This window comes from Glycine max, chromosome 18 (genome assembly GCF_000004515.6).
Source record: "Glycine max cultivar Williams 82 chromosome 18, Glycine_max_v4.0, whole genome shotgun sequence".
In the NCBI taxonomy this organism is placed as follows: Eukaryota; Viridiplantae; Streptophyta; class Magnoliopsida; order Fabales; family Fabaceae; genus Glycine; species Glycine max.
This window is the reverse complement of record NC_038254.2, coordinates 54843561-55046687: the sequence shown is the minus strand read 5'-3', so window position 1 is coordinate 55046687 and position 203127 is coordinate 54843561. Positions and strand designations below refer to the sequence as shown.

General features: G+C 31.4%; 20 protein-coding genes, 3 long non-coding RNA genes and 3 pseudogenes across 43 annotated transcripts in view; 12 read left to right on the top strand and 14 right to left on the bottom strand.

Moving 5' to 3' along the window:
• The window catches only part of LOC100791943 (NADP-dependent malic enzyme), a 5304-nt gene extending 2584 nt beyond the window's left edge, over positions 1–2720 (top strand). The window contains exons 2-5 of the mRNA XM_014770352.3: positions 1736–1810; positions 1915–2005; positions 2151–2279; positions 2423–2720. Coding sequence (XP_014625838.2) covers positions 1736–1810; positions 1915–2005; positions 2151–2279; positions 2423–2511 — 384 coding nt within the window. The 3' untranslated portion in view covers positions 2512–2720. The remainder of the gene's footprint in view (positions 1–1735; positions 1811–1914; positions 2006–2150; positions 2280–2422) is intronic.
• A 2774-nt stretch (positions 2721–5494) lies between these two features.
• LOC100791421 (transcription factor MYB1-like) lies at positions 5495–7225 on the top strand (annotated as a pseudogene).
• Positions 7226–9546: 2321 nt separating this feature from the next.
• Positions 9547–14583, bottom strand: CGS1 (cystathionine gamma-synthase 1, chloroplastic). The gene is made up of 11 exons (NM_001368757.1): positions 14018–14583; positions 13476–13579; positions 13310–13383; positions 13045–13213; positions 11949–12008; positions 11642–11845; positions 11451–11537; positions 11258–11365; positions 10366–10461; positions 10110–10228; positions 9547–9922 (listed from the first exon to the last, which is right to left on the bottom strand). Exons 1-11 carry the CDS (start codon positions 14478–14480, stop codon positions 9799–9801), a joined length of 1608 nt encoding a protein of 535 aa, NP_001355686.1. The 5' UTR covers positions 14481–14583; the 3' UTR covers positions 9547–9798.
• Positions 14584–23298: 8715 nt separating this feature from the next.
• On the top strand, positions 23299–24803 carry LOC102664010 (uncharacterized). The gene is made up of 2 exons (XR_419675.4): positions 23299–23434; positions 23779–24803. It is a non-coding gene; the product is annotated as an uncharacterized lncRNA (long non-coding RNA).
• Positions 24804–28604: 3801 nt separating this feature from the next.
• On the bottom strand, positions 28605–31704 carry LOC100794047 (transcription factor MYB16). Its single transcript, XM_006602862.4, has 3 exons — positions 31421–31704; positions 31188–31317; positions 28605–29957 (listed from the first exon to the last, which is right to left on the bottom strand). Exons 1-3 carry the CDS (start codon positions 31551–31553, stop codon positions 29030–29032), a joined length of 1191 nt encoding a protein of 396 aa, XP_006602925.1. The 5' UTR covers positions 31554–31704; the 3' UTR covers positions 28605–29029.
• A 16116-nt stretch (positions 31705–47820) lies between these two features.
• Positions 47821–53093, bottom strand: NLP1 (NAC domain-containing protein 100-like). Of its 10 annotated transcripts, none has more exons than XM_041011609.1 (5): positions 52947–53087; positions 50212–50256; positions 49212–49423; positions 48834–49102; positions 47821–48589 (listed from the first exon to the last, which is right to left on the bottom strand). In XM_041011609.1, the coding sequence occupies exons 3-5, from the start codon at positions 49405–49407 to the stop codon at positions 47960–47962; spliced, it is 1095 nt and encodes a 364-aa protein (XP_040867543.1). In that variant the 5' UTR covers positions 49408–49423; positions 50212–50256; positions 52947–53087; the 3' UTR covers positions 47821–47959.
• Positions 53094–55647: 2554 nt separating this feature from the next.
• LOC100790367 (pentatricopeptide repeat-containing protein At5g15300) lies at positions 55648–57513 on the top strand. The gene has a single exon (XM_003551690.5). The coding sequence runs from the start codon at positions 55917–55919 to the stop codon at positions 57471–57473; it is 1557 nt and encodes a 518-aa protein (XP_003551738.1). The 5' UTR covers positions 55648–55916; the 3' UTR covers positions 57474–57513.
• Positions 57514–62174: 4661 nt separating this feature from the next.
• Positions 62175–64586, bottom strand: LOC121174044 (uncharacterized). Its single transcript, XR_005889750.1, has 2 exons — positions 63296–64586; positions 62175–63218 (listed from the first exon to the last, which is right to left on the bottom strand). It is a non-coding gene; the product is annotated as an uncharacterized lncRNA (long non-coding RNA).
• Positions 64587–65177: 591 nt separating this feature from the next.
• Positions 65178–70096, bottom strand: LOC100793526 (KH domain-containing protein HEN4). Of its 8 annotated transcripts, none has more exons than XR_419668.4 (8): positions 69380–70096; positions 68194–68610; positions 67858–68115; positions 67483–67746; positions 67310–67377; positions 67089–67154; positions 65497–66462; positions 65178–65407 (listed from the first exon to the last, which is right to left on the bottom strand). XR_419668.4 is itself a non-coding variant. In XM_014770856.3 (8 exons), exons 1-6 carry the CDS (start codon positions 69956–69958, stop codon positions 67109–67111), a joined length of 1632 nt encoding a protein of 543 aa, XP_014626342.1. In that variant the 5' UTR covers positions 69959–70096; the 3' UTR covers positions 65178–65407; positions 65497–65517; positions 67089–67108. The 8 variants fall into 8 exon arrangements, 4 of the variants coding, with proteins under 4 accessions (XP_014626342.1, XP_006602916.1, XP_006602917.1 ...); XR_419669.4 differs by having other exon boundaries at positions 65178–65517; positions 65607–66462; XR_005889749.1 differs by having other exon boundaries at positions 65497–65517; positions 65607–67154; positions 69380–70095.
• An 8478-nt stretch (positions 70097–78574) lies between these two features.
• Positions 78575–84630, top strand: LOC100792308 (polypyrimidine tract-binding protein homolog 1). 2 transcript variants are annotated; one of them, XM_006602851.4, is made up of 10 exons: positions 78575–78923; positions 79724–79933; positions 80999–81061; positions 81143–81216; positions 81327–81422; positions 82588–82645; positions 82724–82828; positions 82908–82989; positions 83607–83672; positions 83957–84630. In XM_006602851.4, the coding sequence occupies exons 1-10, from the start codon at positions 78741–78743 to the stop codon at positions 83965–83967; spliced, it is 948 nt and encodes a 315-aa protein (XP_006602914.1). In that variant the 5' UTR covers positions 78575–78740; the 3' UTR covers positions 83968–84630. The 2 variants fall into 2 exon arrangements, with proteins under 2 accessions (XP_006602914.1, XP_003552536.1); XM_003552488.5 differs by having other exon boundaries at positions 78576–78923; positions 83607–83719.
• Positions 84631–94338: 9708 nt separating this feature from the next.
• On the top strand, positions 94339–96706 carry LOC100791784 (expansin-A1). Its single transcript, XM_003552487.5, has 4 exons — positions 94339–94550; positions 94747–94877; positions 94992–95280; positions 95826–96706. The coding sequence occupies exons 1-4, from the start codon at positions 94483–94485 to the stop codon at positions 96133–96135; spliced, it is 798 nt and encodes a 265-aa protein (XP_003552535.2). The 5' UTR covers positions 94339–94482; the 3' UTR covers positions 96136–96706.
• Positions 96707–104844: 8138 nt separating this feature from the next.
• Positions 104845–107282, top strand: LOC100527631 (uncharacterized). The gene is made up of 3 exons (NM_001248256.2): positions 104845–105046; positions 105344–105535; positions 106907–107282. The coding sequence occupies exons 1-3, from the start codon at positions 104915–104917 to the stop codon at positions 107057–107059; spliced, it is 477 nt and encodes a 158-aa protein (NP_001235185.1). The 5' UTR covers positions 104845–104914; the 3' UTR covers positions 107060–107282.
• Positions 107283–107954: 672 nt separating this feature from the next.
• Positions 107955–109299, bottom strand: LOC113000224 (uncharacterized). The gene is made up of 3 exons (XR_005889747.1): positions 109168–109299; positions 108419–108470; positions 107955–108171 (listed from the first exon to the last, which is right to left on the bottom strand). It is a non-coding gene; the product is annotated as an uncharacterized lncRNA (long non-coding RNA).
• A 644-nt stretch (positions 109300–109943) lies between these two features.
• On the bottom strand, positions 109944–110986 carry LOC100791253 (probable calcium-binding protein CML46). Its single transcript, XM_006602843.4, has one exon. It carries the CDS (start codon positions 110614–110616, stop codon positions 109993–109995), a length of 624 nt encoding a protein of 207 aa, XP_006602906.1. The 5' UTR covers positions 110617–110986; the 3' UTR covers positions 109944–109992.
• A 4085-nt stretch (positions 110987–115071) lies between these two features.
• On the bottom strand, positions 115072–116362 carry LOC100306549 (uncharacterized). Its single transcript, XM_003552485.5, has 3 exons — positions 116021–116362; positions 115831–115865; positions 115072–115421 (listed from the first exon to the last, which is right to left on the bottom strand). The coding sequence occupies exons 1-3, from the start codon at positions 116088–116090 to the stop codon at positions 115287–115289; spliced, it is 240 nt and encodes a 79-aa protein (XP_003552533.1). The 5' UTR covers positions 116091–116362; the 3' UTR covers positions 115072–115286.
• Positions 116363–122527: 6165 nt separating this feature from the next.
• On the bottom strand, positions 122528–126817 carry LOC100788247 (cyclic dof factor 2). The gene is made up of 2 exons (XM_003551688.5): positions 126103–126817; positions 122528–124338 (listed from the first exon to the last, which is right to left on the bottom strand). The coding sequence occupies exons 1-2, from the start codon at positions 126295–126297 to the stop codon at positions 123028–123030; spliced, it is 1506 nt and encodes a 501-aa protein (XP_003551736.1). The 5' UTR covers positions 126298–126817; the 3' UTR covers positions 122528–123027.
• Positions 126818–131259: 4442 nt separating this feature from the next.
• On the top strand, positions 131260–133158 carry LOC100790204 (uncharacterized protein At5g19025). The gene is made up of 2 exons (XM_003552484.5): positions 131260–132605; positions 132700–133158. Exon 1 carries the CDS (start codon positions 131745–131747, stop codon positions 132399–132401), a length of 657 nt encoding a protein of 218 aa, XP_003552532.1. The 5' UTR covers positions 131260–131744; the 3' UTR covers positions 132402–132605; positions 132700–133158.
• Positions 133159–136120: 2962 nt separating this feature from the next.
• Positions 136121–139355, top strand: LOC102660451 (pentatricopeptide repeat-containing protein At5g50390, chloroplastic-like; annotated as a pseudogene).
• A 1856-nt stretch (positions 139356–141211) lies between these two features.
• On the top strand, positions 141212–146734 carry LOC100789142 (DCN1-like protein 2). Of its 4 annotated transcripts, none has more exons than XM_014771226.3 (9): positions 141212–141369; positions 141692–141824; positions 142978–143029; positions 143424–143499; positions 143625–143707; positions 145192–145285; positions 145562–145607; positions 145760–145851; positions 146282–146734. In XM_014771226.3, exons 1-9 carry the CDS (start codon positions 141321–141323, stop codon positions 146563–146565), a joined length of 909 nt encoding a protein of 302 aa, XP_014626712.1. In that variant the 5' UTR covers positions 141212–141320; the 3' UTR covers positions 146566–146734. The 4 variants fall into 4 exon arrangements, with proteins under 4 accessions (XP_014626712.1, XP_014626711.1, XP_040868115.1 ...); XM_014771225.3 differs by having other exon boundaries at positions 145189–145285; XM_041012181.1 differs by lacking the exon at positions 141212–141369 and adding an exon at positions 141380–141542.
• Positions 146735–147306: 572 nt separating this feature from the next.
• LOC102660335 (granule-bound starch synthase 2, chloroplastic/amyloplastic-like) lies at positions 147307–149212 on the bottom strand (annotated as a pseudogene).
• Positions 149213–155918: 6706 nt separating this feature from the next.
• Positions 155919–161557, bottom strand: LOC100789664 (protein NRT1/ PTR FAMILY 7.3). Its single transcript, XM_006602844.4, has 5 exons — positions 161405–161557; positions 159911–160037; positions 159063–159280; positions 157474–158027; positions 155919–156948 (listed from the first exon to the last, which is right to left on the bottom strand). Exons 1-5 carry the CDS (start codon positions 161429–161431, stop codon positions 156081–156083), a joined length of 1794 nt encoding a protein of 597 aa, XP_006602907.1. The 5' UTR covers positions 161432–161557; the 3' UTR covers positions 155919–156080.
• A 13264-nt stretch (positions 161558–174821) lies between these two features.
• Positions 174822–180562, bottom strand: LOC100787705 (protein NRT1/ PTR FAMILY 7.3). Its single transcript, XM_003551687.4, has 5 exons — positions 180429–180562; positions 178768–178894; positions 178377–178594; positions 176564–177117; positions 174822–175974 (listed from the first exon to the last, which is right to left on the bottom strand). The coding sequence occupies exons 1-5, from the start codon at positions 180453–180455 to the stop codon at positions 175107–175109; spliced, it is 1794 nt and encodes a 597-aa protein (XP_003551735.1). The 5' UTR covers positions 180456–180562; the 3' UTR covers positions 174822–175106.
• A 5527-nt stretch (positions 180563–186089) lies between these two features.
• Positions 186090–187940, top strand: LOC100787179 (pentatricopeptide repeat-containing protein At2g36730). Its single transcript, XM_003551686.5, has one exon. The coding sequence runs from the start codon at positions 186253–186255 to the stop codon at positions 187768–187770; it is 1518 nt and encodes a 505-aa protein (XP_003551734.1). The 5' UTR covers positions 186090–186252; the 3' UTR covers positions 187771–187940.
• Positions 187941–189012: 1072 nt separating this feature from the next.
• Positions 189013–193207, top strand: LOC100788601 (ATP-dependent zinc metalloprotease FTSH 6, chloroplastic). Its single transcript, XM_003552481.5, has 5 exons — positions 189013–189956; positions 190540–191080; positions 191352–191665; positions 191989–192229; positions 192733–193207. The coding sequence occupies exons 1-5, from the start codon at positions 189358–189360 to the stop codon at positions 193072–193074; spliced, it is 2037 nt and encodes a 678-aa protein (XP_003552529.1). The 5' UTR covers positions 189013–189357; the 3' UTR covers positions 193075–193207.
• A 797-nt stretch (positions 193208–194004) lies between these two features.
• LOC102660204 (amino acid transporter AVT1J) lies at positions 194005–196213 on the bottom strand. The gene is made up of 4 exons (XM_041011855.1): positions 196188–196213; positions 195643–195917; positions 195175–195330; positions 194005–194497 (listed from the first exon to the last, which is right to left on the bottom strand). The coding sequence occupies exons 1-4, from the start codon at positions 196211–196213 to the stop codon at positions 194262–194264; spliced, it is 693 nt and encodes a 230-aa protein (XP_040867789.1). The 3' UTR covers positions 194005–194261.
• A 1330-nt stretch (positions 196214–197543) lies between these two features.
• LOC100786627 (amino acid transporter AVT1I) lies at positions 197544–199479 on the bottom strand. Its single transcript, XM_006602845.4, has 3 exons — positions 199222–199479; positions 198456–199063; positions 197544–198241 (listed from the first exon to the last, which is right to left on the bottom strand). The coding sequence occupies exons 1-3, from the start codon at positions 199385–199387 to the stop codon at positions 197726–197728; spliced, it is 1290 nt and encodes a 429-aa protein (XP_006602908.1). The 5' UTR covers positions 199388–199479; the 3' UTR covers positions 197544–197725.
• Between the last annotated feature and the right edge of the window lie 3648 nt (positions 199480–203127).

The following is a 203127-nucleotide window of genomic DNA, read 5'->3' as shown; positions in this document are numbered from 1 at the left end:
TATAGGTTTTTCCTTTCAAGTTACTTACATATACAGTTACATAGTGTTTGACTCCATTGTTTAATATAGAACTTTTAGAAGCTCCTTTTTTGCATGTGTATATGATGACTATTATGGGTCTTTCTTCATCATTATAGCTTCAAGTTGCAGAAATTGACAAAGGTTAATATTATTGGTCGGGTCTCATGTTGTCTAGTGCCAAGACAGGCTTCTCTGAGTTCTAACCTTTGATGTTACGTTGTTAAATAAAAAACTGCTAAGTATCTTTTTTGCTTACTATTATGGTAATTTATTGTGATAGCAGGAACATGAATGAATCCAACCAAAAAAGAGCCTCATATTCTTATTCTTTAATTATATTTTTACTAGTCGGAGGGAAACTAAAGAATCCAAATAGAGACAGAGGTAATCACAGCGGGGAAGGAAACGTGCAAAATGAAAATATATAGCTGGGGAAGAGGGATCGGGTTATTTAATTATTAGCTAGGTTTAGCAGCAACCAAATTAAACCAATTGATAAATTGTTCATTATTTTCTAAACTTTAAACTCATCGCCAATTTGATCACTATAAAGTATAAACTGTAAAGCTTTGACACATACTCCAATTGACACAGTTTAGCGACAGACAATGATTTCATAACTAAATATGGCACACTCCAACTATACAATTTAGAGATCGACAATTGTTTAGTCCCTAAATGGTACAAAATCATACACTATTTTGAAACCGACAATGATGACATAGTAATGAGGAAAGAATGGAATGACCAAACTGTATAGGGTTGGGGTTTATTATCATATACGTGTCAAAGGTTCATTCGGTGGTATAAGGAAACAATGATTATTTTGTAGGAAAAAAAGTCTTTTAACACTCAAAATCAATTGAAACCTTAAAAGAAATAGAAAGAGATGAGAGAAAAATATTGATATAATAATTGATGAGATGTGATGAAAAAAAAAATAGTGAAAAATTAATTAAGATTGTTGGTGAGGTATTTAATATTTAGAAATGTTTGATATTGTGTATTATGTTAAACGACATATATGTAAATACAAAATATAAGCAATTAGTTGCGGAGTGTTTTGTGAAATTTTATTGCACAAAACACTTAAGGGTTTGGGGTACTTGGTTGGAGTATAACTCATATCTTTAAGGAGGTTTTATTGCAGCAGCCGATATGGGATAAGACTATGCATTTTTGCTTCGTATTTGGTCTAAAATATAACTAATGCTCAGACAGCTAAAGTGGTATATATTATGTATAGCATAATTACCTTAGTTTTTTCATAGATATTTTATTTGGAAGATGTGTTGAATAAGCTGCATGTCTAGGTAGAAATAGAAAATATATGACTCTTTTTCTCATCTAAACTTGGCTCCTCAAATTTCATCAAGAAATTGCATGTTTTCCTTTTCAACTTTTTCCTTCTACCTTTTTAAATATTTTATGTAAATGAAGGCAAGGTATTGGAAAGATAATGTTAATTAGTGATTTAGTTTTGGTTCCTCATTGAAGCATGTGTATGTCTTATGAATTTCATTTACAGTATATTTGTTTCTTTATTTGAATTTCAACTATATGTGTTGCTTGCTTTGTTTTGGTAAGCTACTTTTTATGTATTTTCTGAACCCCCCTCTTCTTTGGCTTGATTGAAAAATGAACTATCAGAGTCAATTTTTGTTTATTCGTATGTGTTTGTGTTTCTTCCCTTATTCTTGTGTATCACCATCAGGGAAGTGCCATTTTTGCAAGTGGGAGCCCATTTTCTCCTGTTGAGTATGAGGGCAAAGTGTTTGTGCCTGGCCAGGTCTATAATATAAGCCCCTGAGATTTTAACTAAACATTTAAAAAAAAAAAAAATTACCTCAGCAACAAGGTCCAATTTGGACATTTTGCTTGTTTGTTCATCAGGCCAATAATGCATACATATTTCCTGGATTTGGTCTTGGTTTAATAATGTCTGGGACCATTCGAGTGCATGATGACCTGCTTCTAGCTGCCTGTAAGTACTCATGACACTTGTGAAGATTAATTTTAAATCTATGTTTGGGACAGGTCAAAATGGGTTGATGGTAGGAATGAAATATACATTTTATTATAATCATTTGAAATTTAATACAATGTCATATTATTTTGTGATGGACCAGCTGAGGCTTTGGTTGCACAAGTGAGCCAAGAGAACTTTGATAAGGGACTCATATACCCACCATTCACCAACATAAGAAAGATTTCAGCACACATAGCTGCCAATGTTGCTGCTAAGGCTTATGAGCTTGGTAAGCTATTAAGTTTAATTACCTTTTTTAGCTATTGGAGGTTCTATGGTTGCACTTTTTTTTTATTTTATGTTAAGTTTTTTAAAATTTTGAAAAAAAAAAATGTTATGACTTATAAAACTGAGTTTGTGTTTTTGTGTCAGGCTTGGCCACTCGCCTTCCTCAACCTAAAGATTTGGTGAAGTTTGCAGAGAGCTGTATGTATACCCCAGCCTACCGAAGCTACCGGTGAAGCGATAATAAATAGCCTATTTTTCTTTTTCCTTTTCGTTTTATCATTTTATTGTCAATTTTTTAATTTTTTTACCTTCTTTCTGTTGCTGTTCTGTTCTTGTAAGTTATTTGTTGGGTTAGTAGGTTAGGACGGTGGTAGTTGGACTAAAAAGGTAGCTTGAAAATTTGTGTTATGCTATAAATGTTATGTGACAGTAATCTAAATTAGAAAAGGAAGCACCTTCTCAATCTATTGCTGCAACAAGGTACTCTTTGGTTATGAATTTTGATTGTTAGTAAGTTTTTTTAATTATGTATTCAATCACATAGCTTTTGTCTGTTGTCCCCTTTGTTCTATAAGCAAAAGTATTCACTTTGTATGTGAAGTTCTGTTATTTGATATGGAAAATCAAGAAAATCTTCTTACACTATACATCTAGTCCTTTTTGAATGGAATTGTGACAAATATTGTGTACTATGTTTTTCTCTCAGGTTCATGAAATGGCAATGGTCTCTGCTGTCCAAGAAGCTCAGAAGGATAATCTCAAGAGTTTCAATGATTATATGATGAAAGTATTAGAGGTTAGTGTAATGATGTCTTTTATGGTATAATCGTTTGTTATGTTTTCTATTATCTTCTTGTAATTTGAGGTTTGGTTTCTTTTCATATTTTACTGGAGATATCTTTTGCAATAGGCCTTGGCTAAGAATCCTTGGCATAGTATTAGTAAACCATTTTTTTTTTTTTTGCATATTTGATGTGTTTTTACATTTCCCTTGCATTGCTGAAAATAATAAATCTGTCCTATATAGTTATATTTGTTTTTCTTTTATTTGTTAAATTGTAGTAAAATGCCTTGAATAAAAAATACCTTTAGATTTTTATGCCTTTTAGGACTTGATTATGACAAAGGGATTGGATAGATTTATTGCAATAATAGAATTGTTTATTTAATTGTTATTTTTTTTGTTTTATTTTTGTGTCTTTGTTAATGAGGATATCTCCTTTTTGGGTGAAGTTAACCTTCTTTGTAATCCTTATTTACTCTTTCTGTTAAAATTTCTCATTGCTGCTAACAGCAACGTGGGTACCCTCTCGGGTCAGCTTGCATTTGTGTCTTCTACTTCACAAGTCTCTTCTGGTATGCCTAGCATGGAGATTGTTCCTCTGACTGGCAGACCTATTGTGGAGAAAAAGGCATCTATCTATGCTGAGGTAGTGAAAAAACTGAATAAAGCAAGGTAGTCTGGGTCACCATTTAAAGTACGTCCCCTACTTTCTCCATCTCTTAAATTTATAATAAGATTTCTATATCAAATTGAAATCTATATTGTGTCGCCTGTTTAAAGGTCAAGCCTTTGTTGATCAAATATTAATTGACATGAAACTAATGTTTTGAATTTTTAATTCAATATCATGTCGAGTCTTCATTTTGGACATGAAACTAATGTTTGCTGATAATTTTTCTAGTACTTTATGTGTTTTTTTTTGTTAATTCTTGCTTTGTTGACTGTTGAGTCCCTGCAATTGCATGCTATGCTTTTGAGGGATCCTTTTGAGAAAAACTTTGTCAAACTTTGTTGAGTGCTGCTTCCCATTGGTTGTTCTTTATTAATATAAGACAACACATTTGGATTTCTTATGTTTGCATGCCATGGTTTTGAGGGACATGCTTCAAGAAATAATGAAATACTTTGCAAGCTTCTCTCAATTTTTTTGTTTGTTTATATCTGTTGTTCTTTGTTTCATAATTCATATAAGAGAGCAAGCATGAATTTGTTTTTGTTATCAACTCTTAATTTCTGCTTGCTTTTTTATCTAATGGTAGGCTGCTCTTGGTGTTGGTGTTGGGAATTTGCAAAGAATCCGTGCCTTCCTTCGGGTTTGTCTCATTTTGAAAAATGTGTCTTATAGATAATGTCATGCATTTAATTCTCAAAAGACTTCTGATTTTAGTTATTGCTGTGTAGATTCGGTTGAGGGATTATGGTGTACTGGATTTTGATGCTAGCGATGCTCGACGGTAGCCTCCTGTTGATACCACATGGCAGCAGGTCTCAGATGCTTTATCTGATTATAAAATTAGCTATACTACTAGATTATTTATTTTCTTTGATGTATTTTTCCTTGGTCTGGCTCAGTTCATTGATATATATACTTGCTTTTTTTTTTCTTGAAATCAATATTGATGATGGGCTAAGCTTGCATTATTTTATTTATTTTGGTAACAAATATATTTTTGCCTGAGATCTGGTTATTACAATGAAGCAAGAAATGTTTCCCAATCTTCACATCAATTTGCTCCTTTGGTACATACTGTGGTCACTACTTATTTACTAATTTATGATTTAATCTTTTTTAATAATTTACTTATTTCTGACAGCTAACACAGTGGATTAATAAAGGAGGAATGGTACCAGAAGAGATTGCAGCTGCCGCATCAGAGGAATGAGAAAGAATGTTGATTGTCATTACCCATTAACTTGTGAAATTCAAGTACACAAAAAATTCAAACAAAAAATATAAGAAATAATGTTTAAGTTCCAATTTTTATAAATGGTTGGTGATTTCTTGTATTTTAAGTTTCAACAATTCTTTTTTTAATTATATTATTTTTTCAAAGAAAAAAATATATTTAATTAAAAATTATAATCAACAAAGAGTGTAATTAAGAATTAGTTTTATTATTATTATTATATGATATTTATCTACAGAAGATCGTAAATACAAGTAAATTGACTTTTACCTACAATTAGAGATTATAGGTATAAATTAATATCTTTTACCTACACATTTAAAATTATAGGTGTTATCTATAGTGATAGTCAAATTTGACTGTAGGTAAAAATATATACCTATAGTAAGAATATTAGTTGTCATTATATATTCCTCTTCAAAATTGACGTCCAAAATGTCTAAAGAACAAAGTCTTTTATACGTATATTTATGGATTTTAGATTTCTAGTGACGGATTTTATTTGTAAGTATAAGTCATTTTTCTTGTAGTGAGTGAGAGACATATATAACTAGTGATCGATATGATAGGATAAAAACAGAAAGAGGAAATTAAATAGAAGTGTTAATAGAGTATTTGTATTATTTGAGTGAATCCATGACTTTTTTTTATGATATAAACAACTCTCTAGCCCACGTATGGATTGGTGGTTTTGACAGTAAGATACGTGTTTCTGTTTTGTCCATAAATTGTATATATACCCTTGCCCTACATGTGCAATTAAACACCTGGTCTCATGGAAGGACCATCAGGTGTGAGGAAAGGCGCATGGACTAAATGTGAAGACGACCTTCTCAGAGCTTGCGTGCAACTTTATGGAGAAGGAAAATGGCACCTTGTTCCCCAAAGAGCAGGTATATATAATATTAGGCAAATACTAACCATAATGCCTTTAGGGCATTTATTAAGAAATTAAAAAAAATCATTAGAATTTATAAAATTACATTATTCTTGACTTTTTTATACTTTTCAATCATTTTTACAATAAATATTATGATTAGCAAGACCCATAATATTAATATATGCATGTGTTTCTATTTGTTTATTTTCTCTTTTCGTTTTCTTGAATATGCTTGTGACTTGCAATGATATATAAACTATGACATATATCCTCATAAGTTGTAATAAATAATAAACATTAATATGCGTCTGGTATACGTATAGGGTTGAACAGATGCCGCAAGAGTCGTAGATTGAGATGGCTGAACTATCTAAAACCAAATATTAAGAGGGGAGATTTGAGTGAAGATGAGGTTGACATGATGATCAGAATGCATAAGCTTTTGGGAAACAGGTCTGTATATGCTATTAATTACTATCACACTGAGTGTAGTGACACCTCTTGCAAAAAAACAGCACGATGAAAAGCAACAATAAAGAAAGATGCTGTATATTTATTTGATATCTGAATTCATATTATATTTTAAAAAAAGTTGGTTTGTAATTTGTATATGCTATAAAAGAGTTATTTAGAGACTTAAAAGAAGAGCAAGGAAACAAATTTTTTTATTTACTCTTTATTATACATCAACATATTGAATGATTTTAATTTTCAACCTAATTATCTTACATATGAGGCATGACTCTAATCATTACAGAAGTCAACAATCAGATTGTATATGATAAATTTATTATTAATTGCAATAGAAAATATTATTACACAGTAAGTATCTGTATATCCTAACTAGATTTAATTATAATATGATATTACATGAAAGTAAGTAACTTTTCAATAGCATTTCATTAAACAATAACTTTTTGTCGATATAGATGGTCCCTGATTGCAGGTAGACTTCCAAGAAGAACTTCAAATGATGTGAAGAATTACTGGAACACCTACATGCGCCGTAAAGTATACTCTCACAAGAAAGACAACAACGTAGAGAAGCAAGCTGAGGCCAAATCAACAGTGAAACATCACGAAGTGATAAAGCCTGTTCCTCGAACTCTATCAAAAACATCCCCATGGTTGCAAGGGAAATTTTTTAATAGTTCCAAAGTTGGTGCTAGTGGAGAAGGTGCAACTTCTATATCAGGGTCTGGGAATTGGTGGGAAACTTTGTTAGATGACAAGGAAGACAATGAAGGTAACATTAATAACACGTGCTTCTTTGGTGGGGTGGAGAGCTTGACCTTTGGGATGAGGAGCTTAATCCAATTGCTTGTGACTTTCTTGCTGAAGGTGAAAATTGGAGTGAGTTTCTTCTTGACCTATAGTAGATTAATGTGTGTGTGTGAATGTGCTTGTGTTTTGGGTCTTTGTTTTCACAGGTTGACATCAAGTTCTAAGATCTTCAAACTTCCCTAGCTTTTCAGTTTGCTCAGTAAATATATTCTTTACTAGCTTTCTGTTCGTGAATGTATACTCATCTAGTTATGCATAGGTATAGCAACGAGATAAGATGGATATGATAGTAGTCTCTTGTTATTGGTCCCGTGAGTGATGGGTTTAAAACCCTAGATCAGTAGTGACAATTTATTTTTAAAAAGTTATTATTATTATTATTATTATTATTATTATTATTATTATTATTATTATTATATATACACATGAAAATAAAACGGATCGAGATGAAATGAAATGAGTAGTTAAATCAAGTATAAAAGTATCTGATGAGATGAAAAATAACAAAACTTAAGAAAGAAATTATTTAATAAACTGGTTTAGAACAAATAAAAATCGGAATTGAACCAATATAGAGAATCAATCTTGAACCGTTTTTTTTTTCATTTAATTAATTTTAGTTTTTGAACTTCGGAATTGAACCAATATAACTATTATTAATTTTTATCTTATAAAACATAATTTAATCATTTATACTTATATTTTTTATATCCGAATTTTTATAATTTTATATTATTTCATCCATTGATTTTTTATATCCGGTTTTTAAAATATTAAGCTAAACTCTCTTGACATTTTCATCCATTGATTTTTTGATATTTTCTTATTAAAAATAATTCTTTGTGAAATTCTATTTACCTTCCAACAAAACTTTAGATTAGTTAGAGTTTCTTTCCCTCGATACACAAAATAGTTAAGATAAAAAAATTGTTTTCTAAAACATTTTAAAATTCAAATACTTAAAGGTATTGTTAGAAGTTTAAATGCTTCTTTGGACTAAAAACTTGGACACTTTACGTGTCATTCTTTGACTTTTTCTCTTCGTGCCAAAAAAAAAAAAACTTTAACCAAATAAAACGCTTGTTTTTTGCGAAAGATTTGATGTTTAGGAAATTTTAAAAATGTAGAAGTTTAATCCAATTATAGCAAATATAGTACTATTCCTAAAATAGAGAAGACGAGACAATGTAAAATTCCCAAAAGAAATCCTCCATAATTATATTTATTTATTAAAAATAATTAAAAAGTTCATTAAAAATATTTAAAAATTACGAAATTAAAATTTGTATCCTATGAATTAACGTAAAATAAACTAGTATAGAATATGTATTATATGGTTTAATTTTACTTAACAACCACATAAGTAATATAGCAACTAACACTTATACAACATCTATGCAAAACTATCAATTTATCATCACATTTTATCATTATTGTACTCCAAAATTAACATTTAATATTTCAACTTTTTATATTTAATATATTCATAATTTGATAAAGTTCATCACAAATTATAATTATTTAAGTTGTTAGATTAAAAATACTGAGAATTTAACAGATTTTCTTCATCGAATAGAAACCCCATAACAATTTACCAAATTTTTAATATGTATTATTATCATTCATCATAAATTTGCTGTACTACATAATGTAATTATGAATGTAATTTTAAGATACTTTCATTTTATATTATTAACTAATTAAAAATCTCAAATTCATAAAAGAAAAAATGTATAAAAATCAATAATTTTACCTCGATGTTATTGTGTTGGTCCCTTATATAATATTTTGCTAATGCCATAGTAATAAAAATAAAATTATTTTAAGAAAAAATAATTTTATTTTTAATTGTATAGCAAATTATTAAATACTATCAATTTATTTTAATCAAACTTTTATTTTAATTTCCTTAATATATAATTAAAATTTTATCCACTTGATATCAATACCAAAATGTAGCTACACTTCGGAACAATAAACTTTAAGACGGTATCTTCAACTTCAAGTCACCAATCCAAATTTTGAAACCCCAGTTATTTCCAATTCCTGGTTTGTAATGGACCATTTTAATTTTTAGGTGTAAAAATGGTACCATATTATCCAAAGAGCACCACAGCAACACGCTAAATTTGCAATTCGAATTCGGTACGAGGATTACTTTTTGGAATATTAGACGCTTCAGATATTTTATCCATAAATTAAACAACAGTCACAGACATGATATTACCTAATCACGTAATCAACAATGAACAGAACATAGCAAAAAGGAAAGATTGAATTTGGAACAATTTGCAACTACTTTGAAACAAAATTAAAACAGCTCCAACGGACCAAGGTAAAATATAAAGGACAAACACCCCCATTTTTACCAGAAAACATGATCACAAAAGCTTCAAAAAGAAATTCTCTTATATATCCTGCCTCAAGAATTCATTTTTCTTTTAATTTTTGTAGGAAACGCGGGAATGAATATCAATAGAGGTTTCAATTTCAACCATTCATCACAAGTTTCACAACATCCAAATTAGAAACCATTCATCTAAACACAATTCCAACAGAACATTAGACGATCAAAATTCAATTGAATCGCCAGATGCGATAACGAAAAGGAACATATAACACGATTATTAAAAGAAAAAAAACATGGGTGAATCAGGAAAACTGTCTATATAGCTTCCAGAGCTTGCAGGACATCAGCCTTCAAATCCTCAAAATCTTCAACTCCAAAGCTGAAGCGAACCAGGTTGTCATAAATCTTATACTTGGCCCTTTCTGACTGAGGAAGATCCCTGTTGCACAATATGTTGAAAATTAAATTAAACATACAACAACCACCACCAAGCCAAATCTAAAAATTAACAAAAGGACCAGCAAAAGATGCTTTCACTACAGGGTCACATTCAAGTAGAGGACCATTCCCCGAGTAGTGTCAAATCATCAACATGACAACTTAAAACATGGAATAAAAATGAGTACCAGTAAGACAAAATAGCAGGTTGATCCACAATGCTCTCACAGCCACCAAACGAGGCCGCAATATAAGGGATTTTCAGTGAATCAATAAACTTTATTGTGGTATGTAGATCTCCATCAATCTGCATTATTGGCAATTTAATTATCAAAAATATGCCATATGATGGTATCCAATACATCATTCTTGATAAAAGAAAAAAAAAAGTAATTGTGTTATTAGGAAACCACATATTTGAATCGCAACTTAGCAAATTCCCACCTCAAAACTGACAACACCACCGAAACCAGTCATCTGCCTCTTGGCAAGCTCATGTTCAGGATGACTCGGCAAGCCTGGATAGTAGACCCGCTTCACCTGCCAATAATAGTATGTAATTAAAGCCACATCAGATACAGGACTCAATCATGAAAATGTTTACATACTGAATCTGTAAAATGATAAAATGGTATAAGAATATGCCTTTGTTAATGACATCAAAAAGAAGAGAAAAGATACAAACAACTGATTTGACAATTCAAAAAGTGGAAAAAAAAAGGAAGAACCTAGAGAAGAATACAGTTTTGTTTCAAGAGAAATTTTATGCCACAAAAATACTTAGGCTTCCATCCTAAAAGCTACTATCAAAAAAGTAATAATACTTAATTACTTATTATCATTAATATACAAGATAATAGCAGATGAAGGGACTCCCATTTAAGAGCATCACAACAAAAAAAATTCAAAAGAAACCAGCATCTGCTCTCTTGGCACAGCTTAGTAAACATTATCCATCATGCTACAACCACATACATTTTAGAGTACATAGGGAGCAGTGCACAATATTCCAACATAAGTATGCTGTTGATGAACAAGATATGACATTTAACCATACACTTCATTTTTGCGTAGAACCCCAATTCAACCATCATTATACACAAATATACATAGGGGAAAAAAAGTTTAAAAGACAGATCAGCAACAAAAATAAGCTGTCGATGAAGAAACAAGTCATGTGTTAACCATTCATTTCATTTTTTATATATTTGAATTCAATTGAATTATACACAATCTCATTTGACAACTTTAAAAGTTTCAATTAACAAAATAATAAATTATATTAAATAGCATGGAGACGAGGCATGACAGTGTGCATGTCAAAATGCCATGATACCTTGGGATGTGCCTCTAAAAGTTCGGCCATCCTCATTCCTGTTGAATTCTGCTGCTGTACACGGAGATGCAGCGTTTTCATGCCTCTGATGAATAGGTATGCAGCATTCTGCGGAAAAATTGGCACTATGTTATCCACAATAACCAATTACGATATCCTTCCATGGAGGCTCAGCTCTATAGAAAGCACTTACCGGGTTAAGTGTACCACCCAAAACATGGTGCAAAGTCCGAATTTGCGAAACCACCTTAGTTGAACCACTTATGCAACCACCAAGGGCCTGAAAGAGGAAAAATGCTCCTTGACGCTTAACTCTGAACAACTGAAATGTAACATATTTGTGTTGTTTTTCCATCAAACTAAATCTTGAACATGCCAACTTACATCATGATGTCCACCCATGTATTTTGTTAAGGAGTGCAGAATCAGATCAGCGCCAAGGGCAAGGGCCTTCTGGTTCAATGGTGTTGCAAATGTACCATCAATACAGAGCAAAGTCCCCTTCTTGTGGCAAAGCTCTGAAACCAGCTTAATGTCAACACATCTCAGGAATGGATTGGTAGGCGACTCAGTGAAGAATAGAGACACCTGAATGATTGTATCATACCATGTTAACTCAAGACCATCTATTAACTACAAATAAATCAGAGAAATCCATAAAAGAAAACCAACTACTTTCTCCAACACTAACATTGTGCTGCTCCAATGCAGATTCCAAGGCTCCAACATCTGCTGGATCAATTACAGTGGTCTGTTCATCAAAGGGAAAATATGTTACATATATTGCAAGCACCCAGGACAACAGTAAAAACCTACCAGAAATAAAAAATTGAAAATGTCAAAAGTCCACCTTATGTCCTTACTCAATCAACTGACAAGAAGATTCACATTTAAGATATCCATTTCAAATTTCCAGTTGAAAACCAAGCAAATTTTCAGCAAGACATTTATATCAGGTGTCTCTATTAATCATTATATTCTAGGAAAGACTACAACAACATCAATAGCCTCATTCCACTAGGCGAGGTTGGCTCTGTGGATCACACATCGCCCGCTATTAGACTCGGCCAAAAACCATATTCTCGGCAATATTATTCACCATGAGATTTCTTTTAATAATTTGAATAAAATTTATGTATGCACAAATATAATTTTGAACAACAGGAAAGAAAATAAGCATTCTTACAACAGGAAAAACTACTTCAAATATATCATGTTCAATGTAAAAAATTCAAATTTTAAATAAAAAAAATAAAACAAAATTATTAGTTATATATGAGTTTGTGAAGGCTTTATTTTAGATGAATAAAAATGAAGCAATTAAATAGGTAAATAGAGTAGTGAGTACATACATTGAATAACTGTGTGACGGATAAAAAGTAGTGAAATAATCAAATAGGATAAATTCCGAAGTGCTCCTTCAACTCCTTTTCATTTAACAATTTAAACTTATGACCATTCAATTTTTCATGAGAATTGGAGAAAGAAAAGTTTAAAAAATAATAATAAAATAATGAATCACATGTTGAATGTGTGATTCATATCAATGATAATTCATTCATGTACCGTAAGATACAAACTCATTTAAGATTCATCTTATGATATGATTTGGTAAGTAGCCAAATAGCATTGAATCATAAGAAAATAAGCATTCTTTCAAAATCCAAACAAGTTAAATAACTCTTTAAGCTAAAGAAACGTGACAACATAAGAAGCAGTTTCTGCCCCATGCAACAAATACAAAATACAATTAAACCACCAAAAGAATGGGATAGTAGAACATTTACCGTGATCCCCATCTTTGGAAGAAAAGTCTCAATGAATATTCTAGTCTTCCTGTAACAATCCGTAGTGGTCACAAGATGTCCACCAGCTGGAACCAGTGCCATAAATAGGACTACGCTAGCACACATTCCAGATGCCATTATCACAGTTGATTCAGCCCCCTCCAATATACTGGGGTTAATAATGACAACAAACCTCATCAAATGACCACCACACTTAAAACACATTACAAGTTAATAGTAAATAACAAAATCAAAACACACAAACCTTATCTTCTCCTCCAGAACCACAGTCGTTGGGTTTCCATAGCGCCCGTATTCATAACTCACTTGACGATTCTCCTGCCAAATGATGGAAAAATTTAGCCACACCAATAACTGACATTTATCCACTCATTATGTCATGAGGCGAATAAATCTTTTAACAATCCAACCTTGAAATCAATGAGATCAGCGGTTTTCTTAAAAAAGTAGGCAGAAGTGTTCAGCACAGGGGTGGTAATTCCATCAGTCTCAATACCCCTACCCAGTCTTTCAGCTGCATTGCCAAAATTCAGAATTCAAAATCAATCAGCTTCGTAAACAACATTACCATCAACAATAACATCCAAGGATATTAAAACTAACTGAATTAAAATCCATACAAATTAACCACGAAACCTACTTTAAATCTTAAATCAAACGTCATATAAACTAATAAATATAAATATACCAAGTCAGACAGGCAGGAAAAACTGATTAATTATGTACAGTACATATAAAAAGCAAGAGAAAATCTCTTTCTCAAGCAAATCACATCCAAATGTAATGAATAATGAAAAATCTAACAAAACATAAAAGAATTGAAAAAGTACACTTAAAGAAACATTATCCGAGAAAATCACATCCAATTTAGTTCAAAAGTAAACGAATCTTGGAAAGTAAAACATGAATCACAATTTATGACGCAAAAAAAAAAGACAAGAATTTTACGTACCGGCATGAATCGTTTTGCTTGCATCGGATTTCAAAAATGAATAAGAACTACTGTTTAACTGTACAGTCCCGTTCTCGGCGGCCGCGGCAGAGACGACGACGTCCTCGGCGGCGGCGAGGTCGACGGGGAGAGGCACCGTGGCGGCGTCCGCTGCTGTGGCCGCGGGCGGCGCCGGAGCCCCGGCGGCCGGAGAGTTGTCGCTGTTGTTCGACCACGAAGCGGCGACAATTTGCGCGACGCCGATGTTGCTACAATTGCGGCGCGCCTTGGTGCTGAGCTGGCGCTGGAAGTTGGGAGGGAATCGGAGGATGAGGGAGGAGATGCCGTGAAACGCCGCGCCGGATCCGGCGGAGGAGCGGAAGTTACGGCGGCGGAGGTTGTCGAAGGACGGCGGCGGTGGCGAGAAATCGGGATCGGAGCGGCACTCGAAGGTGAAACGCATGTGCGAGCTCGAAACGGCCATTTCCGTCGTCGTTTCAAGGATTTGTGTTTGGTTTCTCTCTCCTCTATCTATATACCTACCAAAACGAATCTCTCTGTACTCTTCGATTTGCGATGGGGTCCTTCAAGCCCTTTATATAAGAGTATGAGTATAGAATTAAATTTTTATAGATTGTATAATAAATCTTTATCATAAAAGACGTTAAAAAATCTAATAAAGAGGATCGTTGAATTAAAAAAGCCCTTTAAAAAATGTTCTAAACATCAGCAACACTTTACACTTTACAGTGTTTACAATTTACATGGCAGTAAAATAATATTAAAACATAATGGATGAAAAGTAATATTAAAAAAAATCAAGGTTCATTTATTAAAATAAAGATGAAAATGAGTTACATAAATAATAAAATTAGATGAGATAAATATTTTACACTTTATTTCAATTTAAATTCTTTCTAATTTATTTTTATTTCATTTCATTCCTTTTTATGAAACGGACTCTAAGAGTCTATTGGAAAGAATGAAAGGGGAAGAAAAAAAATATGTATATTAATATTTTTTTGTTTTGTTGAGAAAAACTGAAAGAAAAATATATAAAAAAATTGACTACAAAAAATAAAAATCTAAATTTTTCTTTTCTTTTCACTTTTCCTCCGATTTAAGTTTTAATTATTTTTTTCATCTTCATTTCTATCAAATATACAAAATTCTGCAACGTGTTGCGTCCGCTAAATGAGATGCGCCGTTCTGACTAACAACTGAAGCGTGTGAACTTTCTTTTAAGACGTTGCAGAATTCTTCAACTGTACCAATTGTATATCATGTTAACTGCACAAGTACGAATCTGAATTGTTTGACAGTTGTTGGCAGGATGTGAACTTTCTTTTAATACTAAAACGTAATGTCCCAAACACGTCATTAACTAATAAATTTGATTATATTGAATATCAATAAGAGGGACTGATTTTGAATGTGTTTATAATTATATTAGTCTTTTTCATGATGAAGGAAAAAATTGAACCTAAACCAAGAAAGATTATGCCTGATTTTATAAAATAAAAAATTATACTGTTGTGTGAGCTTTTTGTTTTTATGACTGTAAATATTTTGCATTAATAATACACGTCTTTCAATGAAAAAATTAGTGCCATTTTTTTTAAGAGTAGTGTCCATTTATTGACCCCTTATAGTATGGTATTTTAAATTATAAATTTTCATTGAGTAAAAATACCTAATAAATCTAAGCTAGATTTTGACGGAGAATCACTGGTATTACCACGTTATAAGCGGTATTTTTTTTGGGTTTATTTTTTCATATTGCTGAATCTCATATTAAAATGTGGAAAATACCAACAATCTCACTTAGTGACGATTTAGCAAGCGGTAATTAATACATGAAAGGTGTGAAAATTGTGCATTGGTGTAAAAATGTGTTCAGTAGTTAGTTTTTATGTCCTCCACTTTTCTAGGATCATTTGATTCATTTCAAACTCGAAATGAATAAGTTCAGGGAATGAGTTGGTGCTTTTTTGCTACGTTGTATCCAATCCCGAGTTGAACAAAATCTGTTTTGAGTTTTGACACGCCATTTTTTGTGTTCTGCTAATCCATACAACGAGGAGTGGTTATTTTTTTGCCATAATACAACTTACAATTAAACATATTGTTATTGATAACACTTGTGCAAAGTCTAATTTGGTAAGTGTGTACTTGGATAGTTTTAAAAAATCATGATATATCGTGATGATATGAGTTAATTTTGATTTTATCAAATTTATATGTTTGAATTGTTTTTAAAATCATGGTATAATTAGTTATGATTAAAAAAATTATGATAAAATTAAAACAAGTAAAAGTAATTTCTACTTGTATCAACATCAATTCTATAATAATTAATTGTGTAAAATTAATCTCATTTAAAATTAATTTTATTACCATCAATCCAAATACATGCTAATTAGAGTAACGATAAGGTAAACCAAAATCAATTATAAAATCAAAATATATATGAAATAACATATAATTATTTTAGAAGAATCATGATGACACATTAATTTTGATTTTAATATTATGATTTTAAAGGGTATTCAAATATGTTATAAATTATTTTGGGAGATCGGAAGATGATAGAAATTGTTCTTTTTCTTATCTCTGCTGTTTACTTAAATTCTGAAAAGTTTAACTGCATGAACATGTTGCTAAAGTAATTGATGAATGATTCATTACTTAATTAAAGGATTTGCTTCCCTCTCTCTCACACAATTTTGAATTTGAATTGGTCATTTGGTCAGTGACTGTTACAATTGTAAGTTAATTACTTATTTAGAAAACCAACTATTTACTACTATACAAATTATGGTTAACCCTTATTGTAGGAAGAGACATATTCTCCATACCATGACTCAATTGGTGGGAATTAGCTAAGCCTGTTAGGCGTTTCAGAAACAATGGAGCATGAAACTTGATTCCACTAGCAAACTGGTGTGGTGTGACGTAGTGCAGAACGCCAAACAAAGTAAAGTAGATGTTAAGAAAACTAATTGAAAAAAATAGAAGTGGACAAAATTTTAATAATAATATATTTTATCATATTTTTAATATATATTTTTACGTGATTTATAACAATAATTCACTATTTATTAATTTTTAACTAATATTTTAAGTACATTGATTAAAACAATTCTACAAAAAAAAAAAGAATAACAATTAGTAATAATAGCATTTTATGTATTATATAAATGTTTATAAATATACGTGAAATATTAAAAATATATATATCGAAAAATTATTCTATTTGTAATTAAAAATATTAAACATTTATTTTTTTTTAAGAGAAAACATTTAACTTTTTAATTTTAAAATAATTAAAAATTATTTTGACTAATAAAATGTTATTATAATATGATTTACAGTATATCTCATTAATTACATTTAACATTTTAATGTTATATAAACAAAATTAACTATTAACCATATATTTTTGTAAAATTACATATGTAGCAATACAAATGCTTCATGAACACTAGCTAGTTCCTCTATACACGTCCTTGTATTTACGTATAAATATTAAAATCCATAACAAAAAAAATCATAACTGTTTCCGTGATTTAATTTTTCTTATTGTATGAATCTTAGGCCATTTGGGATCATCTGAAATAAGATGTTTTAACCTTATTCTTGCAAAAGAAAGAGGGTAACATAGAAGTTATGAGTCAATTTTTTTATTTTATATTTCTTAATTTTTTCTGTAGAGGAATCAAATAAAACCAAAGTTTCACCTTCGATTTTGAGTTAGAGACATTAAATTACAATCAAAATGATGAATTCAACTATAATCTCTAGTCTTTCAAGCTAAGAATGCGGATTCAATTTTCGTTACCCCTTATGTTCTCTATTTATTTTATTTGAATTTATCATTTTTCTTATAGAGTGAATCTAGAATTTGTAATTAATTTGTCAATAATTTATTTTAATTTCTTAATTTAGTTTTAGATATTTATATAAAAATTGAATTTTATTTATTTTCTATTTCCAGTAGTAGTGTCGTAAGAGTTGCTTAAACCCAAGAAATGGTTTCTTTTTTTTTTTCCTCCGTTGGAGGTGGTCCAGATGGCAAACTGAGTATCTTAAAATTAAGCACCTATCTTATATGAGAAATAATTGCTTAAGAATTAAAAATTAATTTATTTACACCTACAAGCATCATTCATTGCAAAGAAGAGAAAAATGTTCTGCACATGTCAGACCTCTTATTTATTTGGGACTACCAAAAATCAATAAGAATTGAAAGGCATGTAAGCTCCTCCCATAAGAGATGCCTTTATATGTATCAAAAGATTTAATTATGTAAGCTAAACATCCTTGGTTGCCATTTGATTTTAGAGTAAGCTCATACCCTAAAAAACTACAATAAAACTAAAATACTATATCCAGTCCATCATAAAATATATATATAACAGCCGTTAATGTTAAAAAAAATCTTGCAGATATAACAAATTAAAGTTATTGATATTCTAATAATTGAAATCATTCACAGTTATTAATTAATTCGAACATTATTTTTTTTGAAATTGTAAATTTTTTTATAATTTTAGAGTTTACAAATTATCAGAATTAAAATGACGGGGATTAATTTAATGAGTTACTCACTAGCATAGATTGTGACTATAAATACATATAAAAAAAAAGATTGCGATTATAAAAAATACATTCGTCAGGGATTTAGCAGTAAGCAAAAGAGTCAAGAAACTGTGATGACTACGTTTAACCTCTCTGAAAATATGACTAATGATGATCGATGACTAGGACCACCATAACTATGTATGGACCCAGCATTCACCACAACAGTAGTAACAGAAAGACAAACTACAAAAAGGAGGATATGTGCATGTATGTGGCTGCGGCTAAGTGTTAAGGGACCAATGAATATATATATATATGGCTATCATAATCATTATTCAGCATAAAGCAAGAAAGCATAAGGGGACCATCTACAAAAATCAATTATGACATTTACCCTACCCGTTTTTTTTCCTGGTCGAAAGACAACATTAAATTTTAAATACAAAAATCAAATGTGACATTTTGCCTTACCCTTAAAGGAGTGACATCAAAACAATGGAGAGTGATAATGATGTACATATTCTTTTCCACTAGCTAGTCAGTTTTAATCTTACAGATTTTTTATATGAAATCATGTGTATCTTTTTTTAAAGAAAAATAGATTACAGTAAAAATAGCTCCAAATTCAGAAAAATTAGAGCTATTTCTATCTAGACAATCAACAACATATTTGCAATCAAGTTCAATAATAACATGTTAAATGTGAAGTTGATGAATCCAAGGGAGAGCTTCCAATGGTGTCACCGCTTCTGCTTCATGTGCTGGAGGTTTCCTAAATGCAAAACAAACTCGACAGAGCAACAAAATCTCCTCTATAATCACGAATTCAGATACCAATTCCATATATTGATTGTGATCATTAAAGTTTGTTGTATCTACATAGCACTTGAAATGACCTTCATTTAATTGGCTTCTCCCAAACCGCACGATATGTTCTTGACACAGAATACAAAACCTGTTGATTGTTAATTTTTCGACCTCAAAAATAACATCAACAAAACTTTCAGCATTTAAAAAATGACTTTTGACAGTATTATAGATAGGAGAATGGAACTGGAGTTATTACATGTGTATCTTTTATGAAAAACAATTTTGTGCAAGTGAGATAGGAGTAATCATATTAGCAACAAATTTTTCTTTTAAAATATTTAAAGCAATTACATATTTAGAACTTTAACTTATTAGGATTATTGATTAAGCTTATACAACACCATGTTAATTAATAAGGTGAAACAAAGTTGAAAAATTGGTTTCATTACCAATTAAATGGTACAATAAGAAAACAAATAGATCAGGTTGATCAAATGTTTTATTTCTTTAAAACCATTCATGAACACCTCTTGATGGTGTGATAGAGGAAGAATGTATTTGATCATTTATTAAAAAAATGTTTTTTGGGTTTTGTTAGGGTGAAAAGTGGCAAAAAAAGAAGGGGAAATTAGACAGAAAAGTTACATGTTTTATTATTTGGCAATGAGAAAAGAAGAAGAAAAAACGAGAAAAAAAAATCAAGTAGATAGAATATTGAAAAGACAAAATAAAAAATTTACCCAGTACTATTTCATTAAAATTATTTAATATAAGCATATTTTCTTTCCACTCACTTTTCTTCCTACATAAACAAGAAAAGGGAAAATTGTTATTATTTTTCTCTTCATCTAAACAAATAAAGAGAAAAATAATTGTACTATCTTCTCTTCTCTTCATTTTTTCCTTTCATTTTTTTCTCTATTTAAACAAAACACAAATTATTTTTTAAGCACAAGATGCAATTCCAATCCTACATCTCAATTTTTTTACCTATATTTTTTATAAAATAAATAATTTAAGACATGTTTTGTTAGAGATTGCTTTTTATTTTTAAGAATAATTACAAAAAAATGTCATATTATTTTTACTTTGTTTGTGATTTTAAAGATATCTTTTTAAATGTTTCCTATGATAATTTGTGTATAGTCTAATATATAAATATATTTTAAAAAATAAAGCGGCATATACTTAAAATCATAAAATCATTTTAATATAAACAATACTAAATAGATTAATACAAATTTACTGTTGTCGTTTGAAGTTAAGAGGCTCAACACGTGGGCAACAATTTGGACCATTTGGTTACGTAAAAGCCATGGATTGTTCTCACCAAAAGAAAGATAACCATGGATAGGTGAAAACATTGCATTGTCAAACCAAGGACAAATAATTGACAAGGAAATATGCAACTAGTATTTGGTATAGTGATACATTATTAAAAAAAAACAAAATGGTATAATGATACTTGAGTGTTGACCGTGGTGCATCAAGCAGATGGCGGCTAATGGTGGTGAGTAACACGTTTAAGAAGTACAATTAGAAAAAAAAAAAAAAAAGAAGAAGGAAGATTCAAAGTAAAAAAAAGTGGACTTTATTTTGTTTTTTTTTCACCATGGAATTTAAGGTAGGTCAAGCCCCTCATTGCTGACCCACTCTAATTTGAATGATAAGAGCAATTATAACCTCAATGGAGGTTCTTAATGACTTTTAAATGGACCCTCAGTGATATGTAGGTTTTAAGAAGTTTGAGAATTTACTTTAGTGTTAGAATCTAGTTTTAAGTTCATAATAGGTTAACTTTAGTGGGTCCACCATATTTTTTATTTCTCCTTTCTCTTTCTTCTTTTCATTGAGCGCACCTAACCCTTCCCTTCCTTTTTCCCCTCTCTGTTGAGCGCCTCACCCTCCTCTCTCGACCTACGTGATCACTCTTCCCCTCCATGTTGAAGATCTCCAAAGCATGTCTAGTAGTAGATATGATGAAGAGGAATTCTTGAGCTCAAGAACCCAGCTGAAAAATCTCATTAAAAATGTTCTAACTTTGTATTCTTGGAAATTAAAACTAAATTTTCCCTTATACCAACTTCCTAAAGAAAAATCAATTAATCCAAACAAAACCCAAATTTAAAAGGTGATGAAATGGAGATTATACAGATGAATCCTATAATCAAAATCTAGAAGCCTAGAAGTTAAAGGAATCAAATAAAAAATTAAGGCAATGAAACTCAAAAACGGAAATGTACTGTATGCTCCATAACAACATAGACCTTCTCTAGCTAAGAACCACTAACTCCTCATAGTGTTCAACTTGCTTTGCTAACTTTTCCATGTAAAAAAGCTTGTGGAGAGGGAGGAGTTGTTGATGGAACAAAAAAAGGAGAACATGTTAGCTAGTGAGTGGGAGAAATGAGCACCACCTTACATAGTTAGACATCATCAATTGTGCTCCATCGTGACCTGATGCAGCTAGAGATCATCACACTCTGTCATTTGTTTTGGCAGCTTTGCAACACTATTCTTTTAAGCATATACTTATTCAATGAATTAAATTTGAACGGGTGGATCACCATGGCAATATTAACATCTCTCATATCTATAGAGAAGCTAACCATTTGTGCGGATGTTCTAGTTAATCAAGCTTGTAAGATGGAGGAGGATTTTGTGATTTTTTAGTAGAGTTCAACATTTCTTAGGCGACTACTTCTAGCTGATACTTTGAGAATTTCTTCTCCTAGGGTTATCCTGATGTAATCTTTTTTTGGGCTTAGGCCTCGTCCACTATAAAAAGGAATACAATTGAATAACTTTTTCAAATTTTGATATAGCAAGAATGCAATGTTTGCCTTTTAATTACAATGAAATATATTTTCATAGCATTTTTTTTTAAATATGTGCGTTTAGCGATAGTTAAAAATTGCAAAAAAAAAAATAGTATTATTTGGAATTTAATGAAAATATGATGAATGACAAAATTTACAAGATTTTTAGAAAAGGGGATAAAATGTGGTAGAATAATTTGTTGGACACAAAATTCGCTAAAAGATTTTAAAAAATGAGGATAAAAAATAAAATTTAGAAAAAAAACAAAACTTAAATATGAAATTGTTTTTCTCAACATGAGTACCATATAAAAACTACTACACTAAAAATAAAAGTTTAATTACTCATTTAGTCTCTATAGTTTCACGATTTATATTTTTTAAGTTCTTATAGTTTAAAAATGATTTTTTTAGTCTCCGTAGTTTACATTTTAATTATGTTTGAAAGTGATTTTTTTAATCCTTATAATTTTAATTTTAATTTCCTTTTAGTCCCTATCATTTGAAAGTAGTCTTATTAGTCCCTATACTTTATATTTTAATTTTCTTTTAATCCTTATCATCAAAATATGAGTAATATTATCAATTACAATTAACTATAAGAATATTATCAAATAATTCGTAACTAATTTATCATAAGATAATTTATAACAAAAAATAGTTGATAATTTATAACTAATTTGTAACTAATTATTTTTATATATATGTTTTTAGTAAAGAATAAAAGGCAATTAAAATACAAATTATAGAGACTAAAAAGATCATTTTTAAAAGATTAAAAGAGAATTAAAATACAAATTATAAGAATTAAAAAAATCACTTTTAAATCCTAAGAACTAAAAGAGAATTAAGAAGATGTAAAGTATAAGATTAAAAACACCAACTTCAAAATATAGGAACTAAAAAAATATGAATAATGAAATTATAGGTAACAAATGAGTTATTTGACCAAAAAGAAATATATAAAAAAATTGCTAGTGCAATCTGAGCCGTTGTTTTCGTCTCGAAGATTAGCATGACACGTGTTCTCAAATTAATCATTGAATTTCCATCAAAACCTTATCCACCATTGATCCTTCTCACGGACCCAACTACAGTCTGTGTGAGTTTCCATGCGATGCCCTAATTTCATTGCTCTGCTCCTATAAATTCACATCCTTTTCCCATCCTTGCATCATTCTGTCACCAGAACTTGTTACTATGTTCACGGCCGCTCACAATTATGGTAAAGAAAGTTACTTTTTCTACTTTCACTTCTGGGTTTTGAGAATTATGCAATTTCATCATTTAATTTGATGCTTTTCTTTTTTCCATTATTGGGATTTCCTCCCTTTCCCCCCCATCATTTTTGGATGATAATGTTTGCTCATGTTGCATTTTCAAATGAAAAATCTTATTTTTTTTTTCAATACACCCGCGTGTAATCCTTTTGTTTGCAGATGATGTACTGGGACAAAGATTTTTTCTTTTTCATTAATTAATTTTTGCACATTTTATTTTTATGTGATTTTGAATGTTTGCGAGTGTGTGATTATTATTTATTTGTGCTTTTTGTATCCGGGGAATTAGTTCTGTGATCTGCAGTGCACTAGTACTAAGGCAATGTGACGACTTAATATCACGAGTTGCCTAATGAATAATGTGCAAAAAAGAGTTTTGGGCACCGCTTTGCAGATCTGACTTTCACATGTTTGGGCTGCCAGTATCACCCATAGATAAGTTCCATGTTTAAATTTTGATTCTCATTTTGTTTGTTGGTGAATTGGTGGTGCCTTCTTTTTGTTTCCTGAATTTGGTTTATTCTGTGCCAAGTGACTAATGATTACATCCTACAAAAGGGGTTGCAATGGAGTTGTTAGAGTGCTTATTTAACCTTACTTTTATTTGTTAAGTTTGTCTCAAATCTCAATAATACTTAGAAAGAATAGTGTTTTGTTTTAAAATTTAATTTAATTTAATACAAATTGGGCCTTAACAGTTAACATAATAAGGATGGTGTACTTGTGTAACCAAGGCTTTGTTTGTATCTAATGGGCATGAAAATCTACAAGATTGGTACATAGCATGTGTTTATGTCAATTTTGCACTCCTACGAGGCCCCATCGTCATTTATCAATGGAAGCCTAATCTTAACGTGCATAAATAAATATTGGGAATTTTGAGATTATGTTTGGCACTTTGAATAATCTCGTGTTCTGCTGCCGCAAGTTCCCTTACATGTCTGCTATGAAATCTATCTATTGTCTATTGACTTGAGAAATTATATTTGTTTTAATATATTTCTTCTATTTATATTATTGGATGTATAATCTTAATGTGCAGATGAATGTTGGGTCGGAATTTTGCATTTCAGTATAAGCACTACATGTCCTTGCTGCTTCTAGTACCCTTGCATATTGCATCTAAGCAAAGTTATTCATAGGCGACTTCATTTGATTACAAGTATATTCTTTTGTAATACGGTTATATTGCACACCTACGAGGCTCCATTACAATTATATTATTGGATGCTTAATCTTAATGTGCATAAATAAATTTTGGGATCTGCATATGGATGCTTGCTCAAACTTAAGTTTTTTGCTAGCTTGCAGTAACCCCCTTACATATATATATCTGGCAAGTTTCATCTTCATGGAATGTATCTAGTAAAGTAAAGTAAAAAAATGTCAGTGAAACCCCATCACAATGTGCATAGCAAGAGAAAAACACTTTTTTTTGTAAAATTTTCTCTTAACAATATTTTTATAATGTTAATTCATAAAGAGGAAATTGAAATTTGATTGATTAATAAATATTGAATAAATCAGTGGTTGAAAGGCAATTCGCAAAAAAGAAGTTTTCGTTATAAGTACACTTATTATTTCAATCCTTATTTACTCAGCATTAGAGTGATGAGGAATCAGATGTTTCCTTCCCTTCTCATGTACATTCGTGAATTAAAAAACATTGTACGTTGTACAAAAAAGGCTCTGAATTCGCATTGTTTGTTTCATAGTGTGTTTGGATAACATAAGAATTAATTTTACTCCACAAAATCACGGTGTTATCATGAAAAAGTAGAAGTAATTATTTGTTATTTTGTTTTTATCATGAAAGTTTTATTGATTGTTTATCACCAAATTTTAACCAAGCACACTATGAATCTCGTAAAGTCCAAAATGACTATGGCTAAGGACCATCTTAACGAATTAAAAGACTTCCAAGTATAAAAAAATCCAACTAAAAAAAAGAATGAAAATAATTTTGTGATTGAAAGTTAGTAACGTAAGCAATTGGAACCTTTGAAGAAAGACATTTTAAGTCCATAAAGAGATTGATTATTTGCCTAGTTTGGATTCATTTCTAGTTCAATTCAGTTTGAATTTATTTCTCATTTGGAATACTTAAATCTTGCTCAAAATTCTGTGGTGGGTTCAATCCCTCCTCAACTTGGAACTCGATCTTAGGTACAATTCTTTTTTAAGGAAATCTACCATCCTAACTTGGGAACCTTTCAAACTTGCAGAAGCTCATAAGATTGAGGATGAGAATCATGCTGGAGATCAGTGGCTGTCTAATTCAAGGTGGAATGCTTAAAATTGGTTCCAAATAAAAACATAGGAATAATCAAATGGCTAGTAACAAGTCAATAAATAAACCGATACAATAACTAACTAATGGAGAGTGCTTCAAGACAGAAAATTTTGATCTTCAGTCCTCCTCTTCCCGTTCATCCTCAACAATGTTGAAGTATCTCAACTCATAAACATTCTGGTCCTTGTCGGACAAAATCAAATTTTTGTTGTGTATTTCAATAAATTCTGTCGGATGCACATGGAAAATATGTTTATGTTAAGAATATTTTGATAAATATTTCGTTAAAAGCAAGTGACTTTATCAAAAAAATTTAGAATAATAATCCACCGTTAACTATGGGTAGAAATAATGGAATAGCGGCCCCAAAACCCCTAGGCCGAAGCCCATCTCTCATATTCAAGGTTACCCACGCATGTGGTGAAATGCTACGGGGTAGTATTTTTTAATTGTTGTTGGGGTGGTTCATAACTTTATATGATAAATTGAGATGAACTTGTCTTCATTTTTAAATTAATTATTTATCTGGACTTTAACTTATTTTGATAAATATTGAATAAAATGTGGGATGAGATCTAGTTAATTTGATAAATTAATATATATATATATATATATATATATATATATATATATATATATATATATATATATATATATATATAATTAAAAACAAAAAATTAAAGCATATTTTATAATATATTTTTAAAACAAACATCATACACGATGTTCGGCCTAGTTTTTTTTATTGCTTATAAATTATTTTTAAGAAAAACTTAGGCCAAACACTTTTAAGTATTTGATAAAATGAATTAATAAGATAATTGATAAATATTAAATGACATATTTAATTATTTAATTATATATAGAGGTCCATAATATTTTTTTATTTTATTTCTGATCCCCCAAACATCATTTAAATCACTTTTCAAATCTAAACAATCTTAAGGACCAGACACAATAAAAAAATTATGAAAGATCACAAAGTTAAAAAAAAAAAAATCATATGGGACCAAATAAAAAATTTAGTCATTCATCAATAACTACAAATATATTTAAACATGCTTAGACTTCTAAGACATAATATACTACAATTTATACTTAATAATAGTATAAAATATATAATAATAATAATAATAATAATAATAATAATTTTGTAAGGGCTTGTTTAGACTTGTACACCTACTTAAACTTATAAGGTTTTTTTAAACTTATTTATAAGCTGTATATGAAATAAGTCACATATGAAGAATTTAAAATCAAGTTAACTTAACTCATAAGATTATTAATGTAATACAGTGTGAAAGAATGATTTATTTAATTGAAAAATTTATGCTTAATTTTTTCTGTGTAAAACTTCATTGAATTGACGGTGATTACTTACTAAAAATAAAATTAATTTTTAACTCAATAAACTAATATATATATATATATATATATATATATATATATATATATATATATATATATATATATTTTATGATCCAAGAAAAAAAAAATCAACTTACAAACGGACTGTCAAATCTTAAAAATGACTCAATTTTTTTTACTTTCAAGTTAAATCAAACTCAAACCTACTAAAACCTAACTGATTGTATCTTATTTCCACCTTTAATGCAAGAACGAGGTGATGCATAAAAAAGTAGTATGCATTGCGTATTCTTTTAGCAAGACATGCCCTATTCTGAACTTTCAATTTTTCGGGGGGCTGGGGTGGGGCTAGCTAGGGGAAAGGCCACCCAAGTATATTTATAGCATTTCCTGCATATAAAATTTATGGACCATAATTTTTCTCGTCTCTTTCTGCCAACGTTCAAAAGCCAGCTACCAATTTGAATTCGTGAGGAGTTCTCGGAAGCAACCTCTAACTGCTATCTTTACAACAAATAACATTAACAGAAAAATATTTTAAGATGGAAGCTAGCTTACTTTCTTACTTTAGCCTGAAAAGTTTAGATTGAGAGTGTCGTCGATCGTTCCTCATTATTTATTAGAATAAATAATCCATGCAGACAGTGAATGTCAAGACTTTTGTTTACACTGTCATTTAATAAAAAAAAATGTTAAAATATAATAAAATTGTTAAATTTTATAATACTTATTTAAAAAGTTATACGACATTATTTTTGGACTAAATTACACTAATTATTTCCGAAGTTTTATAAAATTACATAATTTCTCTCTGTACAATGTACCGGAAAAAATGTTAATAATACAAAAAGATACTTAATTACCTGTGAATACTCATCTTTGCAATCGAGTGGCAGTTACACTATTAAAGAAAAAAAAAATATTAAAGCATGCTTGTAAAACCTCACTTGAAGTATTTATTCCATGTGATTTCTCAAAAATTAATGTTAACGACTATAATAAAAAAAAGTCACTAGTGTTACTTATGGGATGATGTAGATGTGTTTGATTTATATATATATATATATATATATATATATATATATATATATATAAACTTTGTTTTCTTCTGGAGCAATCGAAAAAACAAATTGAGTCAAAAAAATTAACTGTCATATTGTGGTGTTGCTCCTTTATATAGCACATGACAGCCAAGCAAATGAATAGAGAGGAGCCCTAATAAATACAATGAATGAAATTTTTTGAATAGGTAGATTGCGACATAAAACCAACAGCAATAAAGTCCATACTAAATACTTCTATTATTGGATATTTCTTGTATACAATTTGAAACAAAGGGTAATTACTAAAGAGTAAAAAGTCATTCAACTCACGCACTACTCTATCATCCATTATCCTCAGTGTCTTCAGAAACATATCCTCAACAAGGAAACAAACGTAAAAATCAAGTCAAATCCAAAAAATTTTAATAATATGAACATTTGATTGATGCACGAAGCGACACACACTTAATTTTCTATGTGAAAGCATTGACAAAAATAAAAACATACTAATCGGAATCAACATTTTCCCGTGACTATGCTCTCTTCTTATGGCAACATTCTGAAGAAAATCAATGGCCTTTGATTTTGTTTGATGGAGAGATGCCGCAATTCACACACTTCCAAGTTCCAACACAAGAATTGACCCTCCCTCCGGTCTTCTTCGTAAGTAACGTTGAAATTTTGTATTTATTTCTCTCTATGTAAATTTTAAACAAGCCCCACATATTTATAGCATCTAACAGAGGGCTGGTACAAGAATTTAACATGACAATACATGTTTGATCAAATTCAAACGTGAAAGGATTTATTTACCTTCCAATTCCAAAGCAATTTAATCAAAACATGGGTGAATCCGAAGGGGAAGAATAATTCATCAAATTAAGAATGTTGTTCCAATAATTCTTGTTTTCTTCATATAAGTCAGCATTGCTACTACCACTGCCACTGTTACGAGCATTATCGTGACAATTATTAGACTCTCCACCGTCCTGTGGCGACAAACTCCGGGCACCGGAGTTAGCATTCAGCAAAAGATTGGTGAAACAACCCTCCTCAGCAACATGTGCATGTGCATGTGCATGTGCACCACTAGTGCTAGAACCCCACGTGGTTGCCATGGTCATTGTCAACTCATGCAGACTAGACGTGAAAGGCATTGAATTCTCCTTGCCATCTTTGTATTCTCCCAAATGGGTGAAGCTTTCATGATAACCTAATTTGTTCCACTCTTGCTCTCCCTCTTCCTTCACCGTCCCTCTCTCTGAAGAACCCACAAACTCAATAACACTAGTAATATTAATTGGTGGTGCATTATTCTCAGACAAGGTAGATGTTGGGGACTCAAGGTCACTAACCCTAGTTGCATTAACAGTAGTACTAATGCTACTACCATTGTTCCATGCATGATCAAGAGAAAGTGATGATGGGGGTATCATTGGAGCTGAAGAAGATGATGATGATACTGCAGAGGTACCAATTAGGGTGTGGTGCAATGATGATGATGAGTGTGAAGAACTACGTAGTTTTGATTCTCTGACCAGTCTTGCTTCTGCTTCGAGCCTGGCACTCTCCCACTGAGCCATGTGGCTGAGGTTAGCAGCACTCTTGGAAGGGCCTTCGGTGGAGACAAGGGCATCGTTCTTGGGCTTGTGGGTCACAGGGTCAATGCCCATTTTGTCTAACCTTTTCTTAAGATGAGTGTTCCAGTAGTTCTTGATCTCGTTATCTGTCCTCTTTGGTAAATGTGTGGCTATTGCAGACCACCTGAGTCACAACACAACATAATACTGAAATGTCATAAAAATCAATGAAAGCCCAAGAATACATCTGTAAACTACTTCTTGAATAATCGAATAATGACACGTTTGGACACTTGCTATAGTATAAATACTCTATTGACGAGGATCGTTAGCAATACAATCTTTAACTCATTTCTTGTAACACAATCTTTCATTAGTTAAAATTTATTTGGCGAGAAAGTCATTAAATAAGGTCATAAAACTTACTAAAATATATAAGGACAGGGATAATGGAAAGAGCAAGTGAAATGATAGAGAAAAAGAGAAATTGCTATAAATTAATAAATTCATACTAAAATTATTTTAATATTTTATTGGTTGTATTTTTTGGTTTTAAAAAAAAAATACAAAGTACAACATGCGATCTTTGTTTAATTAATATTGTCTATAATGCAACATTAAGAAAAATGTGTATGGCAGGTCCAAGAGAGAAATGACATTTCATTGGCCACCATTGATTTAGCTTGGCGGTGAGGAAGAAGATCCTTTTGTTGCGTTTAAGGACCATCTTGAACAAACTATTGCGTGTCAGGGAGTAAATTTATGACCATGGCAAAGAGCACAATTAAAGTTTTGTGTGTGTTGGAAATGTGGGATAGAATATGTGGTTATAGAAATTGAGATGCCCTCGCATTTAAGACATTCTGCACAGCAAGTGAGTTGGAAAAGCAAAGAAATAAGTAGTTGCTCCTAGTTGTAAAATGACTGAAACTTATAGTAAGGGTTTGTGTCATACAATAGTAGCATAAATTATACGAGTAGTACTAGTAATTTTCAAAAATGAAAATATTTTTACGGGAGTAAGGCAAAGATATCACAGTTTCTCATTCAAATAAATAAATAAATCTTGCGGAGTTTTCTTCAAATCCTGTACTCATACTCATTAAAAAATGTTAAAATAATCAAATGAAACCCCAGTAATTAAACCAAACACAAAAACCTGAACACTTGCTACATGTTAAGGAATTATTATAACCTACTAATCAACACATATAGAGAGAAATTCTATTGGGAAACTTAAGTGCTATAGTAGTACTATTTGTGAGAATGAAATTCTCTCTCTCTCTCTCCTTTTTTTTCTTTCTCCCTTGACATACCAAAACTACTAAAACTATCTGTACCAAAACTTTTAGATTTCTCTGAGTACTGCAGCAACAACTCTAAAATTTAGATAGACTTGAAAAAGAAACCAAACCTGTTCCCTAAGAGAGCATGAAGTTGAATGATGGTTTGTTCTTCTTGCATACTGAATTTCCCCCTCTTAATATCAGGCCTTAGATAATTAGTCCATCTCAATCTGCAGCTTTTGCCACACCTCTGAAGTCCTGAACACAGTAGCCAGCAACTAATTCACTTCACAAATTACACGGCAAGTTTTACTTTAATTACAAGATATTTATATATCAACATGTATATAAGATTATTTACCAGCTTTTGCTGGCAAAGCACGCCAGCTTCCATGGCCATGTTCTTCAATATAAGCCAAGAGCTTCTGATCTTCCTCTGGCGTCCATGGTCCCTTCTTCAAACCCACCTTGTCACAGCATGGTGATCTTCCCATTTTTGGAGAAAGTGGGAACAGTGATAAACACTGGTGACTTTTCTACTTCTTTATATAGCACAAAAGGAGTTAGATATAACACTATGAACAAAAGAGAGAGAAAGATATAATGAACAATATTGAAGAAAGGTCAGCGGCATAAATGGGATAAGAAACTAACTTGAATGACACAGACTATGTATGTATATGTGGATTATGATTGTGATGGACGATAATGCCCTTGACATTACCTACAATTGAATGCTCCATGATGCAATATTTGTGAGTCTTTATGGAATGAGTTATGAAAATTTAGTGGTTCCGTTGTCTTTTCATGGTATATGGGCTATAGAATTTTTAAACCCTATTGACAGCTTTTGAGCTACCAAGTTATTGCCAACATTATTTTCTGTGACACGTCACTAGGAATTTAATTTATGGTAGTGTAGCTAAGGACGAGTTTTAATTATTTTACATGGGGGGAGACTTTGCGTGCGTGGACCTTATTTAACATTGCTCAATGCTCATCAATGAGTTCCGATATATTTTGGGAAAAAATAAAAACGTCTTTATGATTTAATTTTTTTGAAGTGTTAATGGGGGACCCTACACGAAAACACACTAGTAAGAGCATCTCTAATTCTTATGTAGTTCTTAAGTTTAACTCATTGTTAGAAGATGCTAACATAGCTTCGAGCTATAAGAATGAATTACTATTATGCAGACAATACATTCGTTATGATACAAAATATTCTCTGAAATAAGACGTGAGAACATTTTAAGTTCTTAGATGATTGTGTTGTTGGAACAAAAAGCTGTTAAAGTTTTTAAATTTAATGTGGCGGATTAATTAAAAGTCAGTTAAGGAGTTTCACCTTAAGTATTTCATTGGACTCCAGTAAAAAAGATTAATTACTACTAACATTAATAATACCGCATATTTGGGATGACATTATTATTATGTGCTTCAGACTAAAAAGATTACGTCAAAATTGATAAAAAAAAAAAAATGCAGAAACTACAATCATTTACTTCTCTAAGATGCAGAAACTACACACACGTTTTATCAATGATTCTGTTGTTTTACAAAGATAAGGAATATTGTTGGCAAGCTATGATCTTATATTTCCTTTCATTTTCACCTTATACTTAATTTTACTTATTTTTTTTCATTACACTATTGGTTATATTTATTACTTTGTTTTCTTTTTATCTTTTTAACAACGTCAACGTACAATATATAGCTAATTTAAGCAAAGGTTTCATGCTAATTAAGCTTAGTTTCAGCTTGTCGTCTTTAATGGACTTAAGTTTTGTTTACATCAAATCATTTTTATGTATTTTGTTTTTTTAGATTTGGACCATATTAAAGTTGATTAAAAATTTATCTTTTCTGTTCCTAGATGCTAGATATCAATGGAATCATGAAAGCGATGAAATGTTTCTGCCAACCACGAAAGATGCATAGAGGTTGACTACAACCTACCGAGATATCAAAGAATGATGATAGCTTCCTGTTCTGGTTTTGAATACTTTTAGTTACTTTAATACGAAATTTTAGGAGAAAATGGTGAGCTAATAAGCTATAATAAGAATGTAGTCCCTATTAATATGATTCGTAATTCAAAAGGCAGTGGCTAAGTCAGTGTTGGATATTAATAGAAGTCGCTTTTGTATGCAAATATTTGGAACTCATTCTAATCTTTCCCTCATGAATCTTTCTTTAATTATGATCAGCAGAATGAAAATTGGATTATCGAGTTTAAGAGCGAATAGGACTTCTGGAAGAACTCATTTTCTCTACGTTTTCTCTGTCATTAAATAAAATACTTTTATTAATTAACTAAGTACATAATAAAAATAAAGCTAACTAGAGATGCACAATTGGTTAATTGACTCTTAGGTATCAAGACTCGATTGCTGACTATATATTAGAAAAACTATGTAGAGAGACAATAAAACTTAGTTCGATCAACAATTTCTACATCTTAAATGAGATTAATCTTTGACCATAAGCAGAAGATATTCTTATTACACACCTTAAAACTTTGGTTATATTTTGACAGAAGTTCATTAGGCCACCGAAACGAATGGTGATTACATCATTAACACATCATTTTTTTCAGGTTATCTTAACTAAGTGTCTTTAGATGCTAGAATGTTGAAATATTCTTTATCTAGTACTACACGTATTCTTAATTCAGGATACACTTATTCCTAGGTACATGTTGAAAACCAGGATGGACAATCCTTTTTGGATTAAACTTAGTAGGTTTGGTTTCAGGATTACATAATAGGGTGGAGGATGCAATATTTTCTCCTTGTTCTTTTTGGGAGTTTTAATTTAGTGTATTTTCTGTTTTATTTGCAAGAACTGGATACCCTTGTACCCTATATCAATACTATGATTTTCTTTGCTGATAAAAAAGAATTAATCACGTATATATCCTTAATTTATAGGGATTAGATTTTAGTGAGGACTTCTTCATACATAATACTAGTTCTTAATGAGACATGTATCATATAAATTATTACTTTTGTTTACAATAAGGGCAACAAGAATTGAATTAGCATCTTGTGTAAATAGTCACCCACCATTTCTCAAATAATACTTAATCAGACGTGCTTCATTATGAAGTATATATTGACGTGTTTGATTATGAGGTATTTGATATATTTTATTAAATATTTTCAAATATCTGTTAATATATGTATTAAATTACTTTATGCTTTAATACTGTAAATAATCTCCTCTTTATATATATTTTTTCTTTCCAAACTAGTATTTAAGACAGTTGTTAGTATTTGCATTTGTCTTCATTATCCTTTTTAATTTCACTTATAAACTCACTTAAAATATCATCATTAAAAGACAATGTTGGTTTAATTTTAATTTATTAAAAAATGAAAGAAAAGAAAAGTTAGTAAAAAAATTAAATGAAGCAATTAAATTTGAAACAATTGTACATAAAAGGTTTTGTAACAACTTTGTGAAAAGAGTTTAAATATTATATATATATATATATATATATATATATATATATATATATATATATATATATATATATATATATATATATTATAATTTCTCGCTTTTTCAGAAAAAATAGTTATCCATAGCATGATATATTAGTAAAAGAAAACTTTTCATCGCTAAGAGAACGGTGTATTACTCTAATATATAACCGAATGAATTGAAATCAACGCGTTACATCACGACGGCATTGAAGGCGAGCGATGGTGTATTATTACTTTTAGGCCTTTGCAATTACTATACTTACTAACTCAAGATCTCATGTTGCTAAAAAGTGGAGGCATACCCGTTTCTCATAATATCTTTTATTGTTGCATTAATTTATGTTCATTAATTCTCCAATATCACATAAAAATGGTCCCAATCGAAAAGTATCTTTTTATTAAATGAGCAACATATATTTGATGTAACATTAGGATTAACATAAGATACGGTGCAAGCCTATCCAATTATTTATTGAGTAATTTTATACTAGAGTCATTCATTAATCTTTTTAATAATACTTTTAAAGAATTAACTAAAAAATAAATTTATTTAATTTTTTTCTTTAAAAAAATTACCATTTTCATCCAATGAATAAGAGAATTTATAAATAATATTATTACAAAAAATTAGTTATTATTACCTTTTTTTAATTATTAGGGGTTTTTGATTCCTTAGTAGGATAGTCAGGTATTTTACAAGTTGAGGACAGATTTGGAATCATCTATAGTTAAAATTCATTGTTTATTATCAAATATCAAATATGTATTTTACAATAATTGAACTTGAGTTCTTCTCCACACACTTAATTGGTGTGTATTGATAACTAAATTACGAGTAATTATTTTTATTTATGAAGTCTATTGTAATTAACATAATATGTCAATTTGGTTTACCGGTCATCTGTTTTTTCCTCAACAATTATTTCAATGAATTTAGAGGAAAATGAACTTAATGATACTAGTGTTGTAAATAATTTAGAACAAAAAGTCTTACTTCATCTTAAATCTATTTTTTAATTTTTTATCAACAAAGGTTAATTAATTATTAGTTTTTGTTAATACGAGAATTAAATCTACGATTTTTTTCTTTCTTAATAATTTTATATGTCCAAATATTCATTGAAGTAATTATCATGTTAGGATGAAAAAGCACATGATCTAGCTAAACCAATTAAATTGGCATCCACAAGAACCATGATGATTCATATAAGTGTTCAACCCAAAAAAGAAAACGCTTCTGCACGTAGGGGTAACCGTGTGGTTCACTAAAGAACTTCCCTAATTAACAATTGAAGGTGAAGATCATTTTGGTAATTTGGGAGGTGCAGGGCAATTTATGGGAGTGGGGCTGTAGGGTTGGGGTTAGGGCTTCTTGAATGATTTGGTGCGTGAAAAGACAAAATAATTAAGGGCCCCGTGATGAAAATAGGGGCTAAAATAGAAAACTTAAATGTGGGTGTGTGGTGTGTGAGGGAAAAGCTTCATAGATCCAAGACTTGCATTGGTTATATAAGGGAGAATGGGTACACACCCTTAAATTTTCCTTGATCAATGCCAGCTCTAGAATTGTAATATGGTCCAGTCTAGTTTTAATTATCCTATTAAATGATGAGTGCCCATGCATGGCACATGTCAAAATAATATAAGTCCAACGTGGTCAATATCTAAAGAAAAGAAAAAGCAAATAAAAAAAAGTAGTATATATATAGCCTTCAAGATGAGTAAAAGTTAAAACCTAATATAAAGATTAAATTTATGTAAGACTCATTATTATAAAATTTAATAATGCAGTTCAATAATACGTTTGTAATAGTACAATTTTATTGCATATAATATTTGTTATATATACAATCGTACAACAACTGTATAAGCTTAAATAAGATTATTTTGTTAAAAAAAGCTTAAATAAGATTGCAAAAAAGTTTAATTGTATTTTTTTATACATTTAATTAATTAATATAAAGTCAATAATTTACATACAAAACGTGATATTTTATTAAGTACCCAATCTCATTTTAGTGTGTGATTGGTATCCCATTGTGCATTAATACGAAAATCCACGTCAAAATAAGTTTTTTTTTTAAACAATCAAAATAAGTTTATAATCGTAAAAACTAGAAATTTTTACTTATGAAAATCAACTCACGTAATGAGATCCTACATATGCACTTAATAGACACATTGGTGGAATTAATCTGTTTAAATGTCTTGTTTTATATTCAATGTATATTATGTTGAGAAATTTAAATAAATTAAAATTACTAATACATACATTTATTAGAGTGCTAACTGAGTTAAGTATCATGCTAGGTATGCAACAAACTTTTTTTAGTATTAATTGAATAGAAGCTGAATTGATTTTTTCCCCAAGTTGAAAATGCGAGAGATTTACTTGATATAAAAATTAGTAGAGAAATAAAATAGTTTATTTGTTTATAAATATAATCAAGTCAGAATTTTATGTACAAATTCTATTATAAATAAAAAGAGAAATATATTTTTGCAAATAATTAAAAGTTGAAATCATGTAAACCTTTTCAATTCAAAATAATTTTTTACCCATTTTTTACTATGAAACCCTCAAAAACATTCTATTTATACAATAATAACGAAAAAATATTTTGGCATAAGATTTAGAAAATGTTTAAATGAGTTTTTGTAAAAATTTATTTTAAACTTATAAAAGTGACTTATAATTTCTAAATGTTGTTTTAAATACTTTTTATTATCATATTTATTAATAAGTTCCATTTTATTTAAGTTATTTATTTAAACATTTCCTTGAAAACAGATTGTACTTAAAACAAAAAAAGTCGATGTTGTACTTGAGCTGGACCCATTCTTGTAACTGTTTTTGTAGCGAATGCGTCCAAATAGGGAGTTGCTATTCATGGTACTATAATACAATTCCCACCCACTACTTTTCGAAAGAACCTAAGAAGACAACTCTGCCCTCCATTCATCTTCCCTACACCTCTCCCTCTTCCCCTTCTCATTTGCACGCACCCCCTTACCTCTTCATTCCTCCTTCAATTAATCTCCTTCCTATTTGGAGCTATTTTGTACGTTTATTATGCATTTTTGAGCCCTTATCCTCCTATTCTTTTCATAGTTGTTTTTTCTATTTATTTTAGTCAACATAAACTTCATTATGTTGTAGTTTCTCATAGGAGAATGATGATTTTATTATTAGTCTTCCAGAATCACAATGAAAAAATATATTTTCTTTGTTGTGTCTGAAGATTGTATCTTGCAAGATACACAAAGAGAATGTATTTTTGTTGTTCAATTTTTATTTGTTTTAAAACAATTTTTTCTAGATACTAATAATTTTTTTAGGTAATGTTTATTAGAATTTTATGTTTTTCTTATTTTTTTATCAACATGAACTTTTTAGTTAATGTTTTTTTAAAATTAAAGTTTCTTCTTAATTTTTAATATTTAATAATTATGTTTTTTAGTTAATGGTTATTGAATTTTAATAACCATTAACTAAAGAAGAGAGTAATGTGTGAATGTATGTATACATGATTTTGATGATGTCAAAGAAGTATCAAACAAGGTTGCTTTAAAGGATAAACATTGCTTCAAGATTAATATAAGACTGCTACAACAAACAAAGTCTTGCTTCAAGATTTCTTTAAGATCAAACATTGCCTCAAAGCAAAGTGTTTCCAAGACATGAAAGACTCTGGTAATCGATTACAAGGCAGTATAGTCGATTACCAGAAGACAAGTTTGAAAAATAGTTGTTTAAAAGGATTTTGAATTTGAAATTTGAACCTGTAATTGATTACCAGATATGTGTAATCGATTACCAGCAACGAAACTCTTGAAATTCAAATTCAAAAGTCATGACCCTTCAAAATATAACTGTGTAATTGATTACCAAAAACTTGTAATCGATTACCAATGAAGAAATTCAGAAAAAGTTTTTTGAAAAGACACATCTCTTCAAACCATTTTGAAAAGGCACAAAGGACCTATATATATGTGTGTCTGACTTCAAAAAGCAAGAAACAGATTTTCCAAGAGAACTTCATTATCAAATGCTCTCTCAACAACTCTTGGGTAAACACTTGCAAATCTATTAAGAGTTCTTGGAACTTCAATTGTAATATTCTTCTCTTAAAGAGAGAATTCTTCTTATTCAAAGAGATTGATTAAGGGATCGAGGGTCTCTTAAGTTATAAGGATTTCTGAACACAAGGGATGAGTTATCCTTGTGTGGTTCAAACTTTGTAAAAGGATTTTTACAAAGAGAGTGAAAAATCTCAAGTGGGTTGCTTGAGGACTAGACGTAGGCACGGGAAGTGGCCAAACCAGTATAAATCGAGTTTGCATTTTTCTCTTCCTTTATCTCATTTATACTACTGCAATCAATTTTGTCTTACATGTTTAAGGAATATTATTAAATTGATTACTACTTCTACTTCTGCATTTCTGAGTCTATCATTTAGAAGGGGGTTAAAAGTTTGTTAGTGGAAAATTAATTCATCTCTTCTTAAGATAACTGTGGTCATTTGTCCAACATGATGTTGGTGAGTTGTTGAGTCATCCAAGTCTGAATACATGACAACATCAACACTTGCAATAGATGCTCAACGATTAGCACGATAATGTCAGCAACAAGAACATGATGCAGAGGATGTGCAGGATGATCTTGAGGTACCATAGGCTAAGCCAAATGTATTGTATGTAGATCGGATCATTAGATCATCATTTGGTGGAGTTCTTATGGTTTGACATTGCTTGGGTCTATAAGGACCACATAGCTAGGCGGGTCTGGATTTGTGAGCCTCGACCAAAGCTTAAGTTGGTCAGCCATGGTGGGCACTCGACAGGTGATGGATTGTCCTACCCATTCGCAAGTGAAGACATTCATGGATCACTAAGGTCTTAGGGGCCTTTGTGAGACATGGTACACTCCTATGAATAAAGGAATGGTGAATGCCTTTATTAAGAGGTAGCATTAGAAGACATCCTTCTTCCACCTATCAGTTGGAAAGATGACCATCACCATTGATGATGTGTCTTCTCAATTACATTTGTTTATCACAGACACGATGTTGGACCACTCCACCATCATCGAGAGGAAGGATATTAGATTATTGTTGAGAACTAAGTTGGGCATTAGAGTTTGGGTATGGATAAGGAATTCCTCGGCAACCACCTGCTTGTCCTCTCCTTGATAAGTGTAATGAGGTGTGGGACAAGTAGGAGAAATACTTAGTTGCCTTGGGCAACGTTGTGCTTGTTAAGGCTCCATGGAACTACACTTGGAGTACCTGCCTTGGTATTATTTGTATTCACATCTATATGTGATTCCACTAGTGTGGCCTTATACAAATGATTGCAACAAATTTGGATAGACTGTTGCACTTAAGAGTGATACTATAGGGCATGGACAACCATGAACCCATGCAACAAACATTGATTATTAAACAATAAGGCTCAACAATTGGGTGCAACACTTAGGGATGGAGACAAAGGAGGAATGGCGATGACTATAGAGGCGGTTGATTTCTGTGAACATTTGTGTTCATTATTACAATGTATGTAACTTGTGGAGTTATACGTACTTTTTTTTTGTATGAACTTATATTTTACAATTAATGTTGAGACCAAATTACATTTTTTTATCAACTACTTAAATAATACATACCTAAAACAAACAACAACAACCAACATAATAACACTCCTACATAAAGTTCCTAAAACAAACAACAAAAATCAACATAATAGCACTCATATATAGATTTCATAAAATTAGACCTCATTACTACAAAGATTTATCTTTGTTAGAGCTACTTATTACCATTGTTTCATGCATCAAAGCAAGGAACTCTTCGATAGATCTTAGTTTACACACCAAGGCAAGGATTCTTTAGGAGATCAACCAAATGTTGCACATAACTCAATCGATCCTTTGGAACAAAATTCCCAAAAGCTAAAAAAATATTTTAGACATCATTGTCATCTTTAAGCTCCATATAGATGTACTCAACACAACTGTTACCTATATATACCTGTTGATGGTAATAAATGCCAAGTGATATTCTTCTACCTACGATGACATTCGTATTTACTTTTCTTAAAGCAGCAAGCGATATGTCCTCACTCATTATAATAAATTTAGGACCATGAAAATATTCAAATAATATACCATTAGAAGGTGATGTCATGTCACTATCGTAATACACAATAGCAAATAATCCCTCCAACTTTTTAGAAATATAGTAAATATGAACACACTTAAATGAGTTGCCTCATACCACCATTGATGTTTTATATTAGAGGATGTACTATTCACTCTTCAATCAATTATCACACTCTTTGTATTGTGTTTTAGAAAAACAACGATTAAGATTGCATCAATTAAATATACGGTTTAGATTGCATGATCTTTACAAGGGTATTGTCCACTTGTCATATCATCCTTAATATGATTGTTTTGTGTAGCAGAAAAAGAAACAATTTAGATTTGCCCTAAAAAATCAACGATCCATATCACATCGATCCATGCACATTAATTATTCAGGTGTTAGCCAATAATTAAAATATCAAATATTTAATATTGATATTTTTTCAACAAATCCCTTCAAAAATAAAAAATAAAAAAAATTAAAAAGCACAATTAAATCATGTTTTCGTTGTGTATAACAATAATGAAATCATATTTCCATATTAAATGTCACAACACAAACATATTTCAAAAAAGTATTTAAAATTAAAAGAGTATTTTAAAAAAGCAAAAAAATAAGTGTATTTATTAAAAGGAAGAATCTACTTATTTCAAGAGTGTGTTCAAAGTTACTTTTCATCTTATCCCTTAATTTTCTTTAAATCTAACGGTCTATAACATTTCACTAAAGTGGGTCACGTGAGTGACTTATCTTCTTCTGTTCTCACTTTCCTTTATTCCTTCTTACGTAGTTTGCAAAATGAATTAATAGGGTTAATTACGAAAATGGGCATTTTTTAAATTCTTTTGTCATAATGGGTATTTTTAAAAAAAATTACAAAAATGGGTAAATCACACTTTGATATACGATTTTACAATGAAGAAATCATATATTAAAGCAGGATTTCACTTTTCATTTGTTTAAAATAAGTTTTTTTCTCTAAGAACTGAAATCATATATTAAAATACGATTTCAGTTTTCTTTTCTTTTTTTCTAATGAAATTGTAAGGTAGGGCATCATTTCTATATTTTTTTATTTTAAAAAAATTGAAGATCGTATTGTAGTGCACAATTTCAGTTATGTTTTTTTAAAATGAATTTTATTTTTATGTTAATTTGTGATTTTTTAAAAAGAAAAACAATATATTAAAAAATTTATATATGGATAAAATTTATAAGTTGAACAATATATAGTAATTAATTATGCTTCAAAGATTAAAGATTACAAAATATTCGACATAGTCCATTGGCTATATGGATAATTACCAGATGATGACCTTCATTTCGACACACTGACATTTCTTCGACCTATTTGAAACTGGTTCATCCATTTCACTATGTATGCGACTAATAGTTGACTTACTTGATTAAAATTGTCGCATGTTAGGATTAGGAATAAAATTTGGACTCCTATATTAAGACCAATAATCCTTATTTTCAAGGGAGTGAAGCTGAAATTACAACTTGTACATAATGTCAACAAACAAGTCAATCTGTAGGTGACAATATGAACAAACTATATAATAACATGAGAGTAAATATGAACAAACTACAATAACATGAGTAAGATAGTCATGTTTAAATACACGATTTCTTAAATAATTAAAAAAAACAAAATCATATTTAAATACATAATTTCTAAAATAATAAAAAAAATATGTTAAAATCATATGTACATATATGAATTCAACTTTTAATAATAAAAATTATTTAAAAACTAAAATCATATATACATATATGATTTTAGTATAATAATTTTCTGAAAAATAAATTGTGCTTTGAAATACCATTTCTTTTATTGATAGTGAAATCTTACATCAAAGCACACTTGTGATAGAAGGTGAGAATCCAAACTTGGAGAACAACGTACACTATCTGCATCTTTCCTCTTAACGTTTTATCTCAAACCGAGCTGAACACAGAATTTCACTTCAAATCCACAATCCATGCGATAGTGTCTGAAATTTGGGATTTTCATCTAAACTTTTCTCCCAAACTGAGTTGAACACGTAGCAAGATCCTTTCCCAGTTGGAATAGTTGCATTCTAATTTGGGAAGAATATGAATTGGCCAATATTTTGGGAAAAAAAGTATTCGTAAATGTTAATTGTTTAGGCTTTTCAATTATCAATCTGGTAAAAATATATATATTTCTTTAGGTGTGCGGTCGTGTGTTGCTTATAAAAATCCCACTAAATACTCATTGTGTTACCATTCTTCATTGACATTATCACAATTCGAATATTCCGAATATGTTTGCTTTTGTATTAGTATCGTATATTGTATAAACTTTTACCACAATGAGTATTTAGTGGGATTTTTATAAACAAAGAGAAAGAGATTAATTTTATTAATTAATGAATTTTTGGATGTAACTGGTTTATAACTACTGGAAGTGATATTTCCTTTTTTTCATATTTCTTTTTCATCACCCTCGTTCTCTTTTTTTCCCCCAATTGTTCTACTGCTAACCCGCCAGATCTAGAGGAACCAATTGAAACAAAATGAGGTTGCCAGTGTCTTCAACTTGGTTTAGGAGAAAGGTAGAGGAAAATCCTAACTTGCTGACTTTGTTGCAACAATGGCAGCTTCAAGGGATATTCTTTGTGTTCAACTTGGGTTTGAGAGGAAGGATTAAGAGGAAAGATGCAGAAACATAATTATTTTTCGAATTTCAAATCTCACCTTCTATCACCTTGTTACTATTGGTACTTCCATATGTGAGCCTGTATTTCTTCCAATTGCAAATAACCTACAAAGGTGTCACAACCATTAGATTTAAACAAAATAAAGGAACAAGATAATGAAATAACTTCAAATACTTACTTACTCTGCTGGCAGCAAGTGGATCTCTCCTCATGTATTAATAAGAGGTATAAATGTCATTTTTTTTGTTACTTAGTATAAATATCATTTGCAACTATGGATAATATATACTGGGTTCAAACTTAGGGGATTCCAGTTTTTTTTTTTAAAAAAAAAACTTGGGGGTGCCCAATATGGACATAGTTTAATTGATTGATCTGTCTATTTTAGTCCAATCCAGCTTAATTATTTGCAGTTAATATTTTTAGTTAGTCAGGTGTGGACTGACGCCATTTTTATGTATTTTTCTTTCATTCATATTATAGTTGTTTGTTGTTAATTATTTGCAGTTAATATTTTTTTAGAATGATTTGTAATTAATCTTTGAGTTTGGAAAATGAACAGAATATGAGTTAATATATTGAATTTGGATTCAAACATTTTAAAAAGTAAGATACTTTTGTTTTAAATTCATAAAAGTTAAAGATAAAAAATTATTTTTTTTAAAAATGAACTAAGAACAAATTATTAGTCCACAATTCATAAAAAAGAAACATACTACTGAACAAATAAATTGATAAAAAAAAATGATCCAACACAACTCAAGTAAAAAAATTGACGTTGGATCGTTTCGAATAAATTAAATTGACCAAAATTAACAGCTATTCAACTGTATATACTGAAGCTCTTTCCGGCTTTCCTCAGGTTGCAAGTAAATGATGAAGAAGAGATAATAAGAATTTGAAAAATATTTGTTTGAAAGTTATTTTTTTAATCGTTTATATAGATAAAGCTTTCCGGAACGCACGTAAAAGTGAAGTGGATATAACAAGGATAATATAAAATAATCAAGATTTTAAGAATATTTTTAACAAAAACTTGTCTTATATATTAAAATTAATAATTAGGTATACATGATATGTGATTTCTCTAGAAAAGGAAGACTTAAAAAGCCGCAAGTCTTGTAATTTGTGTTATTTTTTATATTCTCCACTCGTGTCGAGTTCAATGTAAAAGGTGGTTGTTTTATTTTAAAATTTATTTTTTTAAAAAAAAATATCCTACTACAGACGATATAAAGCGGAAAGAAGACTTAAAACATAATTATTTGACTAATAAGAAACGCACGTACACTTTATATTTTAAAAAGGACTAAATGCCTAGCTATCACTAATTCTACATCAATAGCCACTAATTGGTGGTTGTTATTTCATGTCAATATAAAAGGTGAGGTTGGGATGGTATTAAGAGTTTTTTATGAAGTAATTAATTATGAAGAACACGTACCTATCAAATAATAGCCAAGTCTAATTCTTCTACTCATGAACCAATAACTAGATGAAACCCACTTCCAAGATTTCACCAAAACTTGCAAAAAATGATCATATGGAACAGCATCATCATGTTTGCCCATACCATGAATTATTGTTATGGCTGCCTATGGTTACCAACTAATGATGCTGTAATAGACAGCTAGCACGTAAACAACGTTTGGAATAGCTAGTTGTGAGGTATGTAGTTCCAAACTCACAGTGGGGTGCTTTGTCTCTTCATGCACTGAAGATAAATGTTCCCTTTTAACTTTTTGATTTTTTTAAAAAAATAGATGAATTGAATCTTAGAATTTATATATCGGTGGCGTGTGTCAGACTTTCAAATTCGAAGAGTATTTATAAAAATATTTAAAAATCAAATTTAAGATTTTCTGTGACAGCAGAATTTAAATTCGTATTACCAACAAGATTAACTTTCATTTATATTTAAAATTGATTTCTCATGAAAACAAAACTAGTTAACAATAATTATGCGTACTCGTGAGATAGCTTAGTAAAGAGAATTGGGTTTAAAGATGGAGGAAAAATGGATTTGACCAAATGGGGAAAACATAAATATATTACATAAATTAGTTATTTAAACTATATTAATATCCTTAATTTTAATTAATTGTTATTTATTTATTTCTCGTTTGAATTTTTCAACCGCTAAAATATCATTTATGATGATTGAGTTTGCAGACAATTTAGTGACGTAGCTATTTTATATATCGACAGAACTCTCATACCAACTCTTAAAATTTATCTTTAGTTGTTTTTAGGTCGTAAATATCTACATCAAGTTTTAAAACAGTATTAAAAGGGTATTATGATTAGGGGGAAATAGTAAGAAATTTTGGTTTTTTGCCATGTTTTTCATGTGGGATATTAATTTATTGATAGGATACTTTTAATCAAATAAGAAATTATGACACCAAAACTGCAAACAGCTAATCTAGTCAACCATTCACTCCAATACAAAAAATAAAAGCTAGAGATTAAGATAATCTTCATTGCTATAACCTTTGTAACACAAAAATTAAACTATTAATGCAAACATCATGAACTTATACCAATAATATGATTTGTTAATATTACAATCAATTTCTTTGTTCAACATAATTATTTATTGTTATAACACACCTTACTTTTAGTATAGTTGTATATAATGTCAATATTTACAAATTAATTAGAAAAACCTTCCTTTCAGTACCTTTTTATGTAAAAAGAAAAATACTAAGAATTAAAGGAAAATTGTATATATGTACGTTATATTTCTATTCAATAATTTTGTTCTTGTTTCTTTTGTTGCCACATGCTGAATGAAGAAATAATAGTCTTGCTTAATTTGAGGAGAATTACTACTAAAAAAATACCTCTAGCATCGTATAAAATTAAAGGATAATATATGTTCCATGAAACGGTGGTAACAAGAAAATTCTTGAGTAGAAAAAGAAAAGAATTTTATTGTTGATAGAAGAAGAAGAAAAACGCCGTATCACCCTATGAAAAATGTCAAACCGAAATGAATGATGCAATCACTATACTCAGAACACAATTAATTGTGACTGTTTTTAAATTGGCTGGAGACCTTGCTAACCGAAGAAAAGTTCATCATTTATTTTATCTGTATAATGAAAAATAAAATAAAAAAATTTATAACAATCATACACATTACTCAATCAATTAAGATAGAACTAGATCCTCTTTATAAAAAAAGTCTATCCATTGAAATTACATATATCATATATTTGTATCAGTATTACATACGAAGAACTAAATATTTGCACCCATAAAAAATAGAGATTGCAATTTTATAGGGTTTGGATATATGGTAACTATTGAATTTGAAATTTCTGCTTCATAAAGAGAAAAAAAATACTTAAAAAACTTTGGTGGCTCTGACTTTTGACAAAAAGTTGAGTGGTTCTGTGTGATTCGCCATGCACCTGTTCGTTTTATCTTTAGTTGTTTAATCATTCATGCGAGTACGGAATACCGGTTGGTGGCCTAACAAAGAGAAGAGAGAGAGGAGATGACGCAAAGTGATGCAAATCATCACTAACAATTTTTTTTTTGGTAATAATCATCACTAACTAATACTATTTACCAATGAAAAATAATATTAAAACTTATTAGGTTTGAAAGGGGAGCTACTAAATTCATGGCGTTTTCAAATGATAACATGTGTTATATGTGAGTAGACTTTAATAGCAAAGTAAGGTTTCTTTATTAGGAAAAAAAATTAGAAACAATTATTTCGTTGATAAGATATTCGAGGAATCAGTTAACAAAGAATAATTATATGTTAAATGAATATTGGTTTTACTAATCATTCTTCTAAAGTGATAATTTATTATTTTCATGGCTCGAACTTTTCATTTACATAAATTAGTCTTTTGAAAGATGAAATTATTTATAGGTCAAGAATCTTAGTAGAGTATATTTATGCTAAAAAATTAAGGGAGTTGAAAAAAATATTTTATTTAGTTCGCTTTCTATTTTTAACGTTAACATAGGAATTAATGAAAATAATTTTTTTATTATTTTTACTAGTACACATAAAAAAATTAAATACAAGAAAAAATAAAAATAAAGTAGTATCATTTTAATAATAAAAATAAAAATAATTTTTTTCTCTAGTCAAATTTCGCAAGACTAATTTGTTCGGACATATACTTTGAGAACTAAATTAAGTTGCCACTTCAAAAAGAGCAAATTATATATTTAACTTTAAATTGATTTAAAATAAATCACCCCTAACATTATCTTGAGTAAACTGGCTATGAATATGACCACATTATCTAAAGCAGATGGTAACCCAAAAGTTGCACAAACAAGTCCTAAGAAAAGGTGGTGGTAACAACCTGTAATTGGGCTGCAATGATGAAAATAAAGATTAACAGATCATATATAACATATGGACTATTCATCACTAGTTTTTATCAAAGTTATCAACCAGAGGGGGGAAATTCAATTTCATGCATTTCCCATAATTCCTACAATAAGTTCATGAAGTTGCAGGTAACCAACCTGTATGTATCATATGAATATAAATATAATTAACATATTTTCTGTCTTAACACTAAATAATATTCCTTAACCTTCAGTAATTCCATAGGAAATCAGTGTCCACAGGCCCTGCAGAAGCTGATGAAGAATGTTCTTGATTCCCAAACATTCTGTTTATCATGTCACTGCTGTATATCATAGATGAGATATCTCCATCAAAGTCTCTTCCCTCAGGAAACTCTTCTTTCTGAGTTTGCTTCGCACAGGGTTCATGGTTTTCCATCAGCATCCTCAACATGGACGGTTCTTGAGGCGCATAACAATAATCTGGGAACTGTGATTCCCCAATTTGGTGTGCAATCTGTGCTGATTGGTTTGAGGCTGAAGAAAGGGTTGCTTTGGCCAAAGTGGATGCATCATCAGGCCTTGAAAAGGGTGAGAAGTTCAAAATAGGAGTTTCCATGCTATCAACAATGTCATCATGTGTGTTGTTCTGATCCTCAGTTTGATTTGGATCAGAGAAGCATGTCACCTGAGACAACTCCCCAGCAGTGGTGGTTCTTGTTTCACTGTTGTATGGAGAAGAATCCATCAAAGGAGGCAATAGAGAAGCACCTGATGATGGTTCCTCTCCAAAGGGGTTGTTGAACCTCCCACACTTTGGAACATGCATTTTCTTCCCACAACGACTCTTCTCAAAGACTCTACAAATCACCCATTCACTCTATGAAGAGGGGGGTAATATCAAAACAAAACAAAACAACCTTAGTTAATTACAAGTTCACCTTGAGTGAGAGAAAATAAAAATAAAAAATAAAAAATCATTACATGGTCTGGAACCTCCACGTGACCATAGTCCTGATCAATCTCATCTGGATATATATATATATATATATACACATAGCAGTCTGAAACCATATAATTATTTCTTCAAAATAACAACAGAAAGTACACAAACTCAACTATACCTTTCCAGGTTTGGGTTGATTATGTTTCCCTTCCAACCTATATTCATGCATAACCCAGTTTGTCTTTTCACCTTTAGGAGCTCTTCCCTTGTAGAAAACCAAGGTTTTCTTCATCCCAATGAGTGCATTCTCCATTATTATCTCCTTGTCTTTTCCTGTGGCTTTCCAATAACCAATATCAGTGGCCCTATTAGTCCTTATACCAGTTGGGAATTTTCTGTCCCTCACACAGAAAAAATACCACTCAGTTTCACCCATTTTAGCCAACCCTTCAAAAACCAAACATATATGATTGTGAGAGATATCACCAATTCACCATAAAAGCAAAGATAACGTAAGGATTCAATTCATCAAAACACAAGAAAATGAGAGACTCACCAGGCAAATCCCATGGCTCACACTTGTTCAAATCAACCTCACCAATGGCTATAGCACAGAAACAGTTGTCAACAACCTTCTTTGTGAGGTATTGATTTATGAGTTCTTCATCTGTTGGATGAAATCTAAAACCCGCTGGCAATTCAAATTTCGGATTTTCCTTCCTTGGTTTGGAAGCGTTCTCTATCGATCCCATCCTACACCAAAATCCTCTGTTTCATCAAAGAAGCAAGTGAAAAACAAAAAGATCACAATTCACAAACCCGTCAATTTCAAAATATATGTACTAACAAAGAAGATAAACCAAGTTTCAAACATAGGTGCATGAATTGAAGTGAAAATATAATAATGATCAAGGGGACAAACCCGTTAAAGAATGAAGCACTAATGTGTTTGCCGCGAGGAAAAACAAAAAGGCTTTTGTGGGGGGGGAAGGGGGGGGGGGGGTGTTACAGAATTTTCGGCATGTGAATTATGCAACGGAAGAGGGGGAAAGGGTGTAGAGGGAATGAACTAGAAGGTTTGTTTTTTGAAGAATTCGATGAACATGGTATTAAGGAAAAATTGTGTTGCATAAAAAAAAAACAGAACTCCTTAAATACTGATTTTTTAGGTACGCAGAACCGTGGCTCACATGGTAACTTGGGGAGGTTTCATGCTTATAGCTTTGTGCATGGTGGAGTATGTCAAAAGTCGAAAGGTGAAAATCATGAAATAAAAACAATAATTTAATACTCTGGATTAGAAAAATGTAATTGTCAGAAAATTTCATTAAAGAGGATCACTTTTGGATTGAAATTAATGATTGACCAAACTTATAATATTTTAATCTTATAACATAGTAAAAGAAGAAAATCTTGTTTGACAAAGGTATAAATTAAAATGTGCATAAAACTAGCCTAAGCTTTTTGTTGAGTGATTAGAAGTTGAGAGCTTGATTGAAAATCATTTCACTTTATAACACTGATTTTCGCACCTTACCAATTGTGTAGAGTATTACCTTTCGTATGGTAACTAGGAACACCTCACCGGTCACCAAGTTACTCTGCATGTAAATGTTAACGTTATTGTACTCTTGAAATTAATTACCTCATTCTTTAACAGGGATAATTTAACTTTCAGCATGATATGTGACCAAAACTACAAAAAGAGTTGATAGTTTTGTGTGTGTGTGTTAGTCTGCATGTAAATGTTAACATTATCGTACTCTTGAAATTAATTACCTCATTCTTTAACAGGGATAATTTAACTTTCTATTCATAAGAAAATGATGGATGGGGGGAATGAGAATGGCAGGAAGCTGAGAAAATGATGGATTGCAACATGGTGTAAATAGGAAATAGAGAACCCTAGGTTTAGAAAGCACAGCGAAAATATGTTGGTGGAAAGACATAATATGTGTCTAGTCTAAAGAGAAAGGAATGAAGAACGAAACACACCTTTCGAAACGTGATATAGTTTGTGCCACCGCAAGAGAAGACTAAAGTGACGGTGAGAAGTGACTGTTTGACGATAAGCGATTATACATGTGAATTTAAGGACTGTTGTGGGTTGAGTCGTTGAGGTTCAGACACACAAATTTGTGGTCTGGGCACATAGATTTGTGGTTGGAGCACACGGATTTAGGTTTAGGATACAAAAAGTTGCAAAAGAGTGTCACGACAAAACGCATACACTTTATTGAGTTCACTACACTCATTGAGTATAAATAACATTTATTTTTATTTATAACTTTTATTCCTTTTAATAACTATTATTTTATTTTATTTAAATTTTGAATTTTGATGTAATATACCAAGTCAAAAGTATACAATTTTAGATTAAACAAATTGTAATATTAATGTTAATCAATCCTAACTAATTATATTTTAGTTTTAAATTTTAAATGTTGACATATCACATCAATATAGCTGATTTGTGTTAATTTAAATAATTTATTTTTAAAATTTTATCTCTTTAATTTATCCTTGCATAGTAAAATAGAAAAAAATAATATTATTAATAACCAAAATATCTATTTTTTATTTAATTTATTTTTATTTAAAAAATTTACTTCAACTTAGTTTTTAGTAATAGAACAATACTCCTATATGTGTCTAAAAATGAACTCATTTTAAGTTTTGTAACATTTGGTTTTCAAAAGTTTCTTATTAGAAATTAAGACTCATCCATACAGATCCATAAACTTAATTAACTTTACTTGCATTGATTTAAATAAAAAAATACAAATTAGTTCAAATATTCAAATTAATTTGAATAATAATTATTTAGATGAGTATCAAATTATGCACTTTCAAACCCATTGCACCCCTTTTTAAAAAAATATTTTCTATTCTTTCATTTTAAGGGGGGAAATGAGAATGGCAGAAGGGAAAAACAAAAGGACAAACAAGCTGAGAAAATGATGGATTGCAACATGGTGCAAATAGGAAATAGAGAATCCTAGATTTAGAAAACAAAGCGAAAATATATTGGTGGAAAGACATGATATGTGTCTAGTCTAAAGAGAAAGGAATAAAGAACAAAACACATCTTTTGAAACGTGATACAGTTTGTGCCACCGCAAGAGACTCTTAAAGTGACGGTGAGAAGTGACTGTTTAACAATAAGCGATTATACATGTGAATTTAAGGACTATTGTGGGTTGAGTCGTTGAGGTTCAGACACACAAATTTGTGGTCTGAGCACATAGATTTGTGGTTGGAGCACACGGATTTAGGTTTAGAATACATAAAGTTGTAAAAGAGTGTCACGACAAAATGCACATACTTTATTGATTTCACTTCATTCATTGAGTATAAATAGCATTTATTTTTATTTATAACTTTTATTCCTTTTAATAACTATTATTTTATTTTATTTAAATTTTGAATTTTGATGTAATATACCAAGTCAAAAGTATACAATTTTAGACTAAACAAATTGTAATATTAATGTTAATCAATCCTAATTAATTATATTTTAGTTTTAAATTTTAAATGTTGACATATCACATCAATTTAGATGATTTGTGTTAATTTAAATAATTTATTTTCAAATTTTTATCTCTTCAATTTATCCTCACATAGTAAAAGAGAAAAAATATATTATTAATAACCAAGATATCTATTTTTTTATTTAATTTATTTTTATTTCAAAAATTTACTTCAACTTAGTTTTTAGTAATAGAACAATACTCCTATATGTGTCTAAAAATGAACTCATTTTTAGTTTTGTAACATTTGGTTTTCAAAAGTTTCTTATTAGAAATTAAGACTCATCCATACAGATCCATAAACTTAATTAACTTTACTTGCATTGATTTAAATAAAAAAATACAAATTAGTTCAAATATTCAAATTAATTTGGATAATAATTATTTAGATGAGTATCAAATTATGCACTTTCAAACCCATTGCACCCCTTTTAAAAAATATTTTTTTTATTCTTTCATTTTAATTTCTTATGTTTCTGAAACAGTAGAAACGAAACTTTTTGTCTCTAAAAGTAACTTTTTCCGTCTCTAAGTAATATGAAGACAGAATTAGAGATACACAAGTACAATAATAAGGGGTGAAATCAGAATGACAAAAGGGAAAAACAAAAGAACAAACAAACTGAGAAAATGATGAATTGCAACATGGTGCAAATAGGAAATAAAGAACCCTAGATTTAGAAAACAAAGTGAAAATATGTTGGTGGAAAGACATGATATGTGTCTAGTATAAAGAGAAAGGAATGAAGAACGAAACACACCTTTTGAAATGTGATATAGTTTGTGCCACCACAAGAGACCGCTAAAGTGACGGTGAGAAGTGACTGTTTAACGATAAGCGATTATACATGTGAATTTAAGGACTATTATGGATTGAGTCGTTGAGGTCTAGGCACACAACTTTATGGTTTGAGCACATAGATTTGTGGTTGAAGCACATGAATTTAAGTTTAGGATACATAAAATATCAAAAGAGTGTCACGACAAAACGCACACACTTCATTGATTTCACTTCATTCATTGAGTATAAATAGCATTTATTTTTATTTATAACATTTATTCCTTTTAATAACTATTATTTTATTTTATTTAAATTTTGAATTTTGATGTAATATACCAAGTCAAAAGTATACAATTTTAGATTAAACAAATTGTAATATTAATGTTAATCAATCCTAATTAATTATATTTTAGTTTTAAATTTTAAATGTTGACATATCACATCAATATAGATGATTTGTGTTAATTTAAATAATTTATTTTTAAATTTTTATCTCTTCAATTTATCCTCCCATAGTAAAATAGAAAAAAATAATATTATTAATAACCAAAATATCTATTTTTTTATTTAATTTATTTTTATTTAAAAAATTTACTTCAACTTAGTTTTTAGTAATAGAACAATACTCCTATATGTGTCTAAAAATGAACTCATTTTTAGTTTTGTAACATTTGGTTTTCAAAAGTTACTTATTAGAAATTATGACGAATCCATGCAGATCCATAAACTTAATTAACTTTACTTGCACTAATTTAAATAAATAAAAAATACAAATTAGTTTAAATATTCAAATTAATTTGGATAATAATTATTTAGATGAGTATTAAATTATGCACTTTCAAACCCATTGCACCCCTTTTAAAAAAAATATTTTCTATTCTTTCATTTTAATTTCTAAAACAGTAGAAACGAAAATTTTTGCCTCTAAAAGTAACTTTTTCAGTCTCTAAGTAATATGAAGACGGAATTAGAGCTGGTCGTCTCTAAAAAATCAGGCACGGATTATTTATGTCGTCTCTACTTAAAGACAAAAAAACATCTTTTAATAAAATTTGTCTCTAACATCTGGTTAAAAAGAAATTCATCTTTGATAGAGACCATAATATTCCGTCTCTGTTAGATGCCCAATTTGGACATGATGCTTAATTATTGGTTTTACTATTTATTTTTCATTCAGGCTGATGTTTGTGTTTCAATTTTATTTTTTTATATGTTTATTTTTACTTGTTTTATTACATGAGGAGCTGGTTAGAACAAAAATTTAGAAATAATTTCATTAATAATTAAGTAAAAATATAATCTCAAACAGAAAAGAAAAAATACATTAAAAACAAGAGATAAATGAAATACGAAGAAAAAATAAAAAATAAATCTGAAAAAAGATATACAAAATCATCACAATAAGTGAAGGAATCCGGATGAGCCAACCGCGACCAATCTTCTTAGGCATGGCAAAAGAAATTTGAAAATATTATTAAATACATAATTAATCAAAGAATAAATTAATAATTTAGTTTTAAAAGGTTAAAGTATTAAAGTTTATGTTATAAAATTTTTGAAAACTTATTTGCTCCATATAGTTGTACAAATCATCTTGTTTAGTCCCAATATATTTTGGATCCCTTTTAGTTCTTATAGTCACAAACTTTATTTGTTAGTCTTTGCTATTTTGCATTTTATTAGTTTATACCTTATAAAAGGATAATATATAAAAATCTTTAGTGGTATTTAATTAATTTGTTGTTCTCTACATGCATTCTGCTTGAAGATGAAATGACACAAATTGATCTATGAATATGGAACACCCAAGGTGCGACTTATAGCATTGCAGCCAATCGTCTACTTTTTGATAAAGAAAGGATTAGAAATCAAAATTCGGAAGGATGCAAAAAAATCCCAATTTTTTTTTCTTTCTTTTGTCTTAATGTAATAATAAATCTATTTAAAGGTTCTAAGAAATTAGACCAACTAAAACTCAAATTCGATGAACATGATTTAAGTGCAAAAGACATCAGCATAATTAATTTTAAAGGGGAGTGCTATTACTTCACGTTTTTAGGACATGTTTTTAAGACATCATTATATTCTTGCTGCATATAATAGCATTGCTCGTTGTTGCTTTTAAAAATGGTTGTTTAGCTACTACAGTACTATGAACAAAGCTAAACAACCATTTCTTCATACTTTTTCTGAAGAATTTGTCCAGATTATTTGTATTTCTTTAGTTCCAATGTATGCATCCCATTGATATGACTTTACTGTATTAGCCTCCACTCATGCAAGTGAAAAGTGTAAGATATCACCTATCATTTTACAAATGATTAGAATTTCATTGAAAGAAATGAAGTTTTGTGAATTCTAATTATTAAGTAGACGTTTGATTTTGAGATGAAGAAACATCTATGAAGTAAAAGTAATTTTGTCACACAATCATTATCTTTACTTTAGTTTTCACTTTTGTTTTCATTTTACTTTTATATGTTAAATTTGCATTGAAATATCTGCACAATATTTTTAACTTCAATCTAAATATATACTAAGACACAGTATCTTTATCCAATAAAAACTGCTTTTTGTTGTCACTTTCGGTCTTGTGAGCAATTTTTCATTGAGTGATTAGTCAACCCATTATTATATTTGATCCCTGCAAACTTTTTTTTAGCATTTTTTTTCATAAACAAATTAATTTGAAGGAAATATGATAGTAGTGTTGGCTATACAAGTGGTGCCTTCAATACTGGTAGAACAAATTTTATTATTCATAGTAATTCCTTACAATTTGGAACTTTTACAAGCATAGTCTTCATGTCCATATTCATGTAGTTTTAACAAACTCCAATGGTTTCTTATGAAAAGAAAAACTCAACTGCAGCCACCAATGTTCTAAGTACACTAATTAGCAAAACCCTATAATATAACTCACATAGTGGAAAAACATTAGTTTGGAAATATGATTAGAAAAAGAAGAGGCAGAAGCACCATTACGAACGTTGGAACCCTCAAACAGATTCACGCTTTAATGATCGTTAACGGTTTAACTTCCAACGTTGGTTTCCTCCGAAAACTCGTCCTCACCACCGCCATGTCAATGGTGGGGCCCAATGCAACCTCCGCCGTGATACGATATGCACTCCAAATGTTCGCTCAAATTCCCCAACCAGACACCTTCATGTGGAACACATACATCAGAGGCTCTTCTCAGAGCCATGATCCAGTGCACGCGGTTGCACTGTATGCCCAGATGGATCAGCGTTCTGTGAAGCCTGATAATTTCACTTTCCCATTTGTTCTCAAGGCTTGCACCAAGCTCTTCTGGGTCAACACTGGTTCCGCGGTTCATGGCCGGGTTCTGAGGCTTGGGTTTGGTTCAAATGTGGTTGTGAGGAACACCCTTTTGGTTTTTCATGCTAAATGTGGAGACTTAAAGGTTGCAACTGATATTTTTGATGATTCGGATAAGGGGGATGTGGTTGCTTGGTCTGCACTCATTGCTGGGTATGCCCAAAGAGGGGATTTGAGTGTCGCACGGAAACTCTTTGATGAAATGCCCAAGAGAGATTTGGTGTCGTGGAATGTGATGATCACGGTGTACACGAAGCATGGGGAGATGGAGAGTGCTAGGAGGCTTTTTGATGAGGCTCCTATGAAGGATATTGTTAGTTGGAATGCATTGATTGGTGGTTATGTGCTTCGCAACTTAAACCGGGAGGCATTGGAGTTGTTTGATGAGATGTGTGGAGTTGGGGAGTGCCCTGATGAGGTGACAATGTTGAGCTTGTTGTCAGCTTGTGCTGATTTGGGAGATTTGGAGAGTGGGGAGAAGGTGCATGCCAAGATTATCGAGATGAACAAGGGAAAGTTGAGCACACTGTTGGGGAATGCTCTTGTTGATATGTACGCCAAGTGTGGAAATATTGGGAAAGCAGTTCGTGTGTTTTGGTTGATAAGAGATAAAGACGTGGTCTCGTGGAACTCAGTCATTAGTGGGTTGGCCTTTCATGGCCATGCTGAGGAGTCACTGGGTCTATTCAGGGAAATGAAGATGACCAAGGTCTGTCCAGATGAGGTCACCTTTGTTGGTGTTTTGGCAGCTTGTAGTCATGCTGGGAATGTTGACGAGGGTAATCGTTATTTTCATCTTATGAAAAATAAGTACAAGATTGAGCCAACTATTAGGCATTGTGGGTGTGTGGTGGACATGCTAGGGCGTGCTGGACTTTTGAAGGAAGCGTTTAATTTCATAGCCTCCATGAAGATTGAACCTAATGCAATTGTTTGGAGGAGTCTGCTTGGAGCTTGCAAAGTCCATGGAGATGTGGAGTTGGCAAAACGAGCAAACGAGCAGTTGCTTAGAATGAGAGGGGACCAAAGTGGGGACTATGTATTGCTGTCAAATGTGTATGCATCACAAGGTGAATGGGATGGGGCTGAGAATGTAAGGAAGTTAATGGATGACAATGGTGTGACCAAAAATCGTGGCTCTAGCTTTGTTGAGGCATTCAGCTGATGATCATGAAGTATTATGCAGTAACATGAATGTTGATCAATTATTGAAATATAATTGTTTATTCATTTTGGCATAACACCAATTAATAGGTGAGTTTAAAAAGGGTCTACATCCAACTCAACTAAGATAATTACAATAAGAAACCTCAAAGTTGCAGGACAAAACTAGTTTTGGCATATTCATGCAAAGGTCAATTTGTTTCTAGGGATTGAACATGATTGGGTGGAGATACATTTGATCTTTGGTGCTGCTAAGATGTTTGGGCCTTCAATGTTTTCAAGTCATATGGAGTATGGAATGTATGAACCAATCAAGTTACAGAGTTGCATAAATCTCAAGATTTGAATTCAAAGCCTGGATTAGTATTGAGCCAAATCCAGTAACCGGAAGACTTTGCTTTGGAGCTTGCATAGTTAATGGAGATTTGGAGTCGGCAAAACGTGCAAAATAGGAGCTGCTTAGAATGAGAAGGGATTAGAGTGGTGATTGGTGAATATTTACTGTTGTCAACATATATGTTTCCCAATATGGGTGAGATGGGGTTGAAAAGGTAAGTTGGTTAATGGATTGCAGTGGTGTGACAAAGAATCCGGGCTTTAGCTTTGTTGAAGCAGATAATAAAGCTCTAATGCATTATTTGTTTATTATTTGTTTTGAATCAAAATCTAAGTTGAAAAAAAAGAAGTCAAATGCCGCTGCAAGGTGACTATATGTCATCACATTCTTGTAATATGTTGTCATTCTAAAATGAATTATTTTTAAGCATGGGATAGCCATGCTTAAACTATAACTATTTATGTGTGGCAAAATTCAATGTTCGAATAGTTTGCTTGTCTAGTGGGATGCTCTGTTATTGTTGTTGAATGGTTTACTTGCCATAATATATAGTTCTTGCTTTTCAATTGCTAGTGCACCCCAGATGAATATAATGGTGCATATGTATGGCGGCGCATGGGAATGGATTCTTTTCAATGACATTAACATTGTAAGATTATTAATATGATATAGTTCTATTATAAAATGGAAATTTAAAAGAATTAACAGTGAGACGTTAACATTTGACCATCTCAAAAAAAAATTCCACTTGAGAGGATCTCTTCCCATGGCGGCATGACTGATTTTTCACCTGGATAATAACGACATCTGCTCTATATAGTATAGACAATGCCAAAGGCAAAAAACCAAAAAAACAAAACAAAATGCTTCATTTCAGATTATGGATGTAAACTGTAAAGATTCTGTGCTCAGCATAGAAGATGACATAAAGACTGCTAAGAAAAGGATGGAAGCGAATTATTTGTTTGAACTCTAAATGATGAAAGTATGAAACAGTTCTATCATTGTGTTGGATAAAATTCAAGATATAAAAACCTGTAATTTAAGATCTATTGGTTTCCTAAGGTTATAACTTACTATATGGTAACTTAAAAAATAAAAAAAAATAAAAACTTATATATGGCTTTGTTAGCGTAATAAATAGATCAGAATTTTATCAATAATTCCTATTAGGATTCAATTATCGAAATGTTTCTGTAGAAAAAAATTAGTAGCATCGTTTATTCTCGGTTTAAAGAACAAGACACTGCTGATATTTCATAATCCATTCGAACAACTTGGAATGTAGTCTACAAATTTAAAGCATAATATATATTATTTCCACTTACCATTTCTTTTACATTTTTTTATAATTAATATTTTTTCTCTACTTTATACTACATCATATCACTCTTCTCACATTTTTTTTATTAACTTAAATATGTTTTAATTCTATACAAATGTGGTCTTAATATTTACTTTTAGTCCTTGTAGAATTTTTTGTTACTCGTAAATTCTGACACGATCTCTTAGTATATTTTTAGTCCCTTACCCTTAACTGTAGTTATTTTAGTATTGGCATCACTAACAAAAATAAAAAACATTAAGATAATTGAGGTAATGAAAATGTTTTTGATTAACATAATTAGATTATGTTTAGGTGTGTAATTTAATTAAATATTGTATTTATTATTTATATAAATAAGATAATGACATATAGTTTACTTTTATAATTTATTTTAGTTTTTAATATTAATTAGTTTACAGTAAAAATATTTTACACTAAAATGTACATATCATTAAACTCAGTATACAAATATCATATAAAAATATAAGTAACAATGCCTTTGTCTTGGCCACTCAAATAATATAGAGATCAGTAGGCTAACTAGACACATAAAATAGATAGCAACTTTTTTTAAAAAAGGAAAACAGATATCAACTGAATAGATGGCTATCAATGCATACATGACGTTACACTGCTGATTTAAGAAATTTTGAGCAATAATAACCACGGCTTGAAACATTGGTACAATTTACAAACTGCGAATTTAATGTTAAAACCTGAAGATTATTCTGCAAGTTAAAACAAAGAAATGAGATCAGCCTTAATTAATGAGAAGAAGAAAAAATTCTAGCATTTCAACAAGGACTTCTCAAAATTATGTCATATAGTCTCAACTAGCATGCAAGTCTAGTTAAGTATCTAATAATGTGTATCTTGAAGCGCAAGGGTGAGTAAGAAGTTTCACATTAGATAAAAAATATGCATGTTGAGTAACATATAAGAGGTAAGGATTCACATACTTAATATCTTAAATTTTTTTATTAAATGATCGTTTATGTGATTGATTCATGAGTCATTGATAAATATCTATATGATACTCATAATCTAACAATACATAAGTCAGACTCAACATATTGAGGGTAGAGTCGATCATATTCATCAAATGTCTAGCATGAGAGAAAGAGGTCATTGTGTAGCCAGAGTTGGCTTGCCGGTTAACTAGTTAGCATATATAGGAACATGATGGCATGAAAAGTAGGTCTTCATCATAATAACGCCAAGCCAAGCTTAATGGCAAGTCATCCTTGGCTGCACTACAAGACCTCATTCCCACATGCAAGACATTTTAGATGAAACTTTAATTGCCATACTCAAAAACCCTCAAATCATTAACATCACAAAAAATTTAGTGTCACCAATCAAAATGAGCCCACCACTGGCACTAGATGGGAACTTTTTTTTCCCGAATGGGGAAGACAACATTCTCAACCAAAATGAAGAGAAAAGGTGGAAAAGAAGAAGCCAATTGGCCTTCAAGGCCTTCCTTGGCAGGAAATGGACAAATGGAGTTTGTTTGAAGCAAACAGAGATTAGTTATTATATAGAGAAATTGCATATAGCATTAATGGAGCTATAGCATTAGGGCAGACCCATAACTGTCCTTTGTCTAAGGGAAATTTTAAAAAAAGGATGGTAATGTAAGAGGGTTTCTTAGTGGTGGATGTGACTTTGCATGGGTGAAAAAGCCAATAAACACACACTTTATTAGATGCATCCCCATCACCAAAGTCTGAGTAGCTAGGCAGTTTCTCAGGTCACTTATTAAAGGTCATTTAAAGGAAGTAGCAGCTTTTGACCAAGTTGAATATAAGCAACTTCTCTCACTTGGACCGCACTGTTGAGCTGGTTGGAAGAATTTACTCCATATGGCTACGAGAGAAGCTAGCACAGTATAAATGTTACATTGGTGAAACTTACTAGATAATGCACAGAATCCCTGCTCTTCTTTCTACAATAATTCTTCTATGTTTCTCTACCTACCACAGTCGATTTCATGTTTTCAAAGTTGTGCTGTCCCATTCATTATCCAACGGTGATTGTGGGAAGAAAATCCTTCCTAGAACGTCAAAATTGCCCCTGAGCAGGACAATTGGATATCATAAGCTGATTTATTGTCATGTATTTTTAATGTAAAAAAAGAATAGTAATGTCCCATTATTGACAGCGCCTTATTGACAACATTGATGCTTCTTTATGGTCTATTTATCGTTCATGATTTAAATATAGATTTCTTGACGACATAACTGGACTTGGTTAAATTATGCTCCAATGACTTACACATTCAAAACATAAATCTTGCATTTGTTTGGTGCCCCAATTGCTAGAAGTTCACAATTACAACACGTACCTAGGATAGTTGCTTCAGAGAAGCTTGACAATTACGAGAAGAACAAAACAACGAGTAAACTTTAAGCAGTATTATAATACTCAGAACCCGATTATAATAATGAGTTGTATTCATATAAATCAGTCTAATTTTTTAAAAAAAAATAGAATTAAAATGTTATAATATTCAATAAGTCGTTGTTTGAGTGGAACTAGATTCAATTTCCTAAAAAAAAAATTTAAATTCGAGTCTTATGCATAAAAAAATAAAAAAATTCCTCTAAAGAAGATCAAACAGATTTTCCGATAAAAATTAATACTCATCATTAAAACTGATGAATATTTGGCATCAATATCTTTATAACCAAGGACAGAGCTTTTAAGGGACAGGGTGAAGCCAAAGTTTTACAAAATTTTATACTATTTTTCCCTTAATCTTAAATTTCATTATTTTGGTCCAAATGCAACATATTACGGCACTTTGCTGGGCCTTGGGGATGGTTTTGCTCTTGAAGCGTGTTTTGTTTCAGGCTTGTTCTCCTTGATGGACCTGTTGGTGGCTTGGGTTACCTTTATGCTATACATGCATAAACATTCATAACCTGAGATCACTGACGGCTTGTACATGACATGCTCTTAGGCACAACTTGTACCTGGAATTATTATTACATATAATGCATAGTTTTATTGCTGATAAAAAAAAAAGCAACATATTACAGAACACTGGGATAGATTGTTGTTGGGGAAAAGGCAAGCATTGATGAAATCACTCACACACCCAAAGATCTTTTAGAAGAAACATACAAATTAACGTTGTTTGATATCTTTTGTTTACGTTCACCAAATCGTCTCAAAATATTTCACAATAAATATGATTACTCAAATTATAGTCTACCTAATATTACGTATCACTTTACAAATTCGATTACATTATTCGATTACAAGATATGATGACACACTTACTTTGTTCTCTAACTTTGGTTGGAATGGGATGCTTCACCACTTTACAAGTCTTCTTATTTACAGAGGATGAAAGGATCCTTCGTTCAGGAAGAATGTGATTCTTCGTGAGAAAAATGGATAATTAAAGTCAGTCTATACATTTACTTTAATTGCTTTCCAACAATTTTAACCAATAGACAATGCGACAGGTTGTGAGTCATGTCACATAAGTGACTTAGAATACGTTTAAATACCCATTTAGGCACTTCAAACATCCTTTTAAAGCCCCCGAACCCAGTTTGGTATCATGTTTAGATTCGCTGAAAAATTTGTAACCTACGTTTAGAGACAAACACAGTTGTGCTAAGAGCCTCGAAAAAACAACGTGCCTATGGCATCAACGTACAACAATTGTGCTAAGCCATAAGTGCAGTCCGAAAGAGTGGCGAGAGGAATGTCCTCCAATGAGCCTATGTTAGCTGCAATGTATGATGGAGAGTAACATTCCAATCTTGAGCAAGAAGAGACTGAATTGGTTGGACAATAGGGGCATGAGGATGAGCCAAATTTACTCCTTCGGTGACCAGATTAAGGGCACTGTAAGAGTTCGATCCGCACATCAACAGACGATGACCATTGTATCAAACATCTGAACTTTGTCACTCGTAGGCTGTTCCTTAAGCCAATCAGATGTAGTTTGATCAGCATCTAGAAAGTCAAACTGAAAGTGGTTTCAAACATGAGTGGACAAGTTGCAATCCTTGAAAACATGCAACACTGATTCATCATGTAACCCAAATTGAATACGAATGGCGCTGAAAAAGAAACAGATTAGTGGGTAAACAATTAAAATTTGAAAGCCAAAAAAAGTGTTGTAAATAATGCTCCTTACATCATTATTCAACGGAGTCTCTAAGACATAGATGACTCTCTTGGATATGAACATAGTCAACCAAGGACGCCTTAAGAGGACCATCTATCATACCTGATAGAGAGGTTCCCTTCCCTCACACGGAAACAAAATCCAAGCTGCAAAATTACTACCATCTCACAACTCAGGCCACAATCCCATCTTACTCAGTTGTTGTAAATCGTGTAGTAAGAAAATAGAACTATTTCACTTTCAAGCTGCATGGTTTTCCCACCCTGAGTATCAGAATGTTGTTGCCTCAGCTTGGGAGAAGCCTAACCCCAATATTCTGATAAAGCTGCACCATGTTAAGGAAGACTCTCTTCTTTTCAACTCTGAAATCTTTGGCGAATTAAAGGAGTTCATAAGGAATTAGAGACTCAGAAGTGGGCAAATTAAACTTGGTTTCACTTGAGAAGGAGCTACAGAATAAGTACAATGAAGTATTATTAGCTCAAGAGGAAGTCCTTTGGTTCCAGAAATCACGAGAGCGACTTCCTTGTCCTTGAAGTGGAACAGTGAGATTCTTGATGCCTCTATCCTAACAGGGGCCTTCGACAAGGTGACCCTTTGTCTCCATACCTGTTTGTTTTCTGTATGGAGAAGCTGGCCATCATGATTCAGGAAATGATGCAAAGTAATTTGTGACAACCAGTTCAAATTTTGGATGAAGGACCAAGTGTTCCACCCTTATTCTTTGCGGATGACTGCCTGTTAGTTAACCAAGCCCTTGTTATATTTGGACGACCAAGAATGTCTTCCTGCTACAAAATGATTAGAGAAACCAAGAATGTCTTCCTGCTACAAAATGATTAGAGAAACCAAGAACTTATTGTCCAAGTAGAAAATTTTTAAATTTTGTTGGATGAAAACCTATATTTGGTTGGGTACATCACAACTCATCCAACAATACTTCAATAAGAACAATACCGTCTAAAATTCATTAAATATGGAAACGAAACTTATTAGACATGTAATAAATTTTTAGTAGAAAAATGAGTCATCCAATGAGAATCTCATTCATTTTTAAAAAAAAAAATTGATCGTAGAATCAACCTTCGAAAGTCTATCTATGCATCAGGAATGTGCCACAAGCAGGTTTGGATTAGAAACAATAAATTTGTTACTCTAAAAAATAAATGTATTTTTTATTTTAAATTACAGTAGCAACATGACATAAAAACAGTGTCGGATCCAAAAATTTCTTTTAACGAGAACAAATTAAATAGTTTAATATTTTCATAAAAAATATTACGAACTTCTGTAAAATATATTATCGTGATATTTTTTAAAATATCTATATTTTTATAAACTATAATTACTCTATACATTTTCACATTTTAAAAACGTTGCAACTTTTCATTGTCAATAATATAAAACATTACAAAGATAAAGTAACAAAATTAATACCCATTTATTTTTGGGAGCAACATTAATTTTTTGATGAGGCAAAAATAAAAGGTTTTAAATATATTTATGTATAAAAAATTATTGTGGGGGCAATTGCCCTCGTTACTTATAAAGTGGAACTGCCTCTGCATAAAAGTACTTGTGGTTGATATTATTCCAATTTATTTTTTATATTTTTAAACAAAAAATATCCAAACATAAATTATAATAAACTCATTTTTATCAAACTTAAGTTTACAGCGTATTTTTTAATTCAAACTCATGTTTATAGACTTCAATTCAAATATGCGCTTTGTTCATACTGAGTACTTAAATCACCGGTATGCAGCACATTGATTCATCCAAAACATCACGTCAAGACCTTGCATACATTTTTTCATCCATATCCTTTTAGACTCACCATCCTTGAATCACAATCACATCTCTCATAATCCAGAACGATAAAAAGTCACTCTTTCATAGGAATTCTACAATATTTCGTTTAATTATAGGTGCAAATAGCAAACTACTCGAAAAGTGGCAGAATGTTTGAGAACAGAATAACAAAGCAGTTAGTTGTACCACCATGCTTTGCCAGCTTCAGTAAAATGACAAACATCAGATCTATTCTCTATACTAATCTGCTCAAGACAAGGAAAAAAAACACTTCTCAACTGGATCCATCATCCAATACCAGATCCAAATCTACATAATTTGATTTAGAAAATCCTATGTTAGCCACATTTGCTTCTGCACAACAGTGCATCGAAATGACCTGAGCCAGGGGAGCTTACCTGTTCGATACATGAAATGACCTGGCAAAATGAGTTACAAATTAGGGGTGATTCAGTTTTGCATTCAATCAAAGCTACAGATGAAAAGTGGGCAAAAAGAAAATACATACCACAAGTCACCGTATTTCAACTATCCACGTTAACTAAAAATATTGCTCGATATCCAAAATCCCAGGAATCATCAAAATAGCATATGTTAGCATTTGATTCTTCCTTTTTTATTGAACTTCCTAAATACAATACAAGACACTAACATCTAAGAAATTCAGGTCCTCCAAGCCTGTTACGGTAAAATCCTCCAGACAAGTGCTTAAGGTAATGCAGGGTTAGCAATGGCAGAAGGTTGAAATTCTGCCATATAAACACGCCATGGTGGGCCTCCTTTCATATATTTCCTATGGCGGTTGGCAAAAATCCAACACGCCTTTCTGCCGTGGCGGATCTATGGCTGCTATTAACAACACTCAGGTGATGTAAGCATACCAATATGGATCAGATAGTAAAGCATACAAATCAACAACTAAAAAATAGATGTTTTCCTCTTTCTTTTTAAGCATTCACACTAGTCCACCTGGAGCATTATTTCAGGTGCATACATGAACTAGAACGTATGACAACATGGGCCACACAAAAAAAGAGACATCAATATGTCATAATTTTTTGTGTAAAAGCCATGTTAGGCATCTAAACGTTTTATTGCAAAAGCTATGCCCAAATCAAATGAGCCCCCCTCCACCCTATTTAATCATGGCTTGCGACAAGCATTTACTATATTATTCTATTTCTGAATCATGAAAGGTTTTACATGCCTCCAAATGTATTACCTTAGCCAAGAAGCACATAAACAGATTCCATACCTCCAATTCATCATATCTGAAGTATGTGAGTACATCCATAAATATGATTTATCAAAGTCAAAATGATGAATACCCATAACTTGTTAATGACAGAGGAAGATGTTGACACCTGCAATACAGACAGACAGAGAAAAGCTCTACCAAATTTTGATGTATAAAGAGTGGGTCAACTTTTACCAGGAATCAACATAATTTTGATTAAAATAACTAAAAAAGTTCGCTTTGCAAGTAACACTGAACTGTCATGAAAACAAAACCCAATCATAATGACAATATAGGTATACAACTGTCAAAGGATCATAGCTACATGGTGCTTTAAATCTAAAGACAACTGAACAGGAATTGAAAAGCAGCCAAAATGGCAAGCCAGCTTTATAGGTTCTTGGGGGAGCATTAGTTATCAAGCTTGTGAAATAAGGTAAAATGGACATTGGCCAATTTCAATAGTCTCCACATGTTTGGTCCCCTAGGTAGAGGTGTCAAGGTGGGCCATGAGTTTGTCAAAACCTGGTTGATCTGGTCTTCCGGTTTAGGCAGTGGGCTTCAGGCTTCATAGAACTCAGCTGTTTGGATGGGAAGGGAAAGGCAACAAAGGGAAAACAAGAGCATCAGAATTCTAAAAGGTACACTGGTCAGGTTAAGATATCAATCTGTTATATACTACTATAATGTGAATGGCCTATATTATAGGAAGTTGCCAGATAAAATACAAAAATAATGAAAACTGTAATCTACCTGCAGGGACCCATCAAGTTTTAGTAAGCATGGTTTCTCCTCCGAGAAGAACCATTCTGAGAAGACCTGACAATAGATACTAAATATCAGCATTGATGAGCTTTATTTAGAACACTCTCAACATAATCAATAATCAGTAAGAGTAACTTCCTCATAACATGGATCAGTGAAGAATATAAAATAATAATAATACTTGGGGCATAAATAACTTGATTAGTTACCCATAGGCACTAGTCCTTCCCAAAGAATAATTTCCATAAGCTCCATAAGCACCACCACCACTACCAAGCTACAGATATATGAAATCAACAAATTGAGAAATGAGAAATATTAGTTGAACTGGTGAAGCTCATTCACACTTGAAATTTTCACAAGCGTGTGGTTGAAAAAGAACCTGTGAATTTCCATAGCTTCCATAACCATCACCAGATGCCAAATCACTTGAACCTCCATACCCACTGGAATATCCACCACGTCCATGTCGTTTACCATCTCTACTGTCATAGTTCAAACCATCTGATCCATCAACTGAAGCAGGAAGATATGGAAGCACCGGAAGGAATCCTGAGACAGCACGCTCCTTATCAAAAAGATTTGCTCTTAGCCGTGTAAGTGCTTGCACAAGAGCATCCTTAGCAACATCAAGGTCACCGGAAATCTAAACAAGGGTTCATATAAAAGCCAACATAGTTTAGAATTATAGGGAACTGCAACTTCTGATAACACAAAAACAATATTTTACTCAATAAATCTTCAACGATACCCTTACCTGCACCATTTCATCATCTTCAGATGCAATTTTAGGAAGATTTTCCTTCGACAGGATGCGGATGTTTGCTTTTGTAAGCCTCCTCATTTCAGTTACAATTGTCCCTCCTTTACCAATAAGGCAACCAATTCGGGAGGTTGGCACCAGAAGACGGGTAGTGAAAGAGACAATTCCTGAATCTCTTTCCACTTTCTCACTGCACCGAGGTTGCAATCGCACAGCAGCTTCTATAGTTGGAGAGAAAGAATCCTCAAAAAACTGCATAAACAATTTAAAAACCATCAGAACCACAAAAAAATCACATATACATACCACACTTGATCATCAATATTTCACCTCTTTCATTGAAATGATTATCAAACAGTCATCTCCTTCAGTAGCTGAACTATCAACTTTGATGGTTGCCCCAGAATCCTGCCTGATTTGATTTATTATGGCACCACCCTTTCCTATCACACCACCAATGTTCCCAGTAGGACAGACAAACCGAACTGAAAACTCTCTCATAGATGCTTCATCCCTTGGGGCAGGATACAAAGAGCGTGACCAGTCACCAGTATCACCCTTATACCCCCCATAAGCACCCACAAAAGGAGCCACTCCCATAATTGGAGCCCCTGCACCAGGACCACCAGCTGCATACCCACCAGGAACTGCAGAAGCAAGCAGATGCTGAGACCGCGATGGATTATCACGAATCTGAGCCGCAATTTGAAACAGAGCTTTCTTCACAACCGCAGCCTCACCAGAAATCTGCACTTCCACAACAAGCAAACTCAGCTTAAACCATTCAAGTGCATTCCTATGTTATAAGTTTCTGCTGCTGTAGTTTGAAGCTTGCAATGTGTATGTGTTGTTCACAGCATTCCTGTGATGTATGCAAACTACCTAGGAAAGTTAGATATCCTAACGAATTCTGCTATCAGTGATCCAGCTTCATAACAGATTGCCTATCCAAGGTTTTAAATTGCAATTGTGATCATTTTGTTGCGATCATTTAGCATTAAGAAAAATAGTGGACAAAATGACATGGCTGCAATTGCAGTTCCGATGCAGTCACGGAAAGCCAAAAAACCATGACATCAGCAGCCGAAATAACGATTGGTTGCAGACAAGGTTTTACAGATCGTTCTATGACTGTGATTTCAGCAAAAGAAAGATTTTTGGATCTCCGTGACCACAATTTAGTCTGCATTTTGTCCGCAGTATATAGTATCCCAACAAAAACGTGACCTCAATTTAAAACCTTGTTGCAGACCATTTTTAAAAAACTTGTGCCTGTCAGAACACACTATGAATATAAAATCTCAATTGAATTCAGTTATCTATTCATATTTTGAAATAAAACCTGTCTGATTCTTTCATCGTTTCTCCTCTCACCATCCTAAACCTTCAACATACAGTCTCAGTAGTATTATAATATAAATTCTCAGTTTCTTGCTTAACGAATTCCAATTATAAACAAAAAGATTCAACATTTTTTTCATTCAGATCCAACAATATAAAAAAATCATAAATTGACCTGAACAAGTTCATCGTTGCTTAACGCGCAAGGAGGCAAGCGGTCATCCTTAAGGATCCGAATCTGCGCGCCGGTCTCGCTCCGTATATTCTGCACGATCTGGCCGCCTTTTCCAATCACGCATCCGATCTGATCGGACGGCACGAGAAGCTTCGCGGTCACGTGATTCCTCTCGTCGTCCTCGTCCTCACGTGCGTCCTCGGCAATCACGCGCTGGTGAACCCTAAAAAGCGCGTCCTGCGCGGGCGAGACGAGATCGCCGGTCTCGTCGAAGTGATTGGTCTCCTCGGAGGAGCTGTGGATGGTGACAACACGCTCGTCGCAGCCGGGGAGCGCGTCGCCGATGCGGATCTTGGCCTTGGTGTCGGCGCGGAGCTGCTTGACGATGTCGCCGCCGCGGCCGATGACGCTGCCAATCTTGCGGACGGGGCAGAGGTAGCGGAAGACGGTGTCGTCGGCGGTGATGAGGGAGGAGGAGGAGTCATCAGCTGCGGGGTTGCGGCGCTTGTTTTTGGAGCCGGCGTCGGAATCGGAGTGCGAGTGGGAGCGTTTGCCGTAGGAGATGCGTTGACCGGTCATCGTAGAGAGTGGGGACTGTGTGTGTGCCGTGAATTCTGATATCGCCTACGGTTACGTAACCGTACGGTTTCGGGAGAGAAAGGATTGGGGGAGTGTATGTTCGCGCTAGGGTTGCAGAAATTGTTTCAGGCTCCTTATATGATGAATTCTGGCCGCCTTAATTTATTATTTAAGTTAAAATATATTTTTTGTTTTTATAAATATCGAAAATTTTGTTATATTTTTTTCTTTTATTTTTTTCTTACAATTAGGCTCGGAGGAATGTTACTCTATATCATATTTCTTAAAACTTAAATTATAGATTAAATTATATTTTTTCGTCCTTATAAATATTAAAATATTTAAAATTTGTCTTTGTAAAATTTTGATTTTGTCCTAAAAAATTAAAATCTATTTTTTTTGGGAAGAGTATTTAAACCTACATGTTACTGTTTCCTTAATTTCATCGATGGTCATGAGGTTGAGTGGTTTATGAAAATTAAAAACTATCACAAAATGCAGAAAAAAAATATAAAAATATATATATATTTCTCTTTTCTAAATTCCTTTTTCTCTAACTTTTTTCATCTTTTTCGAATTTAAATAAATAATTTTTTTCGTTTTAGATGTTTTGTTCAATTGCAATGTCTAGCACTATTGTATTGACATAGTCATTTTATTCTTCTTTAAAATTTTATTCCTTTTAAAATCTAATACTTTCCATCTCAAACTCAAGATTACGAATATCAATTTCAATATTCTATGAGAATCAAACATTACCGACAAATTCAACAACCTGACTTCTGAGTTCAGCTCTCTCGGATGGGCATGGTGGAAAGAAGTAAAGAAAGTTAGGAAGAAAGAATTTACAAATTTGTGGGTTTTTTTTTTTGGAAATCACCTACTCTCATAGTCATCAATGTAACAAGTGAAAGATTGACACATGTGTTTGGATTTACCCAAAACTACATTTGGGTCAAAAATAATAGATTTCAATTTTTTTATGATGAAAAAAAGGTTAAAAAATTTACACTTATTCTGAACATTTCGATATTTATAGGAAGCAAAAACATATTTTATCTTATAATTTAAGTTTTAAAAATGTCAGGGACTCGAATTTGTTTAAGTCTACTTCTGCGCTAAAAAATAATACATTTTAATTTTATGAAAAGAAAAAAAATACCAAAAATTTTATAGTGACAAATTCCAAATTTTTTTATATTTATAAGAATGAAAAACATATTTTATCCTACTATTTATTATTTATATCATTTTATTTATTATTTACTATTTATATTGTTTATGTTTTTTCCTTCCTCACCTTGGCCGCTTTCGTTTGTACCTTTGGGGGATGTTGGGGACTTGTGGTTATCTAATCTAACTTGCAAATACAACTGTCCTTTAGCTGCTTTTATTTTGGGGCATATTAAGATTAAAAAATAAAAAATATTTATAATTTATACTATTGAATTGAATATATAAAAACTATTTATACTTATTGTATTTTTGTGAATATCTTCTTTAAAAGATAATCAATTCTACTTAAAATATGATTAGATATTAAATATAAACATCTTTTTTAATAAAAGTTCAAATCTTAATAGTTAATTTTTTACCTACTTCACTTGATTTTATACAAACAATCATTGATTAAAGTAATTTTATTTACATTTCTCTGAGATTTTCTTTCAACTTTTTTTGTTTTCTTTTAAAAGAATTTTATTACAAAAAATATATATTTATATTTATTTTATTTGACCTTTTTTAGTTGTTTGATTTTTTAATGTTTTATATCGTATATCATCTTTAATTTTATTTTAATTTATCTCTTATTGATAATAGATAATATAAGTGTATTTGATACCCACACAATCTAAAATAAAATAAAATAATAAAACTGAATTGAAAAGCAAAATCATATATGAAATTTTCCCTTCATATAACTTCTCGTTTAGTTCTTTTGAAGTCATTGAAAATATTTTCTAGTTTAGTTGAAGAATCTCTCCAAATAAAAAAAGATTAAATTGAATTAAATTTTCTAATTTATAAACCAATCTAACTTTTTTTCTTACTCAAAGATGTTTAAGCCATTTCATTCATAACCAAATTAGCAATACAATGAGATAAGTTCATAAAAACAAAAGAATAAACATAAAATATGGATACCCATGTAAGAGCACCAGCCAGCATATTGATTTGTCTCCTAAGAAACTTCACAACAAAGTTTTCATTCCTATCTAGGATATATTATTACATTCAACTATAATTCTACTTAACTCAGACGCCAACGGACTTGTCATTCAACTTATTCACCACTGGTATGCAGTCTAATTGAAGTCATACTCAAAGGAAGGAAGCCATTGGAGTGGCATGGAATAATCCGATAGCTTCTCCAAGAATCACATCATAGCAAACCTGGTGCAAGAGAGTTTTGGCTCCTATAAAGAGGTCACTACTAGCTCTAAATCTCTAATACACATGCTTCATCCCGTAATGTTGCTTTGGCTTCAGAAGGTCGAATCCACATTGCATTTGTGTTAGTCAGCTTATGGTTCCATATTTGTAGGAGCAGTTGTGTTTTTGAATAAGTCTATCACATTATTAGGAAATAGTGGGTCATATATGCGTAATATGCGTGAGCAATTTTCTTTTGTTTTCAGTTTCACGATTCTGATGTAAGGCTATATATTAGCCAGGTTTGTTTTCAATAATAGAGGGTGAATTTCTTCTTTTACGTAAGTTCTGTGAGACTCCAACATTTTTGGTATCAGAGCTCCATCACAGGGCCTGATCCAAAGCAGAAGCAGCAGTCTTCTAAGTATACAAAGTTATGGCATCAAAGAATTCGTTTGTGCAGCCTGCTATACCAAAGTTTGACGGGCACTATGACCACTAGGCGCTACTCATGGAGAATTTCTTATGTTCAAAGGAGTACTGGGTCTGGTGGAAAATGGAATTCCTAAATCAGCGGAAGGAACACCTCTTACTGAAGTACAAAGGAAGAATATTGATGATCAAAAGTTAAGAGATTTGAAGGCAAAGAACTACCTATTTCAAGCATTAGATCATTCATTCCTAGATTCAATTCTTAACAAGGATACAATAAATGATATATGGGATTCTTTGAAACAGAATTACCAAGGCACTTCATGAGTCAAGCGTGCACAGTTGCAAGCTCTAAGAAAGGAGTTTGAAATTCTCCACATGAAGGAGGGAGAATCTGTAAATGATTATTTTGCTCGGACACTTACCATAGCCAACAAGATGAAGGCTAATAGTGAAAACAAAGGCGATGTTGCAGTAGTTGAGAAAATTCTGTGATCCATGACTCCCAAGTTTGATTATGTTATGTGTTCCATTGAGGAGTCTAAGGATACAGACACGTTGACCATTGATGAATTGCAAAGTAGTCTCCTCGTCCATGAACTACGCATGACTTCTCATGTTGAAGAAGTGCAAGCCTTGCAGATTGCTCATACAGATCAACATGCAGAACAGGGACGAGGTCGTGGAGGCTTTGGACAATGCAGAAGGGGACGAGGCCGAGGACATGGCAGACAAGGACTTGATAAATCCACTATAGAGTGCTTTACTTGTCATCAACTTGGACATTTCAACCGGGAATGTTCAAACCAAAGAAAGAAGGCCAACTATGTAGAAAACGACGAAGACACGTTATTGATGGCCTGCACAGATATTACCAAGGCGAATGAAGAAGGTGTGGTTTCTTGACTCTGGATGTAGTAATCACATGTGTGGGAATAAGGAATATTTCTCAGATATTGATGAAAGTTACAGAGATTCAGTCAAATTGGGCAATAATTCCAGTACGGCTGTAATTGGCAAAGGTAACGTTCGGTTAAACATGAATGGTAACACTTATACTGTCACTAGAGTCTTTTTTGTACCAGAATTGAGGAATAACATATTAAGCATTGAGCAATTACAAGAAAAGGGACTAGCATTCTGTTTCAACATGGAAAGTGCAAAATGTTTCATCTTGAAAACGGTTTGATCATGGAAACCACAATATCTTCCAATCGCATGTTCATGTTGCATGATATGTCTCAACCTAACAAATCCACTTGCTTTCACATAGTTACAGAGGATATAATGCATCTTTGGCATTGAAGATATGGACATTTAAGTTTTCGGGGTTTAAATACGCTTTACCAGCACCGTATGGTATATGGTTTGCCAACAATGAAAGTGCCAACAAAACTGTGCAAGGACTGCATGGTAGGGAAGAAATCACAAGCTTCATTCCCAAAGAAGAGTACTTGGAAGGCTACACAGTTTCTATAACTAATTAATGCAGATATTTGTGGACCAATCACACCTATCTCCAACAGCGAAAAAGGTATTTGCTCACCTTTATTAATGATTTTAGTAGAAAAACTTGGATTTATTTCTTGACAGAAAAATTAGAAGCTCTCAATGTCTTTAAGAATTTTAAAATTCATGTTGAGAAAGAAGTTGACTCCTTAGTCAGAGGTTTACGCACTGATCACGGGGGAGAGTTTACATCATAGGATTTCACCAATTTTTGCTGTGACAATGGTATTTATAGACAGCTGACAACTGCATACACACCACAACAGAACGGGATTGCCGAACGAAATAACATAACCATTATGAACATGGTTCAGAGCATGCTTTCAGAGAAGAAAATGCCCAAAACTTTTTGGGCTGAAGCTGCCACCTGGTCTGTGCATATTCTGAATTGGTGTCCCACACTAGCAGTACAAAATAAAACGCTGGAAGAAGCCTAGAGTGGAGTCAAGCCTTCAGTTAAGTATTTTAGAGTTTTTGGATGTATTTCTCATGTTCATGTGCCTAATGCTAAAAGAACCAAGCTAGATGATAAAATTCTATGTTGTATTTTGTTGGGGGTTAATGAAGTATCAAAAGCATACAAACTTTATGATCCGATTTCACAAAGGATCATAATAAGCAGGGACGTTGTCTTTAACGAAGTTAACAGTTGAGATTGGGATAAGAAGTATGAAGAAACCATCTTATGTGACTTAGATTGGGGTGATAAGGATGTGGAACCTGTTGTAGAAGAAAACATTGAAGAACATGAGGTACGACATAATATTGATACCCCAAAAGAGGATATTATTTCCTCTGATTCTATGGCCTACACTTCTAGTCCCGTTTAAAGAAGGTGTAGAAGACCACCCCTTTGGATAGAAGAGTATGAAACTGGAGAAGGACTTTCTGAAGGTAGTACAGAAGCTAATCTGGCTATGTCTGCAAGTGAAAGTGATCCTACTCACTTTGATGTTGCTGTTCAAATTGCAAAATGGAGGAAAGCCATGGATGAGGAGATGGAAGCCATAAACAAAAATGGCACATGGAAATTGATGGAATTACCTGATGGAGCACAGAAAATTGGAGTAAAGTGAATTTATAAGACAAAATTCAAAGAGAATGGAGAAGTGGACAAGTACAAAGCCAGGCTTGTAGTGAAGGGGTATGCACAAGAATATAAGGTAGACTATACAAAAGTATTTGCACCAATAGCCCGCATGGAGACAATTCGTTTGGTGGTAGCACTTGCAGCTCAAAAGGGATGGACCATCTATCAGTTGGATGTAAAGTCAACATTTTTACATGGAGAGTTGGAGGAAACAGTGTATGTGGACCAACCTTGTGGTTATGTACAAAAAGGGGATGAGCATGAAGTGTATAAGCTGAAGAAAGCCCTTTACGGACTTAAGCAAGCACCACGTGCTTGGTACAACCGCATAGAAGCATATTTTTTTAAGGGAGGATTTGAGAAGTGTGACTACGAGCATAGTTTGTTTGTGAAGAGAGAAAAGGAAGATATAATATTAATTGTTAGTTTGTATGTTGATGACCTTATTTTTACTGGAAATGATGAGTTGATGTTTGCAAAATTTAAAAGCTCCATGAAGCATGAATTTGACATGACAGATCTTGGTAAAATGAGATATTTTTTGGGTCTTGAAGTGATGCAACGAATAAATGGCATTTTCTTATGTAAAAAAATATGCATTAGAGATGCTGCAAAGGTTTGGAATGGATAAAAGCAATTCGGTGCAAACTCCAATTGTTCCTGGCGTTAAACTCACAAAGGACGACACTGGTGCAAAGGTGGATAAGACTTGCTATAAACAAATTGTGGGAAGTCTTATGTATCTAACATCTACTCGACCTGATATGATGTGTTAGGATTCACGGTGGTACTGCGAAGGCCAGAGGCTAAAAGTGGTGGCGCAAGTGAGGGGAGAGAATAAGTGGTTGCCCGTATTCGAGGAAGGGCTCCTCCTAAGATCTATAGGTAATGCTTATTCTCATTATCAATATGGTAAGATCCAGCAGTTTATATACTGCAAGGAGTACAAGCATGAGGCGTCTAACGGCCATAACGGAATGCGCAACTGACTGTAACAAACTAATGAGCACGTGTCTTATAGCTACTAATTTGCACGTGTTGAGACTCCAACATTTTGCTCGTGCCTTATTGAGGAGCACATTGGTAGGAATTTTTAACTTCCAAATCAAACCCCACTTGCCAACAAACATGTAAATGGGAATCATCTACCACTTCCTCCATCAAAAGACAATAAGCAGATCTTACTATCTATTATTATCCATGTCTCTCAAGGGCCCAAATGTGTCTGTCATGATCCACCAGATTAAACAAAGGGACCTATAATATAGATTTTGCCAATTCATCATCAAATAAATCATTGACATGAGGCACATTCGAAGACTTATTATTTGTCATCAACAACCTACCAACATTTAGATTATGTAAGTTAGAGGGATATTGCTCATTCCAACAAACACTACCACGTTTCTTCAACCATAGTTCATTCCACACTCTAATTTGATCCCCAAACCCAATGACCCATCTATAGCCTTGTCCCAACAACATTGTGAAGCCCAAATGCTACGCCAAGAATAAGAAGGATTGTGACCCGACACAACTTCTAAAAAATCCCCCCTCGAGAAATATTTAGCTTTGAAGATTCTAGATACCATAGTACGAGGGTGGAAATATATTTCCAACCTTGCTTCCCTAGCATTTCCCCAACATTACAAGGTTAAAGCCATAGAAGTCCCTGAATCCTAGCCCATCTAGTTCCTTTGGGACAGTGAGCTTATCCCACAATAATCATTTAATACCCTTTGACTCCCTCGAGCAAGAACCCCACCAATATGAGTTCCACATTTTCTCGATTTCCTCACATAAGGACGAGGAAATAAATAAATGTTCATACTATAATTAGGGATGGCTTGAGCATTATATTGAATGAGTATCTCTTTTCCAATAATAAACAATGTGTTTCCTTTCCACAGGTTCAACTTTCTCTAGATTTGCTCTTTCACATAATTAAAAGTTGCCTTCTAACTTTTCCCCATGCTAGTAGAAAGCCTCATATATTTCCCAAATCCCAAACCTACGTTAACATTCATAATTTCAAGGATGTCCTCATGTAATTGTTGGCTGACATTCCTGCTAAAAACAAGTTTAGACTTCTGGAGATTAATTGCCTGCCCTAAAGCCTTCTCATAAGTGGTAAGAATGTTCTTCATGGTTATGCATTCCTGAGTTTTGTTCTGAAAAAAAAAAAGCCATATGCAAAAAACAAATGAGATATAATAGGGGCACCTCTGCAAATTTTGATGCTATGCACATCACCGTGACCTTCATAGTTTCGAATAAAAGAAGAGAAACCTTCTGCACAAAGAATGAACCCTGTCTCATACCACACCTTTTATTCATCAAAACTGAATAATTCAGTGGTAACACACATCATCATCTATTTAATCCATTTTTTTTATCGAATCCCAATCTCCCTCCTCCAAATAAACCCAATCTACACGGTCATATGTCTCGCTGATGTCAACTTTCATGGTCACTTCATCAGTTTTGCTTTTGGTTTTATACTTTAAGTAATGGAGGATCTCCGTAGCCACTAGAGCATTATCTAGAATAAGTCTGTCGTATAGACTTAACTCAATTCTACAAAATTGGCTTGAAAGGTGAGGATTGTTCCTTACATCAAATCAAGATAGTGTTGAGATAAACTATATAAGTGGGGAACAATCCTCACCTTATAAGTCAATTTTATAGGGTTGAGTTAAGTCCAAACTCATTTTCTAACATGCTGAGCCTATCCTAAATGGATGCTTATTTGTCACCCATATAACTTAAAGAAAATAATTAATATTATCTATCCAATAAGATGCATAAATTATTTTATAGTTTATCTATTAAGAATTTCACATTTAAGCATGTTTGACTGAATAATTTAAGGATAGATGACCTTATAAATTTTTTTTTATAAAAATAAAACATTTTAAAAATTCTTGTATTGATTTATAGGAATAATCATATTAATGTGGAAACAAGTCATAAATGATACTAAAACGAGTTGTTGATGTTTTAGAAAAAACTATCTAAAAAAAATTAATTTTGATAGAAGAAAGATTCTAACCAAAAAAAAATTATATAAAATATCATTCTGTGAAACATCATAAATATAGAATATTAAGTGTGTTAATGATACATGTAAATTAAGACTTTAACCCGTTTGACAAAAAAATATAGACATTAGACATACCATAGAGGTTAAATAAGAAGCCAGCACAGGTTAAATAAGGTATCGCAATGCTCACATTTTGTGATAGCAAAAAAATCTAAAACTTTCGTTCTAGAAAACCAGACCAAACTTTTCTTTCTACGGTGGCTCCAATTTGGCCTTAACGAAACGAAGAATCTCGCATCGATCGCGATTCGAACATCGGAATCTGGAAGCAAGCGATGTCAACCTCGAGCCAGCACCAGTTCCGATATACACAAACCCCTTCCAAGGTCCTGCACCTTCGCAACCTCCCCTGGGAATGCTCCGAGGAGGAGCTCAGAGAGCTCTGCAGACCCTTCGGTAAGATCGTCAACACCAAGTGCAATGTCGGCGCCAATCGCAACCAGGCTTTTGTCGAATTCGTAAGTAACTCCCTTTCCTATTCTTTTCATTCCTTCCTTATTTTTTAGGGTTTTTAGCCGTGTATTTGTTTATTCATGAGAAATTTAGCTCTGTTACACATGAGCTCTGGGCATCACAATTAGGCCTTTCATTCTCTTTCTCTCTTTTCACTCTGTCCGTGCATAAATCCAACCAATCTGCTCAATCATCATGGACTGGGTAAAAAATTTGGATGATTAATAAAAATAAACCATTGATTATGTTTTTTTTAAATTAATGAGTTAAGATATTAACAGTTTTTGTAAGGAGTGAATTTTTAAAGGGAGGGTTTTTGCTGACAAGTAAAGAAAAAGGTGATGGAGATCGAGGTCTCTTGCAGCTGCAGATATCAGCGGTGGGCATAGAATTATAACTTTTCCGGGTTAGGTATGGTGTTCGTAGCCTAAGAAAACCCATAACATATTCAGGTGGAGCTTAAAGTCTCATTGCCGGAATTTACTCATGCACTGATGCACACCACTTTGGCTGTTCAATTTTGTTTTGAGTTGAGACAGCTTCTCAAAGAAGCCTTCTTCTTATGTTTAGATTGAAGATTTGATATATTGGGAATATTAAGCTTGCCATGCAATAAAAACGTTTACTTTGTAAACATTTTGTTTTTGAGACTGTTCATCAGTTAAGCTTATTTTCCCTTGAGTTTTGATTGGTATTATAATTTACAAGTGACTGATTAGTGTCTGAGGATGTGTTTTCTTATATTTAATGATACCCGGTCCTTTTTTTATGATTTTTTAACTCTCAAGTATACATGCTTTACCAGGTGGATCTAAATCAAGCCATTTCGATGGTTTCATATTATGCTTCATCTTCAGAACCAGCTATGGTTCGTGGTAAAACTGTTTACATTCAGTATTCTAATAGACATGAAATTGTCAACAACAAAAGCCCTGGAGATATTCCTGGAAATGTCTTGCTGGTAACTATTGAAGGTGTGGAAGCTGGGGATGTGAGCATTGATGTTATCCATTTGGTAAGTGCGACTCAGTTTTTTTCATTGCTCTGGTTCACTGTTGTGTGTATGTGTTTTTGCATGCTTCTATTTGGTTAGATGCGTGGTGTACATGTTTTAAGGCTTGTGTGTGGATGAAATGTTTAACATGTGATTGGTCATGATCCCAATAAAACGGGTTAATCTTAAGAGTAAACGTAATAAAAATTCCTAATCCAAGAATCATATGGTAACATAAGGATATGGTTATTGGTTATATGTATCAACTTACAGAAATGTCTCTCTTTTTGGATTATGTATTTTTTCTTTTTTCAGTTTAGGAAGTTTGAAATGTTTAAATAGGGTGCATGGAAAATGTTGAAATGTGCTTTAGTTTATCTAGGCAACAACATCTTCACTAAATTAATTTTTGTTTCAGTAAAATTTTAAATTTTTTATGGGAAATGGTAAACTATTTTATTCTGTTTTTATTATGTGAAAATATTGTTTCTAATTGAATTCTGCTTTATATTTGGGTTTCATCTGATGTTCCTGGGAAACATTGAAGTCTTATGCAAATTTTTCATTCTTATTACATCTTTTTCTTTGCCCTTTTGGGAGGGGCAAAGGTTCTCTTGTGAATGAGTATAAGGAATCTGGGTTTTAATACTTTTTTATTTAGAGTTCCTTTTTTGTTTCTCCATTTAATAATATGATCTTTTATCTTTTGCCCTTTTTATTTAGAGTTAGACATGATCCTGATTAAATCATGTGTCATTTTTTTTTACTGAAATCGGTTGAACCACAGATGGTGATCTCTCATATTTAGATACTTTTGTTGGAGACAGTTTGGAATATTTGTCATGTACGTCATACACCTTTCTAAGGTCACGCATATAAGTACAGGTGTCATTCTGCACTTATTTCTTATCTGTTTAGAACTTATTTTTCCTTCTTGACATGGCTTTGTGATCTCAAAATTTGTGATGTTTTTTCAGATTGTGTGCTGACCTATTATCTTCTAACATTTACATTTAAGGAATAACTGAATGAGGATTAAGGTGAAAACAATATGATGTATGAACTAGTTATTTATTCTTTATTCAGGTGTTTTCTGCTTTTGGCTTTGTTCACAAAATTGCTACATTCGAAAAGACTGCAGGTTTCCAGGTTAGTGAATTATTATCAATTGCACTGCCTCCAATGTGTTCCTGACTCTGTAAGTTTTGACAATGTTTAATGCCATGGCAGGCTCTGATTCAGTTCACTGATGCTGAGACCGCTTCTTCAGCTAGGGATGCACTGGATGGAAGAAGTATACCAAGGCAAGTAGTGCCTTTTGTATTATTTCCCTTATTCTTCAACCCCATCTATAATTCTAGTTATAGCTTGATTCGTCCTAAATTTGCTGAATCACTTGTGGTTTGGCATGTAGATACCTGCTTCCAGCCCATGTTGGTTCTTGTAACTTGCGAATTTCATATTCCGCACATAAAGATCTGAATATCAAATTTCAGTCAAATCGCAGCAGGTAATGATGGTAGTAAAGACAAGTATCATATATTATTCTTCAGATTTTATCATTGGTTTTTCCTTAGAAACTCAAACAAATTGTGAAAGCTATTGTATTTTACTTTTTGCGGTGTTCTCTAATTTGCTAATTGATATATGTGCTTTTATCATCTAGGGCTTACTGAAGCTTGGTAGTCAGGATACAGTTGACTTGCCATGACCACTTAGTAATTTTCTTGATCATTTTCTAGCTGTTTGATGCATTTTCTGTTGATGTTGTTGAAATCCTTGTTCCTATGTTATTGAAATGTATTGAACAAGCTTTTTCTTTTAAAGGTTTTTGTTATAACATGTTGACAATTTGATGCTAATTATTTGTAGTTATTGTCAATGTAATCTGGTTTCCATCTTTATCTTTGGAGGCAACTCTGATGTTTACAGTACTCCACTGCCTCATAATTGTTTCCACTAAGTAGTGAATTATAGTTGTAGAGGCAGCTTCTAGTATTGTTAATTTAGTTCTTCACTTAAAAATAAAATGGTTTTTAGACCTGAGATTGACTGGCCATCAGGTTTTACTTTCTAAAATATCTTTTGTATTATTTTTTTTTCCTTTGACTGGAATCTCCAAATTTGAAGTATTGTTTACTAAATCAGGTTACAATCCAGATGTCAGGAATAATTAAAAATCAAAGCTCTGTAATTGCCAAATCTTTTTTACCTCTATGATTGAATTTCTTGATTTTACTTGCTATAATTTTGTTAATGTGAATGGCTAAATTCTATGGTTGTTAAACAATATTCTTGATTTCAGGAGAACATTTTTGCTAAAACAATTTAATATAGTGACAGTGAAACTCCAAGAATAAGCATGTGTCTTGATTTGTGAACTAAGCATCTCCTCTATCAGTCTATTTAATACTGCATAAATTTAGCAGGCTTGTTCATCACTCTTGTGATTTAAAATCTTGCCAGTCAACCATTTTGGTTCAATGCATCTAGAGTCTAGAATCTTGAGATCTCTATATCTGTTTAATGTACTCTATTATTTTTTAATGCTTTGATTCATGCACAACATTTACTTAACGTGCATGGTTAAATTTCTATTTTATGAACTTTCTTTCTTTGATATTAGTCTTTTGTCAACAGTTAGAATTATTGCTTTTTTTCCCGTGACTTTTCAGGGACTACACAAATCCCATGCTTCCTGTTAATTATACTGCTATTGAGGGGGCAGTACAGGTATTTTATTGTTTTATGCTTTAATACATTCTCCTTTTATTATTTTTTAGTATGTGCTAACAAGCATATAATATTCAGACTGCTGTAGGCCCTGATGGGAAGAGGAAAGAACCTGACAGCAATGTGCTTTTGGCTTCCATTGAAAATATGCAGTATGCTGTTACTGTTGATGTCCTCCACACGGTGAGAATTTGTATTTTTCTGCTTAATGTCCAAACCTGTAAGTGATTTATAATCTCACATCACTGGTCTATCTTTACAGGTGTTCTCTGCATTTGGTACTGTCCAGAAAATTGCTATATTTGAAAAGAACGGTCAAACTCAGGCACTGATTCAGTACCCTGGTATTAATCATATTCAACTGTTAGTTCTTGAACTAGTAGACTGTGCCCCCTTTTTATATATATTTCTAAAATGTATAGTTCTTGATGGTTCCATATTAATTCTATTATGCATTTCATTCTTTATTGTTATTATTTCATTAACCAAATGCTTTCCTTCTGCCCCAATGTTGAATGAGGTTTATGTTTCTTGCTAATAGATGGACATTAATTTTGGTACTTTATGGTTTTGAGATAACTAGTATTTTTATCCGAGGAATAATGTGTTCATGTTGCTTTAGAGGAAATTCTGTTACACAGGAGAAACTGGTCATTTTTTTAGCCTCTTTCTTTACCTTGTTTTATTTTGGCATTTGCGAAGGATTTCTTATATACCCTTTGGCTTTTTCATTTTTTTTCTAATAATATTTCATGGTTTTGACAATTTTTTTTTTCACTCCGGACTTTATGAAATATAGAGTCTTGCAAATTAGGTTCCATATTATGTGGCATATTTGACACATGTTTAAATATAATTACAGGGAATGGAACTGGGTAGCAGATTTACTAGCCCTCCTGTGCGTGTTTCTTGATGAAACATTTGTTTTTGTTCTTGATCATGTGTAAACATTTTTTTGCAGATATCATAACGGCATCAGCTGCTAGAGAAGCTCTAGAGGGGCATTGCATATATGATGGTGGCTATTGTAAGCTTCATCTATCATACTCTCGTCATACTGATCTCAATGTAAAGGTATAAAAATATGTGTTTATGAGTTAATGTTCTTGAGGGGAAAAATGAAAAAGGGGGGAATATTAAAGATATCCTTAGAAGCAATGTGGACACTTGATCAGAAAGAGATTTGGTTCTTAAGTGTATGCTTCTTGACACTTGATTGACCTACCTTTTGTCGTAATTTGTTCATTATGGTTGAATAATGATCCCTATTTTGATTTTAGTATTATATTATATAATTTGTTTTGGTTGTAGGCTTTCAGTGACAAAAGTAGAGACTATACAGTGCCAGATCCTAGTCTGCTAGCAGCACAAGGTCCTGCAACAGCTTGGCAAAATCCTCAGGCTGCACCTATGTACCCTGGCAGTGCCCCTGCTTATCATACTCAAGTTCCTGGCGGACAAGTGCCAGCATGGGATCCAAACCTGCAGGCAGTTAGACCGAGTTATGTATCAGCACCTGGTACTTTTCATGTTCAATCTGGTGCAGCTCCTCCAATGCCAGCCTATGCGCCAGCCGCAGCTATGCCTGCTGCTTCCTCACCTCATGCACAAAGCAGCCCCATGGCTCATAATGCAAATCCAATGGGAATCGCCCAGCCCAGGGTTCCACCCAATGCAAATTTACAGTCCAGTGGTGCTTCACTTTCAGCTCCTGGTTCCTCACCTCTCATGCAAACCAGCCAAGCTGCTCAAGGATTGGTTCAGCCAAATGCAAGACCTGGTGGTGCTTCACCTCCAGGTCAACATTATTATGGTTAGAAAGTCAGTTTTACTTTTTACATGAATGAAAGAAAAATGTTTGGTGGAAGAAAGAGTGATAATATTATTATTTTGTTATCCGGTTGGAAATTTCATCATCATCATCATTATTGTTTTTTGAATGATGAAATTTAATTTTCAAGGAAAGCTTTGAAGGTATTCCCCTACTCTTTTTTTTGAAGGTATTCCCCTACTCTTTTTATGTTACTTTACTACTTATTTTGAAATTCTATTTTTCATTGAATATTCACGTAGACAAAATAGAGGTGTTTGTTTGTTGAAACATCTTTCTCTGCTCAAGGTTACCATGAAAAATAACTAAAAAGAATTTATTCTTTTATTTTTCAATGGATCGAGGAATTAGTTTGTTTGAATCACTAAAATTGACTCCACTATCACATCATACCGATTGCAAAAACAAGGATAATTCTTATTTGTTGCAAGAGTATGACTATCTACTAACTCCCCTTACTGAAGGTGAGGACTGGAAAAGTAGAGAATGTAGATTACTTGAAATAAAAAAAGTTGTCATCTTAATAAAATGTAGTGAAAAAAAGTCAATAACGATTGGCTTAAGCGAGGATTATATAGCATCCACGAAACAGTATCAAGTTTTGTGTACTCTAGCTGATGTTTGAGAAATGCTTTTTTCTAAAGCAAATCCAATGCAATTACTTTATGTTGGTTAGTTTAGCAATTTAAGAATATCATTAAAGTAAATGAGTTCTTAACTTCTTATAGAATTATGAAAGATGCTTATATAAGCAACTACAACCAGGGTTGCTTAATTAGTATGAAGGATGCTTATATAAGCCAGCATAACTATGGTTGCTCAATTATTAAAAAAATAATTTTCCAAGTCAAAGTAGAGAGATCAAATCCAGTTGTATTTTATTATTGGATCGGAGTGAAAAGTAATGAGTGTTCTTAAAGCCTATTTAATATTAAGTAACTTATTAAAAGAGTTAAGAATTAAAATTAAATTTTTACATTAAAGATGCTCTAATGTAAGTGAACTTTCTCTTAGAAACTTTAATTTATCAGATCTAACATAAATGAGGCAGATTAATCTCTCACACATTCTCTCTCTCTCTAAACAGAACATGTTTCGCATCCTTTAATTAAGTTTGAAACTTGTTTTCAAACCGGTGAAGCTTAAATTGATAATGTCAAGAATTAAAGTTGATCAGGTACAATTTCAAATATGTATATATAACGTTTAAAATAAAATAATTTTTCATAAATTTCATTTTAGATAAAGCATGTGCATATGCATGTCCCTTTGGAAACACGAGAGGGCGAGCCAACATATATTTATTATAGGGTCACATTTTGAATTAGATTTTTATTTGGGTGCACCATGTCCTCCTGCAAGCCCATAATTAAGATCTCGAGATACTAAATTTTTTATTTAAAGGATTAATTTTTTCTAATATATTTTTTTCATACACAAATATTGAAATTCTAATCTCATACTTAATACTTAAAAAATAAAATTATCAACTAATAGTGGTGAATGTTAGATTTCATCTTAAAATCAATTGACACTAAATGAAGTTGCCTAACAGATATATAAGTTGTACTTTAAGGACTGAGACAGATGATGTGAGACTTCCTAACATCCCCCCTCCACAGATGCCGCCGATATAGGCGGAGAAAGCCATCGATATAGGCGGAGAACTAAGACGGACTATAAATTCTGGTACTATGTTAGATTTCAACTTAAAATCAATTAGCATTAAGTGAAGTTAACCAACAGATATATAAGTTGCACTCCAAAAACAGACGATGTGAGACTTCCATCAGTGGATCCATTTTTTAGTGAGGACAATTTTTTTTAATGTTTTTTTATAAAAGAAAATATCACAAGCTTTTACACAATACATAATGTTATGACAATAACATCCAAAATACTTATACTTTTACAATTATAATTGTTCTTTTATATATTTTTATATTTCAAAAGTGTTGCGCTGACAAATTATGGTGCTAATTTTAGGATTATTTAGTTATTTTTGGTGGGATTATACCCAAGTTTTGTTAGCGACAAATTCCTTTGTAATAAGGCAACACTTTCGAATTACGGATTCTGTTAGTTTCTTGATTGGGTTTTGATCTAGGACTCCCCATTCTTGTTTTTTTTTTTTATCCTATTTCAATATTATTTGGTGTGATCTCATGGAGGGTTTGTAAAGATGGCAACATAATTGGGATGCATACACATTCTTCACTAATTTTATAAAAAAAATAAAAATTCAAAGTGTTCTATAATTTTTTCATTGTCAATATTATTAAAAATTAGAAAGATAAATAAAATAAACACCAATACATTCTTATCTTTTGTCTCTTATAACTTTTTACATTCATTAAAAAAAAAAATCTCACGAGAATAATGCCAATTTTTTATACAGATAAAAATAAAAATGATCGAATAAATTCAACTAAAAAAACCTTTATGGGGTTAATTTACTCATACCATTTAACGTGGATCCTCCACTGTCGGCCAACTACGTTAAACCATGTTGCAACATTTTAAATTAGATGAAGATAAACCTCACAACTTTTTGTTAGGAAAGAAAACAAAATAAAGAAGAATCTAATTTGTGGACAAAATTGAAGGATAATCTTCATCAAAATGTTCACTAGCTCTCTCCTATGCTCTAGGCTTCCACGTTATGTGCCATGCAAGGGGAGGCATCATCAATCCGTTTCCAGTTGCTGCAGCCAGCAAAGTACAGTAATTTGGTACCAGAAAGTCTCTAGCTGTCAATGATTTGAAATATAACCTAAAATTGCCTGAAACTGAACACACACTCACACACAATTAACAAATGTCAACTTTTAAAGTCCCCAATAGATGCGCTTTTCTGAATTGGCTGATTAATTAGGTTTCAGAACTTTATGTGTAAGTCAGGTACTTAATTATGAAGCAACCGGAAAGTTTTGATTAAACACTATACACGTGTATTTGTTCCTAGATATTAATGAAATGACTTTATCATAAAAATGTGATTTTAAAGTACCATGCATGTTGAGAAGTACTCTATTCGAATCTTTTTTATAAGAAATAACTTATGGTTATAACTTTTTTTTATATATATAAAAGATTAAAAATTACCTAATATTTTTTATAAAATTCAATAAATTAATTATTTTTTTTAATATATAAGTTAAAACTTTAAATGTCATAAGATCTAAAAGGGAATAAGTATTTATTATGAATTTTATTGATGATTAATTTTTATCAAAAAATTTAATTGATCTTTTTTAATGAGTTATCTCATAATTATATTTTTCATTTATAAAACTTGCACCTAGATTTTGTTAAATGATTCTGAATTGAATTTCATTCCAAGTAGCATGAAGTTGGTATGATAGTAATGATGTGGTTGATTAATTGTACATGAATAAAAACAAAGTGAAAAGTGACAAGAAAAGAATGTAAGTTTAGATTGCAGTAGATTTTGACTTGCCACACAGAACACAAATCCATGTGCGTGCCTAAGGAAGAAGCTACGTGAGGGTTGTTGTCCACAACCCCATGTTTTTATTATGGGTCATGTTCAATTATGATGGTGCACTGTCCTTGTCTTAAAATAAAGGGCTAAAGTCTCTCGTGGTAACACCATGTCTGCAACAAAGAAAAGCCTGTTGGTTTCTGCGGATTCTTCCACTAACTTGTGTTGACATAGATAGGTGCTTACGCGTAGTTTGCACCCTTAGGTGACGACACTTCTGAAATTATAACGTTAGATCCGAGATTTTACTATATACATAACATCGGTGGAAAATAACATCAATTTTCAAAGGAATTTGAGCTGATTAATTATATGTGCCATGTGAGAGGCTGAAAAACTCTATTGCTGTCTCATATAAGGTTGAAAATGGGCTTCTAATAAGTCTGATTTGCTTTCTAAGTTTAAGACCAAAGTTTGACTTATTTATTTAATGAGTCTCTTTTTCTAAAGTCTAACATAATCTTTTTCTTCAAATTTTATTTGACTGAAAAAAACTTAATTAAAAAGCCTACTTTATAATGAAAAAAAATGTTTTCTTTTATATAAGTCATAAAACCTATCTTTAAAGTCTAAATTGAAAAAAAATTCTTTAAAGTCTAAATGAGTCAATGAGTAAAGATTTCATTTATTTGAACATTTAAGTTAACCAACATTATGTATAATTTCAAAACATTACATTATATAATTAAATACAATAATACTATCACTATTGGCCTACATAACAATATCTGAAGTGTTCCTTAATTAAGTATATGACATTGTTAGACTTACTACATTTAAAATATTATTTTTTTTACAATATTTTGGTTTTAAAAGACATATTTCACTGACTTATGAGATGAGAATGCTTATAAACTATTTTCAGTCTTCCATAATTCTTAAACAATGTAAGACTCTTTAGTATATTAGAAGGAATGCTTTCTTGATTATCGACAACTCAAAAGATGCTTAATTGTAATCAAACTTAACAGTGTACTTACTTCAATTTGGCCTGGTCTCGAGCTCTTAATTAAGAAACAACTACTTTAATCAGTTATTCTAATTAACTCCAACCACTTAAAATTTCAATAGATAATCCCCATCCGGAGTCCTAAGTTTATAATTTTATTAAAAAAAAAAAAGGATGAACAATTCTACCATACGAAAATCAAGTCCTTAAATGAATATTTTAGTATCTAAAAGAATTAGTTCTTAACTTTCTCGGTTGAAGAATATTCTGATTAAAAAAAATTGAAGTCACACACTAAAAATTACCACAAGATAAAAACCATGGATGGAAATAAGAATGGGAAGCAAAAAGGAATTCCCTTCACGTTTCCCAGTTACGGGTACCAGATAAATAGCCCTAAATAAATTTTAAAAAAGCTTATCCCTAGTTTAAAAACTAAAAGGTTATCTTTTCACGTGTTTGGAAAGAGATTGTGTTCATGTCTTGCCAAAAGTACCGATCAGCATATGAAATCAAACACGTTATAAATAGTAATCTCATAGTTATATAGTTTATTCGAATATATAATATTAATTTAAGAAATAAAAAATTATTTACTTTATAAATATATTAATATTAATTTAAATAATAAAAAAATAATACTGATAATATGTTAGTTTTGAAACAGAAAAAAAACATTGTTATAAAAAATGTATTGTATTAGGTTCCTCTCTTTTTTTTTTTATATAAGACATAAATATATATGAGTATTGAAAAAGGAATCTGAATTATTTAACCGAAATTCAATAATTTTTATTAAATAATTATGTATTTTATATAATTCAAACTTCTGTTCATAGTTTAATTTCTTTGATAACTTAATGTGAATTAAATTCAAATCAATTTATTAGTAGTTTTAAAAATGTTTTTAATTTAATTCATATAATAAATGAAATGTCAAAATGAATTTAATTTATTTATAGTATTGTTTTATTAAATTATTAATTCAAGCAATGATTGTTCACACATAATAATAATAATAGAAAATATAAGCATATATATTTTTTTATCTTCATAAAAATTAAATAATGTAATTATATTTAAAATATTAATTTTAATCTAAAGTCTATTTTTTATTAAATAGCAACTCAATTATTTTTTTTTTAATTTTTTAGACAAATTTGAATTGACCGCTCTAATCCTATCATTCGAAAAAAGAAAAAAAAAATAACAAAATGTATATTTTTTCAATATTTTAGTGCTTTTTAGAAATTAAAAAAAAAACAATTACATGAAAAACTACTATACCTAAGAATAAATTTGTTTTTTTTGTTGTTGTAACCGCTAGTATAACTAAAATCATTAAATTCAGATAAATGTACATTTTTATTGTTATGGAATTGGGTGGAGACACGTAAAGAAATAATATATATATATATATATATATATATATATATTCAGCAGTTGAATATTAAACTTTATTGGAAGTTTGAGAAGCATTGTGTTTAAAACTCAAAGTAGTGGTATCTTTTTCATTAGCACTAACACTTTGACATGCTTAATATGGTGCAGTGACACGATGGGTTTCAATAATGTTTTTTTGCTAGGGGTAGCTACGTGTCACGGATATGTAACATGGAATGTTTTATTGACAATATTGTTTTTTCTTTTTGAACCTACAAGTAAATATTTTTTTAATAAATTTATTCTAAATAATTTTTTATTTTTGTTATTTTCTCATCTTTCTTTTTATCTTTTTTTTTTACATAAATATTGCATTGCTTACAATTCAAGGTGAATTATTTTTTTCAATTGAAATGGTTGAGTTTGATTTGTATTCAATATTTATTGGTTTGTGTTTTGTTTTATTATTAATTTCATCTAGGTTTAAATAATAATGAGAGACCTATTTCTAACATCAATACATGCTTTATTACATAATAACTCAATTGATTTCTTATGTTATTTTTATATTTATTATATTGACTTGTTTTTTAGATGATTTATCTATTATATGTAACGATAAATAATTAAAAAAATCCTAATTTTTTTGGATGATTCTTTTTTATATAAAAAAATTACATAAAAAATACCCTATACATATACAAATAAACTGTTAACATGCGGGGGTAAAAAACTAGTAACAATAATAAGAATAAAAAGTCACGTAAAATATACGTATAGATCGAGTTGTGTGTTTGCATCAATGTGAACACTATTTAATTAGGATCTATAAGAATTACTACTATATATAAGCAGTGATTTAAAGTCTTCCACATGCTCTAAATAACGATTACCAAAAGTTCACGTTATTAGCACAAAGTGTTCCTTTCACAGCTAGCTATTCGGATTCTTCACTTAATGACTTGAACCGACACTGAGCCACGCCCAATTATATTATAGTAGTATATGCTAACAAATCAAACTCACTTAATGTGTTGAAATTTTACTAACAATCAAACATGATAAAAAAACATATATGACACATATAGGGAACTTATTGGATCGTTACTATATATATACCGCAGAGGGGACAAAAGGTGTTCCAAATTGCAATGATATACTATGTAATGTGAGCAAACTTCTATGCATGCAATTATGGATGAACATAAATTATTCTAACTTCGTCTTAATGGTGTTGATGTGAAAGATATAAGTGAAATGAACCTGAAACAACACAGATTATAGCAGAATGTATGTAGTTCTAATTAGTATTGGGTCTTCTAATTGTTAAAGGGGGTTTTATCGATAATTTATGAAATGTCAAGTCATATTCTTTCTTTAACTTTTATTTTTAAAGATTTATATAAAAAAAACAAAATGTTGGTTTTGTCATCTCTCGCATTAAGTTTGGAAAATAAAAAATGAAGTGACATTTGTTAAGATTTAAAAATGTTTTTAGTCTTTGTGAATATATAAACTTTAGTTTTAGTCTATTTCAGTTTTTAGATTTTAATTTATTTTTTTAAAAATGTTCTCTACCTGTGACATGACATGACTTACATTTAAGTATATTATAACAACAATTATTTTGAAATAACATGTAACATGACATCTATCAATTTATATAATGTGATTAAAACAGTTTTAAAACTTTTAAATTTATAAGAATCAAAACTAACAATTTTTTATACAAAAATATTAAAAAGATGCTATATTTGCGGGAACCAAAAAAATATATTGATTTTCTTAAAATAAAAAATAGGTTATGTATTAACAATGTAAATAATTTTATATAATTATTTAATAATAATTTATTATATAGGATAAGTTTATTAATTTTTATAATATAAATATCTTAAAATTCATATCAAATATTAATTTATGATTGAATAACAATACAAATTTTTTTACCCTATAGTCCATGATTATTAAACTCTTTTAATTATAATGATTGAAAATTAATTTTTTTAAACCAAACTAGTTAGCCAAATGTTTTGGTTTTTTTTTTTCTAATGTGGCAAAGTGAGATTTCTCTCTCCTATAAATATTTACCAAAATTTAAAGTATCACTAATTAAGTATATATGCAAATTCCTGAGAGACCATGTGTTCCCAAAATGCACGTAGAAACGTAAAAAAGATCCTATAAAGTTGAGGTTGTGTGGTAGGGCTAGGTGGCTTTGTCCTCCCACGTGAAAAAATAGCAAGATTGTATGAGCTAGACCCCACTTGAATGCATACACCTCTGCCGACGAAATGAACGAATCACAACGGTCAAGCTAAAATTCTCCTTTTGGTTATTTACAATCTTATACAAATTTACATCTAAAATAGTATTATGAAGTTAATTAACCATTGCATTGGGTAACCAGAGGCATTTGAGCCTCACGACATTTCTATACATGAAATAAACACGACCTAACTACTTATATTCAACACCTTTTATTTCTTGGCTTAATTTTTATGTGGTGTGTAATGAGCATAATAATTAAGTAGGTACTTGTGTCTGCAGATATGAATAAATTTCACATGTTTGTATTTAATGTCTAAACAACTTTGCATGCATGCCAGCCATAACATACATCTCTTTGCAGATTCTAGATAAGTAAACCTCTTATGTTACGCCATTGCACAGGAGTTAAAGGTACAATACGGATTTTGTTATCTTTGAAGTAGATTACGATCGATGATATAAATATCTACATCGATTATGATTGTACCTATGAATTACTGAACCAGTGAGCAATGAAATCATACTTTTTTTTTTCTGACAAATGTCTGTTAATTTACTAATTTTGTTAGAAATTAATATAATTGAGGGATTCAAATTAAACTAATTTTTTTCCGTTCCTTTTTTCTTTATCATTCATTAACTATTAACTATTCAGTCAATTTTATATCTTTCCATTTAATCATACAGTACAATAAGTTATCTTCTGAATCTTAATTGCTTGATGGTAAATGAAAAAGAAAAATCAATGAAGCTAAATGAATGAAAGGCTGAAATTGAGGGTTTGACGTTAGCTGGAGTTAATCCATATATACATTGGTAACTAAGGATAGGAGAAGAAAAACGAAATAATATATTGTTTGTGACTTTGTCATATTGCAACTTAAAGTAGACAAACGCCCTTGCTCGCATCCAATGTGTAAATGCCACTCATAAGAACGTTATCTTTGTTGTTATCCAATAAAGAGTCGTACTCAAATCGTTACCACGACTTCTTCATTGACACTTTGGGGGTGACATTTATTACCATGCATCTAATCATGCATGCTAATAATTTAACACAAAAGAGGAGTAAATTAATTCAGAGAAATTTGATTATGTAGTCTCATACTGTAGTAACTAACGAATACATTTAATGGTTTGAATTCTGTTATAAGGTATTAAGTCATGTTCGGATAAAGTTATTAATTAATAAACACTTCTAATAAATTAAGAAAGTAAATTCAATTAAAATTCTCTTTTAAAATAAATTTTACTTATGCACTTCAGCTTTTATAAAAGTTCTATTATTTAACTCTTTCTAAAAGTTAATTTTAATTTATATTATAAAAAAATTATTTATGTTTACCCTTTTATTTTCTCATATTGATAAATTTATCTAGCTAGACAAGGCCTTAATTAGATGGTACATATTCAGTTTCTACCTCAGGTGTCATATTTTAGTTAGAGTTATGCATTTGTTCTTAGATGACATAAGATTTTCTTCTAAAAGATGGTGCGTCATTTTCCAGAAGCAAGATTTTGAAGACATTCTTTCATGTCAAAAAAGGTTCAGGTAAAAGAAAAAGGGGCTTTTGAAGTGAGTTAACTTTGGAGTTTGGACTAATTTTACTGCAGTACAACTTCTGTCTTTTTCTTGCATGAAAATTTGCTAGTTAGTATGTGGATAATTACAAGAATATCTCACCCCAAAAGAAAAAAAAATCTAAAACTTAAAAGCCTCATATAGTGGAGTCCAATTCCATTTGAATTGTATGAAACTTGGTTTCAGATTCACATTCCCGTTAAAAAAGCATAGTTTTCCACAAACCAGATTCCCTAGATCCCTTGCTCTCGCACAGTTTTCAGCATTTGCATGGTCCCAACCGTTCAAATATAGTGTCTATCTGTCTGTCAGGTTGATGTTGACTCACATCTATTTATTCCTTCCCAATTTCCTCCTCCATTTCCACAAACAACTTCTTTCAAGGTTCACCTTCTTATAACTCATTCTCTCCTCTTTCACTCTCTTTCCATGTCTTCTTTCACTTTATATATAGATTACTAGTACTAATTAACTGCTCTAGTTCTTCAGCTAGCTATAGCTAGCTAGCTAATAAGAATTTATTGCATAATCCACACATTGCTGAATTTTTCATACTCCCATGTTATTTGCATTTATGTAGGAAAATGGCTCTTCTTGGATTTCTTCTGGGACTTTTCTACATGATCTCACATGTCAAGGGGTATGGTTTTGGAGGTTGGACCAATGCACATGCCACCTTCTATGGAGGGGGTGATGCTTCTGGGACAATGGGTATGTATGCTAGCAAAAATGTAACTCACATTGTTTTTATTTTACCATAAGTGTGTAATAATTTAGCTTCTTTATATGCTTAGTAACATATTATGTACATATCTCAAATTGCAGGTGGGGCTTGTGGTTATGGAAATCTGTATAGCCAAGGTTATGGAACTGATACAACAGCACTGAGCACTGCACTGTTCAACAATGGCTTAAGCTGTGGTGCATGCTTTCAAATTAAATGTGCGAATGACCCACAATGGTGCCTTCCTGGCTCCATCATAGTCACTGCCACAAATTTCTGTCCACCTGGTGGTTGGTGTGACCCTCCCAATCACCACTTTGATCTTTCTCAACCTGTTTTCCAGCACATTGCTCAATATAGGGCTGGGATTGTGCCTGTAGTTTACAGAAGGTAACTAACTTTATTCTCATTTTTCTTTGCCATATGGGCTATGTTTGGATAAAAAGTTGAGAACATGTTTTTAGGAATTCCAATACACATTCCCAAGAGTAAAAGTACTTTTGAGATGGTATCCAAACATGCACATATTCGTCAAGGTCTTAAAAAATATTTTACTACCGTGATTTTGATCGTAACATCAATGTTTTCTTACTCACTTCGACTGTAATTGCAACGGCCGCTATGACAGTAATTTAAAAGGATAAAATATGTTTTCAGTTATTGCACTTTCTTTAGTTCCCAAACATTAACTTTGATTAAATTAGTCTATGAACTTTACAAAAGCATTGGTTTTTGTCTCTCTTCACTGTGAAAAATCGCCCTGAGTTAAATCACTACTTTTGTAAAATTTAAGGACCAAATTAATCAAAGTTAAAGTAGGGATTCATCTAAAATATAAGGACTAAAAACATATTTTACTCATCTAAAACCTTGATGTGCATCTTACTACTCTTTTGGCCATGAAGCTAACATTTGTTTGTTCATGGATTGTGAAGGGTGAGGTGCAGGAGAAAAGGTGGAATCAGGTTCACCATCAATGGCCACTCTTACTTCAATTTAGTCCTTGTAACCAATGTTGGAGGGGCTGGTGATGTGCATGCTGTGTCCATCAAAGGTTCAAGAACTAGATGGCAAGCCATGTCAAGGAACTGGGGGCAAAACTGGCAAAGCAACTCCTACTTGAATGGTCAGAGTCTTTCCTTTGTAGTCACCACCAGCAATGGACACAGTGTGGTGTCATACAATGTTGCCCCAGCTGGTTGGTCCTTTGGGCAGACCTACACTGGGAGGCAGTTCAACTACTAACTAACCCTTAATTATCTTTTCAATAATGTTTTAGTAATATTATATCATCTCAAGATTACAAATCAAAGAACCAAGCTATATATAGTTGAGTATTGTAGATGGATTAGTGTTGTGGGCTAGATAGAAGATGATTTAGCCCCCTTTTATTTATATATAAATATATTTAATTTGATTTATATGTAGCAAGCATTTGCATATGATGTGCTGGCTTAATTTATGCTATGCCTCAGCAAATGGGATACTTGCTCTGTACGTTGAGAAAGATAAATTGTAGAAAAGATTGTTGAACCGTTGAATGTAAGCTCTTGTACTTTAGTTATTGATGAATGAATGAGTGAGAAAGGTGATGCTTCAATTGAGTAATAAAAAAGTTGACCCTGACTTCACTTGCATTCCTAAAAGTGCAGTGGACAAAATGAGTGATTCAGATAGTTCCTCTGATCTCTCGTGAACCTAATGTAATTCTTTAGGTTAAGTTTAATTGAGCAAGTAAAGAAAAAAAATATATTGTTCAATGTTCATCATTACCCCTTTCTCTTGCATGTATAAAGCCATTCTGGCAGCTTTTGTACTTTTCTTTCTTTTCATTTGTCTTTCTTGCTTTTTGGCAATCTGGTCACATTCTTGAAAATTATTATAAACAATGTTTCGTAGTTAAAAGAAATTTAAATCAGAAGTGGTAAGAATTATTCATTCGTTTAAAAGTCTACAACAATGAGTTCATCCATTTAATGGCAACATTAATGCAGTTATCCTAAAAAACAAAATTCGAAATCAATAACCCAATTATCTAATATTTTGCAATTGTAATTCAGTTTATAATACAATGAAAGGTAAGAATGGTATGGGACCTACAAACGCGGCAATTCAAAGCAAGATTCGGATTTTAGCCTTGTTTAACAGTTTTAATCTTGGCAAATAACCTACAAATACAATAATAAAACATGATTTTTTCTTACCAAAACAAAAACATAAATTTTCCAGGTAAACTATAAACGTGATTACTTGCCGCAACACCTCACACCACAGGCATTTTAGAAAGCAATTAGGTCTCATATGACTAGAGATGACAATTGTACTCGAACCCTACAAGTATTCACACAAAATATCTGCAACAAATATGATAAATACATGCATAAACAGAGATAAGAATGAGACAGGGAATTACTTGCAAGAAATTATTGGTGATGGATGCGGGCGTCACTATTATAGTATCCATCCCATACTTGCACCATTAAATATATAAATATGTAAGTGTAATATGGTAATTTTATCACACACTAAATTTTGGGTTGCTATTATCAATTTGATTTTCCTTTTAACCAGATCTCAAAATAGTCCATGTGCGACAAGGAAACAAATTTTTTATTTTAGAAGAAACTTTTAAACTATAATTATTAAACAACTTCTAATTTATTTCTAAGGTTGTTATTTTTTTTCTTTAACTTTAAACTTCAAAGTAATTTTTAAACTCAGAAAAGGTTGAGTCAATTAGTTGCTAACTTCTATGATCAAAGAAAAAATAGGGTTGAACTAATTTCATACAAGTTCTAAGTTGTTTTCATAATTACACATTTGTTTATATCATAAGATAAGTCTAAATAAATCATAAATAAGCTCTTCTAAATACACCCCTAGTCCTGTCATCCTATAAATATATATAACTTCAACAAGATTACCTCTCTTGAAAAATATCAAGGCAATCAACTGTGGTAACAAAAATTTGCAAAAGCTTCATGTGAACTTACCTTTTCAGTCTATCACTCACTCTGTTCTAGTTTCTAATATCTTCGTGGCATTTCCTTCATCTTTGCCACTTTCTTCATTTTGTTTCGGGGGCGACACTTATATTGATTTGTACAATTTACAATTCTAATCTTTGAAGTCTAGTTAACAAGGTCACGTTCCTCATAATTTTAGAGTAGATAAGAAAGCAATATACGCTCTTATAGGTTTATTATTATTACTTGTGGTGGAAGTATATATCATGGAACAGTCTAATAAGAGACAAAGAATAAAACCCTTTTTCTAAAAAGCAAATAAATTTTAAGAGTATAAGAGGTACTCTAATTTAGATACATAAAGATGAATATAGTTTAATCTATAAGATTAAACAGGTTAAGAAAAACAAACATATGGATTGACATACCACTCTGCCAACAAATGTAAGTTCCAATTGGCATATCCTTTTTTGTTCCGTTTTTACTGGAACCGATACCTCATTAATCACCACAATTCCATTCTCAATTTGCCTCTTAAATTGAAAGTAAATTAATTGAATGCTATTATGGGTTCTATTATTTTCTTCAGTCTTATTGACAAGACTTAAGTTACAAATTTATACAAACGGTCCAACAAAGAATTTTACATAAAAGGATCAGCTTTTGGTATTAGGGGAAAAAAATATCAACAACAACAACAACAACGCCTTATCCCACTAGGTGGGGTCGGCTACATGGATCAACTTCCGCCATAATGTTCTATCAAGTACCATACTTCTATCCAAACCATTAATTTCGAGATCCTTTTTGATAACCTCTCTTATAGTCTTTTTGGGTCTTCCTCTACCTCGAATTGTTTGTCTTCTCTCCATCTGGTCTACTCTCCTCACTACAGAGTCTACCGGTCTTCTCTCTACATGCCCAAACCACCTAAGTCTATTTTCCACCATCTTCTCTACAATAGGCGCTACTCCAACCCTCTCTCTAATAGCTTCGTTTCTAATTTTATCCTGTCGAGTCTTACCACACATCCACCGCAACATCCTCATCTCCGCTACACCTACTTTATTCTCATGTTGGCGCTTGACCGCCCAACATTCTGTTCCGTACAAAATCGCCGGTCTTACCGCAGTCCGATAAAACTTTCCCTTTAGCTTGATCGGTACCTTTGCATCACATAACACCCCCGATGCTTTTCTCCATTTCATCCATCCTGCTTGAATGCGATGATTCACATCCCCTTCAATTTCCCCATCATCCTGTATTACAGACCCAAGATATTTAAACCGTGTGACTTGAGGGATAATATGGTCTCCTATTTTCACCTCTGAGTTAGAAACCCTCCTTCTTTTGTTGAACTTACATTCCATATACTCCGATTTGCTTCTGCTTAGGCGAAGGCCATGTGTTTCTAGAGCTCGTCTCCAAGTTTCCAACCTCTCATTCAACTCCTCCCTCGACTCTCCAAAGAGAACTATGTCATCTGCAAAAAACATGCATCTCGGCGCTATCTCTTGGAAAAAAATAAGATGAGAAATATTTTGAAAGCTTCTCATTAAGTTGAAAATCTTCGAAAATAAAGCACACATAAACCTTCAACAACTCCCAAAAAGACTTGATAAAATTAAGTTAAATTCATCAAGGGCAAGACTTTTATTTCTATCGCTCGCAACTTTTGACAATTTCATTTCATTTGATGTAAATTGGGCCAAAAGTCCTTCAATTTAGTCTAAGGACAGACATGAAAAATTAACCCCATTTAGTAATATAGAGTTGGTCACTCCCGAAAAAGGTCATACAAATTACCTGAAAATGCTTTATAATTTCATCATTTATTCCAACCATTCCCAATTTTCAAAGCAACTATGTTATTGATCTTACTCTTCAATTTTACACAAGTACGAAAATATCTGGTGTTTTCATCTTTCTCTTTTAGCCACATAGATTGACTTCTGAAAAGTCAAATTCTCCTTATTTTTAAGCAAATGAAACGAACATGAAATATAAATAAACTGAATCAATGGATTTGGTTCTTTTGTTAATTTAAGAGTAAAAAACTACACTTAAGAGGTTTATGGGCATCATTCGCGCCAGGACTTATGATAAGATACCCCCCAAATTTAAATTAAATTCAATTGAATTGACAAATCTTAGTTGCTTCAATTTAGACATGCACGTTGTATTCTGTCTCCATTTTACGAATTCCTTTGAATTAATATTGAAAAGTTAAACCCAAAAGTCAATAATACGACAAAAAAATCATTTAAAAATAATCAAAATATCATAGAAATCTAAAAAAATAGTTGTAAATCTTTTTTTGGGGGGGAAATTGCTGGATGAATTTATTCACGAGGAAAATTTTAAGTCTTTTTTTTCTTTTTCTTGTTGGCTGGTGGGGTGTTGTAGCTGTAACACAATTTTATTTATTGAAATGCTGTTCATCCAATAACGTGGGGGGCACTGGGGTAGTTGAAGGGTCACACTCCGGGAAGTTTCAGATGCTAATCGGGTTAAGGGTTGTATTTTGTTTATCCATAGTAATTGAAAATAATATCATAAGATTTATAATACCTGATTTACAACGCATCTTATTTAATTCAACGTATGATGCATTATTTATAATACTTCATGCATCTTTTTCAATTAAACATATGCTGATACAACATATGCTAATAGGATTAAAGATTATATCCTGTAATGATTTCAGTTATTTGTGAATGATCACTGATGTTATTTTAACTTAATATTTTTATAATAAAAGAGATAAAAATATATGAAGTAAATAATATAATAAAAGAGAAGAGAAAATAAAGTATAAAAATATTATAATTCTTTGAGTAAAAATAACATTAATAAATTGCTGAACTTTATAGCAGGTTGCAAAAATAAAGTCAATGATGCCCCACTAGCACTGGGATGGATGAAGAAGGAGGGGAAAGGGTCATACTTCAAAGGATTAAGTTGGGCCCTATTATTATTGCACTAAAAAAATTGGACCCTGTGGCATTGTACATAAATAATTTAATAGTAAATTTTTATTCTTTTGTAAGTAGTTATTAACTTTTTATTGATATAAGTTAGTTTCTAGGACTTATTTTAAATAATTGGAAGTGAAAATATTAAAAAATATATCATAAAACTTAACTCAATAGATATATTAATTTGTTAAGATAATATTAGGTCATCACTTGACCGATAACAAAGATTTTAACACAAAGATTTTATTATATATTAGAGATCTAACACAACAATCTTTTTTTATTAGGGACTCAAACAAAAAATTGATCATTCATCATATACCTAAAAAATATTTACTTTTTTCATTAATTATTTGAATACTAACTACTCAAAAAGTCTTTTCTTAAAAAAAGAAAAAAAAAAGAAAAGTCTTTTTATTTTATCCGTTTGGAACCTTCACGATAAGTTTTTTTTTTAATATAAAAGAAACATCCTTTATTAATGATTCTATTTAAATTACTATTAGTGTCCTAATTCCAGATATTTGTTTAATTAAGAATATTAATTACTATTTTTCTTAATTGTTTGGTAACCATCATAATCATTATGAGATTAATTTTCTTAATTATGTAATAGCTAAAAATTATATATAAATAATAGTGAAGTATACTTATGCAATGTATGGGATATTTATTAGGGTTACCCAAAAATTAGGCAATAACTTTATTTTCCTCCTAATCACTCATCATGATCATGCAGTTTATTATTATACTTGTTCCATTTGATCTAGGTACGACCTTTTCCATAGGATGGTTATTAAGGCACTTCTGATAGCTAGACAGATTAGAATAAGTCAAATAGAACATACAAATTAAATTTCATTTTACATTTAGTATATTTTAAAAAATATATAACAGCAGGACAAAAAGACTAAAAAAAGTGATACACATTTTTATTTTATTAAAAGAGTAGAATTAAGAAGAATACAATACAACATAACAAACTACTCCTATTTCATTTTGTTTTATTAGCATGATGAATGCTATATTGTCAATTTATCTGTCAAAAATCTATAGCTGTCTCCATTTGACCATGGCTGGTGGATATATCCCCATTCACTAGTAATTCAAAGTGCATGATTTATTTCTTCTTCTTTTTTTTCTTAGTCAAAGTTAAAGCTTTGTTTCTTAATTATTATGCCTTTCTGTGTCCACTAAAAGTAAAATAGCCCACCAATCACTCATCATCTAATTAAGATGGGTTATGTCACGAAACCTTTGGTGCCAGTCTCAATCCGGCACTGGAAATGAGGCCAGGGATTTTTATTTTTCTTTTGCACGATATTAAAGAAAATTTAAGTTTGTTTATTTCGATCTTTTTATCTTGTTATTATAAAATACTTAATTTTATATACTTCATTTTAAAAAGTAGTTTAAAAAATAGTGAAAATGTTAACAAAATAAATAATTTAGAATTAAAAATGAAAAATCAAGTTCTCCTTAATTTATTCTAATGCAAACAAATTAACATTTGATAGGAAAGATATTAGTTATGAAATTAGTTATTCTGATTTAGCATATAAGACCTATTAATTATACTACTTGTAAATCACATTTATCCAATTTATTTAATACAAATTTTCATTTTTCTTCCTCTTTCTCACTCAGAAATGTAAATAGCAGTGGCACTGTGCAAGATTTCATCCTCAAATGAGAAGCTCTAAAACATGACCACATTTGAGTAAAAACATGAATTTCACTTTTCTCTCAATTATCTCTTCCAAGTCATGTTTTGTAACAAAAGTAAAAACATGAACATACAAGTTTTATTAATGCAATAAGTGAATCTTTATGTTATTGTTGACATCAACTAACTTAAATTTTTTGGTAATCTTTAATCATTAATTTCATTTTAATATTCGATAAAAGGATTATCGAATTTAGTGAATAAAATAATAATATAATATGACATTATTGAATACATAAATTTGAATAAAATATTGCAATTAAAAAACTAAATTTTACAATACTCAAAATATTAGAATTAATACATACATAAATTATGTAGCACATGTTCAAATCAAAGTTTTTAAAACCGGTAATCGAAATGGTAGCCGGTCCGAAACATACTTAAAACCGCTTTGCCAACAAACCGGTATCAAACCGGGAAAAGCAGCCTCAAACCGCTGAAACAATAAAAAAACCGGTGAACTTAAGCGGTTTTGCAAAGCCTAAAGTTTATAGTAGTTAGAAATTACCGCTGTAAATATATAAAACTACCTAACTGTTAATATGTTCCCGTGTAGAAATGCAGTAAGCTAATGTTCCCGTCTAGAAAATGCTCTTATAACGGTTTTGAAAGGAAAATTCCAACAAGTTTTAATTTATTCTTTTTTCGGTTAATACTTCATACTAAATATAACAATTTAAATCATATTATAGACCCACAAGAATTGATACTACACTTTTTAATAGAAAATCTATTATTATTTATAATCTATTATTATTTTAGATTTATTGGTAATGGGCATAATTATGTTAAAGCTTTAGTTTCAGAAGTGTTATATTTAATTTGAACTATTTTTGTGTGATTTTTAGTTTTAAGAACTAATAAATAGTATTTAGTTTTTAGTTATTAGTATTGTGAAGTTATGCTTTGCTTTTAAATCTTATAATATAATTTTTATTAAAAATATTTTGTTTATACTGATTTGATCACGATTTAACTATCGTGGATCCAATTTTAAAAACATTGGTTCTCACTTCTAATCATTTGAGGATGGAAAGTTTTATCCAAATTAGGCACGTTTTAGGCCATCTCAATAGCAGCCCATGGTACACTTTGGTCATTATCAACACTTTCAATTTGAAGCTATTATTCAGAAAGAAAAATAATATTAATTGGCATTTGGGCCCTATTAAAAAATTGAAGCTTATGAACTTGCGGCCCATGCTATTCACACTCTCTATTTACTCTACAAAGCCCAACTTTCTTTTGGTTTTTTATATTCCCAATTTACTCCTCTCAGCTCTCTTCTTCACACCCCTACTTTTCTGCAAATCTTACAGAAACCAATTCGCATAATGTAGAAATGTTTAATATAGTACGAAATTAGTTTTTCTAATGTATTTCTCCCTCTGGTCCTTCATATAAGGCATTGGTACGAAATTACACGTACCAATAAAAATAATTAAATTAATTGATTTTGTTAATTTTCACTTTAATGATTTGTATGTTGTTTGAGATATACATTGTGCATTAGACATAATATCATAAAATTTATTAAAATATCATTTGAATTATATAATTTTTGTTATTTTATAAGAAGACAAACAAAACAAGATTTCAATAGGTTATGTGAAATTATTTTGTTATTAAATTATAATGTTTAATGATTAATTTATATTAAATTATATTTTTAAGAATCAATTTGATATTAAATTATATGACATAATATAATTTCCGTAGTTTGTATACATCGAAAAATTGAATCAAAATTTTTATTTTTTTAAAAATTAAACTGACACTGATTTACACTTTAGATATCAAATTATCATTTACCCTTATTTGTATGTATCTTTTAGGCTTTTACACATGGTGGCATGCCAAGATTGGTCATATTAGTAGAAAATCAAAATTGGTTTGATAGGAAGTAGGGAGAAGTGTAGAAGTGAAAAACGTGCTAAAGAAAGCCGAAGATAAAAATAAAAATAGTTTAGACTTTTTAATTTTATTATGTATACGTTAAAGTTACCCTTTAATTTAAGTGATTATAAGTTTGTAAATTTTTGTTCTGTACTTCACTTTTTTGTTGTGCTATATCAATATTTTTAAAATGAAACATGAAACACCAATTCCTTTTTATTTTAAAGGAATCAAATGGACTATGTTCTGTCTAAAGTCATAAACTGACTTATTGACCTTACCTTCCACAGTGTCAGTGAACAACCTCTCTCTCACCTACCTACCCACTCAAATGCTTGTATTATCTTCATTTGTATAAAACCAAAGACCTCTCAATCCATCATTTGTCTCCAGCTCATGAGAAGTGCATCATAGTTAGAAGCAAACCCACCCTTTTCATCCAATTTTGATTATAGATGGAAAACCAGCCCCCATCATCAAAGGCTTCTGAAGTAGATGCCCCCCTTCAATCAATTGGTTTTGAGATTCAAGAATTGTCTCCACAAAGGGTATCTGGCCATCTACCTGTTACTCAAAAGTGCTGTCAGGTTTGTCCTCCTTTTCCTCCAATCCACTACTACAAGTCTGCAACACACACCTTATTATTATTATTTTTATTATCAGGTTATTGGTATAAAATATCAACTTATGTTAATTTATTAGTTTTATTAGAAATATTAGTAAAAAGATTCGAATCATGACCTTTCCTCCTCCCTTCTCTCTTCATCTTTTCTTAACTGGACCAACCTTATATCTTCTCACACTATCTCTTATTAGCTTTGGTTTTGTTTCTCTTTAATTTATTTAAATGGGAATCGGTTGGTTTTATTTTGTACATGGTGAAGCCATTCAAGGTGTTGCATGGAGGGGTATCAGCATTGGTGGCAGAGTCTCTGGCAAGCATAGGAGCACACATGGCTAGTGGATACCAAAGAGTGGCTGGGATTCAACTCAGCATCAACCATTTGAAAAGTGCTGTGCTTGGTGACTTGGTCTATGCTGAAGCCATCCCTTTAAATGTTGGCAAAACCATTCAGGTATTTCAATTCTTTCTTTCATTCTTTCTTTCTTTCACCTTTTCTTCAATTAGTCCACACTCATAGGTTGACCATATCTAATCAAGCTGGAAGAAAAACCAAACTAATCACATTGAAAAATTTGTATCACACCATAACCAAGGTAGGTACTTTTGTGTAATTTGGAGTTACCCTTGTTGTCTGGTTAAATTAAAATATTGTTCACGTGTTCACCGAAAAGGTAATGTTGAGTGGTGATAATGTGTCCCATAACAAGATAAAGAAAAAAGTATGATGCTTGTGTGCAAATGCAAATTAAATGTCACTTCAACATTGCTGTAAGGTAGAACAATTGGAGTATGGTTTGATTTGAAAAAGACGATATCAGATATGAAAATTTATATCAATAGAAAATTATGTATATATAAGTTTGTGAGCTAGAATGATTCAAGAACAAACAGAATTTGGAGTAAGATTGCTGGAATTATTATTTGAGATAAGATCAGTTAATAAGAATGAATCACAGCATAGAACTAAATACCAATGCCCATTTTTACTATATTTGATTTGATGTGTCCATAGTTTTCCACTGTTATTTTGATGTTTGTTGAGTATAGGTATTCACTTCCACTTATTGGCGTTTGTTCATGTAGTCTCTTTCACTGCGATTTAAAGAAATAAACAGTTTTCGAAGTAACTTCTATATTTGTCAAATGTTCATACAAAAACAATTTTATCCGACACAAATAGAACTTCTTTTTTTTTGGTAAAACTCTTTTTGAAGAAATTAAACATTATCAAGCATATATCTCGTTCTTTAAACATTTTTAAAATGTAGTTGTATCTAACAATTATTCAAACAATCATATACAATATTAAAGATTATAAATGGTGGTGCCATCTTAAAAATGGTGGTGATTGATTAAGATCCGAAGATTCTCCACTTCATAGCGCGCAATTTAAGCTACAGGGTACAGGGCATGGCTTACATCCTAATATCGATTAATTCTGGCATGTCCCTTAGCTTCCCTTGAAATGTGTTCACCAACCTAGTAATCCTGGGAGAAAATATTCAGTAGATTAAACATTTTTTTGGGTGTAAATAATGAATCATCACTTGTTTAAATTTTTAGGCACTCATACACTATTTTTCGCATGTCATAGGCTAAAGTATATTGCTTACGAATTTGAGTCCTTTAAAGTGAGTAAGGATAAAGTATTTGATCTGCTAATCTTAGTCATTGATGAAAAAAATCAATGGTTAACATTTTGATTTTGATACATCTATGATTTGTTCTGCAAAATAACATAATATCAATCATTAATTTTCCCATTGATGATTGAGATTATGCAATAAATTGTTGTCATGACAATGTTTTTTCATGAATTCAGGTATGGGAGGTGAGAATATGGAAGCTTGATCCTTCTAACAAACAAAAGAAAACTCTAGTATCATCATCAAGGGTTACTCTACTGTGCAACATGCCTGTCCCAGATAATGCAAAAGACGCTGGAGACAAACTCAGGAAGCATGCAAGGCTATGAATGAAGTTGTTTAATTTACATATGCATAAGCAAAACTTTTCTTGTAATCTGAAACACAACAAGGAAAGGATTGTTGGGTGGTATAAAAAGCAACACTAATGCTTCAAAATGTACACAATGGTCATAATTTGTTGTTTAAATGGAAAGACAACTTCTTGTAATTATAAACGGATCGAGATAAGATATACATTGAAGAGGAAAAAGCCAACACCACCCAAATTCCAATACATATGACATCTCTATTTTGTTTTTCTTGTACATAACCTATGCTTTGCTTAACTGGATCCATTCAGCTTAAATGAGCACAACGGTGAAAAGTGTCATCATCTCTGTGAATTAAATTTATATATTTTGGCTTTTTAGCAGTGCTTGGAGGCAAGGAAAGCATTAACAACATATTTTTTAGTGAGTTATTATCAGTATAAATTATTTTATGCTACTATTAAATAATTAAAAATCATTGTTGGATGACTATTAAGATGATTATTATAAAAGTTAATTTTTTTTTATTATCAAACATGGTATTTTATGATGGGATAACAATGCAAAAACCTTTTTTATGCATGTACTATTTTTGCATTTGAACAAACATCAACACTGCCAAATCTAAAATCTAAAAAGTTGTATAACAAAAAGATAACCAAGGGTTAAAGTTATACAGAAAAAGAAGTCCTTCGAAAAAATAGTATAATAATTGAAACTTAAGAATAAAATAAAGAAAATATCTTTCACTAAAAGCATCTGAAATATTCTAAGCAAAAGAGAAAGACAATTTGGCTAGAAGAAATTATGGTCAAAAGAAAAAATTATGTCCGCAGTAGCATCCTCAATTCCCATTGATGAATTTTCTCTCGCATATTATAACCTATAAATTATTGTCAATCCTTTTGTGACTATTTTTTCAAGTTTGAATAGTGCAAGCTTCCTGAATTTCCTGCTGCGTGAGAAGCCTAGTGGTATGAACATATTCAGAAACAGAGGGAACGTCAATGGACTCTAAGCTAATGGATTTCACAGAAAATTGGCCTCCAATAGCCTTAATAGTTCTCTATAAATTCTGATCTTGGCAAATACTCCTTCATTCGACAAACAAAATCCATGTGACTTCTTGTCTGCACCACACCAGTCAAATTTTAATATGGATTAGTAAACAAGTGTAGCAAAAATAAACTCAAAACACACAAGTTTCATAACTGATTTGACTCCTTCAAAGTGAGTGTACTTTAGACGATAGAGTGCAATAACTACTATTAATTAGGAATTGCAATTAACTTCAAATTTTATTATATATGTCTTTGATTTTATCACAAATTTAAACTAATCAAAGATTGTAAGTGTACTTTATTTTCTAAGGTGCACCTTTTCACTTTAGAGGAGCCAAGTCTGTTGGATGACATTTAGAGACAACAACCTGTATCCAAATTATGCACAAACACACAATAAAACCAGAAAAGAAGTAAGGTTTGCCATTCATTGCAGTGGACTCCTATTTTGAGCTAAATGTCTGAATATATCATAGCAGAAATTATTATCCTCATGTATATGAAGTAAATGTAAAATACATAAAATATGTAAAGGAATAGAATTGTTTCAGTTGGAGAGGTCCTGTGTGTTCATGCTAACTCATTCAGTTAAAGTTAGGCAACTTTATTAGCAAATACCACAATAAATAGGCAGTAGATGCAGTTCACAGTGAAGAAACATTTATTTCCACATTCAAATTCATTAAACTCTTTCTCTCTGCAGTTGGTACGTTTTCTAGGAGTGATTTACTCAAGTTTTTAATATGCTAGGAAGGTGAAGATTACAAACAAGCTACAAATTTGTGCTATTATTTGGTTAGACAAATTAAGCAATGTTGTATCATCAGATAGAAGATTCCAACATGCCCCCATATTATCTTTCATTGATTCTAAATTTTTAAAACGTATCAACCTTTTGGTTTAGTCTAGAACAAGTTTAAACCCCAAGTTTTTCATCAAGTCACCTGAATCAGAAAACTCTATGCAGCATATCAACCCAACCGAAAGAAGATCGGGAGCACAGGGAATATGAACAACTACAATGCAAGAAAGAGAGAGAGAGAAGATGAAAAAACATAAGCTTACTAATCGGTACTCAGGAGCCTTTGCAGGTAACTTGAGATAAGACATGTTCTTAACCTCATAATCCCATAAAAAAGATGTGTGGTGTATCCACCGGTGCTTGGTTATAGATTGAGCATTACCACCAAATTTGCGATCACCAAACACGTAATCTTTGAACACGGAAAATAAGAATCCAATTAGAAATTCATTATAAGTTTCATGAACCAAATGTTGAAATTTAAAGAGACTTTAAATAAACCAATGGAATCAGTCTATCTGTTTCTCTAAGCGAAATCTAGAGCTGTGTGTGCTCCAAACGGGATGCCTACATACATGTTTTTGTTGGGAAAATAGAAGGGGCCAAAAAAAAATATATAGAAGTAGACAGAAAATTCAGGAATTTTATTTTTGGCATGCTTTTCTTCAACAATATATTTGTGTGCTTTCTGTAACGCATTAAAGTTTGATGGGGAAGACAAGAAGAGAATTGTCACCATTGAATTAAAATAGATAGCTTTGATTCTTTTATTCAGAACTTCATGAGAAATTGTGACTGTTAGAAGAAATTTGTTCATCTCACAGTACTGTCTTTTCAATGTTTCTTCCGAACTTTCTTCATCTTTATATATATTTTTCTTTGCTATGTTCTATTAATCGATTTTAAGCTCATAGAAAGCATTTCAATCAGAGTTTTTTAGGGCGGTCAACAGTTACAACTTTCCAATGTACTTATTCTTCAATATGTTAGATTCTAATATTGATGATAAAACTATGAAGAAGCAAGAACCCAGGGAACATATTAAACTAACCCATATATTATATAAATCGAACAAGAGAACAGACAAATCAGCGGAAGCGATTTTCCATAATTTTTACAAATTCAATGAAATCTATTCTTCCATCCTGATTTGTATCAAAGATCCTGATCATCTTGTGGCAGTTCTCAAGTTTTGCTGCTTCCTTCAATCCCAAAATGCAAAGAACTCTCTGCAACTCCTCAGCATCAATAAAGCCATCTTTGTTCTCATCAAAAACATCAAAAGCCTGCTTCACCTCCTCCAAACTTGGCTCCTGCTCCTCAAACAGTTCAGAAAGCTCCTTGGAACCATACTTCTCCTGAAGTTCCTCACTTTCTGAGCTGCAAAAAAATCCAAGTTTAGCCATCACCATTTTGACCTCATCCCTCTCAAGATAATTCTCACTATCTATGCTGCCCTTTGACTCATTCTCTTGGTGACTAAACTCCCCTGGTTTTGATACCTGCTCCTCTGCCCTCACCTTTGAGTCATTAGGAAAAAGTTGGTACAGAAGGAAACACCAGAAACTAAGGAAAAAACTCTGGAGATTGTAGAAACATGTATAGTACAAGGAAAGATCTACCAGACCAAACAAGGGAGAAGTTGAGTTACCATCATTCTGAGATGCCTTCCCATCAGAAATAAGGTAGCCAATTTCTCTAAGAATAACCATTGCTGCAGATATGTGCAAATATTAAGGGGGTGAAATGAAATTTGTTAAGTTGTTATTCTTATTTAGCCTATGAAGATGAGAAATGTTGTTGCTGTTGTTTGAGGGGGTTTGGAGGGTATTTTATACAATTCAGAAGTTGGAAAATTGAAGCAGCCAGGATGGTCAGCTTTGAAAGATGAAGGAAGTTGCTTGTCAAGTTCATTTGGAGATGGTTGGAAAGAAAGTGCCAGAATATGACTATTACCATTTCTTGATAACATCATAGGAAATTTCCCTGTTTCCTTATTCCTGCATGTATGGATTTTTTTCTAAGGTTGATGCGGTCGTTTGAGAGAGAGGTGTGTGTCATGCTGGCCTGCTTTTTCTTTGTCTTTTTATGATTTCATTTTGTCTCTACCATAAATGTATTTCCCGCAAGACTTTCTGGCAGGTTTTTTGGTCAAAGGCAAATGCAAACAGACAAAATTTTCAGTAGTTTCCAAGAAGTGAGTGAGCACTACGTTGCCTAACATTATGGTATGCATCACATTTCCACAATTCCACCACTTATTGTATGTTGATAATATATTACATGTTTTTTTTTTATCATTAATAATATAATCTTTTATATATATATAAAAGTTTAGGTCAATTGAATCCGAGATTCACTAGGGTGAGACTAAATTTTAAAGCTCAAAAAATATTTATAAAAATACTTAATGAACAAAATTTTCATAACGACAGTTACAATCACATTTATTTGTTATGTTATTTTATAATATAAGTTTTTTTTATCAACTAAATTAACTTTGATTGATACATATGAATTTTTTTTATAAATTATATTATCCAACATTAGTATGAAAAATTTTAAATTATGAATCTAATTGACGGTTTTTATAATAATTATTCTAAAAATAAACAAAATTATTGTGTGAATCAATTAATGTATGGGATGTTTATCTAACTTTACCTGTATATTTTAATTAACTTATTTTTATGTATAACTATTGTTTTGTTATGATATTATAATTATAGGTTTTGAGCAGTTGCAGTGTGAACTTGCTATTTCGGCTATATCTTGAGTCCTGCAAATTTGCCACGCCCACTTATTGTAGACACCATCTGACTTACGTCACTATATTTAAAGGATATTATAGGCTTTCCTTAAGTGGTTTTTATGTGCTTTTACATTTATTAATTCTAATGTTTAGGTCAATGAAAATCGGTGCTCAATGTTTCATGGAATCTTCTCATCCATTTATTATTCCGTAACTCTTCCAATTTTATTATTTTTTTATCTCATGTTCTTTTTCTTATAGCCACCAACCAAAAAATTACTGTGTTAGACAAATTATTTTTTATCAGTGTCAAAGTTGATAAATTTGATACAGAGATGTTGTATTTAAAAAGAAAGAAAAGTTGTGAAACCAAATTTTAGAATATGTGCCTACGCGCGTAGTTTCTCCAATATTAAACACCATTTTCGTGGTGAAAATTTTCTACGCAACTAAATTGACGGCAAACATTTTCTATGAAATGGGTGCGTTTACTTTTACCAGACGTAAGAATATTGGGAGAAGCTGAAAGGAAAGTGCAAAGACCCCGAAGACCATGCAACCTTTTTACACTTTTCCTTCCACATTGGTAACGGGAAATCCAATGTCTAATAGTAATAACCCTTGAGTTTACCTTTAATCGTAGGTAACTTGTCTCTTAATTTGTCAGTGTGAAACAACAATAATAGCTGCTAAAATTCCATCGTTTATTTGACATTGGTATTGGAAGATTCTCGTGTTGGAAGCCTAAATTGGTGCATGCATTTCCAAGAAACAGAAATGTGTAGATACTTTTCTGCCGCCTCTATATCTTTTCCCACCCAAGTTTTCTTAGCCTAAATTAGTACTTTTTTTTTTCATAAGCAAAATAGTTTAAACTAAGAAAAAGATTCTCTCTCATCTTTGAGTCTTATATAGAGAATGGAAAGCCAACGATGAACCGTCATTAGTTAACACTAAATAATAATTATATAAACAGTAAATTGATCCCTTTTAGCCTTATTTTATTAGACGTAAATTGCTAGAGCAAGTAATGTATCAAATGGTTTAGAGAATCAAATTAGTTGCAAAATTAACACTAAATAATTATATAAAGATAGTTAATTATTGATTCATGATCAAACGTTAACTCTATGACGATAATACTGAGTATTATTGATATGGTATTTATATAACAAAAATATAATTTGAAAATTAATAAAAGTGTTTATGATGAGAATAATATACATGTCTTTTTAGACAAACACAACACACACTAAGCAACTAAAGTGTCTTAGTGTGACACAATTTCTTAAACGACAATGGTTGAGATTCTTCTATGCTTAAATTACGAGATACAATCAATAGAAGCATAATTTTTTTTTTTTTGACAAAACTCTCCATTCTTTTTCCAACTACCAACCAATTGAGTGCTAATAGCTACAGAAACCGAAAGAAATTGAAATTGAAAATCAAACAAACTGGAATTTCAACTATACCATTATTATTTTTTTCGATGGAAGATGCTATTATAACGAGTTAAAGATATTTATTTGAAGTTAATGAGCTTTCAAATATTTATTATAATGCTAATAGATATTTGAGCATTCATTATCAATTTTAATACTCATGAAAATATCTGCTTCACTCAAACAATAATGAAGACTCAGAAAGTTAGAATTAGTATAAGTAATTCTTACGGATTTTCAGACTAAAAATTGTTATAAACTCATAAAAGATGGTTACGCCTATCCCTTTACCAAATTCATTTTGTAACAAAAAAAAAATCCATTATCACATGATAAATATTCTTTTTGGCAGATATCACATGATAATTTGACCGTTACGAAATTTGTCATCATCCTTCAACTAAGGTAACTATCAAGATGGTATTCGACATTGAATTAAATCTAATGGAACATTTAAATGTTTTCATTTTTTATCAGCTAAAAAAGTGTTATTTTATCTGTAAAAAGAGTGTTATTTTAAAGTAAGAAAAAAAGTCATCATACATTATTAATTCCTCAAAAGAGATATTTAACAAGACAAACATATATATCATCACATCATTAACTGAAAGTATAGTCAAACCTATAAAATGGGTCTCTATTTGATATTCAATTGCCCTGTTAAAATTCAAAGAATGAATAATACATCGTCCCAACAAAATTTGGTTGACTAAATCATCTCATCAAATTCTAAACAGCAAACTAATTTGAAAACAGAAGCTTTTTTTTTTACATAAAAATAACAGCTATTATTATGTCAAATAATTTTATTTGGCAAGTGAAGAGAAGAAAATAACACCGACGCTATTGTTTGTCCCATCACCCCACTAATAAATCACTTCCTTGGGGCTTGGCAGATCGAGGGAGCTATCTTCTTAGAAGATTCTTATTTTAGTGTATAAATATATAATAGCACAAGGATGTTATAAATAAATCACATGAGAAGTGAAGGAGAAATTTGACTTTAACTTATTAGATAGGAAATGCAAACCATTGTTCTAACAACATTAGTTAAAGAATTAAAATGAAAAATATTTTTATTAAAATATAAAAAATTATATTATTTTTTATTTTGTTATATTTTTCTATAACCTGTACAATAAATATTTTTAAAATTTTTTTAACTAATATCCTAAAAACACTAATTAACAAGATCCTATCAGATATATATCCTCACGGTACCCCAGATTGCACGTGAAGATAATTAACAACACTTTGGTTTACTTAAAATTTAGCTAATCATGCATCGATAGAGACAATCTTACATGTAAGTCAACTATTAATGTATGTGTCTTTTAGTCATTCAGATAATTCATGGAAGAAAGGGTTCCATGTGTTCCTTTTTATTTTATTATTATTATACTCAATATAAGTTGGCAAGAACTATTAATTGATCCATGCAGGAAGATGCAGATAACACCTTCCTTACATTTACCCATGACTCAAATTTTATATGTTGGTTCTAATGGATCATCTTATACCGGAAAATGCATCAATACAAATTGATATAAGTAGTTAAGGATTTGATATGATCGAATTCATACTCTTTGTAGATGTGAATTCAAATTTATCGTCATTTTTCTTACTTGATAGGCAACTCTTCCTAGGGAGGGAGGTTTCTTTAGGCGCTTAAAAATTAGTTGAATAATTGCAATTAAGTGAAACTGTTTGTAGTTTAAACCATAGTAATAATTCTTTAATTAAGTCTCTTATTGTCAGTTTCAATATTATGTCATTGGTACCTTGCCTGGCAGAGTTAGAAATGTCTCTTTATTCTGCACTTTTTGTAATAAAAAAAGTAGTGAAAACACAAATTAAATTTCAATTTTGTGAATTGAAGCCAAACCAGCCAGCTGCATATAATGAATTATTTGTATTCCATTCTCCTATATATGCATATGTCGATAGTAAAGAATATTGGATGTGCAAAGTAATCAAACACGTAATTTATTTATTAGCACAATTCACAATTTGCATTCTGAAAACACATGAAAAACTAAAGGATATAAATTCACAGCAACACAAGTATCATGATCCTAATTCTACGAATCCCGTGTCAAACTGGAAGCGATCACACACTACCCCAGTTACAAAACCGTTCAGAAAGACATAAACAAGTGGTGAAAGTCCAATCTTGAGCTTCCATTTAAGGACTTGGAGGATGAATTGGAGTTGGAGATGAAGGAGGACTCAAAACATACCCATTCTTTGGATTGGTATTTGGCTGTGGATCAGAATAATCCGCAATGTCATACTTTACAATCGTGCGAATGGGAAAATCCTACAGGAAAAACAGAGATTCCTAGTTAAAATTCTTTCCCATAAGCCCAAAACAAAATTATATTTTGATTTTTAATTTTTAATTTTTTATAGACTAAAAGTATTGTCCACGAACAATGTCACTCGAACCAAGTAGAACAGACCTTTTGTTTCAATTTTGGTAGAGAGCAGACATACTCTACCAAAGCGCAATTCTACCCAAATTTGATAAGACAATTTACCATGTGCAATAAAGCTTTTATAGCATATTCAAAGTTAAAAACTAAAATTAATATTAAACCATAACAATCTTGATCAGCTTATTACATGCTAGTTGCTAGTTTATTTTTCTATTGATAAATTCTTATTATGGGTAAAAGGAAAGTAAAAAAAAAAAAAAAACAAAGCGGTGATAAAGGAATAGTTTGTACCTGATGAGTCTCCGTCAGTTCCACCCTACCGAATCCTTAAAATTGACAAAAAAAAAACACAAAAATAAGAACATCACAACAAGGAGGAATAAAACAAAAGACAAAAAACCAAACCAAAAAAGAAAAACTCGAAGAAACATGGTAAGTTCATGTGAGAAGACAAGTAGAAAGTTAGTTAGAGAAAGCATACCATAATCAAAAGAGAGAAAGAGGAGAGAGGTAACAAGAAGCTGCACGAGAAAAAGTGATGGGTGACCCATTATTTTTTTTGGAAGCTTTTATGGAAGGAATTTGGTGGGTGTATATATGCAGAAATGGGGTGGAAGAGAGAGTTTGAGGGTATTGAAAAGATCGAAAAGGTGAGTGTGCGTGAGAGTGCAGTGTGCATATATAAATTAGCGTCAGATTCTGAAGGCAGCAATAATTTTCGGAACCGACTATGAGTTAGGCTCAGATCCAACGATCCTTCTGAGTTACGGAAGTGTGCTTCTTTGGTTAGTTAGTTACACTTACTGTGTGCTTTTTCTATGGAATTGGACAAGACAGCTTTATCCTATCAAGCTCATAATCATAATACAAATCTAATCTAATATGTACTCTTATACCACTTCGTATTGTTAGTGTAAAAGTTTATGTCATTAATCACTTAAAATTTATGTTTTGTATATCTTACACAACCTATAAAAAAAAGTTAAAATCTGTAGGTTAACTCATCTCACCATTTATTGAACTGAATCATCAATAAAGTTTAAACGATTTAGATTATAAGGAAAAATTAACTCAGTCCATTTATAACATGATCCACATGAGTTGAACCGTGACGAATTGAGTTGGTCCATGGCTTGTCACTTTACTTAATTGATTTTAATATTTTGTTCGTTTGTAATGATTTAATTATTAATAAGAGTTTGGATTGTTTTATTTTTGTTGTTATATCTTATTGTTTTATTGCAAATGGTTTCCATTTTTTTGTGTTTTTGTTATCGAATATATATGTATAATTCTAAAAAGATGATGATAGAAATATAACTATCTCTACAAAATACTTTTTTAAAGTAATATATAAAATGATAATTTAAATATTAAAATGTAATAACGTGCTAAACCAAATCTGTTTAAGTTTTTTTCTTATATATCAACGGTGAGCATGAGTGTGATATAAAAATAAAAAAAAAACAGTGAGCATGAGTCACGAATTTGATAAACCTAAAGCAACCCAATTTATAAAGAAATTGAGTTTGTTCAGTGAACGAGTCACAGTTGGGTAAATAAAAAAGATGTCAAGCCAAAAGTAACGAGTTCAAAACTTCAAATATCGAGTTACTTGAGAACTGAAAACTATGGTCAAGATTTAAGATAAAATGTTAACAAGTGACGTGAGGATATTGATTAACAAATTTAAAGTAAAAATATTTTATTAGAAGGTGAAAAATTATATTATTTATGATTTTATTTACATTCTTTTATGATTTAAATAATAAATATTTATCTCTTTTAATTTTTTAATTAATATTATTAGCAAGACCCTCGAGAATAAGACTACAAATTTGAAAAAGAAAAGAAAAGAAAAACTTAATGATAACTAGCAAAGGGACAATAATGGTCGCCGTTTGTAATTTGTCGCTTTTATCAATTACACCATTCACGCGGCTTGTTATAATCATTTATATCCTCACAAAGACAAATCTAATTTTAGCATGCATGATACTATAATGATCTAAATTGAAAAATAATATTCGCATACACTCTCAAATGAGAAGTCCTGTTAAAAAACAAATAGGTTTAAAAATTAGAAAATTGGTCAAAAACAAAAACCGGTAAAGGAAATGACAAAAATTAGTACAAAATAAATCAATGAAAAATGTTTAATATCTCGTTGTTTTGAAAAAATAAATAAAAATAATTTAAGATATTTATAGTTTTTAGATGTGAACCTATTATTACTAATAAACATAATGTATTATTAAAACTTAAATTTAAATATTATGATATATTTTATTTGTACTTTTGCATCAAATATAAAGTAATGTTTTTTTATAATTTTTACTATTATAAAATTATTACATTATGTTTCTTTAATAAATTTTAGTAGTACGGTTCAACTATTATTTAACTATCAATTGGATCATTAACCCTTAAATAAGTATCTTAAGTGATTCAATGACATTAATTTTTAGTATTCGAATAGTACATCTATTTAATCAACAAGTAAAAGAGACATGGCACGGTGTCAAATGTTCACCACACTATGGCATTTGAACCCTACATGGTACACCCGTGCTTGGATCTTGCACCATATACTATGATTCAAATTAGACCACTTTGGAGAATTTTTAAAAGTTAGTTCCCTTTGTCAGTCTTTTTAAATAAATAAATTTACTGTTATTAGTATTTTAGTTGGGGTTCGAATCCTTAAAACACTTAAAATTAATAGAGATTTGCATAAATTATCACTTTTTAAAGCGCAGGTCACTATCCATGCATTTAATTAACACATAAGAATGGGCTACTTTTGGTAGGTAATAAAGAGGCTCTTCCACTAATGAAAGTTAGTATATAAATATGGGGACATGGGATATGGCCTTCACATTTTGGATGAGGTGGGATTCACTTTCTATACACTACCTTATTTTTCTAATGCCTTTCTTCATTCTTTTCATTCTTTAGTAATTATCTTTAAATAATTAAAAATACACATTCTAATAATTTTATCTTGTTATATACATATTATTTGACTCAGTTTTAATAAAATTTAAGTTTTGAATTTTTAAGACAAAAATGGTCAACTATTAAAACATTGGGCCGATCTTTCGAAAAGGACACTAAGTATCACTAGTTGTTGAAAAAAATATTAAATAATCAATTTGACGTTAAAAGTTATTCAAAGAGTTATATTTTTAAGTAGCCAAAATAAGCTGTTATACACTAATTAACAAAATAATTTTTATAATATCATTTAATTACAATAAATTATTATATAAATAAAGTGTATTAATTTTTAAAATAATTATCTTTAAAATTATCATAAGATTGATGTCTTATTAACTGGTTAATAGTGTAATAAATTTTACATTGATAATACATAGTCATTATTAAGCTATAAATAAATATTTTTAAATATATAAATTATATTTTAAATGTATGATATAAAAAAGAAATATAAAAAAATTCAACAATAAAGATAAATAATTTATATTGTGATATGGGATTATTTTTAATCATTTGATATATTTTTTAAATATACTAAAATTCAATTTGAAAATAAAAGATGAAAAGAATATTGAAATTCAATTTTAGGTGTAGCGTCGGTCATGACGACAATAAACTTGTGTCAACTCACAACGGACACTAATGTGTGTCAATTTTAATTTAACACTAACTTAGTGTCCACCTTTCGCTGACACTAATAATGTTAACTTAGTTTCAACTTTCTAACACAAAAAACTTCCCCTAACACTATACGTAGTGCCAATCTTTTTTTTTGCCACATGGACATTATCAAATATCGACACTAATTTGTGTTGGCCATTTTTTCGAATAATATTGGCTTTATGGTCTACACAAAGTTGGCATTAATGTATAATGCATGTATATATAGCGTCGACTTTCGCGTTTTAAGGTTGGCATATACCCATCACTGAAACACAAGATTCTTATAATGTATATATGTATTTAATAATATAAAATTAGGAGTATATATATATATATATATATATATATATATATATATATATATATATATATATATATCATACCAATACTAAGTATATATATTAAGTACGTATATTAAGGTTATTCGAAAAAAAAATTTGAGATTTGGCATAAACAATGTGCATGTGATGCAAAGGAGAAATCTCTTACAAGTTACAACTCAGGTCAAGAGAAAGAAATACTGAAGACAAGAAATATCACTAATATAATTATATGAGATTTTTATAACATTTTTTATTTGGTAAATTTTTATAAAAAATTATTTTATTTTTTATTTGTCAAACTGATGTAAAAAAATTTACAGCCATAAAAATGTTTTGAAAAAAATGAAACAATATATCATACATTTCCCTTTAAAGAAATAAAGACAAGAAGGAGAAGAAGAGAATGGCTTGTTTGGTCCCAGAAGTTCAAAACTGCCGGCCAAACAATTTATTTTCATTAATTACCACTGTCTAGTGGTTATGTTCAATCTAATTTGATGGTGGACCAAATGATGTGTTGTTTGGCAGATATCACTCAGTCATTAACCAAACTTTAGCACAATCTTCGCAAGCCATTTACATGTCATATATAACCCCACCCAAGTCACAATCAGTAACCCTCAATTTAGGGGGGAAAAAATGAAAAGAAAATCCAAGGCAAACAGATAAATATTAAATTTATAGAAATGTTATACTCACCGATATTTTTAATGCAGATGTAAAGTGTAGACAAAGTGATACATCAAAAATAAAATGTCTAGACAGAGTAAATGGCTGCCTTTCGAAGAAATAATTATTTTTAAATGACTTTACGAAAGAATTAAAAAGATGCAAATTGCCAAAATATTTTTTTTAAGAAAAAATGCAAGGGTGGCCAGGAACTTTTCTATTAAACTATATGTTTTTCATAGTTTAATTTTTTTAAACAAAAAGGTCATGACATAATGTGAGAAGGGTGATACTTTATAATATAATAGTAATGGATTATGGATCTTAATTATACTATATAAGTGTGCGTGTGCGTTTGTGTTTTTCAAAGAATGCATTGAATCGGTATTTAGTCAAGAAAATTAAAAAAAAAATCATTCTTTTTAATATCTTCCTTTAGTTGCTCCTTAGTCATACACTCATACCATTAAATCAACAACCATGCAATTATGTAATATAAACTTTTGTCAATTGCCAAACTGCCAAAACCCTGCTATTGTTGACATATATAGATGGAATCTTTAAGCTTGAAATTCCCATTTCAGCAGATTGCAAGTTAATAATATATCTCACCAAACTGCTACGAGTTTCAAGCCATGATATAACTAGCAATCATGAACTTTTGTTGACAATAACCTAAATAAATAGATGGAAAGTCACCAATTAATACTGTCAAAATCATTAGGAGCATAAGTTTCCGCATAAGAATTACAGGGTCTTGGGATATTGGTATCAAATAGTCCTCAGACTCTGCTTAGATAAGGTTATTCATAAACACTTACAAAACAAGAAAAATATTGAAGAAAAAATAAAATAAGTTTCTTTCATAAGTTAAAATAAATTTTTTAGATAAATTTATTTCATTTTTTCTTATAAAAAAATATTTCATTTTTTCTGTAAATACATATAGAAAAATTTATCTAAACAGAACCTCCAACTTAAGAGGAAATATAGAGAAAGTTAAGAATGCATTATCCATGGAAAATAAGGCTTAGTTTGAACAAATTGTTAGTTTGTGAATGCTTTTTCAATTGAGATAAATAATTGATTCTTAATAAATGAGACACGTTGAAGTCTCACATGAAATGAAGATAGTGTCGAGATAAGCCATATAAGTGAGAAACAATCTTCATCTTATAAATCGATTTTATAAGGTTGAGTTAAACTCATGAAAAATTCACTTTTTTTTTTGTAAATAAAAATAAGATTTCAAGTGAATCACTATTTAGCATATTTTTCAAACAATCATAACATATATTTTACTTAAATATATGTTTATAATAACCATATCAAATTAAAGGTTAAATTATAATTTTGATTCTTCTATATTTTAAATTTGTACTTTTAATTTTTTTATTTTTAAATAAAAAATATTTAATAATTTTATTTTGCATTTTAATCCTTCTGGGAGTTAACCTTTAAACATTGACTTTGATGCGGTATGTTGGTGCTAACGGACAATTATGTATGCTACTGAAATAATGTTTATGTGACAAAGAATTAAATAAAGTGAAAAAAAAAATCTTGGCAAGAGTTGAAATCTTAACCTTTTATTCAAAGCCTTAACGGAAGAATCGGAAAAGTTGAGCCTAATACTTAAATCAGCGATCCCTAGCACCCTAGACACCGTCTTGTTTCCAAGAAGTTATAATAAGGTAAACTTAGGGGGGAGAAAGAAAGAAAAAGTATTCATCCTCTCGAGGACAAAAAGTTATGTTTGGTAAAATCAGTTGAACTTGAAAATTGATAATTAAAAATTAAAAAATTAACTTAATAAATTATAAATATTCAGTAAAATTAACAGTTAAAATAACTAAAAAGTATAAAATGACAAAAAATTAATAAAATCATGATTTATTTTAAAAAGATAAATTCAAATAGTTTTTCAAAAAATATTAAAAGTTATTAAAAAAACTACTAAAAAAACTTATTTACTGTCAAACAATCTTTTCAGCTAATAAAAAAATTAAAAACTAATTAAAATGACTTGCGCAACCTAATAAAATTCTTCAATTCATTTTGGACCTCAAAAGTAAAGGCATTCTGGTTTGTTGTGTGGTTAGGTTTCAAGCCCCTTCATGGAGGATGCCTTTGGAGATATTGTCTTTCATTTAAAGGAGGTTGGACCCATAGAACTTAAGTCAGTGTACTCTTTCAAAGGGATTGTCCTCTAACGACTGCATGAAGACTAATGGCCAAGCAAATATTCTCTTTTCCCTTTTCTGTGAGTAACATTTTACTACATGAAGTGAATTTCTATATATAACTTAAATTCTCAATAATACAAATGAATCTCTCATTCAATGATAGCAATACATAGATTATAAACCAAGGCAAACTGGCTGAGTCAATGAAAAGCATTAAGGTTACATTCTGAAAGAAAGAAACCAGAACAAGGAGTTCAATTTGAACTCCCATTCTTATTCTTATTTATATACATACGATATCTAGGAAAACAAACTCACCATGTCTCACTATGAACTTATATATATTTATGTACATGAACTAAGAAAACCATCTGAATGAAAGGGAAGAGGGTAAAACTGCCTAGATGTCACCTAAGATAGGGGAGATACTCAGTAAACACAAGAATGTTCCTTCACCTTAGAAGAAAATGCATGAAGAACCATCCTGCTCTTTCTTCAGTTGGCTGACAACAGAACAAAGTCTTCTAACAAACAAGGCTAGTGAACCAATGTGGCTTTACAACATGTGTTTCCCTCAGGACCGGTTGAACACTGCCAAATCAGTTTGCTGCGCCTAAAACACAACTACAAATTTATAAGCTACATGATTATGAGGTCTCATGAAAGTTAAGTGACCTAGACAATGCTGCTGGATTGGCCTGCAAGACTGGCGAGGCTTGCATTGAATGGTTTTTGTCATCATGCTTTGAAGGGAAGGCTTTAAAGAGAGTTCCCCCAGGAACTGAGTCAGCCTTGTCATTTTTAATCCCCAGTGTTGCCCATATAGAGCTTTTTGCCGCTTCTGAGTCATCAATCCTCAAAGTTTTTGGAACCCACAGGCTCTTTTCTTTGTTGTTTTCTTTGCTGTGTCCATCCTCACCACCTGACTCATTTGATTTGAATGTGCTGTCTTCTCTTGAATGTTTACCCAAGGTTGGGGAGTTGGGGCCAGAGTTAGGTGTTGCACCATTTGGTGATGATGGTTGCACTAGCCATGGGATGTTCCAAGTGCCTGGCACAGCACAACCCCAATAAGCTGTTGCAGGATAGAATGGCATGGTAAATCCGGGTGGACAAAAAGCAGGCGGTGGTACTGGAGAACTCCACTGCACTGGATTCCAAGGGATAGGCCAAGGGGTCCCTGGAAAGTAGGGAACCTGTGGTGGAAAGCTCTGGCAATTCTGCACAACTTGTTCTTTGGGTCCATTGGTGATTGCACCTTCTACAGACGTTGTGGAGGTAACTGAAGATTTATTAGATTGATCGTCCCCTTTTTCTCCACTGGCATGGGGAACAGGAATTCTTAGTTCCTCAGGTTTATGAAATCCATTTCTTGTGTAATTGGGCATGGTTTTATCAGCAAGGTTCAAAACAGATGCCATTGATTCACACAAGGGTGTATCAGTTCCAAATGTAAGTACTGTACCATTGCACTTCAAGGAAGGATGATATGCTCCATTTGGCAAGTCTGTTCTAGGATTCTGGAGTGCTGCTTCAGAAACAGTAATCTGACGATAGTGAGAAGCCGAGCTCTTGTTCTTCCTGCGACCAGCACCTACAGGAACATTCCTCATGGTTCCCCCAGCAGTCCAGTATCTCTGGCAATTCTTGCAGAAGTGACGGGGTTGGTTGACATTATAATTATTGTAGTAGCAGAACTTGGTGTCCATGCTATTACAGCGAGGACAAGGTAGTATTTTGTCTGGTTTTTTGAGGTTCTTATCCTGTGAATTACTTGTCTCACTCTGTTCTTCTTCAGTCTTCGTAGTTTTCAATGTAGTAGCCTCCCTCTCGGTGGACAGAGCAACAGATTCTTCACAGCTTCCAGAGGCAGTATCAAGATTGGTGACCTCTTCTGATGATTGGGTGGGGGCTCCATCTTCCTTCTTGTCATCAGTTGGTTTTTCTCCCAATGTGTCCTGGATTCATGAAAACCCCGATAAGTATGCTTCTATTCACTAATTTTTAGTATAAACACTATATATTATGAAAAGAATGTAAGAAACATTAATTAACTGGTTTACATTAGTGTCTTCTTCAAGTAAAGCATCTTCCCACATTAAACAAAATATACATTAAAATTTAAAACAAACTTATTCCACAGATTCTTATATTGAAGAAATAAAAAAACATTGAAAACATAGATATAAATACACAAATGATTACACTACATGAAAAGATACTTCGTTAGAAGAAAACAAGTAAGAGCAGCACTGCACAAAGAACACACTAGAGAAGCTACTACAGAGTCATGGCATCGACAATAAATTCTAAATATCACAACATTTAACCAAAGCTTCATTTTTCCAATGGTTGTATAGAATCCACAGGGCAACTTCAACTGCCAAAATCCCTTTTCAACACGTTCATCCACAAAGCAAACATGTTAATTCAATTTTCCTAAAAAAGATTGATGTGGCCTATGTTTCATAGCTGGTCCCAAGCCTGGGTTAAGGAGGAGAGTTGTATTAGGCCCTTGGCTGCCAACTTAAAAACCGCCATTATACCAAACATGGATAAATGATAGATTTCCAAATGGCGTTGTGTGATCCATGAACCAACCTCACCTAGTGGGTTAAGGCTTTGTTGTTGTTGGATTATCATCTAATGCTAGCACACTTGCTGGCCCAAATCAAGAGAAAGGAGTATAATTGAAATGCTCAAAGGGGAAACTAGTCCAAAAAAAAAGATGAATGGTATTGAAACCACGCAGATGCAACCCGTTGTTCTCCTTTTACAAGACAAAACAGAACATCAATAGCAAATAAGCCAAAGCTAACTGTGGATATAAAAAAAATGAAATAAACAAGGAAATCAAAGGAAAAAACATAGGAAAGTTACTCATGATAGTACCATGACAGGAAATTTACTCATGATAGCACCATGGATATTTTCAAATCTTCTCTTTCTGAATTTGGCAAAACCAACTAAAAAATCAGGAGTGAAATAGAAAAAACGTTGTTTTTCACAAACATGCTGACATAACCAAGGAAAATGAATCAGAAGAATCCAGTTCAAATGAATGATTTATTGTCGCAAAGATGCATAGAGAAGGAAAGATTAAGTTTGTAAAGCATGAAGTTAACAGGGTTATCGAATCTAGAAACTGAAAGCACAGACAACAGACTAAGGCTAAATCCATATTGCAATATCAGAACATGGCAGTGTCAGACTAGCCAAACAACTGAAGAACAAATTCAAATACCTATCTCACAAAAAATCAAATAATTGCTTCTTCTTCTTATTCTTTTTCAAAACTTCTCTCACTTTTTCGCTTCAAACACAAAATAAACCAATCCAACACATACACGGAAATCCTCTTGAGCCACCAAAAAATCAAGCTTCAGCAAGTGAAAAATAACACTTGAACCACTGAATGGGGATTGAAAATTTGAAACAAGCCACCCACTAACTCCCCAGATTGAAACCAACACACCCCCCCCCCCCCCCCCCCCCCCCCCCCCAAAAAAAAAAAAACCCAATTAAACACTGAACTCCTTGTAAAAAAAAATGAAATACACAAAAAAACTTGACAAACTGCAACACAAGCCAAAAAGTGAAGTCAACGGAATCTTCAATGGCCGAGCCAAACCAACACCAACCCATTAATTCTTTTCACATTTCAAATAAAGGGTCACGCTCAAAATCAAAATTTTCCAAACCCTAAAATCCCCACCCAATACCTTATCAACATCTTTCCCTAGTGCATCTCTCTTGGTATGAGACTCCCTTGAAGAGTTGGTGGAAGAAGCGTCAACACTGTCATCAACAACGTCACCGGAAGACGACGCCGGAGCTCCGGCGGATCCCCGAGGAATCTCCGGCACGGGGATCGTCTTCCCGAAGAGCTTGATCGCCGGGTCTTTTACCTCAGACATTTCCGCTATCTTTCTTTTGTTTTTTTTCCTTTTTTCGCCAATAAAAAAAGACCCAAAAAAAATAAACCTCTCTACTTTTGTTTTTGTCTCAAAGGGGAAAAATATACTAAAAGAAAAGGTGGTGTTGGAGAGAGAGAGAGAGAAAGAGAAAAAGTGTAGAGAGAGAGAAAGAGAAAAAGTGTAGAGAGAGAGAGAGAAGTGTGACACGTTGTGTGAGAGTGTGGTTGATTGTGCGTTTTGTTGTTGATCCGGTGAGGCAGGTGGGAGTGCCACATCAGAAGCTACCTACAATTTGAGCCACAAGCTTCTTTGTGGCCTTAAAAAGATCTTTCTCTTTCTTCCTTTTTGGTTCTCTTTTTCTGTCTTTGCCTTTGCGATCTTGCCTAACCAAATGTACACACACGTTTGGGTATCTCTATCTATGTGTGGTCCAATGGTAATTTCAACCACCACATTGGATCGTAATAGTCGTTGCTTTTTAGTAGCTTTTCAGCTTGCATCGCGTCAATGACTCAAAGTTGTCGAGACATTGCACTTATCTTCCAATACAAGATAAGTAACACTTGTTTTGCATGGATACCGCTTAACTTTTTTTTTTTTTTTTTCCCAACATCACCTATATTCTTTTAAAAAAATAATCATGTTCAAATCCAATAAAATCACATATGATAAAATTATTTATTTAAATATTTAATATAATTAGATATTTAAAATTTAAATTCGAGACTCCATACTTTATATTAAATCAATTGATGCATGTGTTTGATAATAAATATTATTTATGTCAAAAAATTTAGATATAAAATAAAAATGTTTAAAACCATCAGACAAATATAAACACTTAATTTGGATAGATAAATAAGAATATAGTATATAAAGTTTTTTTTAAATTTTTTTTTTTTCAAAAACTAATTTAATAATATATTTCATTTTGAATTAATCATTATTGATATTATCTCTCTGGTCTCATTTTAATGTGTATTTTAAATATTATCTCCAAAACTAGCTAAAATATTTTTCTCAACATATCATCAAACTATCACGGTTTTTTAATAAAGTATTTCTTTTTGAATTAATCATTATTATAATCTCTCTAGTCTCATTTTAATGTGTATTTCAAATACTATCTCCAAAACAAACTAAAATGTTTTTCTCAACATATCATCAAACTATCATAATTTTATCTTTAGCAGTAAGGTTGACCTTTTCAATCATTTATTTCTCTTAATTTGTCATATTTTATCATCTCTATTTTAAGAGAATCAACTATTAAAATAATATTATATCACAATTTAAATTATATTTTACAAATTCAAAATATAATTTCTATACTAAATATATGGATATCATAACTTTAAATATAGTATAATTTACATATACAAAAATAATTATTTATTATTGTTTCTTACCAACCAAGAACCACGAATCGAAGCATGTGTCTCTCACAAACCTTTAAATTAGATGTCAGAGGGGTTATGTTCTTTAAGTAGTCTTCAAGTCGAATGTGATGGGAGGAGACCACCTATAAGTGTTAGACTACTGAAATAGGAATTCAAGAGGGTGTGAATTGGATTTACCCACTTATGCTCAAATTAAAATTTTCACCGCAATCTTTTCTATAAATCTTTTTAGACACAATTGAGTAAGGGGCTAAGATGTGATTGAAATTATTAATGCAACATAAAACACTTTTCATATGGACTTATACGATGTCATGAAATTACGTACAGTTCAAGAATCATACAAACAATACAATAAGGTTGAGTTGAAAGAGAGAGACAGGGAGGGAGATGAGAAGACAACTTTTTTTTTTATTCTGGTTTGATTACTAAAATTGTGATCTACATTTAATCTCCAACAAATCTTGCTGAGATTGTTCACTATGGAAGAAAAACTATACCAAGAATACATATTGTATACCAAATTAGAACACTAATGTAAATTACTTACATGTTGATCGAGGTCATGATCAAGTGTATCAAAATTGTTGGCATTGCACGAATTCTTGAAATTGAGAAATCAAGTCTTTCTTTATCTAATTACATGCTTCAAATTCTAAGATTCTTAATGGAATAAACTTTAGAAAACAATTGAATATAGTAATAGTAAAAGGGACTTAATCACATTTGGCACCTACTATCATAAGTCTAATGATTAGATCCACGTTATTTTCACATTAATCAAAATTAGATATTCATAGTCCATTATTTTCAATTACATTATTAATGGACTTAAGTATTATTAAATAGATAATAATATCAACCCATTTTTAACAAAACAAAATATTAAATTAATTGTCTTAAGTATTATTAAATAGATAATAATATCAACCCATTTTTAACAAAACAAAATATTAAATTAATTGTAACCTACAAAAATTTATGAGAAAATTCTAACACACTATTTAACTTTTAATCCTTACAAGAAAACAAACACAATACGATACCAGTTAACTCAAAATTGAACTAATATCTTTTAAAACTAAGTATCTTCAAGAAACTAGGCATAAACTTATCTACATAAGACAAATTGACAAATCATATCTTAAAGATCAACTAAATAAAATTATGAAATGGTGTCTCTTGAATGTAATGAATTGACAACCTGGAGTTTATTCTTGAATCTTCTTTGAGCTTTTAATCAAGACGCGTGATCTTTATATTGATTTGAAAATGAATTCTTTCGGTAAGAGTTTCTCTCTAAACTTTGCTACTTTTCTCTCTCTCTCTCCCTCTTTTAAAATATCATATGAATGAATTAGCTTTTTATAGATTTGAGAGCAATAAGAGGGAAACACATGTTCATTTTTTGTTATTTTTTATTCAAAACATATTGTAATTGATTATAGTTTAAGTTAATCGATTAATGTGTCTTTTTGAATCAAGTGAGTTTGTTTCAAAAACAAAATAATCAATAATTTCAATATGATGATTGATTACAACCAAAAATGTGTTCTTTTGAAAACCAATTTTAAGACTTGATAATCAATCATTTCAAGTTCGTAATGGATTATTGCTGAAAGCACATCTTTCTCATAAAAGACTTAAGAGCATTATATATAGTCGATTATTAATATAGTAATTGATTATTTTGTTTAGAAAAACATATTTCAAAGAAAACAAAAAACATTTTGCTAACTTTTCTTATTAGTTTAAGACTTAGTGAATCAAAAGGTTTCCATTTTTTATGAACTTAATTAATTTTAGTCTTATAAAATCTTTTCATTTGTTAATCTTCTTTCAATTTTAATATCAAGCATCATAGCCAAAGTAATTCAAGACTAATAAAACCAAAACAGCAAAATTTAAAGAAACCAATAATGTGGAATATAATTGGTAAATAGTTAGGTTCCTCAAACATGTTGGCATGAGTTTGATTTTCTGATTATGTGCATTAAAAACACTTTGTTAAGAGATATAAATCAAATTTTGATGACATTAGTGCTTTGAAGAATTGATCTCACGATTTTTTATTATAGGCATACTTTGCTTTTCCAAAATAAAATAATAGTTAAGACAACAAACCAGACAACACAACCTAAATCATTCCAGACAAGCAATGCCATCACAAAATATGTGTGGGAGCTTTAATTAGACATTTAAACTTTTTTGAGCTTGATCTTTTTCTTCATCAAACTTTATGCTCATAATAAAGACTTCTACGCTTAAGTCACTAAAAGCAAAAGTTATAAAATGCCTAGTGTTGAAGTTGTACTTCCTATGTATGTGAAATTAGATACTCTTTTATGGGCCCTTTTCCTTATGTAATAAGAAAAGATAATATGATAATTTGTTATATATATTTATAAAAGTTGTCATTGAGCTTAAAGATTGAGTATTTAGAATTATCCTTGCCATATGTCATTTATTTCTTTCTTCTATCGACTCGGGCTATTAGGCTGAGTTAGACATGAGCTAGACAATGGAGGTACCACAGTCTTACTCTTCCTTAAACCAAGCACATTTGGTTTTACTCTTTTGTAAGTCCAATGTGGATTATTAATTGAGTTTGTAACTTTCGTGTTATTAACATAATATTTTAATTAATTGAGCTAATAAACCAATTACGTTATAAAATAATTAATGTCGTTATATATAATATTAATATTTTTAATGTACATGTAAATTTACATAATAAATTTTGTGATAATTAATTTTTATCTAATAATTAATTTTTTACCTATATAAATTGTAAATAAAAATCATAGGTTTAATAAAAATTTACATGTAAAAAAATACCAAATTTATTTAATTATCAATTTTTGTAATAAACATCTAAATACATCATTCAATTAAATATCATATTTTTTTTTTTATTTTCAATCACTATAATAAACATTTAAATACATCATTCAATTAAATTCCAAATTTGTTTAACTATTAATTATTGTAATAAACATCTAAATACAACATTAAGTTAAATATCAAATTTGTTTAATTATAAAATTTTGTAAATAAATTAAATGTATAAAAAATTCTAATTTTTTTAATACGCACCTCTTCTTCTACGACGATGAAAAACCATTGAATTTCACCGTATATCCGTAAACAATGTTCGTACACCACACCGACGACAACAAATACTCACAAAAGGACACTAATGGAAGCAAGTTAAGCTAAAGAAGTGTGATTTTACGGAGAAAAAAACACTACAAAAATGAAAAAACTAATGTGTTATTTATAACCAAAAATACCCATAAGGACATTTTTGATATTTTGAAAACTGTTAAGTGTACCGGTAATAATGCTGGATGCCCAAAGAGTTTCCTAATTGGAATACCTAAAAAGGGGAAGCCCATAGGAATGCCCCCACAAAATCATTGACACATAATGCAACCTTTTCCTAAGCCCATGACACCTCTTGCACGCACACAACTGTTGAACACAAAAGCGTGTCCTTTGCATAAATCCAAACAAGCTATGCTAATTACTAGTACTAATTACCATCGTTGACCATGCGAGGTTTGACCCCCCGAGTGCTTGCAAGCAAGAAAGAAAGAAGTGGTGGCATCACCAAAACAAACAACCTATCCACTACGCTTCCCTTTGAGAACGAACGAACGAACGAGTCTCGTGTTGCTTAATATTTATACCATTCAGTCATGGCTAGTAGAATTGCTATGATAACAACAAAGACAATGAAGTTGCTCTCTCTGTAACCCCCCAAACCCAAACCTTCATTATCTCAATTCTCACACTCCCATTTCTCCCTTCTCTTATTTATTATTATTACACACATCATCACAATTTGTCAATTTCCCCGAAGAAAAAAAACCCTAAAAAATTTGCTCCTTTGGATCCATCCAGGGGCACACCCCGGATCTCCGATTCTCTAGATCACTCTCAAGTTCTCATCTTTTTCGTTTTTGGCGCAGTGGGTCGTTGTTAAATACATGGTTTCTGATCTGGGTTTGATTTAAGTTGGGGGTTTCTGGGTTTGTGATTGAAATGGCTTATTTCCATAGCTCAATCTCCCTCTGCAACTCCTCCGTTGACCAATACATGGCGAATTCCCTCGATTTCGAGCCGAAATCGAGGCACAGGAAAACCCCCAATTCCCTCCAGTCTCCGCCGTGTCGGCGATCCCGGTCGGCGGTGGTTGACGTTGTGATTTTTGCAGCAGTTATCGCGGCTTTTGGGTTCTTGTTGTTCCCCTATGCTCAAATTTTGGCTAGTGAGAGTGTCAAATTTGGAATTTTGATTGTGAATTTGGTCAAAGAGGAGGTTTCTTTTACCCCTTGGATTTATATGTTCATAGGTGTTAGTGTTACCTTTGCAGCATTGACTACTTGGGTTCTTGTGGCTTGCACAATAAGGAAGTGTGGGAACCCCAATTGCAAGGGTCTCAGGAAGGCTGCAACGTTTGACATTCAGTTGGAGACTGAGGATTGTGTGAAGAATTCACCTTCATTAACTAAGGATGGTGGAGTTAAGAAGGGACTGTTTAAGGTTTTTTGTGATCATCACCGCGAACTCGAGGCCGAGCTTAAGAAGATGGCACCCCCCAATGGAAGGGCTGTTCTTGTCCTCAGAGGAAGGTGTGGCTGTTCTGTTGGTAGGTTGGAGGTTCCGGGACCGAAGAAGAATCGAAAGACCAAGAAGTAGGATACAGAAAAGAAGAAACAAAAAGTCTTATAGGAAGGAGAGGATATTGGATACAGAATGCAGTCTTAAATTGGTAGAGTAGTTGCTTATAGTTATATGGTCATATTTTATTTAAAATTAGGTTGTCTTTCGAATAAATCCCTCCAATTTGGCAATAAGTTGTAAGAAACTATGGATCATACACAGTTTGAGTATTTATACCTGGTAATATAAAATCCTTTAATTTGAATTGATTTACTTCACTGTTCTTTTAAATTTGGTGTTCCTGATTTTTTGCTATTGTTTCTCGTGGTTACAGTTTTCAGTTTTTGTGATAAGTGGGCGCCCATGATTAAAGTTACCAATCTTTTGGTAGAGTACAGGTTATGATGGACTGATGGAATAAGTTGTTGTTCTGTTCTTATTGAATTGAACCTTGTTGAGATCCAAGTTTATTATTGTTGTTTTAAAGCATAATTGTTTCGTATAAATTTAATATTTTCTCTTGTGCTTGATTCTTCAGTTCATTGGTGCGCACTTTCTCCATTAATTGTGTGAATTGCTTAATTACATTGTTTGCTGCCCTAGGCTGGCTCTGCTAGAAGAGGTTGCCTGTGATGTGAACCATGGAGTGGATTGCTCAATTACCAAAAATCTTTTACACAGTTGTCTGTAAACTCTGGTTTTCTATTTGAATTCTATTTTTCTTTCTTTTTTTGGAAAATTGAATTCACATATTAAGGGAGCGGTACAAATATAACTTCGAGGATTATTGTTATTCCCTTTGTTGATGTCTCATTTTTCTTAAGTTTGTTGTATCTAATATGTTGTGCTTGTTAACTTGACTTGCTGCATATTGTAGTCCTGTTCTTAACTTGATATTATACAACTTGTTATTTCATTTCAGAAAGGTTGTTACTTATATGCAGCAAACCAATTTTGTACACTGAAGTGAAATGTGACCTTCAGCCTTTTGCTTTTTCCCCCCTCCTTGTCCTGTTTCTCCTTTTGAAGGAATATACTTAGTTATTTAGTTTAGGTTAAAATGTGTTTTAGATCCCTTTAGTTTTGATCAAACATAAAATCAATGAATTTGGCTCTTTCATTTCTGAAAATCAGTGGAATTAGTCTCTCACCCTAACTCCAATTAGTCTTGTTTGCTGACATGGCTAATGGTTGGCAGGTGACAGTCACATGCTATAAGACACGTGTGACATGGTATCAGAGACTAACTCCACCATGTATTAGAAATGCGGGGATCAAATTCATTGATTTTAAAGTATAAGGACTAAGTTCAAGTTTGGCCAAATCTTAAGGACCAAAACACACATTTTACCCTATAGTGTATATCTCTAATATGTTGGCATAGCCTTTCTAGTTATTGCCGGTACTTGCTTAGATTGAATTGGCTTCAAATATTTCTACTTATTGGTGTATTGGTGGTTATTTTATTTAAAGTATTGACAACAAGGTTAGTGGCAAAGCAAATGTCATGTTTGCTGACCAAATCCATTTGATTTGTGTATGCAAATATGTTCAAATGTCGCTTACATTGACTTGTTTCATTTGCAATAACTCTAAATTCATGTTATTGCACAAGGGATTCTCTTCTGCCGTTGATGCATAATTGGACGGATAATATGCAGTTCTCAGATGGATAACAAACTGATTCTACAACATATGTGCTTTTTTCTTGATGTTAACTTTAAGTCACTGGGCTAAAAATAGTTAATATGTTGTTCTTTAATCTATACTGTGATAGAGGAAGACTGGAAGAGAATTGCAAAAGAGAGATATAGGTGTTGAAGAGGAAGGGGGAGAAAGAGAAGTGTGTGTGGGTGTGTGAGAAAGAGAGAGAGAAAATGGGAGGCTCAGAAGAAAGAGGGAGAGAAAGAGGTGCAGCATAAATAAAGCTTGCCCTGCACTAAAGTTTCGGGATGAGAGAATTCAGGTGAGAGCAAGAAAGTAACCTTGTATTTTTTTTTCCACACAAAGACTACTTGAGGTTGTAATGAAGGGTTATCTAACAAATGTTTAGTGATCATTATACCAAGCTATTCGGATTAGAAAAGGACCTTTTCTTTTGTTATCTGAAATTGTGCAGTGAATTTATGAACTTGGTCGCTGGATGGAATTCTCATTAACTACTTTCATGGGGTGAAGTTACACTATTAGGAACAAGGTTGATCAAGGTCCCCCTCCTTCCTTTTGATTTCAATATTAGTGAAGTAACACCCTGTATAAACATCACTTAACGGATTGTACAAAAGTGGTTTTTTTTTGTGCAAGAACATAAGTGGTTATCTTTGGTGTATAATGGACCCCCCCTTCTTTTTCTTTACAAGATTTTAAAAGAAATAATTATTTTCGACAATCTAAGTTATAATAATTGTGAGCTTAGCAGTTATGTACGCTTTTTTTAATTTTTTTTATAGCATAACAATCTACAACTCAATTTAAACCAGATTGCAAAATGATCATGGAACAGTGCAACATAATTTCTTCATCCTTTACTAGGTTAGACCCCGAAGGAGTAACTTAATTCTATTTTTATTTCATTTCATGTCAATGTTTTCCTTTTTTGTTTATCTCAATTCAATTTTCTTCTCTTCACATCCCATCTCATATCTTTTGGGGCACAATAGTTACACCGAGATTAAAACCTATGCAAATACTCATTCTACAAAAATCAATAAAAGAGAGTGGAGCAAAGATGGGAAAGCTAATTAGAAAGAAAGAAGTAAAAGAAAAATCAAATAGACAAAATGGAGAAACTGTAAAACACGATTAAAAAGTTCACAAACCAAATAGAAAATATCAGAGAAATTTTATATGGTAAAAAAATTATATTTTGAAATTGAAAATAATCTGGTTCAAAGAGAAAAGATAAATTAAACCAAAATAAAAAACATGAAATTATAAATCAAATAAGCTGACATAAATAAAATATTCGATTAGATAATCAATCATTTGTAGGTGAAACCAAATACTTTCTTAATTGATTCATTTTTTAATTCATTTTCCTATTTAAAAAATTGTAATTAATATTAATTTAATTGATTTTTGAATGTCAAATGATTGAGGGAGGGACGGAGAAAATTATAATTCAAGTGTTGTTTAGAAAAACAAATTGTTAAGGCTACATGACCTATATGCTGAACATTATTTATATAAGGGGTTCTACCTGGGAATTTATTTAATCATACTGAATGATAGAAAGAAAAAAAAAAACTATGAATCTAAATAAATGAAAAAAAGCCAGTCTACGTTTTTTAAAAACATTACTGAAAAAAGAAACCTATAATATTTCACAAACAAGTTATTTGTCACAAATGATCATAAGAAAATGATAATCAGTGCTCTTAAAATATTGATTAGAAAATTAAAAGTGTTTTTTAATTAAAAATTGTAATAGTATACTTTGTGATTCCTTATACAACTTTATTAATAATTTTTTAAAATTTCTTAATTACTATCTTTAGAATATTAACTAGCATGTCAAGAAAAACTCACTTTTAATTTCTTAATAATAAAAAGCTTTTTAGTATATGTAAAAAAAAAAGGTTTTCTAATATTTCTAGTACACATTGATTAGCATTTTCCTTCGTCAAAATACAGAAAGTAAAATGTTGTACCAATGGGAAAATCTCAACCTACATAGGATTGGTATAGAGGTGTATCACACGTGAGAAATAATTTATTTAATGACAAAACTTGTTTGATTTATTTTGGACGGAAAATTTTGTTGGATTTAAGATCAATTATGATTAGTTTCTGAAAAGATACGGTAATATAATCGAGGAAAAAAATTGGACAACCTTGGAAACAACTCCTATGATTCACATGTGGATGGTGCAACAGTGGATCTTCCTACTTCCTAACTACCAAACCTACCTTTTGGGCGGAAGCTCCAATGCAGACTCGTTCCAAATCTCACTTTCTCACATTCTTCACTATGAAGAATAGTAGCCTTCATTCTCTTCCTCCTTCTTTATTCACCACAATTGTTGTTGCCAATGGAGATTGCACTTTCCCTTCACAAATCCCAAACCCCTCTTCTGGGTTCGTCCTCTCGTGGGAACCTTTCCTTTTCGGGGCGTTGTTTTGCCTCAAAGGTGAACAATTGGAGCCACCCCTTTTCCCGGATTTGTTGTTCCTCCATGGAGCAAAGGCTGAAACCCAAACCAAAGAAAGTTGAGTATAGTGAAAGACAAGTGGCAGTTTTGGATGATACCCAGATCAGGCAAACTTCCTCTTCTGGGCTCTGTATTCAGATAGAGAAGTTGGTTGTGTGTAATAGGTATAGGGAGGCAATGAAGTTGTTTGAAATATTGGAACTTGAACATGATGGTTTTGATGTTGGTGGTAGCACTTATGATGCTTTGGTGAGTGCTTGTGTTGGTTTGAGATCGATTAGAGGTGTCAAGAGGGTGTTCAATTACATGATTAGTAGTGGGTTTGAGCCTGATTTGTATTTGATGAACAGGGTCTTGTTTATGCATGTGAAATGTGGCCTCATGCTTGATGCGCGCAAGCTGTTTGATGAGATGCCGGACTTGTGAACTTCGGGAATTTCTCTGAAGCTTTTGGGTTGTTTCTGTGTATGTGGGGGGAGTTTAATGATGGAAGATCTCGCACGTTTACCATGATTCGGGCGTCGGCTGGATTGGGAGAGTTCAGGTGGGAAGGCAAATTCATTCTTGTGCTTTGAAAAGAGGGGTCGGCGATGATACTTTCGTGTCTTGTGCGCTGATTGACATGTACAGCAAGTGTGGTAGCATCGAAGATGCTCATTGTGTCTCTGATCAAATGTCAGAAAAGACCACCGTGGGATGGAATTCCATTATTGCTAGCTATGCACTTCATGGTTATAGTGAGGAAGCTCTTAGTTTATATTATGAAATGCGTGATAGTGGTGCAGCAATAGATCATTTTACTATTTCGATAGTGATAAGGATTTGTGCAAGATTGGCATCATTAGAATATGCAAAACAAGCTCACGCTGCTTTAGTTAGTCATGGATATGGCCAATGTTATCAAACTAAGAGTTTATGTAAATTCGTGAGAGTTTCATAAACTCGACTCGTAAACTTAATTCGTAAACTCGTGAGAGTTTCATTAACTCGACTCGTAAACTTAATTCGTAAATTCGTAAGAGTCTACTTCATATAAAAATAACAATAAAATATTTATAAATAACATACTAATTAAACATTTCAATAATATTTAATTCGTACCCCATTGCCCGGAGGCTCTTCGTTATGCGAAGGTATGGGGGAGGGATGTTGTACGCAGCCTTACCCTTGCATATGCAAAGAGGCTGTTTCCGGATTCAAACCCATGACCAACAAGTCACCAAGGCACAACTTTACCGCTGCACCAGGGCTCGCCCTCAAACATTTCAATAATATAATAAAGTAAAATAATAAATCATAAATTTCATTATACTTAAATAACCAAGTCTAATAATACATCACTACTAGATAATAACTCGCAAATGTTATAGTAATGGTAGATCAAGGGTTAGGTACTATTAGAGAACAAAAGTTTGACGTTATTAAAGAATAAGTTTGATGTTATTAAATGTGAAAATTTTTTTATTCGAGAATAATAAACTAAATGAATGTATGTTAAACACTAAACAGACAAAAAACAGTCCAAAATGACTTACATTTTGGTATAATTTTTTTAACTTGCTGACTCGTTGACTTGGTGGTAAATTTGAGAGTCTATCAAATTTACTTAGAGTTTATAGAATCTACTAAAAAGAGAGTTTACATGCGAGTCAACTCGCATAGGGTAAATGAATTCAGTAAACTCAAAGAGTTAGCTAGTTAACTGAGAGTTTGATAACATGGATATGGCATGAATATAGTGGCAAACAGCCAAACACAACACTTGTTGACTTCTATAGCAAATGGGGTAGGATGGAAGATGCCCGGCATGTTTTCAACTGGGTGCGCTGCAAGAATGTTATATCTTGGAGTGCATTGATTGCCGGATATGGTAATCACGGTCAAGGAGAAGAGGCTGTAGAAATGTTTGAGCAGATGCTTCAAGAAGGGATGATTCCTAACCATGTCACTTTCCTTGCTGTCTTATCTGCTTGCAGCTATTCAGGATTATCAGAACGAGGTTGGGAGATTTTTTACTCTATGAGTAGAGATCGCAAGGTCAAGCCCAGAGCAATGCATTATGCATGTATGGTTGAACTATTAGGTCGATCGGGAAGGCTTATTAGATGAGGCTTATGAACCGATTAGAAGTGCTCCTTTCAAACCAACAACAAACATGTCGGCAGCATTGCTGACAGCGTGCAGAATGCATTATAATTTGGAGCTGGGAAAGGTAGCAGCTGAAAATCTTTACGGAATGGAGCCTGAAAAGCTGTGTAATTATATAGTGCTTCTGAATCTATACAACAGTTCTGGCAAATTGAAGGAAGCTGCTGGTGTTTTACAGACCTTAAAGAGGAAGGGTTTAAGAATGCTTCCAGCGTGTACCTGGATTGAAGTCAAGAAACAGCCACATGCCTTCCTATGTGGAGATAAATCTCACTCCCAAAGAAAGGAGATATATGAAAAAGTGGACAACCTGATGGTTGAGATATCTAGGCATGGTTATGTTGAGGAGAATGAAACTTTGCTTCCTGATGTCGATGAAGAGGAACAGCGCATTCTCAAATACCATAGTGAAAAATTGGATATAGCTTTTGGACTTATCAACACTCCACATTGGACACCTTTGCAAATTACTCAGGGCCATCGTGTGTGTGGTGATTGCCATAGTGCAATTAAGCTTATAGCAATGGTTACAAGACGGGAAATTGTTGTAAGAGATGCTAGTAAATTTCACCATTTTAGAAACGGTAGTTGTTCTTGTAGCGATTATTGGTGTGACAAAGTGTCATTCAAGTTGCAGTCCTTTATACTGAGTAGCTTGTTGTTAACTCACCTTAGCCTCACATTTGATTAGGATACAATCATACAACTATAATACATGTAATTTATTTTGTCATCCGTTAATAAAAGTACTATTTTCTTCAAACACTTTGCACTTTTTTGTCATGTTTATTTTGTGGCGATTATTGGTTTGGTTTGCTGAGAAGTGAGGACTGGAGGTGTAATTTCGTTGTCTTTTTGTTCTCTTTTTAATTGGATAACACCTTCAAACTCATAAAAACTCATATGAATGTTCCTGATGCCACAAACTGCAACCATGCACACATGCATCACAAAAACAGCTTTGAACTCTTGTATCTCTGTCACTTTCAATATGGATCAGGACTGCCCCCATTGTGTTCTTTTTGAGTTAATATACAATTTGGTATTTTATGCGACTACTTATATTACCTTTTATAGAGACTAACTGTGATACCTTTTTGAGTCGAATTTAATACTATTGATTAAGTTAAACAACTTGGCACTAGTTAATCTGCATAATACTACTAATATTACTTTGACATCTGAAAGTGAACATCTAGACAAATTAGTCTCAAAATTGTAAACTTGTTAATAAGTTTATCTTGTCAATTTTTTTATGGTGAACAGTTTATCTGGCCACTTTAGGAATTTGAAAATAATTTCATCTTCAAAAAAGACCTTTATATTTTTATAATTATTATTCTTTAACTTTTAATATAATTTTGACTCAGTATTAATTATGTTTATAATTATTTCTTTTAACGAAAAACATACTTTTGTTCTCTAATTTTTTAATTATGAAATTAATCACAGTTAATTTTTACTCCAAATTAATTATCTAAGCTTTTGAATTAATATAATATTTTCTTAAAGGCTAACGCCGTTGGTAGTAGTGTAGTACTATTAATTATGAGAAAATTCAGACTTTGTTACTACAGTATAGGAGCTAGGGAGAATTAATCTTTTTCTTTTTGTGAATTTAGGGAGAATTAATCTATTAGTAATATTAAAAAAGGCAACATTTAAGGAAAAAATGTTTTAATTTAACAATTTAGTGTTTTTTTAGATGAAAATGTTAAAATATAAATTTTGTTATAATTTAAAAAGTTAGAAGATAAAGGTGTAATTTAGGCAAATTATTTGATCAAGTTTTAATATTTTATTAATCATTGATTCCTTAAAAAAATAATCATTGATGTTTTTTTTATTTGTTAAGACAATTTTAAAATTTATTGGATAATTAATAATATTATTAAACACATCAATTGATTTAACCTCCATAACTCTTAAAACGTTATATTTTATACTTTTTTTAGAGGAAAATTTTATTCTTATTTACACAATTATTCATCAATTGAATAATTAATAATTCCAACAATTAAAAATAAATACAATATTTGGTCACTCAATTCTTTTAAATGATTTGTTTGATAAATAATGTTATATCTTCTTATTAATTCTCCTACATATCTTATTACCATATTTTTATAAAGAAAATATCAAATGAAAAATAAATACAAGTAGAATTTTTAAAATACAAAGCACATTCAATATTTATAATTAAAAGGAAGTACAATTATTAGTAAACTGAAAGAAGGGTTCTTATTTAGTAGATTGAAGAAAAAAAAAGTGATAGGCCGCTACTATAGTATTACTAAGAGAGAAAAAAAAAGAGAAATGTAAGATTGGTTGGAAAATGAAAGAAAAAATGAGTTAAATTCGTTCTACTAAAAATTTAATAAATTAATTATTAATATTTATCCAATAAAATAAAATTAAGAGAAAAGTGAGATTTGATTCTACTAAAAAAAAATTAATAAATTAACCATTAATATATATCCAATAAAATAAAATTAAGAGAAAAGTGAGATTTGAGCAAAAATAAAATGAAAATTTGAAATTTAGAAGCTCGACCAGATTTGGCACACATAGGATTATTAATTAATAACGCTTCTCCTATCCGAGTTTCTCCCTCTCCTCTGCTTGCTCGAAGAGCTTTGGAGGGCAAAGTTTCGCCATGGATGCATCTGGGATCGACATCTTTGAGATTTACCGAAGATACTGTGGTAATCTCTCCCGCTTACCCTTTTCAATCACACCTAGCAAACACCAATTCGGTTCTTGATTATGCACCAAGTTTTGTTTTTGTTTCATTTTTCAAGATTTTGTCCCTTTGGGTCGCCGAAATCGAATGTTTTCTTTTCTGGGTCTTGTGCTATGGCTTACTTTCAGCACCATGGTGTTGGTTTAGTTTTCTCTCTCTCCAAGGGAAAATAAAAGAACTAGAAGAATTCTTTAATTTTAATTTTAACTTTGTTTTGTTTTTTGTTAATTATGTCTGTGGTGTGTGATTCTTTATTATTTATTTATTTGACTATGGTTGTGCAGACATAAAATCAGGACATGCATATATTGGTGGGGAAGAAGGGTACAGGCAAGACAGTGACCTTCAAAAGGCTAAGGTTTCAAGGGAGGCACTCACACAGCTCTCCAAATTGGTTGAGTCTCGTGTTACTACAGGGTCTGTGTTTCTTTTGACATTTTCCTGTGATAATTTTGAAGCCAAGTAGTTCTTTAACTAATCATAGTAATCAATGGCAAATAATGGTGTGGAGTGTTTGATTCCGAAAAAGCTATGTCGGGATAGCAGATAGCGGGAAGACCACTATTTTGAACCCTAAACCGTAAACATAGATTTATGCTGCACATATATATGCTGAAAAATAAAATAAAAAAACCCTGAAACTAAAGGCATTCATAATTAATGATCAAAAGTTAGAGTTTGAGAACGAAACAAACATGCCAATTGGCTGAGTACAATGGGAATCTGCTAGGAATTGGCTGGGCTTGTCAGAAATCTGCCCGGACAAGGAGTCGACGTGGGCTGCTGGAATCTGTAGGAAAAGGTTAGGGCCTCAGTGGAGGAGGTGCAAATGATCTTGACAGCATCTGCAAAATAGGTTTAATGTAAAAATCTTTGTAGTTTAAATAAGGTTAATTTACCTTCAAGGAAACCATGAATACTAAAGGGAAATTTCTGTCTCAATAATCGAGAGAAATATGACAATGAAAATATGTTTAGTAATTTTCCGTTGGCAGTTTTGCTTCTATAAAAAATGATTAAAATTGGGATGATGCGCAAACAAACTGAAATTCTGAATGACCAATCACAATGTTTGGATGGATTCACACGGCTTAAGGGAATTGCTTTCAAGTTCAAGCTAACTAATATAATAGACGTTGAAAGTACTCATTCAGTTGTCTAGGTGATGCTGTTCACATGATAACATCAGATAAATCTATGAATGGATATATTTTTTTCATCTCTCTTTCTGTGGTGATTATCAGTATTCTATTACTGAGTCTGGGATTTTCTACGATATTTTGTTTACGGTATATTTGGAAAAATGTAGGCTTCAGGCTTCAGCTTAACCCTGACAGTTTTCGGGTCATGATTGGATCTTGTGTGCTTTACATTTGCAATCTGCATTGAAGTTATGCTTCTAAAGGAGCAAATATGTTTTTCCACTCCAGCTAATTGTCATTGTCATGTGTATTGAAGTTACTGCTGTATCATGTGTAGGTTAATTTTAATTTAAATGTTCATGAAATTATTTTATTAGACCATGTGTGCATCTTTTTTTCTGACAATGTTGACATGCCAAATTTTCCAGGGTAACAATTTTTGATGAACTTTCAATGCTCATGTCACGGTTGAATTTGAGGGTGAGCTTTGATATCTTTGACACTATTCTGTTATGCAATTTCAGATATTTTTATCCAAGAAAATGTTTTCTGTCTACTAGTTCACAAGTAGGTTTTACCATTTTCTTTTCTTAATTATAAAAGAATCGTTTTACTGCTATGATTTGTAGTAGTTGGATGCACAAAAGTAAGACACCAAATAATGAAATAAACATATTAAGATCACTTGCCTCTGTCCTGAGACTTATGGAAATAAAAGTGAAACTTCTAGAGATTGTGCATTATCTATACTATAAGGAGAAAGAAGGAAAAGGCTATAGCATGTTGCAAAGAATTCTTGCACTCATTTTCAGTTTTTTTATACCTCTTATACATTTTTAATTTAAATATGTGCTTCCTTTGTTTACCTGTCTAGGCGGACTTTTCAGAATTCTCGAGGTTCTATGATTTTGTTTTCTTCATGTGTCGCGAAAATGGTCAAAAGAATATTAGTAAGTGTTCAAGATTAGTAATTAGTAATTTGTATATAATCTTCTATTTATTCCTTAAAAGTGGTAAGCAGCATGATACACTCACTGTTTATTTCCTTTAATTGTTAAACTTTGATAATTTACAGCTGTAAGCAGGGCGGTAAATGCATGGAAATTAGTTCTTGCTGGGAGGTTTTCACTGCTTCATCCATGGTGTGACTTTGTTGAGGTACAGTAATGCTTAAGAACTGAGAAACTGTTTTGGGGTTTTCCTTAGTCACCAGGGCTGTGTTTGAGAGGGAAGCCTTGCAATTATATCCATATACAAATTTCTTATGGGGAATACAGTACAGTCTATTAGTGGAAGGATTGGAGTTTCATAGATTAAGTGCAGTGTTCTTTGGGTAGGAAAAACCTAGGACGCACAAATGCTACATGGGACATGAGCATAAGGATGCAGCACATTCTAAAAGTTGTAGTATACATCACTTTTACAGAAGTGTTGTCTGCAGCCGAAAAGTTGGTTGTGGAAGCCTCCCCCAAAACCACACCACCTTGATTTGACAAGTTGAGGTGATGCGGCTGCTATACTTAAGTGATGTGGATATTTAAAAATTAACAGAAGTTGTTCATAACATAACAAACCATCACTAAAGTAGTATTTAATGAGAATTAAGACATAACATTGAAAACTTAAAGTATTCCGTTTAACAATACTGGAACACAGAAGTTAATAACAAGAGTCAAGTAATATAAAAGAGAAAAAAGAAAGTACAGCAAGAAAGGGAAACATATGTTTGCCTATCTGAACATGACAGTGAAAGAAGGAATATAAAACAGAACATAGACCTCTCTTTGATGTGAACAGAGTAGAGACCACAGAATGGTGTGCCAAAGTTCCAGAGTGTGGGCCTGTGGGGTTGTCCAGAAACTCCACTGGTATGCCTTGAGTTGGCTGGAAATGCTTTGGATCAGATTGTTTGTGTCGAAGAGAGAAGAAACTAGTGTTATTTAGCCTTCAAAAGGAATGAGTCTCACATAGGGCTTGCGTTCTGATGAAATTTAAGGGGAGCAAGATCCCCCCCAAACAGAACGAAACAACATCATTGAGGGGCCAGGGGCCAAAAAAGGAGGATTTTTGTGTCTAATGCAATAGAGGTCATGTTGCCTGCGATTGATTCATGGTGCTCCACTTGGGACAGCGAGCTGCAATGCAATGGGGTTCCATTTAGCGGCCCATAGCCACGACGCTCTGCAATGCCATAGTGGCACTAGAGAGTGTGATTGACTACTCTGCTGGAAGCTGATGACTTCTTGGGTTGCCATCTAAACACTAAAGTGGGGAGGTAAAGGGAGATTGGAATTTACCAAAAAGGGAAACTGGAGAACACAAGCAAGCAGAGAGGAAAGATACAGATAGACATGAGGCTATGAAATAGCATAGAATAAGCGAATGACCAATTTTATGTTATAGGATAGGATTGTAGATCTGGGGAATTCGGCTTTGGTCCTGTGCCATCACTTTGATTTGGGGTTAGGGCTGCTCAATACTATCAGCCTATTTAAATCTCAATGTAAGCTCAGTCCATTTAACCTGTGAGTTAAATGGATTAGATCAAGTTGACCTGTGAACCAATCCATTTGTAGTATTGTGTTATTTTACTTTTTTTTTCTTTTCTTGGAAGCTGATCTATTACTCTTTTTATTCAGAAGAATCAACGATACAACATCTTTGAGGATACCTGGCAACAGGTTCTAGCTTTCAGTGGGTTTACGCATGATAGTCTGGATGCATATGATCCTGAAGGTACTGTGTTCGTTGTGTGCTTTCTACAATTAACTGTAGAGATGTAGATATTGGTACTTATATGCCCCTCTCCATTTCATTTAATTAAGTCTTATTTGATGCATTAGTGTTGCATGGTTATTTAATGTATCTGCATGTAATTAAGGTATTCTTGTGTTAAATAGTGAAATCAGTAAAAAAAGATTTTAATATCCTTTAATTAATGGAAGATGGAGAGTTTTGGGTGGTGGAGTGTTTTGACTAACTGATGCAATGCTCTTTTTTTTTTGCTTGCAGGTGCTTGGCCTGTTTTAATAGATGATTTTGTTGAGCATGTGCACAGGTTTGATTTCTTTATGGCCAAACAAAGCATCTTAAATTTTTAGGCAATTTTGCAATAAGCCAATTTTAGGCATTGTTCTGTGATTAATTTTATATGTATTGGATTATATTTTATCAACTTCTCTGACTTTCATTTGGTACATTGTCCTGCAGGATGCTAGGATCGTATTATGATAATTCCAACTTACATTGTAACTGTGATGATCCAGAATCTCAGTCATGGGTTTTTGATGACCCCCTTCCTGGTTAGTTTATTGAAGTTGCAACCAGTCTCTGATATAAGGAATTAGAGTCTTAGTTAGGGCTTTTTAATTCCCTTCTCACTTTTTGATTTAAAAACTGTTATATAAAATAATTACAGACTACTTATTAGCAATCAATTTCTCATCCAAGATCTATTAAGTTTTGAAAATTGTTTCCAAAACAAGTGTCTTAAAAACCAAAAAAATAGAAACAGCTGGGAGATTTTTTCTTATTTTTTTTTCTTCAAGTGTTCTGTTCAAGTATGTTAGGGACAAACTTTTACAAAATAGAAATGTGCTCGGGGGACGAAACACTTTCAAATGTGCTCAAGAAACAACCAAATTTTAGAAAACGGAGAATTATTCTGAAAAGAGTAAACAAACAATGCTGTATTGTTGTATAAATCTGCAGCTGATTATGGTTTTCACACAGGACTGACCATTTTTTCTGGTCTAAAGAGGAAGTTACCCGATGACTCGAGCAAAAGTGATGATATGGATTCCAATGACATGATTTTTTCAAACTGTAAAAGAAGTCGAGCTCACGATGCAGAGGATTTGGAGGACAATCCACCAGGGAATACAGCATATGATTGTATGGAAACCAGTAGACAAAATAGTCCATTGTGTTCATCTATGTCCCCATGTGCAGTTGAAGGTTGTCTGTCTAAGGGGTTTGCAGGACTACTCAACTTGTTCCTATGTGTAGTTTGGTAGGGAGAGAAGGGCTTCCTTTTGATGAAGCTCCCCTCTTATAGTTAAAGAAATACATAGAAGGTTCTTTTGCTAGTTGATATCTGTTGATGTATTCATTTTGAATGGGCTACAATTACATGATGCTAGTTTCTCATTAATATTATTCGTGGCGTTGTAATTTTTAACATCATCCTGGTGAGTGTTAAATAACTATCCATTGCCTTTGATAAAATCAATAGAAATGTTGTGTTTTGCTTCTATGGGAAATTTGATCCATAATTCCCATTGTTTCAATATGTATACTTGAATTTGAAAACTAGGTACATATGGTGAACAGTTATATAAAATTTTAGAACTTGGATGGAATATTAAAAAAAAATTATGCCGTGTTTCACGTTATGATAAGTAAAAAGTGGAAGACGTGTAATTGCATTTTTATTAGTTGGCTATTTATTTATTTTTATACTGTCGCTCCTTCTTTACACAAACAACTTTATGAGTAATCAATAAATTCTTAAGTTACCAGAAGTTATAACTTCTAACATATTATTCTTTTATAAGATGCACCATTGAATACGAATCCTTTACTGAATTATAAAGTTTTAAAAAGTTTAGATTCTATTTCTTTGCAATGCGCGAATTATCATTTAGTTTGTTTGAAAATACAGCATATGACAATGATGAGAGAAGGTAAAGAAATGTGTAATGCTGATATGAATACAATAGGGGCAAATGCTTGTGGGAACTTATGAGAAAGTAAGCTAAAACCTTAAAATCAGCTTTGCATACTATTGCAAGTATTATTGAGCTGCTGAACACTTGGTATGATCCTTATACATTGACACGAAGGGTCAACTATATTACAGTTACATAATACAGCACCAAAATTTGGCCTTCCCACTTCCCATAAAAAAGGCTCTAACTGTAACCTATAAAATTTAAACAACTTGCACAGTTCTTTTCCCTAACACAACAATCAGTACACTGGAAGTATTCAACATGAATTAGCAGCTCCATTTTACAAGTCTTCTTAGATGGAATAAATGCCAAAAGTTCACCATTGGTATTTGGCAGCAAGAAGCACCTCCTCATACTGCTGAGCAGCATTGTCCCAACTAAGATCTTGTGTCATTCCTCTCCTTTAAAGCCCTTCCCAGCTCTTCTTATACTCCCTATAGGTCCATAAGCAATTCCCTAATGCATGTGATAACTTACCTTAATCTGCACTATCAAATGTCCACCCAAGGCCTGACTCATTAAAAGGATCAAAAGGCTGCACAGTATCTCTCAGTCCACCAACAGCATGCACAACAGGAACTGTTCCATAGTTCATGGCATAGAGTTGGTTCAATCCACATGGCTCAAACCTTGATGGCATGAGCAATATGTCTGCACCTGCAGTGATCCTGTGAGCCATTTTCACAGAAAAACCAACCCATCCCCTTACCTTGTCATGGTGTTAGATTTGAAATTGCCTAAGCATGTTTTCTAGATCAGGCCTTCCAGTGCCTAACATGACTAGTTGCACATCCTGACTCATCAACCAAGGAATTGCTTTAGCTATGAGATCAATTCCTTTCTGTTGATCCAGCCTCCGACGAAGCCAATTACCGGGACATCCTCGTGGATTGGCAAACCGAGCTCCTTTTGCAATGCTGCTTTACATTTAGCCTTGCCACTGGAAAGTGTCTCAAGGGAGTAGTTAGTGTAGCCATCTGGTTTCAAGTGAACGTCAAACTGAGGGTTTCAATCTTTGTTGTCAATTCCATTCACAATGCCCCAGTTTCCAATCATTCTCATTTATGATCCCATGCAAGCCCCAACCACCCTCGGAAGTTTTGAGCTCCCATGCATATCCATGACTAACGGTGACAACACGGTCTGCTGTCTTTAAACCAGCTGCAAAGATGTTGAAATGGTCTCCTCCAATGTGGAATTTGAAAAGGTCCTTGTGGTGTTCAGGTAAATCCACAAAGAAGAAATCATCAACAGGTCCCCGGCCCTGTAAGAAAAGCAAGTTTGTTTCAATGTTCCCTTTTAATATAAGAAAAATTGCAGTTTAGACTCTAACTATTAAGTAAATGAAATCAGCTTCAAAGATTTGGCTCCACTTGAAAAAGTTTCTAAGTTAAAAAGTTTGATTTCTGTTGAGTAAACATTTTCTTGATTTTCTTACTCAATTTCATTTGCTTCCCGAAAAGAAATATGAACATTTGATATAAGAATTGACTCAACCCTTTTTACATCATTATCTTCTAAGGGTTTACAAAAACTAATGTGGTACTAGATTCTTTTATCACTCAGGTTACTATGGTTCAGAGGTAATCACAAAAATGTATTAATTTCCTATCCAATTAAACTAGTGAAGTAAGTGGACCAATCCATGTGTGACTAAAGCATGAAAAACATATCTACCAGCTTCTTTATTAACTGTACAGAAAACGAATTAACTATATTAAAATTGTTATCTAGATAGAGATGGAACCTGGTGAGCAATGTTATGAATCACAAGAACTGATCTTGCATACTGCATCAAACCCTGGTCACGATAATATGCCTTCAGATACACCGGCAGCAATGCAGTATGCCAATCATTTTCTATGAAGGCCAAATTTCCATCTCCATAGCAAACACCCCCACATGGAACGTGCCAAGGAACCTGCAATTGTTAAATTCCTTTTGTCACAGAAATAAGGATTTGAAACAGAACTTGACCATTGATTAAAAATGATTCATGATAACCATGTTAAGTTGTTAACCACATATGTCCATTATCTGGTACCAGATGTTTTTGTTTTCAGCATAAAAGGTTCAATTAATCACTTCGTTCCCATAATTGCGTCAACTTTTCGTTTTAGTTCCTTTACCTAAAAACTCTACATTTCCATAAACTCTACATTTCCATCCCTATATGAGCTCTCCTTTGTTTTAGTCCTTTTATCTTCATTTTGTGGCAGTTTTACACTGCAAGAAAACTAACAAGGACTAAATTAAAAAAAAAATAAAAATTCTCTTATAGGGAACTAAAATATAACATAAAAAAAAACACATTCAATCTGCTAAAATAAAATGATTAATTAAACACTAGGGAGATTTACATCAATGAACTAAGCAACCACATAACAAAATTTGACACCACACTTTAATTTAAAACTTTAAAACTTAAGTTTAAGGGTCTTCTCCTCACTTATATTGTACTTAACTTTTTCACCTCTACTCGATGTGGTACTTCAACTCTCCTATAGCATGAATCTCATCATCCATCGCCTTTCTCCAATTCTTGTAACTTAAGGCTTCTTCAAAAGTAATAGGACCATAGCCTGCAAATAAAGCAAAATTGATAATCTCTTCATCAGATGGATTATTGTCATTAAACATGACACAGTCTTGCAATCTAGCTGGGAGTTGAGGATTCCTCCGTGGCCTCTTGGATGATTCTGGTTCATCAGGTGTTGGATCTGACAATCTCTCATCATCTTCTTCATGATTGTCAGCAATCATCACCGGCTCCTGTTGAGACTTTGAAGACCAATCCCACATGCCTTTCTTGTCAAATGTCACGTCTCTACTGATAATCACCTTCTTTGTCTCTGAATTCTGCTCCTTTACTGGATTAAGCTATATTCACTTGACTTTTCAATGCTTCTTCGCTTACTTTTCCTATCTTCTCAAAATTCTACTCACGTGGCTTTTGATACTACCTTGCAACTCTACTACAGTCATGGCATCTATGTCGTGGGACTCGATTATCATAGTCACCACATGATCATACTTCATTGGCATGGTGCATAGAATTTTATCTACCACCTTGTTGTCTGGGATGTCCTCTCCATATACTCTCATCATATTGACAATCTTTGTAATACATGAAAAATATTGTTTTACAGATTCAGAGTCAGACATTTTGTACCTTTCATATTCTTTTCGCAGAGATTGCAACTTCGACTTTTGGGCCTTTTCTACTCCTTTGTAAGACAGCTTCAAGATATCCTATGCTTCTTTTGTTGTTTTGGCATTTACAATTTTTCTGAAAATTGAAAATCTACCCCTTGATGAATTTGCGACAACGCCAAATGGTTTCTCCTTCGAGCAGTATCATCAGCTCCTTTAGCTAGTCTCTTCTCAACAAAACTCCAAAGATTGTGAGCTCTGAAGTGTGTTCTCATCAAAGCCTCCTAGAGATAAAAATCTAAATTCTTATCTAGTTTGGGACCAAACCAAGCAATGTTGTAATTGGTAATCATCTTTCTCTCTCAACTTTATCAACTTTATTTTTTAACACACAATAAGAACACTCTTTTTCTGTACACACTCACTATTTTCTCTCTCTCACTACTACTAGAGTTTTCTAGCTCTGATACCAATTGTTGATAATTTGACACAAAATTAAACTCACAAACACATAGTCACTTACGCAATAGAAGATAAAATGAAAGAGCAAATAAATTCTACACAAACTCACTCACATTTCATAAACTAAAATTGATTTCACTCATACTCCAAATGTTACATGGGGGTGGCCTTTTATAGGCAAGAAAAAAGCGGTGCAACAAAAAATAATGGTTGTACAATCCAATTAGTTACTAGTAATTTCTACATGTTTCTTTTAGGCGGGTGGAAAAAAAATCTTAAAAAGTAACATTGTTAGCAGCTTCTCTACTCTTCCAATAGTGGTGCTATTGTTTTTTAAAAGCTTGATTTAAATATTTTTTTTAACCGACAAAATCAAACATAAAAATTATGAGTTGACTTCATAATATTTATTTATAAAAAAAGCTATAATAAAAGTTTGATAAGGAAGCTTACACCAGCTGCGCTCATGCAATATTGATGTAGGGCAAGCAACTCAAAACTCATCCATACTGTAATTAATTCACTACATTTTTTAGAATATTGAACCCTCATGTAGGGCTTAACCAACTGAATTTTGAATTTTGATGCCCCTGTCCGAACACCACGAGTGATGGGTTGGACTTGGACTTATTCATTTGAGGCATTATGGCCTTGTGGGTTCTCCCACATGGTCTAGTTGAAGCCTTTGCATTCAATTTGGGCCTTGAATTTTGTTCTCAATCTATTCTCGGAGGTTGCTGTCTGCACCTCCAGTCTTGCTTTCTACACATTTTTATTTTCCAGGATACCTAACCTAGAATGTAAAATTATATTCTGAAAAGAACTTTCTGAAATGAAATTATACATTCCAGATTAGATGCAGGAAGTAATTACCCCACCATGTGGGTAGAGGGTATTACTATTGAATATTTATACTCATAATAACCATTATTGGCATCCCCGTGTTCGGATTTGATGGGCAATAGATCTACATCTACTGAAAGATAGATTTTTTGTCATTTTTATTTTTTGGCGTGAAAATCTTTACATGAATCCAAAACCATGTTCTAGCACGCAATAAGACCCCTTAACTTTTTCATAAATGCGTTTTTTGAGGAGTGACTTTGACACTCTGATAACGTGGAAAAAAATATATTTTAATTGTGTATCTAGTGGATATATACAACAAATTAAAACTTAGAAGACGTTTATTTTATGGATTAAATTATATTCCTAGAAATACTAATAATGAAAATATTATTCTAATCAAATACTACTTATCATTCTTGGAATATTTTTATATTTATTTCAATTAAAAATAAAAAATAAATTAAAATAAAATTGTGGAAGTTATTTTAGAAAATAACTTTGATTCCTATGACAATATAATATTTTCACTTTTATACATGAGAATAAAAAGAAGGAAAATTATGTATAAGATACATTCTTGAAAATAGATAATTCTTATGAATAATTTGTATATCTTGGTATCAAATAGGAGAATGCTACATTCCCAAGTTTATATGCTCGAAAATAAATTTGTATGAATTGCAACAAACATATTTTTATTATTGATAGATGGGGAATTAGATTATTAAGGGGTAAAATACTATCATTATATATCTACACTATTATGCATCGAAAAATTTCAAACTACTTAATTAAAAGTTCCCGGGGTGAATCAGTGCCCTAATATGACCACAAATATTGTACGTCAGACAGATAACAGATAACAAATAACAAATCTCAATCCCATTGAGCATGAGCGCCGACAAATAATATTCACTAATTGTCAGAAGAAAAAAAACAATTTAAACTTCATAAACAATCAATAACCACCAAAAAAGTTAACCTCTTCAAATTGTCTGAATACCATGCCACTGTATATAAAACCCTCAATCCAAATCCACCACATTAATATTCCCTCTCTAAATTCACTTGTTCTCTATTTTCCCTTACACACATCTCCTTCAAGCCCACCAATGGATCAAAGCGAACAACAAATCACATCCAACTATCCAAGTCTAGAACCAACAATGCAACTCCACCACCCCAACAAGAAGCGTCATGCCCTAACGGCAAAGGGGATCCCAAAAACCGTATCTAAGACCTCAACAATGCTGCCTACTACAGCTTCGTCATCCCAAGGGGCCTCGCTGCTTCAGTCCTGCCGTGGCCATGCCGGATAACCACAAGGGATTGTTTGTAGTGGTTTGTTTCTCGTGTTTCCTAATTTCAGACATGGGATTAGTTGCATATCTGCCCAGTTACGTAGTTGTTATAAACTCAAACTTTGTTTCTTATAAAAATGAGCAAAATATGATGAATAACATATGTAACACGTAACACGTACGTACGTGTGTTGTGTTTGTTTTTACATTGTTTTTCATGTTTATGTGGAAATAATGGCCAAGGATCAAAAACGTTGTTGATTTGGTCGGGTTTGGATTATTGGCCGGATAAATGTGTTTAGTTAACTATCCGATACTATGTTCATTGTATAATGACATTCATTGATTCAAATGAATTTAATTAAAGATTCGGTTTTAGATTCATTTTTGTATCATTACTTTTCTAGAGCTAAATATTATTTATTTGTTAGAAATTGATCAGATTGAATATATATATATATATATATATATATATATATATATATATATATATATATATATATATATATTATATGTCTGTTGATCTATGTTGCTACCATCATTGCCATTTTTATGATAATTTTTGCATTTATAAACGAGAGTCATCTCGGTTTGTAGTTTTTGTTCAGTTCACTTTGTTTCTACTTCTGAGATTCTATAATTTTAAGAGGTCAAGCCCCGTTCCAAAAAGAATTTTCATTTGTATAAGGTTATTTTTAGGATAATTTTTTATTATATAACTCATAAAAACACTTTCATTCAGTATATATATATATATATATATATATATATATATATATATATATATATATATATAGTTATTCTAATTTATACATATAGAATTTCTTTATCCATTAACAAATGATATTAATTTTTTATATATTATAATTATAATTATTTGGATTTGGACAAATTCAAGTTTCATGTACTAGATCCAACAAGGATCTATGCCCAAAATACTTTTTATAGATCTAACTTAGATAAGATGACTCAAACTTAGATCACATTCATCAAAGTTGGATGTGTTGGACAAATGACCTCAATAATTTAAGAGGGGGAGGGGGGTGAATTAAGTTTCAAAATTTTTCTATTAGCAAACTTTAACCCCCTTTTAAATGATAGACTCATAATGCAAAAAAAGAAGCAATAATCAATTTAATAATATTCTTTAAACGTGTAAGACAAAATTGATTACAATAAAATAAATAAGATAATGGAAGAGAGAATTGTAAACTCGATTTATATTGGTTCAAGCCACTTCTCGTGCTTACGTACAGTCCTCAAGCAACTCACTTGAGATTTTTTATTATCTCTGTAAATCTTTTACAGACTTTGAACACACCTTAAAATCCCTCACCCTAGTGTTCAAGATTCTCCAAGAGACAACCCGTCTCTTGATTACAATTCTCACAATCCTAAATGAATTCTCAATAGATTTGTAAATGTTTGCTCAAGAGTTGTTGAGAGACCATTTTGCAATTAAGTTCTCTTAGAATATCTCTCTCTTGCTTTTCGAAGTCAGATACACGTATATATAGGCCCTTCGTGCCTTTTCAAAATGGTTTGAAGAGATGTGTCTTTTCAAAAAGTTTTTTTTGGAATTCTTCATTGGTAATCGATTACAGATTTCTAGTAATCGATTACACAATTATATTTTGAAGGATCATGAATTTTCAAAGTATTTTCTAAAGTACCGTTGCTGGTAATCGATTACAAACATCTGATAATCGATTACATGATTCAAAATTCAAATTCAAAACCCTTTTTAAAAGCTATTTTTCTAAATTGTCTTCTGGTAATTGATCTTTTAGAAACACTTTGTTTTGAGGCAAAAGCTTGATCTTGAATTAATCTTGAAGCAATGTTTGTTTGTTGAAGCAACCTTATATTAATTTTGAAACAATGCTTAACCTTTGAATGTTTATTGAAGTAATCTTAAAAGCAACCTTGTTTGATTATTCTTTGGTATTATCAAAATCATGTATTCATACATTCAGAAGATGTTTTAAAATCTTTAAGACATCTTTAATGTAAGTTTTTTAAGTAAGTTTTTTTAATATGTAAAGTTATTTATGTGATTTCCACGATATCGTGTCATTTTAAAGATATTTATACACAATTTTGTTTAAATAATAAGAAACTTTAAGAAACTATCTTTTATATCTTTTGTACTAGGTTGATGTTGGTTGACTGAAAGAAAATATTGTTTTAATGCTAAAAAGCGTTCTTTATATAAGAAATTGTTCTTATTTCAAAGAAACCTACAATACCCCCACAAACTCTCTACAATAGTGGGATTTCTTACCGAAATAATTTCTTCTTTTAAGAAACTCAACAATCACCTCCTATTTGAATTTTTTGGTGAGTTAGATGTGTTAGGACTAGATTAGATCACATATATGTGACTTACCCGCATATTAATTTTATAAACAAAAGGGTCTCACAAATTACATATGCATTATATTATACACCATCAAGCACCAACTAATTTGAGTGTCAAAATATATATCTTGACAAGTATCCCACCCAACCATAAGCTCCATCACATAGGAATACAAATCCCAAGAAAAGAGTGACTAATTACATCTTAGATCTTTGCTCATACACTATATAAATATAAAATTATTATACATTTTCATCTATTGATTATTTATTTTTAAGAGAGTTAAAGGTATGTTTGGATTAGAGCTGAAATCACGTTGAATAGAAAAATTGTGTATTTCAATGCAAAAATTTTAAAGTAACTATATTATACCTTTCATTTGGAAGTCCATTGGCATTGGATTCAACTATTTTTCAAACAAACACTTAGTTGATGATACAAACTACATATATCATTAAGGTACATTAGTGGAAGATAGATGAGCTTGAAATGAATGGAGATCCAACATGTGCACCAAAACAAATATATTTTCTATTATATAAAGCAATTTTATTTATAATACACCAACACAATCAATTCGTAGTATCTTTGCTCCACTAGGCGAAATGCAAAATTGAATTTCTCTAGTATCACAACAAAGAGCCCACTATACCCTGAAAATTGTAATTTCTCTACACTACTTCAGGGTCTTCTTTGTTGGTGTCATTCTCATTGTTTCCTTGAAATTTGACATATTTATACCACCTAGCCATCAGTACATATATTACAAGATCAGCTGCGGTGAGTGCTGCTAAGAGGAAGTAAAACATATCCAAATGCCCTTTGTTCAAGTTTCCTGGGATCCATCCTGGCATCTCATCTGTGGCAGAAATCTTCATCACAATTGCAACAAGCAAGCTACTAACGTAGTTTCCAAGTGATATTGAAGTCATGCAAAGTGCACTACCAAAACTCTTTAATCCATCAGGTGTTTGTGCATTGAAGAACTCTAATTGACCCACATACATGAAAACTTCTGATGCCCCCACAAACACATATTGTGGCACTTGCCAAAATATGGAAAGTGAACTAGACCCTTTACATTCATTGCAGTCTTCTATTGCATTCTTTAGCCTAAAGTGCTCCACCAATCCTGCTGAAACCATGGCCATAATTGCTAGGACTAGACCAATTCCCATCCTTTGAAGTTCAGTGAGTCCTTTTGATTTCATTGTTCTGGCCACAAGAGGGTCGAGAACTCGCCTATAAATGAAGATGACAATTGCTACACTTAGAATGTCAAAGGTGGACATGCTTGCTGGAGGAATGTGGAAAGATGATATTCTAGTGTCCATGGCATCGCCTTGCTCCACAAAAAGTGATGCCATTTGAGCAAAAACGACAGAGTATAATATGGTGCATAGCCAAATTGGGAGTAGTCTTAGAATGCATTTCACTTCTTCTACTTGTGTCACAGTGGATAGATACCATGGACTGCATTTACTCTCTTCCATTTGTTTGAAATTCTTTGATGTGATAAATGCTGCTTTGTCTAAGAATCTACAAGATCAATGCAAATTCCATCAGTGAGTTGCTAACATAAACTAATTCTTTAAAAAACGAATTGGACTATACTAGCACTCTATACTCTAACTTGTATTTTAGAATAAATATGTTAATGAATTATAATCTGAATTTTTGTTAAAATCCTTCTAAAGGTATAACTTGTGTCTTATAAAAAAAATGGACAATGTTATTAAAATATTTATTTTGTTAAAATACTTCTAAAGTATACATCTTTCTAAAGAGACAATATTGTTCAAATAGGACAGGATCACTATGAGAGATAAAACTCTCTTTCTCTTTTTCAATGCAATTAAATAGTCGGGATTCAAATTTATATTACTGAAACATTTCCTTTTGATTCACACGATTAGTAATAATCACTATCCATTTAGTTATTAATAAGAAATATTAATTTTGATTAGAGAATTACACAAAAGTGCTATATTGAGGTGAATATTAGTTTTAATTAGCAAACCCAATGCATGTGAGAGAGGGAGAGAGAGAGAATTATATGCGTACCTAAATCCTTCAGTATGGAGCATTTTTCTCCCTTCATCGGTTGAGAATTCATCAACCTCGTAAAGTTTATCATCTTGTAACACCTTGACCTTCCATTTTCTTGTAGCAGCCACAAAAACTTGGCAAAATCTAGGAAGAGGGTTTCCATTAGGCTTAAAGTATCTATACCTTCGTGTGCCACAAAGAAACAAAACCAATGCCAGAGCAGCAGAGCCAGCTGAAGCCCAGAACCCCAAAGTCCATAGTCCATCATCCTCAAAATAATTCAATATGGTGTTGGAGAAGAGTGACCCAATGTTCAAAGCCAAATAAAAATAGCTGAAAAATACAATTTTTGAATGTTGTTCCCTGGTATCTCCTTCATCAAATTGATCAGCCCCAAATGTAGCAATGTTAGGCTGGTATCCTCCATTTCCTAGAGCTATTAGGTATATGGAAACATAGAATAAAATCGTTTGGTATGATGAGTGTGATCCACATGGTAACTCTTTATTTCCACAACCACTTGGCTTCAGTAGGAATATGTAAGACGATAGTGATAATGACACCAAACCCTGTTACGTAGAACATATTAACTCTGATGAACACAAAATGATATTGGAATATAAATTAACAGTGAATATTAGTCTCAAAATGCTTTAGATTGAAAATTTGTCTATACATTATGAATTTAGTTTATCAAGAAAAATAATGGAAAGTAAAAAAATGGGGCTACATTAAGTTTGCTAGTTTTCAGGATAAAAAATTATTAATTGCTATTATCCTTGTTTTTTTATATTTATTTATCACTTTGGGGAAAAAATTCTATTTAACTTTCATTTTAAAACTATAACGTTAATTACTATTTTCTAAATTAAATCCTTATAACAAAAACGGAGAAAGAAACAATGATATATGAAATATCAAAGTAATAAATAACAGAAATAAAGGAATACTAATTTTTTTATTATAATGAGAAAACTAATTTCTTTTTTTAATTTATGTATTATAACTTTAAACAACAGACTAAAAAATAGAAAAATAATAATAAATAAGAACTGGTAAGGATTTTATGCTTTGTTTATTTTTGGGTGAGGTTTGTGCTCTGTTTTTTTGGTGAGGCTTTATGCTTTGTTTATAGGATTTAATTATTGTCAATAAAAAATATGTTTTGTTATCCAAATGGAGTGAACATTCCCACAATCAAGAGAAGGATGAAACCATGACCAAATATATAGGACCTAAGTGTGGCTCCATACACAAATTTGAAGGCATATGACACATCATTTTTCCATCGACAGCGACGAGTAGCATCACACTGTAACCACAACCACTGTCATGCACAAAAAAAATGTCGTACTCCACTCACCATTGTCACTCCGTGCCAATGTTGACATACATTATTATCATATATTAGAGGTATTTGCTAGTCAAGAAGCTATATTTTATCTTCAGTATCCTAAAATTTAATTAGATATATCTTAAAAAAATTGAACTTAGCCATAAACATCAATAAATCCGACAACACATATTATTTATTAGTCCAAAGTTAGATCATTAATTAGATGCTAGCTATAGCTTTTGTATGTACAATATGGATAACTACTTACAATAACAAATATGACCTGGAAGATGGCACAGGTCATGTACCTTCCCCAGTAAGAGTCACTAAGGAAGGCTCCAAGAAGAGAGAAGAGGTAAACTGTCCCTGTCCACTTGCTCACACTGTTGGCTGCTTCAGCATTGTCTTGACCCATCACTCTCGTCAAAAACAACACCAAATTCACTCCAATTCCAAAGAATGCCAAAGTAGCAAGCCCTTGATTCACTAACACACAAATAACAACGTAGACAAATGAATAAATATGACTCAATTATAATCACAATTTTTCTTAATGTTTTATCAAACAAAACTTAATAAAGATCACGTACAAAAGATTATGTATTTTGAAATTTAAATAAAAGCATTCAGAGGGTAAGGAGACTTTTAAATTTATTGATTTTTTGTTTATCATAATTCAAAATGAAACAAAATAAAAGTCATGAATAATATTAGATAAGAAGAAATTAAAACTTTTGTAATGTGAAGATTTTTTTTATTACTTTAATATATGTTTTAAAAATAAATAAATATGACATAGATCACATTAGATAAGGATAAATTTAAATTTCATTTTAAAAAAAACTTTCTAATTTATTAATAAATTTTTATTATAACTTATAATTTTAATTTAATTTAAAATAAAATAGGCACGATAAGGAGAGTTAAGAAAAAAAAAATCTACTTTCAGTGATTGCGGGTGAAAGTCATATTCAAAGGGAAAAAAATGTAAATAATGAACTAACAGAAAGAGTAAGGAAAATGAGAGTTTCACTCTCTAGCTACTTGTGTTCTCTAATTTATAAATAGAGAATAGATATAGTTTATTGGTTGTATAGTTGAAGATTTGAGTGATACCTAAAATCAAAATTGCAGCAACCCAGTCACCCGTTTTCTCTCGAACTGCAGGATGACCCTGGCTATCAATAGCTCCATCCGATGTGCAAACCTGGTGCTCCTTATTTACCTTTTCTTCCATCGTGTCCTGAAATATTTAGTCATAAGAAAATCAAATATTATAATAGTTATTACAGTTTGATCGCAATTAATCTTGCTAAGTTACAACATAGAGTTTATTTAAGAGTTTAATTTTTTTTAATCATCAGTATAAATTTTTTCATACTATCAACTAATAAAAAATCATCTTAAGTATGATTATATAAAAACAGTAAATTTATCATATATAACAATCTTTGATTATCAATACATTAATTATAAACAAATATGTTGGAACGAAGCGAGCATATTGTTTTTCTTTTTCAAGGAAGTGTATTGCTGGAACATGTTCTTTTCATCTTAAGCACCAACATTTCCTCCATCTCTTGTATATGTGCATTGAGACATGTTCAATAAAGTAGGGAAGTAATTAAAACGTTTCATAAAACTTAAATGATGAAGTCATAAGCAATTCATGTTCACGATATTGCAAGCAAAAATATCTTGAAAAGATCAGTTGGACTTGTGAGGCAGCAAGATTAAAAGATCGACCAAATTCATTGAATAAATAGGTTATATATTGTCTTTTTACACGTGAGGGAGTTGCAATATTTAGGAAAGGCAAGATCACGATTCACTGATAAGTATTGTTAGTTTGATATTATGAGAGAAATTATGCAGCAACTTGAATAAAATAAGAGAGATAATTAATTAAGAAGAAAAATATGATGGATGATATATATATATATATATATATATATATATATATATATATATATATATATATATATATATATATATATATATATATATATAAAAGTTGTCACCTTTTCTTTTTAATGACAATTAATTTCACGTGCATGGCACACTGTTCATGTAAGTATCATAATTGTATTACGCATTACGCATAAAAGCAAAACCCAGCACATGACTTTGCTGCCCTCCAAATTAAAGTTTCAATATAACTAACTATACACATGTGGCACTTACAGAGTGGTATACATGTCATCATATTAATCAAGATATTTGAAGGGATAAAGTTTAGATATGGTTCTTTAGATATTTTTATATCATTTCTAATTAAAATTGGAATTTACTTTACTGATATGCACAATATAATTCAGCACTTAACGTTGTCATTTAATTTTCAAGGTAAATCTCTATTTGTGATTAAAATAAAACACTAAAAATACATAAATAATTACATCTAAATTTTGTTCTTTTAGAAATTGGGGAGCTTTCACAGTTCCCATTCATGTGTGCATTAAATCAAAGCAAAAGAGAAAAAATAAAATAAAAGAGGAGATAAATAAACACTCACCGGTGAGGATAAACCGATGAGGATCCCCTCTCTATAAAACCTTATCTACCAGAATAAAAGAAAATTTTTAAAAATGGAAAATAATAATAACTAACCTTTCTAAGAAAATACAAACAACCCATTACTGGGACTAATCTTGCAAGACGAGAACTGAACGATTGGAAGTGTTGAAGAGATTTTGAATAAATGAGTTTGATTGATAACTAGAGATATCTGCATGAAGCTATGGGCATGTATTTATAGAAGTTGGGTGGAGATTTAATGGCTAGGATTTACACGTAGAAAGTGACAGATAAATTAAAGAAGGTGTCTCTGGCTGTTTCACAGGAAAATTTTGAAGAAACGTGATACAGTTGGATACATATCAATTACTGATAACATATCACAATCATCATGAATTTGATAGAGTATCACGTTTTGGGTGTACTCTAATTAGGCAAGCTGTCACTGATAATTACATATTTGAAACATACGTGCCCAACATTCAAAATGTACTTATATAATAATTACCTTTACAAGCATCTATCTATACACATGTATCTATAAAAAAATATGGATGTTTAATTAATCAATTCTATGCTCCTATTAATTATAATTATCCCTATTTAACTTTTTTAATTATTATTAAACAAATAATTTTTTTTTCTCTAAATCACAAATATCTTCTAATAAAGGTAATCATGTTCAAATAGAATACAACTATTATATACGATAAAACTTCTCTTTTAAGTATTTAATTCAGTTATATATTCAAAACACAAATTTGAAACTTATAATGAAATTAAAATAATGTTACGTCAATTGATTAATTAATTATAACAAACTTGGAGATAAGATTTTTCATATAATAAATATTTAAAAAATTATTACTATAAAAAGTAATTATCAGGTCTAGCACATTTGACATTGGATTTTAATGATAACAAAACAAACATATATAAAGACAAATATTTTTAAGTAGATTGTATCGTCTCATTGTATCGTCTAAATAGAAGACAATAACTTGATGCGTCTAATAAGCTTCGTCCATCACTTAACTTTAAACTTCGTCTCTTGCATGATTCATTGTACAAGAATGTTATCAAGAGCCAAGACTACTTCAAGGCATTCAAACAGATAAGCAACTTGGTGTATCCAATAAACCTGAAATTCATAGTCTTATCCAAAAGAAACAAAGATAGAGTTTATCAATTTTTTGCATCTTGAAGAGTGTAGCTGACACAAAAACAAAAGTAGACGGTAAATTGAATATTAAAAAAAAGTTGGAACATATGTGCACAAATATGGAAGCCTTTATCTATTGCATAAACAGAGTACAGAAAGAGAATATAAAAACACAATTTATCTTAATATCCTTCTCAAAATGAAAAAAAAAAAAAAAACACTAACTAACATTCATTTCGAATAAGGGGAAGAAGCTCATAACAAGTCTTGGAGTTGCCCATAAAAGCCTAAAAATGAACTCATTACAAAGATCAGAGAATGAAAAGCTTGCATTTATAACCCTCATTTATTTTCAATTATTATAAAACATTATAGTGTCATTTATCTCAAATTAACAAATGATAATCTAAAGTTATCAATTACCTTCAAATTTACATAGTTTGGTTAAATATGAAGAAACTTGTTAAAAACTACTTGGTTGTAGTGCCTGAGAACTAAGAGAAAGAATACTTGACTAATCTCTTCGGGAAATACGGTTGAAAGAATTAATACAGGCGACACAATTTACTGGACCTTTTATATATACTTTATTTATGTATACACTCTACTGTAGCCATATACTGGGAGATGTAGAATCTCCAACAAAAATCCCCACATGTATATATATATATATATATATATATATATATATATATATATATATCTCCAGCTGAAGTTTGAAATACATAATATCATTTTGTATTTAGGATTATTTATGTATAATATCATTTTAAAAGTACTTTAATTTGGTTCATTTATGTATAAATATATCAACTTATTGGCTTCTGTTTGAATAAAATGGCCATAATTACTGGAAGGAAATATGGTGCAAGTTACGTATCAGTAAGGGCTGGGTTTATGCATGTCTTCATATAATTAAAAAATTCTCAGCTTAGCAAACGAAACAAACAAACGTATTGTTTGGAGAAACTTATAAATTAAGAAAAAAAATCATTTTGGAATGCTTGCTATGCAACTTGTGCAAACTAAGGAATTGTTGGGGTGAAGATTGCGCCTTTAGCGTGGAATGTCGATGGAGCACACCATACTATGAGCTAGATATTCCATTTAAGACACTATGAGCTGGATCGCAGTTAAATAAAGTTGCGTAGGGTGAAACGTGTATCTAATTGTATATAGGAATGTTCCAAGTGTCAGCAATATTTTCCACATACCTAAAAATATACCATTTACTTATTAAATACTTAACTATTTAGAAGATATACAACAACTAGTACTACAAAATATATATATATATATATATGTGTGTGTGTGTGTGAGAGAGAGAGAGAATTTTCTGACGATTTTCTTGTGATAACTACAAGAAACTGTCAAAAATGCTTTATTTTATGACAAATAATTTAGCCGTTAGGAATGCCTTTGAGAAGTGCTTACAAGTATGTTCCGTATCACAATGACCTTCAGTGTCCATAATTTTAAGATGACACGTGATTATTAGACATACAAAATTTTAAAAATAGAAAAAGAATTAAAAATCAATAACATGCTCTACAATCCCTGGCCCTCTTTGTAGACAAAAACAAAAATCCTTAGCACTCTTGTCTTCTCTCTTCGCCTTCTCAAGTTAGATTGTTGTATATTCTTGTCTTTGTTCATCTTTCGATTTTTGATTTTCGACACCGTTCACCATGGTCTTCTCAAGTTATAAGAATTTGTAACACTCTTTGTTTTTATCTCCTCTATGCACTATTGATTTCATATTTCTCTGGTTGTGTTTGTTTTAGAATTCGAAGTAGTTGGAAGCGTTTTCTTGCACTCTGCATTCCATAGTATTTTCTTGTTCTCTTGCACTCTCACTTTGAGTTCACATTTATCATTTCCAAAATAGTCAGAAAAGCCTTAACTAAAAAGCTATCAATAATTGCTAGTTGAAAAGTATTAAAAATGTAATTAGTAGCAGTTTTTAGCCTCCAATAAATGTTAAGGCTTTTCTGATGATTTTTTAAGGATCAATACCAACAACTATTTGAAATCTGTCATAAACAATTTGTGACATGTTATTTTTGACAGCTTTTTTAGTTGTCAAAAATGTCATTTGTGATCATTTTTAGCTGTCACAAACTCCATTTTTAACTCTTACAAATTACAATCTTTTTTTCATCGTAGAATTCAAAAGTCTTACTAATTCAGGTTGTGTTTGAAATCAGTAAAAAAAGTAAAGTTTGCACCCAAAATCTAGAATTGAATTATTTCAGATCAATTTGATTTGAATGAAAATTAAAACTTATAATTAAAATTTGATAAAATATAAACTTTCATTTAAAAATTAGATTTCTTGCGTGCATATTTAAAGATGAATCAAATTAATTTCATATTAATGAAATAATTTATTACTCTTAATTAGGGCAAGTTATATAAATTAAGTAATAAAGGTAATTAAGATCAACTCTTCAATTGTATAAGTGACTAAATTTTCTTGTCGAATATTAATTAGAGTGCGTTTAGATAGAGAATTTTAACGAAAGAAAGTAATTTATTAAATAATTTAAATTTATTTAATATAAAATTCATTATTTGGATGTTTTTTATGAAGAATTTAAATTTTTGGAATTTTAAAACAGAATTTTAAATAACTAAAATGTAGAATTTTAATTTCCTTCTAAAAGGTGAAAAATTAAAATTCTCTTCATGATAAATGAACTTTCAAAATGTTCGCGTATTTCTTTTATAACCTTTATTTTCTTTTTAATCTGAAAGTTCCAGAAATTCAATTCTCGAACTCGTGACTCTTCTTTCACGCCTGGGTCATGCCTTGTATTGTTGACTAAATGATGTAGTCGGTTGTAGTAGTGTACGCTATTGTGTTTTAGTTCCCCTGTGACTTTCCATGTCGCATCAATATTCTTCTCTTTAGAAGCACACCAAAAATATATTTTCTTCTCTTTGCATTCATTTTCTTTCACCTTAACAATTTTAATTTTTTTTATCCAAACACAAAATTTTTGAAAATAAAATAATTTTAGTTAAAGTATTTGAAATATTAATCCAAACACACTCATGAAATGTCTCAAAAAGACAAAATTAACGAGTTCAAAAATATTCTTACTAATAACATAATTTATATAACTTAATTTTGCCAACTTGGTTTTTTCCCCCTCCCTAACTTTCAGCATTTTCTATTCTATCTTTCCTTTCCACTACTCTCCCGTCTCTTTGTTTTAAGCTTTTGTTCTGTAATTTCCAATTTGAGAACTTAAGTCAAAGCTTTGAGCTTGACAGAGTGCAGAACAAAGTCAGTGTCATCCTGAAAATTGGTTTGAAATTTAGCAAAATGTTAGGTTAATTTTGTGTCCAAATTGGATTTTAGTATATGCATGAACTCTGAAAGGCACGCGCCCTATTCAATTGGCATACGTCTTATATTACTTTATTGTGCAATTGGTTGTCGAAAGCGAAAAGCTTGCTTTTTATAAGATGGTGCAACTTGCTTTTACTGTAGAAATGAATGCGCAAATATCAGCGATAACTTATTCTGCTTATCATTTTGCGGACATACAAATCTGCCTTTTCAAAGCTTTCAAACAGAGCGGCTATATTTAATTCAGTTTTAATTAAAAGCCAAATGGCCACAAGTCGATTTTTACATTGCCTTCAGTAGAGTGGAATGATAAAAATAAAGTGTGACAAATGAAAAGAGATTAAAGAAGAAGAAGAAGAGAGTAGAAAGTAAAATTGTTTGTTTGATGTGAAAAATGAAATATTTAAATTAAAGTTATTTAGTAGGTAAGAATAAAAAAAATTAAGCATTTATTAAATTTTCATTTTAATTGCCCAATTAAAAATAATTTATTCCCCTTTTTTTCCTATGAAAACTCTTCTTTTTTTTAATGAAAAGGCATATAAATAATTATGCCTCCTAAGGCATAATCGTATGTCTGTAATTTTTTTTATATCACAAACATATAATCAATTATGTGTCGTGAGACTTAACATATTTACAACAAATATCTTTAGTTTTTAACAAAATGAGTTTTCTAACACATATTAATATTTTAATTGTAATATACTTTTGTAGAAAACCGAGAAGTATAATTGGAACAATAATAAATAAAATTATATATTGTTCCTCCTTGATAATTGACAAATGATTATTTTAGTTTAATTAATAATACAGACTTTAAGTCTTAAACAAGTATTTGTATTAAATATTCATAAGAATGTTTGTTGCTTGTAATAGTATTTTCCTAATTAATTAAATAAGATTGTATTTCATAAAAAATATCTTGTAACCTCATAAACAAATAAATTGAATCATATTTTGGAGTTAAAGAAAAATACTAACCACTAAGGTCAACTTAGTAATGAGAGGATGAAACAAATTAGTGAAAACTTAAGTTTGATTCTCATCATTATCGTAAAAAAAAAACTGCGATTACATTAAAAAACAGAGGATAAAAGATTTTAAGTAGGAGTTAATAAAATGAAAATAAATAAGACCTCAAATTAAGTTTTTATAATTAAAAGAAAAGAAAATAAATGATATACAGTAAAAAAGTTTTATATTATCATCCAATTATAATATATCATATATGATAAATTTGTTGATTTTTAAAATAATTATTTTTAAAATTATGTTAATAATATTTTATGATTAATTAATAATATAAAATAATTTTATATTATCTTAGTGCATCACTCACTATTTTACTCCCAAAAGAATACATGAAACTTAAAACAAGTTGGAATCTGATGCATAGGATTTGGTTGTTATTGGCCGTTAGGTCGGTCCTACGTTTGAAGCAGATTTTGTTTGTTTCAGTTAATTTGTTGCATCACTAAGACAGACCAATTTGGCTAATGTGATTGCTTTCCTGGTTATATTATGTTGTTGTGCGTCAAATTTGTGTCGTCGAAATTGCCTCCGATATAGACTATTAGTTGTCGCCTTCTTCCGCCAACTTTCTTCTAATGTCATCATGATTTAGCTCATACTAGTTTGGACGCATGCACCTTGCAATTGCATTACTCCACTTTTTTTAAATGTCTTTTTCACGTTTTCTTTGGGAGAAGGAAATGGCCACAACCAAGAGAAAGATAAAAGAAAGTAAAAAAAAAAAAGTAATAAATGATGTGATGCAAAAAAATCTTATTAATATATTTTATTTTTTATTTTTTAAGGTTTAATTACTTTACAAGTTCCTAAACTTTCATTAAATTTTTAATTAGATCTTTGAGCTTGTATTTATTTTTAACTAATTAACTATCTAATTAAAAAAATAAATAAAATCCAGGGACACGATTAAAACAATAAATATTTAGGAACCTATTTAAAAATGATAAATAATTTATGGGACTTAATGTTTTCATCCTTGCACGTTCAAACTAGATATAGAATCTAAGAATACTGATCGAGTTCAGAATTTGCAGAAGTGAAAATATAAGCTTGCAGAGATGAAAATAGGCTGACAAATTTTTAATCATGCATGTTCCTGAACTATGTTTGTCATTTTTAAATAGATCCTTGAATGATTTTTTTTTTCAATTGGATTTCTAAACTTGTGTTTATTATTTAATTACGTCCATATTCGATCTTTGCTGGAGCTAATTTAAAAATAAACATAAGTTCAAAAATTCAATTGGAAGAAAAAAAATTAGAAACCCAATTAAAAATTTGATAAAAATTCAGAAACCTGTATAATAATTAAACTTTCCTTTTTTATCATGTCGTATTGTTTACTATATATATTTAGACTTTTCTCACTCATTTTTCTTCTCTATAAATATCTATAAACAGAGGTGTAAATGAACTTGAGTTAAAAAAGTGTGAAAAATAAAAACAAGCTACTCAAGCAAGATAGGTATATGTCACTCGAATATGGTGCCAGTCATAACCTTGCGTTTTGATATGACTTGTTACTTTAGCCAAAGTATTTTACATGATATCAGAGCTTTGACTAAGAACAAAAAAACAATATCAACATTAAGTTAGCAAGTAAAATTTAGAAAATTTTAACAAAAACTGGAGAATAATATCTTAATATGACCATCGATGGTGTAGTGCGTGCATTTTACTATCATTTTAAAATGGTATCATCAAAATTAAACGGCGTAGATTATTAACGTGTTTGAATACCTTTTTAAAATCAATTCTTACTCCTAAATTATAGTGAAAATAAAAAATTTGAAGTAACTATTTATTTATTGTTTCTTTCTTTAACCAGTTAAGTTATCCATATGATTTTTTAATATTAAATTAAATTATATATTTTTTCAAAAAATAGTTTAATATTGTTGAATAAAAATGAATTATTGACAACATAAGAGAACTACTTTTAATATTAAACTATGAAACAGATACAACAAAAGAAATCTTATTCTATTGATATAAACCACAATTTATTGAAAACAACAATGGTTAACCATTATTTATTAACAACAACAATGAATTTCACGAGGGTTGTTCAAAGCACTGAAACATAAATATATTTAATGTTATGACAATATGAATTTTAAAATTATTACTTAAGTGTAATTTTTAATAACAATAACATGTATTTTTCTTCGCTCATATTTAGGCACACTAAATTGAATGACACTATCCTCTTTTAATCTCATAAATATTAAAAAAAAATTTCATCCAAAAGTCCAGTAGCATTTTGTCAGTCCACCTAAGGCAACACGACCACACATGCAAAAGAATAAAACTTAGCTTCCAAAAACTAAAAAAGAGTAAAAGAAGTTGAAAGTTTTAAAAAATATATAAAATCATATTTTATCCAATTTAAAAATAATCAATGACTTAAAACTTATCAACAACAAATATTTTGTTTGATGAGAGCTCAATTTCTTTTCAAGATGATAAAAAACTTGAACATTATCTTCTTCAGAATGTTCATCATCTTCATAAACAATTTTAGTGTCTCCTGGATCAGAATTATGTATATCTATATGATAATGAATTTCATTCTTATTTAAATCGACAATTTTCATTTCAAATTTATTGTTTTCCAAAACGTGTAACAAAGCCTCATGATTTGGTTTTAGCCAATAAAACTCAGCTACTTTCAACATTCCACTTGAAAAAATTGTCATATCATTTGGATCTTTAGACAAATAGACAAAAGATATTTGATCTATTTCCTAATAAAAGAACTTATAACATTAATTACTTATAAAAAGAAAATGGATCAAAGTTATTTTGAGGCATCATCATGTCAAAACCAACACATACAAAAAAAATGAATATATATTTTTTTTTCTCTATCTCACTTAATTCCAACTAGTGTGAATTTCACTATGAACAGTAGATGTTGGGCATTGAGTAGGACTTTGACATGCAATAGTGTACAAAGAGAGAAAAGCATATCAGAGAGCGTAAATTACCATTGAAAAAAATACGTGAATATCATTCAAACACTAAATCGGACGAGCTGAGTCTTTGGGTTTGCCAGTTTTATGATCGAGTTGATGACATCATCACGGGTCAATGACATGACTGATATGAAGACATAACCAGACTGACCACAAGTCTGGTTCTCAATTGAACTGATCGAACCGACTGATTCGTCCGAGTTTTAAAATACTACCATGTAGTAGTGATGCCAAAAGGAGGAAGATAAAGATAAAAATACATCAATAATTTTGTTTAAATAGGAATAAAAATGTAACTCCTTGAAATTCATTATACTTAAAATCACAAATCGCCTAATTTATGGTGTTAATTCAATTTTAATGCTACACCTCTTCATAGTGTTAAGCTTCAACTTTAATATGTCATGTAATAATTGTTGTAAAATTTCATTATTTGGAAAAAAATTATAACTCCTTTAAATCCATTATACCTAAAATCATAAATCACCTAAATTGTGGTCTTAATTAAATTTTAATGTTACATTCCTCCACATTCTTAACCTACAACTTTAATATTTTATGTAATAATTATTGTGAAATTTTTAGGAGACAAAGAATTAAGAGGTTATCAACATGATGGATAGGAGAATAATTAACATGAATGGAATTACTATGGAGTGAATATAATTAAAATGAAGGTTCAAGACGGAAGATATAAAGAAAGAGTGAGAGAAGGAAAGAGGTTATCATCTTGATGAGTAGAGAAATAGTTAATATGAATGGAATTCATATAGAGTGAATGCAATTAAGAGTGAAAAAAATGACAATTACATAAGGTAGGTCAAGAAGACTTTGAGCGGGAACTAAGAAAGAGTTTTTATATATAATACATATATAGATAGATGTGATTTTAAAATTGATTTTAGTAGAATTAAAAGCTAATTCAAACAAACTATATTTGTTTGAGACGATGGTGCAACAATATTGCGATTGGGTGGAGGTGAATTGGGGCGTGAAAAAAAAATCAAACCAAAACATTTTAAAATTGAACCAAATAGAATTTAAAAAATCAGATAATTTTGAGGAAAAAAATGAATCAAATCACTTTTTGAAATTGATTTGGTTCGAATTGAACCATTTTCATAAAGTGGTTTGGTTCAATTTTGTAAAAACTAAATCATGCATGTGCATAAGATCTAGATGGTTAACCAAACTGGAAGGTACCAAACTTAAAAAGAACTGAATTCATTTCATAAAAAATAAACCAAACTATTTTACCAAAATGGTTTAGTTTGAACCAAATTGACTTTATAAAATAAAATAATTAATTTAGTTTGGTTAGATTTTCCTTTTTGCATAGCCCTAGAGGTAATAATTTATTTTTGGGTGAAGGCAACATAGAGTGGCTACGGGCTAGTATTTTTTTTTTAAAAAAAAAGTAATGATACTTGTACATTTCTTTTTTCTTTTTATTTTTGTCATTTATATTTTTTAGGCAATTTTGCTTGAGACATAATTGAATATTAAATGTGGACATTTTTTTCATCAATTGATTCAAACCTTAATTTCGTTTTGTTTTGAATGATTAGCTTCTTTCATTACATCTAACCTTGTTGGTATATTTGTGATTTTATTTTGTGTCGTAAAGGGAAAAATAAAAGAAGAGAAAGAACTTAATAGATAAAATAAATACATGAGAATGAAGATAGCAAAAAAAAAAAAAGGAGATAGAAGTGGGATAGAAGAGAAACTGAATATATGTTAAGTATTTTTCCAATTTTTTATATTAAAACTCTATAATAATTATATATTAGTAATTTATTATAAACATTATAAAAAATATTTATGTATAATTAACATTTATAATACATAAATATTTTTAAATATATAAATTATTACACTATAATTAATTTAGAGCAATATATGTTTGTACTCAAAATATTTTTAAAACTTAGTTTTAATCCTTATACAAATTAAATAGTTTTTAATTCTTAAATTTACTTAAAAGTGATGTGAATTTAATTCTTTATCAAATCTAAAAATGTGTATTTTTTTATAAAAAAAAATATGAGAACTAAAAACATATTAACTTGACTCAAAATAAAGGGTATGAAAAAAAGAAAAATTCAATTTAGTATTAAAATATGGTGTTAAGTTTGCTGATGTTAATTAAGATACCGACACTTAATAACGTTTTTCCTTATAATATCATCCCTAATCACAAGCAAAGCAACAGAAACAACTTCGCACATATAGAAGAATCGGACTGTCAATGCTTAGGATTTACAAATAGTATGTGAAAAAAAGGGGGTTCCATTTCACAGGAAAAGTTGGGATAAATATGTAAGGAAGGAAATTTGGAAGAAGCGTGATAAAGTTGGACACTTGTAATCACATGCCACGGTCATTCATAATCCAATAACATGGCACACAGTTGTCAAAACATCATGTTTTACGTGTATCTCTAATTAGGAAAGCTGTCAATGAAAATGACATATTTGAAATGAGCATGCCCAACCATATAGTTTATATATTACATTTTTCTAGGGTATATATATATATATATATATATTAGTTTAGTAATTATAAATAATGAAAAGATTATCAAGAGAGTTATCTAGACTGGTTAAGTTGAATGTGTGAATTATTATAAATTTTTTATATTTATTTTTATTTTTTTTAAATAATGAAAACAATTATAATTTTATATTTGGATTTCATCGAGATATTCTATAAAATAGACAAAGCAAAATTTAACAAAAAAATTGTATTTAACAAACGGAGTACTTAAAACATAGTCAACCTTTTATAAACATTTATATATATATATATATATATATATATATATAGTATACTACTTATTAAGTTAGTATTCAATTATTTTTTTTTAACCAAATACTTCTTTTTAGTTCATATAGTACGACCCTAATTAATCTTGAAAGCGGTATAAATAAATATTTGTCGACTCCAGAGAACTTCGGTTAGCAAAAAGCAAGCGGCTCAAATGTTTATATTTATATTTATTACAAAGAAAAGGAATTCTTTCAACAAAACAATTTTTATATCCAAAAAGAAAAATTTGCACAATTATATTTTAATCATACTTATATATTTTTTATTCGAAAATATCAACATAAAAAGAAAAACTCCGGCACAAAGGAAATGACTCGAAATTCAATTTTGTCAACTTATTTTTCTTCTTCTCTAACCTTTTCTATCTCTATCTTGCCTTTTTTTTTTCTTTTTTCTTTTTGTTTGTTTGTTTTTACGTCAAAGCTTTCAACTTGGCTTTGAGGAGACAGGGGACACGAAGTCAATGTCATAATCCTCAACTTTAGAAAAGAGAGTTCATTTGGTCAAATGCACCAAGTCCTTTTCACTAGGTCCAAATTTGTTTGGTTGGTTTTTAGTCCAAATTGGCTCCAGTATGATAGTGAAACGTGAAAGGCACTCACCACAATATTTATTTGGCTTACTTTACATAACTTTTTTTTTTTTACAACATATTTCTTCACATATATTTTCCTGATGGGAAATACTACCAACATAAATAATAATAAGCAGCAAAAACAATATCTCCAACGTGTAAAAATCAGCGTAGGGTACTAACAAATATAAAGCAGAAAAATAAAAACCACAAACTCGTACACATGCATAAGACATACATGAAGATTTTAACGAGAAAAATTCTTTATAGTGAAAATAAAAATTACGGATCCTACAGCATCAAAGAAATATCTTTATTATAATCAATGAGAATACAAAAAGAGTCTCCAATTACTACACAAATATTACTTACAATATTAGCCAAAAACAAACCAAGCACCAAAGCTTGCAAATTAGAAATAACAAGATGAAAAAACTCCAAAAATATATAGAGTTGTTGCTGCAAGCACACAATCTAGATAAACGATCCAACCGTTGAAAATTAAGAATTATGTCTATTGAATCTGATATATAAATTTAAGTAAAATCTAACGGTAAAAGGATCTCAAATCGTGATTGGATGCTTGACTCAAATAAGTATTTCTTAATTCTAATTATATGATCCCACTCCACTTAAACTAGTATGACAGATGGGATTACACAATTTGAAGTTTAAATTATTATGTCAGCGAAAAAAATTGACTTCTTGTACTAAACACAAATTATATCTACCCAACATTACTCAGTGAAAAGGCATTTGAAATAAATAAAAAATGGTGAAAAGGAATCCTCAAGGTTAATTTTGGTCATTGCTGGCAAACTATATAAGAAAAAAATAGAAGTTAATAAGCAGATATGTTTTCCACTTACCATTTTGCGGATATCTCTGACTCATCAATGTAAAATTTCAACCATAAGCACAACTAGATTACGCCACTAAGTTGAATTAGGAATTTGTTTTTTGTCGATTTCTTATGTTAATTGGCTTAAGTGTCCCTTAAGATTGTGCAATATATATAATGTGCAGAAATTTTATAGATAGAAATAAATAAACAAAGCGATACTGTTCCTCATTATCGTTTTTTTTGGTGAACTTTCCTCCTTATCGTTTTGCGAATGTATGAAAAGAAATGCTTGAGATTGTGCAATACTGCAATGTTCCCTAACTAAATAAATTAATAGGCAGAAGCAGTTGATTCCTTTTTGCTAGTGATTTTGTGGTATCTGACTCTGCATTTTGAGAATTTGCAAAAAGACAATTGTGTGGTTTCCACTATCTTGGATATACATGATAGATTGACTACGACAGTAATTTTAATTTGGAAAAGAAATGTTAATTACAGTTAAATGGGCAAAGCCAAATTTGCCAAATGTGGTTAGGCAAGAAGAGTCCTTGAAGGTGTGAAGTCCTCTATAATATTATGCTGCCAGTGGATCCAGCTGTTTAACTTTAATATATATACAACAGTTTTTTTTTTTTTAATGCTCTGTTTATACTTTATATTGTCTAAGATTTTATTAGAAAGTTCAGAAGCATTATCATAAGGGATTAGAGAATGATAGACAGAGGTATGAAATGAATGTTTAAAAAAATGATACAATAAGCTATTTAATAAAACCACTAAAGTCCAGAGTGTTACACTTGGTAATATTCAGAATTTCCACTACTTGATAATAATCTTGATGAAGTGTATGCACCAAAACAAAATATTTTTAATATCAAATATAATTGTATTACTTGAAATACATAATCGAATACAATCTCTAGTTCTTCTGCTTCAACAAGAGAAATGCATAATAGATTTCTCCATTATTAAAACAGGACTACAATTGATTTATCTTGTAATACATATCTCTCTACACCATAACCTCATGATTTTCCTTTTTGATGTCTTCTTCAGCGTTTTCTTCAAACTGGATAGACTTATACCACTTAGCCAATGCAACATAGACCACAAGATCAGCTGTTGTTAGTGCTGCTAAGAGGAAGTAGAACCTGTCCAAATGTCCCAAGTTTAGGTTCCCTGGTATCCACCCAGGTATGTCACCTTTGGTGGAGATTTTCATCACAATTGCAACAAGCAAACTACTCACATAGTTTCCTAGTGATATTGATGTCATGCAAAGTGCACTGCCAAAGCTTTTCAATCCATCAGGTGTTTGTGCATTGAAGAACTCCAATTGAGGCACATACATGAAAACCTCTGATGCTCCTGTGAGCACATATTGTGGCACTTGCCAGAAAATTGAAAGTGAACTTGACCCATCACATTGGTTACAATCTTTTATTGCATACTTCAGCCGGAATTTCTCTACCAACCCTGCTGAGACCATGGCCATGATTGCAAGGACTAGACCAATTCCCATCCTTTGAAGCTCTGTGAGTTTGGATTTCATTACTTTGGCCACAAAAGGGTCGAGGGCGTGCCTATAGATGAAGATGAAGAATGCCACGCCTAAAATGTCGAAGCTGGACATGCTTGCTGGAGGGATTTTGAAACTTGAAATTCCAGTGGCCATAGCATCACCTTGCACCACAAAGAGTGATGCCATTTGAGCAAAAACAACTGAGTACATTATGGTGCATAGCCAAATTGGGAGTAGTCTTAGAATGCACTTCACTTCTTCTACTTGTGTCACAGTGGATAGACACCATGGATTGCGTTTATTCTCTTCTAGCTGCTCCAAATCTTTTGATGTGATAAATGCTGCTTTATCTAAGAACCTGACAAATCAGTATAAATTTCATCCATGACTTGGTAACATATAGCTCTTAAAAAATAATTGAATTAAACTAGCGTTGTATCCTTTCACTTATTTTTTTCAAAAGTATGCTGACAATTTATAATTTGTTTAAATGCTTTCAAAGACATAAATTTTTAGCATAAAACTTAGAGTATAGTGATATATAGACATTCCATATATAATTCCAAACACCTCATTAACAAATTAACATATTCTTAACCTAGAAGGTATAATGTTGATTTGGTGATAAAAAGAGAAGGAAGAAAGGATAGGTTATGAATTTCAATTCTCTCACTAACAAAAATTAACATTTATAGATAAAAATAACATATTCTTAATCTACTAGGGTTGACCTATAGTACATACTATATCTATATTTTGTCTAACGCACTAACCAACTTCCAACTTGTTAAAATGGGTCTAGTGACGAGAAGTTTAAGTAATTTGTACAAAATTCTAGGTTCTAACCTTGTTAATTATAACCTTTTTTAACAAAAAAAACATAGTCCTAAAAAATTAAGGAATAATTAGCAAATTATCCAATGTGTGAGAGAGAATGATATACACACCTAAATCCTTCGGTGTGGAGCATTTTTCTCCTTCCACTGGGAGAGGACTCTTCATCCTCATAAAGGTTTTCTTCACTTAGTACCTTGACTTTCCATTTTTTTCCGGCTGCAACAAAAACTTGGCCAACTCTAGGTAGAGGATTTCCAACAGGCTTAAAGTATCTATACCTTCGTGTGCCACAAAGGAACAAAATCAATGCAATAGCAGCAGAACCAGCTGATGCCCAAAATCCCAAAGTCCATTGTCCCTTATCCTCAAAATAATCCAATATGGTGTTTGAGAAGAGTGAGCCAAGATTCAAAGCCAAATAAAAGTAGCTAAAAAATGCTACTTTCGAAAGTCGTTCCTTAGGGTCCCCTTCATCAAATTGATCACTACCAAATGTGGCTATGTTAGGTTGGTATCCTCCATTTCCCAAAGCTACTAGGTATATGGAAAGATAGAACAAAGCCGTTTGGGATGATGAGTGTGATCCACATTGTAATTCTTTATCACCACAACCACTCGGCTTCAATAGGGATATGTGAGATGACAATGATAATGAAACCAAACCCTGTCATATGAAAATCATTAGTAATACTCTTGAGCACACAGATATCGTGACATCAAACTCTTCCTCAAGTTCGTGTCTATTCACGCACACCTTTCATCATAAAGTGTCTAGACCTAATTGTCTCGTGTCAAGAGTTATAACCATTAATTAATTGAAAACTTAATTAATAATTGCAATTACGATTAAACTGTATAATAAATTGTCAAGGATTCAACTTCATCGGTTGAACAAATTGTGTGATTTATGATAAATCTTTCACATTATCTTTTATATGAATCAAAAAGATATGTATAATAAACTAATTATGTATTTGTTTAAATTTTAATATTTATTTTTTTAATCAATAACTGTAACTTTTATTTCACTGTCTAAAATAGATTCCTCGTTTTAAAAGAGTTATGCCACCGGTTTTCCGCTCCTTCAAAAGCATTTATATTTTACCAAAGCAAGTCAAAAGTGTGATTGCTCACGTTATTAAAACTTTGAGGACCTAGTTGGTAAAAGGTTTCTAGTTTTTCAAACTTGCATCCAAACTGGAATTTACTAATTTAATATATATAGCAGTTCTTTTGTATAGATCGAATAAACTTGCTTAACCAAATTGATATTAACTTTTGTATTATTGTTTAGTTAAAAAGTCATTATGATTCGGTAAGCTGATAGGCAAAGATGACGCAACAGAATATGAAAATTTAAGATGAAAGATACTACTAATTATAGCAAGTTTGGTTTTGAGTTGTGATAAGTCCCAAACCACAATTTGGTCAAAATTAGAAGTTTGTCTGTTATGACTTATGTTAAATTATGACGACTTCAATCAAAACCATGCACACTATATTAAGCCTTAATGAACTAGGTTAGGGCAATATTAATTGACAAATCATGTTCTTTAAGGAAGATCAGATTTTTGCTGAAGGGTAGATTAAAATGTATAAGTGTGATTACAAGTGTGTTTGATTTAACGTTAAATAATTGATTTTGAGTTCAAAATTAATTCTAGATACATTTTCACATGTTTGGTCACGTTGAAGAATAATTTAGAATTGATTCTTGAAACAATTTTAAATAATTTATACGTTGAATTCAAATTTTTATATTGAATTTTACTTTTAATTTAATTTTATAATAAAACATTCAAACATAAATCTAATTAGTTCAAAATCAATTTTATCAACTTTCCTGTAAACATATTGTGTATGTGTTTTTTGTTTAACATATGTGAATGTGCTTTTTGTTTTGCTTCAATAAAAATAACTTACAATAACAAATATGACCTGGAAGATGGCACAGGTCATGTACCTTCCCCAGTAAGAGTCACTAAGGAAGGCTCCAAGAAGAGAGAAGAGGTAAACTGTCCCTGTCCACTTGCTCACATTGTTGGCTGCTTCAGCATTGTCTTGACCCATCACTCTCGTCAAAAACAACACCAAATTCACTCCAACTCCAAAGAATGCCAAAGTAGCAAGCCCTTGGTTTACTGTTAGAGTACGTAACGGAGTAAACAAACAAATAAATACGACTCAATCACAAAGTTTTTATAAAAAATTGGGTACATATGTACTAATTATGACTCAATATATTGTATTATTTTTCCAAAAGTTTGAAAGATTAAAACTTATAACTCTAAATATTATATGAGTTGAGTGATACCTAAAATCAAAATTCCAGTAGTCCAAGTCCCAGTTCTTTTTAGAACTGCAGGATGACCATGGCTATCAATAGCTCCATCCGACGTGCAAACCTCGTTGTCTCTGTTCACCTTTCCCTTGATTTTGTCCTGAATATAGTCATAAAATAATTAGATATTAGTTTGATCAGAATCCTAGCTAGAACATATTTATATGTCCTTTAATATGATTGAGGGAATACGACATACTGTCTAATATGACTTGTATTATTATTTATCACATAACTTCAAGATGTTTTTTTTTTCAAAAAAATTAATCAAAACAATAGACCATAAAAATTTAATCTATTATGCTAGCTAATTGTTTATGCACAATAATAATAATAATAATAATAATAATGATATATAAAATTTTATTTTGATATTTTAAATTTTAATTTGTTTTAATGTAGGCCTACATAAAAATTTAAACCAGTTTAACTTATTTATATGTAAATTTATTAATCTATTTAAAAATTCTTTTCATAAAATAAGTTTTTAAATAAGCTTAGTTTAACTTTAAGACAAAATAAGCTTTTAGAAATTTCATTTTAAATAAATAAAATAAATTCAAGTATATATTAGATTCCGGAAATAAATCAAGCTTAAGTTAAGTTTCACTATTTGGAAAACTCTTATTTAAAATATAAACCAAGAAAAATATAACCATATAAAAGAAGGTAGTTTTATTTTAAGGTAATTAATATTATTACCGAAGGACTGGAAAAATTTCTATTGTTTTGACGTGTATAAGTGATCATTCACTGTTTCCCAGATGTGATATTTTGGTAATGAAAAAAGAAGAAAAAAAAGAGAAGGCAGGGAAAGATTCATGCATGCTCAGATTGAATGAATTTTGTTTCCACTTTGATGCATACAAAATTGAATGTACAGGCAGTACTGGGAAAAGAACAAGTATACATAAAACATTTCACAGAATAGTCAACAGAAAAATAACAACAATAAGGCCTATTCAAAAAGTTGAGAAGTGCATACTCTTAATAAAATATAAATGAAATCATAATATAATTAAGCAATCCATGCTTGCGATTTAATTTGCAAGAAAAGATGTCTTGGAAAAGGTTGAGAGAGAGAGAGAGAGAGAGAGAGAGAGAGAGAGAGAGAGAGAGAGAGAGAGAATGATAAATTTGAAGAACAATTGTTCAGAAAAAAAGAAGAAGAATAAACATGAATCCGTGACAACGTATATTATCTCTTTAATTTCATTCATTTAGGAAATTGAAGTGTGGGAAGGCAAGCAAGATCATGATCGATGCATGCACTGATTAGCATTGGTTTGTTTGACATTTCATTAATATTTGTATCATATCATAAAATTTGTATTCAACAAACGACATGCATGCCCTCGAGTTTTTTTATGATTCATTTGAAGTTTCAATCGAATTACATTTAATTTGCAACCCTCGTGCAATGGTACACGTGTTATATCAAGATAGGCAAACTTTCCAAAGTTGGGGAGCTTTTACACGTTTCACAATATTCATGCATGCATTAGATCAAGAGAGGATCCTTTCAACTAGTTGGACCAAAAAGCATTGACGAAAACCAATGAGGATCACACCTTATCTACCAAAATGAAAATTTTGAAAGAAAAAAAAAATGTAGAATAATAACCTAAACTGACCTTTTTAATAAAACACAAACAACCCATTACTGTGGTTAATTAGTCTTTGCACGTTGGGAATGTGAACCGTTGGGGTGGAAGAGATATTTTTTAATAAATGAGTATTAGCAAGGGAGAATTGCAAAAGGATCGATGAGAAATTGAAGAATATAGATCATAGTATATATAGCAGTTGGGAGGAGACGTTTAATATACGCTTGGGATCTATACGACAAACAAATTAATTAAAGAGAAGGTTAGGGAAGGAAATGAGAAAAAGTGTGACAAAGGTTTAGGTACGTAAACTCTAATTAGGCAAGCTATCAGTCGTAGTTACATAGCTGAAGCTAGCATGCCCTACTTAATTCAAATTATAAAGGGTAAAATATGAAAATATTACGTTTTTATTTGGTTTGTATTTTAATTTTCTAAAAAAATGGATCGTTTTTAGTTTAAAAAAAGAGAGGCTAAATACAACTCTCATCTTTTCACTCCCAGGGACATCAGCACGAACGTGTTTTGCTAAGCACGACTATGCTCAAGTCTGAAACGACAATATGAAAACTCTGCATATATATATAGGTACGTATGTTTCACTAAGCAGGACCATGCTTCCCACAAGCCTTGAGTGGTGAGTATGGTTATAGCTTCATGTCTTAAGGCTAAGTATAGTGTTGTTGAGTTTATTTCTAGCTATGTTAAGGTCTAATTAATAATTATGATGATATGATTATTCCGTGGCGATATACTTTGTGACTATCATGCATCCATAAGGGACCACACCAATTTTTTTTTTATTTTTTTTGAGAGGGGCAAAATTAATTTAACTTAAGATAAGAAAAAGTTAACAATGATTAATTTTTACTATTAATAATTGTTTAAAATTTAACTTGATAAAAAGTAAATATCATATATATCATGAAAGTAAATATAACAATAGAATCAAAATCATTGACCTGTTTCTTCTTTTAAAAGAAAAAGAAGAAAGAAGAAAGAAGAAGAACTCTTAAATTGATTTTCTGAATATAAAACAGGAAACAAATCAAAACTCAAGTAAAAGAAAAAAAAATGTAATATTTGATAATAACACTACTTAAATTTCTACGTATGTGTAAATATATTTGATAAAAGATAAATTTTATTATATATTATATGTGTATTAAGTTTCGATTAGACATAATATATATATATATATATATATATATATATATATATATATATATATATATATATATATATATTAAAAAAAGTGTGTTGATAGTCTGATATTTTCTACTGACAACTTTTTTATAAACAGAAAATAAGGACTACAATTAAAAAAAAGGGAGGTGTTTGAATCTGGGGTTGGGGGATAAAAAATTTAAAGAAAAAAAATATTATATTAATATATTAGCATGTAAATAATTGACCTCATGTACTAAAATCAAATATAAGAAAAATTCATGTAGTAAAATAAATAAAAAATTAAGTAGTAAAATCAAAATGAATTGTGTGTGTTATATTATAATTTGTACTTTAATTTGTTGCTAATTAATACAAAACCCTAATCAATTAAATTTGTTATAGTAAATATTATTCGTATCACATATAATTCCAATCCAATGTATAATAAATCACCTTCACCTATTAGGTTGGACTCTTCAGGGTAATGAATAAAAATCATTATAGTCATCCTTTAACTGATTGCCTTTGCCTAAAGGCTTAACATTCGAAGGATATATATCGTTATGGCCAATGAATACCTAACCAACTGAAGATTAACACACATTAATCTATACATTATTCATATAGATGTTACAATCACTTACACACCATTAGGATCCATCGATTGTAGATATTTGTTAGAGGAGAAGTGCTAGTAGCTAGTAGCAATCATTTTTCTAAACATATTTTCTACTGAAATTTATTTAAAATCACAAAAATTTATAAATTTTACTTATTTAATGAATTTACTCATAATTTTGTAGTAATTTTTAATAGAGAAATGTTAAAAGAAGCGTGTTAGAAATTTCATGATTAACATTTCACTTAAATGAGACCTTTTATGAAAGTCTTTAAAGAGTCTATAATGCCTAAGTTTTCTGCACTTAAGAAACCTAGTGGCATTGTTGTTTGTCGAAATACATTCCATTTTATTATCGAGAAATGTAAATGTTTATTCTTTCTGATCAAAAGCTTTGTTTATTCTATATTCTGCATTTATTAGTCCACTTTCTGGGCAAACTAAGTTAAAACATACAGCCAGCCATATATTCACTCATCTAATTGTTAGTCAACCTTAATTTGGTGCCAGCAGTCACAGCGCTGCGATGGGATATGACATTAGTTACCTCATGAAGAAATTTTTTAAGTGATATACTATATTGAAGAGATTTAACTTTGTTTATTTTGAAAAGAAATTTCCTAACTATAAATACTTGGATAATGTATGAGATATTAATGTTTTCCCTTTTTGAGGATATATTTTAATGTTTCCTAAAAATTGGGAAATGGCTTTATTTTCCTGGCAATCACGTGCAATCACCAGTCACCATAATGTTTGGTGATTACTATAGTACCTTTATTTTTATTTTTTTTTACAGGGTTTGGTGATTACTACTATTCATTATAGCTTGTTGCATCTGATCTACGACGTTTTCCATAGGACGATTATTAATTAAGTTTCGTTTTTTTGGTACGTGGAATTAAGTTTCGTGTGATAAACAAATTAGAATAAGTCAAAATAGAACATTCTACAGATTTCATTTCATTTTACATTCAGTATATTTATAAAGATAACATAGCTTGGCATTTTTTTTTTAAGAAAAATGACACATTTTGTTTTATTTAAAGAGTAGAATTAAGAAGAATACAATACAACAGAACAAACTCTTCATTATGTTTTGATTGAATGACGAATGCTATGTAAAATGTTAATATATTTGTCAACCATCTATAGCTGTCTCTATTTGACAATATATGGCTGCAGGATATATATATATATATATATATACTTAAACTTCAAGTGCAAGATTTGTTTCTTTTTAATTGGTCAAAAAGCTTTATTTCTTCTATACTCTACCCTAATATAGTTTGGACACATAGCCGGCCATTCATTCATCTAATTAAGATGGATTATGTCACTAAAACTTTGGTGCCAGTCACAACCCTGTATCGGGACATCACATTTGTTATCTCGTCAAGGATTATTTGACATGATATAAAGGAACTTTTTAAGTTAGTTCGTTTTGAAGAAATTGTTTTTAATTATAAATATGCCATTTTATTTTTATTTTTAAATTGGTATACAAAAATAGAAAAATATAAAAAAATATTTTATGATTAAAAAAATACAAAATCAAAATGTTGTTATTTTATTCTAACGAAAACATGCAAATTAACATACTACTTGCAATAGTTTTCAGATACAACTTAGCTGCAGGAAAAATATGATTTTTATCTTTTCTATTTTTTTATAGTTTGTTTTTGTAGAAAATATATTTGATAAGATCTTGAAATATTATTGAACACATAAATGTTTCAGTAAAATGTAAAAATATATCTTTAGTGTTTCCTTTTCATTTTTATGTTATTAACAAACTAGAAAAAGAAGAATTTTAATTTTCTTTATACTAGAATGCCATGTTAAAAAAACTTGGAAAATATATTTTAAAAAAATAAACGAATGAAAATAATCAATTGAAGTTAATTTTTTTAATTTATAATTTAATTGATTGAAAGGTAATTATATAGATGGAGGAAAGAATTATGGGTTTTCTATTTTATATATAGAAAAGTGGGTTTCCATTTTAATTTTAAAATTTAGATTTTTTATTTTTATCTAATTTGACATGTTAACATTTTATTTTAATTTTATCAGTTGCAAATTTTTCATTGATTGCATGTAAGAATGAAGTGTTGAGTTTGTGCCCATGCAATTTTTTTGTTAATAAAGATTTTTTTAAAAAGAAGAAGAAGAAGAAATGTAACACTTTTACTTGGTTATGTACAACTGCACTAAAAGAGGATGGAGGGATTGCAAAGTGAAGAAAAACTATTTTTTTTTCTCTTTTTCTTTTCTTTCAGATTCTTTCCCAATCCAAACACAACCTTAATTTGTTAGCAGTTCCTTGTCAAATTAAACCCCGAGTAAAGGCTATACTTTTCAAACGATTCAATTAATACCACGAAGAACCACTAATAAAAGGGTAATCTTTAATTTTAATTATAAAACTACTAACAAACCACGGATCATAAAATTGAACCGTCGACATCAGCAATGTTGGAGGAGTTCTTCCAAGCAATCAGGAATTGGCTATGGTGATGCATTATTTGATGGAGTACTTCTTGAGGGCCAGGAAAGCATTGCTCACTTGACAAAAGGTGACGAAGCCATAACCCTTTTAACTTTCTGATTGCCTTATAGAATTACGAATGATTGAATTGTCAATTTTTGTAATAAGTAGTGCTCTTGTCATTTGCCTTGCCAATGTCGACTATGGCATCATGGATGTTGATGGTCACATAAATTGTGTTAAGTATCGTTTTTATTTCCATGTTAGTATTGCTGTAAAAAAGTGGAAAATTTGTTCTAAATTTGTATCAAACAATTAATAGGGTGTAGGTTCGTTGCAAATTTGGTAAAATTTTCTTTATTTGAAGTCATTCTGAATCTCTGATTTAATTTGCTACAATTATATTGATGCGGATAACACTTACAATAAACTAAATTAACTTTAAATAATTCAAGATTGAATTCGATAATTCACTCCTTAAACTTATTCATCAACTAAATGAACTGAATTAATTAAGTTATAATTTTCACTGATTAAATAAATAAGTTAAATTTAAATTATGTATAATTTGACTTGATTGGTTTATGAACTAGCTTGATATTATATATTATTAAATTTATATATTTAATTTTTAATTGATTTTATTTTTGAATAAAATATATAAAATTATAGAAAATAATTATATTTTCAAATTGAATAGAGTTGGCTAGCTATATTAAGGTATATGCAAGCTTGAATTAAGTAGGGTTTGAGCTCAACAAAAACAGTTCATTTCAAACTCAAGGTGATTCAATTGATTGAGTGAGTTGAGCTTGATTTAATTCAATTTGACTCAACTCATCTTTAACTCTTATTGTGGAGCATCATTTCAAATTAAAAATATATGATATATTTGGTTCAATAAAAATGTTGCAAAGCATTGAGCAACTTTCACAAGGATTTACATTAAAATTGTTTCACATTTTTTTAAAATCTTTTGTAGTGATATTATTCTTTTCATACTCATTCTCTCGATTATAGTTTACTACTAAACTTCAATAAATCACCTTTTTTTTTTAAGTGGGTAGGACTAATGATGAATCCTATTAACATTTTTTTTAATATCTCTAAAGGTATCATTATGTTAACTTGTTCACGACTGTCTGATTTTTAACTGAACCTTATTATACATACCATTTCCGTGCTAATAAATTAATTAGTGTCCATTTTTTAAAATAGAGAAAAAAAACTAATATATCTATACTGTATTAACCTACCAGTCCATAACTTTAAGTTTCTTTGTGCTATTAAAGGGAGAGACAACGGTTACAAAACTTAGAAAAAGACTATATAAGCAAGAACCCTAAGAACAAAACTTTACACTTATCTCAATTGAATGTTTCTGGATTATATATGGTAAATCCTGTGTAAGACTTAATTAGAAAAACAAATAATACTTGAAGGCTCTAGTACTTGTGATTAATTTTTTATTTTAAAAATAACTTATAATTGTTGCATGTGAAATAAGATAAGATATCTTCATTAAACTGTACGATGAAAATCGCAGATGCTGGCACTTGAAAGCCGAATGCATGGTTCTTCGGTTCCGGACACTGAAAACACAGTCCCTCTCGAAGAAGCAGCAATGCCTCTCTCTCCTAAACTCGTGTCGTTCCATGGACCAACTCCGTCAAATTCAGGCACAAGTTCACGTCTCTGGTCTCTATCAAGACACCCGCGTGCTCTCCGAACTCGTCTACTTTTGCTCCCTCTCTCCCTCCAAGAACCTTCGCCACGCGCGATCATTCGTCCACCACGCCGCCACCCCATCACCCATTTCGTGGAACATTCTCATTAGAGGCTACGCCGCAAGCGATTCCCCCCTCGAAGCCTTCTGGGTGTTTCGAAAAATGCGAGAACGAGGTGCTATGCCCAACAAACTCACCTTCCCTTTTCTACTTAAGTCTTGTGCTGTGGCTTCTGCACTTTTTGAAGGGAAGCAGGTGCACGCAGACGCTGTTAAATGTGGTTTGGACTCTGATGTTTACGTTGGAAACAACTTGATCAACTTTTACGGGTGTTGTAAGAAGATTGTGGATGCAAGGAAGGTGTTTGGTGAAATGCCTGAGAGAACGGTTGTTTCTTGGAACTCGGTTATGACTGCTTGTGTTGAGAGTCTTTGGTTGGGTGATGGGATTGGGTATTTTTTCAGGATGTGGGGTTGTGGGTTTGAGCCTGATGAGACTTCCATGGTATTGTTGCTCTCTGCTTGTGCTGAGTTGGGTTACTTGAGCTTGGGAAGGTGGGTTCATTCTCAGTTGGTTTTGAGAGGGATGGTTTTGAGTGTTCAGTTGGGTACTGCTCTTGTTGACATGTATGGGAAGTCTGGGGCTTTGGGTTATGCAAGGGATGTTTTTGAGAGAATGGAGAACAGGAATGTGTGGACATGGAGTGCAATGATATTGGGGTTGGCTCAACACGGGTTTGGTGAGGAAGCCCTTGAACTCTTTGCAATTATGAATAACAATAACAATGACAACCGTGATATACGTCCAAATTATGTGACCTATCTTGGGGTTCTTTGTGCTTGTAGCCATGCTGGGATGGTAGATGAGGGTTACCAATATTTTCATGACATGGAATGTGTCCATGGGATCAAGCCCCTGATGACACATTATGGAGCCATGGTTGATGTCTTGGGTCGTGCTGGCCGTCTTGAAGAAGCCTATGAGTTTATACAGAGCATGCCTATTGAGCCTGACCCGGTTGTGTGGAGGACGTTGCTTAGTGCATGCACTGTTCATGATGTGCATGACCATACAGGGATTGGGGAAAGAGTAAGCAAGAAGTTGCTTCTGAAGGAGCCAAGGAGGGGAGGGAATTTGGTTATTGTTGCTAACATGTATGCTGAAGTGGGGATGTGGGAGGAAGCGGCTAATGTGAGGAGGGTCATGAGAGATGGAGGGATGAAGAAGGTGGCTGGAGAGAGTTGTGTTGATTTAGGTGGGTCCATGCATAGGTTCTTTGCAGGGTATGATCCTTGCCCAGATTTGGTTCCTGTCTATCATCTTCTAGATGGATTGAACCTGCACTTGAAGATGGTTAACTGATACTGGTTGTAGTAGTTGCTTTCAGTGAATTTTTTTTATTGGTCTGATGTTGAAATTAGAAAAGGACAAAGGGTGAGCTCTTTTGACATTTTGTACTGTTGATCATTTTTGTGAGTAAATATTTCTTCCATTTATTTGTATAATCTATTTAGGATGTTGGCACACAGCAGGAATGTTAACGTTTGCCCCATTTCTGACAGTTCACTTTCAAATTCCATCTGTTCTTGTTGAAAAACTGGTTCAATTTTCATGATTAGTTTTTATAGCAAACCCGTGAATCAATATTCACCGAAGTTTTCCTTCATTTCTCGGTTTTATATTTCAGATGTTAAGAGTACTATGGGTTTTGGTTTAGCTTATTTGGCTAAACATGGGCATGATCTTCCAGCAGCTTGATACTCAACTAGGATGGCATCAAATTCAAAACTATGATTCAGTTTGATGCTTGGAATTTGTTGCGAAAGAACAAAAGGATGGTGGATGCCAATTTCACTATCATCCACCAATGATCATTACATACGGAAGAATAATACCAATTAGCTATAACCGTTTCTTATTTTGCGGCCAGCATAACTATCTCCGCATATGTAATCTCATATATGGAGGTCTTTTTGTTTTTAGCTTTCTGGGTCCAACTATATGTTGGGGTCTTTAATGCTCCTCCTGGGCCTTCTGATTGGGTTGTCTCGTTATCACTTTGGGCTCCTGCTAGCTTTTTTATAGTTTTTACCATTCTGTTTTTTTTTTCCCATTACCTATTCTGGAATGCTGGAGGCAGAGAGCAGTGTCTTATTTAAACTGTCATTAGGTAGAGAAGTGTTATTAGTTTGTAATATGAGTACTTATGGCTTATCATAATCATTTTTCCCTTTTGAGAAAGGAAGGTAAATTTTTTCTATTAAGTTTATAAGAAATCTTTGCAATAATCAATAGAATTGACGTAGTGGTTTAGATAAATTTGGGAGAAACCCAAAATTGTGAGCTAAATTCAGTCTCTGGAAAAAGCCATGTCAAATCATATCCACTGATCTTAACACTTTCCAGCGTAAGTCAAACACATAATAGGAATATAATTTGATTAGGTGGCAACATTTGAGCCTAGGATTCACTTACCAAAATTTTGGTGTTTTAATAAGTCCAATCAATCCACACTACCACTTCAACTTCTTCCAAGTGTGTGGTTGTTACTTACGATCACGCAGGAAATATAGTGGATATCCTCTACATCCGTTCACTTGTTGCCTGTGACAATCATTTCCATATCAATCTTTAGTAATTTCTAAACAACCAAAGAATGGTCAACAAAGGAACCATGGATAATACATGAACATAGTAGACACTTCGTGAATGGAAAATAGGACAAGACAACAAAAACCTTACTCAAACAAAATTCCAAATTAAGGTACCAGAAGGTTCCCATTTTTCTCTCCTTTTTAAAGCAAAATCTGCTCCTTCCCTCCAAACCAATTCTTGTACACTAAATACTCAAATAACGAATTAAGTGCAACACCATCATATCCTTGTAGTAACACTTCATCACTAGACACTCAAATAACAAATTAGGTGACCATAATTTGCAATCATAAAATGTCTTCTGCCCTATGTTTCTCAGTCTCCCCCACTTTGATGCACAAGCCTCAAGACCTTTCCAAGGACACACACCTCACAAAAGCCAACAACAAAGACAAATCATGCAAACAATCATTGTTAGATAACAAATTCAGCAAGAGGAAGATTTTATCATCTGCTGTTATTGGGTTGGGCCCAGCATTGGTTGGGCTTTCTACTGCTCAGCCCACAAGAGCTGAGCCAGAAAGCCCAGCTGCTTCCACCTCAAGCAGAATATCATACTCAAGATTCCTGCAGTACTTGGATGAAGGTGCTGTCAAGAAGGTGGACCTCTTTGAGAATGGAACAGTTGCTATTGCAGAGATATACAATCCAACCTTGGAAAAAATCCAAAGGGTCAAAATTCAGTTACCAGGGTTGCCTCAGGAGTTAATAAGGAAAATGAAGGATAAAAATGTTGATTTTGCTGCTTATCCCATGGAAGCTAGTTGGTGGCCTGCAGTACTTGATTTGTTGGGAAATTTGGCTTTTCCTTTGATATTGCTTGGTTCTCTAATCTTGAGGACATCAACTAATAATCCTGCTGGTGGCCCCAACTTGCCCTTTGGATTAGGAAGGTATGAATTTAGCAATGAGTATATGTTGCAGTAACTAGCAAGTTTTTGGTATTTAGACAATTAGTATTCTTCATTTATTTATTTTTCTTATTTTTTAATTAGGAAAAAAAATATATGCATATATGCTAAGTAAAGCTGTTGATGGTTCAGTTTAACACAGAAAACCGAACTAAACTGGTTATAATTGCCAAGAACTAAGCTGAACTGGTTCTTTGGTTTCGGTGATGAACCAGTTCTGATTCTTTGAACTGGTTTTGAATCGGTTTTATTCATAAAATTGGTTTGATAATTCTCAAAATAACAGTAAAATGAGCAGATACAGAAGGGAAAATTGCAGCAATAAGGTAAATGAGTGCTTACCATAGATATAGATAAACTAGTTTTCTCTGAATAATACCTAGAGTCACAGTAGGAAATTAAAAGGTTAATATTCCAAGCCAATCATCATGATTTTAATAGGAGTACATACTTAGATCATTGAATTTTATTTTATATTTAGCATATGACACTAACATAGATATAAACTAGTTATATTGAACAACTTCCTTGACATTATTTCATTTGATGATAATGTTAACTTCAGGAGTAAGGCAAAGTTTGAGATGGAACCAAACACAGGAGTTACATTTGAGGATGTAGCTGGAGTGGATGAAGCCAAGCAAGACTTCCAAGAGATTGTTGAGTTCTTGAAGACCCCAGAGAAGTTTTCTGCAGTTGGAGCAAAAATTCCCAAAGGGGTACTTCTGGTAGGGCCACCAGGGACTGGAAAGACATTGCTGGCCAAGGCAATTGCAGGAGAGGCTGGGGTTCCTTTCTTTTCCCTATCTGGATCAGAGTTCATTGAGATGTTTGTGGGTGTAGGGGCCTCAAGGGTGAGGGATTTGTTTAACAAGGCAAAACAAAATTCTCCTTGTCTGATATTCATTGATGAGATAGATGCTGTAGGGAGGCAGAGAGGTACAGGTATAGGTGGAGGGAATGATGAAAGGGAGCAAACACTGAATCAGTTGCTCACTGAAATGGATGGTTTCACTGGAAACACCGGAGTTATAGTCATTGCTGCCACCAACAGACCTGAAATTCTTGATTCAGCTTTGCTTAGACCTGGGAGGTTTGATAGGCAGGTATGTTAATGATTAACCCCTCCCTATCACTATAAATTATTATTGATTACTTTAATTTTTGAATGACTAGTGTAAACTATCAATCAATCAGAATTTATTATAAGTATAGTCTTTAAAGTAGTTATTATAAAAGTCAACAAATTTATCATATATGACAAAAAGTTTAATTTCTATACATTATTAATATAAACAAGGTAGGTATGACTTTTAAACTAGTTATTAAAAATTCAACAAAATTATCAGACATGACAAATTTTAATTGTTCCAATAGGTTACTGTTGGATTACCAGATGTAAGAGGGAGGGAAGAAATATTGAAAGTTCATAGTAACAACAAGAAGCTTGACAAGGATGTCTCTCTTAGTGTCATTGCCATGAGAACTCCCGGATTCAGTGGTGCAGACCTAGCAAACCTCATGAATGAAGCCGCCATTCTTGCCGGTCGAAGGGGCAAAGATAAGATCACAATGAAAGAAGTTGATGACTCCATAGATCGCATTGTGGCAGGCATGGAAGGAACCAAGATGACTGATGGCAAAAGCAAAATTCTGGTGGCTTACCATGAAATTGGACATGCTGTTTGTGCGTAAGTACATCAAATACATATGTTGATAAAAAAAATTAAGGCCAGTGCGGTTTGAGAAAATGATTTTTGTTTTTACTTCTATTTCAAAATTTTCATTAACCGAAAATTTGCTTTACTTTATTTCCTGTTGTTCAATATTTGTACAGAAAATAATGTAAGCAAGGAGATCAATTATTGTAATTATTTTTATTAAAAAGAAATGAAAACTGCCAAAAAGGCCTTTAGAACACTTTTTGAGAGTGAAATTTCTAACAGCTTCATATTGTTCAACATTTGAATTTGTTGTCTTTGAAGTGTAATTTAATAACGTTTACAATTTGTAGGACACTGACACCAGGGCATGATCCAGTACAGAAAGTCACTCTAGTTCCCAGAGGCCAAGCCCGGGGCTTAACATGGTTCATATCAGGTGAAGATCCATCTCTCATCTCTAAGAAGCAATTATTTGCTAGAATAGTTGGAGGCTTAGGGGGAAGAGCAGCAGAGGAAGTCATATTTGGTGAAACTGAGATAACCACTGGAGCTGCTGGGGACTTGCAACAAGTTACACAAATAGCAAGACAGGTTAGTAGTATCAACAAAATATGGACATGGATTCACTCTAGTCACTTTTGCATGCATTCACACATTCAATGCAATTATAATTATTGAATGAAACAACAAGGTTCAACATAGTTGGTAGATAGTTAAATTCCTAAAACTTGTTGCAGGGATTCGATTCCCTGACTATGCATATGGAAAAAACTGTTGGGAAATGTAAAATTCACTTCGATAATCTCTACCTCTTGTTTCATGGCGTCCAGCTATGGGAATACTTTGCTTAAAAAAAACTATTGGATGAAGATTGAACATCTCCGATCCCAAATGCATGTTTTAACTTTTAAGTCTATTTTACTGAAAATTTTATCCAATAGTCATGTAACGGTTTTAAATTACTGACTGCATGAATGCATGAAGAGTGACTATAGGAATCCGGATCCTCAACAACATTATTTCCTTTTGTGGAATGAGAAAGGAAATTTAGAAATTACCATATGCTGACAAATTGTCATAATTTTTTGCAACAGATGGTAACAGTGTTTGGCATGTCAGAGATTGGACCATGGGCATTGACTGATCCTGCAGTGCAAAGTAGTGATGTGGTGCTACGAATGCTGGCTAGGAACTCAATGTCAGAGAAATTAGCCGAGGACATTGATAACTCAGTGAGCCAGATAATAGAGGCAGCATATGAAATTGCAAAGAATCACATAAGGAATAACCGTGATGCAATTGATAAATTAGTGGATGTGCTACTTGAGAAGGAGACCCTTGGTGGAGATGAATTCAGAGCTATATTGTCAGAATTCACTGATATTTCTTCAATTAAGATAGATAGAATCCCTATTCGGGAATTGATCGAAGCATAAGTGTAATTCAAGGGATGAGAAAGACTATATAGCTTTGTAATGGAGTAGGATGACGTTGTACATGAGTACTGGTATAGAGCTTAGTTTTGAGATAGTATTTTGTTGATAAATGATAATTGCCTTTCATCTTGTTTCAGAAGTTGTATGATATTATTATTCTTGTATTTACTATCACTGTTTTTAACCATGCATAAAACTTAAACGTACGAGCTACCTTTTTACTTAATAAAATTTGTGAAGAGCACGAGAGAGACGCTGACAGAATAAGTTAACACTTAATAAGTTATAACTAGGTATTATCACACCGACCCACCAAAAGAGTATTATGATGGAAGTGGTAAAATGTGATGTTATGCGGCAAAGTGGCTTTTTCATTTATAAGCAGTTACATGGGAAAAAGAAATAGTCGATGGTTTCTTAAGTGAGTTGGGGTTTGTTCTTATGGCTAAGGGGTTGGAAGGTATTTTGTTCATTCTGCTTATGAACAAGCACTTTTCTATGTGGAGCTACATGCAGAATATGAAAGAGGAGGGTCAGGTTATCGTGGTAGCGGAATATGGGTTTGGTGTACACAGTGAGGTGGAGGGAATGTATGCAGAATTGGCCATATGAGGGTTGCTGGTGTAACGTGGTGGTGTTGGTGGAATTGGGAGATTGGGGAAGGGAAAAATGGTATGTTCCGTAAAATTAGGGCATGTTACTTAAAATTAGTTCAAAATTACTTGCAAGATACAAAATTAGTTTAGTAAATTTTAATTGTTAGATAAAATTAATTGTTAAAATAAATGAAACTATAAAATGACAAAAAAAATTATAATTTATTTTAAAAGAATAATTAAAAAATTAAATAAATATATTAAAAATAAAATAAAAATATAAAAAATTAATAGTTAAAAACTAACATTTTAAAAATATTACTTCAATCTTAAAGAAATGCTAAAAACTATTAAAAGAGTTTATTTATGAAATAATCAAATAAATTTTTCAACTAATTAAAAACTAACTATAATACCTTCCCCAACATAATCAAAATACACCGCCTTGAATTCTGGGGTAGATAAAAAGCTTGTGAAGATTTTGAGAAGGATGGCTGGCTAATCATTGGTGCAGAGACATGTTTTATTCATACGAGCACTATGAAGACTCACGTTTTCTGCTCACTGTTTAGTGGAATATAGTTTCTATATTTATGACATTGTAAAGTTGTCCAACCAAACTGTGGGCAGGCTGATAAGGGCAACCAATATCACAAATAGTTGCTTCCCACCAATTACAAAGCCAGCTATCTGAATCTCCCTATTAGGGAACAAGTTACTCAAGTTATCGCCTTCCAGAATCAAGAACCCTATTGAAACCAAGTAGAGCTCCGTGTACATTAACCCTGATATCATTAACCTTCCAGTCTTTCCAAATGCAAGTTCACTTGTATCAGAGATATAAGATTAGTTGTCTGGTTAACAAAGAAGGAAATGAGGAAAAGATTGTTGAAATTAAAAACTTATGTACTAATGTGATCTTGGGTTGAAGTTTATACTATATGGTGTTTATGTAACGTTGAAACTAAGCTTATGGTCAGTGGAAGGAGCGGATGATGACTAGTGAAGGAGGAAAGATTGCAGTTAGTATGTGCTCTGTTTTGGGCACTACTTGGTACTTGCTGCAAATTCAGCAGAAAATTGAAAGCACTGTGTGCGGTAGTAGGCAATTATTTTGGTGGGTATTAAGAGTAGGCATGGCAACTGGGCGAACCCGTGAGGTCCACCCTGGACAAGCTCCGATTTTGATGGAAAAATTCTGAATTGATCGGATCGGAATCGGATTTTGTCCAATAATCAAATTCGGATTCGGAGTCGAGGATGGAATTTTCAATATCCATCCCGAACTCGCCCCCAAACTCACCCGTTAATAATTAATATATAACACATTAAAAATTATTAAATTGAATTTTATGTTAGTATTGGATTGAATTTTATATTTTGGTTTGAGAGGCGGAGGCGGGAAAAGGAAATGGGAAGTGGTGGGGTAAACAATTAATAGGAAATGATTCGTATCACTAAGAAAAAATTAATAAATTAACAATAAAAAAAAAAAAAAACTCACCTACATCAGGGTAGCTTCTGATATTCGAACTCGTATCCATGCATCTTTTAATCAAAATCCCTGTGTAAAACGTTGCAGAAGCAATAGCAAACAAAAAGGCCAAGCTTAACCAACCCCGAGATGCGAGAGTGTACGGACAAGAGAGTATTCCAACACCTAGGAACCAAATCCAAACACAAAACTTTAGCATTTTGTCACTTTCTGTTATTTTGTTTTCTTAGAAAACACCGTAGCATATTGAGGTAACAAAAAAGAAAATGAATTATTTCTTTAAAATAAAGTGATTGAAACATAGATTTCTCTTAGAAAATAAGTAATATGAGAAGATACAAGATTGGTTTGCTAGTTAAGAAAAAATGGAAATGATGAAAAAGGTGGCTGGTTTGATCTGACAAAAAACTAATAAAACTAACAATTAATACTTGTTGATAGAAAAAAAAAAAAAAAAAGAGTACATGTGATAGAAACCTGATATTGCATTGAGTCCATTGAAGCAGGTGTGAAAGAAGGATGCAGTGTTTTCGGTAGAAGGATAAGAGTCTGTGACTTTCTCCTCGTCTTTGGCATGCCCTGACTCGGGTAGCAAAGGAACGTTCAAGGATGAATTGTGGGGAAAATTTTTAGACTTTTGAACGAAAATGGACACAGAGACTGATGAAAAAAGTTGGATTGTTTGCAACAAGCACAAGTTTGCAAATCTCAAAGGTTTGATCTTTCTGGGTGGATTGAAGTCGGTAACTGAACTGCTCTACTTAAATTCATTAAGCTACATACCATAATTTACTTTCGTGAAGTAGTTGAAATGTTCAGATATCATTGTGGCCAGTTCAATATATGGACCACATAAAAAACCTTGTGAAGATGTTATTTTCCTAACGATCAAAACATTGTTCTTTCACAGCTGAAGAATAAATCACAATTGTAGATTTTTTAAAATTTGAATATCAAAATTGCAGAAAAAATAAAGAAATTTAAGAATTACAAATTAAAGGATTATCAAAATTATAATTTACTCTGAAATTAGTAACTTGGTATTCATGGACGCGTGGGTCTCGTGCTGTTTTTTTAAAAATAATAATTGATACTGAAAAGTGAAAAGTCACTGTCAACACACAATCACATGATTTTATTCTTATCTCCCATGAGCAAAACAATTACACTTTTCTGTTGATCCCCCAATAATGATTACATCTTTCTCTGTGTTTTTTTTTTTGTCTATGGTGACAACAAGGTTAGCACCTAAAACTTTGTACAGACTATCAAAACTTCTTACATGTTTTATTTTCATTTACATGAACAAAGATAATAAGAGAAATTGAAAAACTAAAATAGAATACTTTGAAAAACAAAAATAGAATACGTTGGTTATAAATAGAAAATGAGAAATGGGAGTTAAGGGTATCTTTTACTCTAGTATTCGAAATTAGAATAGTCTTAACGAGAGAGAGCTTGAGAGGATAGGAAAGAACGTGAATAGCATCACAAGGAGAATTCTTATTGTAAAAAAAATTTACTCTTTTATTTTTCATGTATCTGGTGTCGGTAATTTGTCTTCCTGTGCCTATGACTGGCTGATTTTCTCCCTTCTAGCGTTATGATATAATTTTTGCTTGTAAACCACAATTCTTATTAATTGAATTTCATAATTGATCAGTCAATTGAATTGCTCTCCATGCTGAATTAGTTGATGCAATGATGGCTATTGAAATTGTATATAAGAAATGACAGAAGAATCTCTGGTTAAAATGTGACTCATTATTGATAGTTTGTAATTTTAATTTTGACTCTTTAGCTAGTTTCGCGGAAATTATAAAAAAAAAATAATAGGTGGAAGAATTGCTTAATTTGCTTTAGTGAAAAACATGAATTGAAACATGTGCATGCCTCTCACGGTCTTTAACATACTGAATTTTGTTTGGGGTAAATCTCTCCCTGCTTTCTTAAGGGAGGAGTTCATAATTAGAAATTGTATTGGTCTTTCCAATTTTAGATTTAGATAATTGTTTGCATGGGTTTGGTTTTGCCCCCATGTGGTTCCTTGATCTCCTTTTTGCTTTGGTTGAGGTGCTAACATAGTTGGACTCTATAGGGTTATTGTCTTGGATTAAAAATCATGAATGTTTCACAATCCATTATATTATAAACTAAATTTACTAGTGGTACCTGACTTAAGTGAGAGTTCCACTAAGTAAATTAAAGTCTGGTTAAGTGTCTTTGTCCTAACATGTTTTTTTTTTATTTATAAAAATAAAAAGCAACCAAATAAATATTAGGTTTACACCAATTCACATGTTCAACTAACTGAATTGCATTTCCTTCATGTTGAGCATGTGTTTACTGCTTAGTAGATATATCCAATTTTACACCCCTTTTTTTTAATCTTTTCAGATCCTTTTCTTTTTCATATTCACCAACTATTACTATCACAAACTCTCTCATTGGTTTTTACCTTTTTTTTTCCACTTAAGATACATTCAATCTCATGGGTGAAAAAATCTTTTTTTGAGGACTTTTTTTTTTTTGTCGTAAGAATGGACCACTGCATTGTCAATTACAATTGGTGGACTATTTCCATGACAGAGTTGTAGCTCCCTGATATTCCCATTACTATAGCTGGTATTATTATTATTACTATGATTACTGTCTCACACTCAAATCTCCTGTAACTGCCTGAAATCTTCAAGTAGCAGAAGCATGGAAGCAAAATAGAGGCCGTGACACTTAGAAACGCTCCAACCAGGGACATGAGATAGCCATAGAAAGGAACAACAAGGGCAACAATGGTAGTACCAATTACCATGACAGTGCTCACTAAGATGTTGGTCACTCTATTCTTGTATGTACTTGGAAGCAAGTCTTTCAAAGCATTGGTAATTGGAGTTGCCATCAAAGCATACTTGGATATGGGATTGACCAAGGTAATATATATTGCTAATTTTGAGCTTACTTTGTTCAGTGGCAGGTTTAATGTTATTTGTGATTCAACGTCAGCACCAAACATTAGATAACCAATTATAGCCATGGATGCATAACCCACAGTGGTTAAGAGAAAGCATAGAAGTAGGACCTAGAAAAGAAAAATAAAATTCATTAGAGACAAAAACTAAGAAATACATCCACTCTTTACTGAAACAAGATTAAATTAACCACACTAATTCAAATCAAACATAAGCTCTACCTTATTCGATTAGTGCATGCACTTAGTCATTTTAGAGGAGCTAAATTCCAGATATTTGAAACAAATTAAACATCCAAATATGAGAAATTGGTAAAACACTTACATTAGAGAACTGGTGTTTGTTTGTCATGGAATTGTACAAGGTAGGAAAGACAGGATGTGCACAATAACAAAAGGCATATAAGCTAACAGCTGTGGGGATTCCATTCCAATTAACAGAAGTTCCCTTTTGATGAAAACCAACTCCATCGAATGTTGCAGTCCATGAAATAGAGAGGATGATGAAAGCAGAAGCAAACACTCCACTTGCGGATACATAAGAAAGTAGACTTAAGTTATCCAACCAAACTGTGGGCAAGATGATAAGAGAAACCAATATCACAAAGAATTGCTTCCCACCAATTGCTAAGCCAGCTATCTGAACCTCTCCAATGGGGAATAAGTTACTCAAGTTATCTCCTTCAAGAATCAAGAACCCTATTGAAACTAAGTAGAGCTCGGTGTACATGGACACTGATACTATTAACCTTCCTGTCTTTCCAAATGCAAGTTCACCTATATCAGGGTAGGTTCTAATGTTCGAATACTTATCCATGCATCTTTTAATCAACATGCCTGTGTAAAACGCTGTAGTGGCAATAGCAAACAGAAGAACCAAGCTTAACCAGCCCCCAGATGCAAGAGCATATGGAACTGAGAGTATGCCAACACCTGTAAACCAAACCCACATGCAAAACATCATCTGTAGCTTTAGGTAACAAAAATTAAAATAGAATTTAATTATCTCTTCAAAATAAACTGAATTAAACATAGATTTGTGTCTGAAACTGAATATGTAATGGAAGTTCATGTGTTGTAGATTATGAAACCTGATATTGCATTGAGTCCATTAAGGCAGGTGCCAAAGAAGGATGCAGTATTTTCCGTAGAAGGATGTGAGGCTATGACTTTCTCCTCATCTGTGGCATGCCCGAACTCACGATGCTCCCACTCGTGTAGCAAAGGCTCATTCAAGTACGAAAGTTTTTCTGACATTTGAACAAAAACGGTAAAAAGATTGATGGAAAAAGTTGGATTTTTTTTCTTTGGCAATAAGCAGAGGTTTGCAATCTTAAAGGTTTGATACGTGGGGTGCACTGAAGTTGCTGGCGGAACTGCCCTAAATACAACAATTTTCTACCAGAATTCACTTTCTTGGAGTAACAAAAACGTTGAAGATAACACACTATTCAACAACTTTTGCTGCCAATATGGGCCACATTAATATAACCTTGTGATTTACCTAACAAACAAAACTTTGTTCTTTCACACAAAAGAAAGCTTCAGTATATTTAGCATTTATTGGACGGATATCGGCATGTGTAAATGAATTGTGAAATCAAAAGCTAAAAAGTATATTCTCTCTTATCTCAAATAGAAGTAAATTTCAATCATCAATATCTTATTTAATGAAATTATTTCTAAAATATTTTTATTTAATAAAATTTAAAACTTTTCATATATTTGATATCGATCAAATTCCAATGAATAATAATTTAAAAACATATATTTATTTTTTAACTGAAAATTATACAATTCAATTAGTTTAATTTTTTTTAATAAATGTGAAGTATATTTTTTTCTTCTTATAATCGAGATTGAAGGAGTGTTTATTTAAAACATCTTATTAAAAGAAAAAATATGTTTTGAAAATGCAAATAAATGCTAGATGTTACAAAATCTTTTAAAATTTTCACTGCATGAATAGAAGGACTATGGTTTATCTTATATCAGGTCTGACCCGTCTTTTGTGAGAAATAAACTAAGTCAAGTCTGTTATAACAATCGATTTGATTAAAAAGATTAGGTTTAGGCAATTTAAAAGCCTTTTTTACCGCAAAGAAAACATTCATATTTGTATTTTATTAAAATCATACATCTATTTGAATTTATATATAAACATGTTGTCTTATATATAAATTCATGCTAATATACTTATTGAAACATGAACGAACTGATGCCTTATTAAAAATTATTACCATAAAATGGACTTTTAAATAAGTTACCTTGATAGTTAGGGAGTCATAAGGTGATTGGAGGAAAGATATAAAGGTTAGAGTGATAAAGATCGAGATCATGATTTTGAATCCAGTTAATAACATAACATATTAATTATTAGTATTTATTGATTAAAAAGAAAGCTATCATAACAGTCAGGTAACCTTAAAAATATGTTAATATCATATAAGTAAATTATATTTAACTCTTACAAAACTCATCAAACTACATATTTTTACCTTTGTTTCGTGTTTTGAATAACAAATTAGGCACTACTGCACTAATTAAGCATGCATGGTCGTGTGAGTCTCATGGTATTTTAAGACTTTTCTTTATCACACCACCATACTTTGCCCATTTTATGTTTTTCAGGATGACACGCTCTCAAATTTATTTCTTAAAGGATAATGTTTGATGGACATCTAAAATGTCCATCAATATTTACAAAGAAAAACAAAATAAAAGAGAAAAATAATAAATTTATCAAAAATATGATATGATAAAAAGAAAAAGATTGAAAGATTAGAAGGATGTCTCGCGTTATATAAGTATTTCTTAAAAGTTAGAGGATATCCAAATATCGTTATCTTTTATAAATAATAAAATAACTTATAAACTAATATAAAAAGTTTATAAATTTTTCAAAAATTTTACCAAACACAATCATAGTATTAGTTTGCGTATGTTTAATCATTTTTTTAAGTATATAAGTTTTTAAAGATTCTGATTGTTAATTTGAGTTCAAGTTTTCTTTGTCATGTGACACCTAGAGAATGTCTTATCATTTGTTATAAACTGTTTGCTAGTCCTTTAAGTGTATCTTTAATACAAATGCTTTTATATAGATATATTGAGTGGCTTAATTTCAGGTGTTGTTGTTTTACTCTCTTTTTTATACAGTAACAAATGACACAATTATTTATACAAGCACCGTTGCATAGTTAAAATGATGTGCATCATATTGGTATTTAAATGAAAAGACTAACAGCAACCCTTCCCTACCTTTTATAAGCAATAAGCAATGCAATAGTCTTGAAGAAATAAAATAGTAGGCCATACAATACATTCCTAATTTTGTTATGTATCTGAGTTTGAAACGGAAAAAGGTAAGTTATCACCTTCCAGAATCAAGAACCCTATCGAAACTAAGTAGAGCTCGGTGTACATGGACACTGATACTATTAGCCTTCCTGTCTTTCCAAATGCAAGTTCACCTATATCAGGGTAGGTTCTAATGTTCGAATTCTTGTCCATACATCTTTTAATCAATGTTCCTGTGTAAAATGGTGCGGCGGCAATAGCAAACAGAAGAACCAAGCTTAACCATCCTCCAGATGAAAGAGTATATGGAACTCACAATATCCCAACACCTGAAAATTAAATCAAAGCGACGTAAACACACACAAATTAAACATTAGCATTTTATTAGATTTAGTTTTCCCATCTTGAGGTTGAGGTAACTAAAAGAACAGATTGTTTCTTTTGGGTTTACAAATGTGAAGTCTCTTAGAATAAGTAAAGGAAGTGCATGTCTTGTAGAAAATTATGAAGCCTGATATGGCATTGAGTCCTTTAAGGCATGTGCGAAAGAAGGACACCGAATTTTTGGTAGAAGGATGAGAGGCTATGGCTTTGTCCTCATCATTGTGCTTCCACTCGGGTAGCAAAGGCACGTTCAAGGATGATTTGTAGGAAAGTTCTTCTGACATTTGAACAAAAATTGGATATAGCTAGAGGTTGATACATGGAAAAAGGTTGAATTTTTTTGCTGTAAGCAGAAGTTACCAGATCTAGTACAATATGACTCCTATACTTCACCACTATTTAAGAGTCACTAAAACGTTTAAAATATATTTGGATAGAAAATTTTAACTTAAAAAAGTAATTTATCAAACAATTTAAATTTATGTAATTTAAAATTTATTGTTGAATTTTTTTTATGAATAATTTAAATTTTTGAAATTTTAAAACAAAAGTTTAAACAACTAAAAATGTGGCATTTCAATTTCCTTCTAAAAAGTGAGAAATTAAAATTTTCTTTTTGATAGAAGAATCTTCTAAAACGTTTAACCTTCATCCTCTCTTCTTCCACCTGAAAATTTCCGAAATTTCATTCTCGAACTCGCGACTCTTCCCTCATGTTGATGATCATCTTCTTCAAAAACATCATCTGAGCTTGTGAAGCATCGATTTACACCCGCCAGTCAGGGGAGCAGCCGTCGTTATCCATCATGCGGCAGAGATGCTCGCCGGCGTAGAGGGCTTGAGTCATGCCTTGCGTCGTTGACTAAATGTTGTGGTCGGGTGTGGTAGTAGTGTATGTTGCCGTGTCCCGGTTTTCATGCGACTTCTCATACCACATAGATATTCTTGTCTTTGGAAGTATACCAACCATATCTTCTCTTCTCTTTACATTCATTTTCTTTTACCCTCACAATTTTAATTTTTTTAATCCAAAAACAAATTTTCAAAAATAAAATAATTTCAATTAAAGTATTTAAAATTTAAAATTTCTCACACTCATCCAAACACATTTTTAATGTTCCAACTAGACAAAATAGAAGAGTCGAAAAATAATAAAATTAAAAAATTCCTTGGACCAAAGAATAGTGGTTGCTATGAAATTAATGGACCATATAGTATGTGGCTGCCTTTTATCTGGCAAGGTGGTCTCCCCTCCAGATATATATCACATCATATCCAGAACCTTTACTGCTATCATGCGGGCGAGCTGAGCG

What these genes read in the sequence shown, in the direction of transcription:
- CGS1 (NM_001368757.1), bottom strand. Translation starts at nt 14,480, where the DNA reads ATGGCCGTTTCGAGCTCGCACATGCGTTTCACCTTCGAGTGCCGCTCC. An exon ending in GTTCTGGAGGAGAAGATAAG is followed by an intron (nt 13,214 to 13,309) that starts GTTTGTGTGTTT and finishes TATTAACCCCAG; the next exon opens with TATATTGGAGGGGGCTGAAT. An exon ending in GTGGTGTTGTCAGTTTTGAG is followed by an intron (nt 10,229 to 10,365) that starts GTGGGAATTTGC and finishes CCAATAATGCAG; the next exon opens with ATTGATGGAGATCTACATAC.
- LOC100794047 (XM_006602862.4), bottom strand. Translation starts at nt 31,553, where the DNA reads ATGGGAAGATCACCATGCTGTGACAAGGTGGGTTTGAAGAAGGGACCA. An exon ending in TGCTTTGCCAGCAAAAGCTG is followed by an intron (nt 31,318 to 31,420) that starts GTAAATAATCTT and finishes TACTGTGTTCAG; the next exon opens with GACTTCAGAGGTGTGGCAAA. An exon ending in CATGCTCTCTTAGGGAACAG is followed by an intron (nt 29,958 to 31,187) that starts GTTTGGTTTCTT and finishes GTTGTGACTCAG; the next exon opens with GTGGTCTGCAATAGCCACAC.
- NLP1 (XM_041011610.1), bottom strand. Translation starts at nt 49,407, where the DNA reads ATGGGATCGATAGAGAACGCTTCCAAACCAAGGAAGGAAAATCCGAAA. An exon ending in TGAGCCATGGGATTTGCCTG is followed by an intron (nt 49,103 to 49,211) that starts GTGAGTCTCTCA and finishes TGGTTTTTGAAG; the next exon opens with GGTTGGCTAAAATGGGTGAA. An exon ending in ATCAACCCAAACCTGGAAAG is followed by an intron (nt 48,590 to 48,833) that starts GTATAGTTGAGT and finishes CCCTCTTCATAG; the next exon opens with AGTGAATGGGTGATTTGTAG.
- LOC100790367 (XM_003551690.5), top strand. Translation starts at nt 55,917, where the DNA reads ATGATTAGAAAAAGAAGAGGCAGAAGCACCATTACGAACGTTGGAACC.
- LOC100793526 (XM_006602853.4), bottom strand. Translation starts at nt 69,958, where the DNA reads ATGACCGGTCAACGCATCTCCTACGGCAAACGCTCCCACTCGCACTCC. An exon ending in TAATCATTTCAATGAAAGAG is followed by an intron (nt 68,116 to 68,193) that starts GTGAAATATTGA and finishes TTGTTTATGCAG; the next exon opens with TTTTTTGAGGATTCTTTCTC. An exon ending in GGAAGGACTAGTGCCTATGG is followed by an intron (nt 67,155 to 67,309) that starts GTAACTAATCAA and finishes ATCTATTGTCAG; the next exon opens with GTCTTCTCAGAATGGTTCTT.
- LOC100792308 (XM_003552488.5), top strand. Translation starts at nt 78,741, where the DNA reads ATGTCAACCTCGAGCCAGCACCAGTTCCGATATACACAAACCCCTTCC. An exon ending in ACCAGGCTTTTGTCGAATTC is followed by an intron (nt 78,924 to 79,723) that starts GTAAGTAACTCC and finishes ATGCTTTACCAG; the next exon opens with GTGGATCTAAATCAAGCCAT. An exon ending in TTTCAGTCAAATCGCAGCAG is followed by an intron (nt 81,423 to 82,587) that starts GTAATGATGGTA and finishes GTGACTTTTCAG; the next exon opens with GGACTACACAAATCCCATGC.
- LOC100791784 (XM_003552487.5), top strand. Translation starts at nt 94,483, where the DNA reads ATGTTGACTCACATCTATTTATTCCTTCCCAATTTCCTCCTCCATTTC. An exon ending in CACAAACAACTTCTTTCAAG is followed by an intron (nt 94,551 to 94,746) that starts GTTCACCTTCTT and finishes GCATTTATGTAG; the next exon opens with GAAAATGGCTCTTCTTGGAT. An exon ending in TGATGCTTCTGGGACAATGG is followed by an intron (nt 94,878 to 94,991) that starts GTATGTATGCTA and finishes CTCAAATTGCAG; the next exon opens with GTGGGGCTTGTGGTTATGGA.
- LOC100527631 (NM_001248256.2), top strand. Translation starts at nt 104,915, where the DNA reads ATGGAAAACCAGCCCCCATCATCAAAGGCTTCTGAAGTAGATGCCCCC. An exon ending in TTACTCAAAAGTGCTGTCAG is followed by an intron (nt 105,047 to 105,343) that starts GTTTGTCCTCCT and finishes TACATGGTGAAG; the next exon opens with CCATTCAAGGTGTTGCATGG. An exon ending in ATGTTGGCAAAACCATTCAG is followed by an intron (nt 105,536 to 106,906) that starts GTATTTCAATTC and finishes TCATGAATTCAG; the next exon opens with GTATGGGAGGTGAGAATATG.
- LOC100791253 (XM_006602843.4), bottom strand. Translation starts at nt 110,616, where the DNA reads ATGGTTATTCTTAGAGAAATTGGCTACCTTATTTCTGATGGGAAGGCA.
- LOC100306549 (XM_003552485.5), bottom strand. Translation starts at nt 116,090, where the DNA reads ATGGGTCACCCATCACTTTTTCTCGTGCAGCTTCTTGTTACCTCTCTC. An exon ending in CTTTCTCTCTTTTGATTATG is followed by an intron (nt 115,866 to 116,020) that starts GTATGCTTTCTC and finishes GTCAATTTTAAG; the next exon opens with GATTCGGTAGGGTGGAACTG. An exon ending in AACTGACGGAGACTCATCAG is followed by an intron (nt 115,422 to 115,830) that starts GTACAAACTATT and finishes TTTTTCCTGTAG; the next exon opens with GATTTTCCCATTCGCACGAT.
- LOC100788247 (XM_003551688.5), bottom strand. Translation starts at nt 126,297, where the DNA reads ATGTCTGAGGTAAAAGACCCGGCGATCAAGCTCTTCGGGAAGACGATC. An exon ending in TAGGGAAAGATGTTGATAAG is followed by an intron (nt 124,339 to 126,102) that starts GTATTGGGTGGG and finishes TCATGAATCCAG; the next exon opens with GACACATTGGGAGAAAAACC.
- LOC100790204 (XM_003552484.5), top strand. Translation starts at nt 131,745, where the DNA reads ATGGCTTATTTCCATAGCTCAATCTCCCTCTGCAACTCCTCCGTTGAC.
- LOC100789142 (XM_041012180.1), top strand. Translation starts at nt 141,431, where the DNA reads ATGCACCAAGTTTTGTTTTTGTTTCATTTTTCAAGATTTTGTCCCTTT. An exon ending in GGATGCATATGATCCTGAAG is followed by an intron (nt 145,286 to 145,561) that starts GTACTGTGTTCG and finishes TTTTGCTTGCAG; the next exon opens with GTGCTTGGCCTGTTTTAATA. An exon ending in TTTTGATGACCCCCTTCCTG is followed by an intron (nt 145,852 to 146,281) that starts GTTAGTTTATTG and finishes GTTTTCACACAG; the next exon opens with GACTGACCATTTTTTCTGGT.
- LOC100789664 (XM_006602844.4), bottom strand. Translation starts at nt 161,431, where the DNA reads ATGGGTTGTTTGTATTTTCTTAGAAAG. An exon ending in GTTTGTATTTTCTTAGAAAG is followed by an intron (nt 160,038 to 161,404) that starts GTTAGTTATTAT and finishes TAAATATTTCAG; the next exon opens with GACACGATGGAAGAAAAGGT. An exon ending in CTCCATACTGAAGGATTTAG is followed by an intron (nt 156,949 to 157,473) that starts GTACGCATATAA and finishes TTGATCTTGTAG; the next exon opens with ATTCTTAGACAAAGCAGCAT.
- LOC100787705 (XM_003551687.4), bottom strand. Translation starts at nt 180,455, where the DNA reads ATGGGTTGTTTGTGTTTTATTAAAAAG. An exon ending in TACTGGAATTTTGATTTTAG is followed by an intron (nt 178,595 to 178,767) that starts GTATCACTCAAC and finishes GTACTCTAACAG; the next exon opens with TAAACCAAGGGCTTGCTACT. An exon ending in TCCAGGTCATATTTGTTATT is followed by an intron (nt 177,118 to 178,376) that starts GTAAGTTATTTT and finishes TTCATATGACAG; the next exon opens with GGTTTGGTTTCATTATCATT.
- LOC100787179 (XM_003551686.5), top strand. Translation starts at nt 186,253, where the DNA reads ATGGTTCTTCGGTTCCGGACACTGAAAACACAGTCCCTCTCGAAGAAG.
- LOC100788601 (XM_003552481.5), top strand. Translation starts at nt 189,358, where the DNA reads ATGTCTTCTGCCCTATGTTTCTCAGTCTCCCCCACTTTGATGCACAAG. An exon ending in TTGCCCTTTGGATTAGGAAG is followed by an intron (nt 189,957 to 190,539) that starts GTATGAATTTAG and finishes TGTTAACTTCAG; the next exon opens with GAGTAAGGCAAAGTTTGAGA. An exon ending in ATTGGACATGCTGTTTGTGC is followed by an intron (nt 191,666 to 191,988) that starts GTAAGTACATCA and finishes TACAATTTGTAG; the next exon opens with GACACTGACACCAGGGCATG.
- LOC102660204 (XM_041011855.1), bottom strand. Translation starts at nt 196,213, where the DNA reads ATGAATACCAAGTTACTAATTTCAGA. An exon ending in TGGACTCAATGCAATATCAG is followed by an intron (nt 195,331 to 195,642) that starts GTTTCTATCACA and finishes TTTGGTTCCTAG; the next exon opens with GTGTTGGAATACTCTCTTGT. An exon ending in CAGAAGCTACCCTGATGTAG is followed by an intron (nt 194,498 to 195,174) that starts GTGAGTTTTTTT and finishes TCTCTGATACAA; the next exon opens with GTGAACTTGCATTTGGAAAG.
- LOC100786627 (XM_006602845.4), bottom strand. Translation starts at nt 199,387, where the DNA reads ATGTCAGAAAAACTTTCGTACTTGAATGAGCCTTTGCTACACGAGTGG. An exon ending in TGGACTCAATGCAATATCAG is followed by an intron (nt 199,064 to 199,221) that starts GTTTCATAATCT and finishes TTTGGTTTACAG; the next exon opens with GTGTTGGCATACTCTCAGTT. An exon ending in ACAAACACCAGTTCTCTAAT is followed by an intron (nt 198,242 to 198,455) that starts GTAAGTGTTTTA and finishes TTTCTTTTCTAG; the next exon opens with GTCCTACTTCTATGCTTTCT.